Source organism: Neofelis nebulosa, chromosome 11 (assembly GCF_028018385.1).
Source record: "Neofelis nebulosa isolate mNeoNeb1 chromosome 11, mNeoNeb1.pri, whole genome shotgun sequence".
NCBI classification, from domain to species: domain Eukaryota; kingdom Metazoa; phylum Chordata; class Mammalia; order Carnivora; family Felidae; genus Neofelis; species Neofelis nebulosa.
The window spans coordinates 31,809,066-32,075,648 of NC_080792.1; the positions used below are offsets into that span (position 1 = coordinate 31,809,066).

Sequence of the window (266,583 nt, forward strand, 5' to 3'; positions counted from 1 at the left end):
GCTGCCTTATCACTTATCTTCATCTGTGAAATGGAAATAGCATTATCAAACTCGCGAAAGGCATCAGTGATGCCGGGTACAATATTAAGTGCTCAATAACAAATATTTTTATTATGATTATGATTATGATTATTAGAGAGGGGGAGGGGCAGAGAGAGAGGGAGAAAGATGGAGAGAAAGAATCCCAATATTACACACACATCTCAAATTCTCACTACAATTCTTCATTGTCTTTCCGTTTTACACAATATCGACTAGGCCTTAGAGATGCTGAATACTTTGTAAAGAGCACATGGCTAGCAAGTTACAGAGGTGGATTAAAAACTGAATTCTGTATCATTCCATATTATTCCTTAGGATGAGCTAGAACAGAAGGCCATCCTCAAGGGTATGAGTAAGCTTCTCCAACCAAAAATCCCTCTCCCTCTTCTATCCTACCACCTAAAACTTCATTATTGGAGAAGACAGGCAGTGCTGTGTCATAGGAGAAAAAGCACTTGTGAGATTCAGTGAATTCTTGTATCTTTGGGCTGAGGCTCAGTGTGGCTTTAAATCCTTTACCTGTCTAAATATCAGTTTTATCATCTTTGAAATATACATAATAAAGTGTCCTTCCTATTGAATAGCGCTTCTATAATTTAGAAAAATCAGAATAAGATATATGCAAATAACACTCTTACAGTTTTCTTTCATTGTTGAAATCCTTAAAGCATTCTATTTTTTTAATCTTAGATACATTAAGTATTCAAGAATGTCCATTTAAAACTCAATAGAAGGGAGGTGCATTTTAAATGATAACTAGTGAATAGCAGAGCTCAGAGGAAACTTTCAGGATTAAGATACATTACAGATCTGTAGGTGGGTGGTTACAAAAGACAAGGAGGTAAGAAAGGTCCTAATTCACTAATATGCCCTACATCCAGCATTAACCCCAAAAGGTCAAACATCCCAAGTACATGAGGAACCTAGGACTGACAGGGAGCCAGGTCCCCAGAGTATTTCATCTTCATTTCAAATATTAATTCATCTTCCAAATAGCAACTGGAACACTAAATCAACTAAGAGCATCCATCTGATAGAAGATATGCAAATATCTTTATAAATACACAGTATCATCTATAATGTTGACAGGTCAGATAAAGGCACCAACTTTCCCTTCAAACTTTAAATTCCAAATACAGGATGGAAATGCAGAGATTTTAAACACACACACACACACACACACACAACACACAGTCTATTTTATTTTCATCTCCACAGATGGTTACAAATTGCATATATTATTCATGGACTCCCCAGTCCAGACCCCCCTTCACATACAAACTAGATTCGAGTATTGAAGGAACCTCCAATGCCAAGACTTGAATTTTAAAAACCAATAGATTATCAGAATTGTCAAGAAATGCTCTGGAAATGCAATTAGGGTACATATCATCTCTGGGTGTGTTCAATAACAACTACACAAAAACATCCAAACAAAATAAACCTGGTTGAACCTTTACCAAGCACAGCCTGTCCCTCCAGCCACAGACTATCTGCTGCTCTCCAACCATGGGTTCTGTCAACCATTCCTTTTGTCTCCTTAATAACTAAGTGGGATGTGAAGCCCCAAAAGGCAGTGGGAGGGTCCTCCTGGAGAAGGCAGGATGACTGCACAGAGGTGTCTCTAGAAAGGGTCTGACAAGTGACTGCCTGGATAGTTCTCACTTGGTCCAAGCCAGCCCTGAGCCAGGAGTCCTAGAAGATGATGGATGGTTCCCCACTGACTTTCCTAATGAAGGTGCCTGTGAAGAGAGGTCCCAATTTGCAGTTCCTTTGTTCTTGTGTTTTTGTGAGCACTGACCTCCTACTCCCTCCTCCTTAATTCCCTCCCTTCCTCCTCCCCCTGGCTCTCCATGTCCACATACTTCTATAATGCCAAAAGAAAATCAGAACAAAAGGAAAGAATAATCAGGGTCAAAAGACCAGAGGGCCCATCTCTGATGTGTCCTATGTGGCTGATGAGGCCACAGGCTCCAGAGTATCTGACAAGACATCGATGGAATCAATGTGGCTAAATTAAAACATGCAGAACATCCCGTGTTTTACATGCCACTATTGGGAAAGAGCAGACACAGACAGCAGTATCTGAAAGAACATGTAAAGGCTGAACTGGTCAACAAGGCTGCGAAACTGGCAGACAGGGAGACTGGCAGGGGCTGATGAGAGCCCAAGCATGCAGATAAGCAGAAAGAACAATCAAAGCAGGTGGACACTGATCACAGTGCTTATGAGTTCAGCTTAGAGGGAACTTTATCTGACCGTAAAGAATGTGTTAATTTTATAAAATTTGGAAAACCCCTAACAGAGCCCTCAAACATGGTAGGGCATGTTGAATGAATGAATGCACCCAGGTAGCCCAATGAATATTCAACATTCAGTCCACAGTTATTGCGCTTTGACTACCAGGCATTACCTGTATTTGGTATGCATACTTTGCACCTTTCAGTAGCCTAAGAACAGAGGAGACACAGCAACTCAATGCCTAAATGAGCAACTGCTGACAGGAAGATATTGATGGCCATGGGCTAATGAATTGGCATCTTAATTCCTATTGGGTTTCACAGTCCCTCTGAAATCTTAGCCAAATCATTCAGGCAATGTTTGAGGAATAAATTGGGATTTTAACAATTTACCTACTTCACTGAGTAACAAATTAATTATTGTATATATTTAACAAGGCAATATGTCCCGTCAACTCATTCTTCCAATCCAGCCAAATGCATAATTTTAATATTTCACTGTCTGGCTATTCAACATTTCCTCTTCATGAAGTCTAGCTCAAAGAAATTCCAATAACACTGTTTTTAATCAGCTACTTCCTGTCCAGTGGGTAAGCCTCATGTATGTAGGTACCCCCACTCGTGGTCCCATGTCACCAGCTCAAGACTGATCCTCTGGCTTCTCCCACCTCTACCTCCACCCCTCTGCAGCAAGCCCACAGAATGAGAGGGAAGAACTAGACGGTTCATCCACATGGCATTGTAATTATGATAATAGTGGATACTTACATGGCAATTACTATGTGCCAGGATCTGTTGTAAGTGCTTTATACACATTAACTCATTTAACCTTCATACACCCTATGATGTAGGAACTATTATTATCCTCATTTTACATGTCTAGAAGGTCTCTGGAGTGCCTTTGCTTGCCAGAGGGAACTGCAGTCTAAGGAAAAGAGAATAAACTTTTAGTTCAAGGGCATTTACTCAGGATTGAAAGGAAGAAGAGATTCAGAGCCTAGCCATACTTCTCACTCAGCTTCTCCTGTGGTCCAGCCTTGTAACTAAGCATTAAGGAGGAGACTACAAGTAAAACCTCTGTGGGTTCCCTGAACTAAGGACAGAACTCAGTGGACTGGGAGCCAACTCCAGTCTATGAAACTCAGAGGACAAGAGATGGCTGGTGCACAGTTTGGGAGGGAAAGCAAAGGAGAGCCACTGCTTTGCTGGGCCAAAATTACATTAGGAGTTTCTCATGGACCAGATGTGGTCCAAGCAGGAGAGAGAGCTGGCCAGGAGCCATGCTAAATCCCACACAAGAAAACTGCCAGGAAGGATGATGGGTTCCAGCAGACAGAGTGTGTGTCTGAGGTAAACTGCCAAAAAACGAAGGGCTGAGAGCAAAGCAGCGACCTGGAGGAAGTCGCCGACAACACACTCCCAGAAGGAGGCCTCTGAGAAGCCCACTGCAGCATGCACCTGAGAAAGGGACAGCTGTCACCTGCAGGACCCAACCATTACAAAGCTGTCTCAGGGCAGTACCATTCAAGGAATGACTTTCCAGGCCCCCCACTCACCTCCTTCTCCATCTCCCTACCTTCAGAGTCAGAAACCTGCATTAGCAAGATGAGACAGCTGAGGTGTAGATAGAAGACGGATGATGATCCCTCCAACCGCCCCCTTCGCTGGTTTCAGGGCTCTTGCCTACATCAGACTGCCAGAGGATGACTAGCACGGCCAAGCAAACACAGCTGCAGAACATCTGCATTAGGGAGGGAGGGAGGGAAGGATCTAGAGGGGATGGGGGAAGGAAGAGATGGAGGGAGAGGAAGAAATATGCTATACCTCACCACTGCTCACCATTGCAGCCAGCACTCTGCAAAGCTCAGTGGGAGGACCAAAACCTTCCCAGAAATCAACTGAGAGAATCAGTGCTTAAGGGTTGGTTTTAGAAAGGGTACAAGTCCCTAAAGCAACAGATAGGATGACAAAAGCATTATGGACCTCAAAGGGAAATAGTCGAAACACATTAACAACTATTCCATCAGCCACACCTTTAAAGGTGTCCACCCCTTCCACTAAGCACTCTAATTTTTTATATATCAGTATAGTAAGGTATAGACAGACTGCTGTACAGAGTGCAGGTACAGTTATTCCCAACACATCTTCCGGCTGAATTAGAGATTTTCTCCAGGTGTTGTTGTACAGGGAGGGCCGCTGTTTGGTCCACACCTAACTGGCAGATGTAAGGTTCTGAGCAAATTTCTTATAGAAATTTAAGTGTCATGATGGGGCTTCCCTGCCCGAGGGTGCTACAGACTAGTTATAAGTACAAATAACCAGGTGGGAGGTGGGAGTCATGCACCATGGGGAGAAGGCAGGTGAAGCTGTAAGTCCAGAATTCTGTCTTTGAGACGTAACAGGCAAAAGAGAAATGGAGAATGGAACAAGTGCTTTTCCATCCCAGTGAGGACTCCGTAAGGTGATCTGAAATACTATAGCTGAAACTCCGGATCTACTTTAGAGAGAAGAGAAACAGGAAACCCTGCTACCTGGGCATTAATAACCCCTGACAGCCAGCAAACAGCAGCAGTTTAATCTGGACAAGTACTCAAGTACTCAAGAGTATGTATGACAATGGGTGTTCCAGCAGGAGCATTCTTGTCAGCGGCATGGAGGTCATTTGTTGCAAAGTGAGGGACCAAAGTCTCTGGGCAGCCAGCCAAGAACTGGATCTGCTGGGCTGCACTGAGTGGGGCCTGACCATAGGTAACCCCTAACAAAAACAACACCTCAGATAACTGTCTGAAGAGGACAAATGGGTGGGACATACACTGTATCCCTAATAATGGTACAAATGCAAGAGCTTGGACTTAAATTTGAGTCATGGAAAATGAAGAGGTAGGAAGCAGTCACAGGAAAAGGTTCTGGGATCCCATCCAATCTTGTTAACTCACTAACTTAACTTTCTCATGACCATGTTACTACAAAGAAATATTGTATCTTCTCATTTAGTAGTCTGATATCATAGATCCTTCACTTAAAACTTAATCTCAAGCGAGACCCGCAAATAAAGGGGAATGCCAGGGCTGTGGCCAGAGGAGGAGCATGGGGGCCAGCGACAGCACGGTCTGGTTGCCTGGGCAGTGAGCCAGCAGTGTCACCTTGGCCTGTGTGACTGGGCAGCACCTGCACAGCCTCCGTCTGGAGAAGATTCAAGATGACCAACGAGGAACCTCTTCCCAAAAAAGGTTCGACTGAGCAAAACAGACTTTAAAGTTATGGCATGAGATGAGTTAATTCTAAGATGGAAACAATATGAAGCACACGTCCAAGCTCTGGAGGACAAATACATAGATCTTCATTCTAATGATGTAACTGGGTTAAGGGAGTCTGAAGAAAAACTAAAGCAATAACAAGAGTCTGCCCGCAGGGAAAACATCCTCGTAATGACACTAGCTACCAAGGAGCAAGAGACACAAGAGTGTACTACTCAAATCCCGTACCTCAAGCAAGTCCAGCAGCCTAGCGTTGCCCAACTGAGACCAACGACGGCAGACCCAGCGATCAACTTGTTTCTCCTAAAAATGAAAGGTGAACTGGAACAGACTAAAGACAAACTGGAACAAGCCCAAAATGAACTGAGTGCCTGGAAGTATACACCTGATAGGTAAACAAATCATAGTCCCCAGTCAAGACTTCCCGGACAGTCCCACTGCGAGAAAGCTGTGGTGGGGCAGCCACGTACTTGTTGCCACACCAAGACTCAGACTTTTTGAGCCAAAAAAAAGCCACATTTGTATACTATTCTGCTTGTAATTGTTATTGTAAAATTTACCAGATGAACCCTGTGTTTCAGCTTTTTTCTCTTCCCCCTCCCCTAGCTTCAGAGGCCTGATGGCATCAGACTATTCCGAAGAAGTGGCCACCTCCGAAAACTTTCCCTTCTACAACACGTAGACACTTGAGAAATGTTTCTGTTTGAAGAAAATAGAGGGAGAAGCAGAAGTCTTAAGTCTGTGGCACACTGTATATTCAGACCGTTTGGAGGAATGAAAACCTAGAGATTTAAAATCATGAATTGAACATGTAAACTTCCAGTAAAACGTAAAAGTGGAATATGCATCGCTCTTAACCTTGAGCAAAGTGACTTAGAGACACTGTATGTCAGTTTTGCCAATAAGACTGTGGACTTCGTGACTGTTGTTGAACTTCTGGGTCAAAACTCAAATGAGGTGAATTTTGCCTTTAAAGAGTTTCATTCACTAAGAACCAACTTAATAGCTGTGAGAGAATCAAATAATAGATGTCAGTACAAGTAGTTCATATATTTAACCATTTAGTTTGGGGCTCTATATTACCTGATTGAGCCTTAAACCAATGTGGTTTTAATCAGTGGCTTATTCTTTGAACGCTTGTTAGTGCTGTAATCTTATGGAGGACTGTACAAACATAAAGGTGTGGTATTCAGGTTGAGACTGTTTGAAGCATTATGAACGTTCATTTCACTACTAGATTGTATAGGATATTGGCTGTGATGAGACTCACTGCGTTATCTTTTTTAGTAGTGAAATTAAATCCCCATTCCATTCAATAGGCACATGTTGAAAGAGCACTGTTGTTGGTGTTCATGGGGGAATGTTTCCTTCATTGCATTTGGGCCTTTTGTATTACACTCTTGACATTAAATGAAATATGCCTTGAAGTAAAAAAAATAAAATTAAATTAAAAAAAATAATAATAATAATCCGTATCTCAGGGGTGCCTGGGTGGGTCAGTCAGTTGAGCGTCCAACTTCAGCTCAGGTCATGATCTCACGGTTTGTGGGTTCAAGCCCCACATAAGGCTCAGTGCTGTCAGTGCAGAGCCAGCTTTGGATCCTCTGTCTCCCCCTCTCTCTGTCCCTCCCTCACTCATGCTCTCTCAAAAATACACAAATATTAAAAAAACAAAAACAAAAAAACTTCTGAATCTCAAATTTTGTCTTCTCTTCAGGTAAGTACTCCTATGTTATCCCTAACCCAGGAATAGAGAAATGACCCCAAAGAAAACTCTCTATGAAATATTGTCATCAAATAATTCACAGATTTTGGAACAAAGTTCACATAATTACCAGTTGTAAAGGATATTCATTTAAAAGGCTGTTCCAATGTTGTAAGCTTTATTTCCTTGTTTTTTTAAATCTTCCACAGAGAACTTTATTGCCAAGACTTCATTTCTTCCCATCACTGTTAGCTTGTTCTGATTCAGTCTATAGAAAGTTGTTGCTGCTAATTTGTCTTTTTTGTATATTTGAACATTCTAAGAAGCAAGCTCAAAATATATATCTATGTTTTTTTTCCTGTATTCAGCAACATTAAGTAGCTTATTTAGATTCACAAACCTATTTCTAACTCCTGCCTTTTGATCCTTTCCATCAGTCAAATTCAAAGAGAAATGCTTCTTCTCCAGTAACCCAACTAATTTTTCAAGTTCCTGGAGACATGGAGATTGATATCTGTTGTCCTAATGAATCCCTGGCAGTCCCTCCTCCCTTTTCATTGTTGCTTCTGTTTTCACATTCTTTCATTCTGAATTATTTGTTTCACATTGTCAGTGTGTTTTGAATTTTTCTCAAAGTCAACAGCAAAGGGGCAAAGGCAGGGGCTTCTATCCAAGAGATAACATCCACCTTAGCTTATAACCTCTCCTTACAAACTTTATTAAGTCATTGTATCTTACCTGCCACATGTGTGCTAACCCCTCATCAACACATTCAAGGTCCAAAACAACTATAGATGTTGAAATAGACTTTAAATTTTTTTTTTTTAACGTTTATTTATTTTTGAGACACAGAGAGACAGAGCATGAACGGGGTTGGGTCAGAGAGAAGGAGACACAGAATCTGAAACAGGCTCCAGGCTCTGAGCTGTCAGCACAGAGCCCGACGCAGGGCTCAAACTCACGGACCGTGAGATCATGACCTGAGCCGAAGTTGGCTGCTTAACTGACTGAGCCACCCAGGCGCCCCTGAAATAGACTTTTTTTTTTTTTTTTTTTTTAATTTTTTTTAAATTTTTTTTTTCAACGTTTTTTATTTATTTTTGGGACAGAGAGAGACAGAGCATGAACGGGGGAGGGGCAGAGAGAGAGGGAGGCACAGAAGCGGAAACAGGCTCCAGGCTCTGAGCCATCAGCCCAGAGCCTGACGCGGGGCTCGAACTCACGGACCGCGAGATCGTGACCTGGCTGAAGTCGGACGCTTAACCGACTGCGCCACCCAGGCGCCCCTGAAATAGACTTTAAAAAGCATACATAGGGGTGCCTGGGTGGCTCAGTTGGTTGAGCAGCCGTCTTCGGCTCGGGCCATGATCTCGCGGTCCGTGAGTTCGAGCCCCGCGTCAGGCTCTGTGCTGACGGCTCAGAGCCTGGAGCCTGTTTCAGATTCTGTGTCTCCCTCTCTCTGACCCTCTCCCGTTCATGCTCTGTCTCTCTGTCTCAAAAATAAATAAACGTTAAAAAAAATTTTTTTTAAATTTAAAAAAAAATAAAAAGCATACATATATATCGTATATATCTGATATTTATATATACCTTTTTATTTGACTTCTCAGTCATTTTACTTTCTAAGCCCAAGGCAGTGCCTTTTTACTGATATATCCTTATTTGAAATTTCCTTCAAAACAATATTCACCTTGCAATTTGAAATACTGATGACACAAAGCAGGTACAACAGAAAAAGCTCTCTTCCTCATCGCATTCCCTTTCTCCTAAACTCCTAGTATAAGCTGCCTGCCCCCCAGTCCCAGATCTCTGCTTGTGCCATTTCTACTTTCTGTCCAGATGTCATTTACCTCCTATTAATCCAGCCCTTCCTTCTTGCCATTGCTGGTCGTGTTCAAGTTTCTTCTGTTTTTATATTTTTAATTCTTAAGTTTTTCTTATTATTTTCCTAGTGCAAAAATTAGGCATGCATACTCCAAAAATGCCAGAAAATACAGACAGGCAAAATAATATAAAGAATATTCATGATACCCACCTGCCCAGAGTCACCTGCTGATAATACACTGGCATATATCCCCTTATAAATCTTTCTATATGCACATGTATTATTTTATTCAAAAATAGGAACGTGCCATCCATTATGTTTTATAACCTACTTTATTTAACAAATCCATCACTGGCTGACAATTATTATACCAAATTTCTTCATTACAGATGGTATTAAGTAAGAAAGACTTTTTTTAAAAGCAAAAATAAAGAAGAAAACTACACAAATTCTAAGCAGAAAGAAAATGCTTAAAAAGTTATTAAATTACCCCATAGTGCACCACAGTTACCAATACTAGAAAATCCTTGCCAAAAAGGCATTCTTTTTTTTTGTTTCCACACCAAATCTTCATTTCAACCAAACTGCTTTCAGCCCAAATCATCTGGAACTTCAGTGTCCCAGGGGGTCCTCACCTTGTCTAAAAGACATCCTCCAGATTTTTCAGTTGATTTTGACTCCCTGCTTCCACAAACCATAGGTCTTGAGGTTGGTATGTTGGCCTTATCATGTTCTGACTTGCTCTCTGGTTTCATTTTTTACCCTGTTCTCAGTTTCCCTCCCCTAAGTTAGGGTGCTTTGCTTATGGAAAGTGCTCAGTAAATGAATGAGTAAATGAAAATAACTAAGGATCATCCACTATTACCCAGTATCCTTGGGATTTACTTTGAAGCTTTTTCCTGACCCAGTTTCAATTCCCCTATTGGGTATAGGTAATTGCATTAGTCAGGAGTCTTACAGATAAAGGTGATAGAAAACCAATTCAAATCGGCTTAAGCAAAAAAAAAAAAAAAAGAGTAATTCCTTACTTCATGTAATTGGGAAGATCAGGAAGACACTTTGAGCATAGATAAGGCTAGGATTCAAATGACTACATTTGCCTCTGCCCCTCATGTCCTCTCATTTGCCCCTTTTCTCTCCTGTCATATTTCCTTTGTACCAGGGGGCTGGGAGCTAGGGTTGGGGTTGGAAGGTTGGGAAGATCCACAGAGAGCTCCAGGCTAACACCATCCCAGCTGGTAACCCCACAGCAAAGGGTTCTTAACTGACTCTCCCAGTGACAGCGCATAAAGTCCCATCTGTATATAACATGCATGGGTACTATGACTAGGGCAGGCGCAAGTCACACAGCCACCTCTGTTGCTGTGGATGCTATGAACCATAACTGGGAGGTCCCCTAGAGCTACACAGAATGTTACAAAAATGCAAAGAATTTTTGTATTGTTATTTTGAAGAGGAAAACGTGACTGAAATTTGTGATGGTGTCAAAAACCCCATTTAGCACATTCTTCCCCTGCCACTTGGATTCCTTCTTATCTAAATTCAGAGACTACAATCATCTTGTTTTCTAGCCAGGCAGAATCATATAATTTTAATTCAACCCCCTTCATTTGATAGAAGAGAAAATGGGATCTCATCCATCTTCAGTGAACCAAGTAGCACAGGGAAGGCCATGCAGGTGCCTCCCCACGGGAAGGAGGAGCTCGTTTGCAGACTGGGAATTCAACACATGGTCTCAGCCCCACACACATTCCCCTGTGACTCAAAGGACTCACTTAGTTGATCTTTCTGGGCCTCAGTTTCCAGAGTTTAAACTCTGTGATTTCTAAGCATTTTATGATTTTAGGCACTACAATTATGAGTTACAAAGATGTATTTTTTGCTGTTTCAAACCACTGCCATTTTATAAAATCTTATAAAAGGAACATAGCACTTTTTAGATATTTTCCCTAACAAGAAACCTTCTACCCTGCATTTCATTGAAAATGGTGGAAACCTCAGTTCACATGTAAAGAAGTTGAAGATTCAAAGTTAGAACTAACATGAGCAAAAATGTTTACCCTGGTATTTGCTTTATTCTCAAGATCCAAAGTACTTGTGATTTTTAAAAATGTAAAATCCCACCAATAAGGTGAGAAAAATTCTATATATATAGATCTGTATGGAAATGCTTTCATAACATGATACATTTCAATGGCAACATTCATTTTTAGTTCACCACTAAGCTTTCTCAACTGAGCGGAAACATGCAGAAGTGGAAAATTCCACGCCAGTTCGCTTTAGGAAAACTGTGAGAACAGGGAGGGTTAGACGACAGTCCTTTCTATCATGAGTTCCTACAAGGCATAATGTGAACTTTTGTTTTGAAGTCCAAAAGGAAATTAGGATGTAGGAACAGGAGTACCATGTATGCAACCACATTTATAACCCATTTCCTTTTTAGGAGAATGGGTAGGAATGAGGTTGCAAAATGAGGTCATTAGAGAAGCTAAATAGAGAATGAGTTGGCATTTCATTGTTAAGCTCAATTCTATATGTGCCAAGAAAATGCACTGGCTGGGACCCTGAGCAGAGCTGCTATCTGATTGGCTGAAATATTGAAGAGGGCTGGCTACCCTGGTTGAACACTAAACTACAGGAGGACTGAAGTACAATTAAAAATGTTTGAAAAAGAAGAGGGAATATTTGATCATCAGAGGCAGCTTTCAGACTGTCCCTACATGCCAAGCTGAAAGAACCTGAGTCTCCTTTCCTAAGCAACTTGCATATCCCAAGAGAAGAGTTTGGGAATTTGCTCAATGGCCCTGATTTGGAATCAGGAAAAGTAGCTTCCAGTAATAAGTTCCTGACACCAGATTTTAGAAATCCTTCAACCCTGAATACTTCAGTGGCACATATCCTAAAACAAGACCATCAAGGGTTTCCATTCCAAGACATTCCCAGTTCACCATCTTTCAGTGAAATGTCAAAGTCTGGAAGGCAAAGAAATCATATAAATCAAACCAGACAATGCTAAGAAAATAACTACAAAAGTAATATGTATAATGAATCTGGGCAGGTGTGGTGATGTCAACACTACAAAAGAATTTAACTTACCTTCAGTTCCTAATGGTGAGTCATAATCATTTATTTATGCACAAACCACAAACTTAACCAACACAAGAGAATTATGCACACGATATATAACGAGGCATCACATACTGTAGTACCATACAGTCTGTCATACCAAGAGCTCTGGGAGGGCCAGTGCTAGAATGTATGGAACAGAACCTGCAGTGCTCACACATTCCTGACACTAAGCATGCAAGGACAAAGAAACTACCAAGTGAATAAGTTGGAAAAACATAGAATTAGAGAGGACCACAGAATAATAAAATGTCCCTTCTCACCTATGGATTATGAAAACGGTCCCACAAAGAAAATCTTTAAGGTTTTCTAAGTTTGTTTTTTTTTTTTAAGGTTTTCTAAGTTTTAAATGAAAGTACATAAAGGTCCTTGGTACACACTTAGATTTGACCACCAAAAAATATTTCCAATATGCACATGGGTGACACCAATTTTCTTTAGGCAGATGCTGCAAGTTGCTCTCTATTCAAACCACACTGAGGTGTCACCATAAAGCAGATTTGGAGAGAGCAGCCCATCACCACTATGAGTAGTTAGGGGACCATCCTTCTCACTCTCTTCTATATGCACTGAGATGGCCCATCCAAAGCCCAGGCCTCTCAACTGAATACCCCTTACTTTTTTTCTCAACTCTTTCTTAGCTATACACTCACAGTTTCCCATTCTGCAAAGACTATGTCAACATCAGAAATTCCATTATCTACAAAATCTTGGCTTCAACTGTCACTTGGTGACTGTCACCACCTACCTTTCTATCTCACCTGCTCACCCATGCCCACCACATTTTAAATCTCCTACAGACCTCCAATGCACTGACTCCGCCACTTTCACAATCTTCTCCCTCTCCATTCTTCACATCCCATTCTTTGAGGAGTGTAGATTACATGCCTCATCAAATTCAAGAATTTCCTGAAAAAAATCCTGAATTCTCTTACTCTGCTGTGTCTTCTTTACTTTAGTGGGGTCAAACCCAAGCTCTGGACACCCCCAACAATCTAGTTTTCCCACTCTTGCAGCTGAATATTGTCAGAAAAGGAGAAATTACACAACTCTCTTCACTTTATTTCATTATCACAATCTTGAAATGGGCCAAGAACACTGTCAATTATTTACTGGGGTAATCATCCTAGCCAAAGCAATCAAGCAAGAGAAAGAAATTAGAAGAATCTGAAATGGAATGGAAGAAATAAAACTGTCTCTATTTACAGAAAACATGATCTTATATGTAAAAAAAAATCCTAAAGACTCCACCAAAAAGCCATTGGAGCTAACAAGCAAATTCAGTTACGTTGCAGGGCACAAACTCAACATGCAGAAATCAATCATGTTTCTACACACTAACAACAAATTATCTGAAAAAGAAATAAAACAATCTAATTTACAATAGCATCAAAAACAACAAAGCAATTAAAAATAAATTTAACTAAAGAGGTAGAAGATCTGTACTGAGAACTGTAAGACATTCATAAGAAAAACTGAAGAAGACACAAATAAATACAAAGATACGCTGTGTTTTCAAGTACTGGAAGAATTAATGTTGTTAAACTACCCATGCTGTCCAAAGCCATCTACACATTCCATGTACTTCGTATCAGAAGTCCAACAGCATTTTTCACAGAAATAGGAAACAATCTTAAAATTCATATGGAGCCACCAAAGACCTTGAGTAGCTAAAGCAATCTTAAGAAAGAACAAAGCTAGAGGCATCATACTTCCTGATTTCAAACTATAGTACAAAGCTATGATAATCAAAAAAACTATGGTAGTGGCATAAAAACACTTAAATCAATTGAACAGAATTGGGGGCCCAGAAATAAACCCATGCATATACCCTCAACTAATATTTGACAAGAGAGTCAAGAATACTCAATGGCGAAAAGACAGTCTAGTCAATAAATGATGCTGGGAAAACTGGATGTTCACATGCAAAAGAATAAAATTGGACCCCTATCTATACCACTTATAAAAATTAACTAGGAATGGATTAAAGAATTAAACTTAAAATCTGAAGCCATAAAACTCCTCGAAGAAAACACAGGGAAAAAGCTCCTTGACTTTGGTCTTGGCAGTGATTTTTTTTGGATATGGCCAAAAGCGCAAGGAACACAAGCAAAAACAAATGTGGGACTACAACAAACTGAAGGCCTTCTGCACAGGAAAAGAAATGATTAAGAAAATAAAGAGGCAACCTACAGAATGGGAGAAAATGTTTACAAACCACATATCTGATTAACACAATTAATTAATAATCCTTAATGTTTATTAATGATATTAGACAAATAATACAACTGGCAATTAATCTGATTAAGGGATTAATACAGAAAATATATTAATAGCTCATACAATAGCAAAAAAAAATAATAATAATAATCTGATTTGAAAAAGGACAAGAGATCTGAACAGACATTTCTCCAAAGAAGAGATCCAGATAGCCAATGGACACATTAAAAAATGCTCAACATCACTCATCATCAGGGAAATGCAAACCAAAACCACAATGAGATATCACCTCCTATCTTTTACAAAGGCTATTATCTAAAAGAAAAGAGACAGTTCTGGCAAGGATGTGGAGGAAGAAAAATCTTTGTGCACAAGGAAATCTTTGCGGTAAGAATGTAAACTGGTGCAGCCGCTATGAAAAACAGCATGGAGGTCCCTCAAAAAATTAAAAATAGAACAAAGAATATGATCCAGCAATTCTATTTTTGGGTATATATCCAAACCAAATGAAATCACTCTCTCACAGAGACATCCTCACCCTAGGTTTACTGCAGCATCATTTACAACAGCCAAGACATGGAACAACTTACATGACCATGGATGGATAACAGTATAAAGAAAATGCAACACACACACACACACACACACACACACACACACACACACACACACTGGAATATCATTCAGCCATAAAAAGACGGAAATCTTAACATCTGCAACTACACGGATGGACATGGCAGGGATTATGCTAAGTGAAATAAGTCAGAAAAATACTACTGTATGATCTCACTTATATGTGGGATCTAAAAAAAAAAAAAAAATGAACTCCTAAATCTAGGGAGTTGCCAGAGGTGAGGGAACCCATGAAGTTAGTCAAAAGATACAAACTTCCAGTTATAAGAAGCCTAAGTTCTAGGAATGCAGTGTATAGAATGATGTCTATAGTTAAAAATATTGTATATTTGGAAGTTACTAAGAGAGTATGTTACAACTTCTCAACACACACACACACATACACGTACAAAATTGTAATAATGTGAGATGATGACATTTCTAAATATAATCTCTTTCATCAAACCTCCCACAGTATCCTATCACTCTCAACTAATAACCTTTCCTACCATTTTTATACTGTGGAATTAAAAATTCAAATTAAAACTCCTTCCTATGTATCAACCTTCTTTTAAAAAAATTAACTAGAGTTCCATTCTTTTTTTTTTTTAATTTTATTTATTTACTTTAAGAGAAAGAGAGAGAATAGGGCAGGGGCAGAGACAGAGGGAGACAGAGAACCCCAAGCAGGCTGATGCTGTCATAGTGCAGAGCCTGAAATGAGCTCAATCCCACAAACCATGAGGTCATGACCTGAGCCAAAATCAAGAGTCAGATACTCAGCCAACTGAGCCACCCAGATGCCCCTGTATCAACCTTCTTATATCTTTCTCCTGCCCCACCTTTTGCCCCTGACAGTGGAAAAATCACTCTCTTGCCATCTAAAACAAAGTTCTCCACTTGGCTCTGGATGTCAAGCCTTGTCACCTTCTTGCAAACTTTACTCTTTTAGTTACAGCCCTCTCTCCATTATCAGCCTTCCTTCTTTCAATTCATAACCATCCTCTTATGGCTCCATTATCTAGTTCTGTGCTTTTATTTTATTTTATTTTTTTTCAACTTTTTTTTAATTTACTTTTGGGACAGAGAGAGACAGAGCATGAACGGGGGAGGGGCAGAGAGAGAGGGAGACACAGAATCGGAAACAGGCTCCAGGCTCCGAGCCATCAGCCCAGAGCCTGACGCGGGGCTCGAACTCACAGACCGCGAGATCGTGACCTGGCTGAAGTCGGACGCTTAACCGACTGCGCCACCCAGGCGCCCCTAGTTCTGTGCTTTTAAAAAGAAAAACATCCCTTTGCCCTATATCCTCTTCCATCTGCCCCTTCACCTACCAGCTCTGTCAATTGTCTCCACTTATTGTTTCTAGTGGAGACAGTCCTTCACCTGCCATTCTAGTTTCCAGTCCTTCACCTGCCATTCACTCTACAACCCTCCCCAGCTGGCTCTGTCCCATACAAACTGATGGTCTTATCAACCTGCCTTCAAAGAACTTAGAGTCTAATAGGAAATAAAGATAATGCTGCTTTACCAAATACAGTGGTTGTTTCCTCATACTCAACTTCCTAGCCTCTAGAGATCTGCCTACTCTGAATATTTCATATAAATGGAACCATACAATATGTGGCCTTCATGGCTGGCTTCTTTCACCTAGCATGTTCTCAAGGTTTATCTACATTATAGCATGTATCAAAATTTCATTCTTTTTTACTGATGGATAATGTCCACTGTAGTATATACTACAGTGATTTATCCATTCATCAGTCGACAGGTATTTGGGTTGTTTCTACTTTTTGGCTGTCATCAATAATGCTGTTATGATCACTTGTATACAATTTTTATGTGGATGTATATTTTCATTTATCTCAACATAGCTAGGAGTAGAATTTCTAGGTCATATGGTAACCCTGTGCAACATTTTAAGGAACTGCAAAACTGCATTCCAAAGCTTCCTGAACTATTATACAATCTCAACAGTGTATGAGGGTTCCAATATTTCTACATCCTCATCAACAACTGTTATTGTCTGTCTTTATTATTATAGCTATCCTAGTGGGTATGAAGGGGCACATCCTCAATGACTAATAATGTTGAGCATCTTTTCTTTTTTTTTTTTAATTTTTTAAAATGTTTATTTATTTTTGAGACAGAGAGAGGGCATGAGCAGGGGAGCGGCAGAGAGAGGAGACACAGAATCTGAAGCAGGATCCAGCCTCTGAGCTATGAGCACAGAGCCCAACATGGGGCTCAAACTCACAAACTATGAGATCATGACCTGAGCCGAAGTCAGATGCTTTACCAACTGAGCCACCCAGGCACCCCAATAATGTTGAGCATCTTTTCATGTGCTTATTGGCCATTTGTATATACATACTCTTTGGAGAAATATCTATTCAGATATTCTCTCATTTTTTAATTATTTGTCTTTTTATTGCCGAATTATAAGTGTTCTTTATATATTCTAGATACAAGGCCATCATCAAATATATGACTTGCAAATATTTTCTCCCAAGCACAAAAGTTTTTAATTTTGATTTAGTGCAATTTATTTTTTCTTTTGTTGCTTATGGTTTTGGCATCATAGCTAAAAAGCCATAGTCTAATCCAAGGTCACAAAGATTTCCTATGTTTTTTTTTTTTTCCTAACCATTTTAGGTAGATTTAGCTCTTACATTAAGGCTTATGATCCATTTTGTGTTAGTTTTTGTGTATAATGTGAGGTAAACAGCTACAACCTTATCCTTTTGCATAAGGCTATCCAACCGTCACAGCATCATTTGTTGAAAACCAGTCCTTACCACAATTGGATTTTCTTGTAAAAAATAAATTGACCATTGGGGCACTTGGGTGGCTCAGTCAGTTGAGCATCTGACTCCTGATTTCAACTCAGGTCGTGATCTCATGGTTCATGGTTTCAAGCCCCATGTCAGGCTCTGCACTGACAGCACAGAGCCTGCTTGGGAATCTCTCTCTCTCTCTGTCTCTCTCTGACCCTCCCTTGCTCACACTCTCCCTCTCTCAAAATAAATAAGGTAAAAAAAAAATCAACTGAGCATAAATTAATGATTTATTTCTGTATTCTCAAATATATTCCATCGATCTATATGTCTATCCTGTGCCAATACCATACTGTCTTGATTACTATAGCTTTGTGGTAAGTTTTGAAACCAGGGAGCTTGAGTCCTTTAAATTTGTTCTTTTTGAAGCCTGTTCTGAGCATTTTTGATCACTTTCACTTCATAAATTTTTATCCTTTGAATACCATTTACTAACAGAAAACTGGAGATTAATATCCCCCAATCCTTTTCTGCAGCTGTCACAAGCTGTGCTTCAATTGGCTTCCACAGTTGACTATCTCACAGCTTTCTCAAAGTGTCCAAACTGAAAATTCATCCTCATAACTACCCCCAAAATCCCCTTTCTTCTTCTGTCACTTGTACTTAATCCTTGCAAGTGACCCCATTCATCCCATTGTTCATGCAAAAAACCTGGGGCCAGTCTTTATCCTGGTATTCTATCAGTAAGTTCTATCCATTCTTCCTCCAAACCGAACTCCAAACTCATTCACTTGTCCCTGTAGCCATTTTTAAAACCTTAATGCAGGGGCTCCTGGGTGGCTTGGTTGGTTGAGCGTCTGACATTGGCTCAGGTCATGATCAAACGGTTCATGGGTTTAAGCCCTGCAGCAGGCTGTGTGCTAACAGCTCAGAGACTGGAATCCTGTTTTGGATTCTGTGTCTCCCTCTCTCTGCTCCTCCCCTACTCACGCTCTGTCTCTGTCGCTCTCTCAAAACTAAATAAAATATTAAAATAAATAAGTAAATAAAACCTTAATGCAAACCACTATAATTGCCTCCAAAATTACTAATTGGTCTCCCTGATTTTTTCTCAAAAGGTCCATTGTTTACACCAGAAACAAAGTAATAATAACTTCAACAAATCATTTTGGTGCCCTTATTAAAAGTTTTACCTGTATAAGGGGTCCCTGAATGGCTCAGTTGGTTAAGCAGCAGACATGATTTCAACTCAGGTCATGATCTCATGGTTTATGAGATTGAACCCCACATCTGTCTCCATGCTGACAGTGTGCAGAGCATACTTCTGTTTCTCTTTCTCCCTCTCTCTCTGCCCCTCCCACTCTCACTCTTGGTCTCTCTGAAAATAAATAAACTTTAAAAAAAAATTTTAAGGGCGCCTGGGTGGCTCAGTTGGTTGAGCATCCGACTTCAGCTCAGGTCATGATCTCACAGCTCGTGGGTTCGAGCCCTGCATCAGGCTCTGTGCTGACAGCTCAGAGCCTGGAGCCTGCTTTGGATTCTGTGTCTCCCTCTCTCTCTGCCCCCCCCCCCCCCCCCCGCTCATGCTCTCTCTCTCTCTCTCTCTCTCTCTGTCAAAAACAAATGAACATTAAAAACAATTTTTTTTTAAATTAAAGTTTTACAGGGGCGCCTGGGTGGCTCAGTCGGTTAAGGCGCCGACTTCAGCTCAGGTCATGATCTCGCGGTCCGTGAGTTCAAGCCCCGCGTCGGGCTCTGTGCTGACAGCTCAGAGCCTGGAGCCTGTTTCAGATTCTGTGTCTCCCTCTCTCTGACCCTCCCCCGTTCATGCTCTGTCTCTCTCTGTCTCAAAAATAAATAAACGTTAAAAAAAAAAAAAAACTTTAAAAAAATAAAATTAAAGTTTTACAGTTATAATGAAATCTCAAATCTTTCCCATGGCTTATACAAGACATTGCATGATTCCTCTCCCACCTCATCTTTTAGCGTCTCACTTTGCTCATAGGTTCTAGACACACCAGCTTTCAGGTGTTTGCACAAAGCAGCCTTTTATCCTCGTTTGAGGTCTTTGCACATGCTGTTCCCTCTGACTATAAAGCTCCTCCTGCCACAATGACCCCATACTCTTCCACTGATAGTTCCTTTGATTCATCTTTTATTGGCTTAAGATCAACTCCTCAAAGAATTCTTCTTTGGTGACTATATCTAAATTAGGTCTTTCTCCTGTATCCTTTTTCATTGCACACAGTTGTTTCTTTCAAAATATTTATTTCATTTTATAGTTATTAATTTAATTACTTATGCGCTTGGTTATTGTCCATCTCTCTCACTAAGTTATAAGAGCCATACAAGCAGGAACCAGATGTGTTCTTTTCAACAGTTTATCTTCAGTACTAAGCACACAGTAAGTACTGGTTAAATTGGTGCTTGTATAAATATCTCTTTTTTAGCCATTTTTGAGAAATTAATAATAGAGTACAGTTTCATAATGCTTAGTACAGGCCAGTCACTGTTACACAACCTTCACACAGAAAATTTATCTAAATCTCAAAATAATTTTATGAGGTACTTCCATTCTTATCCCTCTTTTTTTTTTTTTTTGAAAAGTCAATTTTGACACAGAGAAGATAAGCAACTTCCTCAATGTCACGCTGGTAAGATATGAGCACCCACAATTGGAACCCAGGCACTCTGGCTCTGGCACTGACATTTGTAATCACCGTGCTACACTGATGTACATTAGGAAGGCACAAGTCCTATGGAAAAAGAGGGAGGGGGCTTTTGGTTTGACTTTGGGAGGTTGGCATCTTCTCCCTGGCCCTGACTGTGTGCAGACTTTAGGAGAAAGGATGGAACAATCTGCATGACGATCCCACAGGACGGAGAGGCAGAAAAAAAGCACCTTGCTTCAACTCTGAAATTCTAAGATTAAGGGAGTATATGGGATGGAAGTAGGTGCCTCCTAAAAGCCTGATGAAAGGAAGGATAGCAAGGTCCTCACAGTAAAATATGCTTGAAGGAATCAGATGTCTAGGCTGGTGACCTCGGATCGATGCACAACACAAGGTCGGTGGCTGACACAGTAAGGTCTGTCAGGAGAAGCCGCTGCTCTTAATAGAAATGATTGAGCCCAGGGGTATGTGAATTTAAGTGTTGCAGGTGAATCAAAATTACAATTAGCTATCAACCTCACACCTGCTGGATGGCTTTTATCAAAAAGACACAAGATAACAAATGTTGGTGAGGATGTGGAGAAAAAGGAACCATGCTAGTGGGAATATAAATTAGTACAGCCATTATGGAAAACAGTATAACAGTTCCTCAAAAACTTAAAAATTGAATACCGTTTAATCCAATAATCCCATTTCTGGGTATATGTCCAAAGGAACTGAAATGAGTATCTTGAAGGAATATCTACACATCCATGTTCATCGCAGCCAAGATATTGACAAAATATGGAAACACATTATTCACAACAGCCTGGATCGGGAAACCCAGGTGTCTGTCAAGTGATGAATGGATAAAGAAACATGGTGGGTGTGTGTATATATATACATACACACACCTACAATGGAATACTATTCAGCCTCAAAAAGAACAAAATCCTGTCATTTGTAACATCATGGATCAACCTGGAGGGTATTATGCTAAGTGAGATAAGTCAAACAAAGAAGGATAAATATCACTTTTTTTTGTGGAATCTAAAAAAAAAGAATTTATAAAAACAGAGTAGAATGGTGACTACCAGAGGCTTAGTAGGGAGGGATTGGAAAGATGTTGTTTCAAGGTACAAATTTATAACTGGTAGACAAGTTCTGGAGATCTAATACACAACAGAGTGATAACAGTGAACAATAAATACTGTATTATAAATTTCAAAGTTACCAAGAGACTAAATCTTAACTGTTCCCAACACAAAAAGAATGATAGAGGCGTGAAAAGGGTGTTAACATTACTGTAGTAATCACGTCGCAATATATAAATGTACCCAACCAGCACATTGTATGCCTTAAACTCACACAGTGTTATATGTCACTTATATTTCAATTAAAAAATATTTTTTAAAATGAGTTACAGATGGAAGCCTCATAACAGGCACTGTTGTGCATGGTATGGGCCTTAACCTTCAAACTACCATCCTCACTGCCACAACACGCGCGCGTGCACACACACACACACTCACACTCACACACACACACTCACAGAGCTCCCTGACATTTTCGGATGTGCACAGGGCTCTTGTTCTTAGAACACCACTGTCTTCTTTCTGTTTTCCAAGTGAGTTCTGTTTCAAATGAAAAGTGTGGCCTCTTAAAGCTGTCAGTGTCCCCACTTTCAGTCACAGAACATAATTATCTTATTCTCTCTTTGAGTCTCACTGAATCCCCTCTCCCCTTGTACTGTGGGCCTCCCAGAGTTCTGTGCTCACCTGGCACCATAAATGCTAATGGAGTAGCAAGGGCAGGGGATGGGGACAGACAGATAAACCTACTATGGGCATCTCCTCCACTCGTGCACATGCTCCACTGTCTCAACAGACTTCAGATAAAAAACACCAACTCAAAGATTAAATTACTAACGCTCTTAACACAGCAACAACAGAGCATTAAACTAAGCTCAGGGCCCTTCTGAATGCGGAGTTTTGTGCAGCTGCACACGTATTACCCTCACCAAGCTGGCCCCCGTCATCAGCAGGCCACCACTGACCTCTAACTCCACGCGATTGGATGGGATAACTTCTGGAAGTACAGACAGAAAGAACATAGGGTCCCAGCCACAAGCACTGTGGTGGTTCAACATCTAGGGGCTCATCAGAGAAGAACCCACAAAGGTGGCGAAGAAAGAGCAACCAGGGAAGTAAGGACACGATATGAAGTTTGGACTTGATGCTGTTAATTGCATTTTCTGGGCCTTTCTTTCTGTGAGACACTAAATAGGATGGCAGTGATGTCTGAGGGGCTCACTGTTGAGTTTTTGGCATAACTACCCGGACTGTGGGTGGGTATGGCAGAAGTGAGTCCATTCAGCTGTGGTGGACTGGCATATAAATGCTCTCACAGGAAAGAAAGTGCAGTAACATTTGAGAGCAAGTTCCAAACAGTTTTTGGATTCAGAGAGATGCTCATAAGGAAATTTGAGTTAGGTGCGTGTACACATGCACCAGACATTTGAGGGTTAATTCTACTGATTCAGTGGCAGCAAGGTGCATGGGGGGGGGGGGGGGGGTGCGGTTTCTCTAGGGAAAGACAAGCCCAAACCTCTGCTTCGTAGTGGTAATACCCACAGCTACTGCAGCAGTAACCCTAGAAGCGGGATTAGAACCACTGGAGGTTTCTACCATACATTTTGGGAAGGGAGACAAATTCTTCTCCCGAGCCAAGAAAGAGTTCTGGTAGTCCCAGAATACCAGTTTGGCTTTGTCCTCTAGTAACTTAAGAAGCATCAATTTATAGAAAGGGTGCTACCCACTGCCAATTCACCAGCCACGCATGCTGCAAATAAAAGGATTAAAGGGGTTACCTTTTTGACGGGAGTGCAACACTCAAAAAGAGGTTATTCTCCTCCTCATGGTGAAGGCGGTGGTGCTTTCTCACTCCAAGCAGGAGAAAGGCCCTAAAAGAAGTGCCCGGAAGTTGGGAGGTGTCCGCTTATACCCTGAGCATGGCCTCCTGTTTGATTTCTGCCTCGCACTTGACTTTCCAGTCTCAAGCATTTTCTGAATTGAAGACTTCACATCTCAAATAATGTATAAAGCACGATACTGTCCTTCAAGATCGAAGTCTCGCTAGTAATTTGTTATCTTGGTCAGAGTTGGGCCAACTGCTCAGGAACGTGCATCCGTGGGCGTCTGCGAGCACCCGCCTGGGGCCTCGGACTTCTCCGTGGCTTCGCGCGCTCCTCTCGCTCCCCTGCAGCGGCCTGGGCTGGTCCACACTTACCCCGACAGGCAAGAAAGCTGGAAATGTGCAAGACGTCAGGTTCGGTGACTCTGGAAGGACAGCTGGTAGACGTGGCGTCCGCCAGGGCCTTGGAGGTTCACGGCAGGTCCCACAGCTACAGCGTGGGCGAAATTGGAGACGGAGGTGAAGCCCAGGTAGACACGTGGTGGAAGTGGCGGCCTGGGGAGGAGTCGCCCCGGAACCACTTGGTGCGCAGGAGGCGGAGACCCGGCCAAGGAGCCAACCTACTTCCCCGGCCACCTCTGGCGCCTCCAGCGAGCTAGGAAGCCAGCATTGCCTTGCTTTAGACCTGGAGTTGCTTCGGATCTCTTTTCCTAACCCTGGCTTTACTGATGTACAATTTACATGATGTAATCCTGTCGCTTTTAGTAAATATGGACTTGTGCAACCATCACCAAATTCCAGTTTCAGAACATTATTATTACACAAAGCTCCCTCATTTTTTATAGTTCATTCTTCTCTTTACCTCAGCGCCTGGCAACCTCTGATCTGCTTTCTGCCTCGGAAGATTTACTGTTTCTGGAGGCTTATACTACGTGGTTATTTTGTGCCTGGCTTCTTTCACTTAATGTCATACTTCTGAGGTTCATCCATACTGTTGCAGTGTAAGCAGTTTTTGTTTATTGCCGAATAATATCCCAGTGTGTGAACGCATCACGTTTTGTTTGGACACTCGTCAGTCGATGGACATTTGAGTGGTTCCAATTTTGGGGGTTATTATGAATCATGCTAGGAATATTTATATACAAGTCTTTAGATGGGCAGGTTTTCAATTCTCTTGTAGATATCGAAGAGTGGGATTGCAGTTTTGAAAGTTAAGTTTATGTCAAACTTTTTTTTATGCCAAACTCAGATCTCTTTATTAGGTTTAAAAGAGAAGGTTAGATCAAGAATCCAACTTAATTAAAGTTGGTGATGGAAGTTCTAATTATTATCTTGTTAATTGAGAATTAACCATTATTTTACTTTTTGAAAAACTGAGCTAGATAGACATTGTACTAAGTATTCGGAATTTGGTATAATTAACTAAACATAATTGTTTCCTTTGATGACTGGTAATCTTACAAACGATCATGATTATGAACAAACAGTTCAGTACTGTGTAAAGAGAATGTGGCTGAAGGTATAGAGGCACTAGGATATACTCTTGAGGTGTTTTGTTTTTTTTTTTAGTTCACTTTTCACTGAATTCCTGAAACTAACTTGGTTTACTTGCTTTTTTCTTCTAAATATATATATAGGCCTATATATATATATATATATATATATATATATATATATATATAGGCAATACCTACTTATATAGCACAAAAGGTAAACTTTGACTCTCACAGATTCATTCTGTGGATAACGGCCCAAGGAAGTCCAGAGGTTTGGGAGACAGGGGTTGTACAAAGCTGATGGAAATGAGGGACCTGGGTGTAAAGAATGATTTAAGGAGGTCTGGGTCTCTTGCAGTGACCAACATAAACAGAGATAAAGGGCATAATCATAAGACTAGTCCTCATGGTCTCAAGGCAGTTACGATGGTGATGATCTACAGCTAAGGACCCCTAAGGTGGTGCTGGTTCATTCGGATATTTATATCCATATGTCCCTATCTAGACTCCAGAGTTCCACAATGGCAATATTGGATGCTAAATTAACTTGTTTTTAGAAAAATCAGGTATTTTATTTGGGGAGTTATCTGCTAAATTCAGACCAGCTAAGAACTAGGACTCCTTGGAGAAATGGTTGAATCCAGAGCTGAGGCAGAGAAAGGAGATGAGCCTGGAATACCTTGTTGTGCCAAAAAGTAAAAAAAGGGCTCAAAGAATATTGGGACTATGTCAAGGGACACAGGCACCAGCTTGAAAATACCTCAGTTCTGGAGTAATTTTACCATCAAAATAAATGATAATAGGAATGCATTTCCTAATACAATAGGAAGCCATATTAATATAAACAAATAAATGCATAATTAATGGATATAGGAGAATTCTATCTTACAGTAGAACACTAAAAAGCGTAGAAGAATAATGAAATTAAAAAAAGAAACAATTTGGCTTTTACCATAGTAATAAGTGATTCAGGCAAGAATCATCAATCCATGTTAAAATTGATGGGTAAAAGTGGTAAAGAACAGGATATTTACATGGTTTTAAAGTATCGCCTCATAAAACTTAAGAATTGCTTAATATTTTATAAGTATCAACTACAAATTAATTTCAGAATGAAGAAAGCTGGAAACCATCTTAACCAAGTAATAAGTTACCACCATCAGGAATAGGACAAACTGACATCTTGTACCCTCTGGTGGGATGCCTTGAGAAGAACACAGCATTTTAAGCATTCTTACAAAAAAATGCATCAACCTTGAGGAAAATTAGACAAACCCAACGTATCTAACTGCTTTGTACTTTTAAAAATATGTCAAAGTCTAGAAAGACAAGAGGGCTGAAGAGTAATTTCAGGTGGGAGATCGCCTTCTGAAGCAGTTCAGCTTCTCTAAGTGGACACAAATCATGGGACATTCACGACCCTCTGAGGCTACTCATACCATTCCTCTCGAAACTGCTACGTTATTCAGATTCCTATAATTTTTAGCTAATGTCCCTTTTCTTTTCCAGGATCCCATCCAGGTTGTATGCATTCTTTATGGTGAAGTTCATATCAAATTATTCATTTTGGCAAACCAGTATATTTTCTGTATTTGATATAGATAGTCCACGGTGTTTTGCAATCTATTTTTTTTTTTTATCCTAAGTCTCAATCTGGTTTATTTATCTATTTTTTAATTGCAATGTTAGGTCTATGTGCAAAGATACAAGGTACATCAGGATTGTAGGTTAACAGTTGCATAGTCAAGATTTATTTTACTTGTATGTTTTCAAATGATTTATGCCAAGGCAAGTATGAATATGTGGTATGATGATACAACTCCATTTCTTAAAAATTTGAAATTTACTTCAATTTACTTTCTCAGGAATTTTTAATTTTGTTTTATTAACTACTGCCTGCACCTTTGGTAATCCTGTTCATTACAATCAGTCAACAAATCAATCAATCAATCAACAAATAAATAAATGGAATTTTGTTTTGGGGGGATCCAAGTCTCATGGACCACATACACATACCTCCTGCACATAGTAGAGGTCAGGACTGTCACCACAGACTCAGTGAGAAACGAAGGCCAGGAGAATTTGATGGTCAAGACTCTGGTCACTAGAATCTGAGTTATTCAACTTCAAATCCCAACTCTCCTCTCGCTTGCAACCTAACTTTGGGCAATGACTCAACTGTCTTAAAATTCTGGAAAATGGAGACACACATCTGCCTCATTGGACCATTATATACAGAATAATGAGATAAAGCATATGAAGCAATTAGCAGAGTCCTGATATATAACGGTGAGCCCTTATAAATGATGTTGACTGCTATTATTACAACATATACCCAACTGAAACCTCTATAATACAAATGAGCTGGGGAACATCTAAGCCTAGTGTATACAGAATAGCAAAAATCAGGTTGTATCAGTCCTTCATTTAGGAATGTGAGCCACACTTTACTTCTTTCCCCACTTTTGCAGCCCCACTCTTGGTGGCTGCCATCAACATTTTCTTTCCCCAATGCAGAAATCTCACTCTGAGTGCTTATGGTACATGACCATGGTACCCACATTCTTGAATCAAAGCACTGTGTCCTCACAAACACCTTTCTCAAACTCAAAACAAATATTGACAGAATGTGGAAGGTAATGATAATGAAGAAACATACAGACTGCACTGTAAAGAAGGCTCTGAACAACAAAAACAATGGAGTTTGGGGAAGAGAGTAGGAACAAAGAGGTTGCTTGAAGCAACAGAAATTAAGACTGATAAATCACTTTTCTTTCTGATGTAGGCTCACCACCCACAGCTAAAATACTCTTTGCAAAACCATGGCCACTGTCTATCCTCAAAGATGCTATTTCCTCACTCAGTACCCATCTTCCTTCTTAGAAAACTTTATTTCCCTTATGATTCTTACCAAGTTTGCACTGAATACAAGGTTATTCATGATCAACTCTCCATACCACTTGTCAGTGTTGGCCCTTATAGAATTCCTTATTAGTCCAAAAATAATTCATTGAGCCCTGCTATCAACATACTACTACCTATGCAAAGTGCAGCAAAGTTCATAAAGATGAGTAAGATGGGAGTTTTTACCTTAAACTTAGTTCAAACTAGTCAACAAATGAAGGCTCGAGGGTCAAATCTGGCCAAGGCCATTTGTTACATGTTGTCTATGGCTGCTTTTTTCCTCTAACAGCAGAGTTGAGCTGTTGTAACAAAGATTATATGCTTTCCAAAGCTGAACAGTTACTACCTTGGCCTTTTACACAAAAAGTTTGCCAAACCTCTGAATTGGGAGATGCAAGTATAACAATAATACCCACCTTTACTAAATGCCAATTAAAAGACCATAAATAAAGAATTTTAAGAGTTCAGAAGGTTGGCCACTTTCAACAGGGCCATTTTGAGAAAAGTTTTCAGAGCCAATAGACATAGGACTCAAAGAAAGAGAATGCAGATGGGTTCAACACTTCATAACAACAGAAAGTGATAAAAACATGTGAAGCACAGAAAAAGCAAGAGAAGGATGGAGCTTCCAGCTCATGTGGGCATCAAGTCTCTAAAGATGATTTGCAGAGGCCCTTTCATCTTTTCTGGTTTTCAAGTCAGCACGTTATGTTTTACACAAACAAAACTCCATGTGCCTCTAGGATGTCTCCCAATTACATGCTTGCTATCCAGCTGGTAACCTCATTCTAAAAGGGTAAGTTCACAGATAATGACGATGTGGTGACAAACAGATGTTGTATTTGACTGTACTCTCTGAAACAGTGCCTCAATTTAACCTTCTAATCTTTCTGTCATCTGATATTTAATATTTATTCAAATATTATTTACTCAATGGAAGAATGAGACATTGTTTTTCTTCCAAAACAAAGTCACATGTGACTATGCAACGCATTAATTTGTAGAGATTATTAGTGTGTTACTCTTCTATTTTCAGATGTGCCATTTTCCCAAAGTTCCACGAGGCAAAAAGGCTAGATGGATTAGCAGGACTTTTAGTCTTAAAAGACAAACAATTATGAGAAATAATAATCAATAATTATTATTAAATACAAACAATAATCAGGAAAGATACATTACATTAACAAGTCTAGGAGAGCTATTTCAAAAAGCTTTTGAAAAGTAAGTTTACATCAAAAAAGTATTTATTGCAGAAAGACAATTTATGCTTACATGTGTATGTAAAAATATCTTGGGCTCAATACTAACAGCTGTGTCATTGTTATCTTTTGGCCAGTGACTCAGATTGACGTATTTGCATGTCTTGATTCATGTACTTACAAGCTAGGAGAGCTGTGAACTAACTATAGTTTTCAAAAAAGATATATATTTAAAAATGAGAGAAAATGACTGTCTTATTTGAAGTATATGCAATTGTTGAACTTTTGTAAAAGAATGAGTCACAATACGTAAACCTTTAAGTACTGTAGATTAGGCAAAAACAAACATGAGCAGGGGAGGAAGAGGGGGAAGAGAAGGAGGGAGAAGGGAGAGACACAACAAAAAAGCCTTCTTAAGTGAGACAGTCCAAATTCATAACTGCTGTCTTGGTGTGAGGAGATGATCAAAAAAAAAAAAAAAAAAAAAAGAAAAAAAGAACATTTCAAACACAGAGACTAAAATGTTTTACTATTTCAACATAAAATTCTTCCAGAACTCTCAAAGTATATACATGATCCTGGAATAAATTTTTCACTTCTTAGCTTATTAACAATGTGTACATTTGAAAATAAATATATACAATATTTCAAAACAAACCCTTCAAGACAATATTTAGACAGGGACATCCAAGGAAATTGAATTCAGGCACCATGTAACATTTAGGATATATGGTATCTTGAAGATTAAATGTTCTCTTCCTTGTTACTCTGAAGTCTTCCTTATACAGAGGTTGCTTCTAAAGTAGTTCTCTTACAGAGCCAAACATTCTGAGGTGCCAAACCCAGTTTCATTTTCTCCAGTACTATGAAAATTAAAAACAGATAAACAAGTAGTAATTAACATCAATGTTCACAAAGAAAGACAACAGAGTCTACAGTTTAAAAAAAAAATGCTTAGTTTTGTCATGACATTTTTAGAGACTGTGAAAACCTGTTGCTTATTCCACTTCATTGAATGCAACCACTTTATTCCAGTACTGAGCTGGAATCAAATCAAAGAAAGTAGTCCTGAAAGAACAAGGAAGCCCGGTCAAGAGTTGTTTGGGGGCCAACATACAAACAGTGTTTGATTTTAAGATATCAAGTAAAAATAAAAGAAAACAATGCTTTTATCACCTATTTTTGCTACTTTTCTTCACAGTTACCTCAGATATGGCTGATAAAGAGATCTGTGACACTGACCCTCTTCTCATTTTCTCTCTACATTAGCATTCATTGAGACTGAGAGAATGCTTACTTTTGAGAACTATTAAGCAAAAATAATCTGTAACAGTTAACGGTTGTCATTAACATGTACAGATGCCACCAACCACCACTTTCTCAGCACAAACAACTCTCCCTGTTGGGCGAACATACACTGAGTCATCCATAACTCATGTGCCATCTTATTCAATAAAACAGATGCTGGCCATTATCTTGGAGGAAATAAGAATGCTGTACATGTGAAACAAAATCTTGTTTCCATGAATTTCACCTCATTATTACTCTGAGAAAAAACATGAGGGGAAAAAAACTCACTGACAAGTATTTGTGGATGTGGATGTGCGTTCACATATATGTGTAAAAATGTCAGAGATGCTGACTGATTTTGGTCTGATATGATTTAGGGTGGCAATCCTAGCAAGAATATGGTAAAATTCAGCTTTCATGCTAGTAAGAGGAATGTAATTTCTGATTTAAGAAGCTGTATAGGAGGCACCTGGGTGGCTCAGTCGGTTGAGTGCCTGACTTCGGCTCAGGTCATGATCTCACGGTCCGTGGGTTCGAGCCCCGCGTCGGGCTCTGTGCTGACAGCTCAGAGCCTGGAGCCTGCTTCGGATTCTGTGTCTCCCTCTCTCTCTGCCCCTCCCTCGCTTGTGTGCTGTCTCTCAAAAATGAATAAATGTAAAAAAAAATTTTTTTAAATAAAAAATAAAATAAAAAGAAGCTGTATAGGGGCACCTAGATGGCTCAGTAGTTTAGGCATCCAACTCTTAATCTCAGCTCAGGTCTTGATCTCAGGGTTTTGAGTTTAAGCCCCATGCTGGGCTCCATGCTGGGCATGGAGCCTAGTTAGGGAAAAAAAGAAAACAAAACGCTGTTTGAATATTTTCAAGAAGACTGTATCAGAGAAAATCAACTTCTCAAATGGTCCTGGGCACTTATATAAAATCACATACATTTATTTGGTGCCTACCATGTGCCAGGAATGCCTCAGGTTGTGTGAGAGTCCCCAAGTTACTTAAGACAAAAAAAAACCAAAAAAACCCTGAAGTCAAAATGCTCATAGAGAGAGTCACCACTCATATACACACACAAGCATATCCAAAAGTTGGGCAATGGTTGGGGAACTCATTCCTGGCAAAGAGCAAAGAGGTAGTGCTTGTGAGGGTTTGAGGGGGAAATACTACGTATGGGAAATTGTCATGGGGGTAAATCATTAGAGTATAATACAAAAAGGACTCTTTTTAAGGCTGGTAGAAAATGATTAAAGCTGAAAATACAGGTTAGAGCCAAATTGTGAAGGGTCCTCTCAGACCTGTTAGGAAGTCTAAATATCCTGAAAACGATAAAAAAAAAACCACACAAGTGTATATATGTGTTTGTATGTGTGAGAAAAACACTGCTACTGAAGAAACGGTCTATAATATATCTCCTAAGTGCTTCCAAGTGTGTCTGTGAGAAAAAGTTAGTAATACTACGTAGCAGAGCCAGTCCCAAAATATTCAACGCCCTGTACATTTGATGAGTTTATAAAAAACAGTTAAATGTAACCAGAAGGGCAGAAAAACAAGAGTATGACGACTAACCTTCCTAAAAGTAGTTAATGAAGCAAACAGACAAATCTCACCGTGGATGATACTCAAGTGTTTAAAAACTTTCCCCGGAGAAGAAATTAAGAATTTAAATTAAATTAAAGGAAATTAAATTTCTACAGATAAAAAGGAAACTGCAGGGCATTTTAGCTGAAAATTGTGGGGCATTCTGCTGACTGTTGCTATTATAGTAATTAACTAATCTTAAGACTTTAAAACATTTGGAATGCAGCAAGCTCCTCTAGTAGGTCTTTAAACGTCACAGGTTTTGATGGCTGTTCGTGCCGTGGTGCTGACAGCAGTGCAACATGAGAGCACATGTGGGTCAATAAAATTCAAGCAAGACTGGTTTATGACCAACGTGCAAAATAAACGTTGTCCCACATTTACCATATTTACCTGGGAGTAACTACTCCCAATGGCTCCTTTTTATATCATACTCCATTGGCTGTCTGCACAGCTGACTTTTTCCTTCACTGGGCAGATGAAAGATCAAAGAAAAGTTAAAGATCATTTCTTTTTTTATTTACAAGTGTATTTTTTAAAACTCGCTACTCTTACAACAAAATCCATTCACCTCCATTAAATTAAAGCTTTAACGTGTATCAAGAAAAACATGAGTTAGAAACTACTATTTCTTTTTTTTTTTTTTTTTAATTTTTTTTTTCAACGCTTTTTATTTATTTTTGGGACAGAGAGAGACAGAGCATGAACGGGGGAGGGGCAGAGAGAGAGGGAGACACAGAATCGGAAACAGGCTCCAGGCTCCGAGCCATCAGCCCAGAGCCTGACGCGGGGCTCGAACTCACGGACCGCGAGATCGTGACCTGGCTGAAGTCGGACGCTTAACCGACTGCGCCAACCAGGCGCCCCAGTACTGTCTATTTCTACAACCACGGGTCTGGGTTTGATTCTGGACTTTTGTCCCCTATAACCATGAGACCTTGCATATGTTATTTAACCTCAGCCTCGGTTTTCTCATCGATGAAACGGGCCTGGTGATATACACACTTCACAGGTGTGAGGATTAAACAAGGCAATGCTGAGAAATCTCTTTACATAATTCCTGGTACATCCAAGTGTTCAATAGGCTGTAATCACTACTATTATTGCTTTTCTTTGTTGTTAATTTTTATTCTTCCCAAGATAATTCAAACAAATTAGGAATAGATCAGATGGGGGACACAAAATGATATAAAATAGTTTTGTATGATATACTGGCATTATGATACTTATTTAAGCCACTGGTCTGGGAATCATCTGACTCTTTAGAAAATTATTTAATTAAAAAAAAGTTTGTTTCTTGAGAAAAATTTCTCTTTGGCTAAAGAATTTAATACTCTTTGTTTTGTTCAATAAAATATTTTATACTGTTGTCCTTTATTCCAAATGGTAAAATACGGTCCATATAACATAAACTCAGAAATGATGCTCTCTTCTCCTCTCTGCGGGCATCTTCTGCATCTATGCGCTCTCTCGGGAGAGTAGAGGGTAGAGCAGGCACAGTGCAAACATCTACACTGTGGTCAGTGGTAAGGTCAGAACACAAAGGTAAAATAGCAACACAAATAAACACAATTACTCTAGAAAAGCCCTTCAGAAGGAAACACATTGCACAGTTATCTCCCCCAAAAGTCCAAAACAGGAAGCTTTTCCCTTAATACTGATGCAAAACAACTTGTTTCTCTGAGCAGCAGATGGGGCAGATAGATTGCCTGCACTCAGAAGCCGTGTTGTGCAAAACACGAGAATCTTCAATACTGGAATCACATGCAGCACAGTCATGGGAGACACTGGGTCTGAAACATTACCAAAGGAGCTCCTCTCACATTTATTAGAGGACATATGCCCTTCAGGAAAAACATCGGGTAGAATAACCACATTGTTTTTCTCCTTTCATTTTTCTTTTAATCCCCACAAGTATGTATAGTTGAATTCTCTTCAGTTAAAGGCACATAACTTTACCTCAAGTGTTAATTTCAGGTGCCCCTCTGCTTGGACCTGTGCTTTTCCCCCTTGAACACCACAGGGGCTAAGGATTCTTGCCAAATGTATAGCAGTAATGTGTTCTCAGTATCTTGGGCTGGAATTTAGGTAAACTTTCTGAACCCAATCTGTTACTGTTTTACTCTCAGTCTGCAAAAAATGCATCTCATTGGAAACCACACCCCACTTTCTAGCCTTCTATCATCAATCAGTAAAGAGAGAGACAGGAGAAAGTAAAAACAGGGAAGAAATGGGTTGTACTGTGAGAGATCATCATCCAAAGGCCTAGTTTTAGTGCAGGAAATGCCCCAAACTAAGTGACCTCTACCTTTCTGTGCAGCTAAGACTAGAAAGCCTTTTAAAGACCATTTCAGTGGAGACAAGAGTTCTGATGAAGCAATTTCAAAGACAATGACCTAAATAAAAGTGTTTTTCAGTGGAAAATTTGTATCACTAATAGGTGGGTGTTGCTAGGCAACATATATTGCAGTGTTTAATCTCTACCCTTCCTAGCGAATGGTATGATGGAAGAAAATAAGGCTTTTCAGCATTGCAACATAATAGTTCTATGTGGCAATTTTGTGGTCTTCTTATAGACTATAATTTCTTTTATGCTGAAAAACTATAGTTTTTGTTAACATGTATCAATTAATTTATCTCCATTTTTAGAAAACTGTCCTACAATCCACAGTGATTAATAGGAATGCACTGAAATTAGCCAAACTCATTTAGCAGTGTACATCTTTATAATAAATGCTTTGAGTGACCAGAAGAAACAGATGTTGGTCACCCGGATTTGCATGTGCAAATAATTTATTAGTATCACTACCTAAAAAAGATACATAGTCACTATTTAGAAAATATACTGCATTTAGAAGTGTGAGTTTCAAGAAGAAAATAAACTTCAGTTTAGAAATAGCTATGCTTCTGTCATTTGATAATTTCAAAAGATTATGTGAAGTTAAAACTTTACTCAGTGTCTCTTGTAACCCTCAATGCCTAAACAAATTCCAATGAAATCAAACATCCTTAGTTTATTCTCATTCTGATATTGTTTCAGTTGCACAAGAGTACAGACACAGGTGACAAATATATTTAAGGAAACCTCAGATAGCATGATCATTTTCAAGTTCATCTCTTAGGATGTAGAAAAGGGGATATTCTGGTAAAGACCTGAATTTAATAAGTTAGGAAACGTTTTATGTGGCTCAGCCTTCTCATTTATAAAAGAAGAGGTTAAAACTCACTTTTGTGGTTGTTAAGGATTATATAATATTAAAAAATAGCGAAGCACTATATGAAATACAAAGTTCAAATAAATAAAGTATGGCTATTGTTGTCTCAGACACTGTTATCTGTCATTATAAAGTAGACAGCTGAGAGAGATGATCTAAAAATTTTTGCCAACAGAAATATTCATGCCGCATTAAACCTCCACTTTTACCTGTCTGGGATGATGCTGGTAGTATTAAGTCACTGGAATAATCCAGATATTTGTTCTTATTAATATTCATGCTGCTACAGCCTTAATTTTAGATAATAACACTATTTTGTTATCAAGAATCTATCTTAGCCCAAGAAAGTTTGTAACAACGAAGACCAAGTAAGATCAAATAACTATTTATCCAGGATTTCTAAGAAAACAGAAACCTAAAAGACTTAATATTTCTTTCCAAGAAGTATAATCATCCATTAGTTCATATGTATAAAATGATCCTTCCCATATCTAAGAATACATCCACCTCTATTACCAATTTATCACCCATATTCATATTTTCTCTGTGAACATTAAAGGTATGTGCATTAACTCTTAGTTCTGAACAACCTTCATAATTTAACCATCAGTGCTGGGGGTTTCATTTACTTTTAGTTTTTGTAGTAGTCAGTATAAGCTTTATATATGGAAAGCAAATGACCTTTGTACATCTCTGATTATAGATTAAATTTATATTAGTTTTTACCTCAATACCAATTACTTTACAGATATGGAAACTGAGGCCCAGAGACATTGGTGAATGAAGGTGCCTCTACTACTACCTCCCCCAGATGATAATGTGGTCCCTTTTTTTTATCTAGCTTTCTGTCTCCTCTATTTTTAACACAGAATATTAAGAAAAAGAGTCTTTCTATTCTTAGATGGAGTGAGCAATGCAAAAACAGGCATCTTATGTAATTGACAACACAATTTCAAAACTCTAGTAAAGTATGCCACAAGTTCATTTACAGAACTTGAAGGCTCAAACTTTAACCTGGATTGCATCAGATGAGTGGTAGTTAAGCCTTCAAAGATGTAACACTTAATCCCTCTCCTCCCCAAGAGAACACTCTATCTCTTGTTCCTGAGAACAGGGGCTGGCCTTGAGACTTGCTCTAAGAGGCCTGCTGCTTCTGCTCTCGCGTTCCTGTGGAGCAGCCAGTCACCATGCAGTAGAACAGCAGCCCCGGCTAGAGCCCTGAGTGATGAGAGAAGTGGAGAGGCCGTCTGGAAGAGCACCAAAGAGATGTGTGAAACCTTCTGGGCCCTTCAGACAAACCCAATCATGGGCTGAAAGCAGCTGAATAGTGAACCCACCTGACGTAACAGGAAACAAAAGAACCATGTGGTTGGGCTCTTGCTGAAATCTTGACTAGAGAATCATAAGAAGTTTTTTAAGTTTTTTAAACTAGGAAGTTCAGGTTCGTTGCATAGCTACAGATAATCTGAAATGAGGTGTTAGGCAGCTGCATTAATTTCAAGTGTGGAATTTTAGCTCCATTATATATGGTAAATAAATGTCCAGGAAAATAAGGGAGAAAAATGAGAAACTTCAAGCATACAAGAAAGAAAACCCATAAAGGAGAGAAATTTGTACAGTTGTCAATAAGGACAGAGCAAAATAAAATATAAATAACCAACTCTAAAGGAAATGCCAAGACACAGAAGTTAAAAGTTTCTAACCTCAAACATGTTATAACTATTTGAGTATTAAAAAAGAAAAACAAAAGGTGTACATAGAAAAAGGCAGAGAGAGATGGGCGACTGAATGGCTCAGTCGGTTAAGTGTCTGACTTTGGCTCAGGTCATGATCTCACAGTTCATGAGTTCAAGCCTGGCATCCTGCTCTGTGCTGACAGCTCAGAGCCTGGAGACTGCTTTGGATTCTGTATCTTCCTCTCTCTGCCCCTCCCCCATTGTGCTCTGTGTCTTTCTCTCTGTCTTAAAAAAAAAAAATAAAAAGAGGGGCGCCTGGGTGGCTCAGTCACGTAAGCATCCAACTTCAGCTCAGGTCATGATCTAATGGTCTGTGAGTTCGAGGCCGGCATCAGGCTCTGTGCTGACAGCTCAGAGCCTGGAGACTGCTTTGGATTCTGTGTCACCCCCTCTCTGTCACTACCCCTTCCCCACTCACACTCTGTCTCTGTCTCTCAAAAATGAATAAACATTAAAAAATTTTTATAAATAACTTAAAAATAAAGGGAAAGAAAAAGGGAGAGAAAATAACAGGATTGCATGGGCTATGCCACAGAAAATTTCATTAACACATAACATAAATAGTGGTGAGCAAAATGTTGACAAGAGAACTGGCTTCAAAATACTAGATATGGAAGTCAAAAGATCTGGGTTCAAGTTTTGGTTCTGTCCCTTCCTTGTTAGCCACATGAAGATGGCTAAGTCATTAAACCGTTCTGGACTTCAATCCTATTCTATTGCTTCTATTGCTCTAAAACACTCTGCTGTATTATGTGTGGACTCAGATTCACCATTAGCTAGACAAATCACTTACATACCATCTGAATCACAGTTTATTCTCTTGAGAATTGACTGGATAGGATTAATAACCTGGGACACAGAACTTGATTTGGTCCTTATAATAAAATATGACCTGAATTGGTGTTCTGGGAGAAGAAACTTTTTGTTAAGCCAGGAAAAGAGTATAAGCTAACATCTACAGGAAGAAACCCCTTTAAGTTCATTGGATATTTTTTAAGTGGATTAGCCATTGTACTAATAGGTGAGTAATAGATATAGCCCTGATTTCAAGAAGTTTGCATTTTAGGAGTTATAAGACAAGAATCCAAATATCTATAATAGAGGGGCGCCTGGGTGGCTCAGTCGGTTAAGCGGCCAACTTCGGCTCAGGTCATGATCTCGCGGTCTGTGAGTTCGAGTCCCACGTCCGGCTCTGTGCTGACAGCTCAGAGCCTGGAGCCTGTTTCGGATTCTGTGTCTCCCTCTCTCTGACCCTCCCCCATTTATGCTCTGTCTCTTTCTGTCTCAAAAATAAATAAACGTTAACAAATATCTATAATAGAAAGCAAATGTAAGTGCAACTCAATAAAGTTAAAAGTATTATAAATATCCAGAGGAAGATCAATCAAAGTGGCATTAAGAATACATCTTGGTGGACAGACTGGATTTGGTAAGCATAAGTTTACCAAAGATTCATTATAAGAAGATTGATGTTCTGGTGCTGACGAAATGGCAGCTGCAAAGTAATCACAGAGACAGAAGAGATCAAAATATTCAGAGACAGTATTAGGGAAACAGCTTGGAAAGTAGCTTGGAATATAATCCTGGAAGGCCTTGAGCTTCCAGAGACCGGTCTTCACTGTTAGGCAATGGGGAAACACTGCACATTGACATTAACAAGGGGGGCGAGAGGACAAAGTAAAACATTATATTGTGAAAATATATCTGATATTTAGAATAAAAAATGCTTACAGAAAAAAAAAAGGTTAAAACAGAGAGAAGAGTTATAAAGCAATTTAGTTATCCAAGGTATTGTAAAGAGCAAAAAATGGATTAAATGTTAGGAGTCCAAAAATGATAGAAAATGGTAATTAAAGAAATAGTTAAACTGGCAAGGCTTGGTGATGCAATGGTACCGGGTGAGGGAGAAGTCAAGCGAACAGGCTTTGAGCTTAGGTGATTAGTAAAATTACCAACAGAATATGCAAAGTGAGGAAGGGGTGCACAAGGAGAAGAGTGTGAGGGTAGGGGGCAGGGGGAAAGAGGTCTCATTTTTCTGTTTGCTCACATTTTCATAATCATCCTCATTATGAAATTCATAATGAAACCAGGCTTTAAACCTGAGGTTTAGCATCACAGGCTAGTGTGAAAAGGTCTCCCTCCCTCAGACATTTGTATGCAAGCTTCTGCTAACAGTAAGGCTACAGACAGACCTTTTCAGTACATGATGCGCACTGCTTTACTCAGCTTCAAAACTCCTTTCCCAGCACTTCACCATTTGTGAAAACCCAACATGTGTTCAAGTGTCACGTGGCAAGGCCACCGTTAGACCCATGATCATTCTCAAGGAAGGTTTACAATCACCACTGATGCCAAAGGACAAATACAACAATGCTGGTACTCCACAATTTAGCTGACGACTAAGAAAATTTCAGTGGGCTGTTTTAGAATTGATAATGTATGCGGCATGTTCACAGTGGCTGGCTGGTGAGATGGCAAAAACAGCTTGACAAAGAAAATAAGGAAAAGGCATCATTAGCAGGAGAAAAGTATGGCTCTCTGAGGACTCTGGGGTAGGACACGGGGAGGCAGAAATAAAGTCCACTGCACTGAGAACTTACCTGGGCAAACTTGTGAATCTGTTCTACCACTGCAGCAAAAAGAGCATGGACACTTTCATCAATCAGACTCTGCATGTAATGCACGGCCTCTTCATCAGACAGGTCTAGTCGGAATTTATCCTGAACCTATAAGATCATACTACGTTAGTCTTGAGTGGGGGGGGGGAACATACTTTGAAAAGACAGAACCAAATGGATACAGACATTATTACAATATATTATGACTGATTTCTGTGACAAAGAAGTGTTTTATAACTTACAAGAAGTTCTGAAGTTATTATTCTTTTGAGTGTCAAAGTTTTCTGTTTTTGCTATATGCTGTAAATCACCCTATCCTTGTTGGTTGTTACCTAGGAATGAACCTAACCAAAGATGTAAAAGATTTGTATGCTGAAAAGTATAGAAAGCTTATAAAGGAAATTGAAGAAGATACAAAGAAGTGCAACAACATTCCATGCTCATGGATTGGAAGGATAAATATTGTTAAAATGTCAACACTACCCAAAGCAATCTACACATTCAATGCAATCCCAATCAAAATTGCACTGGCATTCTTCTCAAAGTCAGAACAACCCTAAAATTTGTATGGAACCACAAAAGACCCCGAATTGCCAAACCAATATTGAAGAAGAAAACCAACATGGGAGGCATCACAATCCCAGACTTTAGCCTCTACTACAAAGCTGTAATCATCAAGATAGTATGGTATTGGCACAAAAACAGACACATAGACCAATGGAATAGAATAGAGAAACCACAAATATACGGACAACTAATCTTTGACAAAGCAGAAAAGAGTATCCAATGGAAAAAGACAGTCTCTTTATTTTATTTTATTTTATTTTTTTTTAATGTTTATTCATTTTTGAGAGACAGAGAGAGACAGAGCATGAGCGGGGAAGGGGCAGAGAGAGAGGGAGACGCAGAATCCAAGGCAGGCTCCAGGCTTGAGCTGTCGGCACAGAGCCCGATGCGGGGCTTGAACTCACGAACTGTGAGATCATGACCTGAGCCGAAGTCGGGTGCTCAACCGACTGAGCCACCCAGGTGCCCCAAAGACAGTCTCTTTAACAAATGGTGCTGGGAGAACTGGACAGCAACATGCAGGAGAATGAAACTAGACCACTTTCTTACACCATACACAAAAACAAACTCAAAATGGATGAAAGACCTGAATGTGAGACAGGAAACCATCAAAACCCTAGGAGAAAGCAGGCTACAACCTCTTTGACCTCAGCTGCAGGGATTTCTTACTTGTTACATCTCCAAAGGCAAAGGAATTAAAAGCAAAAATGAACTATTGGGACCTCATGAAGATAAAAAGCTTCTGCACTGCAAAGGAAACAATCAACATAACTAAAAGGTAACCGACAGAATGGGAAAAGATATTTGCAAATTACATATCTGATAAAGGGCTAGTGTCCAAAATCTATAAAGAACTTATAAAGCTCAACACCCAAAAAGCAAATAACCCAGTTAAAAAATGGGCAGAAGACATGAATAGACACTTTTCCAAAGAAGACATCCAGATGGCCAACAGACACATGATACGATGCTCAATGTCACTCATAATCAGGGAAATACAAATGAAAGCCACACTTGAGATACCACCTCACACGAGTCAGAGTGGCTAAAATGAACAAATCAGGAGACTGTAGATGCTGGCGAGGATGTGGAGAAATGGGAACCCTCTTGCATTGTCGGTGGGAATGCAAACTGGTGCAGCTGCTCTGAATGCAACCTCAGTGTGGAGGTTCCTCAAAAAATTAAAAATAGAACTACCATATGACCCAGCAATAGCAATACTAGGAATTTACCCAAGGGATACAGGAGTGCTGATGCATAGGGACACAGGTACCCCAATGTTTATAGCAGTGCTTTCAACAATAGCCAAATTATGGAAAAAGCGTAAATGTCCATCAACTGATGAATAGATAAAGAAGATGTGGTTTATATACACAATGGAATACTACTTGGCAATGAGAAAGAATTAAATCCTGCCATTTGCAGCAACATGGATGGAACTGGAGGGTATTATGCTAAGTAAAATAAGTCAGTGTATCTTGAGAAACTTAACAGAAGACCATGGGGGAAGGGAAGGGGGGAACAAAGTTACAAACAGAGAGGGAGGAAGGCAAACCACAAGGGACTCTTAAATACAGAGAGCAACCTGAGGGTTGATGGGGGGTGGGGAAGAGGAGAAAGTAGGTGATGGGCACTGAGGAGGGCACTTGTTGGGATAAGCACTGGGTGTTGTATGGAAGCCAATTTAACAATAAATTATATTTTTTAAAAAAAGAAAAACTAAATAGTAAACATGATTCTTAGGCCCTGCAAATTAAAAATTAAAAAACTGTTCTTTTAACTCAAAAGGGTGCTTTATTTTTTCACATTTCGAAGCTAGAACTACTGTGTAAGATTTAAAATGTGACATATTTATTAATAAATAATCTCCTTCACTTTATCCTTGTTGTTCATTATTAAATGGATATACCAAGGAGAGATGATAATAATATTCTCCCCCACTGTTTCACTGCCTATAGAAGAACAGAAACTATGTTAGTCACCGGCAAAATCAACTGAAGTAGATCTTCCAAAAATGTCTCCCTTCCTATAGCAATTCCTTATACCTCTGCAAAGAACTACTTTAGTTGGTCTGTAATTTCCAGTGGCAGAGAAACTTTTCTTTGTTTCATATTTATAGTTCCAGTTGATTCTCAATAACAAGAAGTACTAGAAAAATTAGTAGAAACGTATGAGAATGGTTCCTAAAAAATAAAAGTCAATGTTATTGATGACCACTTTGTGTAAAACACATCAAGATTTCGCCTGACTCTCAGCAGTGAAGTAGAATAGTATTTCCATCTAGAAGATGCAGAAACTGAGGCACAGAGAATTTATGAAGCCAACCCAAAGACCCTTAACTGATGGCAGGGGTCTCACACTTCCAGACAATCTCATGCCACTGCACGAGATTATACTCTACTCATTTCTCCTCTTATAAGTGGAGATAATGCTTATAAGCATTATACTCTACTCCTTTCTCCTCTTATAAGTGATCCATATATACTTTGGAAAAAGCAGGCAAGGAGAAAATGATGTTTCCAAGCAGATAAAAAGTGGTCGTATTTAGTATTTACTGTTGAGTATAGAATTTAACTACCAGAAAAACGAAGAAGGACACAGTACAACAACCATGGACGTGGAACGGTGCTCATCTCTTTGCTAGATCGGAGGTATACCAAATGACCCAACAGCTCTGCAGCTTCAGGCTGGGGAAGTACAAGAGAGGTGGGCATAAAGAGTGAAGGACGATTTGGCGGAGGGACATCTAAAAGTCTGCGTTTTTTTGTTTTTAAGTTTTTACGTTTATTTTTGAGAGAGACAGGGAGTGAGCAGGGTAGGGGCAGAGAGCGAGGGGGAGACATGGAATTTGAAGAAGGCTCCAGGCTCTGTGTTGTCAGCACAAAGCCTGACTCAGGGCTCAAACTCGTATGACCTGAGCTGAAGTATGGCTCTTGTGACTCATGACCTGAGCTGAAGTAGGATGCTCAACTGACTGAGCCACCCAGGTGCCTCTGAAAGTCTATCTTGAATGAACTAGCTCTCCTATTTCTGAATCCCAATTAATGGCATATCTCTTCTTTGAGTTTAATCCTTTATTCTCCTTGACTTAGAAAGATGTCTGACAGGTCTGGAACTATTTTTAAAAGCATCAAAAAACTACAGATAAGAAGAATCAGAACTTCAGCCAATTGATCAAAACTTAAATGCTTGTATATGCGCTTGCAACACAAACAGAATATATATATTTGGCATAAAAAGATGTTATTTACCAAATATGAAAAAATAATCTTTTATAACAATGAAGTTAAGGTTAACTGCATATAAATGGTTGATTTGGTATCACATATACTGACCAGCCTACTTGGTATTGTCCCCTAGGTCCTTAAGATTCTAATCATTTTCTTCAAGCTATATTCTCTTTGCTCTTCAGATTGTATACTTAAGCTCTATTTATATGTGTGCATGCACACAAACATGCACAAACACAGTCTCTAACATTCCAATTAGTACTAAATATTGAGTTTGTCTTCAATAACCTTTTGATGTACACTCTTCTTGCATCCACACTCTCAGGGGTGTAGAGCTATTCCCCACACAACACACATTTCTAGACTAAACTATATTGTCTTTGGGGGCGACTGGGTGGCTCAGCTGGTTAAGCATCCAGCTTCAGCTCAGGTCATGATCTCATGGTTCATGGGTTCAAGGCCTGTGTGGGGCTCTGTGCTGACAGCTCAGAGCCTGGAGCCTGCTTCAGATTCTATCTCCCTCTCTCTCTTCCCCTTCTCCACTCATACTCTCTATACTCTTTCTCTTAAAAAATAAACATTAAGAAAATAAATTTAAACTATATTGTCTTTCATAAGGAGCACAGAGATATCATTCATACTTAATCTTTACCCTTTGTCTCTGAAAGCTCAAAACACATCATTGCGAAACTAATTTAGCATTCGTTAATAAAGACTTTTGCTTAAAACAATTTAGTGTTTAGCATCTCTGAAATAAGAGTAACTTTCATTAAAATAATAAAAGCAGACACTTCCTATTAAAATTTTTTATTTAAATTATTAGAATAAAAAATTTTCCTTGTAATAATTATTCAATCACAAAAGTGATTACAACAAAGGAACACTTTTCATTCATCAAGGTGAAAGAAAGAGTTTTAATCTAAACAGTATTTCCTTGCTGAGTTCATTTGATTATCTGAACTGCATTAGAATAATTTTAAAAAATCCCTTAATTGAATAAAAACCAGAATTTAAAATAAAGAGTAATTAAAAAGAAAAATGATAAAAACTGAAACCCCCATCCAACTACTGCTAAAAGAGAATCAATGCTATAATTGTTTGTAATAGGATACATGACTGCTAAAGAAAAATGACACCTACATTACCAAAACTCCCTAAGAGTGGATATTATGGCTTATATGCTTTAATAAACATAACTTGTAGGCACCAAGGAATTTTAATTTTACAGGTCATTCGAAACAGATCTTCAATTTGTAGATTTTCAGTTATACATACACATATTTACTATAAATATGTGTATACATACAAATATGTATACATACAAATATATATGTATATAATTTTTTGTTTTACAGATTAGTCAAATATCAATTTAGAGAAAGAACATATCCCTTTATTCTTCAACACAAAACAGTATTATCTTGTTAAATTCCTTTGAATAAACTCATTACCACAATTTAAAAGATTTATTACTCATTTAAAGAAAAACACGAATGAAAAAGCACTGCTAAGTGGTGATGTTTATCCATTAAACTATTCTATTTCTTTCTTTTTTTTTTTTTTTTTTCTAAATAGAGACTCACCTGTATCAAAAAGCTAAGAAAATTCAAAACTCCCTGTAGATAGGCAATTGCCTTTTTTCAACACACTCTCCCTGGTAACAAAGTGAGTGATTTGCTAGGAAATACAGTTTTGTTTGTTTTTTTTTTAATTGAAGTACAGTCAACATACAATGTTACATCAGTTTCTGAATACACAGGTCTTTTATCTCAAATATCTTAACTTCCTTTTATTCACTAGGACAATCTAGTCGGACAGAGCTAAGAAGTCTTAATTCCATACCACAGGTTCATAAAATATCTCCTTTTAATTTATTCAGAAAGAGCTGACAAACCTAATTGGTGAAGCCCTTCCTGGCCACAAATCCTAAAATTTTCAAAATCAATGCCAACTCAACATTTCATTTTCCCCTCACTTTAATTTTTTCTCTAAACACTAATCACTATTAATATGTTACATATTTTAACTTACTTTACCCTGTTTCTTTTCTGTTTCCCTTATTAGAAGGTAAGCTCCTCATTGAAGGCAAGAAATTTTATTTTATTATTACTGTAACTCAAACAATAAGATAGTGCTTGAGACATAGTAAATATAAATAGTTCAATAAATACTGTTGAGTGAATGAATGAAGTAGAAAAAATATTCATGAGAAGGATAAAGGTAAATGTAGGAGAATAATCACCCTTAGACTAGAGGAAGGCAGGTAGGGTGCAGTTCAACACTAATGACTGTTTTGATCCATTAATAAAAGAGGATTTAAAGCAAATAGGGCAAAATGTTTAAATACCGATGGTGATTACTAGGTGTTTGTTACATGAACATCTGTATTCTTTATGATTTAAGTAGTTCATATAAAATTTATCTAAAGAAAAAACTAGTATGATCTGTTTGCTCATTTTTGAAAATTAGTCTATCCATTATACTTTAGTTGTATTAGCACTATAACACTTTGCTTTTATCAATATGCATTATTTTTATTAGACTACTTGGATAACTTTGTTCTAAATTATTAAAAGGATTAAAGCAACTTCTGTGCAAGCTTCCCACAGCATATAGGAAAGACTGGCACACTAACCTACTACTACCAGATACTTAACTGATGTCTGTGATTGATGACCATGTGTTTAAAACATTGTGATTCCATCTCACATTTTTTGGGCAATTGGGTTTTATAAGAAATGAACAAATCTGATCAACAAAAATATTATGTATCCCATCTATAAGTATTCAATTTCAAAAATTAAAACAAAACTGATATATACTAAATTAAGCTATGGAGACAGGAAAATATTGTTGCACTTTGTTAGGATTACTCGAATAATTTAAATTTTTTTTTTTTTTTTTCCCAACATTTTTTTTTTATTTATTTTTGGGACAGAGAGAGACAGAGCATGAACGGGGGAGGGGCAGAGAGAGAGGGAGACACAGAATCGGAAACAGGCTCCAGGCTCCGAGCCATCGGCCCAGAGCCTGACGCGGGGCTCGAACTCACAGACCGCGAGATCGTGACCTGGCTGAAGTCGGACGCTTAACCGACTGCGCCACCCAGGCGCCCCTCGAATAATTTAAATAATCTCTCCTCTCAGCTTCAAATTGCTACACTCTATTTCCCTAGTTGGCTTCTATTCATGAGGCCAACACAAAAACGTTCCAAGTGGTAAGACTTCGAAGTAATGTTAGCAATTGTTATTTCAACAAGGTATAAAAATCTACACTTTTTCTGTTTAATGTTTATTTATTTTTTGAGAGAGAGAAATATAGCATGAGCTGGGAAGGGGCAGGGAGGGGGATGGTGCAGAAGATCCAAAGCAGGCTCTGTGCTGACAGCAGAGAACCCGACATGGGGCTTGAACCCACAAGGTGAGATTATGACCTGAGCCAAAGTCGTACACTTAACCGACTCAGCCACCCAGGCGCCCCAAATATTTACATTTCTTAAAAAATGAAATATATGAAACATAAATTTTAGCCTATTCCAGCATAAGTTTACAACATTATCAGGACTTTAATGTCAAGTGTATGTTGCAAATAATTACTTCATATTCTTAATAAAAGAGCAGAAAGCAAAGAAAACCTTTTATGAAATACCCTTTTATGAAATGTATTTGGTGAAATACATTTTTTTCAAAGTTCACTTAATTGAAATCAGAAAACAGCTAAGGAGTACCCATCTAAAGGCAAACAACTAATACATACATGCATTTTTTTTCTTCACAAAATAAATTACTTCTGTGTTAAAAGATAGGGCCGCAAAGACAACTGTTAACAAAAGGTCACTGACCTTATACAGTAAAATCATGACTTTCTAAAAGAGAAATAGAAGATCTAATAAGAACACGAACGACATAACTTAATTGGCAGAAGAAACTGGAAGACTCAGTTTGACAAACACCGTTAGAGAATTTTCATAATTTGACTTCTGAACATAAGTGAAGTTAGGGAAAAGTGAATATATAACCAGAGATAAATGGATTTAAAATACACAGCAAAACAAATCCTGAATATATCAATGCAAAAAACAAAAACAAAAACAAAAAAATAATAGTATTTGGAATCTAGTGCACCCATCAATTATAGTCAAGGAAATTTTAAATTTTCATCAACCAATTACTTTTCTTGATGACCAGGTTTAGTCCATAAATAAAAAATTAATGACAAAAATAAGCCACGCCAAAAACCAGTGTGATAAGTAGTCTATTTCCTAAGGGGAAAAGGGTGTTTATTGAAACAGTGCTTGTGGATACAATAATAAATGCAGTTTTAATAAGAGGATAATTTACTTAAAAGACTGAACAATATTTACATTAAAACCCCTCATTGTTTGTGACAGACTTATAAAACCAAGTAAAAGGGATTCTTATTTATGTTTGCAATTGTCTGAATATTTGTGTCTCCTCCAAATCCATGTTGAAATACTAATGCCCAATGTGAAGATATTAGGGTAGAGCTTTGGGGAGGCACTTAGGTCATGAACATGGGACCCTTATGAATGGGATTGGTGCTCTTGGAGATCCCACAGAGCTCCCTAACATTTTTTGCCAGATGAAGATAAAACAAAAAGTCAACCCAAAGAGGGCTCTCACCTGACCATACAAACACCCTGATCTCGGACTTCCTGATTCCAAAACTATAAGAAATTTGTTTCTCTGTTGTTTATAAGCTGTCTAGTCTCTAGTACTTTCTTACAGCAGCCCAAATAGACTAAGACAATGTTCAATCCAGAGGAATCTGGAGTTGGTTCGGAGTCGGTTATGTCAGAACTTAGAGCTTTTTGGTTCCAATTATTATTTTCAACCACCACAGAGACTCCATCTCAGAGACTGCTACTGTCCTTGAGTAACTGTATACTTCTGCAAGGTAAAAAGTTTTACTCTCTTTCTTTCAAGTTCAATAATGATTATCATACTGATATTGAAGACGATCTTACGTTATCTCTGGATATAAAAAAAAGCACTTTATACACACCACCCCCAACATGCCCACTGAATCAGAGAATCAGAAGCTAATTCAGATAAAAATCTTCAAATCTGTTGCCCTTCCTCCCATCTCTTGTTAGAATTCATGGTAAAACAGGGGCACCTGGATGGCTCAGTTGGTTAAGTGTCTGACTTCAGCTCAGGTTATGATCTAGCGGTTTGTTGAGTTTGAGCCCCACATCTGGCTCTGTGCTGACAGCTCAGAGCCTGGAGCCTACTTCAGATTCTGTGTCTCCCTCTCTTTCTGCCCCTCCCCCATGTTCTGCGTCTCAAAAATAAATAAATGTTAAAAAACAAAAACAAAAAACAAAGAATTCATGGTAAGGCAAGTCTGAATCACTGTTCACCTACATGACGACTACCCTTTTTTCTTCTCTTTGGAGGCTGAGTTAAAGGGGATGTCTCTACTTTGTTGACATGGAAAAAAACTCTAGTAACCAAGGTATGGATGGGAAGGATATAGAATTGCTTGTCCCAGACAGGATTATAATATTTTGTCTCTGATCCTTAGCATGTATAGCCTGTGAGTGCCAGGCATCAGATATCGTATCAGGACTATTAAAGGAGAGCTACAACTTTCTAAAAAAAAAGAGCAATGGTTGTAGCCGTAAGCTTTCTCTGTAGATGCAATGACCTAGTCATGTGACTGTGGGTATGAACAGAGCTGGCTGCATGGACCTAAGAGGCTGTTGTGTTCTGGAAGGTAAAAAATAATTATACAATAGCTCTTTTTCTTAATTTATGTTACTTAAGAGTCTAGAGCCAGGGACATCAAGGGGAAATGGGTTATTAAAACCTTAACATCTTTTATATACAAAAAGTAGAAAATATAAAAGTTACCTTTTTCACAGTTTTATCTGGTTCAAGAGCAATATCTGGAATGTTTGCATCCACCATCAAGGAAAACAAGTTCAATATCAGGTTAGAATACCTAGAGAGTGGGAAAGAAAGAAAAAATAGCAGTGTGTTAGAATTTTGCAGCTTCTTCTCCTGTCAAGAATATCCCTAGAGGCACCTGGGTGACTTAGTCAGTTGAGTTTCCAAATCTTGATTTTAGCTCAGGTCATTATCTCAGGGTTGTGGGATCGAGCCCTGTGTCAGGCTCTGTACTAAGCATGGAGGGTGATTAGAATTCTCTCTTTTTTTTTTCTCTCTCTCTCTCTCTGCTCTTCTCCCCTGCTCGCTCTCTCTCTCTCCCCCTCTCTCAAAAAGAAAATAAAAATAAATGAATAAAAGCTCTCACTGGCCACCTCGTAGGGACTAAGAATGGAGGTAGGGAAACTATTTCACAGATGTCCAGGTAGAAAAGAAACAATATGGATGTTGTCTGGATGTACTTTGGAGATGGAGTGGATGACACTTGCTGATGGTTTCAACGAGCAAGGGAGAGGGGGCAGAGGAACTGAATGTCACCAAGGATTCAGCCTAAGCAATGGGAAACTACTATTCACCAAAATAAGAGAGAATGAACAAAGAGCAGGATTTGGGGCTAAGGATCAGTAATATTCTGTTTTAGACGTATTGAGTTTGAAATGCCTACCAGACTCTTAGTCAAGACATCAAGTAGGAAGTCAGAGAACTCAGGGGGGGATATCAGGGCCGATGGTATTAGTTCAAAACACCAGCATTTGGTTCCTAACTAAAGCCACAGGTGTGGATGAAAATGCTGAAAAGGAGTTTAGGGGGAAAAACGATCCAGAACTTAATTCTAGACAGTTTAATATGTAAAGGTCAGACAGAAGAGGGAAGAAATCAGGAAAGAAGCAGAAGTGGTCAGCAAGGCAAAAAGAAAACAGAGGAGCGGGTTATACCAAATCGAAAAAAGGTTTTCAGGAACAAAGGGGTGCTCAAGTGTGTCAAGAGGCAAGAAAGCAAAGTGGCCACTAGATTTGGTATAGGTGACAGTTTATCTCGATAAAATTAGTTTTGATAGGGTACATCTGGAAGTCTTACGCTGAAGGAAGAAAAGGAAGGTTAGTGGAGACAGTGAGAAAGACTTTTTTTAAATTATCTTTTAATGTTTATCTTTGAGAGAGAGAGACCAGAGTATGAGTGGGAGACGGGCAGGGAGAGAGAGAGAGAGAGAGAGAGAGAGAGAGAGAGAGAGAGAGAGAGAGAGAATCCAAAACAGGCCCCAGGCTCTGAGCTGTCAGCACAGAGCCCGATACGGACTTGAACCCATGAACCGTGAGATCATGACCTGAGCCGAAGTCAGACGCTTAACCAACTGAGCCACCCAGGCGCCAAGATAGACTTTTTTAAAACAAATGGTCTGTGAAAGAGTAAAGAACTAGGGCAGAAGTACAATGTCTAGGACTATCCCAGACTTCTCCCCACCAGACAGGCGCCAGAGGTACTCACCTAGTTGTGACAACCAAAACTGTCTCCAGACATTGTGAAATGTGCTTTGGGGAAAAGGGGAGTGTAAAACAGCTCTGGCTGAGAACCGCTACTTAAAACCAATGGTGAGAACACCATGGCTGTTGGAAGTTTCTTCAGTAACGTACAGCTGTTGTACTGTACACATGAGACAGGAAGGAACAGAGTTGTGATTAGACATGAAGTGTCAACAGGTGAGGTTATTGGGCTGGATAAAAATGTGTAAGAAAGTTTAGAGAGAAGGGCAGTGATTATAGCTTGAGGGCATAAAATTCAGTGGGGAAAAGAGAAAAGTGAGAATATAAGGCAGATTTAATATGGTGTAATTTTATATGGTGTAATGGTGACTGGACATTATCAGTGAGGTTGAAGTCTTCCAGGAAGAAGTATAATCCAAAAATGAGCTGGTGGTCATTTTGGTCAAAAATGAGACGATGTTGGTCAGAGTGGAAAGCTGGTGATTGGGATTTTGGAGGGGTAAATTAATGTTACTCATGAGAGGCAGTAGACAAGGCTGGTTCTACATGAAGAGGACAAGACACTCAGAGGTCAGGTCATGGCTGGACCACTTATGTGAATGTGAAAGTCACAGCAGTAGTCTTGAAGTAGACAATACAAGTTTTCAAGGAAGAGAAAATGACAGAGAGACACCTGACTTTTAGCAATGGGGAGGATACCTATTGGTGTGATCTCACAGTGTGTGTGTCTATGCTTTTCTTCCTTAAGAAAGTAAGGAAAGAAATCATTTGGAAGTTGCAGCAGGGAACAAGGGGGGCACCAAGCCCTTCTCTAAGCTCTACAATATGTAGGACATGGAAATAAAGAAGATCCACTTGAGAGGGCTGCAAGGACCATGACATCAGCAGAGTACAGCCACCTGCTATGTATTATGTCATGAATAAAATATGCTCTTTCAATGAACCCTCAATTATTTGTACTCTCCTTTGTTGACCATACAGTTTTTTCCCATCTTGTCATAAGGGAATCTCAGGGTAAATTCAGAGTAACCCAGGGAGGGGAATACAAGGCTCAACTTCAAAGGGGATATTTCAGAGGTTCTGAAAACTGGCTGCCCACTAGATTCACCTGGGAGCTTTTTAAAAATAGTAATGCCTGAGCCCAATCCCATACCAAGTAAATCAGATGGGTCCCCAAACTATTTTCCCCCTAAAGTTCCCCCAGGCAATTCTAATGGACAGCCAGGATCCATGTTAAAATGTTTGTTTTTGTGGAAACATATGTGTGTTTCTTTTTAAAAAGGCAAATATTAATGTTTTCTGGATTATTTGTTGGTTTTAAGTTAACCACCCATGCTTCTATTATTGTAGCAAAAGGAAACAAAATGTAAATAAGGAATAGTCTATAAGAAGCTTAAACATTCAATTATTTTGTAGAACATCTGTCACAACCTTAACTTTTACACTTGCTGCTATGAACCTGCATTTTCCATTTAAGATAGGGTGAGCGACCCCAAACAGAAAGTATACATTCTGAGTAGTCATTCAATATCCTACCCAGAAAATAGATTTAAAGGTCACTAGAAATCTTTAAAACCATTATCAAGAAAAAATATAAGGTCATACAAAGATGGTCTAAATTTTTCAGTGAAAACCTTTAATACTAAAAATAGGAATGCATATAATTAATAGGTATTATTTAGCAAAAGATAATAATATATTTTGTTACATGAAAATCATAACACCATAAAATGTGTTCTAACATCTATACAGTTATAAGCATTCACAACTTAGTTCAAAACAGACTGCTCTACTTATGTGGTCAAATGTTAGTAATGGTTTCTTGTTGCAGGAAATGAGCAACAATTAACAGAAAGCATGAAACCAAACCCTAATAATAAAAGTGTCAAGTAACCTTAGCTCCAAACTGACTCAACTATCAGGTTAATTCTCATGTCATAAAGAAAAATTTTTACTAACAGAACCATATTCCAAAATACAACATTAAAAAATAAATGTTGATCTAAATATTAGGGTCCAGCTGATCTTAACCAAAGTATAGTGACATTTAAAAACAAATAAAAAATAAAAGTTTTCATGACTTAACATAAAATTATTTAGATTACTCTGTGATTTTTCTTAGCAGTGATAAAAGTTAACTTTGGCTCCACATTAATAACCTGCCTCTGTTTTTTCCATTCTGCTGAATTGCTACTAATCCATTATCAATGACAGTTTATAAAGCACATTGTTTTCCTTCTGCTTTCAGTAAGACAGAGCACCACTGACATTTCTCTAGTTATCATTTCATATCATTCTGTCTGCCTCCTTACCGAGAATGCCATGGTTCCATCTAGTTTTCAGGAGGCTTGGACTATTTTAAATTAAAAATCCTAAGATATTAAAGTGCAACTTTCATCTCTCTGAAAGTGTTTCTGCATCACCAGACAAATCACAGAGCACTCATCTTCCATTATTGTTTTAGCATTTCTGAAAGCAAAACTGAGTCACTCTGCCACCTAAAGGATAAATAGTGTGACTGTTTGTAAAATGCACATCAGAGTTTGTGACACATGGTACAGACTGAGTTAACAATGAAGGCCTAATGAGTCACTGCCAAGATGAAATCTAATTAATAGTGTACAGCCACTCTCTTAGGACCAACTGCATCAACATCGTCCAGGAACATGGTCTCAACCCAGATAAGAAGCAGAAATTCATTTAATAACCATACACTGGGAGTCTTACGTTCTAACCATATGAGTAACAGGTTATAAAGACAAATAAGACAGAACCCATATGCACAGGCAGCTCACTGTCTACTGGTTATAATTTCATCTGGAAGACGTGAAAGAAGGTAGTAGGTCTCCTGGGCTGGGAGTTTTCATTGGACTAAGAATATTCATTTTTGCAAAGTTAAGTTGAAAATGGATTTAGAGTCAAATGATCCTGTCATTTTTGACTAACCATCAGAGCCATGTCCTAAATTTAACCAACCTGACTTAATTTACTTTTTTCCTGATGACATATGATGTTACAAGTTCTAAGTAAACCAGGATGAAGAAAGCAGAGATGGAATGGCATTGGAGAGAAAAGAAGGGATAGAGAAAAATCAACCTTTTTCCTTCAGCAAAATGACTGATGAGGTGTTAAAAGGAGACAAAATCATGTGTAACATTTATTACTCCATCATTTAACAAACTTCTGAATGCTCCTGAAGAGCAACCAAAACCAAGGCTGATAAAGTTGCTAAGGAATAAAAATGAATGGATTAATATCACTTTAAATAAACTAAATGCTTCATTCTTTGATAAAAAAGTGGGAAGTGGGCTTGGGAGAAGTTAAACAACTCAATATCGTGATTATAATCCTTCCAGACTGGCTTCAGGGAGATGTGAATGGTTATGAAGCTTCTTACTCTTTTCTCTATTCCAGCACTGTCAAAGAACACAGTATATTTTATTAAAATGATTTTAACCCACTGATTTTGAAGCTTCCATATTTGCCTAATCTTGTGTAATGTCAGCTTCTTGTTTGGTGGATTTAGCAATCGAATATTTAGTAGGAAAGCAAGAGAGTCTTCTTTCTTTTGCTATCAGACTGTTTATCAAAACAGACATCAAACGTGTATTAAGAAATACCGGGGCGCCTGGGTGGCTCAGTCGGTTGGGTGTCTGAATTCGGCTCAGGTCATCTCACGGTTTGTGACTTCGAGCCCTGGAGCCCTGCAATAGGGTTGTGTTCTGATAGCTCAGAGCCTGGAGCTCGCTTCTGATTCTGTGTCTCATTCTCTCTCTGCCCCTCCCCGACTTGTGCTCTGTCTCTCAAAAATAAATAAATGTAAAACAAAAAAAATTTTTAAATACATTTGTCTGTGTCATTCTGAGAAAGAGTGATGTGAAAGAATGTATACATTGGAACAACTCCTTTTCTTGCTCTATGGAATTAATTTATCAAAATTCTTTATGCCAAGCAAATCAACTTACCTTCGAAGGTGGAGGAAAGCCGTGTAACACTGTTTACGAAACTCTTGGTACTGCTCACTCTGGGTGCCCCCCATTCCTTCTACCATTTCTTTATTCAGCTTCATTGGAGGAGGAAGAGGCTTTGGATCCCGACCCAAAATATATCCGAAGTCTATGTGGAAGAGTTTGCCTGGATGTTGATAAGAAACTCATTTGTTATCTTTAAAAACTGAGAAGGGAACGTGTCATATTATTATATATGCAGTGTCTCTTCACAACGAATACTAAGTCATGATGAAGTCTATTCAATTGTTTAATCCTCTACAGCCAGGCTCGGGTGTGGCCTTAAGAGCATACTGCAGTTCATTGTAACGCAGTTATTCAAATGAAACTTCAGTTAAAATAATCTCATAGTAATATTAATCTATATTCTACTTCAAGATCTCCAGAATCAAAGACAATTAAAGGCTACGTAACTTAAGGTACTAGTAGAAATTAGTGTCCTGCAGCAAATTTCTCACCCTGAAGTTTACACAAACTCCATTCATACAGCAGAAGACCATTTCTTTTAAGTATTTCTGAAACGAATCCTTTAACTTTTCACTATTCCCCTCACACACACACACAAAAAAAAAAATCCCCCAAACTGCAAATTATATTCTTCGCTTTTTCTAAACCATTTTCAACTAATCCATGTCACTCATTAGCTGCAAACTAGGAAACCACAGTATTTATGTCTACCAAGAACTGAATACAGCTGCAGTGCCCACGAAGACAAATTCTCCATGAGTCGCCAAAGCCCACAGACTAGACATGTAAAAATGTGATTGATCATTCACTTTAGAGAATGATTCACCACCGAATTCATAAGCATTTTGTGACTTACAAGTAGGTATAAAAGAAGCATACGTTTTAACACAAAGAGTAGCCGCGTGGATCCTACAACCCAAGCTCCACCAAGGCAGGAATTTATGCCGTTTCGTACATCACTCTACCCATGCCTTAGGATAGTTTCTGGCACACTAGGCACTCACTTTTGAATGAAGGGATGAATTCATTTAAAAAAACAACAACCTAAAATCTTCCTAGTATAATCTTCCCACTCTTGTTTGTCTTGTGATACATTATATGACCTGTTTTATGTGAAAACCTATCCTCCATCATGCATTTGGGAAGCTTAGGTTCCCCCTACCCCTCAAGGGGAGCAGCCAAAAACTTTCCTTCTTCAAGTACATGTACTGAGTTTGAGCATACTTTTGCCATCCTGCAAAGTATTTTTATACATCAATTCTATCCATTAACATATTAGCCAAACCCCCTACCTCTTTCTCTGTGCATTATTACTGTTACCTGTGAATGTTATACTCCATCATTAGGTCACTGTTGGAAATTTAAGGCAATGATGTGCACAGAACTGACTCTGGGTGTGGCAATGAAATCCCAGGTGAACAGTGACACACTGGCAGGCCTTCTGAGTCAGTGGTATAACTGCCCCTTAGTATGACTGACACCTTCACGTCTCACTTGATGAGGTATGTGACCCTGACAAAGCCACTTAATGTTTTAATCCTCACTTTCTAAACTGCACAACAGGTTAATACTGTTGATTACCTCATAAGACAGAATTAAAAAGAGATAAAGATATGTTATCTTAAAATAGTACCTGATACACAGTAAACAGTCTAAATGTCTCCTGTCATTATTATTATTTCCAACTAAGCTACAGATGATAGGGTCAAGCAAAATAAAAAACCCCATTTAAGTCAAGAATGATTACATCTATAGCCTTGTCTCATTTAAGAAGCTATGTCCCTCAGAGGAAAAAAACATTTTAGTCTGAACATAAAACCAAATCAAGCTATATGATATCTAATGACCATGTCTCCTAAAGGCACATACAAATGTTTATCTTAAATACTTTGAATACCACTTTTTAAAAAAATGTAAAATACTAAACACTGCTCAAAAAGAAATATTAATAAGTACCACTTCAAAGACATTTAAAATATACTGAATTGGTATTTATATGTTCCTTATACCTGAGATCACTACTGCCAGGGATTAGTAAAATTAAATATTAAAGGGATAAGCAATCTTATTTGCAACTCATCTCAGGCATCGTTCTTACAATGAAAAACTAAATAATACATTAAGTGGGAAATCCTATACAACTTTGAAAATGAGAGAGAACTTAGGATTTGCCAAGACCAGGTAATAATAATAATGATAATAATAATAAGTCCAGATTAAAGGCAATAATGATATTAAGCTTATGTAAAATTCAAAGTAGACACTGGCATTATTTTCACGCATTAGTAAAAAAAACTACACTGAAAATTAACTGGAGTAGACAGCAGACAATGTACTACATTTGGGATATGGAGTTCATATATAAAAAGAAACAACAGCTTACTTATGATTGCTCACAAAACAAGTATTGGAAGGTTTAAACACTATCATCACCTGCCTATAGAAAAACTACCCATTAACAATGTAACTATTGCACTGAAAACTAGTTTTCCATTTCTCCACATCATCTTCTTGTCTTTATTTTTCAAGCTTATACCACACTTAACATGTTCTGTTCAAATTGAAGAAATGATGAAAATCTCATAAGAACTTTCAAAAAAAATGCGTGTATCTAGTATAGTAAATGACAGATGGGGGAGGTGAGAGGAGAAGGAATTATAATTAGATAGAGAGAGGAAGGAACCTATAGAGAATTGGAAAAGGGTTTGCTCTCTCCAAAATAACAAAGTAACAGTTTAGCGAATTGGTTCCTCAAGCTCACACCCAGGGCTTACTAAGCAAGCATTTGTAGGTAGTTACTAGTGAGGCTCCTACTTCAAAACACTTCAGCTAAGTGTATAATGAAATTATTTCTTCACTTATCTTTCTCCCCAAAGTTAACTCTTACTGAACCATTAGGAGTCTTATAATTAAGAATTGTGCTTTATTTATTTTTGCATAGTACTGAAACCTAGGATAATGCCCTAGCATGCAGAAGGACTCAGTGTAGCTATTTTGCATTTACTTAACCAATGACACCTCAACTTCACATTTATAGCTTAGGCACCTTTTAGTAACATTGCTATTGCAAGAAATTTTCTTCTGGAAATGATAGTTCTTATGGGAAATTGTTTTGTTTAAAATTTTTGTATTTTCATTTCCATTAAGATCTACAACAAAATTAATACAGGCTGAGTCTGGATCACCTAGATGCTACCTTACTACTTAGTACTATCCTGTGATTTCACTTTTTGATTGGGTTGGTATTAAACAACAAGGCTACTTTAACTTTTTCAGGCTAACACTAAGAGAAGCAGAATTGGTTATATCTTCAAATTACCTAACAGCATGCTGAAATAATGAAGGTTATAAAGTAGTTCAAGTAGAGAAAAGTAGTTTCAGAATATTCACATGAGATATATTTACAGTGCTCTGAACTCAAACTCACACTATACTATCTGTACCATATTCACATGGCAAGTGACATTTAGTTACAATATTATTTCATCTGTCACATTAATGTTGTTGGATTGCATTTTGCTAGTTTGTAACATGATTTAATTTATAAAGTTATTTTTATTTTATAGTATAGAAGGGTAGACACACAAGAAGTTAGTATCAGCTTTACCTTGTACATATTTAAGATTATAAACTCAGCACAATGGGTTTTACTTCTATTTAAAACAGTTCTGTGTATTACTCATGATTGAAAAACACCATTTCAGAATTCCAAAATGGACTTCAGAGGTCCCTAACTACAATAAAATTAATTTTGGGGGGAAAGCCATAGACCTCACCAAATCCCCAAGGGAAGTTCATGATTCCAAAAAGATGAGAAAGTACTTTTAGAACCAGGAGTTTGATAATTGTAGTATTTACTGGGAAAGCATCATTTCTTAATGCTTAAGGTCCAAGGAAGCAGGCTATCATTCAATTTTCCATTATTTGGTAAAAAGTCCTGATCAACTTCTCTTAAGGGTTCCATTTCCTTAAACTAAATGTGTATTCCCTGTAGCTAAGCTAAGCACTTCATTCTGTGCTTTCCTCTCACTCTGGAGCTCCCATGTGTTTTCTACCTTGTTAGACAAATACCAGTCTACCCTTCAAAAGGTAAAGAGATGAAAAACTTACATTATAGGTACAGATAAGCTTTCCTTGGTTTTGTTTAATTATTTAAATAATGTTTTGTTCAGGGCACCTGGGTGGCTCAGTCAGTTAAGGGTCTGACTTCGGTTTAGGTCATAATCTCGTGGTCCATGAGTTTGAGCCCTGCATCAAGTTCTGTGTTGTCAGCTCAGAGCCTGGAGCCTGCTTCAGATTCTGTGTCTCGCGCTCTCTCGGCCCCTCTCCTGCTCACACTCTCTGTCTCTCTCTCCCAAAAATAAGTAAACATTAAAAAAAAATTTTTTTTAAATGCTGTTTTGTTCTGTTACCAATATAATTTCTAATGATACTTAGCACTTGAGAAGATAACCTATCCGACCCCTCTTTGATTCAAACTGATTTTTAATAAATCATGCTATCCTAGTATCAAACTGTATCAGCCATCACACATGGTTTATTTAATGGGCTCCATCCTTTAATAAGAAACCTAGCCCCACTTTTCTCTGTCTCACCACAGGCATTACTGGAAGTCCAGTGTGGGCTAAGCATCACTGCTTGCAAATGGAGAGTATATTTCTATCTTTCTTATAAGAAAACTCTCAAAGAATAGGATTACTGCTTAATTATAAGGTATAAAAGATTCAGTATCTAACAATGAAACCATTATTATGCTTTGCAAGTTCAAAGAGTCATGTATTTTGAAAAGAGGCTATTAATGTTTTAAGAAAATTCATCCTTGCAGATACCAAAGGGAGCGGCTCTTTTAAAGTTAATATCTAAAATGAAACTTACAATGATTTTATAAATGCACTTCATGAAATTTTTAAAAAAATGTTTAATTAAGAAATTCAGGAAGTATGGGCTTATTCAAATCTATTAACAAATTTATTAATCTTAAACAATCAAGAGGTAAAGTGTACATAACACAAACTGAATGTTTGTTGACTGCAAACATCTCCTTTTGTCCCTGACTTGCAATACAAAGGGGATAAGATGTGCTAATTAAATTTTCTTGTTATTTGAATAAGTGACATGAACTTATTTCTAAAATTGTGGTTCAAAGTATTTGTAATTCTTGGATTAAAGACAAAAGATATTGCTGAAATGAACTGTATTTTATAGCAGTTTTTTTAATTTCCCTTTTGTCTATACAATAATTACATGTGAGCAATCTCAAAATTGTACTTACTCCATTTTTTGCACAACTCTCTTATACCTTCTATTTGACAATTTTCTTCTGTTCCCTATAATCCAAACTCAATTTTTTTTTAAATCCCACACAATTCCCCAATTCAAATATTCTTCCCTGCCACTCTACTCTATAATAAGTTTCCCAGTCTTCAGTTTCTTGGCATACAACCTGACATTTCACTATTTTTCCACAGAATGCCTTATATTTCTTATGTGAATGTTGTATTTTTCTTATGTTTCTTCATGTGAATGTTGAAGTTGCCCTACTATGAAACCTAGAAACAAAGAAGGTAGTGAACAACCATTTACTGATACAATGGAACCTATATTTTTAGAATTAAAAACGCTCCCTAAGCTACACTCTGCATGTTCCCAATGCTTATTTGTTAAGCCCTTATGATATACTTGGTTAGAGCTATTTTCACTTACAGTTAAAAGCACAGTAATGATGAAATATTTTTAGTAATAGTTTTTGAGTAACGAAAACAATAAGACATACGTAAGTAAAGATCAGTATAGACATTCCAATTATCTGCTAAATATTTCATATAATTTATTTTTTCACATTCAACTGTTAAGATCTTAGGTTTCTGATGATAGGAACAAAATTTAGCTAACTAATGAAAGGGGGGCAAAACATATCTATGTAGTATATCTGATTATATAGTCCATTTCTATTCAAGAAAAACTTTTAAATGATCTTTTCATTTTTCCTACACTTATTAAAGCCAATAAAGGATCTATTCCCTGCAATATTCTTTTCTTCTGCAGAACTGTTTTAATGTCTAAAACAGAACAGAAACCCTTTATAGATTTTTTAAAAACCTAAAAAACGGCCTTTGATATTAATTCTAAAACTTTTTTGTGTAAAATTTTATGCTCTTAAAAATTACTGAAGACCCAAATAAGTCTTAGTTGGGTTACTTCTATAGATATTTCCTGCATTTTAAATTAAAACTGAGACCTTCCAAAAATATTAATCTAAAAATAAGTGAACATCTTAACATTTTTTAAGAATAATAACTTTTCTAATACAAAAAAATTAATAAGATGAGTGGCACTCCTTTCATTTTGCAAACCTCTTTAATGTCTGGTTTAATAGGTGACTGCTAGATTCTCATATTTGTTTCTTTCTACTGTGTTATTTTGATTTAAGTAAGAAGAGAATCCAGCCTCTAAATATATACAAACTTTTAGAATTTTAATAACGTTTTCAGATAATTATGGATAGTTTTCTTTGATACTTAAATTCTCAGGCCTACCATCCAGGCTGCATCAGAAACTGAGCCTGGGGCCCAGCAATCTATAGTTTAAGTTGCTCTCCAGGTGATACTGATACAAGACAAAGTCTGAGGACTTCTGATCTACTTTACATTGACTAATACAACTCTTATTGTTAGATCACTATGGAAGAGACAGTGGCAAGGTGAATCACTTCAGTGAATAAAAACTCATACTTGATACCAATGGTTACTGTTTCTCTGTGTTGTGCAACCCCATTACTTTTAAATTTGACACCTCTTTTGTTCAAGGGGTCACTATAAAAATGTCCTAACTTTTTATATCTGGTTTATGGTTGCTAGTCTATGGTGGAACTTGAATGCTTTAAAGTTCATTAAAAATTAACCTCCTCCAAATTATGTATTGCAAAACAAATACAGTGTCTACCCAACTTTAAGAAATATATCACCTGATAAGAAAACTTACATAAAACAAAGTAATGTCCTAATCTACAGTTTTACTTCAATGAATCAAGCTTTGCCATATAAAAGGTGATAAAAAAGGAAACAGATTGGTTTGTCTCCACAATCTGACCTAAATCAATCTAACCAACCTATGTATTACCTGCAAAGGCATTGATTATTTCAGCTTCCAGGTATTTTTGCTGGAATGCGTACTTTTACTGGAATGTGTACCTCATAGAAACCCAGCACATTCTTCATACTAAGTTACTTTCTCCGTGATGTAATTTTCAGCTCCTTAGGCATAAAGAGTATATATAGCACTTTATCATTTTCTATTACTTCTAATGAGAGGAAACAATGTCCTTCTAAATACAGCACCAGGGCACCTGGGTGGCTCAATTGGTGAAGCAACCTTTATTTCAGCTCAGGTCATGATCTCATGGTTGTGAGATTGAGTCTCACATCAGGCTCCACACTTGAGTATGGAGACTGCTTAAGATTTTCTCTCTCTCTCTCCCCATCTGTCCCTCTCCCTCTCTCTAAAAAAGAAACAAACAACAACAACAAACAAACAAGAAAAAAACCTAGCACCTTTTAAGGCACCATTAACAATTTCTTTATGATAGGTTTCATTAAGTATAAGAAGACTGCCAGGGGCGCCTGGGTGGCTCATTTGGTTAGGTGATTGACTTCAGCTCAGGTCATGATCTCATGGTTCGTGAGTTCAAGTCCCACGTTGGGCCTGTGCTCACAGCTCAGAGCCTGGAGCCTGCTTCAGATTCTGTGTCTCCCTCTCTCTCTACCCCTCCCCTGCTCACACTCTGTGTCTCTCTCTCAATAATAAATAAATGTTAAAAATAAATTAAAAAAAAAAAGACTGCCAGATTTCTGATACTGAAAAATTCAAGAAATTTTCAAAATATCATATTTTTAATAATGTCTGAAAAGAAAATTATTCACATGATTGTGAGTCCTTGTCATTATCTAAGCATCTAAAGTAATGATTAATAGAGACTAAGAAAGTATTTATGGATTAAAAAGGGGTGGTCTTATGTGCCTGATTCTCTTTTGCATACATCAACAGAGAAAAAACAAACTGGTAAATACTACTATGTCTATAGTCTACAGTAAAAATAAGTTTAGGCAGGAAAACAGATTATTCTAGAAACTCTAAAGATGGATAAAAATAACATGAAAAAACTTCATTTGTTCATTTTATTTAAAAAAAAAATTTTTTTAATGTTTATTTATTTTTGAGACAGAGAGAGACACAGCATGAACAGGGGAGGGGCAGAGAGAGAGGGAGACACAGAATCTGAAACAGGCTCCAGGCTCTGAGCTGTCAGCACAGAGCCCAACGCGGGGCTTGAACTCATGGACCGTGAGATCATGACCTGAGCCGAAGTCGGACACTTAACCGACCAAGCCACCCAGGCGCCCCATCATTTGTTCATTTTAAAAGCATTTACTAGGTGCCTACCAACTGCATAAAACATTTTACACCCCTTTCTCTCAAGTCCCAGGGAATAAACAAGCACATTAAGAAAGTAAATCTATAGATTTCGGTGTGCCTGGGGGGTTCAGTCGGTTAATTGTCCAACTCTTGAATTTGGCTCACATCATGATCTCATGGTTCATGGGACTGATCCCCGCATCAAGTTCCACACTGTCAGGGCAGAACCGGCTTGGGATTCTCTCTCTCTCCCCCCTTCTCTCTGCCCCTCTCCCACTCTCTTTATCAAAATAAATAATTTTTTTTTAATGGCAAGTTGGGGTGCCTGGATGGCTCAGTCAAAGTCTGACTTTGGCTCAGGTCATGATCTCATGGTTTGTGGGTTTGAGCCCCACATGGGATTCTATGCTGAAGGAACCTGGAGCCTGCTTCAGATTCTGTGTCTCCCACTCTCTCTGCCCCTCCTGTGCTCACACTCTCTCTCTCTCAAAAATAAAATAAACATTAAATATTTTTTTTAATAAAGTAAGTCTATAGATTTAGATTTTACAGTATTTTTAACCTACCAAACTAATTAACTTAAACACAAATAGCTTAGGAAGCATCACCATTTGAGTAGTAACTAAGTTCTCCCTATGGAAGATTTTGAACTACTGTGTTATACCCTAAGAAAAAAATAAAACACTTAAACAAACATATTTACTTTCAAAATATCAAGATTTACCTTAAAACAGAAAGAATAACATTAAATCCATGATAAAATTGACTGTTTCTCTCTCATAAACCTTCCTACACTACTAAAATAAAGAGCCAATCAAAACAGAATTTAAAAGGCAGTAACTGAAAGGAGTTTGTATTTTTAAGAGTGGGAAAAAGAAATTTTTGAAATACATTAGTTATATTTTTATCTCTAAAATTATGACTGCAAATAAAAAAGCTACATAAGCCAAAAAAGGAAGGCATTCTTCTTTCTTGGTAGTAAACCAACAAAGAAAACCATAATAGCTAGCCAGTCCTTAAGAAATGTTGACTATATGCTCAATACGTACAAAACCTTGCCCACATTATCTCATTCAACTCTCACACACCACAGGCAGAGAGGTTCTATTCTTATGGGCACATTCAGAAAAGAGACTGAGTCATAGAGAGAGACAACTTACCCAAAGTCACCCAATGGTGGAGGGGCAATTTAAAACTAAAGATGTTTACTTTAGATCCTGACACATTAACTCCTATGTGAGACTGTTCCTCAGAATTAAAAAAGGATGTGCATCAATTTGACATAAAGTTAAAGAATGATGAAGAAAAGTTTCCAATTAGGGAACAATGACTTTCTTACCTTCAGGCTTTGTGACAAAAGGTTCAGAGAGCATTACTCTGAAGTGCTGAGACAGACAAAGAGTCACCACTTCTCTCACTGTACAAATGGACAGCTCCAGATTAGAAGAGCCATCCTCAGGAACTACAGGGAACTTTCCATTTACTACAGATATCTAGCTCCTTGTTTTCATTTATGAATGTTTTTCACTTATTTATATACTGATATAAATGTTCATTCTGTTATAAAGTCTGCAAATCATAAACAATAAAGTTTTTCAGTTATACCAGTCCTGGTTTTTCCCCTCAAATTTTAAAAAATAAACAATAAAAAAATTTTTCCCCACAGTTGAGATAAGCCCAAATCAGGCTTTGAGTCCTGTCACAATCAAATAACCTGAACAAACTTCTGAAAGCTTCCTCAAAGGATACCAGCTCTGAAAGAAATTCATGTTTCCAATCCCATTCTAGAGCTTAAATTTTTAATTTCTTGCCCAAATAATGCTACATCACTGCATTGATAAGTGAAATACCATTCACTCCAAATTTGCTTCAGGAAAACAATGTTATAAGTGACCACAGGGCAATACACTGACAAAGGAATTAACAGACTGTCACATTTATGGTGGACACACAATGCCCTCTGCTGGACAAGCTGAGGATACTTCAACCAAGCTAAAGTATCAACACACCAATAAACCCAGGCAAAAAAATTTCTGGGAAATCTGTAATTGAATCTCATATTTTGCCTTTTTGCACATTATTGTTGTATACATTTTGAAATTCTTTCTATGCAGTGAAACATTTTCTTCCACACACTTCTAAAGTTATCAATCTAACCCTCTTGTGTCTCATCTAAGTTTACAGGTGGAACAGTGTGTTGGGGGCAAATCTCCAAGAGATCCCCAATAAAATGAAATCTAAGTATCTTCCTCCTCTCTGCTCCATCTCTCGTGACAAGGAACTGGGCACAGAAGAATCAGTGGAACTCTACTTACAATTCCAAACCACTTTCATCTGAAAGCAAAGTCATGGATACTACACCTGCTCAAGCTGGCAGATAAGAAGACAAAAGGTATTTTATTCTGAAGAATGGAAGCAATGTTACTTATAATAAAAACTGCACCATCAACCCTGAGACTGGAGAGTTACATAAGAGAATCTAAAGTTTTAAAGTTTTAATACGTCACAGTCTGTGCCTAAGACATAGTGGATCCAAAATTCACAATGGAGGAGCTTCATGATACTTGAGGCATTTTTTAACTACAAGTTCTAAGGTGTATTTCCTGCAATGAACCACATTCAAAATTCATGTATATAATTTAATATGTAATACTTGTCTAAATTATACAAAGTCTAATTATATCACATATGTAAAAACCACTTTGAAATATAAACTGTCAGTAAAAAATGACTATAAACACAAAACATTTTAAAATAAATTATTACAAATTTTTAGAGGTTGAGGAATACATCATACTTGCATTTGTCCTGATATAATTGGTATTTCCTTATATAATCTAATTTCATTAAAACTAAACTTGAAAATTAAAGGCATTAATCCTAGCAAGTAAGACTTAAAATGCTAAATGTATGATATCAATAATGAAATAATTAAAGACCAGTTAAGAAAAAATAACCAAAAGAAATGCCGTTTCAAAAGAAAGAGAACATGTCTCTCATCTAGCACATTGTAAGTTTTTGATTTTTAAAGTCATATTTAGAGCACCCTCTAGTGGAAAACTGGTGACAAGATGCTTAAAACCTGCTTCTGAAATTTTATATTCTATTTCCATTAAAACAAATTAATTGTGAACTGGACCACAGAAGTGTATTAAATAGACTCTGATTTCCAAATCTTATTTTTAAAAATCCCCAACACACACACACACACACACACACACACACACACACACACACACACACAAGACAGAGCAGTTCTCAAAGTCCAAAAGAAAAAGGTCTATTATTTATCAATTTCCAAAAGAAGAGACAAGGTATGTGACAAGATACGTGAAAATAACATTATAGATGTAATGGCACTCTATACATTAAATAATTGCATTGTAGTTATAAAATAATTATAAAATAATTTCAATACAAAAACAAACAGAATCACTTTGGTACTTTGATTCTTGTGGTTAAAAGATTCAATTAAAATATAAGAGCATTAAGGAACAACACAGGAAAACTTCTTCCAAATTAAAATTCTCTCCAAATACACCATAACATTTTCTAAGTATCCTCTGCTACACTGGCAAATTTGGCGAGAACCTCCACAACATTCCGTGGTCCTAGTTACTACAGGGACAGCCTGGCCTTGACACAGACATGAATCCCACATGCAAATTCTGTCACAGATAATTTTTCACACTAATATATGAAATTCTAGATTATGTGAATTAATAATTATATATTAATAATTAGACTACATTTGATATATTAAATTACGTTTGATGTGTTAAATTCTCGGTATCACAATCTGGAGGAATACTAACAAAACAGAAAATGTTCTTACCTGAGAGACCATTTTAAGAGTAATTTAAAATCTATTTTCTGTGGAAGACTGAAGAAACTTGAATTATTTAGCCCAGGGAAGAAAAGACTACACAGAAGAGAAGAATTATTTACTCATTCATTAATTCAACAGTGATCTATCAATCACTTTAGCTAGGTGTTGTTCAAGGTTCTGGAGGAATGGTAGCAAACTGGATGGACAAGGTCCCTGCTCTCATGGAACCTGCATCCTGAATGGGAGAAGATGATGAGAAGATCAACAAGCTCCATGAGGACCTGGATTTGTGTCTGTTCTGTTCATTTTGGTATCCCCAGAACCCAGAACAATACCGGACACACAGCAGTTGCTCAATAAATCTTTGTTTTATCGTACAAAAAATGATAATAAATTTGGCTGGTGGTAAGTGCTTTACAGAAACCGAAACAATAATAGAGAGTAATGGAGAAGGGTGGTGTGGCAAGTACATTTCAGAAGCCATTTCAGATCAGAGAGTTAGAAAAGGCTATTCTAAGGAGATCCCACTCACACTAGACTCAATAACCAAAGTCAGATTTGCAAAGATCTGAGAGAAGAGCTTTCCAGAAAGAAAAACAAGGGCATTAGTCTGAGGCAGGAATATTGACATTACACAATCAAATTGGTCAGTGTGGGCAAGCCACAAGCACCACAGTAAAGAGTTCAGATTTTATTCAAATAGTTTGGGCAAAAGATGGTAGTGGCTTCAAATGGAGTCAAAGGAGTGGAAATGAAGAGAGTGGATAACTTCATGATCCATTTTGGAGGTGAAGAGTAGACAAGATTTGCTAATAGGTTTGATATGTGAAATGAGGCCAAGAGTGGAATTAAAAATGACTCTTAAGCCTGGGGCTTAAACAACTGGGTGGATGATGTTGCAATTTACTGAGATGGGAAAAAATTAGGTGAGGAGCAGGTATTATTAAGCAGGTAGTGGAGGAAGGGAACAACGTTTACAACTGACCATATAATTTGGAAGTCAAGTAAGTGGTTGGATATTTCAGTCTGAAGCTTAATGAAATGGACTAAAGTACAGTGCTGTAAGTTTGAAAGTTGTTTGCTTCAAGATGGTGTTAAAGCCAAGGGGCTAAATAATTATCACGAAGAGGGGGATGAGAATGATTATTCCATGGAACTCCAAGGGGAAAAGCAAAAAATTAAAGACAGGGGTTAATGTGAGCTCATTCTAACAGTTAGAGCTGTAAGTAAGGAAGTAAGTAAGTAACATTGTAAGTAAGCAGTAACACTAACTCAACTGCTTGCATACATTATTATGGGCTTTCCCCCAAAGGTGGCATTTTCAGAAGGAAGAGCGAGAAGACCACCCATAGAATTACTACTGAAGTGATTCTTTGTAAGGAATGGGAGTTTTGGGGGCACCTAGGTGGCTTAGTCAGTTGAGTGTCCAGCTCTTGATTTCAGCTCAGGTCATGACCCCGGGGTCGTGAGATTAAGTCCACGCTGAGTGTGGAATCTGCTTGGGATTCATTCTCTCTCTCCATACACACACACACACACACACACACACACACACACACACACACACCTCTTCCCCTAGCTTGTGCTCTTAAAATAAATAAATAAATAAAAATTAAAAAAAATAAAGAATGGGAGTTTCTTTCAAAGGTACCATATGAAGGGACTTTTAAGACTATATGATTTTTCAGGGGTGCCTGGGTGGGTCAGTCAGGTAAAAGCATCCAACTTTGGCTCAGGTCATGATCTCAACAGTTCGTGGGTTTAAGCCCCGCATCAGGCTCTCTGCTTTCTGCACAGAGCCTGCTTTGCATCCTCTGTCTCCCTCTCTCTCTCTGCCCCTCTTCCACTTGTGGACTCTCTCTCCTCCCTCTCTCTCTCTCTGCCCCTCCTGTGCTCATGAGCTCTTTCTCTCTCTCTTTTAAAAATAAACATTTAAAAAAAAAGACTATTTGACTTTTCTTCACTTATGCAATGTGCCTACCACATTTTGCAACTTATTTTGTTTTATGCAACTTATTTTGTTTTACTAAGCAGATTCCACAGTAAAAATCACCGGCATATAAAATATATACATCTACTGGTGGCCATGATTTGATACCTGTTTTTGTTAGCAAAAGGTTATCCAGGTGTCTGTCTCCAACTCCAAGTATGTATGTAATCACGCAATATCCAGCTGCAAATAACAGTTAAAAAATTGTGAAAACACATGCAAACCAGGTCAAACATACAAATGAGTATAAAAGCAGTCTGTGTTACTTTCATTTCAATTTAATTATTATTTTTTGATTTATCACCCAAATTCTCAATTGTGTCATTTTCTTTGACTCTATGAAGAGTTTATCAGTTGAAACTCAATATAAATTGCTATTTGCATGAGAAATAATATCTTGTAGAATTTTGTCAAATTATAAAAGTCATTTCTATCAAAAGTTAATTCAGGCTTCAGGAACCTTAATTATAATATGATTCTCCCATTTCTCATTTCAAATTGGACACATGTTACAGATGACAGCAGAAAAAAAGAAGTGTCTACAGAAATACACATAATAAAGTCAAGCATCCCACAACCCTATTATCTATAATAGAACAAAAGTAAATGTAGGTTTAAAAGAAAAATCTTTGGAGAAACAATCGTGAAGTGCCAGCAGATAGAAAAACAATTAAATTCACTTGAGTGGTAAAGGCGCTTAAGAAGTTCACAGCACAATCTTCTAAAGTATTAAGAAAAATTACATGAGCAGGGCTAGGGGCAGAGTCACTGGCTCTATCTTTATTCTTTTGCCTTTCTCTTCTAAAAAGTCTGGAAACCTGTCATGTGTTGAAAATGCTCAAATAAAATTAAGCAAATATCACCTTTTTGAAGATTATTTTTTCCATTCTATTTCTCTTATTATTAATGTAACAAGAAACATAACTTATAAACATACACATGGCTATATCAGTATTTACAAAAGCATGTTTATTTCAGTTAATATGTAGGAAAAAGACTGGACCACCTGTTAATGACCAAATTAATTTCACTGGATTAATCATTAATTATTAATTAATTAATCATAGTTACAACTTACTGAAAGCTAGTCCCTTAGGTAGGCACATTACATTCATCATCTCTAGCCCTTAATGATGCCAGTTACGTATTGTAACTATCCTTCTAATGAAAATATCTCAGGCTCCAGAAGTTAACGAGATTGTCCAAGGTCACTAGGCTGGGATTTGAACCTAACTCTCACTCTAAAGTCCTTGGCTCAAGCCACTTCTGCATTGTATAACTCCTGTTCCCCAAAGTGGCTATTTAGACAGATGCAACACTCAAGATATTTAAGTTCAAGTGTATTTGTTTAGAATAACTAACCATAGACTAATTACAGGTGAAATTATACATTTTATATATTTCAAAATGTATCCATATGTACAGAATGAATGAAAGCACACTATTACCCAAAAAATGCTTCTAATCATATTATTGGTCTACTAACAATTTTCACTAAACTGTAACAAATCAGTTATTCTCAAAATATAGCCTGCAGTGTGACAGGAACTACTAGTTTGTCTACACACTATCTAATCTGTTTCTTCCTTAAAACAAAACCAGGATCTGGGAGACAAGACCATGCCTAGGTAAAAGACTGTATTTCCCAGCCTCACCTGCACTTAGGCACGTCCAGGGAACTATAAGCAAATGTAGGTTTGTGATGAGCATGTTTAAAGATGGGGCTGGCTGAGCTGGGAAGTGAGCCTTTTAGGTTTCTTCTCCTGGTTGACTGGACTGCAAACATGATGACTGCATTTGCAATAGTCATTTGGGACCACTGGGAGAAGGCCAAGAGAAACACAAAGACCTTGGTTGGCCCTAACATCCATAAGCAGCTAAAGCAACTACAATGACTGACATCTGGGCTTCTTACAAAAAAGAAAATGACTTGTGTGTGTCCATCACTATAGATTATGTTAACTTCAGCTGAATACAATTGTTGACACATTAAGTGGTCCACTGGGGGACTTGAGGGCCACTTACATAAAGGGTGAGCAAATACAGCTTGACGGCCAAAGTGGGACCTCCTCTGTTTTTATATTTTATAGAGTTTACTGGAACTCAGCCACATCCATTCATTTACCTATTTCTTGAGCACGACACTGGCCTGGCTGAATGGGTACAACAGAGATCATGTGGCCTAAAAATCCTAAAATACTTACTATGAGGAAGGTTGTAGGAAGAAACTGATTTGACTCTTGCTAGGAAACTGCTCTTCAAAATGATGCACAGACTGGCAGCATCACTCACCCTTAGAAGCTTCTTAAAAATGCAAACCCTTAGGGCCCACTTCAGTCCTGCTGCATCAGAATTTCTCGGGGCAGTGCTAGGAAGTGATTGCTATACACACCACAGTTTGTGTACTCCCTTCTGCTTTAATGTACTAGAATCCCCTGGGAATCCTGTTAAAATGAAGATTCTAATCAAAACATCAGGGGCAAGGCCTGGGATTCTGTTAATACAAACAAGTTCCCAGATGAAGCCAATGCTGTTGGTCCAGGGATTACAGTGGGAATGCTGGAGTGCTGCTGCTCTAAAACTGCTGCAAAATATGCAATCCACAAACGACTAATGGCCCTCCACTCCGACATTAGTGAGCGCCGTGCTAAAGGAAATTCATAAAGAGAACATGTAAGAACTTAGGACACCGAGCTCTCTAATACATGAGTCACTTAGCAATCTGGCTGCCACTCAATACTTGTGAAGGATAGAAAACTCCTGATAATGTGCATCAGAACATTGTTAAAACACTGGCAATTTTCCAAAAGAACATCACTGTGTATCAATATACTTGAATTGTTGTATGGTGCAGCTTATCTTTTGGTTCATTATAAATTAGTTTGATCATTATTTACTTTGTTTCATTGTTTAGCTGCCTCTACAGAGTAATGATTCACATGTGTAGCAACAGTACATTTGACCTAAAATTTTTACACAACTAGACATGCCATGAATTTTGCCTGTTTCTACTGACAAAGCAAGATGTTTTTATATACTACTTTCTATCATCATGTTTGCTTTTACAGTAATTATTACTGGATTATTTTCCAATGGAAATGGGAAATGTATGGGAAAGAGCCTTTACCCTGCCTCAGTGGGTTAAGGTCATAAATATGTTTAAGGGTCATTTTAATAGATGTTTTTTGTTTTTTTCTTTTAAGGTTTATTTGTTTTGAGAGAGAGCGAGTGAGTGCACGAGCAGGGGAGGGGCAGAGAGAAAGAGGGAGAGAGAATCCCAAGCAGGCTCCATGCTAATAGCATGACACAGGGCTCAATCCCACAAACTATGAGGCCGTGACCTGAGCCAAAATCAAGAGCCAGACACTTAACCAACTGACCCACCCAAGCACCGCTGTTTTGTTTTGTTTTGTTTTGTTTTTTAAGTCAAGTGAGATAACATATGATCTTCTCTCTTTCATATGTATATAAATGGGGGAGGGGGGTGGTGAAATCAGGGTGTCCCAATAATTCAAAGTATCAATGCTTAAGAGACATGAATTTCCAGCATTTCCAATGCTGGAAAAGACATGAATTAAGAGTCAGATGATCCCCAGAAATTTTTAAAGCACAGATAACAGATTCAGAACAATATGAAATGGCACAGAGTAGATTGTCCAAGAGAATTTTGTCAAAAGGATGTTGCCCGTTAGTGTTTTGAGCCCATATGAAATGCACAATATCTTTAAATTGGTATTATAATACAACTTTGATGTAAAATTCAGAGAAATATTAGAGAACCAAATGATACTATCTCCCTTTACTTAGCAAAAATATATTTGTAAAAATAATTAATGTTCTATTTACTTGCATGAAATATACTTGATACCTTGCATAATCTGGAAAAAAACTGTCACCAAAACTATTATCACTTTCTTCTTACACTCTGCCAAAAATCTAAACCTTTGCTTTCTAAAATGAAACTTATACATACATCTATATGATAATGTCCAACAATCAGATTCTAGTACAAAGTAGCAACTTATTGATCACTAAATCCTCTAATGAAAAACTCAAATAATGGCTTTCAACCTCCAATATACCAAACACCCTAAAATACAAATGATTATTTTGTAACACAACAAGGTACAAAGGAAAAAGAAGGCTATTCAAAATAAGATGAAGAGAAGGCTTGCCATCAAATCGATTATCAGGAAAGGAATAAAAGTACAATTTTGGGGAAAGAAAGGAGCAAGATCCAATTTGAACTGAAGTATCCAAGAGGTGCAATTAATTAACTTATTTCTTTATTTTTGAGAGAGAGAGAGAGAGAGCGAGCGCATGAGCATGCAGGAGAGGGAAAGAGGGAGGAGAGAATCTTAAGCAGGCTCCACACCCAGCACGGAACCTGACCTCAGGACTGTGAGATCATGACCTGAGCTAAGTCAAGAGTCAGACGCTCAACTGACTGAGACACCCAGGTGCCCCAAGAAGTTCAATTTGAAATGGCTATTTTTTTATATATGAAAAACCCAGTCATATTTTCATTAGGTCTTGGAAAAAAATAGAACATTACATAAAAGACATTTTATGTAATAGAACATTTATGTAATAGAACATTACATAAAACAATTACGACATGCAACCATAATATACTGTTCCAGTAATTTTACTAAGAGTGAGCAGGGCTTTCAAAATTTTAGTCAATATTTATAGATAGTATGTGTGTGTATATATTTCAAGCAGAAAAAGTTAGCATTCATTTATTAAATAGATTCATGATGTTAAAAAGTTTTCAGTAATTAGGCATGGTGGACTAAAGAATAGCCACACATTCTTTAACATGCTTTTCACTCAAGGTGGGAACTATAACCCCTCCCTTTGGGTCCGGGCAAGCTCTGTGAATGCTTTGACCAAGAGATTATGACAGAAATGACAAATGACCAGCTTCCCAGTCCAAGCCATCAGAAACCAAAAATTTCTACTTTCTGTTTCTTAGAATACTTCCTCTTGGAAGCCAGCTCTGAGAACCCCAAGCCACAGAGAAGCCACGTACAGGACACTTGACAGACAAGTCTTGCTATAAAAGACAGTATGAACGATGAACTGTCATGTGAATGATCTTAGATGTCCTGCCTAGTCTTTAGATGATACGTAATTTTTTCAGAACATAGAAAACAAGAGTTGAAGGTAAAAAAAAAAAAAAATAGGAAAGAAGAGAAAGGGGAAAAGGAAAGAAGAAAAGAAGGAAAGCAGGGAAGGAGAGAAAGAAAAGAGAAATACAGAGTTGGGAGAGCAAGGGGAACTAAAAGAAATAATACATTTTCTCTAGAATGTTTCAATAATTTTTTTTAGTCTTTAAATCTAAATACACTGTACATGGTCATTTTTAAGGGAGAGCACAGTTACACATACCACGTTATATTCCTTCAGTAAAAATACAATTAAAACCATAAAGGATTTTAATATACACATACATGTTTTATTTCAGTGCTTTTAAAGTTCCCAGCAATATTACATTTTCTTTATACTTCTCAGCCAACTAGATGTACTTCTTTATATATCATCTAGTATAAATTTGGGAGTAAATTATGTTGTCTAAAATAATCTGGAATACTACCTCATAGGAACATTGTGAAAAATTTTTAAATGTCATGTATAAGAATCAGTTTATAAGCCATTAAATGATATGAAAGTTTAATACAACTGTTACATGTGTCTAAAGTCCCTTACCTACTTTGCCTTAGGTATAAATAGGAACTTAAAACAGGAACAACTTATATACCATATCCCATCCAGGGCTAACTCTAGTGTCAACTCCTTTACTAACCCTCTTTTAAACAATCTAGCTATTAAAAGCAAAAACAAATAAAACAAACAAACAAAAAAGTGCTTAAGAAAATTAAAAAATCCTCTAGAACATAAACTTCATGAGGATAGGTAGGCATAAATGGTCGAAACGATATGAATTAATCCCTCTGGCATTCTACTACCTACTTACTTCCCAGAAGGGACCATAAAATAAAATATCATGAGAGGCATCCTCCTAACATAGCTCTTGAGATTTATCTAAAGCATAATTATTGCTGAGACTTTTCCCACAGTCTCTTTAATTGTAGTTACTCAAACACAGGGAAAATCTTGGAGAAAATTAACAGCTTCCAGGAAGAGATAACTTGTAATAATAACACAGTTAACTGATTGCAAAGATACATTCACCAAAGACTAAACAGAATTTATACCTTGTTAATTACTATTATGTCAAAATATTAATTGACTTCTTCTATCAGTATATCTTTTAGTCATCTTCTTATAGAGAATTGAAATGTTATGATCTGAATGTCTTTGTGGCCCCCAAAATTCACATGTTGAAATCGTACAGCCCAATGTAATGGTATTAGGGGGTGCTTAAATCATTAGGGTAGACCCCTCATGAATGAGATTAGTGCTCTCTAAAAGGAGAGTCCACACAGCTCCCTAGCCCATTCTGCCAGATGAAGATACAACAAAAAAGTCTTCTCCCCAAAAAGGGCCGTCAACTGACCAAGTAGGTACCTTATCTTGGACTTCCAGCCTACAAGCCACCTAGTCTCTGGTATTTTGTTAGAGCAGCCCACATGAATTAAGATAAAATCCTACAATGTACTAATGTGTATGGATATAGCAACATCAGGATAGCCTATTTCCTTGACTTCAGTGCATCAGTGGAAACTAGAGCTTGAAAAACTTACCACAGCTTTTAACATAAGTGTCCATAACTTCAGCACTGATTCCATTTGGTCCATTCTCACTCGGTGCATATTTTCTAAAGAAGTTCTGAAAAGATATAATTTACATGTTTACAAACTCAATACAATCCTTAACAAATCAGACATTTTGCAATTGTAAAACATGACCAAGTGCCTGGCCTAATGTTTAGTTAATAATTATAAAATGTGGACTTTAAAAAGTATATTCTAAGAATCAGTCTTACTACTGTGCTTGCAGACAGTTAAGATAAAAAAAAGTATGCTGCTACTTTTACACCTTAGGGAAAACATTAGATGAAATGAATTTACTTTTATTTCTCTATACTCTATCACTTTTTTTTCACTTTTCTTCTGAATGTAAACAATGAGGGGGTTTTTTGTATCATACATCCTCCTTAAAGTGAACATGAGTTATTGAAATTACTTTTTGAGTGTAGCTACTGAAACACTGTTAGCATTAACAAACTTCCAGTTATAAATCAAATAAGTCAAGGGGATATAAACTACAGCACAGGGAATATAGTCAATAATATTGCTTATAATAACTATGCGTGGTCACAGACGGTAACTAGATTTATGGTGATCATTTCATAATGTATGTAATTGTCAAAATCACTGTGTTGTACACCTGAAAATAATATAATACTGTATGTCAATGATACATCAATAATAATAATTTTTTTAAAAAGCTCAATAAAAATGATTAGAAAGTGCCAATAATTCCCAGGGGAAATTGATGGAAAGATAAATATAAGAGAGATACTAACTGAACAAAAGAATTATAGGGACACAATACATGCACCAGAGTGTCCAAAGAGTCTGGAAACAGTGGGGAAAATAATGTTTTGTTTTCTTTCTGATTACCAACTAGAACTATTCCCTTACATGTAGATGTTAAAGAAAAACAGAATATACTATTTGAAAACACAAGTAACATGCTGTTTAAAAAAAAAAAGTTTACCCTATGTTTCAGCTTTTCTGAACACCCTTGGGCTTGACAAAGGATCTATGCCTAGAATATATAAACAACTCCTATAAATCAATAAGACCCAAACAACCCAAGAGGAAAATGAACAAAAGATGTAAATAAGGACTCCACAGAAGAAATGCATAGCCTACGCATATATTTTTTAATGTTCAACCTGTGATAATTAGGGAAAACTAAAACTACAATTCCAAATTTAAAAGTCTGACAATATTAAGATTAGGCAAAGATGTATAGCAATGAGAAACAGAATAACTTCCCAAAAACAACTATTTTAGAAAATACGTTTTAATTGTCTACTGAAGTTGAACATGAGAATAACCTCTGACTCAGCAAAACTATTTACACAGATCAGACATGAAACCAGGAATCAATATACCAACTGCACTGTCCTTATTTTATCAAATCACAATTGCACACAGCAACGTAATAACTGATAACTTTATTAAATAATAATTTCAGTTAGAAACTATATTAAAGCTCTACATACACTTCACCTCATTTTCAGGTACTAATCCTAGAGGCAGAGACTATTAAATTATTATCCAAATTTCAAAGATGCAAAAACTGAGATCTAAAGGGTATGTTAGGAGGTCAACACCTCCGACAAGTTTGTTAGATGGAATCATAGACTCAGCATATGGTTGTACCACAAGTGACACTTATTAAAGCAAAAGTATACACAGTAGAATCAGGACAGGGAAAATACACAGGCAAAGTCTGGAGAAATCCATGTGTCAGCCTCCTGGCTCTCTTCTATGAGGGAATATGCTGAGCATACTACTTTTCTCCAATGCCAATTAAAAAAAAAAAAAAAAAAAAAAAACAACGGCAGTAATCTGGGTGCAATGTTTCTGTCCAGGGAAGCCCATTATAGACTCAGCACTCAAGGTTTTTACTAGGGACTGTTCATAAAGTCACCCTCTGTCTAGCAACTGTTAAAATTCTAGAAGGAAAGCAAGTTGTTCACTGTAAACCAAATTATTTGTACAGTCTAGGCACACTGAACCACTCTTATCAGAGAACACAGGAATAACACACTGAAAGCCAAGTTCTCAGATACCAGTCAAAGGCTAACTTAGCAATCAGACCTTTCTAAAGGTAATAGCCTCAGGTCTGCTCTGTTAACTCTTCTGTGCACAAAGGGTTAAGAAGTGACTCAAGGTTACACAGTTGGAAAACTGCATAGCAAAACATCAACCCTAGGCAGTTTAATGTTCTGAGCCCCAGCTATTTTCTTTTCTTTTTCTTCCCATTCCTCCATCCACCCCCCTGCTGCTAATGTTCTGTTTGTTCTCTATAGTTAAAAGTCTGTTTTTTGATCTGTCTCTCTTTATTTCCTTTGTTCATTTGTTTTGTTTCTTAAATTCTGCATAGGAGTGAAATCATATGGTGTTTGTCTTTCTCTGACTAGCTTATATCACTTATCATTATACCCTCTAGATCCTGCCATGCTGTTGCAAATGGCAAGATTTTATTCTTTTTTAATTGCTGAATAATATTCCTATGTGTGTGTGTGTGCAAGCGTGTATCATCGATTTTTTTTTTTTTAAGTTTATTTAATTTGAGAGACAATGAGCATGAGCATGGAAGAGGCAGAGAGAAATGGAGAGAGAAAATCCCAAGCAGGCTCTGATCTGTCAGCTCAGAGTCCAACTCGGGGTTCAAATTCACAAACCGTGAGATCATGATCTGAGCCTAAATCAAGAGTAGGATGCTTAACTGACTGAGCCACCCAGGCGCCCTAGTATCTATTCATCTATTGATGGACACTTGGGCTGCTTCCATAGTTTAGCTATTATAAATAATGCTGCAATAAACACAAAGATGCATATATCCCTTCAAATTCGTGTTTTCATATTCTTTGGGTAAATACCCAGCAGTGTCAATTACTGGACCACAGGATAGTTCTATTTTTAATTTTTTGAGGAACCTGCATACCGTCTTCCTCAATGGCTGCACTGGTTTGTATTTTCACCAACAGTGCACGAGGATTCCGTTTTCTCCACATCCTCACCAACAATTGTTGTTTCTTGAGTTTTTGAGTTTAGCCATTCTGACAGAAATGAGGTAATATCTCACTGTGGTTACGATTTGCATTTCCCTGATGATGAGTGATGTTGGGCATCTTTTCATGTGTCTGTTAGCCATCTGGACGTCCTCTTTGGAGAAATGTCTTATGCCCATTTTTAAATTCAATTATTTGTTGAGTATTGAGTTGTGTAAGTTCTTTATATATTTTGGATACTAACCCTTCATCAGATATGTGATTTGCAAATATTTTCTCCCATTCAGCAGACTGTCTTTTACTTTTATTGGTCATTTCCTTTGTTTTACAGAGCTTTTTTATTTTTATGTAGTGCCAACAGTTTATTTTTGCTTTTGTTTCCCTTGCCTTGGACATCATCTACATACAACATCTAGAAGGATGTTGTTACCAGCTGATGTTAGAAAAATTAATGCCTATGCTCTCTTGTAGGATTTTTACGGTTCCAGGTCTCACACTTAGGCCCTTAATCCATTTTCAGATTTAAGAAAGTAGTCCAGTTTCATTCTTTTGCATGTAGCTAACCAGTTTTCCCGATATCATTTGCTGATGATACTTTTTCACATTGCATATTCTTGTCTCCTTTGTCAACGATTAACTGATCATGTAAGTGTGGATTATTTCTGGGCTTCTATTCTGTATTAATGATGTGTATGTCTTAATTTTGTTCCAGTACCGTATTGTTTTGATTACTACAGCTTTGTAATATAATCTGAGGTCTGGAATTGTGATAACTCCAATTTTGCTTTTCAAGATTGCTTTGACTATTTATGGGGTCTTCTGTGGATCCATACAAATTTTAGGACTGTTTGTTCTAGTTCTATGAAAAATGTTGTTGGTAGTTTTTTAAGGGATTTTCTTCTTTTTTTTTTAGTTTATTTACTTTGAGAGAAACAGAGACATCATGAGTGGGGAAGGAATAGAGAGAGAAGCACAGGGAGACAGAATCCCAGGAGGTTCTGCACTGTTAGTGCAGAGCCTGACGCAGGGCTCAAACTCACAAAACTGTGAGATCATGATCTAAGCCAAAACCGAAAGTTGGATGACGCTTAACTGACAGAGCCACCCAGGTGCCCCAATGCTGTTGGCGTTTTGATAGGGATTGCATTAAATATGTAGAATGCTTTGAGTAGTATAGACATTTTTTTTAATGTTCATTCATTTTTGAGAGAAAGAGAGACAGAGTGCAAGCAGGGGAGGGGCAGAGAGAGGGAGACACAGAATCCCAAGCAGGCTCCAGGCTCTGAGCTGTCAGCACAGAGCCCAACGCGGAGCTCGAACTCACAAACTGCGAGATCATCAACTGAGCTGACATTGGATGCTTAAGCAACGGAGCCACCCAGGCGCCCCAACTAGCATAGACATTTTAACAATATTTGTTCTTTCAATCCATGAGTATGAAGTGTCTTTCCATTTTTTTGTGTCATCTTCAATTTCTTTTATCAGTGTTTTGTAGTTTTCAGAGTACAGGGGTTTCACCTCTTTGGTTAAGTTTATTCCTATGCATTTTATTATTTTTGGTGCAATTATAAATGGGATTATTTTCCTCTCTTTTTGCTGCTTCATTATTAACGTATAGAAATGCAATAGACTTCTATACCTTGATTTTGTAGTCTGCGACTTTACTGAATTCATTCATCAGTTCTAGTAGTCCAGTATCTCTGATGAACATGGATGCAAAATCTTAAAAAAAAAAAAAAAAATTAGCAAACCAAGGGGCGCCTGGATGGCTCAGTTGGTTAAGCATCCAATTTCGGCTCATGAATCCATGATTTCATAGTTTGTGGGTTTGAGCCCTGTGTCAGACTCTGTGCTGACAGCTCAGAGCCTGGAGCCTGCTTCAGATTCTGTGTCTCCTCTCTCTCTGTCCCTCCCCCATTCATGCTCTGTCAATCTCGCTCTCTCTCAAAAATAAACATTAATTAAAAATAATTTTTTTTAATTTAAAAAAAATTAGCCAACAGAATCCAAGAATACAAAAAAAAAAAAAAGTCATTCACCACAATCAAGTGGGATTTATTCCTGGAATGCAAGGGTGGTTCAATATTCACAAATCAATCAATGTAGTATGTCACATTAATAACAGAAAGAATAATTTTTATTCTTAAAATTATCTTTGCATCATTTTTATAGATGCAAAAAGCATCTGACAAAGTACAACATCCATTCATGATAAAAAGAAAAAAACACCTCAACAACGTAGGTTTAGAAAGAACATAGCTCAACATAATAAAGTCCTTATATAAAAATCCCACAGTTAACATCATAGTCAAGGAGGAAAAACTGAGAACTTTTCTCCTAAAGTCTGGAACAAGACAAGGATGTCCACGCTCACCACTTTTATACAACATAGCACTGGAAGTCCTAGCCACAGCAATTAGACAACAAAAAGAAATAAAAGGCATCCAAATTTGTAAGGGAGAGGTAAAACTTTCACTATTTGCAGATGATGTGTTACATACATAGAAAACCCAAAAGACTCTAGTAAGCATGAATGTTTAACTACTGCAAGTGACTATTCCTTAAACCAAAGAACAGTATAACCACTTGCTTTGCCAAGAAATGAGAATAATGCTTTTCTGCAAATCTAAACTCCATACTGAATTACATGCTAAACTGGGAAAGACAAAAACACATTTTAACAAATATCCCCTGTCAAGTCCCTCCTGTATTAGCTTTCATTTCAGGCATATCAGGTTTTTTTGTGTAAATTACATACATTCTTCTTACACAGGAAAAAAGAAAGTCATATTTAAATTGGGGTGCCTGGGTGGCTCAGTCGGTTAAGCATCCGACTTTGGCTCAGGTCATGATCTGGCAGTTTGTGATTCGGGCCCCACGTCGGGCTCTGTGCTGACAGCTTGGAGCCTGGAACCTGCTTCAGATTCTTTGTCTCCCTCTCTTTCTGCCCCTCCCCAGCTCGTATTCTGTCTCTCTCTCTTTCAAAAATAAATAAAACAATAAAAAATTTTTTTTAAATAACACAAATTAACCATTAAGATGTGATAAGAAATGATCCATGTCTATAAAGTGTAAAAATTTTCAAAGACACACATGGCATAATCCTAGGAACTGCTCACCTATTCCTATATTAAAGGACAGCAACAAGGTTGAAGGGGAAAAGAGGTGTCTTAAAAACAAATGAGCAAAATATGTGCGAGCAAGAGCATGTAGTACTGTTCTGAAGAACCATAAAGTTGGAAATAGCCAAATGTTAATTTGTAGTTAAACACACTGTAGAATTTCCATAATTTGGAATATAAGATAACTATAAACTAACAAACTTTTAAAATTTATTCCCACTCCTCTGGGGCGCCTGGGTGGCTCAGTCGGTTGAGTCTCCGACTTTGGCTCAGGTCACGATCTCACGGTCCGTGAGTTCAAGCCCCACGTCGGGCTCTGGACTGATGGCTCAGAGCCTGGAGCCTGCTTCCGATTCTGTGTCTCCCTCTCTCTCTGCCCCTCCCCCGTTCATGCTCTGTTTCTCTCTGTCTCAAGGATAAATAAATGTTAAAAAATTTTAAAAAAAAATAAAATTTATTCCCACTCCTCTATTATGTGCTAGGCACCGTTTAAGGAACTAAGCATCTGTACATACTAACATGGAAGAATTTGCAACTTTTAGTATTATTCACTTCTGAGAAAAGGAAAACAACTCAAGGAAAGAACAGTGATAAAATGAAACATGCACCTTTAACTCTACACACTTTTTATGAAGATTGAACTTTTTAAAACGATATTATATTCATGAATTGCATAACTCATTTAAAATTGGTTCTGTACCTGAATGCTTCCTTCTGTATCAAGAACTTCAGCAACAGGAACTGACTGGATAAACTGCATGAAGCCTACACAGAAATACATGCACTGCATTAAGCGCAACACTGGTTAAGCAATAAAAATAATAAGGGTTCTACTAAGAATAACCTTCATTTTCAAATGCATACACTGCATACTCAAATGACTTAAAGAGTCTGTAAACAATATATTAAGTTTAGACTGGGATTTGAGTCATAGGAACTAGAAGTAAACTCTTCTTTCAATTAAACTGACTTAATCTGTATGTTTCTCCAGGGCAATTTCTATTACTGTATACACAGAAAAAAAGTAATAGCTAAGCTTCTTAAATATGCACAAACATTTCTTTCTGTACTTTTATAACATATGCCAATTAAAAATATTCCAAATTTAAAATCACTTTAAGAACTCTGAAATTATGTAATATCAATCAACTAAGCCTAAAACTGAATTATGTTCATTGCCTTTTTTATCTAATACTCCATGTTCTGCCATTTCCTGGAAATGACAGAAGTATAAATCCCTTAAACTACCAAAAAGGAAGAGGACATTATGAAAAATCAAAGTTGAATGAAGGAAACTACCGTATACTCCTTTAAATAAGAAATGTCTCATTCATTCTTGTATCACAAACAGGGAATAGTGTGTATCAGTTCACTTAAAAGATATTTACTGATTTTCTCCCATGCAATAATAAGTTTGCCAATAAAAAACAGAGCTTTGACCCTGCCTTTATACACTGAAGAAGCCTGCAATTTTTACTGGAATAAATATTATGAATAAAAAGGTACTGTGAAAGAGAATAGTGTAGGGAGACCTAAATTACCATAGAGATCAGAGGGCATCTGACATTTGAGCCATGCTTTGAAGGACAGTGAAAGTTAATAGGTAAAGCTGTGAGGAAAGGATGCTAAAGGTAATGATCATAACATAAATGAAGGCCTTAAGGCTGAAAAGAGCATGGTGCATTCGAGAAAATGGAAGGTGGCCCATGTGGCTAATTCCTGGGAAGCAAGGGGGAGACTGGAAAAAGGGAGGCTTGAGAGACAGGTACAGGAGTGTGTCACAGGATGCTGGAACTTGTAAAACAAGCTAAGGCTTTTGTCTTTGTCCAAAGAGCGAATGGAAGTGAGTAAATCATTCAGGATAGTCAAAGATCATGTGTGCACTTTAAACAAGATCATTCCAAGAGAAAGCGAGAAGAGGAATTAAACCACCACCAAAAAGATTTGAGGGTGGCCAGCAGAAGGCCAAGAAACCTAAAATGGATACTTTTGTTTTTCCCAGGTATCGAAGGGTGAGAAGCTCTGAGAGTATCAAGACTATGGAATTGACAATAGGCTGTAGGCAAGCATTCCTAGGGAACTATCAAATTTCCAGAGGTTATTCAATCTCAGAAAGACTTAGATGCTATCATTCTATATTAAAAAAAAAAAAAAAAACAAACAAACTAGTTCAGAGGCAGCATCATTGCTGAGTGGCTTTTTTTAAGAGCACAATACAGTCACTCTGGGTCACAGTAACTCTCAAATGATGATTCTGGACACAGATTAGTATGAAAAAAACTACTGTAAATTACAACCAGTTTTGAATGCAAAGAAATACAGTGTAAAGGTATTAATTTGTCTTACAAATATGCTGATTTCAAGAGGGAGCCAGGGAAAAAGGGAAAGAGGCCCAGTCAGCCTTCAGTGCTACAAATGAATTCAATCTCTAGCATTCTTAACTTTCAATTAAAAGAGGAAAAGTATACTTGTTAGACACTCAAATAAACAACCATGGTGTAAAATAAACTTACCATGTTTTGTACTAGTGGCTAATACCTTGTAGGGTGTCAACTTCAAATCCAGATTTTCTTTCCGTAGCAGCTTTTGATCAAATGATAAAATACATTAACCAAACAAGTATAAAGATTGTTCTGAAGCAGTCTTGCAGGTAAGTATTATAATAGCTTATTATAAGAGATTACTAAATTAATTGTACTTTGATCGTCAAAAATAAATTTATTAAGCACTTACTTGATGGAATGTCAATTTTTTTAAACTTATTCTAAATCACTGTCAATAGTTTTCAATCAACACTGGGGGTCTTCCAACTCATTTATGCAGCTCTTTCTAGTCACAAAGTATTTTAGAACTCAGAAAAAAAGGAAACGAGGACAAATCCGTTCCTTTAAAAGCCAGAGGCAGAGATACAATTTAAAGAAGAAAAAGATCTAGTTGACTAAGAGGAAGGGAGTTACTAAACTCGACATCAAGAGAACTTAACTGAGAAAAGAGTTTTAATAAAAACAAACAATTGCAGGGGCACCTGCGTGGCTCAGTCAGTTGCACAACCAACTTTGGCTCAGGTCATGATCTCACGGTTTGTGAGTTCAAGCCCCACATCCGGCTCTGTGCTGACAGCTCAGAGCCTGGAGCCTGTTTCAGATTCTGTGTCTCCTTCTCTCTGACCCTCCCCTGTTCATGCTCTCTCTCTGTCTCAAAAATAAATAAACGTTAAAAAGAATTTAAAAAAAAAAAGGAACAGTTGCAATTTCATTTTATACTCAACCCAACAGTCACTCTGCAGTGCATAAAAACAACTAAAGTTGTTTAAGGTCAACTGGAGATTGCTGAGCTTCCTATGATTGCACCTGAATGTTAAAAAAAATTCAGTGTCCATTCACTGCATATATACTAAACCAAAATTAAAAAATGGTCCCTGCCAATATAAAGTTATAGTTACCTTGTCCATGAGTGAAATGATTTGAAGAATAAGTTGATCTTGGCGTAAATCATCCCCATGCTTAAATATAACTGGGTATTTGCCCCCATCTTCTGTCTTAAAAAATAACTGTGCAGGCATAAGAGCACTCTGAAAATAAAAATATTGTTTTCAAATATGGATGTAAATTAATGCACAAAGATCTACCATGCACATAGGAAATGCTGACACATAAGGTAAACAAATAGGTAAGCAGAACCTAAAGAAACAAAATGGGCTGACAACAAGACACAATAGGAATCCTTGAAGAAAACTACGAACTAGCTAATACTCAGAAGATTACACAGCATATAGAGCAAAAGCTCTGGAGTCAGTCACAGATAGGAATCCAGGCTCCACCAGGTACTAGATGTTGGATCTTGCACATATTCTTTACCCTGTTTCCTCACATGTAAAATGAAGGTAACACTTCCTCTGCATAGCTGCTAAGGTGATTAGAAACCATAGAGGAACAAGAGTCTGGCACCATGCCTGATACAAAGCAGATGTTCTATCTATGTTTGCCATCATCATTTTAGTATTACAGACATAATGAAATAAATGAGATAAAACCACAGCATAAAAGTGTACCAGATAGAGGGGTGCCTGGGTGGCTCAGTTCAGTTAAGCATCCGAGTCCTGATTTCGGCTCAGGTCATGATTTCTCGGTTTGTGACACTGAGCCCCGCTGACACCATAAAGCCTGCTTGGAACTCTCTCTCTCTCTCTCTCTCTCTCTCTCTCTCTCTCTCTCTCTCTCTCTGTCCCTCACTTATGCACACACACACTCTCCTCTTCTCACAAAATAAACAAACATTAAAAAAAAAATGCACCAGATAGAAAGTCATGAGCCATGGTTACTAACAGCGGGCATACAATTAGTCATGCAGCTTTGAGACTCAAACTCCTCTTTTATAAAATGAGGGGAGGTCTCAAATACCTACATATTTTATTCTGGAATAATTATATTTTTGCCCTGAATCTTTCCCTTAACTAGCTGAAATCTCCAATGTAGTTTATAAATGTGTCTAAATCAATAATTAATGGAATTAAACTCACTTTAGAAACCACCTCATGTGGAGTAGTAGCACACTGAGATACCTACTTGGAGATAAAAGGTCAGAAAACTGTTCAGAAAAAGATGCCCTATTAATTTAGATCACTGAGGGGAAAAAAAATCCTTTAATATTGAAATTTGAAAAAATGTATGATAGTCTAAAGAAATGTGTCTGATAAAGAAAGCCATTACAACCTTAATTTACACAGGTGATGAGAAATAACACAAAGAAGTATCAGACAGAGGGATAAACAGACAAATTTGCGACAGAGCAAATACAAATACATAAAATGTTAACAAAAGTCAAACAGTAGGTATATATAGTTGTTTACTGTATAATTCTTTAAACACTGCTGCATGCTTGAACAGTTCCCCATAAAATGAAGGGGTAAAAGGCATCAAAAATGCTTCAGTGAATATATGTTTAGAACTTACAACCTCTTGTGTATTAAAACTCTGAATTTTAAATTATCTTAAATTTGGAGTATCCTTTTATCACCCCAAGCAAAAATATATTTTATAAATTACCTCAAAGGCTTTTGTGACCCAAAAAATGATTAAGAGTTACTATGACTGGGGTGCCTGGGTGGCTCAGTCAGTTAAGCATCCCACTGTTGATTTCAGCTCAGGTCATGATCTCGAGGTTGGTAGGATTGAACCCCACATTGGGCTCTGCATTGACAGGGTACCTGCTTGGGATTCTCTTTCTCTCTCTCTCTCTCTCTCTCTCTCTCTCTCTCTCTCTTTCTGTGTGTGTGTGTGTGTCCCTCTCTCACTCCTACTACTCTCTTTCTCTCAGAGTAAATAAATAAACTTTTTTAAAAATACTATAATAGAAAAGCACCTGAGAGGCTCAGTCAGTTAAGTTTCTGACTCTTGATTTGGGCTCAGATCATGATCTCAAGGTCCTGAGATGGAGCTCCTCACTGGGCATGGAGCCTACTTAAGATTCTCTCTCTCCCTCTCCCTCTGCCCCTCCCCGACTCCTGCTCTTGTGCATGAGCTCGATCGCTTAAAAAAAAAAAAAAAAAAAAAAGTATTACTATGATAGAGTTATGTAGTAAATACCCTAAAACCATTAACCCTAAACTCCAATCCAGAATTTTCAAGAATGCTCACATACTTTAGGGTTGGAAGAAAAAAAAACAAACCGAGTATCAGGATCAAAAATACATCTCATGGTATTTTATTGGCTATCCATTTTGTGCATGTAAGACATAATTATCTGCATACTTCAGGAGAAAATGGGTCCAGAATCTACCTAATAGTGGCAGGTATATTCTTATACTCCACTCTTACAACTCCTGCTTTCAACTCATCCTGTCTCAAAAAATTGGTAAAACTACCTTTTTGATTTACTGCTCTCATTTAGTCCTCAGGGAATGTGAATATTAGAAGCTGATCTTGTTTGAGAGTTCAAGTCCAAAGGAACACCAGTTGTATACAGGTATACTGGTTGTTAATGTCTGTGTGCAACTCTTTACATTTCAGCTTCCAGTGGGTTGTAAGCACAAGCTGAGAAATATTTGCATTTTATCTCCTGTACCAGTATTTTTCAAATTGCAGGTAATAATCCATTAATGAGATTTAATTAAACAAGTTGCAAGTTAAATTTAAAACTTAATGGAACAGAATAATTCTTAAAAGAATAGAAACTATCAGAGTCCATACCATGCAATAAGGTTCAGTGCTGCTTTATAAAACTCAGCCTTTCATTTGAATGAGATGTGCAGCCATAGGCTGCCTTTAAACACACCCTTGAAAAAATTCCAAACTACTTCTTACTATAATCACACCCCTTTTTATATTCATAAGTCATTGTCCTATGAGCCCTTTCTTTTCTGGATACAAAGTAATATCTGAGTGCAACTTATGCCTTGTACCCCTAGAATCACAAAACTTAACCACCAGGTATCCCTGAGACCATTCTTTATGATGCCCAACAGATAATGATGCTTCACAGCTAATGCTGCTCACTCCTTGGGACTAAGTGGAAAAAGTGGCTGCTACCAGCTCTTTCTAACTATCCAAGTCGTGGCCAGCCAAAAGAAGCGTGACATGCTATAAAGGACTAATGAGAATTACTAGTTGAAAATACAAGAAAAAATTTAAGTCACAAGAACAGATATCAGATCAAGAAATGTTAGAAAGGTTAACTGAGACTGTTACTACATGGATTTATGAACTGAATGAGCAATATAAATTTTGCAATTATTTTTTTTAAAGCTTACATGGAAAAAGTAGGTGTGGTTCTAATTAATAAAAAGTTCAAAAATTAAAGATTAAAAAACTCACAGTTTAAAAAAAAGTGTATTTTACACATTTCACATAAAAATGCCTACTGATAATACAAGATCTTTAAATCAAGACACATTGAATAAACAAAAGACAATTTTTTATCTAGCATGTACTAAATCAAACAAAATTATAGATATTGTCTGCAACGTAATCATTGTTGAAGGGAGTGTTTTTGCTTTACAGAATTAGGTTCCAATGATATACATTAGATATCCATCACAATTACCTTAAATAGTGTAGCTGTTTCTGGGATTATTCCTCTAATTTTCACCTGGGGTTCTAAAGGCAATGGGATAAGTTCCACATCTGACAAATTCATCTTTTCATTGTCTCCAAGCAATGCCTGTAGTCTCTCGTTCTAAGAGAACAAATCAGAAAGAACTGAGTTAAAATGTAAAGGTAGTTTATAATATACAGGGTAAAGACATAAAAACTAATTCTACTAACTTTAAAGTGTTTGCAAAGCACCATAAAATTATGTGCAATGCATCATAAAGGAGGGGCGCCTGGGTGGCTCAGTCGGTTCAGTGTCCAACACTTGACTTCGGCTCAACTTCTCACAGTTTACAAGATCAAGCCCCGGATTGGGCTCTGCGCTGATAGCACAGAGCCTGCTTGGGATTCTCTCTCTCTCTCTCTCTCTCTCTCCCTTTCTCTCTGCCCCACCCCAATCACACACACATGCACGCGCTTGCTCGCTCTCTCTCTCTCTCTCTCTCTCAAAATAAATAAACTTTAACATAAATAAACAACTAGGGGCACCTGGGTGGCTCAGTTGGTTAAGCATCCGACTTCAGCTCAGGTCATGATCTCACTGTTTGTGGGTTCAAGCCCCACATCGGGCTCTGTGCTGACAGCTCAGAGCCTGGAGCCTGCTTCAGATCTGTGTCTCCCTCTCTCTCTCTGCCCCTCCCCTGCTCATACTCTAATTTCTCTCAAAAATAAATAAACATAAAACAAACAGACAACTAGAGTACTGCTGCTAACACCAAAGTCAGGTCACGTCACTCTTCTGTTCAAAACTCCCAACAGATTCTACGCTCAGTGTTTAAGTCGTAAGTCCTTGTGATGACTTACGAGGATATATTCCATCTGTGTCCCTATTATCTCTGTCCTCCATCCTCATCCCCTACTGCTCTCCCCCATTCTCCCTTTGTTCCAAATACACCGGGCTTCTTCCTATTTCACACATACATCTCTCTATCTCTCGTGCGCACGTACGCGCGTGCACACACACACGCATACACTCTCACCTCAGGGCTTTTGTACTTGGTGTCCCTCTGGCTGCAATGGTCTTCTCTAAATATTCATATGGCTCGCTCCCTCACCTGCTTCAGGTCTTTGTCCAAATGTCACCTTCTTAGTGGGGTCTTCCTGACCACTCTATTGAGAAGTGAAACACTCACTGCCTTACTCCTCAAACCCAGCACTTCCTACTTCCTTTGCTGCTTTATTTTCCTCTATAGCATACAACAGTATCTAGCACGCTACATATTTCACTTATTTATTCTATTTACTTTCTCCTCCAAAACTCCCTAAGAATAGAGATCTTTATGTTTGCTGCTGTATCCCTAGATCCATGCTGTAGGCATGCCAAATACATTTTTATACAACAAATACATGAATATTATCACCTAAAGAATGATAAAGTGAAAAGAGAATACTTAACATTCAAAATGAAAGCTTTAAATTTTGGGGGCGCCTGAATGGCTGTTGGTTAAACATCCATCCAACATTGGCTCAGTTCATGATCTCACAGCTCTTGAGTTCAAGCCCCACATCGGGCTCTGTACTGACAGCTCAGAGCCTGGAGCCTGCTTCAGATTCTGTGTTTCCCTCTCTCTCTGCCCCTCCCTGACTCGTACTCTGTATCTCTCTCTCAAAAATGAATAAACATTAAAAAAACTTTTTTTAAATATTAGGCTGTGTGGTAAAAACAAAAGTTATTTCAGGAAGCTTTAAGCGATGCCTCAAATAGGTAAGGAGTCAGTTATCCTCCAGGTAGCTAAAATTGAAGTGTAGCCAGAGACTTGTGTGTGTGCCAAAAAGAAGAGCACACCACACAAAAACAAGCTGGTTGAAATCTATGCCCCACACTGACAGCCCCAGGAACAGACATTCCTGCAGGTGGGTATGTGGGATCACATTGCTCCCTCACACAGGCACCTCTGGGGAGAGCGGCTCCAGAAGGAACAGCAGTAGGAATTTAGTTATTTAACTTTGGTTTCTTATTTTTCTCAGCAACAACAAAAAAAAGGTCATCTCAATAAAAATGTGTTTCTCTTCCGCCTACTTTCTCCTTCTTAACCTTGTGAATATTATTCCTTACACACATATCTGTTAGCATTTCTCTTTACAGCTGATCCCCTGCCTTTGAACTCCTGACTCAATTTTTCACCTTTTCCTTTCTCCACCTTCCTCTCACAAGTCTGAAGAACAACAGTAAAGTGTGTTGTGTTCTTTTACAAAGATCACTAAGAAAGATCTGCCTGTGATGGGATTAGGTAAAGAGAAGATTCAGAGTGAATCCTTCACATCATTTGGGCTAGTGATGAGGAAAAACAACATATGAAGAACAAATACTCATCTATTGTCATCAAGTAGAAGCCTTACTTGATGGAAAGATCCCTGTTCTAGCCATGAGAACAGATGCAAAGCCAGTGAGGTCACGAACAACTAATTCTGCAACCTTGGGCAAGTCACTCTGGACTTTCATTTTCTCAGAGTGCTTCCAGTATCAATGATCTGTACAGGTCCTTTCCACATCAAACAGATTATATTCAAGGATGCTAAGATGCTAAAATGAGACCCAATAAAGCACTGTAGATTAAAAATATGGACACAGAGGGGCACTTGGGTGGCTCAGTCAGTTAAGCGTCCAACTTCAGCTCAGGTCATGATCTCATGGTTCGGGAGTTTGAGCCCCCACATCAGGCCTTCTGCTGTCAGCACAGAGCCCGCTTTTGATCCTCTGTCCCCCTCTCTCTCTGCCCCTCCCCCACTTGCACCCTCTCTCTCAAAATAAATAAATAAAATATATATATGGACTTAGAATGCCTAGGAACAAACCCCAACTATAATATTTACTAGCTGAGCATGGTAGACAAATTACTTAACCCCTCTACCCCTATTTGTTCTTATAATTGAGATAATAGCATCATCTAACTTACAGAGTTGTGGTGAGGATTAAATCTATCTATCTATACCTATACAGATATAAATTCATAAAACAGGATCCTGTATATAATCAATACTTATAAATCCTCCTATTAATATAATTGCATAAGAATTTCATAAAATAGATCAACCCAAAAAGATAGTACCAGGACTCAGTATTTTATGATACCAAGACATCATTAGTCAAAAATAAAAAGCAAAGCCCATAGGTTTACCTTTTTCTTACGATTTCCGCTTTCACGCTGCACTGCCTTCATTAGATGCACCAAACGATCTACAAACGTTTGCTGAGCAGCCAGTAAAGAACGCATAACTCTGACAGACTTATCACCCTGAAGGGATTCAAAGGAAAGGAAAATTAGTTCTGTGTAGCATAATGATCAGGGTTTCTTTAATAGCATGGGTGATCTTTATTTATTCTTCTAATAGCTACAAACTTCAATACAAAGTGAAATTGAAAAAGATTAATTATCTTGATTCAGAGATAATGAGAAAACTGCTAGCTTATTTAAACACTGCCAACTCTTCCAAAGTTGAAAATTATCTGAGTCTTCAGCGACTACTAATCTATCAAAAACAGCACTTTTTTTCAAATACAACCATGTGATAAGACAGAATTCATTCACCCAAAATGCATTCGCTCATTGACTCAGTAAGTATCTGAAAGCCTATGATGTCTTTAGAAATGCACTGGGCATATGGCAGAAACAATATTACCTTCAAGGAACGAAAACTCTACTGGGGGGAAAAAAAAAAAAGGAAAGCACTCAAATAGCAACATAATGCATGCTTGCTTCATAAAATGTAAGTTATAAAAATTAAATGCCATAAAGTCTTATGTAGTGAATACCCAGTTCATAAAATATTATAAAATACATTTTCTCATTTAATCTTCTCAATAAACTGACAAGGGTGGCTTATCAGTATAAGAGCAAATGTTATCATCCTCATTTTGAAAGTGAGGAAATTTAAGCTCAGAGAAAATGAAATTTCTTCACAAGATGACAAAAGCTGTGACAGACTGACGTTAGAAGAGACAACCAAGCACTTATCTGCCAATAAGCTAAATGCAGAGAAGTTCTGAGAACTATAGAAATGTTTAGGCTCAAAGAGCTCAATAAGATGTGCTTTAAAATTTTAAGAACATGAAACATGAAACTGCAGATAAAAGATGCTGTCAAGTAATACATTTCTGTAGCAAATCACAGATCAATGATGTGGCAGTTCTCACTGCCCATGCACCCTCTGCTGGCTGCACTGTGCCACAGTGCTTTAAGAATCACAACACCTAAGAGGAGAAAATGTCTCTACATAGATTTTAACAACCGTTAAGGAAGCAAAAATATAAGTTATGTAGTTAAGTACCTGCAATATGACCATTGTCAGATTTCTAAAAATGTACCTATCTTGATAAACAAAATAGAAAAGACAAAGGGAAATAAAAAAGCAAAGTTCTGGAATTTGTTACATGTATATATAGTTTTATTTCATTAAATCAGAAGTCAACTAACTTCCTGTAAAAGATCAAGGAAGAAACACTTTAGGTCTTGTTGGCCATACAGTTTCCATTTCAACTATACAACTGTTATTGCAGTGCAAAAGTGGCCATAAACAATATGAGAACAAATGAACATGATCACGTTCCAATAAAATTTTACATATGAACACCAAAATTTGAATCTTATATAATTTTCAAATGTCACAAGATATTATTCTTTTTGGTTTTTTCTACCATTTAAAAACATCAAAACCACCCTTAACTCATGGGACATACCAAAACAGGCAACAGACCAGATCTGGCCCATGTATGGTGTTTTTGGCAACCCCTACATTAAATGGTTACCTTCAACAATGCTTGGCTGAATCGTCTCATTACATTTAAGTACATCTCATGGGTCTTTGGATCTCTCTGCTGAGTGTCCTGATCTTCACATTCCACTATCACATACCTTAAAAATTCATAAGAGGTGAAATGACACTCAGATTCATTTTGTAAATACATATTCTTTTCCACAAAACTTGATTAATTCACATTTGCAAAAAATAAGTGGAAGAAATGAAACATATTCTTCCATCACTCTTTAAAAGTGGAAAATTAGGGGCACCTGGGTGGCTCAGACAGTTAAGCATCTGACTCTTGATTTTGGCTCTCACAGTTTGGGAGTTCAAGTCCCGAATTGGGCTCCATGCTGATAGTGTGGAGCCTGGTTAGGATTCTCTCTCTCTTCTTCTCTCTCTGCCCCTACCTCACACACATGCAGTCTCTCTCTCTCTCTCTCTCTCTCTCTCTCCCTTCCTCCCTCCCTCCCTCCCTCCCTCTCAAAATAAACAAACTTTAAAAATTTTAAAAACAATGAAAGTGGAAAAGTAGGGCACATATACAACCATTTATAAAAAAGTAAATTAATAACAATAATGCCTTAATTTGTATAATATCCTAGCAACATTTTCTCCTAATACTTTATAAGGTACATACAGCATTACCATCCTCAGAAATCATCTAAGTTCCCATGTCTACCAAGTAACTCAAACAATATTTTCATAATCTGTGTAATACTTTTGGTATTACATATGGCTCTCTTATTTTGAAAACTACTCTGAAGCTAACTTCTCATTAACATACTTTTGCAAAATAATTTTAAATTGTTTTTTTTTCCCATCCAATCTCCCCATTTCTCAAAAATCCATATATAATCATATATAAATTTGTGTATCACAAAATTATGGTTTTGGAGGGTTAAAGAAATTTTTAATATATTTTTACACCCGAACTGCTTATATAATTGCCAAGTCATATAACCACTGATCTGAATTAGATCTCTGACACCAATGTCTTCTAATTCCTCTCATGGGAATAAGCCATACTAACAAACACATTTTATATCACAACTCAGGACACACAGCCATGTGGGTACACACAGATGCCCAAAAAACGGAAAAAAAGTTTCAAAAATACTCTATAAACAATATGTTAATATTTGCTACTCTGTTCTATTTGATTTTTCTTTAAATAACAAATGCTAGACTGTGAGGCTTTAACTTGATTTCAGTGGATCAATTTTTTAATATTTATTTATTTTTGAGAAAGAGAGACAGCAGGGAGAGAGAGCACAAGCAGGGAAAGGGCAGAGAGAAAAGAAGACACAGAACCTGAAGCAGGCTCCAAGCTCTGAGTTGTCAGTACAGAGCCCAATGCGGGCTTGAACCCATGAACCGTGAGATCATGACCTGAGCCGAAGTCGGACGCTTAACCAACTGAGCCAACCAGGTACCCTGAAAGAGAATCTTAAGCAGGCTCCATCCTCCGTGTGGAGCGGACAGGGTACTTGATCTCACAACCATGAGATCATGACCTGAGCCAAAATCAAGAGTTGGGTACTCAACTGACTGAGCCACCCAGAAGCCCCCTAAATTTTTCTTCTTTAAACTATCTTCATAATGTTCCACCTGTATTAACAAAAACATCAATGGTTCCCTCTTGACTACCGTTTTAAATTTTAATATTTATTTATTTTTGACAAAAAGAGAGAGACAGAGCATGAGCAGGGAAAGGGCAGAGAGAGAATCTGAAGCCTGCTGAGCTGTCAGCACAGAGCCTGACGTGCGGTTCAAACTCACGAACCATGAGATCCTAACCTGAGCCCAAGTCAGACACTTAACCGACTGAGCCACCCAGGTGCCCCTTGACTATTTTAAAACAGTTTCTGTGGCCCCAAGCATCTGGTTCAAACGTCCACTATCCTCAATGTATGCACACACACACTGCAGTCAGGTCAGTCCCCTAACCACTCCTAGTATGCACCCACTTGGTGCTCTTGCTCATGTTGTAGGAATTTCCAGAAAGACCTTCCAATCTCCATCTTTCCATATTCTACTCACCCTTCAAGTACAGGAGACACTTGATCTCTTCTAGGAAGTCTTCACAGACCCTGACGAGTTCACTTTTCTCTGATTTCCTAGAATAGGCCTTGCCTCTCAGACAACTTGTGCTGATGTTACCTAGCTCATCACTGTTTCATGTGTTTAACTCTTAGTTCCCTTCATAGATTACAAAGAAACTGATGCCATATGCCATATCTTAAAATTTTTCAGCAACCCTGGATACACCCCTAATAGTCCTACACACAGAAAAATTTTAAGGACTGATAAAAGTAAAAGCCTCTCTACCTCCTCTATTAGCCAACCAGTGCAATGGTTTACCATGAAAATAGCAGCTGTTCTGAAGTCGTAGAGTTCCACAACCTAGAATTTTCTGTAAAGTGGAATGAAGAACTGAACCATGACCTTACAGCCACCATATCATGTTCCCAACAGAAGTTCTAAGCCAAAAATTCAAGAAGGCGTTCTTTAATCTTGAATCAAGGAAGCCTTCTAGAGCCACAGGATACATATGACTAAATAGTATTTATAGTATTAATTAAAATCAAACAAAATTAAAAATGTAGTGTTTCAATCACACATTCTACATTTCAGGTGTTCAGTAGCCTTATGTGCAGCATTATAGATAATTTCCATCACTGCAGAAAGTTTCATTGGACAGCTCTGTTGTAGATGAATAAGCTAGAACAGTTAAGATAAACTCCTATTTCCTATTCACAGTATTCCAAAATGTTTGGTCATTTCAGGACACTACCTAGGAGTGTTAAATAGACAGTGATTCTAAACTATAAAACTGCCAACACAGTCCTATTCAAAACCTATCCAAAACTTTCCATCCTTTAAAGTCCTTGACTATCTCCATCACCTTAGTATATTGTCTTTTTCTGTGTGTTTACACAGAAATTCACTTCCAAATGAACAATACAGATAACCAGAACATATAGCCATTGCTTTGTTCAGGTCTCCCTGACCACCAAGTAAACACACAATGGTCACAGCTATTTCCTTTGACTGAGGGTCTACATTGGTGCTCATGATAAAGGTCAAAACTCTTCCAAGCCAAAGTTCTTCTACAAAAAGAAAAGTCCATCTAAAATACAGACGACAGTGTCATTTATATCATGGCAATTATATATGAAGGACAAATTTAGATCAAGACTAAAAGACGTAGATTTGAATCATTTCTGAATCTTCTGGTCACAGCAGTAAGTAGATTCTACAAAGCACTCTAAGGTATTCCCTTGAAACCTATCATCTTCAAGTAGAAATGCAGACAAAACTGTCCAGGTACCCATTGTAAGATGACATCAGTGGGCTACCTGCTTCCTGGCAATTTCATTTTGTGAGGTAAATAACCTTTTTTACCTTGAAAGGTCTTAACAGTCATAGAAAAACATGTCAAAGCATCCAAAGTTTACTTTCAATTTTGACATACTGGAATAGCTATAAAAATAAAAAAGTGGAACGATTTATAGATCCTGATGCCTAACACTTTACAGATTGGAGACTATAACTCCCCTCTGTGGCTTAAAAGGTTGACACTATTCATTTTAAAAGGATTGTCTGTACAACTATAGGCCCCTAAGGATTCAGCTATAGCAGGAATCCCATTTAAATCAATGGAAAGGCAACAAATGAAAAAGGAAATTCAAAATGTTCGGAAGAAAATAGCACAATCAATTAAAATTTTTATGTTATATAATAAGAGTACGCTTAGAGTGAGAGGTCTTGAAAATGTTACATTTGATTAATATTTTTATACTATTTTGTCCATGTTCAAAGGAAGAGAATGATCATTTTAAACCAAGTACTGAAATTATTTTCCATGTTTTCACCCGACAATCACAAAAGCAGTGTCTACCAACGTCAGAAGCCCCCATCAATAGCTTTTTCCTCCCCGTATTTCTGAATATGTAATATGCAGACTGTAACTACAGGAAAAACAATTACTCCTCTGAGAAGGAACAGACACAGCACATGCTATTGCTTCAATGAATCAGAGATATAGCAGGAAAACACAAATCAAATCTAAGTTTGATGGAATGCTTATAAGACTGGGAGTTGGAGTTGCACTTTGTTTATCGTCTATGGAGAAAAAAAAGCACTTTCTGAATGGAAGCTACTGCCTTGTTGGAAATTGTTCCTCTAACAGGGTTCCTATTGTTTAGCTGTTTTCAAAATGGTTTGAAAATTTTCCTACTTGAAATAAGAGATCAAAGATTCTATCACAACTAACTTGAGATTCTACAATGAAATCTGGTCTCCAATTAAATCTGAATACAGAATTTTAAAACACCATTTAATCAGTATATGCACACATAGCTCTTACAATAGTGACTACTTTAGACTACAAATTCTGAGCCAGAGAAAACTCTTTATAGATAGTGCGAGAAAACAAAAATACCTATAAAGGTATTTTTAAGTAAATGACTTAAAAAAATTAAAACTTAATTTAACAATACCTAAGAAGCTTGTAAGTACTTACTCAAAAACTCAGCAACATGCTGAGTGCTACATTTTTTTTTTATTTCCTTTTAAATATTTACTTAGATGTTCATGAGGAAATTTTCCATAACACCAGTGAATAGACACACATTTAAGAAATTAGATTGGAATATGGAGAACATTAGGAAGCAAGAGATTACATTACAGAGAAATAGGTATTTTTTATTAATATGTGAATTTCCAAGTAAACTTTTCAAAATAAAAATGGTGATTAACAACTAGAGAAAACATTCTGTGGGTGTTTTTTTTTTTTTTTTTTCAACGTTTTTTATTTATTTTTGGGACAGAGAGAGACAGAGCACGAACGGGGGAGGGGCAGAGAGAGGGAGACTCAGAATCGGAAACAGGCTCCAGGCTCCGAGCCATCAGCCCAGAGTCTGTGGGTGTTTTTTAAGGACATACTGAAAATTATTGTGAAAGAAATGTAGTTTTATGAATATTATATTAAACTGCTGAAACAAAAGTAGGAACTATTTTTCTTTCCATTACTAAGATCAATAGGGAAAAGAAATTACAGGTTCCAAAGCATTGGGGGTGGGGGGGGGGGGTGACAAATTTAGTTACAATTGTTGATAGCAGTTTTTCTTCATCATAAAGGGAACCATAAAGGTTAAAACTAAACAATTATTTACTGTTTATGTCCATAATGGACAGCTATGTTTGTATAAGAGTCCTCTGATTTAGTTGCCTATTTCTTGGCTACAAGGGCAGTGTCCAAAATAACATTATGTTTGGAGGATGGGGGAATGAAGTTAAGGCTTGATTTGATCTACAGCACAGTTTTCCAAACTCAGTCTAAAACAAGACAGTATTTTGTTTCATTTCTTCATGGAAAGCAAAATGCCTCACTATACTTCAAAAATAATGAGTTTTCAAAATGGGTATCTATTCATTTCTACTGTTTAAACAAACACAGTCAAGGAGTATTTTAGATCAGAGATAATTTCCATAGTTAAATACTATCCAGTATATCAATAAGTTTAAACATTTCTGAATGTACAGAAGGCTTCAGGTAAGGCTGGCCCAGCTGGCTTGGACCTTCATTTGCTCTATAAAACTGGATAAGTCTCTCTTGTCTAGTGTTTAAACATTGTGCCTTCTTTCATTTAACCAATATATTACTCATTGGGGCTTAAGCTACTTGTCCTTTACACTTTAATATCCTGTGACAGATAAAGGGAGCCAAGCTTCATATTACTTGTGTCTCAGGAAGTCAGTCAAACTTTCTATGGCCTTAGTTTCTCTTCCTTCAACTCAAAAGGGAACCTTTCTCATGTAAAATACAGATACTTCTACTTGCCCTATTTAACTTCATGGGAACAAGTGAGAAAAGGTCACTGAAAGTATTCTATAAATGGCAAAGTGCTAAGTAAATGATCTAATTCTAACTGAGGTTCTACCCAGTTGAGTTACATCATGCCTGTCTCTGCCTCAGTTTCTTCATTTATGAGAGAGGTAACTTCAAATTCCAACTTCCTGTGTTTGCATGATTCCAATGTTTTGTTAAACAATGTGAAAACACACACTCCTGAAGGACTGTGATGTATCATACTTTACTTAAATAGCATAAAAGGCAAACAGACATCAAACTGCAAAACCATTACCCAGTTTTATCTTAGATCGTGGCAAATCAGTAAAGGGAAGACAAACAGTGGTGCCAACAAGCATTTCCATGAGCACAGTTGTAAAGAAGCGCAGCCAGAGAGATGTAAGTACTACACTTAGGCTTTTGATGACTTCTTATACCTTATTTTAAACTGCCTTTATGTTTATAGTATGGGGAAAAAAATAGTCCTCACCAGTAATAAGAAAATAAACAGAAAATTATTTCACATACCAGTATAAATAATTAGCCAGTGTTGAGTTTTTGCAGGCTCTTGATATCAAGAAGGTACAGAGATCTTGCTGAAAGAATTAAAAGAAATGTATATTTATTACCATCTGCTAATAATAAGAAGGAAAGAAGAGAGTCTATGTTTGTCTATCGTTTTGATCTATATATCTCGTCACAGATCAGATTTTCACACATCCATCTATCCCACCATCCCTTCATCCAATATTTATTCTCAATCAGGCAGATTATGAGAGGCTAACGACATCACAGTTCACAGAGTTACTTGTCCTACTAGAGTTTAACACTTCATGGAGGACAGACATCAAAGAAAGTCGGAGGAATAATTCAGATCACAGGAGGTCAGAAAAGGCAGCGATGGGGATGTGATATTAGGCAAGACCAAAATGACACTATGTACAGGGGCCCTGAACTTGACTGTTAAAGAAATTTTAAAGAGGCCTGGTAGAGCTAAATATGGTGAACATGAAAGTAAAGGAGGCTGAAAAGGCAGGCAAAGCCCAATTGTGCAAGACCTTTAAGGTCATACTATTGAGTATGGATTTTGTCTGCAAAGCAATGGACACCGAACAAAAGGTCTTAGGCAGAAGAATGAGATGATCTGATTTCTATTTTATGAAAATGACTCCAGCTGCTCTGAGAAGTATAGGCCTGAGATCAGTTAGGATGCTTATTACAGTAGTCTGCAAGAGTGAACCTTGAGAATAAAGATGGAGAGGAAAAAACAGATTTTTAAAACATTTGGGAAGTATAATTAATAAGACTTGCTGACGGAAAGGAAGAAGGAAGGAAAGAAAAGAATGGACAGTAACTTCCAAATGTATAGGTTTAACAAATGGGCTGATCTGCTACGTCACAGATGGAAATTCCAACGAGGAACAGGTTGGAGTGTGGGGAAAGAGTTGTATTTTGAAATATTAACTTTGAAATGCCTGTCGGATATATAAAGGAGATCAAGTAGGTTTCCAGATATATGAATCTAAAACTCAGATGAGAGAAATGTGCAAGACATATAAATTTGAGTTTATCAGTACTGCCTGGGGCAAGAGTATAAATTGAGACCTTGAGGAACATTAAAATGTCAGGCAGCAGAGAAAGTGCTGACAAAGGGAACTGAGAAGGCGCAGCCAGAGAAGTGAGGAGGAAAACATGGGCTGTACAGTATCATCTAAACCATGAGAAGTGTCCTTCAAGAAGGGAGCCATTTACTTTGCTGAATACTGCAAAGAGGAACTGAGAGGTATATATAACCACAAAAATTAAAGTCATTTCCCACTTTAGCAAAGTAAGTTTTGATATAAAGATGGGAAGCCAAGGCCAGAATGATGTGGATTAAAGAATGGAAAGAAAGGAAAAAGAGTCAGTTTGTACAAACAACTCCTTTTAGAAGCTTGATCATAAAGGTGCTGTTTCAAAGGATATGGTGTCAAGAGTTTTGTTTTGTTTTGTTTTGTTTCATTTTTGAATTTTTCAGATAAGAGATACTGACATATTTGAATATTTCTACCAGGAAAAGAAGAGAACGTATCTTTGAAGGGAGTTATTTTTCTTCTGTGTAAGAAAACAGAAGGAAAGGATGGGAAAGGATTCTGTAAATCCTGGTGATGGGAAATTGAGACCATTCTTACCTAGTGACTTCTATTTGTTTCCATTAAGTGTGAGGCAGGGCATGAAGAACAGAGTAGAAAAAGTAGGAAGGAGTCACTGCAGAGCAGGGAGAGCAACCCAACCCACTGAGAGAAATGTAAGATGGCAGACAGCATTGAGTGCCCACCTGATGTCTATGATCATGAATTTAGAGTAATGCCAACATGCTAGGCTATGTGCTTTTCTTCAGCAATATTCAGGTATAAAGCAATTTGGTAAGTAGCCTTATCAAGAGCTGAGATTTCACTAGGGGAGCTGAAGGTACTAATAAAAAAAAATGATTAAAATGCTGAGCCAAGGGATAAAAGCTATATTCAGAGGAAAGCAAATATTGAAGGGGGCTGATGAACAAAAAAAGGGGTAGAGATCAACAGACTAGAAGTGTCTATGTAGTAGGGGTATTTCAGAAAGTAAGCTCTAGTAATAAAAGGTTGTTATCGGGGCGCCTGGGTGGCGCAGTCGGTTAAGCGTCCGACTTCAGCCAGGTCACGATCTCGCGGTCCGTGAGTTTGAGCCCCGCGTCAGGCTTTGGGCTGATGGCTCGGAGCCTGGAGCCTGTTTCCGATTCTGTGTCTCCCTCTCTCTGCCCCTCCCCCGTTCATGTTCTGTCTGTCTCTCTCTGTCCCAAAAATAAATAAAAAAACCGTTGGGGAAAAAAAAAAAAAAAAAAAAAAAAAAAAAAAAAAAAAAAGGTTGTTATCACAAAGCAGATATGCCAGATGCTGTCAGAAGTGGCAAGAATTTTATCTAATTTTAGAGCTAAAACCTCAGTACTAGATTTTAAATGGGCAACATGTAAATGTCCAGTAAGGAAATGCCTCAATCAGAAAGCCATAATACTGAATCCATGTATGTAACAGGTAGAATCTAAGCCTAAAGTTTATCTCTGGCTTTCTGAGAAGGACATTATGGTCTTATATAGTTTTATAAATATACTTGAATAGAGAACACATATTTCACTTGACAGTGTGCTATTTTCATTAAAAAATGATTTACAGAGCATAAACAGGGAAGAATTAAATATAAAAATATTTGTGAAACAAATGTACTTTTTGCTAGTACATATATATGTACTATCAATTTTTAAACTCAATTTAGGTGAGCAATTTTTAAAATTTTAAAACAACTAGAAAAAAATGTGTTTTAGGGAAAAAAATGATCTCCTATTAAAGGTCAAAGATATAAAAAGAAACAGTAAATAAGAACACAGATAAATACCTCTAAATACTTATTACTACTGTTTACAACAATAATATTATCTAATTAGGGAATTAAATAAGATAGGACTACTGAGTCACTGGGTAAAAGTGACATACAAGTAAAGAGGTACACTGTTTTGGAGGAGGATAATACTTCTTATGCCAAATTTAAAAGATGGATGTTAAAATATCTAGCACAGTTAAGAGAATTGATAAAGACAATATAACCTCCAAGTTAGGGATAGAGACAAAGGATAGGAAGGGGATCCAGCCAAATAGAGGCAAGGAAAAAATATTTAAGGAGAGAAAAGTACCAACACATAAGATGATGAAATAAATCCAAATAGAGCTCTAAACACAAATGGGGTAAAACCTCCAGGTAAAAGACAATAGTGTTAAACAGGATTGAAAAACGAACTCTAGCTATATGCTTTCCAGAGAAAAACTCAAATGAAAGGACTGAAAAGTGTACCAGTGAACACTGATCAAGACAAAGTTCCATTACTATCAAACAAAACAGACTTTAAGGCAAAAAATATGACTAAATATAAAGGAGGTCACTAATAAACAGTGATAAAAGAATCAATTTACTCAAATGCACCTAATAGAACAGTTTCAAAATATTTAAAGCAAACATCAACAGGGGGCAAAAAGGAGAAATTGACAATTCTACCATGATACAGGGGTATTTTTACCCTAATTCTTAAGATATCAAACACAGAAAAACTTCAAGCTTGTTCTAGTGATAAATGTACAATAGTGTACCCAACAATTGGGGAATATATCTTCTTTTCAAGAATCCAGGGAATTTATGGAAAATGACCATATTTGAGCAATTAGATTAACGGAGTTTCTATTTTGTTTCTAACATTTGGCCAGACATGCATAGTGGTTTCCTAAAACTCTAAGAACAGGGAAAGGAATGATGGGAAAAGGCAAGACACTCCTCAAGTGCCAAAGAGAAGACAAGAATGTTAGTATCTGCAGTGACAAGAGAGGGAATTTCAGCTTGGTCAGATAATAATACCTAGACATCTCTAAACACTTAATCATTTAGAAGTACCTTAAAGGGGATGACTGCATGTACAGCATTATTACTCTGCTGGGAGCAATACAGGAAAGGGGAGGGAAAAAGTACTCAAAATAAATCCCAGTGCTTTCTGGGAAAGCCTGAATTACATAAACCCTTTAAGAAACTATTCAGCTGAGAAAAGGCAGAATGGCTTAATCACTAAGTAATAACAGGTCAAACAGACATGTACAATGGTGTACCCAAAAATTGGGGAATATACCTTCTTTCACAAGAGAAGGAATCAGAAATATGTAAAAACTATTTTTATTTTTAGCCTAAAGTTCGAGTGACAGTGTGTACAACTGTATTCTGAATATAACATTCAGAATCCAATCACCTCACACACTCTTCAATGTAAACTATCCTAGTTTAAGCCACCAACAAGTCTTATGTGGATTATTTTAATAGCTTCTCAGTAAAGGTCATTTGGTAACATGGCCTACAAGGCCCTGCATGGCTAATCTCCCGCTCTTTCTTGGACTCATTCTTCTCCCATGCTCCCTTCTGCTCACTCTCTGGAGCTAGGCATCCTCTGCTCTTCCTCACACACTTAAGCTCTGGCCTCTATACTGGCTGTTCCCTCTGCCTCACATGCTCCTTTCCCCAGACCATCCACATGGTTGTTCCCTCACCTCTATCACCTATTACAAAAGATGTTACTTTTTCAGGGAGGCCTTCCCTGACCGCTTTTCAAAATCACAACTGTCTAACCCCACCCCAACAACCCCTAATCATCCTTCTCTGATTTATTTTTTCCTTAAAAAGTAGATATTATTATCTTTTCTACTATATATAAGTATCACTATCATCAGCCTAAACATCAGAATATAAGCTCCATGAAGACAAAGATTTTGACTCTTTTGTTCTCTCTTGCACCATCCCCCACACCTTGAATAGTTTCTGGTACATAATAAGAGCTTAAAAAATATGTGTGAGGGGTGCCTAGGTGTCTGTCGATTAAGCATCTGACTTTTGGTTTCAGCTCAGATAATGATCTCAGAGCTCATGAGTTCAAAACCCGATCAGGATCCACATTGACAGTGCAGACCCTGCTTGGGATTCTTTCCTCTCTCTCTCAAAATAAATAAACTTAAAGGACGCTTGGGTGGCTCAGTTGGTTAAGCATCCAACTTCTTTCGGCTCAGGTCATGATCTCATGGTTCATGAGTTTGAACCTCATGTCAGGCTCTGTGCTGACAGCTCAAAGCCTGCAGCCTGCTTCAGATTCTGTGTGTGTCTCTCTCTCTGTCCCTCCCCTGCTCACACTCTCTCTCTCTCTCTCAAAAGTAAATTAAATTTAAAAAAATTTTAATATAAAAAAATTAAATTAAAATATTTAATTTACCTTTAAAATCTAAAAAATTTTAATATAAAAAAAATTTTAAAAATAATAAACTTTTTTTTAAAAAGTGTGTGAAAGGATGAATTATTGAATCAATCTATCAGTACCTTAGCTTTGAAAAGGCAAAACAATTAAACTGGAGCTAAATGGTTCTTTACTTAAAGGGCTCCCCTAAGGATTCTATGATCCTATAATGTAAAATTCTTTTTTAAATATTTCCTATTATATCAAAAGGTAGGCAGATATCAAACTCTGGTTAACAGTAATAAAAACAGGAATAATGCACTCATCAACATTAACTCCTAAAATCTGACTAAAAGCAATATGCATATACGTTAAAAAAAAATTAGCTGAACTTTCTAGTATCAAAGCATGTACATATTTGTTTTCAACATCAGAGATGTGAAAAGTTCTTCTCAAATTAGAAGTCTTGCGGAGAAATTCAACAACATACTACATCAGCTTCTGCAAACGTACTTCCAAAAGTACCTTTCAGAGTAGTGCTAGCCTATTTGGCCTATTTTACCTCAAAAATCAGTCTACTTATTTAGAAGAACTTCACTTAATTTGTCTCTATGAGTTAAAAACAGCTACTTAGTATAAAAGTCCCAGTATCAAAGTCATACATTTCTACAATGTAATCACAAATACCGACAATTACAGTAATATTCATAAATGTTAACAATAAATATTCTGAGTTTCCTTAATAAAATATTTACGCCCAGTTTATTTTCACATTTCTCATTAATCCATTTATATGCCCAAAGCACCAATAAAATGCCTTGAATTGAAGACTATCTGGCACTTTTTGCTGAGAAGAAAGTCATAAACATACATCATAAAACAAGTTATTTAATAAGGTTGTAATATTTTGTTTATTAATCAAAATCAATGTTTTTAAAGACCAACATAAAATGTTCATTTGAAATCTTGTAAGATTTCTCCTGTAGGAAACTTGAGAAGCTTTGTACTCACCTCTAGATTTTCACCATCTGAACTGTCTTTTGTTTTGGATGCAGGAGGAGGGGAAGACACTGGAGGAAGAGGGCTGGTTATAATTTGGGAGCTGAAAAAGTAATAGGAGATATAACTGATAGGTAAAATACTCTGCCTATAAGATATACATTTTTTAGCATAGTTCACCTCAGCTCTGTCTGGTTAAAGCATCACTTCCTAAAGCATGTTGTGTGCAACACTAGAGTCACATTATAGCCTGGAAAAAGCCTACAGTCAACAAATATGGGCCACAGTCCTCTCGGAAGATTTCTGTGCAAGCTGGCATATTAAAGGTTTTTGATAAATACTGTAGTTTTTTAAAAAGCCCATTTTAATTTAAACCACCATTTCCCAAACATTTCTGCCCACAAGAGCAGCCCATCTCTTTTTTTATCTTTTTACAAAATATAGACGTTAGTGAGCAGCAGACCATAATTGGGAAATACTCAATTACAGCTTACATTACATTGTAAAATCTTAACAGACTTCTAAGAAAATATTCTAGGTGGCAGAAGTAAGGAAGAAGGTAAATAAGCATGACTGGAGACCAAAGACCTCCAATGTACAGTGGAAGACAAAGTCAAGGGTCTGTTCTTTTAAAAACAAAAAATATAAAGCAGACGATAGAAGAAAAAAAATGATCTTTCCCGTTTTTCTGTTCTTCTTCAAATGAAACAGAGAAGATAAAAACAGCAGTATCATAATCATAGTGAAAAATTCAAAAACACAAACTTAAGCCCATGGGATAATTGTAATCATTGGACTAATTCAGGAAATCTGAATTCTAGACCTCATCTGTCATTAACAAATTTCATGACCTTCACAAAATAATTTTCATCACTGAGCCTCAGGTTTCTCACCCAAAGGTTCCTATTTGTCTCAAATTCTTTAAGATTTTATGGAAACCAAAATGGCAAAGTAGAAAGAACGTGGGCTTTAGAGTCAACTCTACCATTTGCAGGATATAAGACTCTGGACAATTAACTTCTTGTTCAGTCCTTCATTTCTAAATTAGAGATATGAATATGTACTTCAGAGGATTATTAAAATGACTTAATGTATGTGGGCCCCCTCACAGTGTCTGCTACAGAGGTGGGAGTTCTTAATTGTCATTGTTGTTAACAGCTTTTAATTCAAGTACTATGGCATTTTTTTTTTATTATGACTACTAAAAAGGTGCAAAGCATTAAGGTGTAAAACATAAACTTTACAATAAAATATCTGAGTCCACTACCATGCCCCACCATTTGTTTTATTTTTGCATGAGCAGTTTCTAACTCTTACCAAGCACTATCTTAAGTGCTTTATGTGTATTAACTCATTTAATCTTCCAACAACCTGCAAAAATCAGTTACTATTATTATATTCCCATTTTTAAGATGAGAAACTGGGGCCAAGCAGAGATTATGCACCTTACACAAGTTTACACAGCTAGTAAGTGGCAGAGTCAAGATTTTCACTCAAGGATTCTGACTCCACAGCTTGCAAAACACTGCTCTGTAATACAGTAATGTGTGTTCTGTGAGTGCATATGTCACATTTATTGGTACAACTTTAAACTTAGTACCAACTAGGGCTTGGTACATCTAAGGAAAAAGGAAAGGAGAAGTTTGAAAAGAGGGGAGACTATTAGATTTGAACATAAGTCCTCCCTGCATATCCATACCTATCTATTTCTGCAGAATTGATTCCAGAATTTGACACACTCTCTGACACTGAACCCTGACTATCCTTCTTGGTAGGTTCTAATCCATTCTTTATGTCATCAAAATTTTCATATTTGAGAGCCTGGACCAGCTGTAATAGGTACATCAACAAATCCTGAAAAACAAACAAACAAAAATAGGCTAATATTAGAAAAACAAATGCAACTGATTATAGACATAAGTTATTCTTATATATCAAGCTAACAGTTTAGTTTCATCTACCACTTATCAGCTGTGCTACTTTTGGCAAGTTACTGGGTTATTTAACCTCTTGCTGCCTCACGGGGTCCTCATCTGTAAAATGGACAAAATCATCTATACCTTAGAGATAAGTTGTGAGGATTAAATCAGTTAATAGAAGAAAGTCACAAAACAGTGCCTGGCACAGAGTAAATGGCCAATAAATACATTTAAAGTGGTATCCAAAAAGCAAGGCAGAAAACAAAAACAAGGATTAAGATGGTTCGTGTAAAACTAAAAAATTTAGAAAGGATCCTTTTTTCAGCAATAGATCCGATAACAGCATTTTATGTCTAAGATTTCATAAGAAACTCCAAATTTTCAAGTTCTCAAAGAATTCCTGTTTCATAAACTTTTCTGGTTAGGATTTTTTTTTTTTTTTAATCCTGAGTCCTTTCTTCTTTTTTTTTCCTTGAGAGCTCAGGTTTTAGAGAATTTGGGTTGCTACCTAAATGGAAAAATCCTATAAAACAGACATTTTAATTTTAACACTCTTGGTTACGGGAAAAGCTTACTTTCCTGCCAACTAGCAATAATGGCTTAAAAAAACAAATGCCCAAGGTTAAATTTCCAATACTGATATTGACAATCAACAAGATAATTAGGACTCAAAAGTGTCAACAAAATCATTTTTACTTTTCTGAGTTTTCCTTTAATGTAAAAAGACTCTTCCAGTTTAATGTTTAGCATGGATATGAAGCCTATCTTACTCTCCATAAATGTAGTTCTTATCTTAGCCTTTCTCAATGACTATTAAGAAAACTCCCAAAGTGTCACTTTTAAAACCAATTATAAACTGAAGAAATCCACACAACTCAAACACTTTTTTAAAGTTTCATTATCTTCGAGTTCTAGTTGCTACTCACCTAGTTAGCCCCTCAAAACTCATAATCAGATAATTGCTGAGACTTGATGAATACCACCTCAATCTCAGTCTCCTCTTTAGGCCTATAAACCAAGTGAAATCCCCTGTCAGAACTTCAGTCAGGATCCACACTTTCCTTCCTTACTTGTAACAGCTATAGAATTTGTAGTTATTTGCTTATTTACTCTTCATCTTCTCCAGTTTACTGCAAACTCCATGAGGACAAAGTCCACTCCCAACAACCTATTTTCCTTTACTTTATACTCTACTGTATTTTTTTTTCGTACCTTTTTTCTTACATTGATATAGTCAATATTTTTATCATTATCTAAATAGCGACAGGGGAAGAATACACAGGATTTCACGACTATGATTTTGCCACAAAAAAATTAAATAAAAGTTTAACTGGCCTATTCATTCATATTCAAATATATCAATGTCAGTGGCCAGAGAAATCAAATGACTGTATCAGAGCACCTCTACAGTGTTTTGTTCTCTAAAAATCATTTTTTTTAATGTCTATTTATTTATTTTGAGAGACAGAGAGAGACAGCGAGACAGAGTTCGAGCAGGACAGGGGCAGAGCAAGGGGGAGAGAAAAAGAATCCCAAGCAGACTGTCAGCACAGAGCCCCATGCAGGGCTCGATCACACAAAGCATAAGATCACAGCCTATGAGAAAATCAAGAGCTTAACGGACTGGGCCACCCAGGTGCCCCAAAACCATTTTTTAACTGGAGTAATAAACATCTGATTTTCTACTATTATTTTGAGACTTATGACATCTAATAGCAATAGGTACGCTTTTTCTAAGGGAAAAAAGGTGAATTTCATAACAAAAAAATGATTAATATATTTAATGACAAATATCCTTCTCAGGAGAATTAAGTAATTGTGTTTCACTGCTAAGCATGCTTCGAAAATGCTGCTGAGTATATCACCTGTTATGTTTTCCCAATTATAGAAGACTTTCCACATGAAATCAAAAGGGCTATATGGTTATTAAATTCCCCACAAAGGAGGAATTCAGAAGAAAACGTTCCTCTTTTTGTCACTCATCACTATCTGATTTGTTGCTTTGGTATTCTATATTCAAACTATACTTTCCTTCATTTGTACAAAGTCTATTTGCTCATTATATAGTCACATCTTGAAAAACATAAAATTCCTCTAAGCATGAAGGACATAGCATTGGAGTAAAACAAAAGATCAGGTTTCCATCTGAGGCAATTCAGTAAAATTTCCCCAAGAGCTATGGAATATTATCTAGATACTGATCACCATTTCTCTCAATAACAAGTTAATTCTAATGCTTCAGGGTACACAGGCAAAATTCCGTATCAAAAATCACTAAGTGACTTCCCATTTCTTATTGAATTAAGAGTAATTCTTCATATAGGCATTTACAGTTAGAAGGACACAGGTTCTGATCTTACATCCTGAACAGCTAGCTACATACATCCCACATTCCAGTTAAAGTGAAATACTTGCTATTTTCTTATTACTTTTCACTCTCCTTGCCTTTGCTCATTTTGGTCTCTCCACTTAAAATGTAAACTCATGTCCAACTGTGATCATTTACTCTTCCTCTAATGAGTATCTCAAATGCCACTTCCTCCTCAAACTCTAATGGGGAACCTCTCCTTTTGAACCACACAACAATAAGAAATACAGTTTTTAAAAAATTCCTAAAGGGACACCTGGGTGGCTCAGTTGTTAAGCATCCGACTTCAGTTCAGGTCATCATCTCATGGTTTATGAGTTCAAGCCCCACACTGGGCTCTGTGCTGACAGCTCAGAGCCTGGAGCCTGCTTTGGATTCTGTGTCTCCCTCTCTCTGCCCCTCCCTACTCACGTTCTCAGTCTCTCTCAAAAATAAACATTAAAGAAAAAAAAATTTATAAAAATAAAAAATTCCTAAATAGAATATTAGCAAATTAAATTCAGAAAGGTATTCAAAGATTAAGATCTCTAAAACCTAAAAAAAACTACCATATTTTGCAATTTAAAGTGTACACAATGTTTCTATATTATCCTCTACCTAATAACAAAAATTCTAAAATGGTCTGGAAATAGTTCAGTACCTGCATGAATACAGCTATCTCCAGAGACAATCAAATACTAAGCTAGAAGCTTGTGAGGGAATTGAAATAAGACAATCAAAAATTAGGACTGATAATTTTTCTATTTAAATTCTGAACCCACACGAAGGTACTGTCTTGACTGTAGCCCAGAGGCCTTTAACTAAACGCTATAACTCATATCAAACATTGAGAATTAATGATTTAAGTTAAATTTCCAATTAATTTCACAATAAATATTTCAACATTTCTGCATTTCAAATAAATATGTAATAAATTTTACTTGTGATACAGTAAAGACAGTGAGGAAGAAGATAATATGCTGAATCACAATGCTTAGGATTGCTTTTTGACAAGAGAGTAAAAAACACTGTTCCAATAAAATTATACAACAGCTGAGATTTGCCTCCAAATAATCCGGTGAGGGGTAGGAAAAGGAGAAGAGAAAATAAGTGGTGTTACAGATGAAACAAGACTAGCTGTGAGCTGGCAACTGAAGATGGGTAAATTATATGTGAGCATTCACTAGACTATTTACGTTAGTGCTCATATTTTACTATAATTACATACATCGACCTTAGTGCTATGTTTTGCCACTACAAATTCAAAATGACTTTTTTTAAAAAAAGATCTTCAGTATTAGTTATTCTATGGAAACAACATTGCTATATACATCGAGGCTTGAGAAAAGTTATCCTGTATCCCATAAGCCCTGCAGGCTAGCATAAATTATTAGGTTATGTTTGGAAAAGGCATTCATTCACCATATAAAAATTAGTACGTTGGGGCGCCTGGGTGGCGCAGTCGGTTAAGCATCCGACTTCAGCCAGGTCACGATCTCGCGGTCCGTGAGTTCGAGCCCCGCGTCAGGCTCTGGGCTGATGGCTCGGAGCCTGGAGCCTGTTTCCGATTCTGTGTCTCCCTCTCTCTCTGCCCCTCCCCCATTCATGCTCTGTCTCTCTCTGTCCCAAAAATAAAAAAAAATAAAAAAATAAAAAAAATAAAAAAACGTTGGAAAAAAAAATTAGTACGTTAAAACACTTGCTGGATTACTCTATCTTATTAGGAATAACTCCAATTCAAAATCCAGCAATGCTTTGTGTCCACAGAGTGTTCCTCCTTCCCTGGTGGTTTTATATGTATATAAATAGCCAGCATAAAGTTTGCAGGCTTGGCTTTCCAGAGGATTCAAAACCACCTTCAGAAAATCTACATATACACATAATTGTCAGCAGCTGAAAGTTTAAAGGAGAAGTTTGAAGGAGAATAAGATGACCATGCATCTCTATGCTTTAAAGGCCCCAAGGGCTTCTCAAGGCTGCAATTAAATGTGGCTTGTTGTATACTGACTGATAGAGGGGATCTGAATTATTCCCTAGCTGGTGCCGCATTAAACCATTTTTCATTAGAATTCCTTTTTCCAGACAGAGCAATACAAGCTCTGCTGCCAGGTAAATGTCCTGGGAGAGATTGTCCTATCATGTAACAGATCAGGAAGTAAATTTTCATTTCACAGAAGAGTCCTTGGAGGAATATTTTAATTTTACTTCTGAAAACACACCTAGTATATCCTCTTCCCTTCTAAAAATCTCTCTTTCTCTCTCTCTGGTCTACCTATCTCTCTCTCTCTCCCTCTCTCTACCACACACACACACACACACACACACACACACACACACACTCTGGACTGAGTGGGGAGGAGTAAATGAGTCTATAATCAGGCTCTAGTTTAAAATGTACCCAAAGAAGAGTAATGAGTAACAATGTACCTCATCATCTGCTTGTCGCAACCGGGCAACAGCATAACGCCTCACAGTTGGATTGGTGTAATGGGAGGATAAAAGCTCCAAGGAGTCCTCTACATCCATTGGCTTCCATTTTCCTAGAAGTTCCAATGCCTGTTTAGCCTCCTGAGGTAAATCCCAATTAACACATTTCAAGAATTTTGTTAAAGCCTAAAATCAGAAAAGATTTTAACATTAGAAACAACAGCCTATTACCTGGGAAAAGGAAGGTCAAGAGTGAGTAGGCAGTTTCCCACTTGGTCCTGATGACAAAGTCACAGAATTGATGACAGACTCCATGTGTAACCACTAAACATAGTTACACATATGTTCCTAGAAAAATACTGCAGGACAGAAAGAAAAAAAAAAAAAGCATGTTCCCTGTAACTTTACATTTTTCAGCTTAGTTTTTTCTTTGTTTTTTTAAGGTTTTATTTATTTTTAACAGACAGAGAGACAGAGCGTGAGTAGGGGAGGGGCAGAGAGAGAGGGAGACACAGAATCCGAAGCAGGCTCCAGGCTCTGAGTTGTCAGCACACAGCCAGACACGGGGCTCGAACCCACAAGCCGTGATGAGATCATGACCTGGGCCAAAGTCAGACACTTAACGGACTGAGCCACCCAGTCTGAACCCACATGAAGGTACTGGCTTCTACCTTGTACCTTGTACCAGGCGACCCTACATTTTTCAAGTTAAACCACTATACAGAGCACTACAAATTTTTAAGTTTTCTTTGACTTTTCTTCATTTTCCTTTTTTATTTTAAAATAGCACAGGCCTTGGGGTGCCTCCTTCAGTGAAGTATTCAAATTCGGCTCAGGTCATTATCTCACGGTTCCTGAGTTCAAGTTCTGGATTAGGACTCTGCTGACAGCGCGGAGCTTGGAGCCTGTTTCAGATTCTATGTCTCCCTCTCTCTCTGCCCCTCCCCCTGCTCTCTCTCTCTCTCTCTCTCAAAAGTAAATAAACATTAAAAAAAATTTTTTTTAATAACAAAATAGTGCAGGCCTCAAGACATGGAAATAAAGAGGCGTACATATTCTCATGAGATGTTTTACAAACAACCTTCATTTTACAACATCAACATGGGACATAAAATATTGCAGCCAATAAATAAAAAGAGTTCAAAGTCAAGCAAAGGTACAATCCCTACCACGAACCTCACTCTCAAACCTCTCCAGGATCACTGGGTTTCCTAGATACTCACACATGAGGGCTCAAACTAAATTAAATATGTACATCTCTTACACAGAGAAGTAACTATTTTAAAAGACAAACAAAAACTCCACACAAACAAGCATAGAGAAAAACACAGAAGCAGCAACAAATATTCTATGATTCAGCTACCTGTTTGTAGTATCTTTCTGGAACCTCACTTCTTTAGACAAGCAGCATAACTATCTAAAGTTTTTACAAGATTTTCCAGGTAAATAAATGACCTTGGAGCATATCATTCATGGTTCCATACATAATAAGTGCTCTTTTAACAAGGTTGTATATTTGTTCTCCATAAAAAACTATCTCCATTGTCACATCTCCCTACTGGGAACAGTTTCCTGGCTGATCCCATTTTCTTCTTTCTCTTTGTCTATGAATTCCTCTCTTGAACAAAGATAACTTTAAAATTTTAAATTCCTGGGGCACCTGGGTGGCTCAGTCGGTTAAGCGTCCGACTTTGGCTCAGGTCATGAATTTGCAGTCTGTGAGTTCGAGCCCCGTGTCGGGCTCTGTGCTGACAGCTCGGAGCCTGAAGCCTGCTTCGGTTCTGTGTGTCCCTCTCTCTCTCTCTCTGCCCCTCTCCTGCTCATGCTCTATTTCTCTCTGTCTCTCAAAAATAAACGTTAAAAAAAATTTTTTTTTTTTTTTTTTAATTTAAAATTCCTGTTCTGGGGCGCCTGGGTGGCACAGTCGGTTAAGCGTCCGACTTCAGCCAGGTCACGATCTCGCGTTCCGTGAGTTCGAGCCCCGCATCAGGCTCTGGGCTGATGGCTTGGAGCCTGGAGCCTGTTTCTGATTCTGTGTCTCCCTCTCTCTCTGCCCCTCCCCCGTTCATGCTCTGTCTCTCTCTGTCCCAAAAATAAATAAAAAACGTTGAAAAAAAAATTAAAAAAAAAAATAATAATAAAAAAAATAAAATTCCTGTTCTGCCCAACTAAAATCTTTTCATTAGTAAACTAATCCAGTTCTGAAAAAAATGCCCTTTTGGACAACAAAACACAGTTATTGGTTAGTATGACATAAAATGAACCCTAATGCCCATGACCTAACTTATTCTTGATTTAAGTAAATTAAGCAAAAAGGCCCGATGGAGATTATCTAGTCCAGTGCTCAAACTGTATATAATCTCAGTGAAGTCAGTGGCTTGCCTGTCACCTCAAAATGGTAAGAAGCTACACCCAAAACTGGGATCCACTAACTCTGAGCCCATGCATCTTTCACCAGATGGTTCCTCCCTACCATTAAGGCACTGCCATCTCCTAATTAGGTAAATCCATGCCCCGTAAAGCCACTATTCCATCAACACTGATCTCCTAAATCCATTACCAATTCCTGTCCATTATTTCCCAAGCAATATTTCCTGGATTTTTCCCCTCAGCTTGATTCCCACTTTGAGCTCTTCCTTTAGTACTTACCTCAGTTTTAACCCTTTCATTCAAATGATGCTCTTCTTAACTGCCAAACACTTTTGTGGGCATTCTTATCTCTACAACTGGAGTCTGTTCTGAAAGGTAGCTATCCATTTCTTCAGTACCGACAGCATGCCATTTAGCACAGTGCTCCCTCTCCATGTAAGAACACAGACCACCCTTCTAACTTATTCCATGCATTTTATTTTTCACTTCTAGAATGCATTTCTATGTTGAATGTTGAAACAAAGCAATACTTCTTAAATAACTACAGCAAAACCTTCTCCATTTCACAGCACATCAGCAGTCTTAATAGAAATGTGCAGATATGTACTTACAAGCAAATCTTGCAGCATGCTGATGTACTCAGCTCAATAACTGAAACAATCTAACCCCCAGATTCTCAGATTTACAGATTTACTAGTAAGATTTATAGCATGCTGCTGCCAAGGAACTTAAGACACTGTACAAAGAATTATACAACTTTCTAATGCTGAATGTTACAAATGCAAGCAAAGAGGTAGTAGAATGAAGAAGGAAAACAAGGAGAAGGGAAAAGAGAAAGATAGAAAATGTAAGAATTTGAAGCAATAATAATAATAATACTTAATTCCTGGCCCTTTAAAGATGCTGTACTGATGTATGTAAATTTAAGGATTCAAAAGCAATTTTATCTTTAGAGTTTCCACTGATAAATGGAGAGTACAGGCTTTCGAGCCAGAGTGTTTGAGGTCAAATCCTAATTCCCAGCTCCATGACTTTTTGGCTGAGTCACCTCTAGCACATTATTTAACTTTTAAGTAACTTGTCCTATAAAGTTGCAGTAATGATTAAATAAGTTACTGAATGCAAATGTTTAGAACAGTACTTTGGAAATAATATATATTTGATGTTAATTATTTTATCATCCGATTATTATTGTTATTCTACTTCTGATGTTGGGTGCAATGTCAAATGACAACATTACCACTTTTATTGCCATGTTTTAAATAGCAGTATTTCCAATTTTTTTTTTTTTTTAATGTTTATTTTTGAAAGAGAGATAGAGAGCAAGCAAGGGAGGGAGGGCAGACAGAGAGAGGGAGACACAGAATCGGAAGCAGGCTCCAGGCTCTGAGCTGTCAGCGCAGAGCCTGATGCGGGGCTCAAACTCACAAACCGTGAGATCATGACCTAAGCCAGACACTTAACCGACTGAGCCACCCAAGCGCCCCTAAATAGCAGTATTTCATTAACCTCCCTTCTGATCTTAGAACCTCTTCACTATTATCTCCTATTCTTAGAATCACATTCACAATCACTTCAGAGCTGAAAAAAACTATGTTCATCATATATATCTCTATTTTTAACTTCTACCAACTAAGTTATGGGAAATTTCTAATTTGTTGCTAAAGGGAAATCTATTCCTCTACTCAGGACACTTCTGACAACAACTGTGTCGTTTTCCACACCAAACAATTGCTTAATTCTCTGAGAACACCAACTAGATGTCCCAAAATCTAGTTCAATTCTGAAACTACCTGGAGTTACTGAAGATTCCACAGGTTAAAGGGTCAGTCTCACAAAACTATTTCCTGTTTTAGAGCCAATTACAAATTTTGGATCCCCAGGTTGCCCACACTTGTGTGTGACTTGGCTACAAATCAGAAGTTACCAATAACACCTTCCTCAGGCTCAGTAATTTGCTATAATAGCTCACAAAACTCAGAAATACTTTACTTATTACTACTGGTTTATTACAAATGATACAAAATGAATAACCAGATGAAAAGGTACATTGGACAGGTCTGGAAGGGTCCCAAGCAGAGGTGGTTCTGTCCCTATAGAGGTTTGGATGTGCCACTCTCCTGTCGCATGAATGCATTCACCAACCCAGAAGCTCTACAGACCTTGTCGTTATAGGTTTTCATGAAGGTTCCATTACATAGGTTTGATTTATTCTGGCCAGTGTTGATTAATGCAATGCCTAGTCCCTCTCCCAGAAGTCATGGGGTGGGGTTGAAAATTCCAACCTTCTAATCATATTCATCTGGTTGGTTCCTCTAGCAACCAGCCCCATCTGGCAAGAATCACCTCATTAGCATAAACTCAGGTATGGCTGAAAGGGGCTTATTATGAATAACAAAAAGACACCACCCCCATCCCTACCACTCAGGAAATCTCCAGGGCTTTAGAAACTGTGCCAGAAACAAAAACCAAGTATATATTTCTTATTAGATCACAGTATCACAGTTGTGCTTCTAATTTCAAAATTGAAAATATCTGCTCACTCTGCTCCTTCCATTTGCCCTATTTCATTATTTCAGGCACTCAAGCCTAACTCCTGGGAGTTGTCACCAAGTCATCTTACACATTCTCCTCTCCTTCCCCTGCCCTCCAAGATCACTCTCAAAATCATACATGAGTCTCCTAATTAGATCTCTTCCTTCATTCTCAGATCTGCTCCAACCCACCCTGATTCAACTTCCTTAAAACATCACTTCTTAAGACATACTCTGTTGCTTTAGTGGTTTCCTATCACCAGTGAAATCCAACTCCCAAGCTAGAATCCAAGGCTCAAACTGACTCCAACTTGTTTATTTCATAACCATTCACACAAATTTTTCTGTCTCTGAACTTAACATGCTGCCTTATTCATGCTTTTCTTCTCCATGAAAAATGATCATCACATAAAAAATATCATCGAAGCTTATTCAAACTTTAAGACCAATCTTTTGCTCTGTGAAATTTTCTTCATATCATAGCACACTGATCTTGCTATACTCTACATATCTATTATAGTAATTACTTAAATGTTTATTAGGAGAATAACCTTTAATCAATTTACATACTTATGTTTCCCCATTTTGAGTCTGTATAAATATCCTTTCCCTAAAAACAGTTTTAATTTATATGAAGACAGAGAAATGGTATCTCAAAGCCTAGAGTCTAAATATTACTAGGCCAAAGTGGTAACTTTGCTTGCTGAAGTGAATTCATTTCTGCTCCTCATCAACTTGACAGCACAAATATGATTATTGTCCTGATGTTACGGTCCCAACAGCTACTTCAGGAAAAGCCTCATATGAACATTCAGTGCATCACTATTACCTCCACTGTGTGACAGTTCCTATGCTTTTTTTCCCCCAAAGATAACAGAAAGGCATTAAGAAAGTTATTTTCAATTAACATTTTTATAAGAAGCCATTTACCATTTATTGGTTTTGAAAAGTTACAATATTCACATTTTGGATTTCATAATAATAAGCCACTTTCCATACTATGTAGAAATAGTTCTACATAGTATGGACCACAAATTTTTAAAATCTTCCTGAATTTCACTGGTTTTGCTAGAAAGTGATTACTGTGAACTTCGTAGGTGCAACATCACATCCAGAGTAGAAGGTTTTCATCCAAAATACTTAAGACAGGTCATTTAGAAAAAAATAGGTGGAAAGACCAAATTTAATTAAAAAGTAAATAAGAAATGTAAGTTTGTAAGAACTAATTTCCACCAATTTTTGACCACTGCTTTCTCTCCACCAAATCTTTTCAGCTTCAGGGCCCAATGCCAAATAACCTAAATCAGTTTCAGAGAAACTGACATGGAAAGAACTTCTTTGTGTAAGTAAATTAAGGGACAGGAGTACAAGAGTATTTGTTTTCTACAAAACCCATTTTAAATTATTACAAAGACACAAATGTGGCTGTGTGAATAATTCCTCTGGTCACTTGAAAGCCAATATATATATCTGGTCTACTGAAAAGTGCTTCCCAAACATTAAGAAATATTGTTTGTTCTACTCTAGTGATTATAAGAATCCTATAATGCGTCCTGAGAACTGAAGTTTCATCACCCACATTTCAAAAACTTGAAATCAACTAGTTAAATGAAACTTGTCATATACTTTATATCACTTGAGCATTTTATTTCTTTTGCACATATCTGGAAGTAATTGAATTTCGGTGGGAAGTGACTACTTGTTTAAACAAACAATTTTTCTTGCAAGTGTTTCTATCTAAGGCAGTTCTGCTCTGTAAATCTTTTCTATGCTTCTTGAACTCATACATTCTAACAGGTTTAATTCAATATCTTGCTGTGCGTTTTAGCAAACACTCTTCTACATTCAAGATGCAATTTCTGTGACCAAGGTTTTTCTTCATTTAACAGAGTATCATGTACTAACTCAATTTTTTTATGAAACCCAGAATCACAACCTAAGTTTTTATTGATGAATATTTCCTTTTTTGCAGTCATGAAGAGAATAACACTCAAAGCTATAGGAAATTTAAAATTCTTCTTTCACTCTTGTTAAGGATGTAAAGGAGAGTTAATATAATTCATCTACAAAGAATTTCCCAAGGCATCAATAAAAGATAAAGAAGTAAAGCTGGAAAGTTTAAGATGAGCTGCAATTGAATTTTTACCTTTACTTTAGAAATGAAAAGAAATAAAATTGTTTCAGAAAAACAAGTTAAAGTAGCTAAAGACTGTCTCATGAGATTGTAAAACATATTCATTCATTCTCATATAATTATGTAATAGCTTTCTGACAGATATTAATTTTCCTGATGCTGCTATGTTTTGTGCCCAACACATTTCATAATTCCTGCTGAGGCATGTACGTGATGTTGCAAATATTTTCTCTAAAATCCACTAAGTTCTCTTCTAATTCACAGATGTGAGCACATCAAGATGGTATAAGAGCTTTGAGCTTCTTGCACAGGTTCCTTAATGTCTTTAAGACTCAAGCTTCCTCATATATAGAACACTCATGATCACACCAACATTCTGGGGTTGTTGTGGGATTTAAAAGATCCCTGGCATACTGTGGCTGATTAACAGATACTGGTTATTATTCTTATATCTTAAGAGTTAGCCCTTGAACCTATGTTCTAAGAATTTACAGACTATTTTAAGAACTAAAAGAGACTTAAAGTTCACATTTAATCAACTCATATTAAATATGAGAAACTAAAATTCAGACAGGTGGAAGTGATTTGCCAGTACTCAAAAAGCTTCTTAGTGGCAACAGTAAGACTCAGAACCAAGTCCCTAGACTGTAATCTAGTGCTGACTACTTTATCCTAATTCTCTCCAGAAACTTAGTAACTCCATGGTTTCATTAAGAAAAGCAAATGTAGGGGCGCCTGGGTGGCGCAGTCGGTTAAGCGTCCGACTTCAGCCAGGTCACGATCTCGCGGTCCGTGAGTTCGAGCCCCGCGTCAGGCTCTGGGCTGATGGCTCGGAGCCTGGAGCCTGTTTCCGATTCTGTGTCTCCCTCTCTCTCTGCCCCTCCCCCGTTCATGCTATGTCTCTCTCTGTCCCAAAAATAAATAATAAAAAACGTTGAAAAAAAAATTTTAAAAAAAAAAAAAAAAGAAAAGCAAATGTCTAGTTCTGACCTTGCCTCTATTCCGCATGCCAAGATGGATCCCACTCTATGACTCAACTTATGCATTTCAAATTACATTTCTCATACTCCCTCTCCAGCCACATCTCCTCCAAAGTTCTATATTCCTTTTAATAACATAAATAGTTTGGTAGTCATCCAAGTTCAAAGAGGTGAGAACCATGAAGATAGAGGTGAAACATTTACTCTGCATCTACTATGTGCCAGGTACTTGGCCAGGTTATTCACCAGTATTACCTCACCTACCAAGGATTGTCATCACCAGAAAAATGAGGAAACCAAGCTTCCAAAGCAATTCTCCTCACCTTACCTAGTAAGAATAAGTAGTGGTACCAAAAGTGAACCCAAGTCTCTCTGATTTAACCCATTCAAACTATGCACCTATACATAATCTATGCAGCAACAAACTGGTACATGTATCTTTGTGTATATGCCCTTTGTAATATTTAAAAAATGAAATATCATATATATTGCTCTATAGCATGTTTTTATTTTGACAATAACATTTTATTTCCATGGCAGTTTTACCTCTCCTGTTCATTAGTAACAAATTTTGCAAATAAATCTGATATACGAAAATATTCAAGATACTCACTTTTTCTTGATTAGTGAGATAATATCTAAACTTCCAAACAAGATCTTGTTCTTCATATGTAAGTTGCTTGGTTGGTGGATAACTCACAATAATCTACAATAAAGAAAAAAAGAACTACGTTGGTTAAATATATTCTTCCTATGTATTTCCATTTCATTTAAAATTTTTCATTTATTTAAATATTTCTATAATAGAATATTACAGAAGTAGAGAAATGTACATGAAGCAGAGTAAGGCTTAAATTTGCTGTACTTCTCAGTCCAAAAAAGGATATTATTAGAGTGCAGGGACAGAAAAAAACGATGTAATAAGTCACACTCCATATAGAAATCTGTAACTACAGAGCTCATTTAATTCAACCAAAAATACACCATATCAAAATAACAAAATCCCCCTTTCTTTCCAAAAGGAAAAAGGAAATAAATAATGAACACTTTCCCTGTCAAGTCAAAGCACACAACAATGCATATCTGCACACCAAGGCTTTCCCTCAGGCAATGTACCTTGGGGCCAGTTTCTATATGGTGGCCAGACCGCTGTATCAAGAAAGTATATACTAAGCCCCAAAACTGATTTCAAAAAACATACAGAAAATGCAAAATTGTTGAAATTACGCAGATTTCATTACTCTGGAAAACACATGCACCTGAATCACTTTCAAATGAAGTGGTTATCACATCAATTGCAACTAAATTACACATTTCATTATTTTTATATTATTAGTCCATAAATTCTCTTACATTTAGTTGATCTCTTGTGGCAGCGTTAGGTTTGAGATCATGGTCAGAAGGTCCACTTCTTAAACTCCGGGCAAGCTTGTGATGTTTGCTCTCAACTAAATTCTCCTATAAATTATTTATAAAATTAATCAATAATGTAAACTTCATCAAAAGGAAGTTTCAATAGCCAATTAGAAATATAAAAGTAAGTAGTTGCTTACTTAAAACCATTTTAAAATAATTAACATTTTATTCTTGTTACAACTTTCATCCCCTGTGTATGTTTCTTTTAAATATCACCATATTGGGGCGCCTGGGTGGCTCAGTCAGTTAAGCGTCCGACTTCGGCTCAGGTCATGATCTCGCGGTCCATGAGTTCGAGCCCCGCGTCGGGCTCTGTGCTGACAGCTCAGAGCCTGGAGCCTGTTTCGGATTCTGTGTCTCCCTCTCTCTGACCCTCCACTGTTCATGCTCTGTCTCTCTCTGTCTCAAAAATAAATAAACGTTTAAAAAAAAATTTTTTTTTAAATAAATAAAAAAATAAATATCACCATATTGAGATAGGGAAACTAAATATGCCTTATGCTTCACTAGTGCCATAATATGCACATACCGTTCCAGCTTCTTAAAATATCTCATTATACCCCCTTGTTCTTCATATATTCAAGGCTTTCATACCCACTCGGGTATCACCTTTACTCTAAAATCTTCCCTGACAACCCAGACTAAAGCATTCCCTCTTCCTATGAGCTACTAATGACCCTGGGACATCTGCCAGCAGTGACTGATGGAAGGGATGGTGACCATAATGCTTGAACATACATATGTATACTTGGTATGGACTATTTTAACTATAGCCAAAGCCATTAGTTTTGAACATACTGTCTTTGCTTAAGGAATTTTTTTATTTTATTTTTATTTTGCATGTGTGGATTATCTGTTCATATCTTTTTCCTAATTTCCAATTGGCTTTCTGGTCCTTTATTACTTCAGTTTTTAAGAATCCTCAATACATTAGATACTCATCCCTTTGTCTGTGATGTAGGTCAAAAAGAGTTTCTTCCAGTTTGTCACTTGTCTTTTGACTTTGTTACAGTGTTTTGCCATATGATTGTTTTAACGTAGTCACATTTATCAATCATTTCTTTTACAGTCTCTAGATTTTGAGTCATAACATGATTACAAAGCTTTCCCTACACTGACAGTAAAGTACTAGTAAGGTTTCATTTTAATACTTAAATCCCTGATCTATTTGGAATTTTTCTCTATGTATGATGTGATCTGACTTAATCTTTTTCGAAATGTATGATGTGAGGTATGGGTCTGATTTTATCTTTCTATAAATGGCTAACCAGTTCCCCACGACTATGTTCCAGTAATGAAATGCCACTAAGTATCATATACTAATTTGCATATGCACTTGGATCTATTTCTGGGCTTTTTCTGCTGTTCTATCAGTCTATCTGTGTCTATCTGTGTATGCACACGTGCTAGTGCATGTGCTTATAATTACAGAAGTTTTATAGTGCTTTATTCTCTGATTCAGTAGTATAATAGCTGGGGTTTTGTTGTTGTTGTTGTTGTTAAAATATAGTCCTCTATTTGGTAAATAATCATGACTACAAACTGAACTAAATTTTTGAGCACAGGGGATAAGGAGAGTAGTTTTAGTTTTGGATTTCTTTCTATCTTTTTAGTGTTTGCCCACTTGCATTTAAAACTTTTTTTAATTGTTTTTAAATTTTTTTAAATATTTATTTATTTTTGAGAGAGAGAGAAAGACAGAGCTCAAGCCAGAGAGAGGCAGAGAGAGAGGGAGACAGAATGTGAAGCAACCTCCAGGCTCTCATCTGTCAGCACAGTGCCTGATGTGGGGCTGGAACTCACCAGTAAGATCATGACCTGAGCCAAAGTCAGACGCTTAAACGACTGAGTCACCCAGGTGCCCCTGTTTTGTTTTGTTTTAATTACAGTATCCATAATGTTAAAGCTATAATTCTTTCTTTTTTTTAAGCTTTATTTATTTTTGAGAGAGAGTGCAAGCAGGAGAGGGGCAGAGAGAGAAGCTAGACAGGAGATCCAAAGCAGGCTCCATGCTGACAGCAGCAAGCCAGATATGGAGCTAGAACCCAGGAACCACAAGATTGTGATGCTGGGCCGATTTTGGACACTCAACTTAGCCACCCAGGCACCCTAAAGCTATTAACTCTTGATAAGTATCTTCTTTAGAAAAGAATACACTAAAAATACAAACATCTCATTTACTGGACTTTTTGGTAGGAGTAACAGTGCTAACTAAGGTCCTGGTATAAAAAACTTTTTTTTTCTTACATTTTTTTTAAATGTTTATTTACTATTGAGAGAGAGGGGGAGACAGCATGAGCAGGGGAGGGGCAGAGAGGAGGAGACACAGAATCTGAAGCAGGCTCCAGGCTCTGAGCTGTCAGCACAGAGCCCGACACAGGGTGCCCAGTGGACTGAGCCACCCAGGTGCCCCCAAAAATCTTTTTTACTGTTGGCCACTTTGAAGGTAAACATAAAATATGTCCATTCATGTGTTTCAAATATCCAGAATAAAAAATATAATATCATCTTATAATGAAAATTCAGTTTCAATTTTAGACATATTAACTCGAACTTATGATACTATGCATAGGGACTGTGAAGGAATTCAGGATGTTTGTTTCTAAAAGATTTGCAAGTGACCTTTTTTTCCCTAATTTTTATGCTTTTTTTCTGCCATCTCTTCCTTTGGTGTTGGGCCATCAGTTATTACTTCCTGCTTTAATGATGTGTATTTACCTCTATCATCATGTTTTTATCTTCTAATATGCCACTTTTAAATCCACTTTGGTCTGATTAGGAAGGTAACTAATCCAATTAGAAAGGTAAAAAAAATAACAATAAGATGGTTCAGAGTGATGTAAAGGAGTTTTAAGTGTGAATATCATGGTATCCATTATGCTACTAAAAGTATTTTTTGCCTGAAACTTTCTAAATTTAAAGTCATCTAATTAATCCTCTGGTACAAAGTAAGAATTCTTCCTGTTTCCTATCACTGAAAGTGCTATCATCTCAAACTTCCATATGTAGGTATCTCTCAAAATCATCCAAGTCACCATGATCCAAATAAAAAAGTTCTTGTAGCTACAACAATCTTCCATATTTTCCAACAAAATCAGTCTCCCTATAATTGTCCATTGAGCCTACAGTTTCATTCCAGTATAAACAAACTCCCCTTCCACATGACGACAACCTTTCAAATACCTGTTCCCTAAGTTCTAAAGACTACATTCCCTAACTCTTCCAATAATCAAATAAAATGGTTCCCCAATACTATAGTCTCCTGACCTTATTTTTAGGTGTTGATACTGTAAAATTTCACTGAACTTGACTCCAGATAGCTAAAATGGACTTATGAATTACTTTTAGGTGTCTGAGTTAGTTACATACTTTTTTAAAAGAAAGTGTATGTGTGGATCCAAGTCATAATCACTGTGGAGAAACACACTTTCATAAGAAATTTGGCAATAACTCACCATAGACATCTGAGGATCAGGAACCTTCACTATCTCAAAGCTTGTTAAAATTGGAGATGACTCATCACCATCCTGGGTTACAGTGTAGTAAGTTAAAAAACAGATAAAATTTAACCAAATAGTAAAAAACAATACATGATAATGCACATCCTATGTATTTTAATTCTATTTAATGAACATCATTCCTCCCTTTTAAAAAAAAGTATCTTCTTTCAACTGTATTTTAAAATACATATCCATTTTTTACCTGTTGTTGCTGAGGAAATACTTTGGGAAAAATAAAATCTAACAAAAAGTTGTTACAGTTTTTAGATATATTAGATATAGAAATTAGTAGATTGTTTTTGTAAGTTTTTTTAACTGTTTATAATGATAATGGGTCAAAATTAGTATGTCCTCATTTTCCAACTTAAAACAAGAAACCACAAAGTATAATTAAAATATAATAAGTATAAATATGAATAAAATGCACAAGGGATGTGTTGCATTATTTGCAAAAACTACTGAGTAGATGTTAGTAACTTTTCAAATTATCACAATAAAGTTCCATTCAAAGAAGTCAAATTTTAGGTCTGGAGTTAATGTTGCTGAACTTTATACACAGAGACTCAGCAGCATTGCTTCTTAGAGGGACACCTCCTCAATGCAATGCAAACTTGAATAAAAAGAATCAATCCATCAATTCTTAAGAAATAAAGCTGCCTTATTTTGTTGGTTTTATCATTTTTGAAGAGTATTGGCTTTTATTTTTATCCAAATCAGGCAAGAGAGGTAATTCAGCATAATAAATGTCACTGTGTACATAGTGGGAAAAGCTAAACTAATTAAGGGCAAAATACATTTCCTCCTAACTGTACATCTTGGATCAAGTTTTTCTGTCAATTTCCAAATGCTAGTATTTCCTTTGTTAGATAATGTGCACAAAACCAGGAGAGACTGAAATAGGGGAAGTACTGTGACTTGACTTTAGTTCAATAATTGAGTCTTACAGAAAACCACAAATTCCCACAGCCGTTGTTTAACAGGCTGGTTCTCAGTCACAATACCAGAAGACACATTTATCAGCCCAACTGTGACAAGTAATCTTCACTAAGGCTATCTGTCACAAAAGACAGGTGACAAGAAAGTCTATTTCCATTAGATTCAATACACTGGCCCAGCAATCTTTACACTAAGTGGAAATATGACAGGGTAGGTAGACAGGCATTAATTTATGAGCAATTTTCAAGAAGCAGTAGAAAGGGGTCAAGAACCTTTTCAAATATACTTGAAATTCTTCTAATTTTTGTTCTGTTATTATTTCATCTATTATCAAAGCTGTCTCTCAAAAGATTCTTCACATCTCTTATGTTTGAAAGTACCATTTCCATTATCATGTTTTTGCAATATAAACTCCACATGGGCAGGAAATAATGCTTTAAATTATATGATATATAGTATTAAATGTAAAATGTGAGTTTATTAAGTGTATTAGTGACAAAATAATTTCACTCATCTGTATTTCCCACTGTTTTTAATGCAGTTTTTCTAATGAATTAATAAACAATGTTAAATAGTCTACCTTCCTAATGTCTTTTTACCAAAGACTATCATTTATAAAATAAAAAGCTGAAACAAGTTAACTTTTCCTAACATTTTATTAAAGAGAAGGGGTACAAGCCTAAGAGAAAAAGATATATGTTAACTTGAGAAGTACCAAAAAAAATGATCATAAATGAACTATATAAACCTTAAAACTCCATTACAAAAAGATCTTTCAAATAATTTATAGTTATAAAAAGATGTATATTTTCAAAAATCACTGAGACAGCTTTAATAAATAACACTAGAGCGTAAATATAATTTAGAAGTGCTGCCTCTAATAAACAAATATACTGCATATAACTATATACTAGAAGAAATATTATTCTATTATGCCATGTATCAAAAAGTCTGTCCTCACCCACGATGATTTAAGCACCTAAGTATTTCCACAATAATACCTGGTTTACATAGTTCTGAACTATGCATGCAATCATTTCTATAGTGCTTAAATTAAGACCCTTCAACAAGCATTAAAGGCACAGATATTTTTCATCTAGCTACATATCAAATATACAAGTACTTTCTTCTGCATAAGGAGCAGACCAGAACAAATCCATAAGTGCGTACTTGTTATCACTCAGTCAGATAACATAGTTTTCTTAATTCTGCATTAATTATATATAAAAAATACATATTTAGAATGGCTTTCATAAGCATACTTATGTTAGGATCACATATACAATTCCAACACATTATATATGCTTACTCAAATAAGAAGTATACCCTTAATTTTCAACACCTTATCACTTAAAAAATTATTCTTTTTATTTTTCAAATGAATATCAATTGTTAACAAAGCTATTGTTTTAATGTCCTACTTGTCAATTTACAAAACAATTAATCAAAAAGTTTTTAATCTGTTGCATATTTATTGAATTCTGGAACCCAGAACTCCATTACATGAATGATCGGTTTTTGTAATCTTGTTGTAGCTATATGATCTGATTTGTGTATACACAAACAGCTGCGGCTGACAGCTGTCTGCTGCTATCCTGCAACCAAATAATTCATCTCAGCAGGTACAACAGTAATTTTTTTTAATGTTCCCCCTCCCCTCTACTTCAGAGACTATAAACAGTTCCAAGACAAATACCTTTTCATAATAAACAATACCATATTCCTTATCATCACACTTGACACATCGAAACTCAACCATCAAGTACATGAAATTAGAACTTCGTTTTTCACTCTAAAAAAAAAAAAAGATTTTTATGAAAAATAATGATCTTCAACATCCCCTTAAAGGATCAGTAATACATCATTATTTCCAATTCAGTAATACATGACCTATCAAGTACAACTTAAAATGTAGTAAATTTTTATTGCATTATTATAAACACACTGTTTTATACAGTACTGCTATTTTATTTTATATAGCACCATTGTTTTATAAAGTAGTGTCTACTATTCTCCTATAACTCCCTCCTCAAAGTCAATGACATTTCTGGTTTATTCTAGCTTGGATTATATTATATAAAATCTTGGAAGGTATTTTATATACATTTTCATGAAAACTATTTTATTTCAGAAATAAAGATGTTTTGTACTTCTAATTTAAGCAAATAACTGTTTATCCTTAAACCATATGTCTAAGTATGTAAATTAAGTAAAGTATATAATTAAAGACAGAAGCTATTTGAGCTTCCCAGATACAACCTTTACAAGTTATTCACAATTCACAAATGGTCTTAAGATAACTGGCAATCATTTATACATTTTTATCAATATACTTTAAATATACTGGGAAATAGTTACTTTTCTCCAACATAAAAAAATATTGCATGTATAAATGTGTCCTCTTAAGGAAAAAGCAAACACTAGGACAATAATAAAGTGAAAATAAAATGAAGTCTAAAAGGGTGATAAGTCTTAACCCAGTTTTAAAAATGGTATTAAATCTGTATGTATAAAATCATAAAGGTTTAAAGAAGTCACTTAAATTGTTCAGCTTTATGAAGCATATAATAGTCTAATTATGGTAATGGCAATGCTCTCCTATCTTTTAAAGAAGGGAAGGTGAGTAAGGCTGGACAAAGTAAGCTGTGACACAGCTTCTTCTATACTCAAGGGTATCTAAGTTGAAGAACAGAAAAATGAAAACACTTTGATTTAACTATTTTAGGAATGTAACTATTATAAAAATTCAAAAAATAAATTTTTCTTTCAGTTTCAATATGAAAATGTATTATGAATAAATTTAGAAAAGATGCCCAGTTTATTCATACTGAATGTAAGTATTGTTAAACAAAACACTCTTTTTTTTTTTTTTTAAATAAACTATAGTAGAATTTAACTTTTATAAGTGTTCATTGTAAATTAAAAATTTCTCTCTTTCGGGGCGCCTGGGTGGCTCAGTCGGTTAAGCGGCCGACTTCAACTCAGGTCATGATCTCACGGTCCGTGAGTTCGAGCCCCGCATCGGACTCTGTGCTGACAGCTCAGAGCCTGGAGCCCGTTTCGGATTCTGTGTCTCCCTCTCTCTCTGACCCTCCCCTGCTCATGCTCTGTCTCTCTCTGTCTCAAAAATAAATAAAACGTTTAAAAAAAAAAAAAAATTTCTCTCTTTCAACCTGCTAAAAAAACATTCACAGAATATAAAATAAGTCAGTTATGCCCTGTGGTAATCACAGTAAATTAGGTATATCACAAAAATTGAAATTCCTCTCTTCTAATGTGATTAAAATAATTGTTCTCTCTATTACCCAGACACAGAATGTTAGGCCAAACATGTAGTGTGTCAGTGCAAATATATAAAAAAGAAAAGAAAATTTTGTTCTAACTTTCGGAGTTTCACGGAAGCCATCTTTTAATTAAACATATTTTGGGCCAGTAAACAAGATTAAAAAACAAACAAATTACTTTGAACCATGTAACTTTACAAAGGGTGCAGAGTGCTGTACATAGTACATAATACACACAGTATCTTAACTGGGGAGAATTACTAACAATGACTTAAGATTACTGAAATAAACAGGTAGCACTGGGTTGAAAGAATCCAATACTGAATTGAACATAAATATATGCTGCCAAATGGAGAAAGAGAACACCCAAGAGAAGCATCAAGTTTAACACAGGCTTCACTTGTATAATACTCAGTACACTAAGGATACCTTATACCTACTTCATGGTTTGAGAGAACATTAAAATTAAAGAAAAACAGGTATCTCAAATTTCCCAATTATTACCATAGAACTCACAACTACAGGTTATCCTCAATGCTCTCACATTTGTAAGTTATCTGTCAATAAACAATGCTTCTCAAAAAGTTTGACTTAGAGGGCTGCCTGGTGGCTCAGTCACTTAAGCTGAGGTCACCATCTCATGGTTCCTGGGATCAAGCCCCAGGTCGAACTCCATGCTGGCAGCACAGAGCATGCTTAGGATTCTATCTTCCTCTCTCTCTGCCCCTCCCCCATTCATGCACACATGCACATGCTCTCTCATAATAAGATAAAGTTAAAAAAAAACAAAGTTTGAGTTAGAAATATGGAAAAAATATTTTGTAACAAAACAAAATGCAAAAAACGAGGGATACAACCCACCTCATTTATCATTTCTATTTCTCTAAATGTCAATCTGTCCAACCAGTCTACTTTCACCATGTGTCCTTGTCGATGAGCTTTGGTGAGCTGCAGAACAAATACAATGAAGAAAATTTTAACATAGATTTCACAGAAAGGAGAATAAAAATGGTAATGATCATCAACATAATAGTGGGAAAAAGTGCAATAAGACATTAAAAAGGAAATAAATGGCATAAGAATTTCAAAGAAAGAAATGAAACTGTCTTTATCCGCACATGACATGATTATCTATGTAGAAAATAAAGAAAGATCAAAAAAACTCCAGGAACTAATAAGCAATTATATAGTAAAGTTGCATGATTCAAGGTTAATATATGAAAGTCAATCCCTTTCCTACATACCAATAATAAGTCAAATTTGAAATTAAAAACACAGTATCATTTACATCAGCACCCCAAAAATGAGACTGGTATAAATCGAACAAAACATGATCTACATGAAGAAACTTACAAAAATCTGTGGAACAAAATCCAAGAACTAAATAAATGGAGAGATATTCAGTATCTCCCAACTTGATCTATAGAATCAATATAATCCCAGTCAAAATTACAGCAGGACATTTTGTAGATGTCAACTGATTCTAAAGTTTATATGGAGTGGCAAAAGACCAAGAATAGCCAACATAATACTGAAGAAGAACAAAATTGAAGGACTGACACTACCCAACTTCAAGATTAATATAAAGCTACAGTAATCAAGACAGTTTGGTTTTGGCAAAAGAATAGATGAATAAATCATGTAAGCAAAACCCAGAACCCAGAACTAGACTCCATAAAGACAGACATATGATCTTTGGCAAAGGAACAGGGACAACATAATGGAGCAAAGACAGTCTTCTCAACAAATGGTGATGGAACAAGTGGACATCTACATGCAAAAAAATGCATCTAGACACAGAACTTACACACAAAAATTAAATTAGAATGGATTATACACCTAAATGCGAAATGCAAAATTATAAAATTCCTAGGAGATAACATAGGAGAAAACTAGATGAACTTGGGTATGGAGGTGATTTTTTTTAAATGCAATACAAAGGCACAATCCATGAAAGAGATCACTGACAAGCTGGACTTCATTAAAATTAGAAAAACTTCTGCTCTGTGAAAGACACTGTCAAGAAAATGAGAAACTAAGCCACAGATTAGGAGAAAATATTTGCAAAAGACCTGATAAAGGACTGTTTTGAAAAATATGCAAAGAACTCCTAAAATTCAGTAAGAAAATAAGCAACTTAATCAAGAAAAATGTGCCAAAGAACCTTAACAGACAACTCATCAAAGAAAACACATAGATGGCAAATGATCAATATGTCATCAAGGAAATGCAAGTTAAAACAAGATACCACTTGGGGCACCTAGGTGGCTCAGTCCGTTGAGTGTCTGACTCTTGATTTCAGCTCACGTCATGATCTCAAAGTCATGAAAATGAGCCACCAAACCAGGCTCTGTGCTGGGCATGGAGCCTGCTTGAGATTGTTGGTGCTCGTTCTCTTTAAAAAAAAAAAAAAAGAAAGAAAGAAAAACAAACAAACAAAAAAAAAACAAGATACCACTAAACACCCATTAGAATGGCCAAAATCTGTAAAACCCTACAACATCACATGCAGATAAAGAACAAGAAGAAATGGAACAGGAAGAAAATGCAGAAATGGAACAGGAAGTCTCATTCACTGCTGGAAATTGGTTGCTACACGGGGAATGTAAAATAGTACAGCCACTTTAGAAGACAGTGTGGCAGCTTCTCACAAATTAAACATAATCTGGAGCACTTGGGTGGCTCAGTTAAGGGTTTGGCTCTTGATTTTGGCGCAGGTGATGATCTCATGGTTTATGAGTTCAAGCCCTGGATTAGGCACTGCACTGATAGCATGAAGCTTGCTTGGGATTCTCTCTTTCCCTCTCTCTCTGCCTCACCCCTGCTCCCTCTCTCTCTCTCCAAATAAATAAACTTAATAAAATAAAAAAATATACATAGTCTTACCATAAAATCCAGGAAATGTACTCCTTGGTATTCACCCAAAGGAGTTGAAAATATGTCCATGCAAAAGTCTGCATATGGATGTTTATAGCAGCTTAATTCATAATTGCTAATATTTAGAAGAACTAAAATGTCCTTCATAAATAAATAAATGTGGTATGTTCACACAATGTAAAATTACTCAGTACTAAAAAGAAAAGAGCTATCAAGCCATAAAAAGATGTGGAGGAACCTGAAGTGCACATTACTAAATGAGAAAGCCAACCTGAAAAAAACTACACAGCGTGCATACTATATGATTCCAACTATATGACATCTGGAAAAGGTAAAACTATGGAGACAATAGAAAGATAACTGGTTGCTTCAGGTTTGCAGAGGAAGAGGAATCAATAGGTGGAACAGAGAGCTTCTAGGGCAGTGAGGCTACTCTGTACAATACTATAATGATGGATAAAGGTCATTATACGTTTGTCCAAGTCCACTGAATATACAACCCCAGAAGTGAACCCTGTGGAAAACTATGAACTTTGGGTGATTATGATGTGTCAATACAGATTCATCAATTAAAACAAATGTACCACTCTGGTAGAGGATACTGATAATGGGGGAGGCTACACAGATATGGGGGCAGAGGGTATATGGGAACTCTCTGTATCTTCCTATTAATATCATGATGAACCTAATGTTTCTCTACAAAAATAAAATATTTCAAAAGTCTTTTAAAAAATGGATAGTAATGTCACCTTCACATTTGACACGTTCCTATACATAACAGAAACCGTACACAACTATCAGGATAACAGATGGACTTGGCTAGAGACTAATCATCTACGATTTTTAGAGAAAGACAATTTTCAAACATTTTATTTAAAGGTCCATAATTTTCCAATCTAAACATGTTAAAAAAATAATGAAGACTTTCCTAAAAGTATCTCCATGTTCTACATTTCTTATATTTTCATTACAAAGAGACAGGTTTATAATAAGAAGTTTCTCGGGGCACCTGGGTGACTCAGTTGGTTAGACAACACACTTCGGCTCAGGTCATGATCTCACAGTTTGTGGGTTCGAGCCCCACATCAGGCTCTGTGCTGACAGCTCAGAGACTGTAGCCTGCTTCAGATTCTGCATCTCCCCCTCTCCCTACCCCTCCCCTGCTCATGCTCTGTGTCTGTCTCTCAATAATAAATAAACGTTAAAAAAAAATTTTTTTAAGAATAGCTTCTCAAATGAGAAATAAACTACCTTGTCTATTTCCTTCCTCTCAATCTAAAAAAACTATAAAAAATCATTTACACACAGTAAGGTATTTCTCTGAGGCCTATAATTTAATACTCCAAGATTTCAGTGCATAGGTATGCATGTGTTTTAATTTTGAAAGGAAGTGATAAAAGAATTAATAATAAAAAAGAATTAGCAGTAAGAAAATAATTTCCAGGGAAACCTGGGTGGCTCAGTCGGTTAAGCATCCAACTATATTCGGGTCATGATCTCACTGTTCATGGGTTCAAGCCCAAGTCAGGCTCTGTGCTCACAGCTCAGAGCCTGGAGCCTGCTGCAAATTCCATGTCTCCCTCTCTCTCTGCTCCTCCCAGGCTTTTGCTCTGCTGTCTCTAACTCCAAAATAAATAAACATTTGGGGCACCTGGGTGGCTCTGTCAGTTAAGCATCCGACTTCGGCTCAGGTCACAATATTGCCGTTGATGAGTTCAAGCCCCGCAGTGAGCTCTGTGCTGATAGCTCAGAGCCTGGAACCTGCTTGGGATTCTGTCTCCCTCTTTCTCTCTGCCCCTTCCCCACTCAAGCTCTCTCTTTCTGTCAAAAATGAACATTTAAAAAATAAAAATTAACATTTTTAAAAAAATTTTTTTTAAAGAAAAAGTAATTTCTACAGTTGCAGTTAGTTGGTAGAGTCCTCTGAAGGTCTTATATACATACCAATCTACCCTTGGTTTCAGAAATTAAATAATACACTGACACTTCAATCAAATACACAGAGTATTCAAGACAATTTCCAAGGTCCTCAAAATGGAACAAGATTTTGTCCTATAAAGTATAATTTAAACACAGCATTATTCATGTATCAAAACCCCTCTTTCGTTCTGAACAAATTCATAGCATAAAGCAAAACTGGGTGGCAAAGCCTTACATGGTACTCTACCAGTCATTTTCTTTCCCATTATGTATGTTATGACGGTATGCCTACAAGGAAGCCAAACACTCCCATCAATTATTATGTCTCAAGGAACTAAAAATTTTCACCATCAATATTCTTTATCTTCTTCAATTAAGGGATTCTTATCATGACTACATGGTCATACTGTTTCAGGAGTGAAAAAAAAGTAACTTCATACAAAAAGTTTGAGGATTATCGTAATATAAAAATATCAGATTAGCTTTCAAGTTTCTTTTCACCTGAGGTTATCTCTAAATTAAAATGGATAAGGCAACATAAGTGCTTAGCACAGTTCCTCATACAAAGCAGGGACTAAGCATTTCATTGGCTCTAGTTGAAGATTCAACAAATATGATACCATCATGGAAAGAGACTAAGAATTAGTTACAAGAGAACCAAAAGAACACTGGGCAATATGACCTAACGAGTACTAAACTAGGAGCCATCGAACCTGGGTTATAATCCTAACACTCCATTTTCCAACTGTCTTTTTTTTTTTTTTTTTTTTTTTTTGAGAGAAAGAGAGTGCATGTATGCATGAGCAGGGGAGGAGAGGTGTAGGGAGAGAGAAACAGGAAGAGTGAGCAAGAATCTTATGCAGGTTCCATGCTCAGCACAGAGTCTGACATGGAGCATGATTCCAAAACCCTGGGTGGAAATCAAGAGTTGGACCCTCAATCGACTAAGCCAACCAATGAGCCACCGAGGCGCCCCTCTAACTCGTCATTTTTTCCATGAAGTATACTTGATAAACAATGTTACATTAGTTTCAAGTGTACAACATAGTGATTCAACAGTTCTATACATTATGCTATGCTCACTACAAGCATAGCTACCAATCTGTAATGTTTGAACCCATATCTACAAAATGAAAGTATTAACTTCTTTTCCTACTCCCAAAATTCAGAGATAATGGATGCAAAATACGACAGTTAATATTATTTCCTATAGTCTATAAAGAATTATATTCGCACACACTTTGCAGCATGTTCCAAACTGGTTTTTAAAATTAATGAAAATATAAAGGGTCATATTACATGTTTGCTTTTATGAACAAAGTAACGGTAAAAACCAGTAATTAGAGTTTATATTCCTAGACATACATAGGAAGAGGAAAATAACATTTATTCACACACCAAATTTTTGGCACTTTTTATAACCTAACCACACTATAAAATAGATAGTTCTGACCCCAATTTGCAGATGATTATCAACCACTACAGTAGAGCGGCAGAATGAGGAGCTAAAGCCCAGGTCTATATGATCCCGAAGTCCATGTTCCTTCCATCAGGTTTTGTTACCCACTCTAATATGCACTCTTAGTAAGACATTTAAGTTCAACTAATTTTTTTAACTTATTAAATACTAATTTCACATTTATGTTATTGTGGTTGATTCTCCACTAGTTTCCTTTGAGGAAAGAATTAGCAATAGCAGGCTAAGTTTAGATGTGGGAGAATGTGGTGGGGCTCCTTCTTTCCCTTACTAAATCATCAGACAAATCATAAATTTTCTGGGGTCATTTTCATTAGTTCCAGAATTCATGTCTACTAATACATATTACTTCCTATATGGCATATTGCAAATGTCCCCATTTGAATAGTAAAGGTGACCATTCTCAAACTTATAACAAAGAATGTCAATGGTTAAGATGGTAGTACCATAAACTTGGCAAAGCACGAGGACAAGTTTAATTATCCTAAATTCACATTTTTGCATCTTTATTTGCAATACAGAAAATTTAGACATAAAGAAATGTAAATGTCCATCTTAAACTATTAAGTAAATTATGGTACATGTACACTATGGAATACTATGTACCCTGACATGGAAAAATCACTGTTTCCATTGAATGCAAAAGTGACTGCCAAAAGAGAGATACCACTTATACTATGACTGCTTACCAGTTTGTCTCCTGCATCAGACTCTGAAATTGCAAGAAATTCTAGATATTTCTGTTTGAATTAGTTTTATAATTTCTGCAGAATTAGAAAGTTGCCAATTAAAATGTCTACTAGCCATCTGCACTATTTACCTATTACTACGTAACAAAGTACTCAGTTTAAGGCACTGAGTACCTTAAAACCTAGATTTCAAGCAATAGGCAAAGTCTAGAATTAGTTATCATAATTCCTAAGTCCTGTTTTCCTCTCCAAAATGATCTCCTACAACTTACACACTATACTCCAGTCACCCCTTTTGTTCTTCAAACTATAAAGGCATTTTACTTTGAAGACTCGACATGGATGAAATGATTAAATATTAGAGGAGGGGCGCCTGGGTGGCTCAGTCGGTTAAGCGTCCGACTTCAGCCAGGTCACGATCTCGCGGTCCGTGAGTTCGAGCCCCGCGTCAGGCTCTGGGCTGATGGCTCAGAGCCTGGAGCCTGTTTCCGATTCTGTGTCTCCCTCTCTCTCTGCCCCTCCCCCGTTCATGCTATGTCTCTCTCTGTCCCAAAAATAAATAAAAAACGTTGAAAAAAAAATTTAAAAAAATAAATAAATAAATATTAGAGGAAAAAAATTTTACTACAAGTTTTATAAAATTTTATAAAATTGTAAAGCACTATGCACAATATAAGCAACTATCATAATTACACCATAATCTACATCATTTCATTTCTTATAGGTGCTGATAACAATGGAGACAAACTTGGGTGATTTTCACCAGTCCAAAGCTGCTGGTTGTCTCCAGTCTGGGAACTTTCACAGTAACTAAAAAACAAAAATGAACTTTAACAGGAGCGTCTGGGTGGCACAGTCCATTAAGCATCCAGCTCTTGACTTTGTCTCAGGTCATGATCTCACGGTTCCTAAGTCTGAGCTCCACATTGAGCTCCACATCGACCCCGCAATGTGCCCTGCATCAGGCTATGCACTGACAGCGCAAAGCCTACTTGGAATTCTCCCTCTCTCTCTCTCTCTCTCTCTCTTTCTCTCTCACAAAATAAATAAACTTTTTAAAAAATGAACAAAAAATGAACTTGAACTTATATTTCATTTTGGGTCTGAAATGTCAGTGACCTAGATCTTTCAAAGGAGCAAATCTGCATTCTGTTAAATAGCAGGATAAAACCAGTACAGTCTGTTTTAAATTGCTTGTAAAGAAATAATCCTCACTAGGGTGCCCATCCTAGGAAGGAGATAGGTCAACAAATCAATGAAAGTGTCATTTTCACTTTTTAAGGAACACAGGTTTCTACAGAGAAACTTAGAAAACACAGAGAATTCAGAGAGAAACCCACTGCCATAGAAGTAATAGCAAAATTATTAGCTCTAACTTCTCCAAAATTACAGCAATGGATTTTAAAGTCTATTTAAATAAAAAAAAAAAAAATCTGTAAGAAGCAAGTAACAACATGCCCAAGAAACTGCCTGGAGGACTAACCAACCATGTATTATCAGATGTAATGAGAAGGCAGAAACAAGGTCTCCGATTAGTAGGTGTTCAATACAAGTACTAAGAACAGAACTAAAAGTAGGCCAATTTGCTGCCCTGCATATGAACTAAGAACAGTTGGGAAAACAAATGCCAAATCTGACAGTCATCCCTGGGAATACCGACTTCGTGATCACAACTCACCGTTCATCTTTCCTTATCTGTTTTACTAGATATATTTCTATCTGCTCTATTAGACTATAAGCTTCCTGAGTACTAAAACTATGAGGGTTGATAGAACCTAGCACTTACTCAATGAATATATCTGTTGAAAAGCCTTCTAATGTAAAAGGGTGATAGATGGAAAACAAATGTTTGTATACTTCAGAATTCTGCTTCAGACTTGTGGGGAGTGGATGGGAAACACGGTATCAGGGAAAGGGGTAACACTCAAAAGGAAACTGAAGAGAAGAATGATTCATGCCATCGGGTCACTTTTCCGTAGTATTTATTGAAAGGGCGGGCCTATGCCTGCCGACTCCATCTTGTTTGTGTCCTTCACCTTGACCACGCCTCCTCCCCTTGAGTAACCTCCCACTCACCCCTTCAAACTTCCAGATCAAAACACACCCGGCGACCTGCGTTACAGGACTCTGACCCTTCCCCAGCCAATCTGCTGAGGCCACAGCCATTACCTCACCAACTGCCCCTAGACCCCAATAAAACCTTTGTGCTTTTGAAACTCGCGCTCTCTCTCCCCGGTATCTCACCGCTGTGTCGGTGCAGGTAGGGGATTGAGCTCGAGCTAGCTCCAATAAAGGCTCTTTTGCTTTTGCATCAGACTCGGATCCCTGGTGGTTTTTGGGGATCACGAATTCTGGGCATAACATTTATATACTCTCAACATAAATATATAGTACTTGATTGCTATTGTAAGTTACAAACTTCCATTAGGTCCTCTGCTCTGGAGGGAAGCACAGAATATTGAACAACAGAAGCAAGTTCCTGCCCTCATAGAACTTAAGGGTAGGAAGGGGTGAGTCAATCATATGGTAAATGTCTATATGTGTATCAACAAATTGACACACTGATGTAAAAGTACTGAACAGGGTGCTGTGACACAAAATAATAGGTAGTCTTAAGAAGGCTTCTCAAGCACCTAACATTTAAGCAGGCACTTGAAACATAAAGGAATCAGCCAAACAAAAAGAATGAAACCTCCAGGGCAGAGGAAATGGCTGTTAGCATCAAAATAAGCTTGATATGCTCAGGCATTAAAGAAACAGGAGGAAGGTAGTCCTCAGTGAACATTTAATTAAATAAATCAAGTTATCTTTAAGGTGGAGGGTAGAAAGATCTATATATACATAAGACACTTACTGGGAATCTGCTTTCTTGAGGTTCATCAATATCTAGATTTTTCCTTATAGTAGATACTACACTTAAAGCCTAAAGAGGGAAAGGAAAGAATAAGGACTAAAAAGCAATGTTTATTTCAAGTCCGCCCAGGAATCTGTGAGGAGGAGGAGGAGGAAGAGACTCACAAGGAAAATGGAGAGAAAGGATTTCTGCTTTACAAATATTCCTTGGCCAATTTCTTCCATATTCATACACCTACTTTATCTTTACAAAAGACATCAATCAACATGTATTTATCAAACAATATCAGATACATGACCTAAGTTCACAAGTGCCATGAAAGGGGATTACTTTTATTTATTAATATGATAGGCAAAGATAGGATAAAATAGGCAGAGAGGGAAAGGTTAGGACCTGAGGTCCCTGGGTGGGGGAAAAACACACGTTTTAAAACAATGCTGGGAGCTTTGGATCTACAGCAAAATCCCTCAGACATAAAGTTCCTCCTGAGAATGTGACAGACACCACTTACCCCTCCCCTTTGCCCCCCTCTTCCTCCCCACCTCAGGCTTCTCTATGACAAAAGACCTGACTAAAAATAAGTAGACCATAAATGACCCACAAGGAACAGTATGGCCACAGACCACCCCTCATACAACAAAAACCCAATTAAAAAGGAATGACTAGGCATTTAGAGTTACCAAGCCAATAAGGATAGAGTCTGAGAAGGAACAAGGGGAAAGGAAAGAGGCCAACAAAAACCTTATAAAACATGAGAAGGAAAGCGGGTAAAAGCAAGTAAGAAGAGCCAGCAAGATGTCTGAGGCCAGATACTCCCCTTGCATGCTACTGGCTTCTGCAATCTTGCTTGCCTCTTGCATCAGTGAGCAGCCAGGAACCAGAAGCTTGACTATACTAGTCCCACCCAACCTGGAAGCACATATGTATAAAAGATTAGTAAAACCCAAAATGGAGGCTCAGCCCTTGGAAGTGACCCCACTGGCCAGCACAGGTGCGAAATAAACAGTCTTTTCTGATTCCCGAGTGCTTGTAGCTGGTCTCTTCCTGGGCTCCGAGTGTTTGGAACAAATACAAAGTCCCTTGCCTATAGTCTCAGGCATTCATTTTCAGATGCCCCCTCTCTGTAAAGAGAGGTTCATACTATTCCTCCTTTCTGATCTCATACTTTAATAAACTTTTGCATGCAGCTAATTTTATTGTGTGTCCATCTCTTCATTCTTCGAAGTGGAGAGACAATACAACCTGGGTGCTGAGGTAAAAAATCCTGCAACATTAGAGATGACATGATTGCATAAAGAGTTTAGTATGTAGCTGGAAAACAAGATGAACACCTAAGACAGAATATAACTGATAAAATAAAAGAATTCAAAGATGTACACCAAACTTTAATCCTGATTTTAAGCACCCACATATACCTTATGACTATGTCTGATAACATGGAAATATAGTATATGAGCAAATCAAATTAGCAATCTAAAAATGACTCAGAACAATCCTCCTTTTTTATTTTCAAGCCAACAGAAAATTTAAAGTGGATAATGGCTTTACAACAGCACAGATTCACAAACATTTTGAATATTCAACCATAGAGGACTGCTGAAATTCATTATGGCATATCCATCCACAGCATGCAAATTCCTGTAGTCTTTAAAAATCATGTTGCAGAGGTGATGAGGGAGCATGGGGCAAGCTGAGGGCAAGGTGCAGGCTAACAGCACCTTCCCTCCCAGGTGGGACAGTATGATATTTCTTGGACATTCATGGCTACCCAAAAATGGGAAAGGACAAAAAAACAAATGGTTAAACTCATAAGAGTCTCCATCAGGTTACCAGAAAAAGGCAATCCCATCCACATAGCCTAAAGTCCAGGAACTCCCTACTGTCTCAATGTTAATGCTTTGCTAGAGGGAAAAACCACCTTAGCTTGACCACAGTTAGGCCTCCAGTAAGTCTTTAGCATGTCAAAGTCTCTTTGGAAACCCCCTCTCCCCTAACACCATAAAATGGTCACCACCACCCCCACAAACCCGCCCTCCCCCCCACCACACCTACAGTGTCGCTCTTCCTGCCAATGGGTGCTATCCCCATGGTTTAATAAAATCACCTTTTTTCACGAAAGACATCTTCAAGAATTTTCTTGGTCATTGGCTCTGGACACCACGAACCCCACCATCACCCCAAACTTCATTAGAGGGGTGCCTGAGTAGTCCAATCGGTTAAGCATCCGACTCTTGTTTTCACTCAGATAATGATCTTGTGGTTCTTGAATTCAGGCCCCACATCAGGATCTGCGTGGACAGTGTGGAGCCTGCTTGGGATTCTCTCTCTCCCTCTCTCTCTCTCTGCCCCTCCTGCATGCACTCTCTCTCTCTCAAAATAACTATATAACTTTAAAAAAAATTTTTTTTTAAATCATGTTGTAGAAGGGCACCTGGGTGGCTCAGTCGATTGAACCTCTGACTCTTAATTGTCAGCACAGGTAATGATCTCACAGTTCGTTGAATTCAAGCCCCATACTGGACTCTCTGCTGACAGTGTGGAGCCTGCTTGGTATTCTCTCTCTCCCTCTCTCTCTCTGCCCCTCCTCTGCACAGGCTCTCATTCTCAAAATAAATAAACTTAAAAAAAAAAAAAATCATGTGGTAGAAGTCTCTTAAATGACCTGGAACAATTTTTAAAAAACACATTAAGTGCAAGAATGGGACTCAATTAAACACACAGACATTATGACCCCAATTTATGAAAAATCACAGGGGTGCCTGGGTGGCTCAGTTGGTAAGCGTCTGACTTCAGCTCAGGTCATGATCTCACTGTTCGTGAGTTCAAGCCCTGCATCAGACTCTGTGCTGACAGCTCAGAGCCTGGAGCCTGCTTCAGATTCTGTGTCTCCTTCTCTCTCTGCCCCTCCCCTGCTTGTGCTCTGTATCTCTCTCTCTCTCAAAAAATAAATAAACATTGGGGCGCCTGGGTGGCTCAGTCGGTTAAGCGTCCGACTTCAGCTCAGGTTACGATCTCGCATTCCGGGGGTTCGAGTCCCGCGTTGGGCTCTGTGCTGACAGCTCAGAGCCTGGAGCCTGTTTCAGATTCTGTGTCTCCCTCTCTCTCTGACCCTCCCCCGTTCATGCTGTCTCTCCCTGTCTCAAAAATAAATAAACGTTTAAAAAAATAAAAAATAAAAAATAAATAAACATTAAAAAAATTTTTTTTAAAGACCTAGCAGAATAATTTAATTTGATCACCTAAAATAGAAACCAGGCATTAACATAATTGTTCTCTCTCAAATTACTTCTTCCAAAAGCCTTTCAACTAGGTCCAAGTAAAGAACTGAGTAAATTAAAAAACTACTATTTTTCAATATATAGTTTACTAAAAACCCCTATATAGAGAAATTTATAGGTTTTATGTATCAAACCTTACTCATGTCAAGAAACTTTACGAGGACTCTTAGAAATAAATGAATTTCCCACCCCCCAAAAAACAGGAGATATATGATAGATAATGCCTGGGCCAGATACACATATGCTCTCTAGGGGATATAAGGGGGAAAAAATGGTGAAGTTGTGTTTTTTCCCCTGCCACTGGAATATTAAACAAACGAAAAAACCTACTCTGCTCCATCACTACACAGAAAACTTTCAGATTCACAGAACCTATGTGAAAAGATCAAAATTTCTGTCTTGAAACAGTTATGAGAATACTGACCAATAAAAGTGCTTGCTACTACCAGATACAAGACTATTTTTCTCCTCCATGATCATATAAATGGTGTTTAATTCCACTATCTTGTATCTTCTTCCTCTAAATTCCCTCAGTGTAAAGGCCAAAATATAACTCTTTCAACTCTAACAATTCCCTGAGCCTAGATTGGAACTGAGCTAAATTAATAAATATTCATTGAACAGAATACCATTATAGGCCAGCTAATGCATTCACATGATGCACCACAGCTCATAAATTTCTATTGTTAAAACATACAATTCTTCCATAAACATAAGACGATGCGTCCTACCTGTATCAAATCAAATACAAACCATATAGTAATTTATAATTCAAGACCAAATACAGTTGTATATATGAATTCATGTGAACTACTGAGATTAAAAAAGCAGCTGTGTATGTGTGTTAGAGACTCAGCACACACACTTATGTATTTTTTCTTAGGAAGCAAAAAAGTTTCTTCTATCTTCCTGATTAACGAAATCTTAGCTACAAATCTTCAATTTTACTTTGAAATTTTACATGTAAATCTTATTTAGGAAGAGTAGCTTTTGCATCATAAAAGTTTCATTTGGTTAAATTTCTCAGAGATTAATCTACTCTTAAAAGCATGTTACTTCCTATTTTTCTGGCAGCAACTATCGCTGTAAAGACAGACAACAGATTTATAGAACATCAATCAATATTCTTTTAGGGCTCAATCTTACACTGACAAAAACTAATTTAGTCTACTTGCTACCCTTGCTTTCAAGACAAATCTAAAAGCTTTGACAGTCTCAGACAACAGTAAGCAAACCAAAGTGATTGATAAAGAAGATTCTACCATATAGCATTAGATTCTACCATATATACCATCTACCAAATTTAGAAGAGATTCCCAAATCTTTCTTTTATGACAAAAAAGAACAGCAACACAGAATCAAATCATATAAGGTATGTTTATAAAAGTTACACATATTATTTATATAAAAACCTGTACTTAAGAGGTATTTTTGATGATGTCAGTGGTGCCACTGAAAATGTTTCATAGCCTTGAGTAATTTCAGCAGCTGTCATCATAATTCTGTTGTTTATTACTGTCATTTACAAAAGATCTAAGGAAGGAAATAAGCCAAAGTGAGATGCTTCTGCCTAACTGAAATTTTATAGCAGGATTCTGTTTTTTCATTTTTAAAGTAAGAAATTTTTCCATTAACACTTCTGACCACTGTTTTCCTTCCCCCAAAATGTAAACATTTAAAAATAGGAGTTTTCTTATGTGGATCCTGAGAAACGTAACAGAAACCCATGGGGGAGGGGAAGGGAAAAAAAAAAAAAAAAAAGAGGTTAGAGTGGGAGAGAGCCAAAGCATAAGAGACTGTTAAAAACTGAGAACAAACTGAGGGTTGATGGGGGGTGGGAGGGAGGGCAGGGTGGGTGATGGGTATTGAGGAGGGCACCTTTTGGGATGAGCACTGGGTGTTGTATGGAAACCAATTTGACAGTAAATTTCATATATTAAAAAATAAAAAAAATAAATAAATAAATAAATAAAATAAATAAAAAAAATAATAAAAATAGGAGTTTTTTGGCTTTGCTGGTTTCTTGTCACTAAAGTACATCATTATAATTTTTTTAATGTTTATTTATTTTTGAAAGAGGCAGAGACAGAAATTTCCCTGCCCTTCCCCCACAGAATCTGAAGCAAGCCCCAGGCTCTGAGCTGTCAGCACAGAGCCAGAAGCGGGGCTCGAACTGCGAACCCTGGGATCATGACCGGAGCCAAAGTCAGATGCTTAACCGACTGAGCCACCCAGTTGCCCCTAAAGTACATTATTATAGACAAAATACATAAATGGGGTTCTCATTTTTTTTGAGAGCATGACAATACTCCTACCGTATTCATTACTATGTGGTCAAGTTTCAATTGTTTGTTTTTCATTGTGATGATGATGATAACAATCACAATAATAAGGGCATTTTTATGATTCCTATAAAAACAGAGAGAATGGAGTCCAAATGACCACTTTTTAGCAATGAAAAACATCTACAAATGCAGAAATAGCTGGTTATGCAATGAACTGTGAGAGCTATAAATCACGGGTTTTGACTGCCAGTCTTCCTACCTAGTTATAATGTATCTCATTACTATTTAAATCTTCCATCAGTTTTGATAGTTCTATTAATTTTAAAAGCATAAAATAAAAGGCAATGCCTTCATTTTTCAAACCATCTCCATGGATAATTCCATGTTTCTCATGTCTCTAAAATCTAACCAGAGAATACCATTATGCAAGTACACATTTAAATCATCAATTTGATAATCTGTCCTCAAATCTGTAACAAGAAATGATGTCCAGCCTATCACAAACTCCTTTCTTAAATCGTATTTCTAAAACCCAAAACATTTGCCAATCTCAGTTTTCCAAAATAGCTCTTCTGTTCTCTACATTCGTCTAATGGTAACAGCAGATAAGCAAGTAACATTGGTTTGGAGTTCCAATTTCAATAATGTGAAGACTAAGAAAAACTGAAAATCCTCCCACAACAAACAGCTAAAACATATGAAGTAACAGTAAAATAGGTATAACAACTTAGAAAGGTAAGTCTCGTAAGAGATGAGTTTCCAATCTACAATTACAATCCAATGAAAGCTAAAATCAATAGTCATAGCAAACTGGAATACATCTGTCTGAAATTCAGGTAATATGTTATTTAAAATTAAACAACTATTTCAAAATATAACAATAATATAAAAACATTAAACATAAATCAAGAAATCACACAAAAAAAGAATAATACATTATTTATCACAAACATATGTATGCCTTAATATTAGATAGAGTGATTCTTCCCCCTTTATTCCCCTTTTTCAAACTCAAGTGGTTTCATAATCTGGATCCACAAAACGTGCTAAAATCAGTATGACCATGATAGTAAAATTAGAGCAATAAAGTCAAAGAAAGGAAAGTTATAGGCAATTCTTACTTATAAATATAGATGCAAAACTTCAGCATAAAATTAGCAAAATGAATCAAGGAATTAAAAAAAAAAACCGTATCATGATGAAACAGGATTTATTCTAAGAATGCAAGAACAGTTTAACACAGAATACCTATTAGTGTAATCCATTACATTATTGAGTGTTATCAAGGGTCCCCAAAATCAGTAGACAAATTCACAGGACTCAGAGGCAGTTGTAATCACAGCTAAGATTTATTATAGCAACACAGTAAGAATATACAGCTAGATGGTTCAGTAAGGGAAACAGAAAAGTCAGAGTCTGGAAAAGTCCATACACAGGCTTCCTATACCTTCCTTCCCCTGCCCAAAAAGAAACATACTTGGGTATGCTTCTTTCTCTAGCAAGGAAAATGCAGCCTAAGAAAGCCCATTGAGACTGAGATTAGAAGTTTTTATAGAGGGCTAGTCACACAGGCATTCTCTGCTATCACCTACCAAAGTTCTAGACTCCTAGGAAGAAGGCAGGTGTTCACCATCAATCACAATGTACAGACAGCCTAGGCACAGTTATACATCTATACCAGCTAGGTAATGTTTCAGAAGCCAAGTTCTCGAACATCAGCCAAGGGCCAACATTGCAGGCAGGACCTCATAAAAATAGCAGCCCTCAGGCCTTCTACACTAACTGCTTTGTAAAAAACATTCGGTAAAAGGATCCCAAAAATTTTTTGGTAAGTTTCAACACATGCATCGCATAAAGCTTTGGTAATATAAAAGAGGACCTTCTTAACCTGATTTTTAAAAAATATACGAGGAAGTGGTAACCAACATCTTATCAAATGGTTAAATGTAAGAAGCATTTTCACTAAAGTCAGGAAGGAACACAAGGATGCCTCTACTACTGTTTCTGTTAGGCACTATACCAGAGCTTCATGTACCAGCCATACAAGAAAAACATAAATGAAAGAAATTAAAACTTTTTAAGATGATTATCACATAGAAAAGTCAAAAGAACTATCAGACAAACTATTAGAAACAATGAGTTCAGAATTGTTGCTGAACATAAGGTCAATAAACAGGAATCAATGTTATTCCAAATTCCTTTTTACCAATCTAAAAATACACTCCTTAGAAAATATATACAATAGCAACAAAAACTACCTGAAATTTAGAAATAAATGGAACAGAAAATGTATGGATGTTAATCTTTGAAATCCAACAACTTCACTCCTAGATTTCTATACTAAAGAAATCACTTGTGGGCAATAAGTGACATTCACTTTAGCCCTATTAATAATACAAAAAGCTGAAATTGTTGGGAGAACAAATAAACTGATTTATTCATCCAATGGAATACTACACAGCAGTTTAAATGAAAGAACTCAAGCTACATATATTGACATGGATAAATTTCAAAAACAGCATTAAGTTTACAAAAGCAATTACAAACAAAAAAAATGAGGGAAGTTTTAACAAGTATCTGTGGTTTTTTTCGTCCTTTTTTAAAACACTGTGATACAAGGCAAATGTTGAATGTTCAATCTTAACAATGAATACATGGGTGTCCATTACAGTATTATTTTTATTTGAATTGTTTTAAAATAAAAATTAAAAACATAACTGTACACATGCGTAATTTTAAAACCCAGGCATTTAACCTGGCAGGGCTGGGGAAACTGAATTAATCTACAGTCTGTGAGTGCCTTCTACTACCTCTTCTCACCACTCCTAGGGTTCAATTACCACTTAACTTACTTGGTTAACTCCCTTAGGCTAAAGAACATTTTGATGAAGAAGATAAAACTCAACTAATTCAATTAGGTTGTCTCACATAGACCTACTTCTTCATGTGCTTTTAGTGCCTTCAAAACAAAACAATATTCATATTTAAAATATATTTTAAATATATATTTATTTAAATATATTTTTATTTATATATTTATTTAAATATATTTTAATATTTATTTATTAAATTTATTTTATTAATGTATTAAAATAAAATTTATTTATATATTTATTAAAATATATTTTAAATACATATTTATTTAAATACATTTAAAATATTTTTTAAATATAAATATTGTTATCTTTAGGGACTTTTTCTTCAAAACAATTCCTGTCATAAATCCTTCTTATGCTCAGCCCAAATCACCTCTTGAGAATCACTGATTCTCTGGGGCTGTCTTCCTTTTTAGATTCTCAAATCGCCAGAATGTCTTGCCTTTCTCCATTCTAGTTGAAATTGTTTTCTTAACCCCACTCTTGATCCAATATCCCATTCCTTGGCTATAACTGCAATCTCAAGGTATACTGAGACATCCTTAGTTTCTTCCAAACTTCCTATTATTCCCCTTTCACCAACTGGTTCCTTCATATTGATAATAACTTAATGCTAGAGAAGCCACACCTTTTTTCCTTAATCTTCTAAAAAATTACCCAGTGATCAAGCAATACTTTGACAAAAGCCTGGGCTGCACAAATGAGACTTCATTACCAGTAATAACTTTCTAGCTGTATCATTTTTTGTGATCACACAAAGAAACTATCAGCACCTTCCTCTCCACAGGTCTGAAATGTTTTCATAATTTTATCAGCATCTGTTTCCTTCTTTTATCTTTAGCAAAGGATTCTCACATGCATCTGCACCCTGAAGTTCCTACCATATTGTTTCTTTGAACAACACTTATCCTCTTCACTATCGTGTTTCCTTTCCGCTTAAGCCTTAGCTGTTTGAGGTCTATGGGTGAAAGAAATCTTAAGAGTGACTGTTACTTACTACCTTTAACTTATGCATTGGTAACAACTGAAGTCACGAGTCTCATTTATAACTCTAGTTCCTTCATGGCACACATTTGCCATAGGTACTGACCACAGGCAAGTCACTGTTTACTAAGTTCCTGGGCACCATCTTTTTTTATGCCATACCTGAGTGAGTACCTCCAGATATATACAGTTTCTTACTCCCTCTGTCTCTTCTATTTTCAATTCTAATCTTCCTGATAAGAAAAACATATTCTCCATACAAAAAAAAAATCCTTCACAAGTTTTAAATCTTAAGAAAGCAAGATAATTACCTTTGGAAACACATTTACATGAAGAATTTAAAGACCTGATTTTAGGTCCAGATGCAACTTACTAACGCGACACCTTAAAGCAAATCACTTAACTTCTCTAAGCTTCCATCTTTTCATTAGTTTAAAAACAATGTCTGGTACATTTTCTAATATGTACAGTGTCTAATCATTACACTCATTAGAATCAAATGAGGGCACATAAGATAAAGTAATAACAACAGCTAATATTTATTAATGCTCAGTGATGCCTGGCAATATGCTAAATCCTTAATTATTTTATCTCATTTAGATTTAGTCTTCACAATAACTGAAGAAAGTAGATGTAAGTATTATTTCTATTGTGCAGATGAGGATTTCATGGCTTAGACAAAGTTAAGTAGTTAACCTAAGATCACAACTAAACAAAAGACAACTGAAATCTGAATGAAAAACAGTCTCCAAAGCCATGATTTTTACCACTTCTCCATTTTAGTTCTCAATCTATGCTAAAGGGCTTTATAGACATTAAACATTTTATACATGCAAGCTGATTATCATTATTAGTTATTATTACTCATAATGGCACAATGAATAATGACAGCATCAACCCAATAACTTTTTTTTTTTTGTCTCCAACATACAGCAGTGTGCCTTCAGTACAGCAGGTGATGGTGATGGAGATAGAGACAGATAATGCTACAATAACTATATAGTGACAGATGGTAACTACACTTATCGTGGTGAGCATTTCACAAAGTATATAAACGCCAAATCACCATGTTGTACACCTGAAACCAATATAATATAGCATGTCAACTAAATTCTTTTACAGTTATAGATGTTCCCAAATCTTATTTTGCCAAGCATAGTCATTTTTTAAATGCTACTGTCAAATGAGGGTCATTTTAATACTCAAAAGCACAGAAAGAACACAATCTTAGAATAAAGTCCCTTACATTGAATAAATTTAGTTTTATAAAAACATTTTTAAAAAAGAGGACTTTTCCATATACTTGAAATAAAAATCTCAGTGAGCTCCTCTAATTAAAGCCTCTAGACTAGTACCCATGCAATGTAATGCATTCAATGTAAAATATTTTCTTTTAAGGGCAAATGTTTCAGCAGGTCAAAGAGTACTATAAAATAATCTAAAATAAATAGCCTCAATCCCACTTCACGAAATTATGTCAGCAGAAAAGTTGTTACCTTGGTCTTAATTTTAAAAGATTATTTTGTAACCATGATAATGTGTGAACGTTTACTCAAAAGACGTAGTGTAGACAGCATATTCAAGTAATGCTGCAACTAAAAAGTTAATGTCGAGAGAGAAAGTCCTTTTAAGATTTCCCTAAACTGAAATGACTTACAGAACTTTCTAGCTCCTTCAGGCTTAGTTCCTTTATGGCTCACTAAGAAATCAACAATCTCCTGAAGACTAATTTAATTTCCAAGGTACCTTAAAAAATGGTGTCCTGGGTAGCAGATACAAGTTACATGGTTACCAGAAAGATAATAATATGGTTACCAGCCCGTTACAAATTAGTAAATTGGCACTCTAGACCAGTGCTATCCAACAGACCATTTGGCAATAATGGAAATATTCCATATCTGCACTGTTCAATAGCTGCTGGCCACATGTGGCAATTGAACACTTAGATACGTGATTATGGTAACAGAACAACTGAATTTTTAATCTTATTTAATTTTTATTCACTTAAATTGCTAGTTGTGAATTATGGCTATTATTTTAGACAGTACAGCTCTAGATTATAACTCTTTAAATTGATTGGCATGAGCCTATTCTCAAGACACTAACTGCTCCTGAATGAACTAAAAATATCCAGATCCTACTGCTATAGACCTGAAGTCTGGACCCTGGACCCAGAATGACTCCGTGCAGACAATGTTAGGGTCAGCCTGAAACATCACCTCACTTTACCACAACTTCACTGTCACAATGCTCACCTATACACTCAACTTTCCCCAACCTATCTGTGTCACACAGACCACAAAGCATTTTTCATCTAGTGGGTTACTTTCTCTTTGCCTCCTCTTAATCAAATTGACAGAAACTAAAGCACATTCCAAAGGCATCAAGCAGAGCTGCTAAAATGAAAAGGAGACAGTGGAGAGGCATGCTTTTGCACTAACCTTTCATGTCTAAAGACATGGATTCAAATATAAATCAAACACTGAAGCTTGGTAGTCACATCCAAAACCCCAGGTGGATATGCATCCTAGTCATAAAACTCTTACAATATGACAAGCTGAAAAACGCAGCAGATGGGAACAATGGGCAAATTTGCTCAAGTAAGGCCCACAATCATTAAAAGGCTGGGTCATGGACAATGAAAGTAGAATAAATGCTCCAGAAGTCTGGCCTTTGATTATTTTTACAAATCAATTCAAACAGAAAGATACTATACTTGTAAATATTAAATAGGAAAATGTAGAGCTGGGGTAGAAAAGATAATTAGGAAGAAATGGATGGGAGAGGAGTATATTTTAATGCATTCATTTCTCCCTATTCCCTGCTGAGTCTAAGAAATCCAACTTTTAAAAAAGAAGAACCAAACTGAAGACTTCCAATTTGTTTCCTTTTCTCACAAGCATTTCCTCAAAGGAAAACTAGGCATGTTCACAAAATGATGTAAAACCATTAGAGAGGTTAATTCCACTAAACTCCCTCTGAAAGGGTTTGACTTTTAAAAATATTCAACCTAAAAATCAGGCTTTTAAACTTCAGTTATTCATATTGCAGTTATAATACAAACTTCATAGTTAAGCAAGCAATAAGTGAGAATAAAAATATTTAGTCCAGCTGGAGTTTGAGGTTCTTTGCTTAATAATTATCGAACACCATCTTTTCACAAGTCATTTAAGTAGTTCATCTTCATTTCACAGTCCTCTTGTCCCATTATCCCCAGGCAGCCAACACTGAAGCACTTCTATAACCGAATAGACTTTCTTACACTGCATTTTGAAAACTGTCTCTGTGCTATTTATTTTGGCTCATGGGTACAATGCATGGTAACTATGCTTTGCTATTATTAAGATTTATGTGCACCTATCTACTCTGAGTCCAACTGCCTTCTCAACAATTAGAAACAATCATGGTAAATTCACTGGCTGGAAAATCAAAGTACAAGAAATAAACCATTCAGTTCTAACCATTTAAGTCTCTTCTACTGGAATACTTATTTATTTTCTTAAAATGGTAGTGTGAGAAATTTGAGTATTATATCTAAAATCTGTTCTTACTGTATACAAATGGAAACACAATCATACACATTTTTTCCCAGTTCTTAAAAATGTACTGTACCAAAGACAACTTCAAAGTGTTTTGTGGAAGAGAATGCCAATCTAACAGAACAAACTTTTTAATGTGGAACCAGAAAAATGAGAGGGGCAGGAGAATAAGGGGGAAAGAGAGCTACTGTGGCACAATTTTCAGAGCAAAAGAAATATGGAAGTATAATTTTAAGTTCAGGTATAACAAATACCAAAGTATACTGTCTCTGGTATGAGACAAGAGACACAGACTCAGGAAGCCAGCCTGAAAAAGGTGTAACTAAAGAAACAGGTACAAATCAAACAACAACAACAAAAATAAAATCTAAGAGCACAGCCATATCATGCATAATAGGCAGGTCGGAATAATACTTTTGGCATACAGATCACAGAAGGAATGACATGAACACAGCTCATTCACAACTGCAAATAGATGATCACATGTTTATTCTCTACTAAGGTGATAACTGTAAAATCCAGTTAGATAAACAATCCTGATCATTTGCTATTTCAGTATTCTTAGAATAACAGAGTATGAATAGCTGCTACACAGGACCTACACAGAAATCATCCATTCTAAACTTCTGATTTTACGGGCTCAAATTTTCTGTGAGTCAGTGGGATGGCCAAGTCTCGGACTCATACCACAGTGCTCTTCCCACTGAAAAGTGCTTCCAAGTGCCCAAGCTTCCAATTTCATCAAACCTAAGACATCATTTTTTAAAACATGTTCTTCCTCCACAGCAGGAGGCTTTGAAAAGGTTTTGAAATCTCAAACAGCATGACGAACTTCTATACAGAAAAGAATGAAACACATTAGCCAAAAGTGCCAAGAAAAAGAAAGAGCTTCCTTCAAAGAGGGAACAGTTCTTTCAACAATGCTACAAACATGATGTATTTTCCATGTAAGAAAAGTAATTACTGGTTTTAATAGTTTTTCTTTCGTCTCTGGGGAACATGAGGTAACACTAAAGCAAGAAGTCACAGCATAGCAAGTTTTGAAGCTTCCATTCCACTCAGAAATAACAAGTACAATTCTATTAGGAGCAAAGAACTTTGAAAAGAGCTTATTTACAAATAGCCTCAGAAAGGCTGTAAGATGCTTATTCTCATTAATTTTTACACCCATTTTAAAGATTTAGAAATTAATGGATAAAAATTTATTTGAAAACTGTTAACCACTCTGGGAAATACAGACAACATTAAAATTTTAGTATCTCTTAAAAAAGTAGGACCAAACTTGCCATATTCTTCAATGTAAAGAATTTAGACAGTTAATGATTACTATCAATTACCAAACATGTTAAGAAAGCTTCTTCCCAACATCTTATTTTGCTCTGCATATGCTTAGTCGTCGTTTCCAGAGTTGCAACTGTGCACTAAGAACCAAAAGAATAAATGTGAACCCATAAAACTCTTTAAGCGGTTATTGTTTCAATCATAAAAAAAGTTGATCACTATCAAGTCACATCTTTTTTTCCTACCATAAAATTCAAAATATAAAAATGAGAAATACTTAACATCGTGCTACCTTACAAATCCAGAGAAGTCCAGTTCAAACAAATTCCTATGTTGCATATACTGCTTTTTGAAAAATGTCATAGTCACCTGTTATAAAAATTATTTCTGAATCTTCCAACAAAAATAATTGGAGAAAAAAAATTAGGAACATATGGACAGAAACATAAATAATTCATTTAAAAGAGAACCAAAATGGATGTATTTCTTGACTCTCCTTGTTACCCCCTCAAATTTGGAATTTCATCCATAATATGCATCACATTGCTGTTCGCAAAAAACAAACAGAAAAAAATTTTAAGAGCTTTACTTCTTCCACACATGCTACCTTCCTCCTGCATTGGAGATTTAACTTTCTGTGACCCACATGCTATAAATGAGCTGATTCTGATAAAATTTCTGTAACTGTTCCAGGTTTATAAAAGTCACAAAGTGTAGCATAAAGTCCATCACCAAGATAAACTCTTAAAAAGAAGGCTGATATATGAAAAGCTTGAGAACTTTTCTGTATCCCATGTAAAAATGCAAACAAAACCTCAGAATGAGTGGCTGAATTAGAAATTAAATTCTAATTATGGGGGGAGGGAAGCTGACACAGTAATTTGCTTAAAAAGCTTATGAGGAAACCATGACATACATCACTTTTCCATAAAAGAGCAATATAAAAATCACAGAATGAACTTGACAATGAAAATTTTATGTTGAAGAACAAAGCAAACCCAATGCAAGTACTTATTCTTGATAATTAATATTTCTTCCATATGTAGGTTGAGACAAGCTGTAAAATGCTTGGCATGAAAACTTTCTCCAGACACTAAAGAGTTACCCACACGAACAAGATTGCAAAGGAAATTTACATGTAAGAATTAAAAGAGAGTCTCTTAATAAAAGAATTGTAAAAGGATCTTTAAGCAGTATCTAGCATAGTGCTTTGTGAACAAACATTCATCACATAAGATATATTGTTGTGAGTTAAACACAGAATTGAACCTACCTTTTTTCTAAATGAAAACACTACATTAAAACAATTTTTTGGCACAAAAACAGACAGATCAATGAAACAGAATAGAGAACCCAGAAATGGACTGACAGATGTATGGCCAACTCATCTTTGACACAGCAGGAAAGAATAGCCAATGGAATAAAGACATTCTCTTCAGCCAGTGGTGCTGGGAAAACTGGACAGTGACATGCAGAAGAATGAACCTGGACCACTTTCTTACATACGCAAAAATAAACTCAAAATGTATGAAAGACCTAAATTAAACAGGAAGCCATCAAAATCCTCGAGGAGAAAGCAGGCAAAAACCTCTTTGATCTTGGCCACAGCAACTTCTTACTCAACACGTCTCCAGAGGCAAGGGAAATAAAAGCAAAAACGAACTATTGGGACCTCATCAAAATAAAAAGCTTCTGTACAGCGAAGGAAACAAACAGCAAAATGGAAAGACAACTGACGGAATGGGAGAAGATATTTGCAAATGACATATCAGATAAAGGGTTAGTATCCAAAATCTATAAAGAACTTATCAAACTCAACACCCAAAAAACAAATAATCCAGTGAAGAAATACGCAAAAGACATGAATAGATGCTTCTCCAAAGAAGACATCCAGATGGCCAACCGACACATGAAAAAATGATTGAATCACTCTCATCATCCAGGAAATACAAATCAAAACCACAATGAGAAACCACCTCACACCTGTCAGAATGGCTAACATTAACAACTGAGGCAACAACAGACGCTGGCGAGGATGTGGAGAAAGAGGATCTCTTTTGCATTGCTGGTGGGAATGCAAACTGGTGCAGCCACTCTGGAAAACAGTATGAAGGTTCCTCAAAAAATTAAAAGTAGAACTACCCTAACCCAGCAATTGCACTATTAGGTATTTATCCAAGGGATACAGGTATGCTGTTTCGAAGGGGCATGTGCACCCCAATGTTTCTAGCAGCACTATCAACAATAGCCAAAGTATGGAAAGAGCCCAAATGCCCATAGATGGATGAATGGATAAAGAAGATGTGGTATATATATACAATGGAGTATTAGTCGGCAATCAGAAAGAATGAAATCTTGCCATTTGCAACTGTGTGCATGGAACTACAGGGTATTATGCTAAGCGAATTAGTCAGAGAAAGACAAGTATATGATTTTACTCATATGAGGACTTTAAGACACAGAACAGATGAACACAAGGGAAGGGAAGCATAAATAATATAAAAACAGGGAAGGGGACAAGACATAAGAGATTCTTAAATATGGAGAACAAACAGAGGGTTACTGGAGGGGTTGTGGGAGGTGGGGGATGGGCTAAATGGGTAAGGGGCATTAAGGACTCTACTCCTGAAATCACTGTTGCACTATATGCTAACTAATTTGGATGTAAATTAAAAATAATAATAAATAAATAAAGCAATTTTTAAATTAAAAGGTAGTAATTCAGTCTGCTTACAAAAAAAAGAGACAGGGGAGGTGTGAGAGCCATTTAGACCGGCTAGTAATACAAGGAATCTTTACCTCCAAGCAAAGCAATGTAAGAATCTGCAGCATGTAACACCTGCATCTTTAAGACTCTATCACCAAAAAAAAGTGGTTATCTTGAAAATATCACCAAAAGCTCCACAGTTTCAAATCTGACAGAATTCAAACACAAAGGGCTACGTATTATATAATTCAATTTTTTGAAACGTCCAGAATAGGAAAATCCACAGAAATAAAAAGTAGATCAGTAGTTGCCAGGAACCAAAGAGCAGAGGGAACGGGGATTGACCACTAATAGGTACAGTGCATGTTGACATATTTGATGAAAATGTTCTAAAATTAAATAGTAGTGTGACTACATATTCAACTTTTAGTGAATTTACTAAAAGCAACTCAACTATACATTCTCTAAAGGTGAATTTTATGGTATGTGAATTATTATTTCAATAATATTCTTATTAAAAATTAAAACAGGGGCACCTGGGTGGCTCAGTGAGTTAATCAAGAGTCAGTCAGATTCTTGATTTCAGCTCAGGTCATTGTTCCTGAGTTTGAGCTCCATGTCAGCTCTGCGCTGACAGTGCAGAACCTACTTGCGATCCTCTTTCCCTCTCTCTCTCCCCCTCCCCTACTTTCCCTCCATCCCTCTCGTTCTCTCTTTCTCTCTCAAAATAAATAAACTTAAAAAAATTAAATTTAAATTAAAAAATAATCGGACAAGTCATAATGTCATTTGTACTATAGTAGACACATTCAGAGCTTTCCACCTGATCCAAATTTCTTGTTTACCTTGGCAAGGCGGCTCATCTGATCTTCTGAGAGAGTACTGCTTGTTCTGCCAGGAGTTTTTGTGGGTTCTGATCCATCTGCTTCTACATTAGGCCAGACTTTCAAGTCGTGCATCCCTTGGCGAAACATGCTAGGCGAAAAGATAGTGTTCAGGGTAGAAGTAAATTAATGCAGTTCATTATAGGACATTTAGGTTCCTAAAACAGAGAGAATTCCACACAGGAAAATGCATGTCTGTCTTGCCAAGCCTGAAACCTCCAGTGGGTTATAAAGCAATTAACTAAGCAACTAAAATCCATGTTAACACTGTTTTTTTACATGCCATTCTTTTCCCCTCCACACAGAACTATTACAGAAATCCTACAAGTCGAGTAGAAATAGAAAGTTCCATAATGGACCACACTCACACTTCATCATTTCAGTGGAGATCTGAGAAATAATAGAGACCAAATTCCTATCAAATAAAAGAATGTCACATTTATAATAACTGAAACCAAATTTAAATGAATACATAACTCTCTACTTTAAGTGACAATTCAGCACAGTAGAAGGTGAAGTCAAAATGCTGGAATCTGAATCCCAGCAGTGCCATCAACTATTACCTACATGACCTTGGGTATATTACCCAACCTCTATGTCTCAGTTTTCTCATCTATAAAATAAGATTATAAAGAGTACCTGTATCTCAGAGTTGTTAGAAAAATTAAATAGATCAGTAGAAGTAAAAAGTACTTAGAACCATGCCTGCCACACAGGAAGTATTCAATAAATGTTAGCTATTATCATCCTTTCACTAGGTATCATGATTTCTCTCCTGTCTTCTTTTGCACAAGAGATAGGTCTAAAACAGAATACAAATGCAGATTCGTATAAGAAAAAAATCCCATGTCTATGAATCAAGAAATTTAACATACAGCCAAAATTCAATCTGAGGATGGTGAGATCCTGCTTTACAGTGAAAAACTATATATATGATTATTGATGGCCAAATTTCCTTCAAAAGCTACCAAGAAGACCTAGAGTAAAGGTTGAGCAAAGTCATAAAGGAGATTTAGACAACTGTTTTTTAAATATGCTACTATTAAGTGTCTGAGTGTTTTTTCATGGAAGGATTAGAGATGTCCTTCTGTTAGTGTGTTCTCTTTTTTCTTAACTGTTGTTGTTGTTGTTTTTTAAACAAGACCTTTCAAACAATATAAAGTCTATCAAAGAGCATCCTCCCAAAGCTCAAAGAGCAAGCTGATGACTGCAATGGAAAAAAATAAGACTGGAAGTGAGTAGGCAAGTCCAAAGCATTTTGTACACTCTCACATTTAATAACTTTTTTAAAAATAAAATACATTATGGGGTGCCTGGGTGGCTTCAGTCGGTTAAGCGTCGGACTTTGGCTCAGGTCATGATCTCATGGTTCATGAGTTCAAACCTCGAGTCAGGCTCTGTGCTGACAGCTCAGAACCTGGAGCCTGCTTCAGATTCTGTGTCTCCCTCTCTCTCTGCCCCTCCCCCACTCATGCTCTGTCTCTCAAAAATTAATAAACATTTAAAAAAATTTTAATAAAGTACATTACATATATTGATACAGCATTTTTCCATCTTTAAAAACATTATACTTAACTATAAAAGGCTTACATAAAATGTTTAAGCCATTTATTATCATGTTCTGACTAATGGAAAATTTCTTCACAGATTTTTCCCAGATAATAAAGAGGATTTTCACTGATTCTGTAATGTATATAAGCAATGATGCCATGAACAATGAGAATGGAATGATAAATGATAGCTACAAGCTCATGAGCACAGTAAGACTAAGGTATAACCATACTTGTTACAAGGTGTTTAAGGCTGGCAATAAACAGGTGGCACCCAGCAACCATGCAAAAGCTTACCTTAGAGGCCCCCCAGAAATGCACTGATTAGTTGTAAAGAATAAAAATTCTCAAGATTTATCTACCATATTAAAGATCAAAAAGTTATATTACAAAGAAAGCACATATGCCAGCCTTTTATAAAGTTCACTTTCTTTCAAATCAGGTATAGATTCAATATCAAGCAGACCTGCTTAGTCTCTAAGAAACTGGGTACAGTGAAGCAATAATGCCACTTTAAATGAATATCCTTACATGTACCTTGAGAAACAGCAGAAGGCCTGCCTTCCTTCTCTCTACCTCTGTATCCCCCAGTGAATACTGTGACTGGCTGAATGTAACTAAATCAAAAATAAGTACATTTGGCAGGAAGTCAGTTTACTAAATGATTTAGGTGCCTTGGGATGAATCTGGAGAGAAGATTTAAGGATACGGGACGTGGAGGGAAGGGGTGATGCCAAGTGACTCAAATGATCAAGTGAACATATTACTTTCTTTTGACACTAATGGAACCTTTGCAGTTACACAGCCTCCAGGTGGCAAGCCAAAAGATGCTCAGAGCATCATGTCCACTTGGGAAATTAAGCCAAACAGGCAAGACAAAAGACACAGCATAGCAGGATCTCCTTCGGACTCCAGCGGAGGCCCCAGCAACAGCTGCTGCTGACGTTCCAGCTCCCAGTGCCAAGCCACTATCGCAGCCACTGCCCTGACTTTCAAATTCACATGTGGAAAAACATCTGCACGAGAAATCTGCAGCCTGCTTATGGTTCTCTGCCAATTCAATCTAATGATCAATCCGTTTTTTAGCTACTTAGAAATCTCACCAGCTAAACTTTCAAAATGAGGACAATTAGTCATTCTAGCTGTATCTTAAGAGATGAGTCTTTCAATTATTAATTATACTATTCTCCAAGAAGCACTGCTTCACACAGACTCAAGTAAACAAAACAGACATTAGCAAATACCAAGAGTTGACAGTCACAAGGTTCCCAATATTATAAGACAACTATCACATGCTTTGAAGACCACTTCTTAAAAACTAAGTCCATACCAGCCCTACTTAGGGGAAAAGGTGAGGAGCAACTGGGGTTATGTAATGGTTCAAGAAGCATCTGAAGAAACTACAGTCTAAAGCAGTTTCCTTAAATCACAAAAACCGTGGTGACACGTGACATGATTTTTAACGGTAGGAAGGAAAAAAAAAAAAGAAAAAACAACTTCAGCAGCTTCCTGCTGAGGCCACCCAAAAGATGGATGCCACTCTCTCTGCCGAAATGTCAGCAGCAGCATGCAGAGAAGCAGCTGTGACCCCGCAGTACCAGCGGAGGTGTGTACCCTGCCACAACACCTGAACATCCTGAGCAGTCACACACAAAGCTGCACACAGTCTAGTACCGTGCCAGGAGACGCCTGGGCTTACATGCAGCACAACCCAGTTCATCTCAAGGAAAGGCCCCAGGACACACAGAGAAAAAGGACTTATTTCAATTTCATAAAGTTTCTTATGCTTCCTTTTTCTGAGGTGAAGGTCAGGATAAATGTCAACCTAGAGGGAACAGGAGTAGATGATCCACCTTTTCTTCATTCCTTCCCCACTGTTCAAAGTATCAGAGAAACCTCTATTGAAATCTGATGTTATCATTTGGCTAACTGACATACAACCACATAGGAGCTATGTGTTTTGTTTTTGTTTTTGTTTTTGTTTTAAAAGTGAGCTAATTCAGATAATCAAGTACAGAGATACTCAGTACAGAGATAAGGCAGGAATTCGGAAAGTAATAAGTCAACCAGTCCTATTTGAGAAACCCTGCTCTAAGAGAGGGAGGTGCACAGAGTCAGTACCAATCTCCAACACGTTTTATTTTCACCTGACACCTCATGTGTTCAGAACATGGACGGGCAGCATGACCTAATGTCCAGTTAAGAGTTACAAACAAGATTCAAAGTCTTAATTTACTTAATATCAGGAAAACGAATTGAAGCTGAACTCCCACCTATTGCTACCACTACCTTCATGGAAATATTTGGGGTTTAATTACTTCTTAAAGTACAACAAAGACTACTGACTTATGTTTCAGGCACATTTCCATCATGGTTTGGATGGGAGGCAAAGGAATGCTTCCTTTACTGGGGTTCACACAGAAATACAAATCAAGCGGGCAACAGGATGAAAGAAAGAAACTTTGAAAACAACTGCTGGCATAAGTTCTACAAGTCGACTATTATAAAAAGGTTTATGCAGCGTTTCCCAAAATGTTGATCCATAGGCCACAGCATCGCTTGGGATCCTGCTTACTAAAAATGCCGAATCTTGGGCCCCATGACACCCTCACTAAATTAATGAGAACACAGGAAGATGACTGTTTAGTGAGCTTACCAGATGCTCCTTATTCATAGGTTGATCACTACCGACTTCGTGTACTTTTCAAAAACTTGCCAAAAGTCAAGTAAAATTGGGTCACAAATGTTAATTTGAGAAAGAAAGAGTTTGTTTGGCTTTAGGCAGTTCATTTTACTGCACTTCTGTGGAAATTTCGGTTGTCTCATACTTACTGCCTAGTCCAACTGTCTCCTGAAACTATATCCTAAGGTCATCTAAATGCAGAGGTGTGCTTTTATGACAAAACCTCCAGCTGATTTTCCAAAAGGGAAACCACTTATAAAGAGGTCAAGAGGAAAAACCAAGAGGTGTATCTGTTGTTTCTCAAGAACATTTAACCACTAACTACACAGCAAAAGTAATAAACTGTTGTGCACTTTTTTACTGTGTGGTAAACCCCACCCTAGTAGAGAACAGCGAAAAGGAACAGACACTCTGGAAAAGGAACAATACTGACTTAGTGACATGTCCATTCTAATGTAACATGCTATTTTAACCAAATTATATGTCATGTGTCAGACTATGTCTAAATTTGTTCTTTCATGAATTTCAGTAATAAATATCTCTTTAATAATTACAACAAACAAAAATACCTTCACATTATTAAGCAACCAAAGTATTCTAAATGAAATTACATCTAGATTTTGTTCATGAGTTGAAGGCTTTCTGACACACCCTATCCCTAGATGGCAAAATTCAATATTACAAAGGTGTCAATTTTCTCCTTTAATTAACATATCTAATTCAATACAATTTCTTCCTAACAAAATAACAGTGAGCTTTTTTTATTTGAAGAAATAATAAAAAATTTATCTAACAAACAGAATATCCAGAGAAATTATAAAAAGGCAAATAAGGAAAATGCTCCCCATCTAATATTAAAACATTTTATAATAGTATTCAAGACTAACAGAATAGTTCAGAAATAATGTTGAAGCTAATATTTACTGAACACTTATTAAGTTAATTATGTGTCTTCAGTAATTTATCATCATAAACTACTCTATAAGATAAATATTGTTATATCATTTTAGAGATGAGGAAACTGAGGCAGCAGGATATTAAATAACTTGCCCAAGGGTACAAAGATAATAAACAAATGAGCCAGGATTTGAACCCAGATAATCTGGTTCCCCATGCTGCATCCCTAACCACCACCGTATGAATATACTACACTGTTTCTCTTAGACTTCAATATGTGATGAATTGAATATATAAGGGTACCATTTCAAAATATTTGGAAACAAAGGCCAATTTAATACATAGTGTTAAGACAAATAAGTAGCCATTTGTCAGTCTTCTGGTTTTTTTTAAGTTGATTCTCAATAAATCACTCCTTTCAGAAAGTGATTTTAGATGAATCAAAGACTTAAATAAGAATAAAAATCATAAAAGGAAATCTCTTTTAAAATTAGAAAAGGACTTTCTAAAACAATTCACAGCCCATAAAAATAAAAGCTGATCAACATGATAATTTAAGGTCCATGAACAGCAAGCAAACAAATAAATATATACTAATTCAAAAAAAGTCGAACAGGAAACACGGTATTTGTAACATGTGACATGCAAATGGCTAATTTCATTAATCTACAAATAACACCTATACATTAGTAAGAAAACTGACAACTCAAAAGGAAGCAGAATTTTATGGCATGTGAATTATATTTCACTTTTTGAAAAAATAGGTGGATATCAAAAAGCAATTCACAGAAACATACACAAACTGTAAACAAACATATCAAAATATGACCATCTTCGTTTAAATTTAATGATGTGCAAGTTAATTCAGGCAATAACATTATCCAACTTTAAAATCAACACAAATTAATAAGTCTGATAATACCTAGATTAAGTTCTCTACCTATTTTGCACTGAAAAGAAGCAGGGTTTCAGAGATTCCAGTTCGGGGGTGAGAAACTGCCCAATTAGCCTGAAATAGTGTGTCAACCAGACAGCAAAGAAGGTATAAATGACTACTGGAGTACTGTCACAGAACCAGGGAGGGGATAAGCTTGAAGGAACTATTACTGACCAAAAGTGTTTAAGACTAAAAGTTAATGACAAAACTTAAAAACAAAAAGGAAAAAAAAAACCTCCATCATCAAATAGACAAGTTATCAGAACACCAACTCATTCTTAAAATTGGTAAAGAAGAGGGGCGCCTGGGTGGCTCAGTCGGTTGAGCGTCCGACTTCAGCTCAGGTCACGATCTCACGGTTCGTGAGTTCGAGCCCCGCATCAGGCTCTGGGCTGATGGCTCAGAGCCTGGAGCCTGCTTCCGATTCTGTGTCTCCCTCTCTCTCTGCCCCTCCCCTATTCATGCTGTGTCTCTCTCTGTCTCAAAAATAAATAAACATTAAAAAAAAAAATTAAAAAAAAAAAATTGGTAAAGAAGAAAAAAGTGAACATTCATCTGCCTTTCCTATATAAACAGTGTACCAAGGTAACTCAATACCTGATGAAAGACCATGTTCTTTAGAGGAAAACCCCAATTAATAAACACAGAAAAGAATAATAGAATATCACCAATTCTCTAAAGATAGTGATCCTTCTGTTCCAGGAGAAAAAAGAGGGAGAAAAAATACCTTTCAGGATTATGCTTTTGTTGTTGTTGTTGTTGTTGTTATTGTTTTACAACAAACTTCTATTATCTGTAAATTTTTTAAAACTGAGTTGACACCTTTTCAATGATATAGTCACAGTGATATAATCACTATCATTATTAGCAATGCTTTTTAACTCTGCTTATTGCCCTGTCACTACTTTGAGAAAGTAAAAAAATGCTTTAACAATGCAATTACAGTATACACCAAAGAGCCTCTTTTTCTAGCAAGATTCAAATTTCTAATGACTATTTTCAAATAGAAATCATATTACCAATCACTAACTGTACAGTAACTGAAGTTGTGTGTCTTAATTAATCTACCTGCATATCCCATAGGAAATTTGTGTCAAATTCAGTCTCAAGAATAAAGGAATCATGTATACCAAATATGTTTTTGCTTCCTAGGACACAGAGCACCAGAATAGGTATAAACTATTAAAGCTCTCCCAAAAAGAAAAGCTCTCCCAACATTCCTAAAAGATCAGAAGAAAAGAATGCTTACCCATATTTTCCAAAGAGCGAAACCGTTGTTCCTCCCACAGGCACTGCCTTCCCTGGTCCATACACATCCCATATAGTGAGGGCCACTTGGGCATTCCTGGGCAGGTCTGGGTATTTTACAGGCAGTTTTAGCCATTCATTCCAGCTATAGAAATAAAGTCAACATAAACATAAAGCTAAGGAAATAAACTGTGTGTGTGTGTGGTGTGTGTGTGTGTGTGTGTGTGTGTGTGTGTAAACTTCCTTTTAAATTAACAAACCATACTTTTGTATGATTTGTCCAGAGAAAATGTTCCAAAAGATTAGGTTGGTACTACAAAAAATGTGACACTTACCTGGATTCTGATGGAGGCAACTTCAATTTTAAATACAGAACACATGAAAAAAAAATAATGAAAAGCCAAGCTCATGAAAATTTACACTGGTATTCTTTAATCAAGAAATTCACATAATATCACTAAGACACAGGAAAGTGATAATGGCTAATAAAAATCTGGTAAAACACAAGCATGTTAGATCCAAACTTGTTTTGAATGTAAGTATGATTATCTATAAGCATTTTCCAGAACACAGTTTTTATATTATAAAGAGAAAAAAAAGAATTATTCAAAATGCTGCTGAGGATAGTATGGTCCTATATTATACAAGAGTACCTCAACAAAGGAGAAAAAAACAACCAAAACCTTAAAGAGGTCAAAGTAGACTATCTACTACCACCCTAACATGAAGAAGTTACCAGACTGCTCTGGACAAACATATGACAATTTTTTACATATTTTCCTGTTCCTCAAGTTATTTCATCAAAACTATAATGCAAAGCTATCAGGTGTCACGTTTTTAAAGCATACCTGTATATATGATTTCACTAAAGAATGTTCATGCTTAATAATTTAGTAATGATAACACAGCTCTTTTTTTTATTTCTATTTATCCCTGCAAATTTTCTTCTGCATTCAAACTTCATACTGAATCTATTTGACAATTTCAACTCCCTTAAACAACAGATGGCTTTTAAAATCCCAAAAGAAAATTATGCAAACAATACACAAACTAATACCCAGAAGACACACAGAACTGTTTCTCTCTGTTTACTCAAAATTATTCTGTTTACTCAAAATTATTATCAAAGGGGCATATCCCAGTCTAGGTCAAATACATCTGCATCAGTAAGAAATTGAACAGAATTTTCAAAAACTTAAAGGATAAATCATTTATGCCCACCATATAAATTCAAGGACCTACAGGAAAATTAGACATGACTACCAATTTAAAGGAGAATCAAAAGTTATTAAATCCTTTTCTTCTATGAAGAACTTAAAAAAATAAATCATCTCTCAAAAAAGCCTTTCTCAAAAAAGCCATTCTTCACTAGATAAACTTCAGGAACTAAATGAATTTATTTAATTACTGTACACAAGGTGGGTCTGACTGAAAGGGTAAATACTAAGCAGTATCATCTTGTGCCAAGGAAAAAAACCACAAAAATTAACTAATACAGGCTAAAAACAGAAAAATCAACAATATCCAAAATGAACTATGGAAATTCTCACTTCTATATTCTGTCCTTTGACTAAAAAACAATATCTATGACCACACAATCATCTGCCTCAAACTTGTCATCTAAAAACATACCCCCACACCTTTTTAAAATCAAATTAACTATACTGTAACCTGTTTTATATACTGGACTGCTGCAGAAGAGTTCTTTTGAAGAAAATCAATCTGCAGATATATTATTTCAAAACTCTAGATTTTCCAGAAATTATGGAAAGATCTGATCAGATATCAAGAAGATATAAATTCTGAACCCCATTTTGTTCTCTCCCTCTCAGCACATCATGCCTTCCACACGCCCCAACCCTCACTGAGCTAGAGACTAAATCTAGTTGGCAACTTTCAAAACATTTCAATATTCTGAAGCCTGATTCTGCATGGCTGGATTCTCACCCCCCCACATACCACTGTACTAACCTTCTTGTCTGACCAGTGCACTCCTAAATCCTACTTTTGTCATTTCTTAATTATATTAGATTATCAGTCTATGTTTCTCTCTCTAAAGTCATGTTATATCCTTTATGGGACAGGAGAGAATATAAATTTAAAAAAAAATAAGATTTAAACCACTTGCGTACAGAATAATATTTACATATAAAACATGGAAATCTGCAATATTCCACACAAATGACAACTCTATTTAAATGTAACTAAAGTACAAGATTCCCCACTATGGACAGGATAGAATAGGAGAAGACAGAATAGACTTGGGTAAATTTTGGATAAATCCTTACTATTTGAACTCTCACAACTCACTATCAGAATCTCAAAAATCAGACTCAGATCATTAAGAATCTCAACTATCCAAAAATATGGTCTAAACTAAGGAAATGCAAATTTTTACATTGTAAGAGATCCTTTTACAGTATAATCTATTTTTCCTAAGTTTACACTATTTCTTTTTTAAGTGTATAGAAGGTGACTGTGAAAAGTTTGCCCTCAAGCATTTTAGGAGGGCAATTTTTGGTTTGATAAACTAAAAAATTCACCTCTTAAATACCAAAGAACAGGGTGTACAAAATCTACAAATATCTTCCCCCTGAGCCAAAAGAATACATTTAAAAGAAACAAATAAACCAAACAAAAAGCCCATCCTCATATTAACCCAACATGAGGTATTTTCTCACCCTATCTCCTACACAGATGTGTTGAACCTTTCAATTAAAAGAAGCCACTTTAATTATTCTGCAGTACTTACTTGTGTAGTAAGCACTTACTTGTGTAGTCACAATTTTAAAAATATAAAAAAAATTCAAACTTTGGGACAGCGAATATGGCAGTCTTTATATCTTTCAACAATACATAACACATAACAAATGAAGAAAGGAGTTGGCAAATGCGAAGAGAAAAGACTTGAATCTCCCTGTAACTGGGAATATGCTTTTTCTCTAATTTTCTTTATTGCCAAGGCATGAAGCAAAACCACTATACAATTTCCCTCACCAAGAAAAGTGGAACTCACCATAAATGTTGATGGTCTAAACCTAATTTGTAGTTTTAAAGTCTTTTTTGAAGCTATAAGCCACCTCAAAAAATCTAATAAAAGCTTTGAGCTCTGTCCTTGTAAAAATGCACAAGATACAAAATTCTGCATACAATTTCAGGTTTTTGCACATTTCCTGATTCCAGTTGAAAAACCTGATATAATTAAGGAATCCTGGTCCATTGCTCTAGATGTAATTATGTATTATAATTATGTACTGCAGTTTTGTTTAACAAAAGAAATACACAAAGGGATGCCTGGGTGGCTCAGTCAGTTAAGCATTGGACTCTTGATTTCAGTTCAGGTCATGATCTCAGTGAGATCGAGCCCTGAGTCGGGGTCCACGTTAGGTGTGGAGCCTGCTAAAGATTCTCCATCTCCCTCTGTCCTTCCCCCTGCATGTACATATTCTCTCTCAAAAAAACAAAAAACAAAACAAAAAACAAAAAAACAAATACACAGAAACACAGTTAGAATAAAATATTTGGAATATGCTTTAAAATAACTGGATATAGATGAAACACGATTGGCTTTGATTTAGTAATTATCAAAGCTAGGTGATAGAGTCTTGGAAGTTCATTGTATTATTCTCTCTACATTTGCAGGTTTGAAATTTTCCAAAATAACAAGTATATACATATATATATATACTTGAGTGTGTTTGTGTGTGTTTATAGCTATCCACAAAAGGACTACTAAAGAAATTACACTATTAAAATAGTTGGTTTCAACGAAACCAGATCACTAGAGCTCAGACTTCTGCTCTCTGAAAAAACCCTTCTCAACCTACTAGACCACACTTGGTAAACACAGGGCTGTACCCTCAACCTGGTAGTCCATTTGGTCACACCTTTTTTTCATTAACACTGTGGGCATAAGCTTCTTCCTTAAGAGGCACATAACCTGTGAATCCTGCAGAGAGCCTACCAGGGTGCTGAATAACCCTCATGGGTAGAGCAACAAAACTGCACCACATAATCTATCAAATAAGAGGAGACAAGAGTTTGATTTCAGGACCCACAACAGTGTTCTGGAAAAACAGGAACTTCACGTTCACTAGATTTACCTTGCAACCCAACAATGGTCTGCTAATGTACCATGCTCAATAAACCATGAACTTTTTTTTAAGTTAGCTTCATATTTAAAATAATAATAAAAATCTGAACAGATGACAACAGATTACTCTCTCTGAAAATCTGAGCTACAAACATCAGGTTGGACATTTTAGACAATCCAGAAGTGTTCACGTGTTCAGGGCGTAGAGTGGTAGAAAATTTAAAGATGTTACACATGTATTTTTGGTTTGGCTCATTTTGTGAATCAGTCAAGTACTTATAAAAATACACCAATATATTGAATACAAACACAAATTCACTTCTACCTAAATTGCGCTTACAATATTACTATATATAATATTTTATTCCATCTGAGGAGGCTACTGCTTTAAACTATTAGATCAATGCTTACAGGTATTAGGTACAAAAATTTTTTTTTTTAATTTCCTCTTTAATCCCTACCAAATCATTCTTGCCACATTTATAAAGAAATAGAAGAATAGTCTGGAACCCACCATATGCAAGACAACAACTTACTTCCATCTTGTACTAAATGCTTTGTAGGATGTTCTCACTGGCAAGGCCAGAGGCTTCCCTTCTGCAAAAACTTGACAAGTAACATAAAGATCTGAGCATGTCTCCTGGTACAGCCCTGAAAACTTCAACATTGGGTCTTCTAGAACGGCTTTATAACTCTTTTGTTCTCTCTTCCCTTCCAAACTTCCTCTGAAAGTATAAGAATAATAATGTTTATAGACATTTTTAAACATATACACAACATACACCAAAAATAGTCTATGTTTGTATCAAGGTAATCTTACCTCAACATTTTCCTGTATATAAAATTAAAGCCACTTTTACATCTTATAAAGGTCTCTTAAAATCCCAACATACCTAAAATCATTCTAATCTTCATCAACATATTTCTCTATTTTACGCTTTTACTTAATTTTATATTCTGTCATCATCTCTTGATCTACCTTCTAGACATCACCAGCTTTCCAGGCCTTAGTTTCACTTAACTTCAAGCTGAGAACTTGTTCATGTATTCATTCAACAAACATTCACTGTGCTGGGCACAGACGTCCAAAAATGAAAGATGAGATAAATAATAAATAAAGTCTTTGCTTCCACTTACTTGTAACTGTATATTCTTTTATTACTCTTTTACTTTTTGTTACTATGTATTATTATTTATATATGTTTGTATATATATATTATTATATATATTATCATTATATATATAATGTAACTCATAATATTATCTGATCACATTAAATTAAAAAACACAGAAATCATAAAAGAGGGGCGCCTGGGTGGCTCAGTTAAGCGTCCGACTTCAGCTCAGGTCATAACCTCACAGTCTGTGAGTTAGAGCCTCAAGTCAGGTTCTATGCCAACGATTCAGAGCCTGGAGCCTGCTTCAGATTTTGTGTCTCCCTCTCTCTCCGCCCCTTCCCTGCTTGCATTCTCTCTCTCTCAAAATATAAAATAAATCTATTTTATTTTAAAATAAAATAAAAACGGGGCGCCTCGGTGGCTCAGACGGTTGAGCATCCAACTTCAACTCAGGTCATGATCTCGTGGTTCATGAGTTCGAGCCCCACGTCGGGCTCTGTGTTGACAGCGTGGAGCCTGGAGCCTGCCTCAGATTCTGTATCTCCCTCTATCTGTCCCTCCGCCACTCATGCTCTGTCTCTCGCATTGTCTCAAAAATAAATAAACGTTAAAAAAAAATTTTTTAATAAAATAAAAACAAACAAAAAAATTTTTTTTTAAAAAGAAGGCATAAAAGATACGTACAGACATTAAAAAAGAGGTGGGAACATTGCTTGGACAAGATTATGTCAAATATTGTGCCTGGAATTTTATAAACTTTATTACTTTTCACTCTTTTCTCATTTTATAAATAATGAAGCAGAGACTCAGAAATCAAGCTTATTGTTCACAAAGTAACAGAGCTGAGAATAGAAACAAGGGCAGAAGAGGCGAAAGCCAGCCAATGTCCTTCCTACTGCAGAAAGATAACTCAAAGAGTCTCTGGAACACCTAACCTTGCTTGGGAGCAAGAGGTTAGTATCCCAGACAGATGTCTGAAATGAGCCTGAACAATATATGGAGATGAGAACCAAAAGGTAAGGAGTCATCCCAGAAGAACAGATAACCATATACAGAGGCAAAGAGGCAAGACGGTAGGTTTAGGGAACTACAAGTTGTTTGGTATAGCTAAAGCATGAAGCTCATGTGGCAAAGAAGCTAGAGATGAGAATGAAAAGCAGGTATAAAATGAAGCTAGGTAGATACCATATTCAGCACAGTGCCTGACACAAAGTGAACGTTCAAAAATCTGTTAAATGAATGATCTGAAGTGACAGTAATGCAATCAGATTTATACTTTTGGCAGCAGTATTAAGAACATAATGGAGAGGAGAGACTGAAGTGTGGATCAAGGATATGAAGCCGGTAGATTCAAGACAATTTGTGAATGATTAAACACAGAAGGTAAGAGAGGGGTGTGTGCAGAGCTCCAAAGTTTTCTGTCTTAACCAACCTGCTGAATGATGCCAACAATCATGAAAATAAGAGAGACAACATGGGAAGATTAGAGTTAGAGGGGTAGGCTAATGATGTGCCAGTTTCAGACAGCTGCTTTTAAAGTGCTTTGGCACATCCAAAGTGACTATGTCTCTCAGGCAGTTTGATTTCAAATTACAGCGCTAAGAAAAGAGACATCAAAGTGTAACTTGTTATTAAAACTGTAGCAATTAAACTAAAGAACAAACTGAACAAACTGAACTGGAGAAACAAACTGAAGGGGAGAACAAGCTGAATTAAAGAATTCACTATTCTCTGATTATATGATTCTAAGTTGCTACTTCCTGTGCCCCAATAACCAACAATGGCAGTCACAGAAGCTGAAAGACAGTTAGTACTGAATTTTGTCAAACTTCTCATTTATGCTTTATTGTTGCCTCAAAATACCAAGTGTGTAACTGTTAATAACAGCTCAGGGTTTTTTTGTGTTTGTTTTGATTTGTTTCACTTTTCTTCTTTCCTTCTAATATTCAAAAGTTTCAAAAAATTCATTCATATGTCCAAGAAATACTGAGAGGTAGGAGACTGAAGGAAAGCCCTTTACCAAATAATAACAATGCAGTCCTGTATAAACAACTATTGCCACATGCTGTAGAAATTTCCTGAAATGGGTGTGTAAATGATTTTACTAAAGTATAGTTTGGTTGTTGAATTATTATTTTTACTACCACCACAAGATGGATAGTAAAAGATCTGTCAGAGTCTGAAATAAGTAACTTCTGAAAATAAAAGGAAACAGTCCTTCAAAGGTGCATCTGACAGCTGGGAAAACGTACTCACTGCCTGTATGCAGCCCTTTGCCAGAGGCACATTAGACGAATACTGACTAAACATATTATGAATGATGATATGATTCATAATTTATGATAGCTTTCACATATGAAAATACTTCTATAAGACTGCCCTAAAATGGACATATTTCCAACTCAGTCCCACCAGTTCCCAGTCTCCGTTCCAGTAATCTCATCTCAAGCTGTCATGCCCTTGGCCTTTACTTCAACTGTGATGCCCCAAGATTTTCCTACAAGGCTCTTTTCTCATATCTTCTGGTCCCTTTGCAACTGCCACCGTCACCTCCGAATGACTCCCAACTTCCCTGGCTAAATAATGCCACACGGTCCAAAGATTCAATCTAAGCCGCTATCACCTCCTGTGCTTCTAGTACTCTATCCATGTGCTCATCTTATTCTCAACTACCAGGTCGTTGCCTGTGCCTACCTCTCCATAATTTCTTTAGTCTCCCTTCCACCTGCCAGCCCCGTTCTAAAGACCTTCCAACTATTACCAGCGAGAGAACGACTTAACTGAGACTTGATCCCTTCATCTGTAAAATGTAAAAACCCTCAAAAGGTTGCTGTCAACAGCAAGATGCTTCAAACAAAGTAAAACATCGTGGGACTTGAGAGCAGACTCCTACCGCTACCCTTCTCCCAGAGACCTAGTCTTCAATCTTTCTTTGACATCGCCCCTCTCCAAGCTCCGGTTCTCCTCCGCTTCCCTGGCTGCAGCCCTCCCTGCCGCCCCAGGCAGGCCTTTAGGCTAATAACCATCTTCTCCCCCCAACCCACAGGCCCCTGCCTCAGCGTCCCCAAGCCCCAGCAATCCCAGTCACTGTCCCGATTCTCTTACATCTTAAGCTGCACGTTGATGTCCAGGTCGCAACTGTAGATGTAGTGAAACTTCTCCGCTTCTCCCATGGCACCCGCAGCAAAGGCAGCACCAACCTCTAGAAACAAGGCGCTGGAAAAACACCGGGACCGAGCAAGCTAAGCCCCACAACACAGGCGCTTCCGGTTCCGCCTCTCACGCCCGCTGCTACCAATCCCTGTCCGGAGCGCGACCCGACGCAGCGGAACTCCCCGCCCAACTTTTCCTTCTGCGCAAGTGCAAAAGTAGCTCACCATATTGCTTAAGGGTAAGTGAGACCCCGGAAACAACCTATCTGGTTACATTCCAGGCTTCCTGTGTTTTTCCTGTTTGAAGAACTTTTTTTCCCCGGTAAGAAAAGAAGCTGGCTTTTGCGCTGGAGCTCCATCTAAAATCAAAACAAAATTCGATTCAAAAAGAATGGTAACAGCCTTCGCTCGCTGTAGGCTAAACAAGGAGCAATTACAAGAATTAGAATTTTGGCAAGTTCAATTTCCAGTGGCGTTTCCAAAAATTGTGAATTTAGTCCCTAATTTCCTATCTCAAACAAAGATTTTCTCTTTGTGCTATATTTCCTCTGTGGGCTCTCCTTTGTGGAGAAAGGACCAAACAAAGAACAAAGAAACCTGGGTTCCAGTTTGGCACTACCGATATTTATGTTACTTTGGGCAAATCACTTGGTACTTGTTTGCAATGGTAATTTTCACACTCAATTTGGATTTCAAGACAACCCTAGTTAGAACGTGGAAACATCCAGTAACAATCTAGAACTAAGTTTCCTGAACCCTATGAACTCCTACAATGCATATTTTTTATAATGTTTAGTATTACTTAAACTTGTAATTTTTTTTTTCAACTAGATTCAAAACTCCTGGAAGACAAGAATAGTGTGCATTTACTTCAGTATCTGCCCCCACTAATGCTCAATACACTGCCGAGTTTAATAACTCCTATTTATTATTATTGGCTATAATAAATAAAAGTTTCCATTTTGTATATGTTTATTTTTAGGTGCCACATTGCAATAGGAACATGGGTAGACTTTGTATAAATTACAGTAATTAGGGGAAAAGTAGGTTTCACAGAAGAGTTAGAAGGAGTGTAGCTGTTAAGCTAGAAGAGCAAAACATGGCTTATACACTATGTTTTGGTCAAAGTAAGTTCTCAAAAACATTTGTGAAAGCAAGGCTAAGGGAAAAAAAAAAAATGATAGTTATCCTCCTGTAACTTAAAGTTCCCAAAAAAGAGAAGAGAATTGAGTTGTTCTTAAGTGTAACTACTACCAATGGTTGGAACTTACAGGAACTGTAATATCAGGAAACAATAAAAATTAAACTTTCTAAACCTCAGAGCTGTCCAACAGTAAAACAAATACTTACACGTGCCCTATGGGATAATTCCAGCAATGGTTGTGAAGTTTGATGTGAAACAGATTTATCAAAATTGAATAAAATAGTTATAATTTATGAAGGATAAATTCTATGATCCCAGTACTCACTTAAATTACTTTTATTATAATGTTATTTAATGTATAAACCTAAGTAAAACACCATAAACCTACATATATATATGCAATTTATAATTCTTATAAATTATTTTTAAAATTTATAAATTAAATATAAGAAGCTTCAAACTAACAACCTTAATATAATATATAGTCTTTTTGCTGAAACTCTATTGTCTACAACATGCATTGCCTACTCTTACAGGACTGGTTCTTGCAGTCCTGTATTCAGCATGTCTGTATTGCTGTATTTCACATAGCAATATTTTTTTCTTGCCTCCTTTTTTATTCACATTACTATGAAATTTTCAGGAGTATAAGTACCATAATGGCATTTGGCCTTTAGTTGGCCCCAAAAGAGTTTTTTTTTAGCCTTAAGTCTATCTCTGTCCATTTCTCCTTAGCTCATGACAGTTAAAGTGATACTAATTGACTCCAATGCAGCTACAAACACAACACAGATAAAGGCATAAAAATGAAGTGTCAGCACTTAGTTCTAAGATATTCATTCATAGAATCCAGGATAGACATATATTAACCTTTTAAAGATAATCATCAAGAAAAAATAACATTAAAAATTTATTATGGGAAATATTAGAAGATTGGACAGTAATTGGTAGAGACACTACTACAGCAGCAGCAACAACAACAACAACAACAACAACGCTAGTGTGCCAGTTAAGGAGGAGGATTTTGGTAAGTCATAGAAGGATGGTAAAAGTCACAGAAACCAAAACTGACAATGCCTTTCCAGACCAATTTTCAGTCAGGAAGATGTTGGTTAGTAGATCTGAGTACCACAGTCCTGTTGGCAAGGCCATGGTCATATAGGAAAAGGAAGCCTTGGGCATTACACTCTGAAAGGAGAAGAATGATATTTTTTTACATGTGATCTTCCACAACTCATAAATATAACACATACTTATGGGACACAATTTGTATTTCAAGAATCCACAGTTCTGTTTATCACTGTCTACTGCCTGTCTGTAGGGAAATGTTTTTTATGCATAATCTTTGTATGGTAGGCTGCTTCATGGCTACTTGGTCCTGCACTTAATTCACCTCAGCAGTTGCAGTTTGGATTTTGTGTTTCTTTTGCCATGTTTTTCAATCTCATGTTTATTATTCAAATAACTGATTTTAATAATAATGGTTCATTCCTTCAAGTTGCCCAGTATTCAGGCAGTGGTAATCGGGTTTGTTTTTGTCAGTTCCTGTCACTCAATTTCTTCTCTTTTGCTTATAATAAAATTTGGATTTATAGTTTAAAACAGGCAACCATCTATTATTAAGCTTCTGCAAGAAAGAAATAATCATGATACCGTGAGATTAAAATGATCTCATGGTTCCTTTTTCTCCAGTTAAAAAAAAAAAAAAGCCTTTACATTTACCTTTGCATCCACACGACTCCTGAAACAGAATGCTACAGGCACCAGTGACAGTCACAACAAAGTTTATTGCAATGAGAGGCAAGGCCAACCGATCGGGACCGACACTCTTTTTTTTTTTTTTTTTTTTTTTTAATTTTTTAACGTTTTATTTATTTTTGAGACAGAGACAGAGCATGAACGGGGGAGGGTCAGAGAGAGAGGGAGACACAGAATCCGAAACAGGCTCCAGGCTCTGAGCAGTCAGCACAGAGCCCGACGCGGGGCTTGAACTCACAGACCGCGAGATCGTGACCTGAGCCGAAGTCGGCCGCTCAACCGACGGAGCCACCCAGGTGCCCCCGGGACCGACACTCTTGACCAGAGTGCAGTCTCGAACAACCGGGGTACAGAGTTTTTATAGCCGACCACATTGTCTTATTATCACTTGGGAACATAACAAAGAAATAGTTCCCAGATGGGGGTGGAAACAGTTCAGACAAGCCCTTGCCCCAATCCAATCAAACACTAATCCAGTTGATTTTCCTTGAACTTTTGTTCCCTTGATTGATAGGACAAGGCTGTTATCTGTCAATCTACAGTGTTAAAACAAAGCTGTTATTTCTTAAGGCTACAGGTTAGCCCTAGACTACAATTTAACCCTTACATTTACCCCAGGTGTTTTGGAACCTAATTAAATGATAGAATAGTGTTTGGAAACTTGAAAACTCCTACTTCATAAGCCAAGACTCTTGGCCTGTTATCAAGTTACTTACAATGGGGGAAAATATGGACTTGAGAAAGTCTGCTAGTGATCCTGAGCAGGAACCCACAAGGCCTGAGCTGTTCTATTTAAGAATGTAATTTCTTTCAGCTACAGAAGGGAAAGAAGTCAAAAGCATGAGGCATTCTGGGAAATAATACACATATATCTTGCATGTGTGTGACTTTGTAATATTTCTATTATGTACTAGAAGAAGTTCCTCTCTCTGTGTCACGATTGAGGAAAAAAAAAAACTTGTAGTTAGATGACATCCTGTCAAGAATCTCAGCTATGAAAGAGGGATAGAGTCCTCGCTCCCCTAGGAAGTATGATTAGGTCATGGTGAAGAAACATTGTTGTGGTGGGAGCTCTGTGTCTCTTCAAATCTCACTCAATATGGGGGTGGTCTCTAGAATGCAACCTTGGAGAGAAGAGCTAAAAAACAGTGTGAGAAACATCTGATTGTTATATTCTTTTAAGTCAAGATTTTAAAAGATTTTTTAAATATCTAAGCCCCACTGACTCTGGGATTTTACAAAATTATACTAGACCCTGGAAGAGTCTCCACCCCCTCCACCACCCCTGCCAAAGGAACTTCCACTAGATCTTGGCACTGCAAGCCTAAGCTCACTCCCTCAGAGAGAAGTCTCCTCTGACCTCACCCTCCTCCCCAACACTGATGAAGTCATCCTACTCAAAAATCTATCCATCTTTGCACTCTTCTTTCACAGTATTCTCAAGAGTTTCTGTCATAATAATTTGGTTAATGGTTATCTCCCCACTAAATTACAAGCTCTGTAAGGGAAAAGTTGTGTATATCTTATCCAGGACTGCATCCTACTTTAGTTCCTGACACAGGGCAGATGTGTCTAAGCAAAGTAGGGAAGAAACAAGCACTGGTAAAAGTTCTCTATGTCAGATAACATGTTAGGCAATTTCATGTGTATTATTTTATTTAATTTTTTCAACAATAAGTTACTGTTATCCTCTTTTACAGAAAAGTAACTATAAGATAAAGTGATTTGTGTATAATTATTCACTAATACATTGTAAAGCTAAGTGTATCTGGCTTCAAAAGGCATGATATTTTTACCAAACAGCAAGGAAATATTGAAAAATAATTCCTGAACTTACTTTTTGCAACAGAAAACAAATCATTCATGGCAGTATCTTTAGCATCCTCGATGTTAGTTACTTAGCACTGCCATTGATCCCTCTTCCTCTCTATAGACTGTATTCTCAGGTAAACATCTTGACTTATTACAGATTAACTCCATGGAGAGAGGAGATTTTGGTCTTAGCGTCTTTGCAGGTCACCCATTTATGTAATAAATATTTACTGAATGCTTAAAATGTGCCATGAACTACGCCAAGCATTATATTGAATATTGGCCCCTCCAATCTCATCAGGGAGAAATTCGTATTCCCCATCTGCATGTGATGCCACCCCTGACATCCCTCACTGTGTGTTCCCTATGTCATCATGCAAACTGTCCTGTAAGATCATAGGCCACAAAAATCTTTATTTCATTTCTTCTATGGATATTATGGATGACAAATGACTTTAGATTTTCCTAAGAACTCACAAAAGCCCCCGAATAGCCAAAGTAATTTTGAAGAAGAAGACCAAAGCAGGAGGCATCACAATCCCAGACTTTAGCCTCTACTACCAAGCTGTAATCATCAAGACAGCATCATATTGGCACAAAAACAGACACATAGACCAATGAAATAGAATAGAAACCCCAGAACTAGACCCACAAAAGTATGGCCAACTAATCTTTGACAAAGCAGGAAAGAATATCCAATGGAAAAAAGACAGTCTCTTTAAAAATGATGCTGGGAGAACTGGACAGCAACATGCAGAAGGTTGAAACTAGACCGCTTTCTCACACCATTCACAAAAATAAACTCAAAATGGACAAAGGATCTGAATGTGAGACAGGAAACCATCAAAACCCTAGAGGAGAAAGCAGGAAAAGACCTCTCTGACCTCAGCCGTAGCAATTTCTTACTTGACACATCCCCAAAGGCAAGGGAATTAAAAGCAAAAATGAACTATTGGGACCTCATCAAGATAAAAAGCTTCTGCACAGCAAAGGAAACAATCAACAAAACTAAAAGGCAACCAACGGAATGGGAAAAGATATTTGCAAATGACATATCAGACAAAGGGCTAGTATCCAAAATCTATAAAGAGCTCACCAAACTCCACACCTGAAAAACAAATAATCCAATGAAGAAATGGGCAGAAAACATGAATAGACACTTCTCTAAAGAAGACATCCGGATGGCCAACAGGCACATGAAAAGATGCTCAACGTCGTTCCTCATCAGGGAAATGCAAATCAAAACCACACTCAGATATCACCTCACAGCAGTCAGAGTGGCCAAAATGAACAAATCAGGAGACTATAGATGCTGGAGAGGATGTGGAGAAACGGGAACCCTCTTGCACTTTTGGTGGGAATGCAAACTGGTGCAGCCACTCTGGAAAACAGTGTGGAGGTTCCTCAAAAAATTAAAAATAGACATACCCTATGACCCAACAATAGCACTGCTAGGAATTTATGCAAAGGATACAGGAGTACTGATGCATAGGGGCACTTGTACCCCAATGTTTATAGCAGCACTCTCTACAATAGCCAAATTATGGAAAGAGCCTAAATGTCCATCAACTGATGAATGGGTAAAGAAATTGTGGTTTATATACACAATGGAGTACTATGTGGCAATGAGAAAGAATGAAATCTGGCCCTTTGTAGCAACGTGGATGGAACTGAAGAGTGTCATGCTAAGTGAAATAAGCCATACAGAGAAAGACAGATACCATATGTTTTCACTCTTATGTGGATCCTGAGAAACTTAACAGAAACCCATGGGGGAGGGGAAGAAAAAAAAAAGAGAGAGAGAGAGAGGTTAGAGTGGGAGAGAGCCAAAGCAGCCAAAGCATAAGAGACTCTTAAAAACTGAGAACAAAGTGAGGGCTGATGGGGGGTGGGAGGGAGGAGAGGATGGGTGATGGGTATTGAAGAGGGCATCTTTTGGGATGAGCACTGGGTGTTGTATGAAAACCAATTTGACAATAAATTTCATATATTAAAAAAAAAAAAAACTCACTGTTGTTAGGAAGCCCATGGCAATGAGTGCATTCTCAGCCCACATTATGTTTGATCTGCAATTCTGGTCTGTGTTCATTCTTTACTTGTGCTTCTACAAGCTCCACAGGACAGAGATGCTGCTGTTATTTTTGGCACTTCTTATTGCCTCGCCTCTGTGCATTTGTGTTTGTGCATGAATATTTAATCACAGAGAGGTTGCTGACCCGACACTCAGGCTTGCTTCTCTGCAACAGAAGGAAGAGGAGCAATCAAGGCCTGAGTCCATAGACAATAATTAGTGACACAAGTAATTCCTCGTGATCTCTCGAGTCATTTTAAGTTACTTTGCCACCTACCCAGATGCTGTAAATGCACAGGGAAAGAGTAACAGAGACTCTAAAAAAAGGAAAGACCCTCACTGTGTTGTAGGAATTTATCTTTTAATAAGAAACAAAACAAAACCCTTATGTAAATACTAAAAGAAACCCTGGAATGAAAAAATAAAGGGGGAAAGAAGAATTGTTCACTTGAGAGTCTGCTTGGATTTGAGCCATGCATTAGTGTAAGAGCTTCAGAAGTTAATACTCTTTCCAGAATGAGAGGGATCCTTGTCAGGCTGGAGCGGGGATTTGATAAAGGAACAGACTTAAGGCTCAAAGGAGAGAATATGAGAAACAAAACAATGGGACAACCATCTTATCAGAGAAACCAAGTCTAACTAAGGTGCAGGGGCAAAACTGTTTCTTTTTCTGTCTCAAAAACTGTAGGAGGAGGTCATAGAGAGGACGTGACCACTGGTTGACCCAGGAGCTGGCTCCAGGCAGTCATAGGCTCCTCACCCCTCCCCTGTCCTGTATTGTACATTCTGCCCACCATTCCCATAGTGGGAACCATTTTAAAGGATTTAAGCTTTAAGAGAGTGATGTGGTGTTGGGACTCTCTAGACAGTACATGTGACTGAGCTCCACTAAAGGCCTCAGTATAAACTGTCAAGATTCTAACGAGCAAGTGCAGGAATCTACTAGTCTTGAGGCATCTGATACAAACCTGTTGGTAATTCCCTTGCTTTTAAAACCACAACTTCCCAATCTGGAGGGGCCAGCCTCCTTCTTCACATTTCTCCTGGTTTTCTGTTTTGGGGGAGAGGGAAGCGGTTTCAAATTTCCCCCTGGGAACTCCCCAGTTTGGGAACCAACAAAGACAAAGCAACACAAAAGTGCTCTTCAATCCTGGGGCTCTTCACAGCAGTTAAGAGGAAACAGAGGTTTTCCCTACTTCATAGATTATTTAGAATTGGAGCTAAGTTTTAGCTGTTTTATGAAATTGTTATTTTCTATTTGCCTCTCAATGTTTGCTTGAAGACATCAGTTTTGAATAAAATCTTTTTCTATTATTCTGTATTCAGATTTTACCTTTATCTTCACCCAGTAGGGGTGTACTGATTCTTGTTATTCATAGCAGTTATGTTCTGTAATGTCACAGAGCACTGAATTTGTGAATATTGAAATACTGCTCTTAGGGGAAATAAAAGGTTATGTTCCTGCAGGCCTCTGATCATAACATTTCATCCAACAATGAACATATAACCTTGTGTGATTTATGTTTCTGTTTAAAGACACCTTATTTAACATATACCCTGTTGATTTGTTAATATTGAACTCATGGCCAAAGCACTATAACTCATACATGAATGAAGCTCACCTATCACGTGTATTTTCTCTATGAGGCACCCTACATTCTTGTGTTAGAAACACCAGAGGGCACTTCAGCACTGCACTTGGAGGCCATTATAAACAGTGAAATCACCATTGCAAAAAACAAAAAACAAACAAACCACAGCATGGCACTAAGAGACTGCAAAAAGACCACTTGTTTACATTATGAAAAGTGAAAACAAGAAGTCAGAGCATTACCTTGTTTTATCTCAGCTGGGAATGTGTACATCGAGTGACTCAGACTTTTCACTGCCCTGTGCATGTCTATAATGGCTGCAAATATTGATTTTTGGGTTATAGAAAAATCTTAGTGAGCAAGCAAATTCGTAAATATGGAATCCGTGAATAATGAGAATGGACTGTATTTGTTCCCCAAAGAGAATGAAGAGCCTCTCTAGACTAATGTGCATATGATTTTCCAGGGACTTGTACTAAGATGAGGATTCTGGGGGCACCTGGGTAGCTCAGTCGGTTGAGTGTCCGACTTTGGCTCAGTTCATGATATCATGGTTTGTGAGTTCGAGCCCCGTGTCAGGCTCTGTGCTGACAGCTAGGAGCCTGGAGCCTGCTTCAGATTCTGTGTCTCCCTCTCTCTCTGCCCCTCCCCCACTCATGCTCTGTCTCTCTCTGTCTCAGAAATAAACATAAAAAATTTCTTTTTTAAATAAAATGAGGATTCTGATTCAGTGAATGTGGGCCATGGGACCTGAGAGTCTTTATTTCTTTTAGTTTTGATGAGGGAGCATAAGGCAAGCTAACACCACCCCCCCCCCCCCAGCAACCCCACCCTCACTCCAGGTGGGATATGTGTAATGTTCCTCAGGCACTCCTGGCTGCCAAAGGACAAAGAAAAGGGAAAAGCAAATGTTTAACTGATAAGAGATCACAGTCATGCAAGATATGAGTCTCCATCACTCAAACAAATATCTTAGTAAGTTACAAGAAAAAGGCAATCTTATCAATAGCCTAATCTTCAGGAGCTCCCTACTGTCTTAATGATAATGCTTTGCTAAAGGGAAAAATAATCTTAGCTTGACAACAGCTGGGCCTCCAGTAATCTGTGAGTATTCTTTAGCATATGGAAATCCCTTTAAGAAACTTCCTCTTGACTCTATCTCCCCCAGTTTCATAGTATATAACCAGTCACTCTCCACAACTCCCTTGCAGCTCTTTCTGCCCATGGGTCCTGCTTGTCCCCATGCTTTAATAAAATTACCTCTTTGCACCAAAGACATCTCAAGAATTGTTTCTTGGCCATCAGCTCTGAACCCCTATCACTCTAAGATCCCATCAGTTTAGGTTGGTTTTGTTTTGTTTTTGTTTTGAGAGAAGAGTGCAAGTAGGGGAAGGACAGACAGAGATGGGAAGAGAGAATTTCAAGCAGGCTCTGCACCACTTGCACAGAGCCTGATGCAAGGCTCAGACTCACAAACCAGGAGACCATGGCCAGAGCCAAAGTCAGACACTTAACCAACTGAACCACCCAAGTGCCCCAGAGAGCCTTCATTTATAATGAGTGACGTTAAGACTGTCTTGAGTAGTGCTAATCTGCACTATCCACTCCTTTTCATTTAGAAACACAGAAATTGATTCCTGTAGGGATTAAAGCAAATTGCTGAGGTCATATTGATAATTACAGAGTTGGAACTGGAGGAGAGTATGCCAGAAGACTTCACAGGGGAGATGGATCTCTGTGAGCTAACAGGCAGCAAATTAACTTTATGGCTAGTGCTTCCTAGGAAGCTATGATCTACATTGGCTGCTCTCTGCTTCTCCCTTTATCCATTCCTTCCCCAAATCTTTTTGCATTTTTTGAAGAACAACTCTAGCCTATGGAGGATCTTCTCTGATACTTCTTAAGAAGAACAAAAGTTTTCTAACAGGATTTCCAATAATCCCAGATAAGGATCCTATCCATTTTTTCCCCACCTGATACATTATATATCAGTTTGTTCCTCCCCTGCTCAAACCCTTTAATGATTCATCACATCTAATGGGATAAAGATCAAGTCTACCAGGGCCTGCTTTATCTTCCAGATTCTTCATTCTCCTTTTGGTATGTTGCTTTCTACAGCTTCTCAAGTTGGAGTCTCTCTTAGTCTCTACCCAACTGCAGTCTTCTGCACAACTTATATTTGCTCACATATCTTTGCTTATACTATATTTTCTCCCTAAAGAGTTTCCTTCTTTCCTCATTGTCCCACTTACTTCAAGAACTAACTTCATTACATTTAGCCTCCTTGATCTTCAGAAACAATTTTTCCAAACTCCTAGACATCTTTGAAATTCCTAGTAATTGGTATGCATACGTATGTACAAATTGTTATCTTGTGTCAGTATCCTGGAGCCAAAATTAATTTATCTTTGTATTTTCTACAGTACGATAGCATGAAAATTTATTATTACACCTGTTATTCATTCATTCTTTCAACAAATACCTATTAAATATTTTCTATGGGCCCGGCATAGCAATTAGAGAGAACATAGACATAGATAATATAGCCTCTGCCCTCTCTGAGTTACAGTGTCATTGGGAAGGCATAAAACTAAATAAGTATAATCATCCTCAGTATTCATGGATTCATATTTACAAATTTACCTACTGTCATTGAAATTTAAATTCATACTTACAGTACTTTTGTGGTCATTCACACACATGTGCAGTACAGCAAAAAAGCTGAGTTGTCCAATGTGTACATTCCCAGTTGAGATAGAACAAGGCAATGCTCTGCATTCATGTTTCAGCTCTATATTGTAAACTACTGTCCCTTTGCAGTTTATTTAGTGCCATGTTGTTTTGCATGTTTGTCCTATTTATCAGTGACTTCACTGTTTAAAATGGCCCTTATGTGTCATGTTCAAGTGCAGTCTAGTGTTCCTAAATATAAGGCTGTGATATAACTTACAAAGAAAATACATGTGTTAGGTAAGCTTTATTCAGGCATGAGTTATAGTGCTGTTGGCCATGAATTCAATGTTAATGAATCGATAATATGTATTAAATAAGATGTCTTCAAACAGGAACACACATAAAATAAGATTATGTATTGATTGATGAAAATGTTGTGACCATAGATGCACAGGAACTAACCCTGCACTCCCCCTGGGACCAATATCCACTATTGGATATTCAGTATCCACTAATTCAGTGTTCATGGCTACCTGATAGAACACAGTTACTGTAAATAACCAGAATTGACTGTAATTAGTTATGATAGGTATGAAAAGTGATATAATGTTCCATGGGAGCACATCAGAATTGTTCTTTACATCTTGGGGGTGCAGGTGAGACAAGGAATTGTTTTCAGAGGAAGAAGGGATGAAGCAGAAATCTGAAGGATGTGTAGGAGCTGGCCTGGTGACAGAGGAGAAGCATAGATGAAAAGGAGGGAAGGAAAGTGTTGGAGGCAGAGGAAACAGTGTGGGTTTTCTCAGGGGAGGACAACTTGAAAGAAACACAGAACGCAGTAGGAAGGGAGTAGGCTAGTTTGCTGGAGCAGCCATAACAAAATACCATAAACTGGGTGACAAAAATAACAAATTTATTGTCTCATAGTTCTGGGGGCTAGAAGTCCAAGATCAAGGTGTCAGCAAGTTGCTCTTTTCTGGGGGCTATGAGGGAGAATCTGGTTCATGTTCCTTTTCTATCTTCTAGTGGTTTTCTGACAACATGTTGTGTTCTTTGGTTTATAGAAGTGTCTTTGCCTTCATCTTCACATGGCCTTCTTTCTATATGCATGTAGGTGCCCAAATTTCCCCTTTTTATAGGGACACCAGTCATAATCAATTAAGGCCCACCCTGCCGTAGTATGATCTCATCTTAACCAATTACTTCTGCAGTGACCCTATTTCCAAATAAGGTCACATTCTTTAACAGAAGAATTTTGAGGGGACACAATTCAACCCGTAACAGAGAGGAAAGGCAATGAGAGAGGGTGAGAGGTAGGAGGAACCAGAGCCTAGAAAAAAATGCTAAAAAGTTTGGACTTATCATAAAGGGAATGCAGAAAAAAATTATACTTCAGTGAAGAACCAGGCATTTTCCAATGACACCCTTATAGATTATATGAATCTAGTTGAAACACTAGAATGTCTTTGAGCTATTTTATCACCTTGTAAACCGTGGGCAACCAATAGTTATGCAAAATAATGCCTACTGACAAATTCAAACTGCCTTTGGCCATTTTTGGAAAAAACCCATGTTGCCTTGATTAGCATATTCATGTCAATATTCCTGATCTAAAACTACCATGAATAGTGTTTGAATCTCCTTTGAACTGGTTATGGTATCTGCCTGGTTCCCTCATTGATTAATGAGTAGAACAAAATGGTTATTAACATGTGTCCATTTTTACATCTTTATGACAGTCATCATTTTACCTTTCTCTGAAAATTACCTTTTATAGGAAAGTGAATCCCTCAATGGATAATACATCAATAAATGAACTACCACAGGAATAAGGTTGCCTCTCAGAAGGCAAGACAGTTTAGTTTTAGTTAGTGGCCAGTTTGAGAATGGCAGTGGTAAACTGTATTTGAGCCCTGAGTTCCTAGAAAGCAGGGATGATTAAAACAGACAAACAACAAACAAACAACCCTATTCTTTGTGATCAAGGAAACTGGCTTACTACAAAGAACCACCCTTCTCCCTAGGACTTAGATAAAATTCACTAATGAACCTCTTTTTTATTTATAACAAGACCAGACCCAGACCCTCCAAATTTCCATTCTTTGTCTCATAAATGATTTTTAAAAAAAAATTTTTTTTAACGTTTATTTATTTTTGAGACAGAGAGAGACAGAGCATGAATGGGGGAGGGTCAGAGAGAGAGGGAGACACAGAATCAGAAGCAGGCTCCAGGCTCTGAGCTGTCAGCACAGAGCCCGACGCGGGGCTCGAACTCACGGACCGTGAGATCATGACCTGAGCCAAAGTCGGACGCCCAACCGACCGAGCCACCCAGGTGCCCCTGTCTCATAAATGATTAACTGAATTGTCTTTCGTCCAAAAATTAGCCACATACACAGAGAAATATTTCCTACTTAATTGACTGGCTGAGAATCCCTGATTATAAAAACAATCCCTACTGTAAAATCACCCCACCTATAACTTGTCTCCTTCTCCCAATGAAAGTCTAAGATGAAACCATCCTGCTGAGAAACTCTGAGCTTCCCATCTGGGGTGTTCTTCCTATGGTAATAGCCTGAATAAAAGTGATCTCCTTCCTTGTTTGGTTTTTGTCTTTGACAGGAACCAATCTCAGATTCCAGGTGCCTCCAAACAACCCTGAAATTGGAATGAAATCTAGAATTTAATAGACAACTTGTAGGTTCAGTGAAATTATTATTTCCTCTTCAACCCAAGTTTCAATGTCAAGTCTATTTGCCTTCCCTTTCCCATTCCATAGCTGGAGTCTCATCCTGCAGTTTTGGCATCTATTGTTTGAACATATTGCTGTTGAGACCCTCTGTGAGAGGGTCTCTCTCTCTCTCTCTACACGATAACCCCTTGATTAAAATTAAAAAAAAAATTCTTATTGGATTAAATTATTTATAATTAAGCCAAAACTATTAAAATTTTTGTGAAAAAAGAGAAAGAAAAATTCTGAAGATAAAATTATACAACATTATACAAAATTATACAAAATGCTATTTTGTCTTTACTGACACGTGTTGCATGAAGTTATTTGGTACCATGTGAACATTTGATGACGTGCATTTTGGTTCTCACATTCCCAGCTGACTTAAGGATTACTGAAAGCGTTTTTCAGTGCAAAGCACAGAAGCATTCCCCTATCTATAGAAGTCACCCTTATAAAACACAGGTTTTTCTTAAAACTTCTTCTGCCATGACTTAGAATCTTTCTGGGGTTTGTCGTTTCTTGTTGTTGTTATTAGCCTCTTGACAAAAGATCTCAGCTAAAAAGGAAAAAGACCTCACCTTTTAAAATTTCATTTGAACCAGATGATTTGCAGATTTATGAATGAGTGACTAATATTATGGAATAGCACAATGTATTTACAGGTCAGTATTATGGTACAGAAAATGTAAGCTTTATTTATTTAATACCTGTGTGGAAAACCTAGAAGGTATAAGGTACATTGTATTCCCTGTTGGTACTTTTTTAGTTAGCATGTTTTTTGTTTTTTGCTTTTTGTTTTTTGCTATTATTTTACATGTTTGCTTTTTCACCCCACACTGACCAATGTGGAATATGACCTTTATATTCTTATACACATGAAAGGCCCCAGAAAGTCAGATATTGGCTCTCAAAAAAAAAAAAAAAAAAAAAAAGTGTTGATGCTAAATTATCTTTGGAGTAATTGCTTCTAGATGAGTGATGATGAGCATTTGCAAATCTGTTTTTATTACTATATTAAAATTGTAAATATTGAGGGGTGCCTGGGAGGCTCAGTCAATTAAGTATCCGCCTCTCAGTTTCAGCTCAGGTCATGATCTCATGGTTTTGTGAGTTCGAGCCCCACACTGGTCTCTACGCTGTCAGTGAGGAGCCTGCTTGGAATTCTCAATCTCTCTCTCTCTCTCTCTCCCTCTCTCTCTGCCCCTCCCCCACTCATGCTGTCTCTTTCTCTCTCAAAATAAATAAATAAACTTAAAAAAAATTTAAATATCGAGACAAATAGTAGACTAAATAACCTAAGGGCATTCTGGAAGTAACTTAGATAAAACTTTCTTTAAAAGTGAATCAGTATTTCAGTTTTGCTGAAGTCCCCAGAGAAGAGTAGTGATTAAAAAAAAAAAAAAAAGCAAGCATCTCCACTCCTATTTTGCTTTATGTAAGAGGGAGTGGTTCGGCTCCCCCATTCTGCAAGGTCAGTAGGTTGTTAAGTGAGTAAATGGAGATGTAGAGAAAAGGGGGAGCAAGCAAAACTTCAACACACAGTGCTGATCTCTGCCTTGCCTGATTTTATGCGGAAGGAGACTGGCCATGCCCCTGATGTGATTTGAATCCTACAGTGAATTCATAAACTCTCTTTGGTCTTTTTCCTTCCCTCCCAACCCCCCCCCCCCCCCCCATCAATCAGAGATTATACCTCCACAGAAGCAGTCTCCATCATTATGAAGCTGGGATGTTTTCCTGATGCAAATCTGTATTTTAACAAAGGGAGGGAGAGAGAAAAGGAAGGAGAGAGAGATGCCTGGGGCAAGGTCATTCTCTGACCCCAGGCAGTTGCCCTTCCCAACACAGCAGTTCCAGGATCCAGCCCAGGCTAAAGCAAACACATCTGCCCCATCAGCTGCTACCTTGCCTCCTGCCTTTTGAAGAAGAGGCTTTCTCCTGTGCCTGCCTAATGAGTGCTGCCTGCCACTCTCAGGCTGGCTTTTACAGCTTGAAGAGCCCTCTGCACACACATTGAGCCCTTCTCTCTACTTTGCACTTCAAGAACTTAGCAAGCTTCAGGGGAAATACGGATTCAGGATTTTTTTCTCCCTCCATTGTGATGAGCATTTGCTTTCCCTACAGGATGCACTGAAGCACCTTGAAAACTCAGTGTGGCTCTCAGAACACTGGCACTCTGAGGCTGAAGGCACGTGGTCTGCAGAGCGAGGACTGGAGCACAGGGAAATTCTTCACAGCACTGGGCTATGAACATACCCACCTGGCATCCCTCCCTTGGCTCACCCAGCCCTGCTACGCACATGAGAGTGGCTGAGGCTACAGTGAGGGAGAGAATAATTGCTGACAGACCCATAATGGTTGCACTGTTCTCAGCCTCTGTTGCTACCCTTCCCTCTGCCTTCCCCAGCTCTTCTCATCAAGTCTGCCAAGGCCCTCTGCTTGCAGATTCAATCCCTCCTCAGTGTTTGAAATAATCTGGACTGAGTGGCAAATATGTATAATAGCCAAGGGTTTGGGTCCTTAGCCCTGTACCTGTCCTTGGTCTTCATCCTGGTACCCACTAATATACACACATACTTTCTCCAGTCCACTGGAGAGGCTAATCTAGAAGTATAGCCTCTTGCATTAACACCTCAGTATATACTTGGGCCAATTCCGGATATTTGAGTCTGAATAGAGGGGAAAGATCTCAGGTCCTCGGTAAATAAGGACAGAACCCTAGTCTTGGTGGATTTTCAGGGGAGTAGAGGTGACAGACCTTGACAGCAGGAGCTTGGTAAGAGTTTAAAGCAGGGCCATGTTATGACTTTTCTGGGCCCTGGGCATATTAGCCCCTTTCTTCATAAAAAAAAAAAAAATACTAAAAAGTATATTTTACAACTGCTTTAATAAAAGATGAATACAATTCAGGTTGGATTATATTCATTTTTTTCTTCTAATTTTAAAATAAATTGAAATATTTTCCTAGTTGCCTAAAAGCAACACAGGGATTGTGTCTACTATTTATCAGTATGCCCTATGGATAAGTTAACCTTAGTGTGAAGGGGAATGAAGGAGAAATGCCTGGAAGCAGCAGCAGGGATCACGTGAGTATCTAACCTATCTCCTGGCCCCAAAAGAGGTGGTGCAGAAGAGGAAAAAAGAAACAACAGCCTCCATTTGAGAGGGGGCATGGTGTCCCCATAAGACAGACACACTTTGCATAGGCATGGAGGTGAAGGTATTTTTCAGAAATGGAGGTGAGGTTACCCTCTGGTTGCAAAAGAGTGTTCCAGAAGGTCCAGGGAAAGGATTCAGAAAGAAGAGATGGAAATAAGTCAGATTAGGGATGGCAGGCCAAACAGGAGTGAGAATTCAGGTAATGATGGATTGCCTGGGCTTCTAGTCATTAGGGACAACACAGGCAAGGCTTAATGTGCTCACAGTGGTCCTGAGTTGTTCAGAAGTAGGTGGAGAGATGGTCCATGATAGCTCTACTCTGGAGAGTCAGCTCACTGGAATGCTAACTTTAACCTCAGAGGGATAGTTCCCTCTGTTGTGGTCATCTGTGAAATGACTGTTAGGGTACACATTGCATTCAAAGCACTTTTTATGCTTTATCTCATTTAATCCTCACAACAACCCATTTTATAGAGGAGAGAACAGAGAAATAGAGAGGTAGATTCTTGCACAGGGACACTCCTCAATAATGACTCCCCATGCCATGTGTATGTATGCATGTCTTTGTGTGTGTGTGTGTGTTTATGCTTTATATATACACTTGCATGTGCATAAGCATATGTGTGTATATATACATATACAGGTATATATGTAATTATATGTGTATATGTATGAAGTATGTATATATATATATATATAGATAGATAGATAGATAGATGCAGAAGTGTGGATGCATACACATATACACACATATATACTGATGTATATCAGATGTTCCTGCTGTAGTTTTAAGTGTAACTTGACAAGTGAGGCCCCCTAAGTCATAGTTTATGGTCCATTAATGTATAGGGTAATGCTTTTATTCTTTAGGCTGTATGTCTTTCATGTATCTGTGCCTCCCCTGATGTGATTGCCCTAGATTCCAGCTTCCTAGAAGGCAGGAACCATTTCTAAAGCAATCTCAGTATATAGAAGTGCTAAATAGTGTTTTGATGATAGTGAAAAGATAGATTTTTCAGTTTCCTTACATTAAAATATTGGCTGTCTATAGTCACAGTTAGATATCACAATGGGGAGAGAGAAAGAGCTTCCCATATTCATTTAACAAATGTGTGAGCCATTCCTGCTTGTCAGAAGCCTAACTCTTAGGGCTAAACTTGCCCTCATTAGCTGGTAACCCTGGATGATTTCCTTAATTCCTTTAAACTTGTTTACTATCCATGTAAATACTTAGCATAATTCCTTGAAGTCAGTACTTGCTCAATAAATAACTATGACTGTTATATGCCTACTACATGCCAGGTACTTTGCAAGGTTTTAGGGATTCACAGGTACTCTCAAGGAGTTCATAATCAAGTGGTGAGATATTATCTTTAAAAAAATTTTTTTTAAACATTTATTTATTTTTTGAGAGACAGAGACAGAGCATTAGCAGGGGAGGGGCAGAGAGAGAGGGAGTCACAGATTCCAAAGCCGGCTCCAGGCTCTGAGCTGTCAGCACAGAGCCCGATGCAGGGCTCGAACTCACGAACCGTGATTTTATGACCTGAGCTGAAGTCGGACGCACTTTGGACGCTTAACCGACTGAGCCACCCAGGTGCCCCAAGTGGTGAGAATTTAAAATTTAAAAACTACCCCTCGCCGGACACACACACACACACACACTCAAAATTGTGCATGCCATAACAAAAATAGGCATAATGGACTTTAAAAGTAGAGTGGAAGTAACCAAATACCAAAAGGAACCAGAGGACTCATGAGGAGATGGTAGCATTTGGTTTAATTTGTGTGTTGGGTTGGGAGCAGGCAGTCATAGTTATTCTGAGGACATCTGCTTTTTTAGCTTGAGCTGCTTGAGATTCCCTGCTCAGTCCCATGCCCACTGGGAAGACATAGTGGAGTAAAACTGGTGTCTGCCATTTATATTCTTCTCTGGATGAGCAAAGCAGCATGGAGGAGGAAGCAACACCCCAGAAGCCTGAAGCTCCTACTCTGTCCTTGCTTCTTTCTGTGCTCTCCTCCCCACCTCTCCCTTATAGTAACACTCATCCTGGGAGTATATGACAGGCTCTTTTGGTCATGAGGTACCCAGGTGAATGCCAAAAAGTTTCCTCTCTGTGGCTCCTTTCTTCCTCTTTCTTTCTTTCTTCTTTTTTCAGTAGCTTTATTTTTGCTTAAATGAGCGGCAAGAACCCCAAACTTACTGTTTCTCAGAATCAACAGTAAAGAGCCCTGCACTGCTGATAATGTTTGGAGTTTTTCTCTCTCCGGGATTATAGGCCTTTTCACAATGCTGATGCACGGTTTTTAGCTATGTTAGTTCTGTAATGTTAGTTCTGAATGTTTTCATAATATTCCCCTGGTAGTTAGAAGCAGGGAAAGATTTATTTTAAAGGGGAAAAAAAAGAGATCATTATTTCAGCCCCAGAGTCATGAGTTAAGAAAGGAAACTTGGAATGTATAAATGCAACACTCCCGGCTCAAACTCTAAACCACCTCGGGTTTTGCCCAGCTCCATTTATTTGTCATGTCAATTACAGAAGAGATCTGTTGCCACAAAGAGGCAGACTGTGTCTATTTTCTAAAGGAAGAAAAAGCAATTTAAGGCAATTTAGTCTTTAAACTCTTTTATATGAATATTTTTTTCTGCTGTTGAGCATTTTAGGAAAGGAAGAACTTTACCTATAAACCAGTTTCCTTTCATCCTCAAATCATCTGAACTCAATTTATTTCTCTTCTTTTGAGATTTTCCTTATCCCCTTTTCTACTGAAGGTTAATTATATGCTTTACAAGAAACAGATTTCACTTCTTTTAAAAAACATATGATTCGGGGCGCCTGGGTGGCGCAGTCGGTTAAGCGTCCGACTTCAGCCAGGTCACGATCTCGCGGTCCGTGAGTTCGAGCCCCGCGTCAGGCTCTGGGCTGATGGCTCGGAGCCTGGAGCCTGTTTCCGATTCTGTGTCTCCCTCTCTCTCTGCCCCTCCCCCGTTCATGCTCTGTCTCTCTCTGTCCCAAAAATAAATGAAAAATGTTGAAAAAAAAATTAAAAACAAAACAACAACAAAAAAAAACATATGATTCTTAGATGCCAAAGGCCTTTAAAAGTTCCACTAATTTACGTGCCACTTATGGTTATTCTCAAACCGTGTGTTCAACAATGTTTTTCCTACACAACATTCAAGAAAAATTAATATGATATATTTTTTTCATGATACCATAAAGAAGGACTAAGAAGTCCATGTGTTCAGGTATATTTTAAATACATGTTTACCATTCAGAGTAAAATGCAATCTTCACACTTCAGTGGGAAAATCCCTGTCACGTAGGAACCACTCATCACTAACTCAGTGTAATTAAGGAGACCATTGAAAATACAAACTCTATTAAAGTATCTAATAACAAAAGATATAAATATGTACTAGAAACACAGAGTTCTCACTCTCCATATACATGTACATGTGCCATGTTCATTTTTTAAAATTGAAGTATAGTTGACACACAATGTTACATTAGTTTCAAGTGCACAACATAGTGATTCAACAGCTCAATACATTATGCTATGCTCACAAGTATAGCTACCATCTGTCACTATACAACACTATTACAATACCATAGACTATGTTCTCTATGCTGTAACTTTCATCCCTGTGACTTGCTCATTCCATAACTGGAAACCTGTACCTCCCACTCTTCTTCACCCATTTTGCCCAACACCCCACTCCCTACCTCTCTGGCAACCACCAGATTATTCTCTGTATTTAAGGGTCTGTTTCTGCTTTGTTTGTTCATTTGTTTTGGTTTTTTTTTTAGATGCCACATAAAGTGAAATCATACAGTATCTGTCTTTTCTCTGTCTGACTTATTTCACCTAGCAGAATACCCTCTAGGTCCATCCATGTTGTCCCAAGGGGCAAGATCTCATTCTTTTTTATGGCTGAGTAATATTTCATAATATACATACTATATCTTCCTTATCCATTAATCTATTGGTGGACACTTAGATTGCTTCTACATCTTGACTATTGTAAATAATGCTTCAATGAACATAGGGGTGCATATATCTTTTTGAATGAGTATTTTCATATTCTTTGGATAAAAACCCAGTAGTAGGATTACTGGATCATATTGTATTTCTATTTTTAATGTTTTGAGGAACCTCCATACTATTTTCCACAGTGGCTGTACCACTTTGCATTACCACCAACAGTGAACAAGTGTTCCTTTGTCTTTGTTCCTTGTCACTTGTTATAACACTTGTTATTTCTTATCTTTTTGATACTAGCCATTCTGACTGGTGTAAGGTGATATATTATTGTGGCTTTGATTTGGATTTCCCTGATGATTAGTGATGTTGAGCATCATTTTATTTATCTGTTGTCCATCTGTGTATCTTCTTTGGAGAAATGTCTATTCAGGTCTTCTGCCCATTTTTTAAAATTGGATTTTTTTTTTTTTTTTTTGGTGTTGAGTACTACGTACATTCTTTTAAGTTTATTTATTTATTTTGAGAGAGAGAGAGAATACACAAGCAGGGGAAGAGCAGAGAGAGAGAGAGGGAGAGAGAATCCTAAGCAGGCCCCACACTGTCAGCATGGAGCCCGACACAGGGCTCAAACCCACAAACCATAAGATAATGACCTGAGCTGAAATTAGGACGCAGATGCTTAACTGACTGAGGATCCCATGCTATGTTTGTATATTTTATAGCATATTGCAAAACTAGGATCTTAACTATATCTCTACGTTTACTGAACAGAATAAAATACTATTATTAACTTTATGGGATGGATTTGCCTTTCAAAATAAAGATTGGGGGCGCCTGGGTGGCTCAGTCTGTTGGGCGTCCGACTTTGGCTCAGGTCATGATCTCACGGTCGGTGAGTTTGAGCCCTGCGTCGGGCTCTGTGCTGACAGCTCAGAGCCTGGAGCCTGCTTCGGATTCTGTGTCTCCCTCTCTGTCTGACCCTCCCCCATTCATGCTCTGTCTCTCTCTGTCTCAAAAATTTATAAACGTTAAAAAAAAAAATTAAAAAGATTGAAGGCAATAAATCTGCCCTAAGGAAACCATCACAATTATATAAAGATAAACACTCATTTAAAATATTATACTTTGCAGAACAATTTATAGTAGCATAAAATAAACAATCTAAAATTCAACAAAAGGGAATTATCTAAATAAATTCAAATTTATTCCTAAGATGGTAAACTCTCTTGCCATTAAAACAACCTTTCCCAATAGTTTTAGTTTCATAAGAAAATGGCCAAGACAGTGTTAGAGGAAAGAAGTGGTGGGGGGGGTGGGGGGGTGTATTTTATTTTATTTTATTATTATTTTTTTTTTATTTTTTTTTCAACGTTTTTTATTTATTTTTGGGACAGAGAGAGACAGAGCATGAACGGGGGAGGGGCACAGAGAGAGGGAGACACAGAATCAGAAACAGGCTCCAGGCTCCGAGCCATCAGCCCAGAGCCCGACGCGGGGCTCGAACTCACGGACCGCGAGATCGTGACCTGGCTGAAGTCGGACGCTTAACCGACTGCGCCACCCAGGCGCCCCATGTATTTTAAACTATATGTACCATGTGAATCCAATGAATGCATCTAAATAGACACACAAACAAAAAGACTGAAAAGAAATATTCCAAAATATTAAAACTTAGTAAGATTAAAGATATATTTAGTTTCTTCCTTAAATTTTTCCAAACTTTGAGGTTTTCCATAATAAGCATGCACTACTTTGCTAATAAAAATAAAAATGAGCTTTTTAAAAGTTTAAAATCAGATTTGGAAACAAGCTCACCATTAGATTAAAAATAAAGTATGTATTCTTTAAAATCTTGAAATACAGGGGCGCCTGGATGGCTCAGTTGTAAGCCTCCAACTTCGGCTCAGCTTGTGATCTCGGGGTTCATGGGTTTGAGCCCCAGGTGGGGCTCTTGTGTTGACAGCTCAGAGTCTGGAGCCTGCTTTGGATACTGTGCCGCTCTTTGCCCCTCCCCCAGTCTTCACCTGTCTCTCTCTTTCTCTCTCTCTTTGAAAAATAAACATTAAAAAAAATTTAATCTTGAAATACACATATCACAATTACAGAGTGGTTTTATGCTAATTTATCTAATTATTTTAGTAAATTGTCTTTTTTTGTGTTAGAGTAAAAATAAAGAGTGGTTATATTAAATCACATGAAACTAGATGACAGTGGGATGGACCTTTCTCAAATCACATGGCAATGACCAGAATTTCAGAATATATTCACTCACTCATTCATTCATTCATTCCTCCAAAGTATTTTTGCCTAGGAAGATTTCTGGTTGGGCTGGCTCCTGCCTGAGACTCTGGGGTGTGTCTCAATTATTTGAAAAAAAAGTATCATACCCCAAACTTTTGGTATGACCAAATTAGAGGTCACCTAAAAAACCCTGGACATAAGATAACAAATAAGCATAAGAAGAGTCTGAAAGGTGGAAAGAAATGGATGGACTGCTTAGGGACCTCAAGGCTTGAGCAGCCATAGGGCAGTGGGTCTCCTGCGTTTCCTTATTGCCTCTCATATATCCCCAGATTGGATCCAGCTGGCAGGAGATTCCAACCTGGAACCACCAATGGGCACAAACTCCAAGAAAGGCCTGTTTCTTCAAGCAAAAGAATATGCAAAGGGGTGGCCCAGCAGACAAACTAGCACATGCTCCCACTGTGGTTTCAGCAGGACTGGATGGGAAACTGATCTTCTATCCCTTCCTTCCCCAGGGGAGCACACTCCCCTGACTGGGGGCAGCGGCAGCAGGGCCCTGTATGGATCTGAGCCTCCACCCTCACTCAGCAGACAGCAACAAGACTTAAAGACATGGTGCAAGGTAAGCAGGTATAGGGGACTTGGGGCGTTAGGGTGGTTCAGTGCCAGTGTATTTCAGTCCTCCCCAGCCCAACCCATGCAAGTGAGGTTTAGTGAGGTGCTAAACCAAAACGCCCACCTGGCTGCAATGAGACTGAATGAGGCAGTGCAAAGCAGGGCTACTCTGCACTCCAGTCCCCCTTCTCCTCTCCATATCTCACCCTCTCTCCCTTCTCAAAAGCATGACCAGGTGCGGAGTCAGTCTGTACCCCCACCTAGAGCCTAACAAGGCAGAATGAGTTACTAGGAGGCAGGGCTAGTTAGCACTTGACTTTCTCTCCTCTTCTGCTATCAGTGGAAAGCCCAGCTTAGAGCTGAGTTTGCACTCCCACTAGAGGCAATGCTGGGTGCTAGTGTTGTCTCACTTTCCTAGGAAGGTGTCAGCTAGGCCAAAGTGGGAGATGAACTTCTGCTCCATACATCTGCAAAGAGGCAATAGGAATCAGGCTCCACTTTTGCAGGACAGTGTGGGAAGTAGAGCCTAGGGAAGCAGAACATACCTAACTGGCCCTCTCATTACACTTGAATAGGTATACTACCTGCTAAAAAAAAAAAAAAAAAAAAAAGATTAAGTGGGATCCAGAGTGTCCTAGGAAAATATCCAAAATATCCAGGATACATTCAAAAATCCTTGTCATACTAGGAAAATCACAACCTGAATGAGAAAAGACAATGCATGCTAACCCCAAGATGAATGATATATTGCAATTATCTGACAAAGATGTTAAAGCAGCCATCACTGAATATTTCAGCAGTTATAAATTCTCTTAAATCTTGGTGAAAAAATAGAAGTTATTTTTTAAAAATACCTACTAGAGATGAAGAGAACTGGAAAATATTTGTTTGATGGGCTCACTAGTAGAGCAGAAATGACAGAGAAGATCATCAGTGAACTTGAAGAAAGATTAATAGAATTTACCTTATCTGAACAATAAAGACAAATCAGAAGAATAAAATGAAATGAACAGAGTGTCAGGGACCTGAGCTAATATTTGTGTCATTAAAGTCCCCCAAATAGGGGAGAGAATGGAACTCAAAAGTTATTCAAAGGAATAATAGCAGAAATATTTCCAAATGTGGTGAAAGACATAAGCCTGTAGATTAAAGAGCTGTGTCAATATCAAATATAATAAATCCAGAGAATCACACCCCCCTAATAATAGATATTAGCTAAGAAGTGCAAAAACATCTGGGCTATAGAGAAAGGGCACATCATATTGCTTAATGATTCCTACTATTCCTTTTGCAAAAAATGAAACAAAACAAAACACTCCCTAGGGTAGGCAGAACTCCACTTGGAACTTTATTAAGGCCTCAAATTACTCATTTGCATATTCTCAAATTTTTGCTTTTCTTACTCCCGCCATTTATTTCTTGTGGATTTTTTTAATAAGGAAATATTTTGTGTTTTCTTTGCCCAAAATATTTACTGAACATCTACTATATTCTGTCTACACACAAGCATGAAAGGGAAGAAGGCAAATTACCTTAAGTTTTCAGAGGTTGATGTGGGACACTAACATTGATATGACCATGTGATAAGAGATATCAGTAGAAGTGTGCCAATTGGAGTCATGCCTACACTAATGTAGATTTGGTTCTTATGGAAGAACATGTATTTGTTTGAAAACGTGAATGCTAAGCCTATTATTAAGTGGTGACAGCAAAGACTGCTTAGATCATGTGTGCCTTTCTATTTGCTGGTAGGTAGTAACAGACACTACCAGGAACAGGAAACTTAGGTCAATAAATAATTAAGAGTTGGCTTTATGAAAAGATCAACTTCCTACAAGGTGCTTTGTGCAGAGCTGTGAGTATTCAGTATCCCAGAACAGCTGTACCCAAGTTCAGACTCTGGTGTCTACGCTCAGACTATGTCTCCATACTCCACAATGCAAATCACCACAGGAAGGGAGTAGCATCAGAAGGTAAGATCCTTCTCTTGGAGCCCAGCCTCATGGTTGGAACAGTGCTACTCAGCCAGTTACATTGATCCACAGGACGGCATGAGAGCTGGGAAGACATACATGTGCCAATCCTCTGTCTTTGTGTCCAGCCTGAACAAAATGACGCTATCTGGTGTTGCTCAAGATGCTATTTGTTAAATAGGTTTAAAAATCAATACATGCATGAGAAAACAAAGTTTCAGGTTTTCTAAATTCTTTGTTCAAGGACTCCAATCCAAGAGAGGCAGAATTATGATTTCAGGGCAGGTCTTCTAACAATCAAGCCCTTTCTACCTCATCAAACTATCATTTCTTATAGGATTGAATCAAAAGAGGATATAAATTCTGAATGAAAAAATATATGAGAAAATATATTATTCATAGCTTGAAAAGTTAAACAGAAAACTCTTCTGACTTAAATGTTTAAAGATGTGGGAGATTCCCATTATTGACCAGATGGAAGGCATCAATGTTTCATTTACTAATGTTATGAGGTCTATGTGTATTTATCTTTAAAATTTGAGGAACTGACTTGATTGGCTCCTTTTAAAAATATTTTTTTTCATGTTACATATACCTCTAACTGAGTAAGAAATAGATAACCCACATAGTATCGAAGTCCTGTAATTTCAAACAAGAAGCAATCCTTATTGTTGATATGATTTAATTGAATTTTTCTGCATATTTACTTGTGTTTTAATGACAATTAATTTTATTAGGATACATGTTTACCTGCATGTTTCTTGATCTATTCTGTCTCTGATCCATGTTGATCTTGATCTAATCTGTTCAATATTACCAAGGTAATTTTCCTAAAGCAGGTTTTATCATATAATTTACATTTTTGTTATTGCATAATGTATCATATGTTAATTCATCTACATTCTGTAACAGGCAACTGCTGGGGGCAAAGCCAGCCTACAAGGCCATGACCCTTCTGGAAGATCTTGATTCACAAAGTGAGATCCCAGTATCCCTATATGTATGGTGCAATCCTCCCTCCTGGCTATAGCTGATTGGGTGAGTGGGGGACATAAGACTTGTATAGTACCCAAAGGTCATCTTTCCTGGGATGTGATATTACTATCTATAAATGACCAGTCTGTGTCTGAAACTATAACATGTAAATAGAAGTTGAGAATGCCAGTCTGCAGAGTGAATGAAAAAAGAAGAGAATGAAAAAGACATGTCAAAAGAAGTAGAGATGAGATGGTCAGAGAAAGTACTTCTGTTAGCTTTCCCAGGTCTGCTTCTCAGCCTTTTCAGAGCCTTGGAAGCGTTCATACATTTGGGTTTCTTTAGTCTCCTCCATATCATTTTAGTTATTTCCCCTGTTTGACTTAGGCTGGCTGAAATCAGTTTGTTTCTTGTAGTTGAAGTATTTTATGTAATGCATGGGGTTCAAAGAGTGTGAGACCTGGTCCTATACTATACAGCTAGCCATATTGCCCAATATTTTCTAATGCTTTCTATATACTTGTCATTCACCTTTTTTACTCACATGGACCTCACATCTCTCCTTTTACTCAAGTTTCATTTCCTACCTAGCTTAGAATGCTTTTCTTTCTTTCCAAATAACAACCATTCTTGACAAATCTCAAGCTGAACACCCTTTTCAAACAGATTTGCTCCATCATAGCCTATATTAGGATTGGTAGGTTATGTTGTGGTGATGAATATTAGACTTGAAATATCAGTCATTTAACAAATCTTTATTTCTTGTTCATGCTACATTTCTAATAAAGGTCATCAAGGAATTCCCTTCCATACAATAACTTAGAGACCAATCCCTGAAACCAATAGCTGTACCATCTGGAGCACACAGTACCTTAATTACTGAAATTAGATTTGTTCCTTCCAAATAATTTATGGAATATAATATCCCATTTATTTAGAAATAAGACTTCAGATATACTCAACCCTGTGGCATATCTGTGGACCAACAAATAAGTGAACAGGGACCCTGAGATTCCAAAATATCTCTTGTAATATTCTAGTGTTCAACAATCTGATTATTTTCTACTCGTGCAGATGCAAAGGCTATTAAAGTTTTGTTTGTAATTATGTAACACTGAAGTGTTAGGAAGACAAAAGAAGGAAAACAGGTGGCAGCCAGTTTGGGAGAAATTTTTCTCTGCAGATATTTTTTCCTTCCTCTAGGAAAAAAATAGAAGCCAAGACAATGTCAATACTCAGGGTTCAAAGATGAAAACTAGTACACGAATAAAAAATAATCCTGTTTGGTCAACATCATGCAGCCAGAGGAATGTGTTAATTTATTTAAGTTGTATCTTCAAGTAAGATTAAGAAGCTAATACTATAACTATCTCCTATTCTTGTGCTTATGTCTTAGAAGGAACTAAGTCAATGTAAGAACCCTGTTCTTGCCTTCTCTCTGCTCCTTCTCCTAAAATTCCCCCACATTCTCCTCCCTTACCATCTTTAGGGAAAGGAAATTAGTGAGAAGGGAAAGGTGATGGGAGAAGGGATCCTGGTGACAAAATGGAGCTGCTGGCAGTAATGCTACATCTAGCTCATGAGGATGAAGTCCTGGTACCCATCCGAACTCCATTGGCTCTCCTTGAAACTGAAAACATGAGGCTCCATCTATTCTTTAACAGAGAGTACCTTAGCCATCACTGCTTAAAGGAAGAATGCCTGGACATAAGAGCCTTCAAATCTATCAATCAAGCTGGGATACAATTGAGTTATGGGAGTGCGGGACAACTGTCCTTCATTTTCATTTTCTCTTTATGAAAAAGGTCCCTTTTTTCCCTCTAAAAATGACTGATGTTAAAGACTTTGTTTAGTTGAAATATGAGGGGAGACTTGGGCAAAATGAAATAATCCCTCTGCAAACATGAAAAGTCTTCATGGAAAGCATTCTGGAATGACAACTGAAGTGACTTGACAGTCTGGGAGGACAGGATACTCAAAACCAATGCAGGGCCAGACAGTGCATTGTAGTGTATTACCGGGAATGGACATTCATAATGCTGACCCCACTTCATGAAGAAAAGATGGGTGGGGGCGCCTGGGTGGCTCAGTTGGTTAAGCATCCGACTTCGGCTCAGGTCATGATCTCACGGCTCGTGAGTTCAAGCCCCGCGTTGGACTCTGTGCTGACAGCTCAGAGCCTGGAGCCTGTTTCGGATTCTGTGTCTCCCTCTCTCTCTCTGACCCTCCCCCGTTCATTCTCTGTCTCTCTCTGTCTCAAAAGTAAATAAACGTTAAAAAAAAAAATTTAAAAAAAAAAAAGAAAAGATGGGTGTAGTCACTATTCTTTGCCTCAGAAGTGAGGGAAACAAAGCATTTTTGAGATGCTTCTATCAAGTATGATTAAGGAGAGCACAATATGGGGCTTGGCTGTAGATACACTTCAGATATTTTGTAGTATTTATGTATATGGAACAATTTTTCCTTAATGGTGACAAGTAAATACAGTATCACTGAATTTTGATTTCCACAAAGGCTTTCCTCAAACCTGATGAGAAAGAGAATATATTTTGTACTTAGAAATAAAACCCAAGAGAGAAACAGGAGAAAAATCAATATTTGGTAACAGGAGTCTTAGGTTCATTATTGAATAAAACTGGAAGAAATCTCATAAAATTCTCTGAACCAACCTCGTGTCTACAGATTAAAAAAAAATGTCTAAAAGCATCAGGATAGTTTATAACATATTATCTTCTGGGACCCCCCCGCCACAACAATGCCCACATATTTTCTGAGAGCTTTCTAAAGAATTCTAATAATTTTAGTAATTGTGATAAGATATTCTTTGCAAACCTAACCCCAAATATTCCCCCTTAAACTTTTTAATAATAGCATTATTGAGATATAAATCACATAATACTTATCCTTTTAGAGTGTACAATTCAGTGGGTTTTAGTACATTCTGAATCGTGCATCCATCACCACAAATTTTAACACATTTTTATCATCTCTAAAAGAAACCCTGTACACATTAGCAGTCACTCCCCATTTCCCCTTTTCTTATCCTTTGGCAAAAAAACTAATCTACTTTCTGTTTCTACAAGGTTGCCTATTCTGGGCATTTCATATAAATGGAATCATACAATATGTGACCTTTCAAGTTTGACTTCTTTCACTCAACATAATGTTTTCAAGGTTTATCCATGTTGTAGCATGTATTATTACTTTAATCCTTTTTAAGGCCAAATAATATTGCACTGTGTGGCTACACTACATTTGTTTATCTATTCATTAGTTGATAGACATTTAGATTATTTCTACTCTTTGGGCTATTATGGATAATGCTGCTATGAACATTTGTGCACAAGTTTTTGTATGGATATATCCTTTCAATTCTTTTGGGTATATATCTAAGAGTAGAATTGCTGTGTAGTATAGTAATTCTACCTTTAATGCTTTGGGGAACTTCTAAACTGTTTCCCAAAATGGTTGCAATAATTTACAACCCCGCTAGAAATGAATGAGGGTCCCAATTTCTCCACATTGTTGCCAAAACTTGGTATCATCTCTCTTTTTGATGATAGACATCAGAGTGGGTATGAAAGGCTATCTCACTATAGTTTTATTTGAATTTCTCTAGTGGTGTTGAACATCTTTTCACCTGTATATTGCTCCTTTGTATATAATTGGTATATTTGTGTGTGGAAAAGTATCTATTCAAATCCTTTGCTTACTTAAAAAATTGGATATGTCTTTTGTAGTTGTAAGACTTCTTTATATATTCTTGACATGATTCTCTTATCATAATATAAATTGAAGATATTTTCTCCCGTTCCATGCATTGTCTTTTCACCTTTTTGATGGTATCCTTCAAAACACAAAAGTTATTAATTTTGATGAAATCCAATTTATCTATTTTTCTTTCATCTCTTGTGCTTTTGCTGTCATATCTAAGAAAACATTGCCTGATCCAAAGTCACAAAGCTTCCTGTGTCTTTTCCTGAGAATTTTATAGTTTTTAGTTCTGACGTTTAGGTCTATGAAACATTTTGAGTTAATTTTTGTGTACAGTCGAATGGTTCACTTCATTCTTTTGCAAGTGAATATCTAATTGTCTTAGTACTGTTTGTTGAAAAGACTGTTTTTGTCTGCTTTGAATGGTGCTGGCATCTTGTTGAAAACCAACTGACCATGAATGTAAGGGTTTACTTTTGGACTCTCAGTTCTATTCCATTCATCTATATGTTTAGCCTTACGCCAGTACCACAATGTTTTGATTTCTATAGTTTTATAGTATTTTCCCTTAAATTTATTTATTTATTTTAATGTTTATTTATTTATTTTGAGAGAGACAAAGACAGCATGAGTAGGGGAAGGGCAGAGAGAAAGGGAGAGAGAGAATCCTAAGCAGGCTCTACACTGTTGTTGCAGAGTCCATTGTGGGGCTCTAACTCATGAACTGTAAGACCATGACCAGAGCCGAAATCAAGAGTTGGATGCTTAACCGAGTGAGCCACCCAGATGCACCTTCCTTTAAATGTAAACCAATTTCCTTTGCTTATGTCAGAGAGAACAACTTGACTGTCCCACCCTGTCATTATAAGTCCTTCTTTTCAGTTATGAAATGTCTTAGCTGAAAGAGAACTTAGCAACTAGCTGGCCCAGTCTCTTCATTTTATAGATGATGACTCTAAGCTCTAAAGGTTTGTCTATAGGATGCAACTATATGGGCCTTCCTGCATACATAGTACCAAGTTTAAGAAATCTCATCTATTTGTCTATTTGCTTCAGACTTCTAAAAAAGAAATCAAACATCACACACTCTGTACTCCTGCCCAATTCTATTCTTCCCACTTTCATCCCTGGACAAATTACCACCCTGAATCTAATGTGTATCATTTCATGTTTCTGTACTTTTCTAGAACAAAGACAAGGTAGTATATTTTTTAATTATTCAGCAATATTGTTTTCTCATTTGAGCATTTTTTAAAAGATTGTATTTTTAAGTAATCTCTACACCCAAAGTGGTGCTCGAACTTACAACCCTGAGATCGAGAGTCACATGCTCCACTGACTGAGCCAGCCAGGCGCCCCTCATTTACCATTGTTTTGTAACATGTATCCAGGTTGATAGACGCAACTTTGATTCAGTCATCTTAAATGGTCTATCATACTCCGTCCAACAAATATCTTATATATCCATTGTCCTGTTGAGAGACATTTATGTTTTCTCCTTTTTTTCCCCCCTATTGTAAGCAATGCTTGTGTATCTGGCTTCATGTTCAGATATGAGAATGTCTCCAGTGGAGAAATACCACTGGAGAGCAGCAAAGGGCCTGCAGCTTTTTAACTAGATATTGCAAACTGCTTTCCAAAGTGCTTCTTATAGCTCCTGTTTCTCACATCCTCACTCGTATTTGATATTGTCACACTTTTTAATTTTTGCCAGTCTGATGTGTGCATAAGAGTATCTCATTATTTAATTTGCATTTCCCTGATCCCTAGTAAAACTGAACTATTTTTTCGTATGTTTATTGGCCATTCGTTTTTTCCCCTTGCATTACATGCTTAAAAAATACATTTCAGAATACTGTTTTTCCCCCTCCAGTATGAAATTGCTGCTTTGTATTTAGCCTGTAGTTAAAAATGACTCCCCAAAGCCTAGTCTGTTGCTACGTCTAGTGCCGTCTTCTGCTACTGCTGTTGCAGCCACCAACACCGCATTACTGCTATTCACGGAGTGGCTACTCTGAGCCTAGAATATTTATTATTCTAATTCTCGCATGAAGCTTGCAGACACATATGGTAATTTCCATTTTGAAGATAAGAAAACTGAGGTTTAGAGAGGCTAAGTGATGTATGTAAAGTTATATAGCTAAGAAGAGATGGGGTTTTATTCACATTCGAATTCATCTTCAAGAAAAGTCCCTTTTCTTTCCTAAAGATTTTTCTTCCATCTAATTCTTTCTTTTTATCTTCTCTAAATATGTCTCCTTGTCCCACTGATTTCTGTACTGTTTAAAGGCAATTTTCTCAATTTCTCAGGAACACTTCAAATTTTCCTTCTGTCTTCCAACACTTACTTGGTGATACATTGAAATTTCTTATCTACAGTGTTAATTTTTGAAAGGAATTAGTCATTTTTTCAACAAATAGACTGAGAAGAATGGATGCTAAGGATGTATCATTTGGACCGGTATTGGGAATTTCCAGGTGAAGAATGAGTCATTTCTAACTCCATGGAACATGTATGTTTTTATCTGTGTGATCTATGCTTCATCACGGGCGGAAACTGAACTAGTCTAAAATGCTATGTTCTTCTGGAGAACATGTTGATGCTTGCATATTTTACACACAAAATAACTGCTACTTGATTGATGACTTGTTCTGATATCTCAGGTGCAGATGGCAATCTGGCCTGATCTGCCTTTATTCATTCATTCTATTCAATAAGCACGCATCTAGTTCCAATTATGTGGCAGGTACTATGCTTGGCTGTGGGGATAATAATCCGCTATCTAATGCTTATTGAGTGTCTCCTATGTGAAAAGCACTGGGATAGGTTTTTTATATGCTGCTCATCTCATTTAGTTTTCCCCAGACCCTTACAGGGTTATTGACCCAGTTTTACAAATGAGAAAACTGAGGCTTAAGAAATTAAGCAACATGCCCAATGCCATCGAACTTATAAATGGTAAACACTCGATCAATCACACATTTTACTTGGTTGACTTATACATTCGGCAATTGCCAGTCAGGCCAAGTCCTTATGTTTGATGACTTATGTCAGAGTCTGGAGAGAAAGGAATGAGAAAAGTACTGGCAGGGAGGGAAAAGGCAAATGCTAAGGTATAACGTGAAGCATCTGAGTGTGGGTTCCAGGTAAGTACCTAACCTCATGAGGACGCTGGGACATGGCAGTCAGGCAAGTAAAAGGCAAGCATCAAGAGCTTAAGATTTTGCATGTTACGAGAGCAGTTGTTACCTTTAGTTGTTGGAGGTGGGTGAAGTGGAGAAAAAAGGCCTGTCTCTTGAAATGAAAATGAGTAACGTATGTATCTCTCCTTAGTTATTTATTTTTGCTATTAATTAATCAGAGACTTTATTTATAACTGATTTTCACAAAGAGCAGCATAGTGGTCAATAAACAATTATTTTCAGGATTACTTGTTGGAAGCTATACCCTGACCTACATTGCTTTGCAGTGGGTTCTGAATGTGGCACAAATGGACTTAATCATTATTAGCATCACTATTTTTATTAAAGGTGAAATATGACAAAGAAGATTCATGCTTGTCAACAAGTCTACTTAGCACTTCATGGTTTTCTTTTTCAAATGTGCTTTTGCAAATATTAAACAAATGATTTTACTGTGATGTGAATAGAAGCCACACAGCTGTAACTCCACGGACTCTGTGAATATGTTCCCTGCAATGTCAATTAATTTTGCTTCCTGAAGCATATTCTTTCATGTATAGTTTCATCCATGCTGTGTGTTCTGCCTGGAATGATTAGAGGCCTGCTAAAGTGGATAAAAATAACAAATTAAAAACAGAAAAAACAACAAAACATAATAGCTTTTCAGGAGTGAGGCCAGAACTCAGAGTCTGTTTTCTTTCCATTTTCTATGTTTTAATTTATAGTGTAAATTAATCGCCTTTCTCCCACCCCTTGATAAGAATGGTCTTTTGCATTCTATTAACCCCAGGTTCTAGAGAGAGGCAATTTCCTAACAGGTGAATTAACACTAGATAACATTACCTCAAATGCCAAGTCATTTAATGTGTAATTGAAAAAAAAATTTTTAGGAGGAAGGAAAGCAGTGTCTTAACTTAACACACACACACACACACACACACACAACATTATAAAGAGTCTTTACAAACTAACTATAGACTCCCTACCTCCCGCGAGTGATTTGCCTATTAACAAAGCACAAGAACAACTCCCACTACCCGTACACGAAGAAATACCCCCAATTTCCAATTACTTTCGCCGCTGACAGTTCAGTGGACTGTTAAGACGCATTCGGCACCATTGTGCGGATGTGGTGAAGCCAGGCGCCTCTTTTTGATTATGCAGTAATTAGACTGTTCCACTAATGGAAGGAGGGAAAAAAGTTTCCAGAGAAAATGACATCTAGTGAAGCTCGCTTTGAAAAAAATCACCAGCACAAAAGAATAAAGAGTAACCTTTTTGTCACGAACACTGTGAAAGGCTTTACGCGTTAACTAAGCTGCATTAAAAATGAAAAGTTAGAATCTCAAATTAGCTCAGGCATAATTGTATGTTTGCTTGCAAATAATAAAGCAAATAGGTGATTCAGACAAGCTCATTAGTCAATAATAAGGCCTTTCAGAGATGTACACAAGAGACTTTCTGGACGCAGACAAGCATCTCTAAGAATTCCGGATTCTGTGTCTCTGCTCCCTGAATTCATTGAAGATCCCTTGACAGTGTTCCAAGAGTGGGAGCTTGCCCTTTTGTCCTTGAACTGGCTTCACCTGAGAGCTCAGCGCTTCCTGTAGGTTATTAATGTATTAGTCACCCTATAAAAGTTCCCTTGATTTATTTTTCTCGTGGAGAATTTAATTCCTTCTCCTCTTAAAATTAAAAACTCAATTCAGTCCTGCTCTTTCAGTCTGGCCCCAACACCCACAGCCTTCTTTTCCCCTTTTCTCCTTTTCTTTCCACTTTTTTTTCTCTCAACTTTGTATTTTTAGTATTTTGTGTGAATGTGACATTTTCCTTTTTACCTATAGAATTTCCCCATTCTCTCTCCCCAGTGTGAATTGAAAACGGCAATTCTTTATTCAGTGCGCTGCAAATGACTGGCAATCTCTTGCAGGTACGAATATAACCAAATGTCTCCCTTTTTGGTCTTATAAATTCTTAGAAGCTTGGATGCCCTTTGCAGTTTCTTCTCTCTCTCTTTCTCTGTCTCTCTCTCTGTTAACAGACATAGTAAAAAGGGTTTGGAGATGGAAAATGTTGAAATTATCAGTTAAATGCATTGCTCTGATGAAAGAGAATTTTTATTTATATGGGTTTTCATGTATTATTGGTTTATACCTGATTCAATGTCTGCATATGGTTCTCTGGTTCTGTTTCTCTTTTATATGGCAATTAACAAACATTATATTTTTAGCAGATTGCCATGGTGACCATATTTTTTAAACAAAAATCCGGGATTCAGAATCTGACAAAAGATTTTTGTGCCAATTCCGCCATTGAGAAACACATTGTTAGATTTAGATTGTGAGATGGTGACAGACTTGAATGCTAGGATCTTTCCTTGTTTATGGGATGACAGGACATTTAAAATGAGGATCCACAAAGGTTTTCAGCATGGGGCTTGATATGTCAAAATAGAAGGGCTTTATGGGTACTGGGTGGCTCATTCGGTTAAGTGGCCGACTCTTGGTTTCGGCTCAGGTCATGATCTCACGGTGGTGGTGAATTAGAGCCCCAAATGGTGCTCTGTGCTAAGAGCCTGGAGCCTGCTTCAGATCCTCTGTCTCCCTCTCCTTGCCCCTCCCCTGCTCATGCTTTCACTCACTCTCTCTCTCTCTCTCAAAAACAAATGTTAAAAATTTTGTAAAAAAATAGAAGGGTGTTATGTACAATTTTTAAATACTAGATATATCATCATTTTCTCCTCTCTCAGGAGAGCATATTTGAAAGAAAATGTGTGAAAGTGAAACTGTTCATGGTAGAGCCTCAAAGATCCTCTGTTTTGTTAAAAATTACATTTTAAAGTATTTTCCCTATTAATATCTCATTACTTATATCACACACGAAGACTGATTTTAAAGTACTCCACAGCTGTTACGAACAAACGAGTGTGTCATGACACCTTGGTTGAGAACTGGTGATTTAAGATATGGTTCCCTGTGTCAAGGAACATAATGTAGTTTGAAATTATTTGTGATTCTCTACCTATTATTGCCAATGGAGAAAGGGGAAAAAAATAAAGGGAAGAAATGACAATTTAAAAGGGCCCATTTCAAATATGAGATTTTTCATTTGGCAGTCTTGACTACCTCTCCCATCAACATTATTACTGTCATTAACATCATTAGTGTGATCACTGCCATCATCAGACCCTGCAAATCTGGGAACAACTAAAAAGGACTCCAGGTGTCTCTGCCCTTGAGGGCCTTTGTTGTTGCCCAGCATTAAAAAAATACCCTAAAAATTAAAACAAAAACAAAAACCAAAAAAAAACCAAAAAAAACAAAAAAAAAAAAAAAAAAACAAACGCCCAACAACAACCAAAAAAACTCTTTCAATAAATACTTGGAAAGTGTATTTTTTTAATTAAATTGCCCTTAAAATAAATGTTCTCAGACTTCTCTAGTATGTATTTAATACCGCATACTTCATTCACTATTAAGGCATATAATATATAAACTGAAGTTGGAAAAGCAAGGTTTCAACAGTAACAACAACAAAAAAATAAAGCTGCTCCTTTTTATGAAATACTGGTGTGAGTTACATTTTTACAAGAAGAAGAACGTTTTAATTGAAACATGCTTTTACATGCACTGGACTGCTCATTTTTAAATTAACCTTGCAGCAAGTTATCTGTTAAATAGGACACGTTTTTTGGGGGGCAATAGAAATAATTGCTTCCCCATTTTTTAATACATGTTTCAGAATTTTTTAATCCATATTTTCTTATATTGGATTTTCTTAAAGTTTGACATCCATTCAATGTGCAATCTTTTTGTTTCATTGTATAAACAGAGTATACATCAGAAAATATATACCTGGGGAGGTATTATGATTTTAATTCCCAAAATTGTTGAGGGATCTTGTAACACTTGTGACCCAGAATGTAATTATATATTTATGAATTTATTTACGACCCCAGATGAGGAAGGTTGATTTTTTTTTTCATCTTCCTTAGCCTATACCATGCCATCACTGTAACTTCATGCAAGGCCTTTCCATCACTGTCTCCTATTCCTGTAATTATGCCCTTCTTCCACAGCCACTTTATTCTGTTTAATATACAATTTTTTGTTTACGTAGATTTTTATAAGATGCATGTTTTATTTGTCCGTGAGTATGTTTAGTGTCTACAAATGGCATTGGTATAACATTGTGTTCTTTCACTGTTCCACTAAGCAGTATCTATTAAAGACCCATTCATTTTGCTGTGAACGTGGATTGGATTTAAAAGTTAGGAAGGAGCAGATTCCTTAGTGCCCCTGAAATCACTGTTGCACTATATGGTAACTAATTTGGATGTAAATTAAAAAAAAAAAAAAAGTTGGGAAGGAGCTGGCAAGGAAGCAGCCTTCACTCTGCTGTAGAGTAAGAGAAATCTTAGGACTGGAATATTGAAGCAGGTGTGGATTAGAAACCCAGACTGATACATAAAACATACAAAAGCATTATTACAGGATATTATTAAGTACCCAAATATGAAGTACATGGTAATTGGTAAAATTTCAGAGGGGGAAATCTGAAGTAAAGGATGGAGAAGTATAAGAAATCTAGAAATGGAAAGATTCAAGATTTGAAAATGCATCAGGAAAAGAGATTTAGGTGATGCAAGTAGGGTGAGGGGAGAGGAGTCACAAAAGAGCAATGGAAGCAGAGGCATGAACTTGGAGGCTGCAGGATATAGGGGAGTGAGAAATAATTTACATGATGCATTATAGATTCTTAGCAAGATGGAAAAGTGGTTTTTCTATGGGCTTGCTCTGTCTTCTTCCTGAATATCTACTTCTTTTAACTGATTGCCTTCTGTCTCTGCTATTACAGACGCCTTCCCTTATGTGGTTGGGGCAGACAGTGGCAATAGCCCTGGCCCACATCCTCCATACAAATAGTAATCCTTGGTGAGGATATTCTCTCACCAAGAGTGTGTTTATATCTAAATTCATGGATAGACTATTCCTAGTTCTTGGATATGTATTCCTTGAATCCATTGCTGAAGGCATGGGAATGGAATACCACAATTGATCAGGCCTCTACCACATGCCCAGGTCTTAGATATGAAGCAAGCGGCCCCTATGATGGAATATCCCACAGGAGACATGCAGATGCAGAAGGGTCACAGTGCCTCCAAGAAAAGAAGGAGTCAGGCAGACACAGCAACAGATATAAAGTTTCCCGTTTGTTCCTGGCAACAGTTCCAAGAGGCAGGTAGGACAGGAATTCCCATTCTCATTAATAGATGAGGACACAATGCCTGACCCAAAGTCACATAATTTGTAAGTGGTTGAGCAAGAGCTTGATTAAAATCCACTGAAGATTTTAGAGCAGGGAAGTGAAATGATTAAAGTGATACTTATGAAAGGTTAACAATATAGAGAAAAGCCCTAACAGTTATGTTTTATTTTTGAACAAAATTTCCATCAACTCTTTAAGTTTGTTTTTTTCCTATAACCTATAACCTGTGAATCATACAACAGTTCTTTAAGCATAAAATACAGAAAATCAATGCCAAAAGCTTTTCATTATTTAGAAAAATGTATCTAGGTCTTAAGCGCATGAACACGCACACACTCACACACACTCTCTCTTTCACACAGACACAGTCCTGTTATGTTTATTGTGAATTTATGGTAACCAGGAACCTCTCACCAGTCTTACCCATATTATATCACTTAACCCTCACACAATGGCCTTATGATGGAGGCTCTACCTTCATTTACATTTTATAGAGTCACAGACAGGTTAAATAATGTGCCCACGTTCAAGGCACCTGGGTGGCTCAGTCAGTTGAGTGTCTGACTCTTGATTTTGGCTTAGATCATGATCTCATAGTTCATGGGACTTAGTCCCGTGTTGGGCTCTGTACTGACACCCTGATTGGGATTCTCTCTCTCCCTCCCTCTTTCTGCCCTATTGTTCTGCCCTTTCTCTCCTATTGTTCTCTCTCCCTCTTTCTGCCCCTCCCCTATTGTTCTCTCTCTCTGTGTCTCTCTCTCTCTCTCAATAAACAGATGAACTTAAAAAAATAATTTGTCCAAGTTCATGTAGATAGTAGATGGTAAAGCCAAATTCATATACAACCTGATTGCCAAAACAGATGTTTTTATCCACTAACCCATACAGCTACATAATGTGAGCATCTGCAAGAAAAAAAGGTGTATATATTTTACTATATAGGTATATTTTACATAATTTGTGATTTCTAATGACAATCTGTAATTAATATAAACCACATGCTTATTCATTTAGAACTCAAAAAATTCCTTGATTTAGTTTCCCCCTGTTCATTAGTATAAGTGGACATGTAAGTCTGGACCAGTATAAGTTTAATTGCCATTAGATGACCAATTCCAATTCTTCGTATAAACATAAAGCCCAAATTAGTCATGAGAGAAAATGTCAGATGTCAAATAGTCTGATATTCACAAGTACATTGCCCTATATGCCATTCTGTGACTTTATCTGTTATGCAAACACTTCTACCAGGACTGAAATCTTACTAAATGTATTTTTCATGTTTCATCCTGAATAGAATTATTCTTGAGTTATAATATAAAAGACCAGCACTTAGCAGCTGGAAAATAACATTTTGTTGGTAGCTGAGACTTGGGGAAAAAAAGTCTACCATGGATCCTGTCAATATTCAGCTGACAGAGGCTACTCCTGTGTGTTTCAGGGGAAGATTTTCAATCTGTCTGCAACTTGCTGCCAAAACTTTTGGATGAATAGGGAGGAATACAGTCAATCACCCAGATGTTCCACCTGCAGGAGGCCATGCACCCAGCTATTTAGAAACAATCAGGTGCCTGGAACATGGAGACAACACATCTGGAGGGTGTGTGTGTATGTGTGTGTGCATGTGTAGTTATGTGAACTTTTTGAGGAGATATATTGATGTCATGTAGAAACAATTATTAACCCCTCTTGTACCCAACTTTGAGATAGAGTATGGAAGCTATAGTTTGGAGGAATGTTTAAGCATAGTCCATATTATATGTTGGTCTTATTAATGAGATGTGGATAATTCTATCTCAACCTATGTCTGTATGCTGATTATCTCATGTCCAACCCTATTTGGAAACTGCATATTGAATACTTCATCTGAGTAATGGTTAGTTAAACAATATAATCACTTCTAGTTTTTCTTTACTTCCCCTATCTCATCTAACTTCCAATGCTTTATCAAGGTCATCTAGTCCTAAATGAATTCAAAACCGATAAATATAAGAAAACACGCCAACCTCCTTACTAACTCAGGAAATGTGAATTTAAATAATAAGATACACTGTAGGGATTTTAAACAGGGGGAAGATATTTTCAGAATTCTTTTTAAAGGTTTAGCTCAAGATGTAAATCATACAGATCTGAGATTTTGAAAAACACAAACAAAATGTAGTAATTTAGAGCCTAGAAATATCACAATATTCTGGAATAGTGAAATACTGAAAGCTGGTATTGTAGCACTAATCTCAGACGCACTGGGGTATCAGAGTCCCAGTCTTAGATGGACAGAGATAATTAATGGGCAGGTTGTGAAGACAGAAACACAGGATCAGGGAACAAGAAAGGTGTACTATTACCAAAGTGGGACATAAAGAGAGGAGGGTGGAGTATCAACTGGGCTTGGGGTCTAGGGTAAAACATACTCCACACTGCAGAGGCTGGTGATACGGCTTGTGATGAAGAATCTACTGGGAGCCAAGGGGCCCAGAGGTAGGCCCATATTCTGCAGCTGATGTACTTAAGCCCTTGGACAAATCTCTATACAAAATAACTGAGGTCCAGATATCAGCAGTTTCTCTCCCTCACTCAGAATGAATTTGTAATGGCCTCGGAGACAGAATTCCACTTACAAAAATGGTGTCATTATTTAGGAAAATGCCTTGTTAAGATTCAGAGAGAAAGGTGAGATCATCACTGGGTCTGCAGGAACCCAACACAAAAATGAAATAGCTACATGGATCAGAATTAGAAAGAAAAGGAAATTGAGACAGGAGAGAGAATAGATATAAAAGGCGGAAGAAGGAGAAGAGCCAGTGAGAAGACACAGGGCTGAGGCATCACAGATGAAGTAGCCAGTTGGAAAAAATCCCTGATGTGGATTAAAGAAAATTGAGAGAGCAAGGCTAACATTCATTTTCAAGTTGTCTGCAATTCTATAATGTGAGTTTGCCTTTCCCCTAAATCATGGATAACATCTGATGGGATTTTTAGTGGAAATTGAGGAAGGGTTTTGGTTTAGACCTGGGTAGAATGCAGTGTGTGCCTGACAAGGTGAATAGTAAGGCCTCCAAGCAGGAGGTCATTGTTAGGACATATCCCATCCACCCCCATATTCCCAAGAATTTGGGGAAAATCTGGTAATAACTTTGGATTTGCACAGGGCATTAAATGGAATTTGAGCCAATTGAATACGTTCAAGATAAAGATTCTAAAGAGCAAGGAGCCATAGGCTGACATCTAGTCTACTTTGTAGGTCTGGAGCCCTATTCTTTTCTTGTTGAAATAATAAATGATTTTTCTCCTTTAAGAAATAGATTTAATGCAACAGCTGAGCACTGTGATAAATTGTCTGAAACTAGTGTGGACCATCTGGCTGTCAGGAATAGTCTTAAATAAAACGAACCCAAAGTAAGAAATCTAAGGAGACAGTAGGTTCCATCTTAAGAGAATGTGTGAGGTTTGGAAAACATGCTTTTGTTTTCAGAAGCTTTTTCATAGCAATGTGGAACATTGGCTAGTCATAGGTGACAATGACACCATGACTAGTTCTAGATAGTTGAAGCAGAAATAGGATTATAAAAGGACTCACAGATCTCATAATACTAGAGACTCTCCAGATTACTCTGTCCCTATAAATTTGTACTGAGAAACTCAGTGTTTATTTGACATTAATGAAAACAGTAATGTTAGAACCACTGTCCCTTGATGATTTCTTTTTCTTATAGGCCTGAATTTAAAAGTATCCATTAATTTATTTATTCATCCATTCTAGAGCATTTATTGAGTATTCACTTTGTGTCAGAAACTGTGACACAGCACTGAGAATACCCAGATCAATAAAGTGTGGTCCCTATTCTTGAGAACACACAGTCTAATGAAAGGATAGCAGGTAAACAATTTTAACGGAATTACAAGTCATGAAGCCTGGACAGGGTTTCAGTGGGAGTACAGTGGAGAGAGGCACTGACTGGCTGGGGAAGATGGAAGGGACTTCAAAGAGGTTATACAATAAAGCACAATATGACCAGAATCAGGGACTTCAGGTATCTCATAGGAAATAAAATAGGTTTCTTGGGTGAAATGAATCATGGGCAGATTTTATTAAGCCTCATTTTATTAGTGGCCATTATACTTTTCCTCATTACCCTGACCACAGAAAAACAATCAATTTGGATGAAGACACATATCTCAAAATCATATCTACCGTCAGTATGTTGCAATTGTATTAGTTAATGTAAACTAAGCTGTTGTAATAGACTCCAAATTCACTGGCTTAAGGAACATTTTATTTTTTGCTCATGTAATTCCAGGGCAGGTATTCTAAGGTTAGAAGGCAGCTCTTCTCTGCACAGAGATCCAGGGAACCAGGTTCCTTCTGTTTATGGCTCTGTCATACCCCAAGATCTTTTTGTCAGCAGTGTAGTTAAGTATGGTCAACATTTAAGGCGAGCCATCCACGTTCAGGTTCAAGAGTAGAAAGAGGGAAAGAGAATGCAGTAGGCATGCTGCTGCCTTAAAGCCCCTCTGTTTACTCACATTGGGTTGGCTAGAAATCCATCTCAGAGATGCATCTAACTATAAAGAGGGCTGGGAAATGCAATCCAGTCATGTTACCAGGAAGGGGAGACTAGCTTTTGGTGGCCTAAAGTATTCTCTGTCACATATATAAAATTAAAGTCGATAAAAATTTAAAATCTAGATCATTCTAAATTGGTATAAACACTTAAGATACAGTTTTTCAGTATGGTAGGTAAATTCCTTCATTTAGGCTAAAAAAATTGCACAAGTACAGAATAGGAAAGGCAAATTAACAATGTTCATATAGGAAAAATTTGGAGATGTTTCTTGAAGACTGATTCAATATAAGGCTGCTGTTTGATGTGGTTCCTTAAAAACAAGCAAACACAGTTACAAACAAAAAAAGAGAATACAGTTGTAGGCTGCATCAAAACAAGTGCACAGAAAAGAAATGAATTCTGATCCAGAAAGATTTAATTCAGTATCTTTCAATAACATTGCGGTGCTATTTTTAAGAGACACAAATAGTGAACATAAAGAGTCTAGGATGATAAGGTAACATCGATCCAGAAACTATGTTATTTGAGGATGAGTAGTGAAAAATCAGGTTTTGTCCTAGAGAAGAAATAGCATGATGAGGGAAGGGTGTGTGTGTGTGTGTGTGGTGTAAGGAAGGGTATGTATTAAAGTGGTCTTTTGCTTTTTATTATTTTTTAAAATGTTTTGTTTTTATTTTTGAGAGAGAGTGGGAGAGAGCACAGTGGGGGTTGGGAGACAGAGGATCCAAGTGGGCTCTGTGCTGACAGCAGAGAGCCCAATGTGGGGCTCAGACTCATGAGCCACCTGAGCCAAAGTCAGTAGCTCAACCAACTGAGCCGCCCGGGAGCCCCTTAAGTGGTCTTTTAAACTCAGCAAATTTAAATATTTTGAAGGTTTGATGCTTGAAGTTTAGCCATATGTCAGAGAAAGTAGATTCATTCTCTTCTGCATCATGAAACCAAGGAAGGAACATTTTGGCTTAATATGATAAAGATCTGAATAATAATTGAAGCTATCTAAAAATGGTGGAATGGGCTGCTTAGAGAACTGTTGAGACTCATGTCAATGGAAGTGCTTGATCAGAAGCTGAATGACCTTGTGTCAAGCCTGCTGTAGAGAAAGTGTTCTCTTAGAGTGTACGACATGATGTCTAAAACATTTTCTAGTTCCATGATTCCCTAAATTTGGCATTATTACTACAACTTTTCTGGATGATTCAAACCAAAATAAAATTCGTGTTAAAACACATGATTGAAGGCTACCACTGTTAACTTGGCCAAGAAGCACAGACAATGTGGCCAACATCATAGACACTCTCTTTCCCATTTGAAAAGCACTTTTGAAATTGTTGAACTAGCAGCTTTTTTCATGAGACACCATTTTGCTTGAAATCGAACACTGACAGACAAATTATGGTTATTCAGACTTGAGAATTTGGCAGACATTTTTTGAAAATGAACAATGTGAATTTGTCACTTCAAGAAAAACAATGAACAATATTTATTACCAATGAAAACATTTGAACTTTTCACCAAAAATTGGCAGTGTGGATCTCTTATATTTGCCACATGATCATGACAGCTATCCAATTCTTAAGGAATTCTCTGATGAAGTCAGTGGTGATATTATTAACAATTGGGGGGGGTTTATATAATGAAATTAGCATATAATGTTATTGTATAATTAAATATGTCAACACTCAGATGATCTTTATAATTCAATGAGCCAGTAATTTCCAAATGATAAAAACATAATGTTAAAAACCGTGCATGGATAAAAGACCTACTTAAGGTACACAATAAGCCAATAAATTTTTATGTAAAAGAGTACAAATATCATTGATATGGTTTGGATTTCACGTTGTAACTAACTTTAAATAAATTACCACTTGCTGAGTTTTGGTGTAGTATTAAAGAATGCTAACCACAATAATTTAAAATTGCTACTAGGGGCGCCTGGGTGGCCCAGCCGGTTAAGCATCCGACTTCAGACCAGGGCATGATCATGTGGTTCATGAGCTGGAGTCCTGCAACAGGCTTTCTGCTGTCAGCACAGAGCCCGCTTTTGATCCTCTGTCTCCCTCCATCTCTGCCTCTACCCCCCACCTCTCTCTCTCAAAAATAAATAAACATTAAAAAAATTTTTTTAACTGCTACTAAAACACTTCTCCCTTTTTCAACTATATATCTGTTTGACACCAAATTTTCTTCCTGAACTGTAACCAAGATCACAGATTGCAATATTGAATGCAGAAGCCAATATAAGAATCTAGCTGTCTTCTATTAGGGCAGACATTAAAAACATTTGCAAAAATGGAAAACAATGCCACTCAGTTCCCTGAATTATTTTGCTTTGGAAAATGTGGTTATTTTTATATGAATATATTACTTATGTAAACCTGTGGGTTTATTATTGTTATTATAAGTGAATTAAGTGTTTTTAAAATATTTTAATTTATAAAAGAATAAATATTAATTTTTTTCATTTGCACTATCTCATCTAATACCTTCAATAACCATGGACCTACATATTATTATCATATTTTACTTTTAGTGAAAGGAAGAAAATAGAGGGCCAGAGAGGTTGTGGGACATACTCAATGTCATAGAATAAATTATATATTCCAACTTAGATTCTTTAGCCCTAGATAGGCTTTATGATTTCTTTTAAGAAAAACCCAAATCAACCCAGAGAAGGAAGAGAAGACAATGGCTAAAGAGATACCTGGGATAACTGCATTATGCAGAAAATTTGAGAAAATCATTATACTGAACTTGCAACACCCAAGAAGTGTAATCAGAAAACTTGATTTATTTCTCCACCACCCATTCAAACACATGCTGCATGACTAGTATTTGCCTTATCTTTTGGGTGAAAATTAAGGCATGGTCCATGTTTCTTGGTAAATCCGAGGCTATAAAAGTGATTCACACCCAGGAAGAATTAGTGTGTCCAGTGTAACAATAAAAAGGTACAACTTCTCTGGAAATTATAGCTTCTCTGCCTCCTTAACTCACTATCAGGTCTTGTGAAGAAGGAAGGAGCTATGGATTTTTTCCCTCACTTAGTACTACTGCCCTTTGTCTATCTTTCTTAATATGAGTTATCATGTGCATTGAGGGTTGGGTAGGGGACAAAGGAGAGTCAGTGGTGGCAGGAAAGTTTTTACTCTGACTGGTGGTTATGACTGCGATCTGGGTTTCCTAAACCAAAGGCTGAACCCTATCTCCTCCCTCCTCCCAATCTGAGCATCTCTGATCAGCAGGTCCCTCAAAATGGGTAATTGTGCTTCTTTTCTAACTGGTCGTTTAACTTCCAGGCATCCCATGGTACACATTCTGCTTCCTTTTGCTTGAGTCCTCATGGCCTCTAGACAGGGATCCAAGACAACCTTGTCTCATATCTCTAAAACTCTTGGTTCACGTCTATTCCACAGGAAGTGTTGCACTTGTGACCCATCATTGGTGGGAGTGCAGTGATTTCACAAACTGCAGTGCTTTATCCAGCTGCCCTTACTTTATATTTATCCAGGTTGAGTCAGATGGCAGTTCACAGCATCCTTCAGATTTTAGGAGACATATTTCAAGCCCTTTAAGAAGTCTCACTGAATTACCTCTTTGTAGACTTTGTTTAAGGCAGGCACAAGATAAAGGGCACACACCTTTATCTTGGTGTGTGTGTAGGACGGAGTGTTAGTTATATTCAAAGCACAGCATCCCATCTGATCTCCATTCTTGATGAGAGTGAGGAGTTAGTAACTGCAAACCCGGTTTCACACAGTCCCTTTAAAGTTCTATAGAGGGGGGGCGCCTGGGTGGCGCAGTCGGTTAAGCGTCTGACTTCAGCCAGGTCACGATCTCGCGGTCTGTGAGTTCGAGCCCCGCGTCAGGCTCTGGGCTGATGGCTCGGAGCCTGGAGCCTGTTTCCAATTCTGTGTGTCTCCCTCTCTCTGCCCCTTCCCCGTTCATGCTCTGTCTCTCTCTGTCCCAAAAATAAATAAAAAAACGTTGAAAAAAAAAAAAAAGTTCTATAGAGGGGCCCTCATGTCACTGTGAAGTATAGATCTATGGGGGCCTTGAGGTAGGTTGAATGCTAAAATGGCCACTTTTCTTCACTTCTGTATCTATATCCTGTGCAAAGTGACTTTGTGGTTCATCCTATCAAGAGGTGGGGTCTGTTTCTTTATAATTTGAACTGGTCTTGTGATGTTTTTTGGCCAACTGATTATAGTGGAAATAACAGAGTGTTAGTTCCAAGCCCAGGCCTCAAGAAGTTATGAGTGGTTCTGCTCTCTCTGGATACCTTGTTCTGCCATTTGAGCAAACCCAGGCTAGCCTACTGGAGTATGGGAGAACACAGAGAGAACAGTCAACTTGTCATAGCTATGACCATCTTACAACCTACAGCCAATCTACAGCCAACTAGTAACTAACTAAACAGGAAACTGTTTTCCTATACTCTTCTCACAATATTTCTGACATCAAATGTATAGGTTTCCTCCCCCCCACCACCGCAACCAATAAGTTCTCAAAATCTCTGAATACCAAATGGGTGTCCTACAATATAACTATGACATTGAGTACCTAGAATTAGTGCAGACCCCATAGGTTAGTGGTTTAGTACCACAAGACTGCTCTCCACTTCAGACATCAGTTGCAAGTCCCAGGTTGTCGTCTGTACTTCTGACCAACTGGCTGTAAACTGGTAGTTCTCACAATCCTCTTCTAAGTTTTGATAATTTATTTTAAGAGCTCTGATAATGCAGGGAAACACTAATATTTACTCGTTTATTATAAAGGACACAGATAAACAGCCACATGAAGAGATACATAGGGCGAGGTCTGGAAAGATCCTGACTGCAGAAGTTTCTGTCCCTATGGAGCTGAGGTGTGCCATTTTCCCAGCACATGGATGTTTACACCAACCCAGCTCTCCAAACCTGGTAGTTCAGGGATTTTTATGGAGGCTTCATCATGCAGGCATGATTGATTATCAATTCAATCTCCAGGCTGAAAGTGACAAGCATCTAATCATGGCTTGGTCTTCCTGGTGACCTGCCCGCATCCTGATCCTGAAGCTATCTAGGAGCCCACCAAGTGTTGTCTCCTGAAAATAAAAGACTCTCCTATCACCCCAGAAACTCCAAAGGATTTAGGAGTTTTATGTCAAGAACCAAGGCCAAAGACCAAATATTAGAACAAAAGATGCTTCTTTCACTCACTTATTCCAAGAGTTTTAGGAGCTCTGTGTCAGGAACCAAGAAAAATAACCAAATAAATATTTCTTATTATGTCACACCATTATACATGTAAAAGAGCTGGACCAAGAAGAGTAGAGCTACCCACATGGCCCACCACTGAGCACAGATGCATGAGTAAGCCTAATTGAGGTTGCAACTACCTGGCTAACTCATAGACTTGAGAACAATAACTAATGTTCTAGTTTAAAGCCACTACGGTTTGAAGTTTTTGTTATGCAGCAATAACTAATTAATACCAATCTCAATGGGAAATAAGACTAAAAAATAGTTCCATATATAACCTCAATATATAACTTGAAGGATGAATAGGGTTGAGTAAGTAGGGAGAAGAGGGGAAGAATATCACTGACTAGGGAGAAGGGATAAAAGTAAGAAAATGACGAGAGGCTAAAATATATATTTATTCAGGAGTCAATGGATAGGTTAAAATAAAGCTCAAACTTTATACCAGGACACAGAACAGAAATAGGCTAGAAGAGAGAGTTTGAGTGAGACTTTAGAGATTTTGATTTTGGTGTGGGAGCTTATGTTGTTATCCTAAATGCAATGGGGAACTGAAGGTGATGACTTTCATTGGCTCTATTCTCATTTTTGCTTTTCTCTTTCCTTCTAGCCACCATTCAATCCTAAAGTGTTTGTTAAAGTAGAGTACAGTGTCAATACCTCGATTTTATTCCACAGAGTAGTGACTGGTTGATAAAGGAGACATTCTCAGTGTGTTTCCTTGTGAATAAACCCAGCCTACATTTTATGGCTCAAAGCACATTTTGACAGAAAATGAGCCAAGATGCTTCTATCACAACCAAAGAGAAACAGATGGAAGAAATAATTTCTTTAGGAAAGAAGGCAAATACAGAAAACTCATCCTGTTTAAGTAAAAAAAAAAAAAACACGTTTGGATATTCATGAAAGGCTTTTAAATCTTTCCTTCTTTTCTAAAGAGCCACGTAAATTTACTTATGGCCACTAGATGGCACTTGTGTACAGCAGTTGAAATGGATTCCGGTCAAAACAAGAGAACCTGTGGTGTGGCCAGAATAGAATTTGAGGTTTTGCTCTTAAGCAGCCCGCTTCCTCTCCCCGCCAGTCGCCAGTCAGGCGCCCTCCCCGCCCCCCCCCCCCCCCCCCCGCCCCCAACCCTGAGTCCAGAGGGTTGTAGAAAAGAGGGCCTAAATCTCTTCTGCGCTTTTTTGACTTATAAAGAAAAATGAACATGGCAGAAGTGTTCCTGATTAGATTGGGAGAAAAAGGATGATGCATTCTTGCCGGATGAATCAGGAGAGATGATGTTCTGTCATTCTTTAGATATAGACCTGAAATACTAACTTTAAATTTATGGTTGCTGGTAGGAGCCACGGTTCTCTGTTTACCCAGTCAGTGCATTTGGGTGAAGCATGAATAGTGTGTCTTCCAATTGGTTACTTTATCACACTGACGATTTTAGAAGATATAATAACTCTTACCCTTTTGGGTGAAAAACATGGATCTCACAAGTCTTCTTATCAGATCACCATAGTTTGATTCATCTTTATGAGAGCTGGCTGCCTGGTTGTTCATTGCTGCCTCCAACTCATCTGGACATTTTCAGATGATGTGGAGGGTGATAACAACTGTGAACATCATCCACAACTGTTTCGAGACCAGTGTAGGACATGTCTTCAAAAAAAAAGAAAGAAAAAAGAAAAAAGACAAGCAAGCAGGCAGGTAAGCGGGACTCCCAATAATGCAAGACATCCCAGTGAAGGACCAGAGGAATTGACAATCTTGCCTAATCTGTGCCCGTCATTTCTCTGGGCCTGGAGCTATTACCAACATTTAGAACCACCTAGCAAACCTGACTCCTTTTCTGGAAGGTAAGATGCTGGCGATCTGCCAGGTACAGCTCTTCCGGGCCTGTTAGCTTGTCACCACTGTGCTGATGCTGATCTCTTCTGGGTCTCGTCTAATCTGGCCTTTCAGTAGCCTCAGCTTTCTACTGTTTAGCCTAAGCTGCTGTCAGTGCATGTTTTGAAACATCACCAGATCTGATATGAAAGAGATGTCTGTCCTAAAGAAGATTAGGGTAGGGTCAGGGTGTCCCAATAAGGCAAAAAGAAAGCAGCAGATTGAGTCATACGAGTAAAGGGAAATCAGAAACAGAAATGTATGTGTTGGGGAAGCAACACCAGAAACAGGAGCGCTCTTTAATGTCTGTAGTCCTATGCTTTTGACCTCCAGGATAGCGTCTCTTGGTCCTCGTTTTCGTTACTTGTATCATTTACACTTTTTTCCAAATGTCTTCATCAAATCCTCTTGCGAAAAGGATTAATAAACTAATTCCAACTGAAGATTGCCATTTTAACAGGAGACAAGAATGTAATAAAGCAATGGAATCAGATTCTAATGGTAGAAATGCAAGTTTTGGCAAGCAATGTCAGAGATGCCTCCCTCTTGTTTGTGAAGCCACCATTAAGGCTTATTCCTTTTGTGTTTTTGACAAAACTATCCCTGACCACATACATTAATGTATGACCAGGAGCCTAGTTAGCTTCTGGTTTTGACAGCACAAAATATGCTTAATTTGATTAGGAAATAAATAGGGGCTAAATTATTGGTGAAGTACCAGAGTTGTAATTTGGGGAGGGACACATATAAGAACATGAAAAAGCAAATGCAAAGAAAATTATTCATAAGAAGCTCACAAATCATGTGGAGATAGAGACAGCAAAGGGCATTGGAGCCTGCCTAAGTTGAGGGAATATGAAAGGTGCCAAAACTCTATGAAGGAAAGAGAGCTCATGGAGGGTTAAGGCAGGAAGTCATGGGTCCAAAAGGTATTCAGGTTCCAGAGCTGACAAAGTCTGAGTAAGACAGAGCCCCAGTGATGGCAGGCACTGTCAGGCATGACGAACTGGCCTGAGAGCAGAGGCTGGTTTGCTCACTGCTCTGTTAGTCTTTCTTGTTTTCGTGGTGCCCTCAACCTGTAAGCATTAATCATTGCCAGAAGAAAGTTTGAGGATTTGGGTGATGCCTGCTACTGTTGTCAGGGGCACACAAAGAGATGACCAGAAGATTCTTAAGTTGAGAGAAGTGGATTTTTTTCATACAAAGGGAATGTTTATATGCAGGGCCAATGGATTCTTGTGCTGGACACTTTTTAAAAATCTGCTCAGCATACCATTCCTCTTTCTTCTAGTATAAATATGCCTTTTCCTTTGTGCAACTGACCACAAAACTGATTCTTTTGAATCTACCAAACACAGTTATCTCAATCTTCAGGTTACAGGTTAAGCATGTTATCAGGCCTCATTAATCATAGTGTCTGGTACATAACTGGCTTGTGATACAAAACCAGCTAATCAAACTTCTTCCCTGGGATTTTATGTATGAAAAAAAAAATGTAATCTCTGTCTCTTGAATAGCAAAGCTGGGATGATGCAACTGGAACTTTTGATGGCCTTACTTCTTTTCCTCAATACATGGAGTAAGACTGTCTGAAGTCACAGAAAATGAAGCTGATGTGTAGAGAGAAGCAGAGGTGTGAGTTGAGCAAAGGGAAAGATGGTAAAACACCTGTATTTTAGATCCTCCCAGTTAAATGACCCAATGCAGTCCCTTTTTAGCTTAAACTATTTGAGTTGGGTGTCTGTCCTGGCTACCATGAGAATCTTGATAAATATATTACCCCAACCAGTCCAAGTAAGTATTCTAATATGGCATGTATATTGCTACTGGGAATTTCATTAATTAAATTATTTTGTATCTCTAACTCAGCTTACCATCTGATTCTAAGAGAGACAATAAGCAATATCTTTAGAAGAAAATATAACTATAATTCAAATTTTGGTCATCTTGACTCATGACCATTTTAGGACCCAAAGCACAAATATTTAGCTATCCCTGCAAGAGGTATTATTTAGGACAGAACAAATAATATTTGCAATAATTTACCATATTTTCATAGGTGAATTTTGAATGAATGTGTATTTCATCAACTCCTGGGCTTAAAAAAAACCACTGTGATGATTGGCAGTGTGCTGAGCTGGCCAACATTTTTCTCTTATGTTTTCTTCTAACAAGGGCCAAAAGTAAAATGCAAGAAAGATTTGTTGAGGTTATGAGGTAGTTTAAGCCTAATAGCAACAAGATTAGAAGAAGGAAAAGCACACATCAGCAGGAACTAGAATATAACTTATTGCTTTTTGATCCCCTAGACTATTCTCCTTACCCCCTACCCCTCCAGAGTATAAATGCAGGGACCTCAGTCCAACTCCCTTATTTTGTAGAAGAGAAGACCTGGGAGATTAATGGAATCACCTACCCAATGTCACAAAGCAAGTTAATGAAGAATCAGGATTCCCCATTCTCTTGATATATTAAACTGCACATAAATACTTGCTTTAATAGAATTTATTTTGTTATTATTTATGATGATTATTTCCCCCAATTAATGAGCTCCAGAGAATAAAGAAAGGAGTTAGGTGATCTCTAAGCAAACATAAAAACAAAAAAAGGTGCATTCATAACCTATCTTTTTTCCAAAGTACCATCATACCATGTCTTTTTCACCCCCTTTACCCTGGACATGCCTTAGTTTTTGGAGTCTTTGCTACTACTTTCGTTGTTTGCATGCCTTGGGATAGCCTTCCTATCCCTCAGTCTGGTTCAGCACGCAAGTGGTGAGCACCTTCTTTGTGCCAGACACTAACACTGGTGCTGTCTGATAGAAACAGAATGCAAGCTACATACTTAAAATTTTCTAGTAGCCACCTTAAAAAGACGAGTCAGTAGAAATTAGTTTTAATAATATATCCTATTTAACCCAATATATCCAAGATACTATCATTTCAACATGTAATTGATATGGAAAATTGTTAATGGGATATTTTAAATTCTTTTATTGTATTAAGTCACTTGAATATGGTACACATTTTATACTTTGGCACATTTCAGTTTGGACTAGCCACATCTCAAGTGCTTAACTGCCACATGTATCCATTGGCTATATCATACAGTGTAGATGAAGAGTCTTAGACAGAGGGAGAGTCATAGTACAGCTAAGTCTTATCAGTTTCTCAAGATCAAGATCAAGCTTCATTTTCCCACTGCAATTGTTCCTTTCTTTTGCGGGTCAAATGAATTTATTACTCTTAACTAGTATGTCCATAATTGTGAAAATTCCCTTTTGCTATGAGTAGCAACAAAGAGCCAGGCATCATGCTAGATCTTAGGAAGATCTCTCATTATTCCTTGCATCCCTGGAACACTTAGCCTATATCTCTTAGGGCTCTAATATACTGTTATACCTCAGCTTATGTGTTTTCTTCTCGAATGTACTTTACTAGAGTGGAAGCAATCTGCCTGGGGGTGCTATCTCTTACTTATCCCTGCCTATTCTATCCTGTGGTAGACCATTAATACAAACGTGTTGAATTGTAGGGGCTCCTGACTGGCTCAGTCAGAAAAGCATGACACTCTTGATCTTGATATCATCAGTTTGAACCTCACATTGGGTGTAGAGATTGCTAAAATAAAAACAAAAACAAGGATATTGAATTGTATAGATGGGTTGGAATCAAATCCTGTGTATTATATCTTCCCATTTGGAGTGTGAACACCTTGAGGGAAGAGTCCCTATCTTATTTTTCTCTGTGTGTACTCAGAAACTCGTAAGAAAAATATTTGCGCAAAGGATATACTTTCCAAATATTTACTGATTGTTTTTGATTTCCACCTAAGGTAAAGGCAGGTGTGTTCCTATCCTGAAGCATGGTGTAGGTGAAGGTCCGATTTTCACTAAATGTTTGCCATGTTTGCCAAATAGGCTTGGTTACCTACCACCCCTATGCCTCTGGGTAAGATGATTCATTTTCTGGAAAACTTTTTTTTAGGCCAGAATTTATTTCTATTTAAAATGTTTTTGTCTGGATATAATATAAGATAATGCTGAGGTGATGTCTGTTCGTTCCTTTGTTGCTGAGTTTTTTAAATTTTCTGTCTTATAAAATCAGATTTGTATGGAATACGGATTTAGTGAAAAGAACATGAGCTTTAAATTCAGAAGGACCTGGATTCTAATGTTGGCTTTTTCTGCCTTCTACTCATGTAGTTTGGTTGTTATTTCATTTTTAAACCTTCATTTTCACATCTGTAAAATGGGGTTCATGATACTTATGTTAGTTGTTCAAATGATGACATGAACTCATGGGTTCAAAATCTCTTACCAATATCTGACATATGACCATAAGTTCACAATTGATGCTGTATTTTTTCCTTATTTGTTGCCAGAAGAATCACAAGTAGTGAATGATTAGCTGGGTTACAAAGTAGGTTTAAGCTCTGATGGTATATTATTTCTCTTTATTGTGACTTCCCATGTGGCTTCAGGCAATAGTGCACCTACAAGATAAATGACCATTAATCTGGGGGTGAATCTTTTGGAGCAAGTCTCAGGGCTCCATCCAGGACTTTGCCCAGCTACTTATTGAAGACCTGGGTAAGGATAGTGAGAGAAGGCTGATAAAATTTGTAAGTAGCACAAAGCTAGGTTGAATATCTAATATGTCAGAGGTCAGAATCAAGGCTCAAAGAGGTCTTTAGATGCTGGTGTAATGGCCTAAATCCAATAAGACAAAGTTTACAGGGAATAATGTGAGGTCTTGCACTTCAGTCTGAAAACTCAATTGGGGGAGATGTAACTTAACAATAGATCTGTGAAAAAAACCTCAGGGGTGTCTTAGCTGACTATAAACTTGATATGAATCCATAGTAACAGGATTTTTCAAAAAGAGAAGTCAGTCTTAGGTTGCATTTCTGGATGCTTAGCATTCTGGATGAGAGTAGCGATCACTCTGGTTCTCCATTTTTGCTGGACAATACCCAGAGTTTTACATTCTTTCTTGGGTGCCAAAATTGAAGAAGGACAGAGATAAATGAGGGCACACCCTCTTAAGGCAAATACATTTGGAACCATTTGTTCACTCACATACTCATCCAGTACATCTTTACCGAGTGCCTACTGTGTTGTTGGCACTTCCCTTGGCTCTTGGGATACATGAGCAAACAAGGCAGACAAGTAATTTCTAAGGGAACTCAGGAAATTTAATCTGTAGAAGGGAAAGCTTAGCAAATATGTGCCATCTATTTTCCAATATTTGATGGGAATAGCATCCTTCTGGATGATCACAGAGCTAGTACTAATGTATGTGTGTTAAAATAGAGTCGTGTCTGGGCCATGACTTTTCACCAGTTAAAAGCATCTGCTGATGGAATAGGTAGCTTTGCAACTGAGGTATATGGCTTTAAGTTGATTGCTCTCTTTCTTACAAACCATAAGAAGGAATCAAATGTAGTAAAATCCTGTGACAATGAGCCCCATGCTAATAGGAATTCTAATATAATGTAACTGACAATTGGCCCCTTTGTCCATTCTCTTTGAGAGACTGGCTAAATTTTTTTAATCTTCTTATGGGTGAAGGGAATGGAGAACTAACTGAGTTGTGAACAGGGGAGGGAGTTTAAGTAGGGAAATAGCAGGCAAGCCCATCTAGAAGCCTATATTCTCCTAATCCAATCTCCCCTGACCAGGCCTACAGAACAGGTGCCATTTTGTTAAATGATTCCTGGAATTGCTAAAGGAATCTTAGAAGTTCCAGCCAGCCCCACAGCCCTGAATGGTCTACATCAATATTAATCTAGAATAGGTAACCACCATCAGGTGGCATCAAACCATAACTGGGATCTGGATAGATCCAGATTATACCACCAAATGAAATGCCACACTTGTCATTTCATTAACTTCCTAATAATCAACCTGGACATTTTATGTGACAAACAATTATAATTCTCAAATTATGGAGGGATTTTACAGTATCAAAAGCACTGCTAGACCATCCAGCCCTCTGTTTATCTAACTGCCCTAATTCTGTAGTGACCCACTCATCATTTGGGGCCCAGTATGAAAGTTATGTTGTAATGTCTAGTCTGATTCCTCCAGTCAGAAATAATTTTTCTTCATTTGTATTTCTTTTGAATTCTTTCGTGTTTACCCTCAAACAGTTATTAAATTGCATTACAATTCTCCAGCCCCAATACATTCATCAGTAAATATTTGCCAAGCACCTGCTCTCTCCTAAGCACAAGGAGAAGAAATTGCTCCTGATTTTAAAGGGCTTTCAGGACTTTTGGGCAGATCAGATCAGAATAGATGGGTCCTCAGACAGCATTGCTGGGCCAGACTCCATGGTATGGCATTGAGATTGTGCATTGTTCAGAGATGGGAGAGGTTTGTGGGAACAGAGGAGACAGAAAGGTGCCCAAGTGAGCCAGGCAGGACACATCATTGCTCAGATTACGCCTGAGTCTTCCATGACATTATTCTGATTTCTCCCAGGTTCACAGACTAAAGTGATGTTAGATGAGAATATATGTATTTCAACATTTCAGGCCATGGGATCAGGTTTTCAGGGCAATGCTACGAAGTTATCATAGGTTATATCTTAGCAACTATAGTTCCATTAAAAAACAAAACTCACCTGCAGTCTACAAGTATTATTATCTTGATAGTTAAAGTGCCGGAAAATCATTGTCAACATAGCTGCCTTTAAACACAGAAATTGGAAACAGGATCATTTCCCCAAACATTCTGCTCCTTAAAAAAAATAATAATCAAGGCTTTGGCTTTATCTTTTTATATTAATGTATTAATTGTGCACCTCTAAGCCATTTTCTCTCTCTGAGTCTCAGAGTTATCATTTGTAAAAGTATTATCCTACCGTTCAGGGCCTATTGAGGAGCATCAAATGGGATGCTTAATATAAAATTACGGAATACATGCTCTTATATGGGTATCAGATACCCATAGAAACTGAGACGGTTGTTGCCTCAGTTCCCCATTTTCTCAGTGCTTATTTCCTTCCTTTCTGCCTGCCATTGACTTTGCTTGATGAAGTTTAATTGCTGTTTTTCACGATCAATTGCTGTTGGCAAATCTCTCCAAATACCTCATTTTTTTTCCATCAATAACTAAGGGATTAAAATTATTTCATTGAGTGCAGAGCAGTGTATTGGTCTTTGGGAGGGTTTTAGATGATCTTACAGAAGACTCGGTCCTTGCTCTCTAGAAGTCAATAGTCTTAAGGATGTATTAACCAAGACACAAAGTTTTCTATAAATACATATATTAAGCTCTGTGTTCCATCCACCTAAAATTTATTCTAGCAAGGCATAAAAGAAGAGGTTGTGGAAGCCTCCGGCTCTTCTTGGAGTTAAGGAGTTAGGAACATTTCCCAAACACTCTGATTCTTTTCAAGAACACCTTTAGATCTATTATCTATGAATTCATATCAACTGCTTTTGAGCTATTTTTAAATTTCTAGCTGGTGTTACAACTTGTGAGATACCAATGACAATTGTGAAAATGCATTAAGTATTTATTATGTTTAACTATGCTATGTGCTTCACAGGCATTGTCTTATTTTATCCTTATAGCAACCTTGAGAGGGATGATACTCTGATAACCCCCATTTCACAGACAATCACACTGAGATTTTTGGGAGGTTATTTGCCTTAGAACACACTTAGAGTAAGTGAAAGATCTAGAATTCTAATTCACGTATTCTGATTGCAGAATTTGTCCGCATGACAGGTTTACTAGCTTGCCTTAATAACAACTTTATTCATCTTAAAATTGCTTCTTTCAATTTTTAAATGTCTCTTCACTCTGCTTTACCCAATTCTGATATTCTGCAATGTCATAAACCCTCTGTCTTTCACCATTCCAAACCTTTCATGAAAAAGGATTTGTAGTGTAATGGGTGTAATGGAAGAACATTGGGTTAAGGATTAGAAGGCTCTATAATTTTGGCTCCACCAGCATTTATCTGGATAAATATGAGAAATTCACAACTTCTCTGACTTTACATCCACCTCTGAGAAATAAAGATGAATGATGTCTTCTGTGGGGCTGTGAAAAGCAATAACCTAACATATATGAAACTATATGGTAAACTGTAATAGATAAAACTAAGGTAAAATATAATTAAAACCATAATTTATTTCAGCTCTATCTTGTCAGTTTTTGTACTTCTTTTGGATCTTTGTAGTTTGACATTATAGGGGAACTCTCCATTTCGTTAAATGTCTTCAATGTCTTTTCTGGATCTTTCAGAACAACACAAAGAACTTCAGAAGCACATGTACCAAGGGAAATATTTCCCTCTTATTTTTTTCATTTCCTGTCTTAAAAATATGCTTATTTTTGACTTCCTCAGAAGTTTCTGAGATGGGCAGAGTAAGTGCTAAGACACAGAAGGATTATATTTACATAACAGTGAAAAATGGGAGTCATTTGGGTTGCCTTATAAATGGCTGTTGAGTGTTTCACATGCAATGCTGGAAGCAAGAATCAAGAATCAACTGGTTCTTTGTAAGATGCAGGGTAGTGATGACCCAATAAAAACCATTTCTTCCTTTTCATGTACATAGCCTGATACAAATTTACTGTTGGTTAGGTGACATTGTTCTCTTGGACAAGTCTGTGAGATGTCAAGGAATGTTCAATAAAGCCTTGAGGGGTGGGATTTTATTCAGGACTGTCATGGTAGCATGTCCTGACTCCTCATAGTAGAGGCTATCAACAAATCCAGTATACATAAGACTCAGCAGCCTGACTCAAGTGTCAACCAGAAGCCACTTCATGAATTTAGTTCAGGGTGAGCATAGAAATGGCGATTTGGTGTCAAATACTCTATAAAAGGCTTTCCAAATTGAGATTAGAATTTGCCTGTAGATTACTAGAATGGATTTGGTAGAAAAACTTGACTTGTAATGGGATCTCTCATATATATATATATATATATATATATATATATATATATATATTTTTTTTTTTTTTTTTTTTTTTTTTTTTTTTTTTTTTACCCCCAATGGAATTTTTCCAGGTTGCTGACACAGGCATACTAGTAGGGGGACAGAACTCCTCTTAAGAGATTTTTCCATGAGTCATAATTCTTGATATTGGGTAGGAAGTATTTCAATAGATTTTGACTAAGTTTCATTAACATACTATTTCTTGATCTATAACAAGTAGGCATTCCATGTTATGCTATTACATTATCCCTTTCTTAATATATTTTAAAGTATTTGCTTCCTGTATGTTAGATGTTGTGTTTAGGTGCTGGGGAATTGAAGATGAATACTACTTTCTTTATGATGTTGGCCAAAACTTTATTTTTTATTTGTATTTTTTTTAGTGTCCTGAGTTGGGTAGTGGAAGGCAGGGTTTTAGAATCAGGTATGGTATGGCCTTAAGAAAGTCATTTGATTTACCTGTCACTACACTGCTTCCCTCTTCCCTTGCCTCTAACAATCTGGACTACTTGCTGGTGGCAAAGATGTTCCATTTCTATGCCTTTGCTCATACTGTTTTTCTCCCTTCTACATACACAAATCCTCCCAAACTAGGCTCCATGCCACTTGATTTCCTGATTTTCCTGTAGGAAGGAATTTCTTACTTCTCCCTGAATTTCCACAACAAAGTACTTGAAAGTCTCCTAGGGCACTTACATGTTTGTTTATGCAATTGGATTAGTTTATTTACCTGTAAACCTATCTTCCAGATGGTCATATTCACCTGAGGGGTCTGATGTGAAGGGGTGGGCCTTGAGATATGTTAATGAGTTAATATTCCTCAGGATAATATTATATTAACCTGTTTATTTTTTATCCCTGTTCTACCTCCTCACATTTCTAGGCACTTATCTAGTTTTAAATTTTAAGATAGGACAGACAGACAAATAATAATGAAAGCAGTCAACGGTTTCTGAGCACTTAGCATGTATAGTCAGGCACTACCTAAATGCTTTTCTTTTATCTCACTTAATCCTCAAGACAATTTTGTGAAGTAGGTGCTATTATTGTTTTCATTTTATATTTGACATAACTTATTCAAGTAATAAGGATCCAAGTCTCCTTTTGCTTCTGCCACTTTTGACACATTGATTTTGAGGAAAAAAACAAACTTCTTACCGTCCCTTCCTCCCCAATTTCTTATCCTTATAATTACATAGCACATGTGACCTGTCTCCCTAGTTGGTTCGCTAGTCAATAGTTCTTGCTTCAAGTGCTTTGTGAAATGTCTTGATCTTTTGTCTTTGTATGCATTTCATAATCCTAAATTCAGTGATTGGTATCATTGTTGCTTTCTCTGGTTGGTGAGTCAATCAATCATTAAGTAGTTATTGGATTAGTACATACCTTTTGACCTTGGTCTCTGCTGAAGATATCTCAGGTTGTGTTTTGATTTTTGTTTGTTTGAGGGAAGAAGTTACTGTTAATTTCCAAGTGGTCATAGGGAGTTGTGTTAGAATTCTATAGAGAAATAGAATCAGTAGAATGTGTGTGTGCGTGTGTGTGTGTGTGCGTGCGCGTGTTTGTGTATGAAGAGACTTAACATAAAGAATTGGCTCATGCAATTATGGAATTATGGAGGTTGGCAACTCCCAAGATCTGCAAGGTGGGCCAGCAAGTTGGAGACCCAGGAGAGACAGTGTTCCAGTTCGAGTCTGAAGGCCATCTGCTATAGAACCAGGAAGAGCCAATGTTGCAGATGAAGTTCAAAGGCAGTCTGCTGGAGAATTTTCTTACTCAAGGGAGGCTGGTCTTTTTGTTCTATTCAGGCATTCAACTGATGGATGAAGCCCACTCACATCATGGATGGCAATCTGCTTTACTCGAAGTCCACTGATGTAAAAGTTAATCTCATCCAAAAACACCCTCACAGAAATAGCCAGAATAACGTTTGACAAAATGTCTGGGCACCCTGTGGCTCAGCCAAGTTGACACATTTAAATGACCATCACAGGAGTGTTCTAAATAGTTTGAACTAAATTTTGTAGAATGTTGGGGGCTCCCAGCAGAAAGAAATGAGGGAGACTGGTCTAGTAGTTGTACGGGGCATGTTGACTATGATAGCTGCATTGGTTCTCATCTTTCTGGGAGGAGCCAGGTGTTAAAGGAAGAGCTCAATCCAAGCTGATGTCAGTACACAAACAAGATCATTTAATACCAGCTGAAAAATGACATTACTTCTTTGTGTACTTATTTATTATCTGCCTCCCCTACTGTGTGTATTAAATTTTGTTTGTATGAATATTACAGTATCATCAGTGACTGATACACCATAGTGCTCAATAATTTTTTATTGCTGTTGAAAGAGGGGGGTTGTGGAGGAAAGAGTGGCAAGAGATTGCAGTTCCTGGCTCAGGGCTGTAGTTCAAAGAGGACTGTCCAAGACAGGACAAGGGATACTAGACACAGGGGGCAGTCCTGGGAGAAAGGACTAGGCAGAGTGGGTAAGAGACATTCAGGACCCCAGCTGACTGCTTGTGAGTTTATAGCAAGGCTTCATTCTTACTGTAGGCAAGAGTACAAGCAAGAAACCAGGCTTGAAGACCAATCCGATGGATAAAGAATTGGTTGTATACAGTGGGTGTTAACCAAGGGAAGCTACAATGTGATATGCTAGGCATTGCTAGTTCCTTAACAACAGAACCCCAGATCTAGGGCAGCAGTCTATGTCCTGACTTATTAATTTGGCATGTTTGCCTATTGGGCAATTTACAACTTCTAAAATCCTAGAATCAGATTGGACATCTCCACCCTCATTTCCTGTTCGCTATTGACTTCCATGCAGTATTCCTTTTCTTATCCCAGCAATCACTGAAAACAGTGCCGCAAAGATATGATATCATTGAAATAAATGTAGTGTGATATAATGTTGAAATTGCAGTGTCTAATGTGGAGTATTGCTGCTTCCCTAAAAATTAAAAATGTACCAGGACATTCTCATTAATTTCTAATTGAGTACATTTTGAGAATTGTGAAAAGAAGGGTTTTGAGCAGGGTATTCACATGCCGAATCTGTTTTGAAGAAACCACTGGCCTATAGATTGGTGAGAATCAAAAAAGTGGAATTAGGGGAGATGAGTTTAGAAGCTCTTGGAGCAGAGAAGGTAAAATGATGGAGGCTTAGTCTAGCATAGGGTTACTAGACACTAAACTTGGAACTAGAATAAGGGCAGGGAAAATAAAGTATTTGGATCCAGGATTATTTATTTGGGATATAAAGTTTTTGAAAATATATTATGTTCTAATGAATTCCGCTTGACCCAGGTATAGAGATATATTCCTTAGATGTCTCATGTTTTAGACAAATAATTTGCTAATCTTCTGTATAGAAGAATGTCTGCGACTCTTGGTTTCCCCAGACCCCTTCAATGGGATGGGTCAGGATTCATGGGTTACGTAGAGAGGCCTCTGGGTAGTGTCCAGCCCCATGGTGGCTACATGTGTGACACTCAATGCTAGAGGAATGGACTGCATTTTCCTCTTGCCTTTCTTGCCAGCATCACTAAGAAGGCAGTTAAGGTTATAGAACACGCCAGAGAGTTTCAAGGCTTCAGGGCCTTTCATCCTGACTACCTGGACTCATTTTTCTGAACCTCAAATCTGTGTTGGTATTTTCCTCTATTTCCTTGCTAGGCTGGAGCTCTTGCCAAAATATTTCAGCTTCAGTAACAGGGCTGCAGATCATTCTCAGTGTGACAGTTTTTTCAGCCAGCAATGGTCAATGAGGGTTCTAATTCCAGCTCTTTTGATCCTTAGAAGTTGGTTTTGATCTTCAGGGTTATTGCTCTGTCTCTCAAGGCATGTAGGAAGGAAGGGATGGATCCTCATTGGGAACCTCTCCTCATGTACTGGGGTAGCTAAGAGAGATGTTATCTTAAGAATTCTGACCATGACTGGGCCCCAGGAAGAGCCATGTCTATAACAGCTTCCCTTGGGCCACATGGCTGCCTTCCTGGGCATTCATGCCTGTGGTTGGGGACCTTTATATCCTTGCTTTTTGTGTAAATGTCTAATTCCTGTGGTCCAGCAACATAATTATAAGATCCCAAGTCCTCTTCGTGACTTTCTCCAGAGGGTCTGAGGGCCAATCTCAGTGTCTCACAAGCCCCATAGGAGGATAGGTACTACACTGCTCTACCAAGACCCTTCCTAAAAGTGTTAGGAAAGTACAAATTTACTTCACCTCTCCTAGAAGACAGGTTTCCTAAGCCCTGTGCCATATACACATCCTGGTGCTTTTTTATCTTTCTTTATTCATACTTAGGGACTTTTTTCTTTGGATATTTCAGGCTAGAAGTTGGAACGTCACAGATACAGCTATTTTCTAAATAGAAAGAAACTTTTAGAACTGTTAGTACCTATCCCCAAATACTGAATTGCCCTTAATGAGAAAAGCTTCTTAATTTATCTTAAATCCATAGTGCTAACATGAGCTGGACCTGTACCCCGATTTATGGGGTTATATTTATATGAGTAAGTTGTACAACAGACATCTACACATGCATATGACAACTTCCCTGCAACTGTGTGTCTATGTGCAACCTTTTAACTGTGATACCTTTTCTTTCTTTCATTCAACATCAGAGTAGGGATGGCAATCTCATTGTGTGGTGTGGCTTGGTAAAAGTCTGCTTGTGGTCAAACACAGCTCTTTGAGGGATCCCTGGCTCTGAAGCATAAGGCATCTGAAATGGTATTTGCAAGATGGAAGCAACCAACAGATCAGCATTTGTGAGGTGCAGGAAAGATGACTTCAAGCGGCAAAGCTGGGCCTTGACAGACGGATTTAGCACCATTAGCAGTGGCTTGTTGAAAAACAAAAATGACTTCAAAACTCTTCCCTCTGAACCAGAATGTTACATTCATCTCTTCGTTAAAACATCCGTTATTTGCTGACTTGTTTTCTGTCGTCCCCCCACCCCCCAGCCTCTCACTCTTTTGTGTCGGAGCTAATGTTCCCAGCGTCTACACTGCGTAGGCCCTGATTATTTGTGAGACAGAGTGAGTTAATGCAGATTTGCAAGCTGTTCCCATTTGTTAAATGTCAGAAAAACACATGCAAGTCACTGGCTTTAGCACTTAGCTGCCAGCTGGCTCTTCTGGAGGCAGGGGACAAATGACAGTCTATCACACAGCATGCTTTCAAAGAAAGAGGGGACCTATTCCAGAACCGCAGCATCGGAGCGGCTTTTAACAACATAAGCAAAATAAGAAGCCAACATCAGTTTTTTCCTCCCTTATTTCTCCCCCTGTTGTTGAATGAATGGCAGCACAACATTTGGGAGCTTTTTAAAGCCTTGGGAATATCGATTCCACTGCCCACCATCTGAGAGAGTGATGGGATAATGGGAGCTTGCCAGAAGTGCTGCATGCTCTCTGGTGAGTGACGGCAGAGATACCCTTCTTGCCTTGAGGGAGAGGGTGCGCCCCTCCTCACTCTGTCCTTCAGGTGGTTGTAGCTCCCACCTTCCCACTGCCAACCTCTTTGCAGGTATCAGGATTAAAGTTGAATTTCTGCCTCACATCATGCTACAGTCCTTGTCTGGTCCTAGACTCTGTCACTTGGAGGCCCCCACCCCACTCCCTTAAGAAGGTATAAGTTATAGGATGGGAATAATGCAGAAATTTTTCTTTAATTCATTCACTCATCTATCCATCAGTTATTTACTGAGTAGCTACTATATGTCAGGTATTGTGGGGATGAAAAGAAGTTGGAGGCATGGATAGTTCTTGTATGCAAGGATCCAATAGGGTTGTTGGTGATAAAACAAACAAACAAACAAAAAAACATTCCAGAAAGTACAAATAGTTGCAAGTGATTACAGAGGAGGACGAAGTCATAATTCTCTGGTATGAAAGGAAGAATTCATGAAATGAGCAAGTAATGAATGGACTGGGCTGGGAAAGACATGAAATATTTTAGCAGCCAGAAAGGAACAAAGAGCACCTGAGCTGGGGATGAGGTTGGAGGGAGGAATGTGCATGAGGAGGTGGGAATAAGTGTTGGCTGTGAACACATCAGACTGTTCTGGGCAGAAAGTTAGTGGGGGGTATGGTGAAAGAAAATGAAAAACCAAATTGAAATCAGGCTACGGAATATGGGCTTTCAATGGGAGGTTTTGAATCTGACGGTGCCATTTTACAGTGGTATTTCAGATGATTTTTACCCACTCATCCATGTGAGATCAAATTCAGTGCTCTGATAAACTTCATTGATTAATGCACAAAACCAAACCAGGTTTTCTCCATGGTAATCCCAAACAGGGCATGTTACAGAGAACAATTCCATGGTTTGGTTAGAACACCTTTTTGGGGGCATCAAACAATGTTCTTGGTAGAAACCTGATTTCACACTAAAGCCACCATCACCCTTATTCTAGCAGGACTGCTTGTCTTCTGATAGTTTGCCAGTATTTTGTTAATTCTTTGTTGCTATTCCCAGATCATTACTCTTATTAAACTATCATGGAAAACAATCCCTCCCTTTTCAGGTTCATGCAACTGGGTGGCTACCCTTTACCACCTCTTTTCATTTAGGACTTAGATTCCTATCTTACCTTATTTGCTCTTCTCTCTAAAGCTCTAGGTAACTTTAATATCTATGTAGACAGCCTGGCAAGAAGTGGCAAAACTTGCCATATGTTTCTACTTTTACCCTTTCAGGGCAGTTATTACTTATTGTCTATGGCACCCTTTTCTGTTAAGCCTAGGTGAACCCCTAGAATCCTTGTCAACACTGAACTTCATGAGACAAACATATTTGACCTTTTTGCTTCAGCCTTAATACTTAAAACAATATTTATCCTTCTACCTCACACTCATACTTCCAAGATCATACCTTGAGTTTTTATTTCTTTTAAGCAGCTAAAATCTTAAGCTGGCTCAATGGTCTCTGACCCTTTTTCCATCCTTCCTAATCTGATAGACTTCCAATTCCCTCCTTTTTTTAAAAAAAAATTATTTGCAGGCTGCTACCTGGCATGAATTTGCCTCCTTCCCTGGTCAGCCTATGTCTATGGGGATGGTCAGCATCTCTACAAAGGTAAGCCCTAGTTCTGGCATTCCCAAAGCTCAACTGTCCTGAAGGGTCACTTTCATCATGTCCCCAAAGTCCCCCAGCTTCAAATCTGCCCCTGTCATAGCAGAGATCTTGCTATATGTATATTTTATTTTTGACAAACAGAGAGAGAAAGAGAGGGAGAGAGAAAGCTGGGGAGGGGCAGAGAGAGGGAGACAGAGGATCTGAAGCAGGCTCTGCAATGAGAACGGATAGCTCAATGCAGGGCTCAAACTCACAAACAATGAGATCATGACCTGAGCCAAAATCAGATGCTTAACTGACTGAGCCACCCAGGTGCCCCTTGCCTTTTACTTTCTGAGGAATGTATACTTTTACCTAGGCTCCTCACCTTTCCTGAGGAACAGCTGAATCCCACCAGAGCTTCTCATGATCCGTCCCATACTTCTCCACTAAGACATTGTCATTTTCTGCTCCTCTTGCCATTTTCAACCTTTCTCTCTCTATTGGTTCTTTTTCTTTATCCTATAAATATGCTCGAGCCTCTTCTATCTTAAAAAAAATCCTCAAAATAGTCTCTCTGTATTCCACACTCCCCTCTAGAAATCATTTCCTCTCTCCTTTGGATGAGAGTCAAGCTTCTTGACCTCACATTCAGGCTTCACCTCACTGCTTTCTGATTTCCATCCCTGCACTTCTCTTCAGCATTTCTGGCAGAGAGCATGAAGGAACATCTGAGACTCAGTCCGTAAAGACCTTTCTGGCCCTTCTTACGTGACCTCTCAGAAATGTTTAACCTTATTGAATATGCCTGAGGACAAATGACCAGATTTCATCAATTTCCTTATAATGCTGATGATTATGGGCTTGGGTTGTTATGGTAATAGGAATGACTTGCAAAAGCTGCTTCAGTGTAAAGATAGGCTTAGTTCATATGACTTTTTGAAAAGCCTACTCTTTGGGCTGTACTTGAGATGTGACTTACTCCCTAGATGTTTGTGTACATCACATAGTAGGTGCTCTGTAAATATAGGCTCAATAAATTAATGAGGTCAGCAGAGAATCTGAATAATGGATAAACTCTTCAGACTTGTTCTGCTTGCGTGATCTTAACTCTAGTGGTTTCCAGAGGCTCTGAACACTGTGGGCTGGTGGGTGTGGAGTCTGGCATGACTAGAAAAGAACGTGTAACCCAGACTGGTGGTTCCTCTCACTGAAACTGAGTCTTGGAGGACAAGTAGAAGTAAGTCAGGCAAAAGGGGTTATGAGGGCATTCCATAGAGGACAAATATGACGTGTAGAAGGCATGGCTTATGCTACATCGCTGTTTCCTGATTCCCATCTTATTTTATCCTTCTCAACCTTTGCAGGTTCTTTTTCTTCTATCTGTTCTTTAAATGTTCTTTAAATGTAATAAAAATAGTAACATTGATGGAATACTTATTCTATAATCTGCATGCATTATATCATTTAATCATCAAACCATTAATCTGTTGAGCAATTATTGACCATCCAGCACGTATCTGACATTGCTTTTGGTTCTACAATACAAAAATGGAAAGACACATGCTAGACCATTCAGTAAGCTCATTGTCTAGAACTCAGGCACATATACACATGTGCTCTATGATGTAGCTAATTTGATGCTTAGAGCATAGTAGGTACTCAATATTTGTTAACTAAATTATTAATATAATTCAATTATTTAGATATTATAAGACTGGCTTCCATTTTTCACCCAATCCCTGCCCCCACTAAAGATTCATTTCTCTCTGGTTATTAGATATGTATAAAAATGAACTCTAAATGAATAGATGAAAATTGAAACTTGTGGAAGGAGGTTTTGCCTCACCTCTTTTTCTTAGTCAGACATAGCTGAACCTTTACATTCTCCAGCCAGCACTCCAATGGTGGTGCAAATGATTCTACCTTTTCTAACAATTGCTGTTCAACATACAGAAAATATACCACCACCTTGAGTAATCTCATTCTAATGAAAGACACTGGTTATGTAATAGCTCTTATAGAACTAAGAAAGGGTATAGTTTGACCAGAAGTCATTGGGAAAGAGTAGATCAGAATAAGACAGTATAAATGGTCTTGGTAATCTCAGATTACAGAAACACTATCTCTATCTCTACTTATCTACTTCTACTTACACCTAGATCTACATCTAAATACCATATATATCTAACTACATATTCCTATTAATGTGGCTTACAAAATTTGTCTTTATAAATTACTCTAAATGCCTCATCTCAACTCCCAAAGAATCAGGATGGCTTGATAATTCTTTTGACATATGACATATGTTTTCTAGGCTGTATATAAATACAAAAGAATTTTTTAGATGCAGCTGGAAAAAAACAGTATAAGCTTTTCTTTTCTGTATTATTGCATGCAACAGCACTAATAGGCAAAGACAAAGTTATGGTATGGAATAGAAGAAATAGACAAACAGAAGCTCAGAATGGTATGAGAGAGAAGAAAGAGTATCTAATTGAACTATTTTCCAGAGATAAGAGACCAGGAGAGGAGAAAAATTGCAATCTATACATGCAGTCGATTCTATTGGTCTTTCCAAAAGGATTTTGTCATCATGACAAATGCAGGGCAGGTGGCCCTGGATGCTCAAGTCTGTAGGTAAGTAGGAGTACATGCACAATGCTGGTTACCACTGGGCCACTTTCTCTGTGCTTGTACCTGGGCTAATCTCCAGGGGAATAGTGTCCGTAGAGAAGCTACTTTATGAGGGAAGCTAATTTGTGATGGTTTTTTAACAATGATGACAATGATATTTGGCCAGCATTTTATTCTTTACAAAGCTTATTTTAAAACATAGTCTTTTTTTAGATTACAAATTATATTCCACATTTATTAAGCATATTCCTATATTTGTATGTTACCTCCTACTTCTTATTCTCTAAATTAAACGGCTTCCATTTCACCCCAAACTGTTCTATTCTGACCCTTGAAACTGGCTTATACTTTTCAGTATTTTTACATATCATCTTATGTGCAATGCCTCTTTTCTCCTTTCTATCTTCCCCAATTCATACAAGTGTGGCTCAAGCCCCATCTTCTCTGGAAAGTCTTCCCTTGACCTTTAACCCTCAGCTCCCATAATTCGTTATCTGTATATTTCACTTGGCAGGTGTCTGTATATATTAGTTAGATCTCTTTCAGTTATAAGTGATAGAAACCCAAACTCAAACTATCTTAACTAAAGAAGGAGATCTTTTGTGGGAGGTCACAGAACAGATAAATTAAAAATGTGGATGCAGCTTTAGGAACAGCTGAATTTAGAGGTTCAATGACATTGCCAGGACCCTTGAAGTCTCTCTACTTCTCTCATCCTGGCTTCTTTCTCACACAGGCTCTCCCCATGTATTGGGTAAATTGCCATTGGCAGTCCCTGACCCTCATTCTCCAAGTTTATGGAGTTTAGGACTTCCTGGTGATAGAGGGGGATTTTCTTAGGGAGACCTCTAGCATAAAATTCTTGGAAAGAACCCTAATTTGCAAACTCAGATCACAGATCATTTCTGCATCAATGACTGTGGCTGCTGGTAGAGTTATTGTGGGGTCAGTTCTATCTGAACCACAGTGAGAATATTCCTTATTGGAACAAAAAAATGGAGGAACAAAGGCAAAAACAAAGGACATCCCAGCATCTAGTAGGATTATGTTATCATGTATTTAATGGTTTTCCTTCTACCCGAGAATGTAAAGCATTAAGGCTTGGGCTGTGCCTCAAAGTCCTTTGTTTCCCTAACCATTCTTTACCCATACATGGTGTTCAAAAACATATTGAAATGATTTTGAAGCTATCATGTAATATGTCTGCAGCTGGTTATTTTAATTGGTTATAATGTTTTTAAAGAGACCAAACTATGGAGTATTATCCACACAAAGGCTACTATCCTGTACATTTTTCCTGGGCTATGGAATACTTCCTAAGACCTCAGAAAGCTGTCTTACAAATACAGCCATTAGATTGGGGTGGGGGTGGGGTGCAGATGAGAGCCTGGAAATGGATCACTGCAAATCTAATCCCTTTGTTGGAAAAGCAATTCCGTGTGCACATTCTGATGGTGTATTATCTTCACAAGAGAAAAACATGATTAATAGTAGAACATAATATATGACGCTAGGGTGGCTGGAAAAAAAAAAGCCAATTTTCTGTTCAGCACTTGGACCCCCTTGGAAGTAAGTTGTATTGTAAATTCAAAAGAGTCTTGTATAAATCTGGTAAAATTTCTATTGGAATAGATGACCTATTTAGTCTATTACATCTCTAGTTTCTACAATTCTGAGATTCCTTGGGGCGTGTGCAGAATGGAGCAATCGAAGAACGGCAAATTTCACAGTATGGTCCACCATCTGTATAGGAACAGCAAGAAAACTGATGGGATTTCTCTCCCTGGCAGATATTTATTTCTCAAGTGCCTTTAAAACAGGAGGTCTGCAAAATTCTTCACGAGCGGTTAAAACATGAAGATTGATTTACAAATGTATATTTACTAGGAAGAAATATTTCACAATGTGCCTGAAATTTCCATTAAAAATCTAACCAAATATTTCTAGCTTCTCCCCAGACTCCTTAGCTCCCACAATTTTAATAAATCAAGGAACATTTGTAAGTGCTAAATGTTAAATGGTTATTCACAGTTAATTTTTAATCAACTAACAACAGTTATGTGTTAATTGAATGCCATTAACAAACCATAACTTGATGCATTAGCTCTTTTGTTATGCAAAGAAACTTTTCCCTACAGCTTTTATATATTGTCTGACTTTCTTCTAAATAGAACATCAATATATACAGACTGTGAATTTAATAAGTGTGTTTGTTGACAGCTAGGTGTGTGTAAGTGTATGTGTGTCTCTGTACCCATTTAAAACAAATCAGAATGTGCTGAAGTACTGAAAATGAAAGAGAAATCTAAATTTAGTCCCATGAAAGGAATTAGATAAGTAGCAGCCAAAGTAAAGTCAATTTGACATTTTGGAATTTTAATCTTAACTCATTGTTTTTACTTTGAATATCTGAGTAAGTTGCTTTACATTTCTTTGACTTCTAATTTTGTTTCTGCTTCTATTTTTCAAGTTTTTATTTATTTATTTTGAGATAGAGGTGGGGGGGGCAGGGGAAGAGGAACAGAGAGAGAGAGAGAGAGAGAGAGAGAGAGAGAGAGAGAATCCCAAGCAGGCTCCACACTCAGCCCAGAGCCTGATGTGGGGCTCTATCTCACAACTATGAGATTATGACCTGAGCCAATATCAAGAGTCAGATGCTTAACCTACTAAGCCACCCTAGCACCTCTTTTTTGCATCTGTTTTTAAGAACTACTTTTGAAAACATAGATTGGTTATTTTTTAAAGTTTACTTATTTATTTTGAGAGAGAGAGAGAGAGAGAGAGAGAGAGCATGATGAGAAGGGGAGGGGCAGAAAGAGAGGGAGAGAGAGAAACCCAAGCAGGCTCCATGCTGTCAGTGACGAACCAGATTCTGGGCTCCATCTCGTGAACCATTAGATCATGACCTGAACCAAAATCAAGAGTTGGATGCTTAACCAACTGAGCCACCCAGATGCCCCTGGTTGGCCAGACTTCCAAACCATAGGTGTTGTGTTTGTTCTGTTAAGGTTCTGTCAATCTTGTCTCTATTCATGTGCTGTCTCTTTAAGGAAAGGAACACATACCTTAAGTTCCCTTTTGCATTTCTTAGCAGAATTTAACACAGAGTAGGTATACAATTAATGCTTGCTGAAAAGTTATTAAATTTATGTGAGCCTATGCTTTTCTTGGGGACCATCCAAAGTCAACCGTAGTTCAAATCATTAAATAAGGCAGCTCATTTTGAGTTGCCTTCTTTATTTTTTTTCTCCTCAGTAATTCAGTTACTTGTTCTCCTCAAGTTCTAATCTGACTCTATTAGGACTCACCTTTATGCTACCTTTATATTTGCTTTCCCTAGGCAGCACCCATGACTTCAGACTACTCTTTTCAAGCATGGACTGTATGTCCCATCTCTTCAGGGTCCTGCTATGCCAATGCAGTGATGACTGCTATTGGATTCATGTGAAGCCTTCCTAGAAGTAGTAACATTATACTGGTGTTTTCTGAAGACAAAATGCTTTATATTTTAGTGGTTTTGGAACAATTTTCTAATGGTGAGAACTTTTGACACCATGATAGGCAAATGATAGAGAGGTTTCAAGGCACAAAAGTACTTTTTTAGTTCTCATATATTACACATCACAGGCATTTGCCAAAGTATGAATGCAGCACTACCATCATTCCTGCCTTTTAAAGAAAAATAGGAGGATGTAGAAGAAGAGATTCCCTGTAGCCAAGTTTACCATAGGAAATGTGGCTTTTATATCCAATTGGAATCCTCTGTGGAGAAAGACTGCTTCTTTTACTAGGTTGGCTGGAACATGGGGAGGAGAGTCTTTCTCAGGAGGCAGTAAGAGGGAGTAAGAGGAGATAAGCTTGAGAGACTGGGGTCTGGCTGTATGACTCTGGATCACTGTTTTGCCCACGTTCTCACAGTTGTAAAGTACACTGTCTTTTTAAGGCTTTTAAGAGTCCCTGTCATTAACATTTTACCTAATCCTTCTAACGAAATCTTCCCTCAGCTTGGTCCCAGGAGGGGTAGGATTGCTGACCTTTAAGACCTCTTTCAACAATAAACTTATATGTATTTGAAGACGGTTATTAATTGCCTTTCTACTTTCCCTGCCTTTATCATTTGGGGATTAATTGTACAGATTAAAAAAATTTTGTTTCTTTCTTTAAAATATTTATGAAAATATTTCTAACTGGGTACTTTTCAAGCTATTAATTACTAAACTAAAGATGAAATATTTAGGCCTCTCAAACTTGACAATGTCTCTTTAAATTGCTTTTTCCTCCTGCACAGCTAGATCCACATCTGTAAATGTCTGAGTTGTATTGCCAGCCAATCTTGCCTACAGCTACTTCATTCTGGGAGAGCCTTCCATAAAACTGATTATAGCATTTCCCTGCCACACAGTGAAAAAACAATGTAGTGTGATATGATAAAGCAAGGATTGAATACGGGGAATATGAAAGTGTCTGTCATCAGATTGGAAGGGGCAACAAGAGTGGCTTTCTTCTTTCTCTGGGGTGAGGTGGGGAGGAGGTTTGCATAGATATTCATTGAGATAAACTCCCTGGTCTTTCCTGAGAAATCACTCTGTTATCAGAGCTTTGCCCCCTCTCAGCTATCAGTGGATATTGTCAGCTTCCTAGAAGTGTGTGTGTGTGTGTGTGTGTGTGTGTGTGTGTGTGTCTGTGTGTGTGTGTGTGTGTCTGTGTGTGTGTTATGATAGGGAAGACAAAAAATGAAAGAGGATTAGTGTTTGCTAAGTATTAATTTACTGATTATTTCTGTATATGCTAATTGAGAGCCTAGAGTTTTGGTAAGTGTCTGGCATCTAGTAGGTACGCAATTAAGTTATTTATTGAATGAATAAAAACAGGTTTTTAATTCAATGAGACAAAATTGAAAACAAAAGGAATGTTTCATTTTGGGGTGAAATGACAATGCACTGTCTGGGATTGAGTTTCTGTGAACGGAAGGAGAAAGGGGCCTGGTCATTTTCCTCAGGGAGATTACAACCCAATTAAATAAAGGGGTTTGTATAAGGTTTAATGACAGTTTGAGAAAATAATTTAAATGACAATAAAAAAGCTGTTTTAAGACAATGAATTGTACATGTTGACTGGGTGGACGTGGCAGGTGGGAATTCAGAGTAGTGGGCTGTTCCTGGAAGGGCAGGGTGGGTGGATGCAGGGCTATACACCCAAAGGGGGATATATTTACATAAACATGTTTATTGATTTTGTAGCTACTAGAGGCCACTCTGTTAGGTGCTGGGCACACAATAATTACATTTAGGTCATGGAAAAACTCAGAATTTGGTGATTCTGAAACTTTCACGGACTTAAAATTCATTTGGGATACCTGTGACAATGCAGGCTTCCGGAACCCATCCAAAGAGAAGCATATTCAGTAAGTCCAGAGTGCAACTTTGAAAGTTGCATTTTGATGATCCTTTAACATGACTGTGTATAGATTATCTGGGAACTGTGCTTTGGGAAACACGGATATAGGACAGTCAGTACTCAAGGCATGGTCCCCAGACCAGTAGCAACACCTGAGGATTTGTTAGAAATGCAGATTCTCAGGATTCACCTTAGACCTACTGAATCAGAGTCTACAAGGTGGGCCCAGCAATTTGTGATGTGATGCTTACTGAAGTATGTAAACTAGATCTAGGGGCTGTACTAGGATTGGGGATGAATTCTGCCTCCTTCATTTAAGTCCTCTGGGCACATCAGTGAATAATGTTTATCCCTTGAATACATGTGTGTATTATTCAATTCAATCCAAAAGCACAGTGTGGTGTCAAAAATCCAACAAGTCTGCATGAGATTAAAATATAAAAAAACTAGCCTAGATTAAAAAAATAAGCTTAACTGAAAAGAACTTCATGATACCAAGTATGTGTTCATCTGTTGGTAAGTAGATCAGATGTTGATTAAAGCACAGGAGAGCTCAGTCAGCAAGGACATTTTCCCCTCAACTGCCTTCCACGTTTGTACTTTTCCTCATGTTGGTATGATTTTCCCCTCACCCCTACCATCAGAAGGAAAGTATGATAGGGGGTGAGCACAGGACTTGAGAGAGAATGCCTGAAGTCCATTGCCTTTACTAGCTCTGTCACCCTTTACAACTAACATAATTTTTCTCCGCCCCAGTTTTCTCTTTAATGTATAAATAATGTGTGCCTTATCTATCTCACAGGGTGATTGTAAAGATGATAGTAGGAATTGCTAACATTTACTGAGGGCTTACTCTGTGCCAGACACTGTGCTAAGTACTTTACATGAATTATCTCTTTTAATCTTCCCAAGAACCCGATTATCATGGTTGTACAAATGAGGAAATTGAGGCTTGGCAAGATTAAGCAAATTGCCTGAGGTCGCACAGCTGGAAAGTGGTAGAGCCGGGATTTAAATTTAGACTGTGGCTCAGAGCTCAAGCATATAACAGCCAAACTGGACTATAAAGTTCCAAATGAGATAATATATATAAATTGTAAAGTACAGTTCACACTGAGGAAAAAGAAAGTGTCCACGCACTTTACTCTATTTTTTGCATAATGTTATCCAAAATATTATGCACATAACAGGATCTCAATAAAAAAACAGTTGATAGATCATAATTTTGTGTTCTTTAACTTTTTTTTCCTAACCAGAAGGTCTTATCTGATTGCTTTCAATGTTATGTAACAGGCTATAATTAGGAATGAAACAGAAAATCTTAGAACAGTAACATAGGCATGGAGAATGTTCTTTGAAGTTTCAGCCCAGCTCTTGGGTTTTATCTTCAATACATGTCTGGGGCAGATTGGGACATATGTGGTATGGTTCTACCTCCTTATAATAATTAGAGCTTTGTGGGTTAATCATTAGCATCTAGACTTTTATACTTGTTGAATAAGTGTCAGTAAATCTGTTAAGCAACACTGAAAGTTTCCATATACCCAGACCTATGCTAAGCCCCATGGGATATGAAAGAAGTTTATGTCTTGGAACTAGGAACTACCCTAGGACTTTATAATCTATTGGGCAGATGAGGTAGAGGATAAGGCATGTAAAATGGAGCTATAATGAATAATGTAGTTTATAATGTAGAATAAAGAGCTAGGGAAACAGTTACCAGAGGCACTGAAAACAATTCTAAGAAAGAATCTACTTAATAGGAGCTTGATAAATGCTTGCTGAATGAATAAACAGATGGACATCTAAGAATTAGATCTGAACTCTAGTTATGGTTCTTATTGTTATTGGTATTATTTAGAAGTTACTTTGAGGCCTTAGTTTTCTCATTTGGAAAATAGTAAAATGATACCAATCCTAGCTAGCATCTTTTACAAAGTATACGATGATAATTAAATAATATGTAGCAATACTTTGTAACTGGAGAATGAAATACAATTTTCAATTCTTGTTGACAATTTTAAAGATTTTTTTTTTTTTTCAACGTTTTTTATTTTATTTTTGGGACAGAGAGAGACAGAGCATGAACGGGGGAGGGGCAGAGAGAGAGGGAGACACAGAATCGGAAACAGGCTCCAGGCTCCGAGCCATCAGCCCAGAGCCTGACGCGGGGCTCGAACTCACGGACCGCGAGATCGTGACCTGGCTGAAGTCGGACGCTTAACCGACTGCGCCACCCAGGCGCCCCGACAATTTTAAATGTTTATATAAACATTGAAAAATATTTTAGATCACTGTTTTAAAATGTGCTACATGTGAAATAATGATAAACAAAAAAATATAAAAATAAAATGAGGTAGAGCTCTGTGATAAATTCAAGCCAATGAGCTTCTTGGTTGAGGATGGGCATAAAGTAGCAGCAATGGTTCCTTGCATAGAACCTCACTTCTGTTGCCTTGCTGCCTGATTCAGGGAACCAAGTCTCAGACATGTATCTGTATAAAAACCTAGGAACCATTTTGATATAATCTCAGCATCAGGAGTCCATTATCTTTTGTCCCAAAACTGTTCTTAAAAAGTCACCTTCCAATGCAAAGTAGACAGAAACAATAACCATCTGCCTGATTTCAACTTCTTGTTTTAACTTTAGGAATTTAAAAAAGATAGAAGGTAACATTGATTTCTCTTTTTTCTTTATAAATAATTATATAAGTGGTTTATGAATTTTAAATCTTCTTTTCAAAGAGAAAAATGAGAATGGTAAGATAAAGCTTCTTTGTCCACCATTTTCAATTCTGGTCCTTTGTCCCCCTTACCATTTGGAATCAGTATTGTGAGCGTGATGTGTGTATCTTCAGTTCATTTTAAAAAGAACTTACTGGGGGCACCTGAGTGGCTCAGTCGGTTGAGCGTCTGACTTCAGCTCAGGTCATGATCTCACGGTCCGTGAGTTCGAGCCCCGCGTCGGGCTCTGTGCTGCCAGCTCAGAGCCTGGAGCCTGCTTCTGATTCTGTGTCTCCCTCTCTCTCTGACCCTCCCCCACTCATGCTCTGTCTCTCTCTGCCTCAGAAATAAATAAACATTAAAAAATTAAAAAAAAAATAAAAAGAACTTATTGGTCTGTCTTTAACATCCACATAAATAGCAAACAGTACATATTGTTCTATAATTTTTTTTTCACTCACTGATTTGTTTTTGATTTCTAGTTAGTGGAAATAAAAATAGTTAGCTTATTTTCCTTAACTAGATAATGACCTATTAAAAGTTCATTTTAAAACCATATCTGATTTCTGTCCCCCACCCTCACCAGCCCAGCCTCCAAACAGGCTCATTGCATTTAAGAAAACACATTTAGCAGAGCTCCAGGACATACTGCATCCCATTTCCAATAGGACAGGCAGAGCCTGACCAAAAAGGTGAAGAACTACTAAGGATGATTCTTAATCAATATCATGAAACAGAATTCAAACAATGGCCTGCTTCTGAGAGCCACTGTTCAGCTGACCTGAAAATAATCTCTCTGCCACTCCATGCCTGTGTTCTGTTCTCTGCCCCATCATCCCCTCCCCAGAGACTTTGTGTGCTGAATCCAAATGAGTTGAGTTTGAGCTCTAACTGCCCTCTCAAGAGTATTATTATTTTTCCCCCTTTAAACTTAAGGGTGCTAATTAATGTTGGAAAAGTTACATGCCAAGTTCGCTTTGCCTGTGGTTTCCTTAGATTAAAGGCTACTGGCAACTCCAGCTCTGTCAGAAGGGCCAGTGCTGTATTCTTATCCCCTGAAGGAGGCTTCAGCTCTGCTGACTCAAGAAGACTTCAGCTTTTGATTTGGAGTTATTGGATATTGACCCATCACTCACAGCAGAGTTATGGGCCTGCTGCCCTGGATCCAGGGAACTGGGCTCTGGCTTTGCCTACAGCATCCTCCACCCCTCCCTTTTCAGTTTCTGTTGAACCTAAGCCTGCAAATGTCAATTTCATTTTGTAAAGGCCAGGCAGTTGTCAGTTCTTCCAGGGGATTCAGGGAGAAGGAGCTCAGGATGATGCCCTCAGCAACATTTTACAGTGTTTTACAGCAGCTACCAACTACTGCCTCTCTCTTTCTCCTTCCTTCCCTGCCGTAGCCTCACCCAACCCACCACCATATTCCCTCACCTTGGAGACCATTAGTGAACCAGCTTTTCATTTGGCCTGACTGCAGATATAACCAGTTTCAAACTACTCTAATATGTGGCAAATCTGTTGTGGTACAATTTCAACACAAAGCAGGTTTTAATACAAAGAAAACTAAGTTGTTTAGAGACACCTTCTTCCTTGTAAGAGACCACTTTTGATTTAAAAAAAAAAAAAGTCCTAGTTGACCAGACATTGACCAGACAATGAGATTCACCAAGAACGGTAATTCTGATAATCTCAAATAAAAGAAAATCCTTTTAAATTAAACTTTAGCTTCACAACCAATCCACAGCTATTTCTCTTCAATTCTAATTGTGGTAAGATTCCAGCTCAAGATGAGATCCCTATGTGTCTATGCTTATCAAACAACTAGATTTGAGAATATTCTACCATGAATTTTGTGAAAGCTAAGTGGTCTCTTAGTAGAAAATTGATGTTAGGGGATGAAGAAACCAGGCATTAAAATTTTAACCCATTGGCAAAGCCTTGTGTTTTGAATGATGCTGAGGGTCACAAATAAAAGACAGAAAATGGGGTTCCACCTAAATCTCTGTAACACAGATGGTACAAATCCCCACTAACAGACTTTGACACAGAATTAAATAGAAGTCAGGAAGCCTTATTTCTCTTTCTAGTCCCATTATTTCTTTTTTTAAAAAATTTTAAAAATGTTTATTTATTTTTGAGAGAGAGAGAGTGCGCGCACATGCAAATGGGGGAGGGGCAGAGAGACAGGGAGACACAGAATCCGAAGCAGGCTCCAGACTCTGAGCTGTCAACACAGAGCCCGACACAGGGCTCAAGCTCAGGAGCTGTGAGATCGTGACCCAAGCCAAAGTCAGATGCTTAACCGACTGAGCCACCCAGGCGCCCCTATCCCCTTATTTCTATCACCCCCGGGTACCTTGGCTCTTTAATCCATGTACTAGTAAAGTACTTGGTAGGAAGTGCAGGCAATAGAAAGACAGCTGTAGAGACAATGATCTCTGAACTGTGGCACAGCCTTGTGGAAGGTACTTCTTAGACTTGTCCAAAAGGTACAACAAGGTAGGAACTATAGCAGCAGTGATGGAACCTTCCAGGCAAAGTTGCCTCACTGCCTAATGGATGTGGTGAGACTCTGCAGAAGGGCTATGTCTTCTAGTGTGGATAGGGAGGCATAGCAGAAGGAGCAGCATCGCCCAGTGTATGCAGATACCAGAGTGAACCAAGTATCAAACCTTATGTGCAATTGTCTACTATGGCATGCAAAGCATGGGAAATGGCCATACCATTGGCATGGCCTAATAGTGTTGTTTAGGCTATGGGTAGCTCAGTGGAAGACATCACCTAATGGGGCTGGAACAAGAATGTAGGCCAATGCTGATGACCACCCTCCCATGTGAAGTGGATGCTTTTGGAGCATCCAGCTCACAGTGTCCTGCTATTCCCCAAATTTTGGTCAACAGTGAGCAGAACATGAACTAGGCCAGACTAGTTAGTCTTCGTTATCTGTGAATTTGCAATTGGGCTCCAATTGGTTTATTCTTTCCTGATAGCTAGATCTGTGTATTTCACTCTCTAAGGCTGCCAGTTTTCAGGTGGACTGAGGAAGCAAAGGGGCCCACTACAGAAAAACCGAGCAATGAGAAAGAGACATGGATGGAGAGGAGCTCAGCATAATTCAAGCCTTGGATTCTGTGAGGCAATCCTGTGTTCTAGTGTATCCTTCTAATTTTTATTTCATAAGGTACATTCAGTTGGCTTTTGTTATTTGCAAACAGAAGAGTCTTAAATCCTGGAAGATTTGAGGTCAAGTAGGGAGTAGAAAGGTGTCCTGTGAATGGAGATGAAAGCTCCCAGGACATCAGTGAGGAAGGGGCCAAGAACCAAGAACAAGGCAGAATCCCCCAGAACTTTATCTAACCAAGTATCTAGATACTTTAGATACTCCTAAAATATCTAGGAGACTGGGAATTTATGCCCAAGGAAGGCTAGCAGAAGGTTGAGTGTGCAACTAGAAGTGCTTGGTTACTACCTTTCTCAAGTCCAGATGGTTCTGGGAACTAGGGGCAGGAGTGGCAGAGTGTATGGAAAGGAAGGGTGGAGAAGGTCAAGAGGCCAGCATTGAAGTGAGGAGGAAGGCCAAGACTGACTGGCAAACCATGAATAGTTGAAATCTGACAGTTAGTGAGTGTCTGTGTTTCACATGTTTACATGCAAAGCTTTCACCTAATTACAATACAGTAAAATTTCCAAGTCCTTATTCATCTTATGTATAGACCAAGCCACCAGGAATCTTTTTTCCCAGCTCTGAAAGCAAACCTATTCTCAAGACACAAGATTATGCCAGCCTTCCCACCATCAGAGCATTGTGGCCTGTATCTATATGTGATTAAAACGCATCATTGTATTTTTAGATGGGTCTAATTAATTGTGGATAATATTTTAAAATGTATAATTTGACGAATTTAAAGATAATAAGAGTAAGCATCAGCATAATAATAACACCTTATTTCTTGGCAACACTTCTTTTTACATTGTAGAAATTTCTGTTTTAATGAATATTTCATTTAATCCTTATAATAATCTTGCAGGGAAGGCAGCATAGAGGTTTTTCTCTTCCTCATTTTGGAGATGAACTCACAGAGAATTTGAATGACTTGCCACAAGTTACTTAGCAAGTTAGTGTTAGAGGCAGACTAGATTGTAATCCCCTGAGTGAAGGGAGACATGATCCAACTTCTGTCCTCTATGGAGCACACATCTACATGTGACTTTACTTGGTTCCTGCAATAGTGCTGTAAGCCAAGATTTATTATTCCTTTTTGTAGGTGAGGAAACTGTCAATGAGAAAAACAATTTATGATTGCTCAACTATTTAGGGTGAAAAGATGAGTTAAATCTATGGGGCACTTGGGTGGTTCAGTCAGTTGAACATCCAACTCTTGGTTTCTGCTCAGGTCATGATCTCATGGTTTATGAGTTTGAGTCCCACACTGGGCTACATGCTAACAGAGTGGATCCTACTTAGGATTCTCTCTCTCCCTCTCTTTTTGCCCCTCCTCTGCCCCCTCTCTAGCTTCCAAAATAAATAAACTTAAAAAAAAAAGGTAAGTTAAATCTATGTTGATCTTTCTAGCTTGAAAGCTGCCCTCTTTTTCCTGTCCCAGAATTTCTCTGTCCTCTTGGTTTTCAGCTGTCCCCAATGTGGAGTGAGGAAACATTCATGTATTATAGCTCTAACACTGTAGAGGATTCCCTTGAAGGGTCTCAGATGCTGGTGAAGCAGAACTGGAAATCAGTGGAGCAGAGCTGTCTATAAAAAATACCAATAGATTTTAAGTTTGTAGGGGAAGCTGGCAGGAGCAGGGATGTAAAGCATGGTTTGTGAACAAATTTAGGAGCTGAGGGGATGTGGGGGCACCCCTGAGATGGTGACCTCAGACCATGCCTGGATGGGGACAGAAGGGTTGTTAGCACTAAGCACTTACCCAGTTGCACAATTCAGAGCCTGGAAAAGTTCCCTACTGATCTAGGATCGGCTTAAGCCCCGAAGCATGAAATGTGAATACCTTTTGCTCAGCATCCATTAAATAAATGTTATTCTTCTTCCTGGCAGAAAACACAAATTTCTCTGTTCAGAGCCACGGTGTAGCAGAAGGAACAGAATTTACAATATCCCTCTTTACGATAATGGCTCTCACCTTCCAAGGAAATGAGCTTGGAGGAAAGGAGCACCATTGAGTGCCCAGTGACAAGCTGGCTGGGCTTGCTGCTGCTGCTAATTATCTGGCAGGGAGGAAAGGCTGTGTCCCTGGAATACGGAGAAGGGTCTGTGAACTTTGGAGAATAGGCAAGGTACTTTGGTGTCTGTGTCATGCGAACTGGAGAATGGCCCCCACAGGGTCGTGTCTGACCTTTACCTCTGTTTCACTACTGAGCAGACATTTTTGCCAATTATGATCCCAAACACACTGAAAAGTACCCTTGGCCACTGACAGTTTGCAAGGGAGAAGCAATGCCTCTAGAATAATACCATGCCCAGGACAAAGAGGAAGGGTAAACAAAGCATTACTTTGTGTTGCAAATAGATGGCTTTGTTAAATACTGGAGAAATCCCCTCGGTGTCCACCATATATGGCTCTGATAAAAATGCATTTGCAATATGCTCAGTGTCAAGAAATCACATCTTACTGGGCCAGGGAGGTTAAGAGCATCTCCCCATCTACAGAATAAAACTCATTAATAAGAGTCTTTCCAGCAGGAGAAGGCCCAGTTTGCTGCCTTCTCTATACCCTCCGCTTTTTTCTTTTCAACTAATGTATTGCAGAAATAGATACATGATCAAAATAGTATAATCCACATTTGTATTAAAAATAATAAGCTTGATAACAATGGGAAAAATGATGGTAAACAGCATCAGAAAACACAGCAGATTCAGAAGTTAACTTAACAGAACATACTTGACCGGCAGGTAACACATTAAAATGCTATTTCGGCAGACAGAATTGATAGCAGACTAGCTGAAAGAAAATCCGCTCGGAAAAGTCGACAAATACAATCCTAATCCCCTTTTTTTTTCCTGCCACATGCTGCAGATGAGTGAAACCCAGGGGGGGAATTCTTATTACGGCAAATAGGTGTGAGTCCAGAGGAAAAATTAAGTCAAGTTGACAATTTACAAATTTCCTTTCAAGCATGAAGGGGAACTGAAAACGACGGTATTTATTTTTTTAAATCCCAAGCTCAGTGTTTGGTACCTGTTAATATGGCTGCTGAGAATAGGGGCATAGGAATCTCTCATAAATAAAGCCAGAATGAAATAACCTTTGTTACACAAGTGATATTAGAAAATCTAATGTTGGGAAGAGACATTTTTCTGCTGCCTGGTGGGTATTGACATACTGGCTGCTTGGGTTTAGTTAAGGCACCATTTATGGGAATCAGAGGGGCAAAGCACAGAGTCTCTGGATAGGACTGTCAGAGTCATGCAACAGCCTCAAGAACATTTGTCTTCAGATGGGGATGTTCCTAAGGATCTGGGTATGGTTTCTGATATTCACATGGGCTTCTGTTGATCCTGCGTAGCAGATATCTTTGCTTATGCAAAGGAAAGTCACCTTCAACTGTTAGTGAATTTTCTGAGTCAATAGAATGTTACAGATGTGATGGAGTCTGAGTCCCAAAATGGGCCAGCTAGAAAATGGAGATAGGAAAAAGTAGAAGAGAAAGGTACATATTCTTAGCTTGTTTCTGAGAAATAAGGGTGAACATGGACTCAAAGTGAAATGAATTTGAATCACACAGGCTGTGACATGGGTCAATGAAAAAGTCTGGAAGCTGAAGTTCTAGTCCCATTCTTTGATATTTCTAGTCTCTCTCTCTAAAATATTAACTTTATTTGTGATGTAGACAATTCCTTTGAACAGGATGAACATATTCTTGTATGTGCTGGTTTTTGCCTAATGTAACTATTAAGGATCCCCCTTTTACTCTCATTTTGGATGAAAATTATATGATCACTCTACTTATAAGCTGTTTGGGGCTTGGTTACCATATTTGAAAATAAAGATATTCTAGAAAATTCTACCCTCACACATACACAGGCATTGCTTGTGTTCCACTGTTTATGTATGCTCTTAATCAGTACAGTTGACCAGGGTCGACAAATAAACTGCCGTGGATTAGGATAATGGCCCAATGAAGGATATTTACCTTTTAATAGGGGACCTTTTGAAAATAAAGTTCTTATAACTCAAAATACTGAATCTTTTAAAAAAAATTTTTAACGTTTATTTTTGAGAGACAGAGACAGAGCATGAAAGGGGGAGGGGCAGAGAGAGAGGGAGACACAGAATCCGAAGCAGGCTCCAGGCTTTGAGCTGTCAGCACAGAGCCCGATGCGGGGCTCAAACTCATGAACCATGAGATCATGACCTGAGCTGAAGTCAGATGCTTAACCAACTGAGCTACCAAGGCACCCCAAAATACTGAATCGTTAATGGTGAAATTACAGGCAAACTTAGCTCATCATATTAGCTCTTTTGTCTTCTTTGAGAATCACAAAACACCGAGCTGCTGATTGGTGGATGGTTTAGGAGATCCAAAAACCAGTCCTGGGCAGGCTGTATCTAAATACCCTGGTTGTAAAACCAGGTTATAAAAACATGTTCGTGGGCCCTAACCTTTTAGCAAAGCCCCCGGTTTGGATTTTTAAAAGCTCCCTAGGTATTTCAGGTACACAGCTGACTTTGGGGACATAATTCTATCTTCATTTTATGGATTGAGGGACTGACACCCAGAAGGCAGAGCAACAACAATGGCTATTGGTTTGGTTTCTTTTGTTTATCAAGTGCATCAGTGAACAGTATTTCACTTAACCCTTATGGGGTTTGAAATATTAGCCCCATTTTATAAGGAACAAAATAAAAGCATGTGCTCAAAGTCACACAGCTAGTTAGTGGCAGAATCAGAATTAGTGCTCATATTTCCTGATTCCTATTCTGGATTTATTTCTATTATCCCATAGCAACTCAGGTAGTTTGGGAAAAGCTTGCCTTTCCTTGACTAAAGTGCTCAGTTTACTTTCTTTCTTTTCTTGTTTTCCAGAGAGATGCACAATTAGGAGGTTGTTATTTTCTTCCTGGTCTTTTTTCCTTTATTTATTTATTTTTTTTTCTGTTTTGTTTTTGGATGAACATTTAATTCTGCTCTCCCCTCTCTCTGTGTGTATAGTGGGCTTCCTGGCAGAGATGGCAGGAGATGTTTTCATGTGCAATCAAGGGCGTAGATGCATTGGCTGCCAGCCTCAGGCAGGGACACAGACTTGTCTCCCACCAGCAGAGCGATGATGCGTTTCCCCAAAATGTTCCAAGAATGGCCTGGAATGTGACTAGACAAGGTCCATGCGGCCCCATGAATGGCTTCACACTGCACCAGCTAGAAAACAAACACAACAGTAATTCTTGGATTAGCATGAAAACACTTCCAAAGGGGGCTAAAAGACAGCCTTTTGTCCCTTTCATAAAAGAGAAGAGATGAGGTGTGACAAATGGTCTGTTGGATGGCTTTCTGTGCCAGGCAGAGGTCATCTTGGAAGGGCACCACAGACACAATCGGTTTAATAGAGAAGAAACGGACGCACAGATAAAGGACAAAGAACATTTCAGAAGAGACAAGGTGGCGTCTACAGAAGACAGTTTAAATTAAAATAGGAAAAGGAGATAGCATGGCTCACATTTTTTTTTAACCCACTGTCTTTTGACACGTGCACTGAGACAGCACATATAGCGCCAGCAACATGGGAGCTTGTCATCAGGAGATATAGGTATTCCAACCTTAGTCTAGGTGGCTAAGATACTCTGAAGTTCTGGACTTCAGTTTTTGCATCTGTATAATAAGGCTAATATTATGTACATTGCCTGGTCGCTGTAAGGATGACATAAGATTGGCGGTAGGAAGTCAGGAGGATGTGGCTTGCTGACGAGATGGATGCTGGGACACGGATGACTTAGGCTGGGAACCTTGTTTTGCAGGGACTATGTCATACGGGTCGGGTCCAGTCAATCATTTTGTCTGAATGGCTCTCAGATATTTCAAAGGTTTTTTTGGTGTGTCTTTGGAACCAGAATTTCACATGTTGATTCTTAAGTAAAATCCCAACACATTAAAACAGATGCGTGGAGCTGCCCTGTTTGAAGCACTGGTGGGTTGGTCGAGTTCTCTCCACACCCAGTCTCCTTCTCTCTCTTCCTGTGACAATGCCTGAAACAGCTCTTCCATTTCCCTGCTCTAGGAATTGGCTGCTGCAGGCCTCTGCTGCCTTTCTGGATCTTTCCAGCGTGAATTGGGAAGTAATTCAAAGCCTCTCACTAAATCTTCTGAAACTTCAGTGGAGTGGCCAAATTTCCTCATCACTGATGATTGTAAAAACAAATGGAAAAAGCAGATTCAGGTAAATGAATAGCTAGATGGCAGAGTTAACTGCCTCTGATTGACTTAGCACTGCTTCTCAGAACACAGGATTTAAAAAGCACCTCCAGATGCACAGACACAAGATCATTGTCATTGTCCAAAATGCTTATTTATTTATTTTTAGTAGAAAGAGGAGTAAGAATCTGAGTGTAAATATCATAGCTAAGGAATCACTTTGAATGTCAGGGGACCTAAGTGGCTGTGTAAACAATGAATCCCAATCTGAAGTCAATAGTGCCATGTAGAAACTAAATGCAGTTTTCAGCCTTTCATTTTCATAGCCTGGTCTGTCACATGTTGCCCTTCTGTTATTTTACACTGATGTGTGCATGTGCATGCATGTGTTTGCATGCTCACACATGCACATACACACCCACTGCAGTAGCAAGCCCTCTATCAGGATCAGGGGCACCAAGCCAGAGTTTCATGAAATTTGAATGAACCTGTCAGAAGTTCTCACAACAACGTCACATCACTTCAAAAGCATCTTCTTTGTGTCTGTCTTTAGGATTTATCTATGTCTTTATGGAGATTAGATAAACCTTCAAAGCTTTGAAGACAGAGGAGGAGAATTATATATTTGGAGCCATTACAAGAAAAATAAAGGGCCCCTAGTCTTTGCATCATATTAAATAAATGTCTTAATCCTATGTCATGAGCCCTGGTTCTACCATTCTTTTACTGTGTATGTAATACTGGGTAATCGTTTTGAACCCGTGGCTCAGTTTTCTATCTATAAAATGGGGACAAACGATGCCTTGTGAGGATAAATGAGACAATATATATTAGGATTTTTTAAAAAAATTTTTTAATTGAAGTGTAGTTGGCCTACAATATTAGTGTCAGGTGTACAACATAGTGATTCAGTGTTTATGTACATTGGGAAGGGATCACCACGGTAAATTTGCTGCCATGTGCCACTATACAAAGTTATTAAAATAGCACTTACTGTATTCCCAATGCTGTACATTGCATCCCCATGTTTTATTTTAAAACTTGAAGTTTGTACCTTTTAATCTCTTTCCCCTATTTCACCCATTCCCTCATTCCCCTCCCTTTTCTTGCAACCATCAGATTGTTCTCCATATCTATAAGTCTATTTGTTTTGTTTTGTTTGTTCATTTGTTTTGTTTTTTAGATTCCACATATAAGTGAAGTCATATGGTATTTGTCTTTCTCCGTTATGCTAGGTTTTGAAAAGTATAAAACTGCTATTCAAGTATGATCTTTAAGTTAAAAATATAAAATATTGTTATTACTTGGGTAATATTTTTTTAAGTAAAGATATGAAGGGAGACCTGTTCTTCCTTCTGATAATAACTCGAGCAGCATAAACTCATAACTAGTAATAAACGGAGTCATTGATTTTCAGCACATGTGGGATTTCATTTAAGATTAGGGTGTTTACCCCAAGTGGTTTGGAATGTAAGCACAATGTTCTGTTGTGGTTTGGCAGAGTTCTCTGAGACCTCTCTCGTTATTTCCCAGTTGGGTCCAGGGGACTTTGAATTAGTCAGCTGAAGTTATGTCCTGCAGCGGTGCCCTGTGATGTCTGGTGGGAAGTCTTGGGCCTCTCTAGTCATGAGCTCTCCCAAGCCTCTTGGGCGATAAAATGATAGCCACTTCTTAGTGTCAGCTTCAAACAAACAAACAAACAAACAAACAAACAAACAAAAAGGTGTATATTTGGGATTCCTAGTTCCAATCTTACCTTCAGTGTGCCTCTCTTCTTGATGATCCTATTTCTTTTCACTGGGAGGAGAGCAATCTGATAAATTTATTTACTGTGCAGGGTTTGTAGCTAAATGTGAATCTAAAAGGAGGATACATAGAGCTGACAGTAAGTCCAAATCCACCCAAACCACATGGTTGAGAATAGGAGACACAGTGACGTCTCAAAGGGAATCAGGGTGGTACTAGGAAGCAGAGTGGTTGCTGGGCAGCTTCATAAAACCAAACACCATCTCTGATTTGTTTCATTATGAGAACTTGAGAACTCCCATTTTCTTTTCTTTTTTTGGCTTTGGGGTTTCTGGTGCCAGTGTAAGCTGGGTTTTCTGTCACTGCTCCTGAAAAGGAGAATGACTGTCATAGAGCATTCCAATGAGTCGGGAGGCAGGGGCTCTGGTTCTCACTGGTCACTGATGAGCCAAATGACCTTGAGCAGTGTTATTTCACCTCTCTGGCTCTGGCTTTCCCTTTTTGTAAAATGAGTTTGGAAATAGAGATGTTTCAAGGTGACTTCTGCTCTAAATACTGTAATTACTTTATTTTCTATCTACTGAGTTCTGTAGATGGTGTGCAGCTTAATTGTGATATGTAGGTTACTACCTACAATAATGGGGACAGGACAAGTGTTGCCATGGAAGTTGACCACTGTGTGAGTGTCCTTCATCTGTTTTATTTCACCCCAAACACAGGAGGGCAGGAGTGATATATTCTGTGTGCTGCACAGATGAATATCTAGCATCTGATTCTTGATTGTTTTAAGTGATGTTCAGGTCAGGAGCACTAAGGGGAGCACAGGATATAACTGGGAGAGGAACGTTATTGCTCTGGGATCTATCTTCAGTCTTTTTAATTGTGTGAAATGAGAAAACAACTCTACTCTGGAAATGTAAATGGAGGGAGTTGACTCCTTTCCTTCTTAAATGGCTTAGGTGGCAGCCTCAAGCAGAGGATGGAAGGGTTGACCTCTGGGAGTCCTGTCTTAGTCCTTCCATTCTCCAAAATGCTGGCCCTGAAGGAAAAGTGTCACACATCCTCTCACATGTCCTGTCTCACACTGAGTAATGTTGCCCCTCTGCCCCCAGCGGAGCGTTTTAATGATAACGGCTGTCTTCAGGGACAGATTGTGACTTGTCTTTTAAAGGAAGATGAAATCTATTAAGACAGTGAGGACAGAAAGGAAAAGCGATGTCCCTGAGAGGAGAGCTCTAAAGGAGAGCACAGTTGGTTCCTTTCTTGCCCCCTCCCTCCATCTCTTTCTCTCTTTGTTAGAGTGTACCCTTCAACTGCTCTGTTTTGTGTCTGGATTATTGTGGTTGTTGGTGTATAAAATTGCTGCTGGTGTGTATAATTTATAAGCTCTAAAAAATGATAAATAGTCTCAAGTAAGAAGAGTGATTTGTGTTAAAGTCCTCAGGGTACTTTTGTAAAGGAATTTAATTTCTTGGGGGAAATTGTCTATAACTTCATGTGGAATGTTAGTTAACTGGTTCATAGCTGGGATTTATTTTCTGTCATCCTTTTTCTTTTTTTCCCTTCTCATTATTGGTTTGGATAGGTTTACCTGGGCAAATGAGATTATATAGCAAAATCTTGATGCACTGGGAAGCTTAGGGAAATAGAGAGGCTAGTTCATTTATTTTCTTACTTTTTTTTTTTTCAAACCTATTGTTAAATCCTTCTGAGTTTTTTGTGTTGTGGTCAAGTGCTTCTCAGCCAGGGGCGATTTGCCAACCAGAGGGTATTTGGAACTATCTGGAGACATTTTTGGGTTTCACAACTAGTGGCATCAAGTAGGTAGAGACCATGGATGCTGCTATACATCTTCTAATGCACAGAACAGCCACTCAACCCAGCCCCAACAAAGAATTATTAGGCCCCAAATGCTAACAGTGTCAAGGTAGAGAAATTCTGATGTTGTCAGTAGGCTCTAGGGAACAGAATTCAGTATTCTGTCACCAAGGAATTTCTACAGAATCCCACTGTTTTTTTTTTTTTTCTTGACTGGGATTCTCATCACCAAGGATGGAGATAGGTAACAAGATGCTGGACCTGGGCCAAATGTAATGAGTCCCACAGTATATAGAGTCCAGGGCTTTTCCTTTTTTTAAAGAAACATATGACTACGTAAAGTATACTATTATTGTTCTGCATTTCCTTAATATTTAAGTTCAATTGCTTGATTGCAATGAAAAAAATAATGGCCAATTGATGTAACTAGTGAAATGGATTTCAGTTACTTGAAGTATTACCATGATAGACTTCTTGCAAATACTTGTCAACAAAAAAATGGTCAAGCATTGAGACCTGTGACCTTAACCTTGCAGTGCATGTGTACAAATATGGTGATTCAGATCAAAGGTTGGGCAAGGGCTGTTTGATAATGGGGTAGGACCTCAGGTGGAAAGATCACAAGGCCAAACACCTTTGGTAATTGGCCCAGCGTTAAGCCTAGTGGTTCTTGTTGAGATTAATGGATTGCCTTAAAAAGCTATGTACCACTTATATGTTAGTATCAACTATGCACATATGAATAGTCTTAAATTCCTTAGGCTGATATTCAAGACTCTTTACCATCTGATCTCTGCTTACTTTTTTTTTTGTTTTTAAGTAGGCTTCATGTCCAATGTGGAGTCTAACGTGGAGCTTGAACTCATGATCCTGAGATCAAGACCTTGAGATCAAGACCTGATCTGAGATCAAGAGTTGGACACTTAACCAACAGAGCCACCCAGGTGCCCCTGATCTCCACTTACTTCTTACTAACGTTCCTACTTAAGTCTCCTGCACTAGTCATATTTTTGTACCCAATGCCTCATAAACTCAACTTGCATATCCATAGATGATCATATACCCACACTGTTGCTTATACCATTTCCTTCTCCTAATGGTCATTAACATTTCAGCTATCTTTCAAGAGTGAGATAAAATTCTATCTCCTCTGTGAACCAACAGGCCAGAAATACTATTCCCTCCTTCCATGAAAAAAATAACATTTATTGTTGGTGATTGGCGCAAGTTTTGTTTTGTTTTTCATTTTTCTGTACTAAAAAAAGTATGCAGTGAGTTAGGGAACCCCCAGTTCCAAACTCACACTGACAAAACTTGTGTAACCCAGAACAAATCACTTAACCTCTATGACACTCGAGTTTTGTTTTTTTTTTATTTATAAAATAGAATAATATTTATTCTACTTTTCCTGCAAGGTAGTTTTGGATAAAATGAGATAAGGAACACAAAAAGCCCTTTGAAAAATAAAAAGAACTACGTGAATGTAACACATATTATTGTCATCAATATACAAAACCACAATGAAACCCACAAAGTGCTAATGCTGTATATATTCTGCAAAGCACTTAGCTATAGTCTGCACTTAATAAATGAGAACTCACACAAGTGAATTGTTCCACAGTTAAGACAGACTGGCAGGAATAGCAGTTAGAGACAAGAGACTGGTTAAGAGGTTACTACCTGTATTGATAGAGAAGCTATTAAAAGGAGAATGTGATTTTTAACATCTCCAGGACCATGATAGAAATGAATAAAATTTTGTGCGCTTTATCATTTGTGACCCAGAAAAGAGAACCCTGAAGGCATGAAAAGTCTTAAAATAAATTATTTGTGTGCAAAAGGAGGCAACATATTCCACTGATTTGACAATTTCAGTTTCTTCATTAAGGGTACAAATGGGAGATGAGGTCACTTAAGCAAAATGCTCCCTGATTTGTTAAAGCCTTTCCTGCCTGCAAATTAATAAGCCTGAATTCATTTTTGTGGCTTACAGCTGGCTCAGTGTCTGAACTTTCCCTCTTGATTGGTGGGGGAGGGTAAAATCTGCCTGGATGGGTCTGGGAGTGTGGTCTGGGAAGTGGCCAGAGCTGGTCTTCAATGCTCATCATGGAGCCAAGGGAAGAATTTCAGAGACAGTGGAAGGTCCATGGTGGCAAATATAGAGACAGGAGTAGGGGAAAAAGAATAGATGATGGCTAGTGGGTAGTGAGCTACCTAGAGGTCTGGCAGTTTAACTAGTAGACATGCCCTGAGGCCAAGTAGGGAGTACTTCTATAAATCGCCTATATCTCACCCTTTCCCAATAGTTGGGAGAGAGCTCTTAAGGATTTCCAGTTGTAAGGACACCAAATGAATAACAGATTAATCTACTGCCTTAGAACCAAATGTGGTTATGTTTTTGCTCAGTAAGTACAGTATGAAAGAGTAGGACAGTGAATGTGAAGAGTTTAGACTGTAAGCTAGAGTGTTTGTGGTCAGTTCCTATCTCTGTCATGGATTAGCTAGTTGATGTGACCTTGAACAAGTTATTCAGCTTCTCCAAACCTCAGTTTTCTCATCTGTAAAACAGAAATAATAATTCCTACTTCACAGGGTCATTGTAAAGCCTAAATGAAATAATGAATTCAGTGCACACTGCACAATGCTTGGCAAAAAAGAGAGTCTTCAGGAATTGTTAACCATAATTATTGGATGGTCAGCAAATAGAAGCAGGCAGACTCCTCTTGTATTTCTTGCCTCCCCAGCTATGTCTAGCTATTGAAAGAAATGCTTAGAATTGAAGCATTGTAAGGGTTTTTTTTTCTTCTTCTGGTTTTATTGAGATAAAATTGATGTGTAACATTATGTAAGTTTAAGGTATACAATGTAATGACTTGATACATGCATATATTGTGAAATAGCTACCAAAATGTTAGTTAACATATCCTTTACCTTGCATAATTACCATTTTGCTGCTATAGTGGGAACATTAAAGCTCTACTCTTATAACAACTTTCAAGCGTATAATATAGTATTATTAAC

At 37.6% G+C, this 266,583-nt stretch overlaps 1 protein-coding gene and 1 pseudogene across 1 annotated transcript; one reads left to right on the forward strand and one right to left on the reverse strand.

Moving 5' to 3' along the window:
- Positions 1-5,481: 5,481 nt before the first annotated feature.
- On the forward strand, positions 5,482-6,136 carry LOC131490155 (pre-mRNA-splicing regulator WTAP-like; annotated as a pseudogene).
- Positions 6,137-28,994: 22,858 nt separating this feature from the next.
- Positions 28,995-173,380, reverse strand: PIK3C3 (phosphatidylinositol 3-kinase catalytic subunit type 3). Its single transcript, XM_058692240.1, has 25 exons — positions 173,216-173,380; positions 169,529-169,717; positions 164,901-165,044; positions 157,546-157,675; positions 130,795-130,881; positions 128,346-128,441; positions 125,669-125,740; positions 122,151-122,255; positions 121,411-121,503; positions 112,780-112,965; positions 107,786-107,940; positions 106,099-106,189; positions 99,849-99,916; positions 93,471-93,576; positions 91,843-91,959; positions 88,677-88,808; positions 85,078-85,206; positions 84,149-84,218; positions 82,336-82,400; positions 75,503-75,587; positions 68,901-68,975; positions 54,553-54,721; positions 49,071-49,161; positions 39,380-39,505; positions 28,995-29,830 (listed from the first exon to the last, which is right to left on the reverse strand). The coding sequence occupies exons 1-25, from the start codon at positions 173,281-173,283 to the stop codon at positions 29,816-29,818; spliced, it is 2,664 nt and encodes an 887-aa protein (XP_058548223.1). The 5' UTR covers positions 173,284-173,380; the 3' UTR covers positions 28,995-29,815.
- Between the last annotated feature and the right edge of the window lie 93,203 nt (positions 173,381-266,583).

Bases quoted from the DNA above. Each gene is read 5' to 3' on its own strand.
- PIK3C3 (XM_058692240.1), bottom strand. From the start codon at position 173,283: ATGGGAGAAGCGGAGAAGTTTCACTACATCTACAGTTGCGACCTGGAC. The intron at 88,809-91,842 runs GTAAACCTATGG...TTGTTCTCTTAG, and splicing joins GCGGAAATCGTAAGAAAAAG to AACGAGAGACTACAGGCATT. The intron at 85,207-88,676 runs GTAATTGTGATG...TTTTATTTTCAG, and splicing joins AAACAGCTACACTATTTAAG to AGTGCTCTTATGCCTGCACA.